General features: G+C 38.3%; 1 protein-coding gene and 1 pseudogene across 1 annotated transcript; both read left to right on the forward strand.

The window, feature by feature from the left end:
- LOC110260697 lies at positions 18080–20856 on the forward strand (annotated as a pseudogene).
- Positions 23354–213371, forward strand: ME1 (malic enzyme 1). Its single transcript, XM_001924333.5, has 14 exons — positions 23354–23758; positions 50645–50778; positions 56766–56915; positions 98593–98668; positions 101567–101728; positions 114952–115055; positions 167420–167529; positions 177235–177332; positions 179064–179177; positions 190181–190286; positions 193273–193415; positions 196742–196915; positions 206613–206711; positions 211755–213371. The coding sequence occupies exons 1-14, from the start codon at positions 23681–23683 to the stop codon at positions 211920–211922; spliced, it is 1716 nt and encodes a 571-aa protein (XP_001924368.2). The 5' UTR covers positions 23354–23680; the 3' UTR covers positions 211923–213371.

Below are 221009 nucleotides of genomic sequence, written 5' to 3' on the forward strand. Positions count from 1 at the left end.
AGAAGCATAATTTCCTTAATTTCATAAAATGCTTATAAAACTTTAGGTGCCTACTAATACTTATGAAACTGCACTAATGCTAAAACTGCAGCAGAAACTGGGTGTGGTAATACTGTGGCTGATCATAAAGCCAATGAAAAAGACACATTTCCAAATGAAGAGCTCCAATATTTGAACATTGGCTGAATTCTAGAGTCGTTTGACCTGCTCCAGGGTAATATTCGATCTCATAAAAAGGAGAGTTTATTAGAATATATGAGCAGTGGAGATGGGACATATGCAGACCATGGCTGAATTGCTTACTGGTTGCAACAGGCTCAGCCTGACACTCTTTGGGGATGTGCCAGGAGAGATTTGCTTCAATTATGTAGTAATCATAAATGGCCCAATGTGCCATAGCCTCAGATGAAAGATTGGATGTTGCTCCACCCTCCCGTTTCCAGAAATGGGTGACAGCTGCAAGTCACTGCATTTACTGTAGGTGCATTATAATGCAGGAATATACAGGAGATGGCTGATACTTCTGTGCTCCGCCTTGTACCAGTGGGTGTACTGCTTTTATCATTAGCATACAGAGAACTGTTGATTTGAAAAATTGATAAATGTTTTTGAAAATTACAACACATAAAACATAATGGCAAGGTATCGCTCACCCTCCCCATATTTATAAGTGTGCCTAAGAGCACATTTTAAAACATAGCATATAAAATGCACATATGCAATACATGTTAACAACTACCACTAAATGTAATAAATAACATAGAAAACTATATTCGCTTCATCTGCTCATTTGTCATGTAACTACATTTTAGTTTCCATTTTGTGCTTCATTTTGTGTTCCTTGACTCCTAAAGGGAACAGGTGTAAATATCGCAAGTAAATATCTATATGTTGTTGACTTGAAGTTGAACCCATTTGGACATCTTGAACTTGAACCCATTCCTGAATTCTAGATTCAAATATGCAGTGCCTTGTTGACACCCCCTTTTAAATTTAACTCTTATCCACTTTTCCAAACCCATTTTTCCCTAGAAATATCCCTCAAGCCATGAAGCAGGGTCTTCCTTTCCCTACATCTCATACATTCACAAATCAGTTCCCCTTTCAAATATATCCTGAATCCATTTATCTCTCTTCTCTCTGTTCATCTCATCAATCTTTTCCTCTCTACTGCTAGCATGCTAGCACAAGCTTCCATCACACTTGCTCCAGATTTTTCTAATAGCTTCAAAGCTGCTTTCCTGTTACCACAGACAACCAAAGTGATTAAAAATAGAGACAGAGAAATCTCTATTTATCTATCCATGATATTCTCACTCCTCTGCTTAAAATCCTTCCTGAGTTTCCACTGCCCTTGGAATAAAACTCTAACTCCTCCCCACTGCCTCTAAGGTCCCATATGGCCTGATTCTCCTTCTCCGCACACATCTCAGACCACTCCCTGATCATTCACTCCAATTCAGTGACTCTATTCTGTAAACTCACCAAAACTCTTTCCACATCAAGGCATTTGCACATGTGCCCTCTGTCCTGAATGCTGTTTCTCCAGATCTTTGTATGACCATGGGAGCATTCATGCTCCAACTCAAATGCCTGCTCAGAGAGGTTGCCTGAGCTCCACACCTGAAACCAGATCCCTCACAGCCCACCACACTCTATCACATCACCCTGTTTGGATTAAACTTTAGTAATTTTTTAAATATTCTAGCATCTAATTTTTTACCCACTATTGTCTCTCTCCCACCATTAGGATGTGAGCCCCCTAAAGGCAGAGATCTGTTTGTCCTGTTCACCTCTGTGTCCTCAGGGCCTGGCACAGTGCCTAGAATGTGGTGAACACACAATGAGAAATTAGTGAATGATTTGGCTTTTCCTAAGAGCACAAAGTATGTTTCAAGGTAAAATACCTATGTGGGATAGAGAGTCCATTTGCTTACTTATGATCAAAGATACAACCCAAAGACAGAGATAGCAAAGACTTCATCATTTGATCTTTTTTTTCTTTTCCTTCCTTCCTTTTTCTTTTCTTTTCCTTTTTTTTTTTTTTTTTTTTTTTTTTTTTTTTGTCGTTTTAAGGCCACACCTGTGGCATATTGAGGTTCCTAGGCTAGGTGTCCAATCAGAGCTGTAGCCACCGACCTACACCAGAGCCACAGCAATGCAGGATCCAAGCTGTGTCTGCAACCTACACCACAGCTCACGGCAATGCTGGATCCTTAACCCACTGAGCGAGACCAGGGATTGAACCCACATCCTTATGGATGCTAGTCAGGTTCATTAACCACTGAGCCAAGATGGGAATTCCTCATCCTTTTTTCTTTTATCTTTCTTTCTTTTTTTTTTTTTTGCCACATCCACAGCATGTGGAATTTCTTGGGCCAAAGGTGTATGGTGTCTCAGAAACCTAGGAGGGTGTGGCCCACAAAATCAAGTGCTGAGAACACTCTGGATAGATAAGGACGGCAAGATCTTCCCAGAGAGGTTGTGGGAGCCCTTAGGAGGGAGTAGTTTCCATCAGCAATAGGAGACCCAGCACCACCTGCCTTGGGTTACAGAGAATGGCAGTGAGAAGTGAGGACAGTAAAGGTAGACATCTCATCACCAAGCTTTGACAGCCTCTCATTGTCTCTGAGCTTCCTAGTTGATTTCTACATCATGAATCATCTCTTTGGAATATCTTTTGTCCACAAATCCAAATGTTATTCCTTTCTGATACTGGAGGTAAGCATTTTTGATTAATGAAACATCCAGCATACACTGACCTCTTAAAAAAGACTTCAGTACCTGTAGTTCCTTCTGTGGCTCTTTGCTGCAGCTGTGGTATAGGCCGAAGCTCAAGCTCAGATATGATCCCTGGCCCGGAAGTTCCATATGCCAAGGGTCAGCCAAAAAAGAAAAAGAAAAAAAAAAAGAACTTCAATACTTAACAAAACAAAATAAAACACATGATTCTGAATATTTTTGAGATGTTAATAGTATCAGCTAATCCTAGTAGTTCCCATTGTGGCTCAGCATGTTACAGGCCGACTAGTATTCATGAAAATGTGGGTTGGATCCCTGGCCTCGCTCAGTGGGTTAAGGATCTGGCCTTGCTGTGAGTTGCAGTGTAGGTTGCAAATGAGGCTCAGATCCCACATTGCTGTGGCTGTGGTGTAGACTGGCAGCTGCACCAGCAGATTTGACCCCTAGCCTGGGAACACCCATATGCCAAAAAACAAACAAACTAACTAACAAAAAGTATCAGCGAATCCTATAAACTCTCATACTGTAATAGGTAGACTAATTCTTTCTAAGAATGACTTCTGGGACATTGCCAATAATCTGTTTCCTTTTTCCGTTACTTGATTCCTTTTCAGAGTTCACTAAGTAACCTTCGCTTGAACACCCACTTTGAACAGTCATGAGATCACTATACAACTTTCCTCCTTATTGAAAACGTTCCATTTTATAATTTCAAAGTTTTCGGTTTTGTTTTTTACTCCTAAACTCTAGGACCTATCACATTTGAAACAAATATATTCCCATGTTCACTTCCACAGCATCTAGAGAGGATTAAAGGATCATGTCTCAGTAATTGTGTAAGTCACATTCTCGGGTTCCGAGCAACATTTTCAGAAAAGGTTTCCTTTCTTCTTTGTAATTTCCAAGATAAAGAACTCCTGTTATAGAATCAGTTCCCATCATGAAAGTGTTGCTTCATGAAAGGAATCACAGCATCTTATAGTTGGATTGAATCCAGTTTCCTATTCAATTAAAGATTCCATTATTTAGTATAACTTAGCACCCTGATAGATGGTCATCTAGCCTTGAATTATAGTCCATCGGTGATGAGAAATTCATCATAAAATCCTTGTTCTGTTTATGGTATTGTCTGACACCCACTAGGTTTTGGAGACCAACAGGCTGGATTACAACCCCAATTCTAGCAACATGAAGCAGGGCAAAGTTAGTTACCTTCTCTAAGACTTGTCTTCTTTGCTTATTTCTGGTGCATAAGTGCTCAAAAAATAGCCAGTGACTAACTCTGAAAATGAAACTGGTTTAAGTATGCTCAGTAATTGATAGCTTCTTCCCCCAACTCTTCTATCAGGACAGAAAAAAAAAATTTTTTTTCTTCTCTTAAGCCCAAATCTGCTTTTCTATAAATTCATTCATTCAATAAATATTTATAGGAACACCATTCAAGGTACTGGATATAACTGTGAACAAGGCTGAAGGAAACTTAGTCTCAAGGAAGTTACTTTCTAATGAGAAGAAACAGACCAATAGACAAAAATAAATGAACTAAGTTTATGGAGAAAAGAATTAAGTAACAAATAATGATGATACCTGCCATAAAAAAATTAAAATAAGAATACATAGTTGACACTGGGTGGCTACGTCTAGCTAAATGTTGCTGAGGAAATGTCACTTGAGCTGAAATCTGAATGACAGTTCTACCACTTGCCCTAGGTACGCTTTCTGGAGCAGTCCAGAAGAAAACCTTTTCAATTGTCGAAGACAGCTTACAAGAATTCCTTAGATTTTTCTTCTCTAAGCTGAATATTACCAGTTCCTCCACCTATTCCTTATATAACGTGATTATAACAAAAAAAATTCAACCAGGGACTTCCTGTCACGGCTCAGTGGTTAACGAATCTGACTAGGAACCATGAGGTTGAGGGTTCGATCCCTGGCCTTGCTCAGTGGGTTAAAGACCTGGCATTGCCATGAGCTGTGGTGTAGGTCGAAGATACAGCATGGATCTGGCATTGCTATGGCTGTGGCTTAGGCTGGCAGCTACAGCTCCAATTAGACCCCTAGCCTGGGAACCTCCATATGCCAAGGGAGCAGCCCTAGAAAAGACCAAAAAAAAAAAAAAAAAAAAAAAAAAATCAACTAGGCAGACTCCAATTTTAACAACATTGTCTTTCTAAAATTCTTTTTGACAGTAAAGAAAAGACTTCATTTAATTGGTAATTTGAGTTGTATACAGAAAACTTCTCAGATTGGAGTCAGAGAGGTCGTGCATACAAACATGATCAGCTTGAAGGACCGAATTACTATATAGTCCAACTCTCTTTAATTTGATTAAAATAGCCTCTCTCATTCCTTAGAAAAGAGCCAGTCTTTGAGAGACCAGATTTGTCTTAGGTGACATTTTTGTGCAGTGACTTTAATAAGCCAGTTCTTCCGTTAGAACCAGAAGCATGCTAGCTTGTGGGAAGTCACATTTTAAAAGTGCCTTTAGGAGCTCCCTCTGTAGAGCAACAGGATCAGCTGCATCTCTGTATCACCAGGTTCAATTCCCAGCCCGGCACAGTGGGTAAGGATCCAGGTTGCTGCATCTGTGACATAGGTTACAATTTTGGCTTGGATCTGATCTCTGGCCTGGGAAATCCATATGCCACAGGGTAGCCAAAAAAAGAAAAATAAATAAAGTGCCCTTACAATGAAAACAATACTCCAGATCTACCCTGAACCACATGGAATAGAGTGACAGCATCTCTTAGCTTCACCTGGATTCTGAATGTCATTACTGGGACATAAATTTGCATTATCTTTTTCTTTTCTTTTTTTTTTTTTTTTTTTTGTACTGACTGTAGCCTGATACTAACAAAGTTGTCATCAACGAGAAGGATCTGGTCTTTTCCAAAGGAATTCTCATTTGGACACCTTGCTTCCTTCCTATGTTACATAGTTGTTTCTCTACTGGAACTCTGCAGTTTATATTTGCTATCTTGTTAGTTTCAACCTAATTCTTACTATCCTCTGGAGAGGATTTTGTTTGTTTTCTGGTTGGTTGGCTTGTTTAATTTTATGGCTGCACCCACTGCATATGGAAGCTCCTGGGCCAGGGACTGAATCCCAGCCACAGCCGTGACCTTCACCAGGAAACTCAAGCCACTGCAGTCAGATTCTTAACCCACTGCGCCAGGACAGGAACACTGTGTTTTCTGGGTTTTTTAATTGAGCTATGGTTAATGTATAATACTGTGGAGAGCTTTTTAACCCTTATTCTCTCCTCTACTGTATTAACTATTCTTCCAATCTCCATGTCATTTAGTTACTATGTTGCTAGGCCTATAATATGGGCATCCAGCAAACACACAAGTATTTCAGAGCCATGCTAAATTGTTCAAGGAATACAATTTGCCTGTGAGAAAGAAAAGTTACACTACAATGGGTGATTTCCTCTTGTTTTCTAAATTATCTATGTTAAGCATGAACTATTTTTGTAATTTAAAAAATCGTAAGAAATACATAACACGGTTTAAACCTTTTAAAAAGGTATGCCTTCTACATTTTTATCTAAAAAGTGGAAGCATGTAAAGAATAAAGATGACAGAGCGTTGTATCATTCTATTAGAGATTGCCCTCCAGGCTGACACAGGGCTGTTAATTCATTATTAGGATTGTTAATTTAAATCCAACTCTCTCTGGACAAGAGTAACATATTAATAATTGTATTACTAAAGTTATGGGGGCAACATAAGAAGGATGCAGGCCTTTGATTCCATGTCCTCATATCTGTTATAGTCTCAAAACATGAGATTGTCTGGTGGAATTTCCCCTTCTCCATCTTAAATTAATTTTCTTAAGAGTTCCTGCTGTGCTGCAGTGGGTTTAGAATCCAATTGCAGTGGCTTGGGTTGCTGTAGAGACATGGTTTCAATCCCCAGCCTGGTGCAGTGGGTTAAAGTATCCAGCATTGCCCCAGCTGTTGCGTAGGTCACAGCTGTGTCTCGATTTGATCCCTACCCTGGGAATTTCCATATGCCATGGGTGCAGCCATTAAAAAAAAAAAAAAAAGTAATTTTCTCAAGAATTCATGGAATTAATGATTAACTATTTGAATGAGTCAAACAAACAAAAAACAATAATGCTCTTCTCTGCTACAGTGTATGCTTCAAAAAGTAAACAAGAGCTTAGAATTAAAACTTTGAAACTTGGCATAAAACAAATACTCTGAGGACCAAGAACACATTTCCAAGTGTGGGAAAGCATTTGCCTTTGAGAAAGATTTAGAATAAAAAATTTTTTGTTGGGTGTGAGCAGAGAATTAGTCCTTATTCAGAGAAAAGTGGTTACATGATATAACTGTTTTGATGTACTATATGTATAGAATACAGTGACCTTGAGAAGTTCAGTTCACTTTGAATTTTTATCTATCCTTTTATTTCCCCGAAGACCTGACACTTGAATCTGATTCTGGTTTTTTTTTGTTTGTTTGTTTGTAATATTTAGCTTAAAACTTAATCTGTGCCTTTTTTTTTTTTTCCTAAAACTTGCCAGCAAAGCAAGAAGGCAAAAGCAGGGGCCATTGCCTTAATAACATGGTCCTCTTTTCTCCATTTCCTGGGTCACTTGCTAATCTCAGGGCAAGAGATGAGGCAGAACATGATGAGTGGAGCTGTGGCACTTGATCAGTTCAGAAAAGAAGGAGAGGCATGAGATGAAGAATGATTTTTGGTTGATCAAACCCAGTAATGTGTTTCTAACCAGTTTCCCTCAAAATAATGCATTGGGTCTTGATAAAGACATTTCTTGTGTTATAACAGATCTTCTATCCATGACATTCATTGACTTTGACAGAAACCTAAGAGAGGAAAGATGTCATTCTTCATCTCACTACTTAAAATAGCAGTTAGAGAAAATCCAAGGGCATATGAACTCCCTCTGAGTTAGACTCTCTTCAAGTGCAGGTCAGCAAACATTTCTTGAACTACCATGCCCCAAGCACTAGGGATTCAAAGATTAATGAAGTGTATGTCTTGCTCTTAAAAGAGTTCACAGTCAAGCAGGAAAAAGATACACCTAACTAGATTTCTGGAGGAAAAGCACAATAAAGGTTATGCCCAGGTTACTGTATGATCACAGATACAAGGGCAGGGGGAACTTGTAATCCATCCTGGAGGGATTCCTAGAGGAAGTGAGCCCTCTAAGCCCAGAATAAAACCTGCTCAGAGCAACATGACCATCTCTCCCTCAGCTCTGTCCAGTGAGTATTTATGAAGTATTTGCTATGGGCTAGGTACTGGACTAGGTTCTGGAGAGGTAGAGTTTGATAAAGGCTTTCTAAAGCACCCAATTCTAGAAAATGTATAACACCCTATCTTCCTTGAGATGTGGGGGCTGGGAGTAGAGCCTATAAAAAAGTGGGATGTTTATGTACAAGAGAATTAAAATACGATGCCCCTCTCTCTCTGCTGCTCTTTAATTGTTCAGAAACTGCTATAGGGCTTCAAATTTATATGACTTTATTTTTATGCCCTTTTACTTTTCCCATGTTATATATTTTATGAAGAATATGTATAGTAAGAGGGAGGTATTATGATTTAAACAAATTTTTTTCATTACATAGACTTAGTGTCACTCCAACAGATATTACCAGGAAAATTGCAAGCAAAACTATATATAACAAAGTATTTTCTACTACTGTGTGTCGGTTTCCCTGTAGACAGGGCAAACAAGTCAAGCATGAGTCAGTCTCTGGGACGTGACCTGCACAACTTTCAAGCGTTTATTCTCTGACAAATGTAGAGCTATTTCTGAACTTGATTCTAAGAGCTTGAAGGCATTTTGGTATACTTCTGTTAACAGAGTGATTTTTATGGTTTTGTTCTAACTTGGCTTGTGTTCCAGAAGTTTCCCTTTCTCTGCTTGGCATAGACATTTCATTGCTTGCTCCTTTTTTTCCATCGCATCAGGAGTATTTCAGTAAAGTATGAAGAAAGGCAATGTAAGGGCTGAAGAGGGAGTGTAGAGGAATTATTCGCTGTTTGTGTGCAGGTCTGGCTTCCCTGACAGAACTTGATTCCCACCTGGAGCTTATTCTCCACTACAGGAGAATGGTGTGGCCCCACAGTGGTCTCAGATCTCTCCCCAGAGCCCAGCTTTATTGCACACACAGCAGCCTCCACAGCATAAAGAGAGGAAAGTGCTCTGAGAATCCATCTTTTAAGCTACATTCACCGCAGGTGATGAACAGGCTTGGGGGTGGATAACAGGCTGTGGAGGGGGGTGGATTGTGAAGAGTGTAAGTGGGGGTGGGGCCAGGTGGTGGGGCGGGGTGGTCCAGGTGGGTGCAGCATAGGGAAAGGGATTGGTTATTTCCTCCAACATTTTTTTGGCGTCTGGTTTCCACAAAGAATACCTGTCTCCAAGTCTGAATATGCACAGACCTGGAAATCCGCTGTTAGCTCTCTCTAAGATTCCTATGTCAATAGAAATCCTACTGGAATTTGGAATTCCTGCATGATTAAATGGATATGTATGAACAAGGACTCAAAGCTTGGTTATTTCGCTCCCTCTCTTCCTTCTTTCCCCTCCCTCCCTTCTTTCCTCTTTTCCTTTTTCTTCCCTCTTTTCCTTTTTCTTCCCTCTTTTCCTTCCTTCCTTCCTTTCTTTCTTTCTTTCTTTCTTTCTTTCTTTCTTTCTTTCTTTCTTTCTTTCTTTCCAAAGATCTTAAAGAATTTAATATATGCTAAATTAAACTTCAGCACATTGAATTAGAACAGTATTCATGATATGTGTTATTTTGGAGACTTAATTTAACCGAGGCGTGTATTTTCCCAATATGCTGAATTCAAGAAGAGGATTTTAACCAAACATAAAAAAAGCCTGGTTATTTTCAAAACTCAAAAGTGACTTAACTTTCCTACCAAATCTATACATTTTTTTCCTCCTGCCCAAAGATTCCCAATTTCCCTTCAGAAATTAGACTGTGTCTTTAGGAAAACAATGTAGTTCACTACAGAAAACTGTGTTTTAGTACTTCACGTTTCCACCCTGGCCTACGTGCTTTCTCCAGAGTCTCTTCATGTGTCATGAATGAATTTCTTGTTCGACTCTCTTGAGTACAACCTTTCATACACACACTCCCCCTCTCCCATAAACCAGGAGGTCTGGAGCTCTGCCACCGTAGGAGAGCTTCAGCTTAGAACTAGATTTGAGATGCCAGGTTTCTGCTGACCTTACAGATGGATAGTTGATGTCTGATGCTGGCTCCATTGTACTTCTGGCAGGCTACTGGATGCTATAACCACTAGGCACAGCCCATGGGCTCCAAGTTAACAAGGTCAATGTATTTTGAGTCGATTTTCAAAACTGAAGAATATGCCATCTCTTAAAATTCAAATGGAAGTAACCAAATTAGACTAACTCATTTATGTGTGTGAGTTTTTTCCCTTTTTAAAAAAATTTGTGTGTGATTTTTTGATTCATTATTTTTTAAAATGGCTGCTTGAGCTATAAAAGCAAAGAATTTAACACAGAGTCAGAAATAAATGGCAATTTTTTTGTTTGTTTGTTTGTTTTTTATTTTTAGGGCTGCACCTGCAGCATATGGAGGTTCCCAGGCTAAGGGTCACATCGGAGCTACAGCTGCCAGCCTACACCTCAGCTCACAGCAACACCGGATCCTTAACCCACTGAGCGAGGCCAGGGATCAAACCTGTATCCTCATGGATCCTAGTCAGGCTGAGCCATGAAGGGAACTCCATAAACAGCAATTTTAAGGCAGTTACTAGCTATTCATTAAAATAAACTTATGTAGTTTTTCTCGAACTACTTTTTGGTAAATGAAAAACTACTTGAAAGTAAATCTATTTAATGTGTATTTTCTCTAACTATAACATCAAACTTTTCAAATTATAAAGCAGATAATGAGAGGTAAAAAGCCACATCATAGTGTCATTTAAAGAACTGCTATTAATATCATGTTATATTTGAAAATCAATTATGTGTTAACTAAATTCAGTAATAATCTGTTATTTGGGTGAGTCAGGGCTCAATGGTAAATTCAATATATATATTGTTAGGGAAAATGGTCACATTTCTGTAGTTTTTAAATTTTTATCTTTGTTTGTTTGTTTTGAGTCCAGCTTTTTCAAAGTTAGAAGAGTGGGGTGGATCCACCCAGGTGTTTGGCAGAGGAGTGTATTATGAACTTTATCCTTCCTATCTCAGAGGCGTATCATGTGACTGTGGCTTCAGTGCCTACTGGCAAGCAGAGGTTTTAAGGCATCCATACTGTAGGAAGGTAATGCTGTGTGGTGCCCACGCCTTTCAAATGACCTTTGGGACAAAGCAAAAAAATTGAGATTCCTAAAATTTTACAGTCTATTGTTTTAGTTATATACACCCCTTAGGTATGTTCCAAATTTTAAAGATTTGGGTTTTTTCCGAATGTAAAAGTAATCTATGCACTTTATACAAACTTTGAGCATTACGGAACTTTATTTTTTTTATAGGCAGACCTAGATTTATTAAGATAGGACACTTGTGAGGGATATATGTGGGAGGTGAGGAGGTGCTGCCCCTATGAATAGCTGGGCTACATTTTTATAATTCAAGGAAAGTGGGAAGCAGGAAAAGACAGGCTTCTTCTTCTTATTCAAGTAGACATCAGGCTTACATCACTAGCTCCCCCTTTGTATCAGGTAAGAGAGTATTTGGCCCTCTGAAGTCAAACTAGGGCTGTCATGTTGCTTATTCTAGTTGGCAGAAGGGTGGTAACATAGGCCAAATTGTGTTGAATCATCTCAGGTTTCTGTATAATAAGTGTCTCCTACTTTAGAATATCATCTTTCCCTCAAATTCCTACCTTTGGTCAGGATCATTATCTTGTCAAGCTTGAATGCAGGCCCCATTTTATCTTTCACTTAATAACCTAAAGTATATCTTGTGATTTTACAGTTTTATAGTTAAGCAAGCTTGCTTTGTTCTACCATGTTCTGATGGCTTTTGTGAGTGATTATTTTTTTTAATTGAAAGTCTTTTAATAAACATTTATTCCAATTATTCATGCAGATGAAAATCTCCCTAACCTTTATATATATATTTTTTTGTCTTTTCCAGGGCCACATCTGAGGCATATGGAGGTTCCCAGGCTAGGGGTCTAATTGGAGCTGTAGCTGCCAGCCTACACTACAGCCACAGCAACGCCAGATCCAAGCCACATCTTCGACCTACACCACAGCTCACAGCAATGCTGGATCCTTAACCCACTGAGTGAGGCCAGGGATCAAACTCCCAACTTCATGGTTCCTAGTCAGATTCGTTAACCACTGAGCCATGGCGGGAACTCCTCGTGAGTGATTATTAACTGACAGTGGCCTCCCAATTTCCCTAGGTTTCCCTCTCTATCCATGGTCTCCTACTGAGACTTCTACAACTACCTGTGTAACTATCCTACTCCATCCCTATCATTTCTCCCTCTAGGTATTTTATCCCTTTATGCCTAAAGGGGGTATTGGGTGATGACCATTCAGTAGCTACTTCCTGCTGAGATAGGACAGAGAGATGGAGTAAGACACCTGGTTAACTGTCGTTTCTCTGATGGGAGGTTTGTAAGCCAACATCATTTTGGTTAACATTAGAGGTTAAACAGTGTAGGATGAGTGATTTTAGATGCTGTCCCTTCCAAGGGAGTCTCTCAACCAGGTGTTAGTGGCTAAAAAGTTGCCGCAAGAGACTGGGACAGAAGTGGTCCCTGGCAGTGTCCATGATGAGCGGGAGCTGGTCTGGCTGGTGTGTGGACTTACTGAGGCTCAGGTTCTTTGTGTCTCAGCACAGAAGGAATTTAGCGAGAGACAAAGTGACAGGTAAGAACTAGATTTATTAAGACAGGGCGCTTGTGAGGGATATAAGCAGGGAGGTGAAGAGGCTCTGCTGACATTATAGAACTTTAAAACAAGCCATCAACAATTTGGAAGTGTATTTTTTCAGATGAAAAAAAAAATCTCTATCCATTCAGTATTCAGTGTCCTGTATTATTTTTAATATAGTATTCTTACTATAGCTAAACCAATACATGGTTCCAATAGGCCCCAATGCCTCTGGTTTCTAGTGTATAATTCTTTCACTGCTCCTTGTTAACAGACTATGAAACTAGCCTCATTCAGTAATCTCCTAACTATTTAAGATAATTAATTATAGAATAGTGTAGTATGGCTACTTTAATATTCTAGCCCTAATATATATATTTTCTACAAATTGCCGTTTAGAAGAAAATATACTGCATTAAACCACATTGAAAAAGCACTTTGAAATCTCTCTGTATTCAGAATCATCATCAGTGATTCCAGAACCTGATACACTGAAGATGTCAATAAGGGTTGGGGTCTGCAGCTAAAACTAAATTATGATTTACCCTCTAGTTTGCTTTCCTGGAATAAGTTTTTCTCATTTCCTTATGCAGATTTTATATTGGTGTCAACCATTTGTGTCAAGAGTACCACTCATCGCATATTTTAGGTGAATTAGTGTGTTTAAAAAAAGGGATGGGAGCAAAGAGTTCAGCAAATCTCTTCGCACTCCTAGGTGGCAGGTTGTATTTTCTCAAGTGGCTGCAAAGTCCCTCCCACCCCACAAGCTCTTCTTACAGTATGGCTTTGGCTCACCTCACCTTTGGACAGGCTTTTGTGACTGGATCAAGAGAATATGGAGCAGTGACAATACGTGACTTCCAAGGAAAAGTAATCAAAAGGAAAAGCACTTATTCTCCCCTGTTCCCTGGAATATGTCTGCTGGAAGCTTCCAAGTAAGCAGTTTGACTGTTCTGAGGCTGCCATGCTGTGAGGAACTCAAAGTAGCCCACGACGAGGGAGCCCATGGGGAGAGCCTGAGAGTACTTAAACAGAGATTTGAGAGTGAGAGAGAGAGAGAGAAGTGCCTGGACAGCCGCGGGCTACTCTAAGCTACCCCCTTTCCAGTTCCAGCTACTGTTTGACTGTAACCACATGAGAAATCCTAAGTCAGCACTACCCAGCTAAGCCCTTCCCAGATTCCCACAGGCAGAAACCGTGAGAGAAAATGAAATGGTTATATAGTGTTTCAAGCCATTCAATTTGGGGGTAATATGTTACATACCAATAGGTAACTGGGATACCCTGCAGGCTTTCCCAAATTTCTCATACCATAGCCTCCCTGCCGCCCACAGAATCTGAATAGCTCTACCACTCCTCAGTCTAGGGAAGAGGTTTGGACTGGTACAGGTACAATGGACAATGAGAACAGTTAGCTGTAGCCCACCACTCAGAGATAGTGGACCAGCATAGATAAAGAATGTTCTTTGGAAGCTATCCTGTGGAGATAGTTTAGAAAAAGAAATAAGCCAGGAAAGCACCCATGGATTCAACTGTATTTTGAAGCACCTTCATCTCCAAATTTAAAAATGAAATTTAAAGAGACACATGATTTTAAATAATATTTGTTATGAGAGTAAAAAATATACACAGAAGAATCTAGTACATTGGATGATCCTGCAGAATTCATCCTCAACCCTTGTCAGGCCATGTAATGCCACTTTTAATGCCAAAACATCAAATTGCTGAAATTCTAACTAAAAATCATATTCTTAGGACACTTCAGTTTCTTCCAGTGATAGTGATGGATGGTGTTTTCTTTTTAAAAGTTCAAACTAAGTATAAAGAGCAGTGTTCCTGATTTACTCATGTTGTTTGTTTTCATTAGATAAATATTCATATAGAGCTGACTACTGGTGAGGCTAAAGCATCTGAGGAGACAAAGGGAGGTAAGTAACTTCAAAAGTGCGCACAAGTTGGAGGTGGCAAATCTGGCATAGAAGCCCAGGAATTGTAGTTCTAGACTCTACATTCTAAACTACTACTTTTGATGCCTCTTTGATGAATACATTAGCTAGTACTTACCTAGATAAATGCTTTACCCTTCAAAGTCAATGGAATATTTCTGGAAATAGCCTCAGCAGGGACAAATCTGCTACAAGCAGGTAAGTGAAGCCTTATGGAAGCTATCTGTAGTTACACCTGCAAAAATACTTCTATCATTTAGAGATATTTTCAAGTACTTAAACACAAAGTTTTCCAAGTATTGTGAAAATACGCAATTTAAAAACATTATAAAATGTAGAAACTAGCCTTCATGTTACTGATTGCTGAAGTACATTCTAATTCCTTCCACATTTTATTTTTTGGCTGCACACGTAGCACATGGGAGTTCCTGTGCCATGGATCAAATCTGAGCTGCAGCTGCAACTTGCATCACAGCTGCAGCAATGTTTGATCCTGGACCAAATTGCCATAGCAAGAACGCCCCTTCCACACTTTAGATTTTATTACCAACTTCATTACTTTTGTATTTGCTGTTGCTCCTCACAAGCCTATGTCTGTATACTAGTGTATAGCCTGAGGCTTAGCATAAAGGAAATGTCCACAAAACTTTTTTTGTTTTTTTTTTAACTACTGCTTCTGTGGCATATGGAACTTCCCAGACTGTGGGTTGAATTGGAGCTGTGGTTACAGCCTATTCTACAGCCAGGCAACACTGTATCCAAGCCACAGCTTGCAGCAATGCCAGATCCTTCACCTACTGAGTGAGGCCAGGGATCAAACCTGCATCCTCAGAGAGACAATGTTGGGTCTTTAATCTGCTGAGCCATGATGATGGGAACTCTATGTTTTGTTTTGTTTTATTGTTTGTTTGTTTGTTTGGCTGCGTCTGCAGCATTTGAGAGTTCCCATGCCAGTGACTGAACCCATGCCACAATAGCAACCCAAGCCACTGCAGTGACAATGCTGGATCTTTAACCCCCTGCATCATGAGAGAACTCCTTTTGTTTTAGTTTAAATAAATTGAATTTTAAAAATCATACCAATGAATGACAGAGTTGCTACACTAAAAAATACTTGGAAGCAATGATATAGATTTTTATCTAGGTTAGCTGATAAAAAGCAAATCTAAAGAAATAGCAAAATTTTAATTCAGTGAACTCAAATAGCAAAAATATGGATAATTTTCATGATAGATGTAACTTAAGGTTTTAAATAATACAATGTATGCTATTAATGAATGGATGCTTTATTGGCAGTAAATATAATTCTTTAGGGTGCTAAAACATACCATTATACAATCTGAATGAGTATTCATTAGAGAACAGCTTTGGTTAAATGGATCCCACTCTACAGGACTATAGAAAACAGGAATTTTTTTCAAGAATGATTTGAAGATCAAGGGTTATTTGGAAGGCTGTTGCACCAACTGTGAACAATGAATTTTCTATCTCCAATTTGGATGACCCATTAATTATTTCCAGATAAACCTTTGCCAAAGAGGAAAGGATCTATTCCCTTTCTGCAAAAGACTTAAAGGAGATAGTCAAATAAGAAACATACATGTGAAAGGAATGTGTGCATGAATAGATCCACAAACAAGTTAGAAAATTTGTTTAATACAGAGTCCTGGAACAGTGTTGGGGTCCAGAAAAAAAGGAAGGTCGGAGAAGGAAGAATAGTGATTTCTGTATTCTGTGGAATGGTTAGTGAAGGCCCCAGGTGCAAAAGGATATTTGGGCCAAGACTTGACGGGATCAAGGGAACCATGTGGCTATTTGGGGGATGCGTGCTCCAGAGAAGGAACAGCAAGAGCAAAGGCCATGCTCAGGAAGGAGCTGATTCTATCTAGGGGAAAGTAAGACAGAAAGTCAGTTAGAACAGAGAGAGGAGGGAGAGATAAAGGTAACAAAGCCCCAGAGATAGGGGGACTGGGGCAGGTCCTGTGGGGACCTAGAAGTCATTTAATGACTTTGGCATCTACTCTGAGTGAGGAGGGCGCCACTGGAGAATTCTAAGCAGAGGAGTTAAATTTAGAACTAGCCCTTATTTTTAATTGGAAATATTCTGTGATTTTTTTTTTTAAGGCACAGGTTGTATGAACATTCTTCATTTATGCACTGAAATGAAACAATTATTATTAAACCAAATAGGACTGTAATTGGCTCTACCTTTTAAAGCAAGTGACATAGTTCATATCTATGAGAAATAAATCTTTATATTGCTCTTCTATTTTTCCAGGGCTTATAGAAGGAGACCTTCGGAATTCCTGCCATGGCACAGTGGGTTAAGAATCCAACCACAGTGGCTTGGTTACTTTTAATCCTAGCCCAGCACAGTGGGTTAAGGTATCTGGCATTGCTGCAGCTGTAGCAGTAGGCTACAGCTGTGGCTAGAATACAATCCCTGGCCCGGGTACTTCCATATGCCTCAGGTATGGCAATTTAAAAAAAAGAGACAATAAATAAATAAATAAAATAAAAACTAAAAAAGAGAGACTTCTTCTCTTAGACTACTGAATTGGAACTTGCCATATATTTTATTCAGAAATATTTTCTTTTTAAAAAATACTTCAGAGAAGTACTCTTTTACTCCTCGCATGGTATTTCAGCCATTAATGGGCTTCAAAAAGCTACCCTGGAATCATTTGTTATATTATTTCTATGAAAAATTGCAATCTGATTTCTAACTCATTGACTTACATATGAACTTTAGGAACACAGTCCATTAACAACATGGAAATTTTGCCTTTCTTCCCCAGAGCCCAGAGCCCCTGTGTTTGGAGTTGGCTGGACTGTGGAGACTTTGGAAAGGTCCTGCTGCCAGGAGTTAAGCACGAAATCTTGGAACTGAATTTTACAGAATTACTTCTGAACCAGTATGGAACATTTTACGAACCTACACAAAGGTGAGCACTGAACAACATACTATCAATTTCTGCTATTTTCATTAAAATGAAATTTTAGTGCTAAAAAAATGTGGAAATTGCCTGTTCAAACAGATAGAAATAGGTAGGTATATTGGTGATCAATCTTTTCAACTGTAAATTTTATAAAATCTAACTGCAGAACAAGTGTTGTTTTTCCAGCCACACCCAAAGCATATGGAATTTGAGATGCAGCTGAGATTTATGCCACAGCTGCCACAATGCTGGATCCTTAACCTGCTGCCCTGGGCTGGGGATCAAACCCACATAGCCACAGAGACAATGCTGAATCCTTAACGTGATGTGCCACAGTTGGGAACTCTCCAGAACAAGTATTTTTGATAAAAATTTGGTGTCAGGAGTTCCCGTCATGGCTCAGTGGTTACGAATCCGTCTAGGAACCATGAGGTTGTGGATTCGATCCCTGGCCTCGCTCAGTGGGTTAAAGATCTGGCCTTGCTGTTAGCTGTGGTGTAGGTCACAGTTGGCTTGGATCTCACATTGCTGTGGCTCTGGCGTAAGCCGGTGGCTACAGCTCTGATTGGACCCCTAGCCTGGGAACCTCCAATATGTGCAGGCACGGCCCTAGGAAAGACAAAAAGACAAAACAAAACAAAACAAAAATTTGGTGTCAAAATTGAGATGTGCTACATGTGTAAAATACACTCGATTTCAGACTTATTACAAAAGAAAAAAGTACATCTTACTAATGGATTTTATATTGATAATATATTGACATACAAATATTTTGGATATAGTATTTGGTTAAATAAAATATGTTATTAAAATAAATTCCACCTGCTTCTTACCTTTTTTCAAAAACATGGCTACTTGGAAAACCAAACCATATGTGGCTCACATAACATTTCTGTTGGATAGTGTTTCTCTAGACCAGTGGGTCACAAAATATAGTCACATGACCATCATCAATAAGCATCACCTGGGAACTTGTTAGAAATGCAAAGTATGGAGCACCAAGGCAAACTTACTGAATCAGAGACTCTGGGGGTGGAACCCTCCTTTAACAAGCCCTGAAACTAATTCTTATGCAAGAAAAAGTGTGAGAACCATTATTCTAGATGAGTGGTCCAGAATTCTAATTTGGCAGCAAATTAGAATCAACTGGAGACCTTAGGAACAAAACCCCAATGCTGAAGCTACCACCCAGACCAATGGAATCAACAACTCTGGGTCTGGTCAAGTGTTTTTAAAGCTCTCCAAGGGATTCTATTACGGGAGAAAGACTGAAAACCACTGGCCTAGATCCATGATTTGTAAATTGTACTCTCCAGAGGGGCTTCAGCTGTCGGATGATGCTCTTCTTTCAGCTTCTGATTCCTGGAACGGCCTCGCTGTGGTGATTTTCCTGCATGGATCTGGAGATACAGAGCTTGGATGGGCAAGAAGCCTTTGCAGGTATCAGAAATTCATGTATCAAATATATCTACCTGCTTGCATCAATTATGCCTGTTGCATTAAATGTGAGTGTGGTTATGTCTCTCAGTTTGATTTTATGGGCTTTCACCATATTCAATGGAATTAAACAGGCAGCAGAAATTGTAAAAGCTTTGATAGAGCAGAGGTGAAGAACAGTGTTCCTTTCAACATTATTATTTTGGGAGGATTTTTCCAGGAGGGAGCTTTATCTTCATACGCTGATGTTACCGCACAGCAGAAACTGAAAGGCATTGCTGCATTCAGTGCTGGCTTGGATTCCATGGGGTCCTATCGGTGGCACTAAAAGAGATACTTCTATTCTCTGGGGCCATGGAGACTACTCCCCTTAAGTTGCCCTAAGGGTTGGTTCTCTTACTGTAGAAAAGCTAAAAACATTGGTAAATCCAGCCAGCGTGACCTTAAAAACCCATGAAAGCAAGATGCATGGTTCATGACACCAGGGCTGATGGATATAGAGCACTTCCACAAATAATTCCTAAATAATGTCTCCTTGTGGGAAATTTATGATGGTTTGTATACATGTATACTCTGATCCAGAGTATACTAGTACCGAAGTAGGTGAAAAAAGCCAGCTTCTTTTTCCCACATGTAATTCAGCCAAACAAAATAATGCAAGCAGATTTTTCATGACATCGTTTACAAATTATTAGCATGCTTAATGAAAACATTGTTCAGATATAAATGAACAGTTAAGATATAAACAACTTCTGCATGTTCTGGCTTAGTCTATGGCTTTATTCCAAGATTACCAAGTCACCATGCAGTATCTGTATTTTTATATATATTCATATATTTTTAATAATTGTCATACATAGTAAGAATAAGGTGGGATTACATTATTGCTAATAGTAGAGATAATGCTTTTAAGGGTTAATAAAGAGGAATATTGCTTTCTTCAAAAAAAAATGTGATGTATAGAGAGCTCTAGGCATTCTGTAGGGTCCCCTAGAGGATGAGACTTTGGCATAAACTTTTGCTTAAAGAATAAATAAAGATACATCTCTTTAAAACATTCTAATGAAATGATTCATTTACCCATTTCACCTATTACTATAATATTAAAAACCAATAACTTATAGCTTGGTTCATCAAAGATTCCTTCAAGCCAGGTAAAGCCAAGATATGTCACCCCAAAATATGTATTTTTGAAGACCAGAGGAATCTGCAAACAAACCTCATTCCATTAGTTTCTTCCCATGTATTTATCTTCCTACAGTTTGCTGTCCTTGGAAGCCAAAAACTGCTCTCCTTTGTCCTGTCATTTCTTTACAAACTTTTGTCCTTTATTGAAGATACTGTATAAGACCTCAGTTCTAAGCTGAGGCTTTGAGCCACTCTTCGTTTTGGGTTTCTCCTGCTTGATGTGCACTGCAGGGGTTCATAAACACTTTTTCTCTTAATATGTCTTTTTTTTTTTGGCCACCCCGTGGCAGATGGAATTCCCCAGGGCGGGGATCAGATCCAAGCTGCAGTTGCAACCTACGCTGCAGCTGTGGCAATGCCATATGCTTTAACCCACTGTGCAGGGCCTGGGATTGAATCTGTGTCCTGGTGCTTAAAGACACGGCCAATCATGTTGTGCCATAGTGGGACTCTAATATGTCATCATCTTAGAGCCTCAGCTGACAACTGAAGATGGGTAGAAAGTTTTGCCTCCCTCATTCAAGTTGTATATCCTCCCTGCAGTATGCAGGAAAAAGTTAACTCTCTCCGTGGCTGGCAATTACCCTGGGACTGGCCACCCCCAAGGATTCAGCTACCTATTGTTGATTCTGAACTTTTAGGGTCAGCCTCCCTGGTAGAATGTCTCCCCTCTAATATGTTGAACACTGGAATTTTTAAATAGAACCCCAAGATCTAGGCATTTTAAAAACTCTCAACTAAAAAAAAAAAAAAAAATTAGAACTTATTTTACATAGCAGTAATTTTTTTTTTTTATCTTTTTAGGACAATACCTGTGGCATATGGAAGTTCCCAGGCTAGGGGTCGACTTGGAGCTGTAGCTGCTGGCCTGCATCACAGCCACAGCAACACCAGATCCGAACCGCGTCTATGAACTATACCACAGCTCATGGCAACGCCGGATCCTTTAACTCATTGAGTGAGGCCAGGGATCAAACCTTCGTCCTCATGGATTCTAGCCAGATTTGTTTCCACTGAGCCACGACTAGAACTCCCACAGTAATGTGTTTTTGTGTGAAGAAACACAAAAGCATTTGCTTCATGTCACAACCCACCCTATAGCTATATCTTCTTTTCTACTGGATGATCTTTTTCCCATGAAAGTTACATTTGAAATGTTACATGTGTTATTAGATAGCTTCTAAATTTTCTCTACTTGAAAACTCAGTGACATTACATAGGAAGGCTACAATCATATTTAAATATGATTAGAGTTCATTGTACATTAAACCTGGGCAAGAAAAATCTGATTTTGACTTAATATTCTTACTGTGTAACAGAAAGTACAGATTCTAGTCCCTTAGTGAATCACCCCCATTCTTTATCAATTGTGTTGTAGACCTAATGAATGACTGTAGTTTCTCTTGAGGAAAATTATAGCAAAAGTGTTTTTTGAGTTTTTTTACATGTTTTCTGTTTTTGTTTTTTGGGTTTTTTTTTTTGCAATAAAACCTAAACTTACACACTTTTGAAAAGGATTGAAAAATTTAGTGTTCTAGCTAACATTTACAGGGAAAGATAAGTTTATTCCAGTCCCCTTGGAACTGAATATGAATATATAGTACCGCACCCCCAGCTAGGCCAGATCCTATCTTTCAAGAGGATTGGAGATCTTTTCATGAGAAAAAGAAACACATGGAAGAGAGATGTGAATTTTACCTGCACTGGCAAAATCTTATAATCCTTCTGGAATGATGCTGAGGGGGAAAGGCCACACACTCTTTTGGGACTACTCCCTATATTTACATCAGCTTTTCTTTCTCCTAGTATTATAAGACAGCAATAGGAATAGATCAATAATATGTCTAAATCGATGTAATAAGAGCTGTATTAAATAAAGTTCTGTTGTACTAACATTTTTGTTTCTTCTTCAGCATCGTGCATTTTATCTCCAGGCCTGTTGTTAAACTGGTTTTGTCTTGGATAAAACACTCTAATTGTAATGTGCCTCAGTTAATTCAAGAGAGTGAGTTTTGTAAAGTATCCCTTCCTCTCAGATATCCTTGGGTTAATTATTTATGGCTTATAGAATTCACAGTGAAAAGTGGTACTTAAATGCAAGAAATCTTTAAAGAACTCTGTGATGCAAATACAATAAACCTTTGTATTAATAGCTTAATACAATATATAAAAACAACAGATTCTAGATAATTTAAAGTCCAGGACTGAAAAGCTCCTGGATATAAGTATTGCCAAAAAGCAATACTGTAACAAATCTTTCTGATAAGGAAAAAAGACATAATTAGAAATAAAACCCTGTGGATAAAAGTAAATAAATAAAATACTGTGGCTGAATGTGTCAACACACTCAAAACATTCTATGCTTATGCACAGATAAAATCAAATAACCCCAAATGCTATCTTTTGTAATATTATTGGGTAGGAACAGGGCAGAAACTCTCGATCCTATGGACTGAAAAAGAAATTGGAGCACAGAAAGCTTTTAGTGTTTGTTGTGCCAGACACTGCTTTTGGCTGTGATCTGACTACTCCAACATGCCTTGATAATTCAAGTATAAAGAATAACAATAGAATTCCAGCGCTGGGAGATTATTTATTCTGACCTTCTGTTTTATCTAAGAAGAAACCAAAGCCCTTAAAGATTGAGTTACCCCTCATGAATCAGAGAGGTTCTTAAACATCCTGGCTTCTGGAACTCTCCGGAACAATATATACAAGATAAATGGGACAGTTCATTGGCTCCTAACACTTGCACCTTGTCTTTTCTTCTAATGGCATTAAAATAAAAGCCCAGGGATGTTCCACAGAGACTCTGGTGGTTTCGGGGCCCGCACTCTCCACCCTTCCCTTTCTCCCAGTTCTACCAGAGCCTGGGCTTTCTGGGTCAAGGTTGGTTTCCAACAGCCCCCGGGCCTGGCTGGCATCCAGAATTGTGGATGGAGTGTTTCGGAGAGCCTATAGGAAGAGAGAAGTGAAGTCTGGTTTTCATCAAACAGCTGAGGCCTCCCGCAGACTGCCCCAAGTGCCCCTTGGTGCCTGAGCAGCTGTCCTCTCCGCCCGAAGCACTCGCTTCCCACGCTCTCTCCACCTCCCCGCGGGTGCGGCTGCGGGGCCATCCTGGCCAAGGGTGATGGTGCCCGCGGGTCGGGCGGGGGGACATGACCTTGCTCCCTACTTGGTTCTCTGAACCAAGGAGAGCACTGTGTGCACAACGCCGTGCCACGTTCCACGCAGGGATGGGCTGGGACAGTTGTGGCTGGAAAGCGATGGCGAGCAGGGACCCTAGGCATGAAAGGGAGCGGCGCCGCCAGGGCCTCGCGCTTCCTCCTCCTCCTCCTCGCTCGCCGCTCGCCTGATCTCCTGCCATGACTCAGCGCTTCTCGCAGGCTGCCCGGCTGGGACACCGGCTTCTGGCCGGCTCCTCCCGCCGCGTCCACCCCCTCTCGCCACCCACGCCCGCCCCCAGCCGCCGGCCCTTTCCCCGCGCCGCCGCCGCCGCCGCCGCCGCCGCAGTCAGCTCGGGCGCCCCGGCAGCATCCGACCGCTCAGCCCAGTGCCACCGCCCCAGCGCCAGCCCGCCATGGAGCCCCGAGCCCCCCGCCGCCGCCACACGCTCCAGCGCGGCTATGCCGTGACGCGGATCCCCCATCTCAACAAGGTATGCCCGCCAGCCCTCCTCGGTCACGGTCACTGGCCGGCCAGTCCGCGGTTGCCGGGCCGCCTCGCCCCTCCGACCCCACTCCTGGGACGCCGCCCGGCCAGCAACCCTGCTGAGCGGCTGGGGCCTCCGGGGCGCCCCCAGCCTCGGCTCGGGTCGGTACCTGGCAGTGTGATGGGAGGCGGTACTGTGGGTCCGCGCCTCGGCATCCTGCTTGGGGAAAGGAGGAGATGTAACTTGTTTAGGTACTTGGCTTCTCTTCTCCCAGACCGAGAGCCAAGCCAAGGTAAAGCAGTGGTCGCGGAGTGAGTTGAGTCCGTCTGTGAAGGTAGCAGGTGGGCTGCCAGCTCAGCCTCGATGTGCCACCCACGGACGGGGTCCGCTCAGAGTGGCGACGATTGGAGGCTGCTGTGGAGAGAAGTGGCTCCACTAGTCCAGACTGGACGAAAACGTGTTCTTAAGAGTCTGCAATTACTTGAACAACCTGGAAGTCAAGGCCTTCTTGTTTCTGCAGGGGCTTGAGACTAGGTGGTGGGTGGCTTCTGCCTCCGGCACCGCGTGGCCTGATGCAGAATCCCTGTCCCACCCAGCAGGACTGTGGGTAAAACCCTTCCAGGTGTTTTGAATCTGGTTTTCTAAACATTACTTTTTTTTTTTCAGACCTCTCCTCTTTTTGTTAAAAGGGGAATTAGGTGCAGGAGACCCTTTTTCAGATCCTCGTGCCATTCATTTTTCTTCCCTGGTAATGTAGTATAAACACCTGAGAGTGCTCGCAAATGAGTACACCTGGGAATTTATAAATTTGCTTATCTAGCTACTTAGCAGTCACACTTATTTTAGAGCCAGGCTTGTCTCTGGATCTCTGGATAGTTCTTTTTGTGTAAGGGTGTGCTTTTGATATTTCTTTTTTATTTAGTGCAAAGAAAATGCCATCAGTCGGTACAGAGGCTTGTTGAGTCATTTTGGGACTGTCTTTACTAGACATCTTTTTGCATCAAGAACTGAACCTCAGCCCCCCTCCGCATATTGGCAGTGATTTGTTGATCATTATTAATGGCTTGAAGCCTTGTGATTCCTTTGATTTAATAAATTATAGCTATTGGGCATTCTTTTTGATTTTTGTGGTGACAAGCAACTTCTATTGATCTATGATTGTTTAGTATTATTTGTGGTCATAAAGCATCATGAAGTTTTATATATTTCCCGTTATTCCTTCGAATTGATTTTAATTGCTAGTTTGATTTTTCTTTTATTATTTTGCAGGCTGGGGCCTACTTTCAGTAGAAAGGGAGAATTTAATGTGACAAAACAATTTATGGCTTTCATGTGTAGCTGTAATTTATGACCAAATAATGGATTGCCACTTAAGAAGAATTGTGTGAGTGGTATATAACCTGTTTGAATTTCCTCAATTTGGGGGAAAGCGTGTCTGTCTCAAGTGGGTAGATGGAATAGGCAATTCTTGAGCAAGAATAATTACACTTTTACTGTTTACATCAAGAGTTTATGGGGAGTTTCCGTTGTGGCGCAGCAGAAACGAATACAGCTAGTATCCATGAAGATGCAGGTTCGATCCCTGGCCTCCCTTAGTGGGTCGGGGATCAGGTCAGGTGTTGCTGTGAGCGGTGTGTAGGTTGCTGTGGCATAGATTGGCAGGTGCAGCTCCGATTCTGCCTCTAGCCTGAGATTTTGCATATGCCTCCAGTACAGCCCTAAAAGGCAAAAAAAAAAAAAAAAAAAAAGGAACATATGATTTTGAAGTTCTTTCAACTCCTATTTACAAATAAGGATTAATATCTACTTAAGATTATTATTGTCACAGAGATCTTTCACCAAAGGTATTAAGATGCATCAGTGTTAAGAACACATTTTTTGAATGTGTAATTGAACTGTATTGTCTGCATAGTATCAAATTGGATTTAAAATCTAGGTCACCAGCTTTGGGTTGATTAATGAAATAAGTTTTACTCTTGTTCATTTCTAACACAGTTGGGTGGTACCTCACGGAACTAACAGAATATCATCACATGTATCATTGAAACTGTGGCTGTGGGATCTTCTTGATGGGCTTTGCTCTGAAGGCCTCTGGGCCTTTAAGTTTCCCAGGAATTTTTATTGATTCTTTGTGGTAACCTTGGCTGCAAAGAAATACTTGTAAATCTTACCCCCCAGCAAGTCACCTGGCCACACTAAGCCTTCTTCAGCTATAGTCACACAGATCTTCATCACCTCACCTTTAGGTAATTGCAGCAGTTTTTCTGGTTTTATTTTTAGTATTAGGGTCTGTCCTACATGTAGGTATTGAGAAATATCTTCATCAATTAGCACTTTCTTTTGTTACTCTTCTAAGTATTTTAAGTATGTTATTATTTGCTCTTCTGTTGAATGTAAAAGCAATCTGTCAGTTAGGTTTACATATCTTCTCCAGATTTATCTTGTTAGTTCCCCAACTGACCTTCCGTTTCAAATATATTTGCTGAATCTCAGAATACTGTCCTTTTTGTCTGTGTGTACTTCCTACAATTAAAATGCCATGAGTTGATTTCACCTTGCTCTTTGGATAAGACTTTCTTAATAACCTTAATCTTTTTATTATTACTTAATACCTCTGTTTTTTAAGCCTTCAGTTGTACCATGTCATTTGCTATTCAGTGCATTATATCTATTATTTTCTTATTTGATTTTGATTGTCATAGGGCAGGAATCATAATCCTCAGACAGAATTTTGCTCAGTAGACATTAAATAAATGTTTTTTGAATGAATTAAGGAGCCATGTTTAAAAACTTTTTTTTTTTTTGTCTTCCAAACAAAACTCAGCTTTTAAAGCAGTAACTTTGTAGTTCCCATTGTGGCTCAGTGGTAATGGACCTGACTAGTATCCATGAGGACATGGGTTCAACCCCTGGCCTTGTAGTAGGTTAAGGGTCCAGCGTTGTGGTGAGCTGCAGTAAAAGTTACAGATGTGGCTTGGACCCTGAGTTGCTGTGGCTGTGGCCTAGGCCGGCAGCTGCAGCTCGAATTTGACCCCTATCCTTGGAACTTCCTATGCTATGGGTGTGACCCTAAAAAAAAAAAAAGACTAAATAAAGAAAGAAAGGGAGCTTTTAACTGATAGTGTAGGCATTATCCTAAGACATTTATCCTCTTTAATGTAATTTCTTGAAAGTAAATTCACATCCAAGTCTAAGGCTCAGTTGACTTCATATACCATTACATTGTGTAATGGAATGTAGTAAGAAAAGTTGAAATTTAGTTTAAGCCTGACCATCCCATGAAATTTTAATTATTTTCTGGGCAGCCTCTGGGAGGTGCTTAATCTTGGTGTCAACGTTAACAGAAGATGTGATCTGAATTTAAAAATAAGACATTTAAAAAAAGAGAAATAGAATCTTTCTTCATTGGTAAAAATTCATGTCTGGGGAGTTCCTGCTGTGGTGCAGCAGCTTAAGGACCCAGTGTTGCTGCAGCTGTGGCATAGGTCAAAGCTGTGCTTAGATTTGATCCCTGGCCTGGAAACTTCCATATCCCAAGGGGGTGGTGGAAAAAAAACTCATGTCTGGCTCTTACTCTTTGTATACTCAAGTATTCATCATTCCAGGTAAGATTTCATCATAGCATTTAGAGAAGTATTTCTGCCTCACACTTAGAAGATTCGGTTTCTTTCTGTTCACAGCCCAAACTATTTTTGAGGTGCTTATTTTTGCCTGCATTATGTGTGCTTATCTAATTCAGTATCAAGGATACTTTCTGATTTAGTTGAGTTGTGTTTCCTTTTTTTCCCCTCAAGACTGGTCAATAATAAACAGGAAAATAATGTTTCATAAATCACTCTTCAAAATTAAAATTCTACACACAGTAAAAATGATTACACTTTTTTTTTAATTTTTCAATTTATTGGTTAGCTTTATTCGTCTGTGCAATGGTAGAAAACACTAACTTCTATCATAGTGAACTTGTTTTTACATGGTTTCTCTATCTTTATGATTAAATGATAATGTGACCTACAAGTAAATGTCACAAAGATGTTTTAGGCATTTACGTGCAGTTCAAGATAGTGGTGGGTGTTTTATCTAAGTCAGTTTTGGTGAACTTGTTAACTTTTAAATCTGAAAAATGAGCTTCTGGGGCAAGTGCTTTTGTCGCTGTTTGTCTTGATATGTCAAGAACTTAATTAAATGTGTTGTAGGGGAAAAAAGCGAAATAAGGCTGATGACTATGAAGGAAAGTTACCTTAAACGTCCTCTCTTTCTTCACTGTAAACTGTACTAGAATGAATCATTCAGAAATTTTCACCTAGTACAGTTCTCTGAGGTTGCCTCGGCAATTTGAGAAGTGGTTTTTTTTTTTTTTTTTTTTCTTTTTAGGGCCGCACCCACGGCATAAGGAGGTTCCCAGGCTAGGGGTCCGATTGGAGCTACAGCTGTCGGCCTACACCACAGCCACAGCGACCCAGGATTCCAGCCCCATCGGCGACCTACACCACAGCTCAGCTCATGGCAACACTAGATCCTTAACCTGCTGAGCGAGGCTAGGGATCAAACCTGCAACCTCATAGTTCCTAGTTGGATTTGTTTGTGCTGCACCATGACAGGAACTCCAGATATATTTTTATTTAAGGTGAAATCCTGATGATGTGAAGGCCATTTGTAATGAAGACGTATAGCTGTACACCTCCGTATTTGTCTACTTCTTTTGTAATGTACGATAGCACAGAACCAAAAAATGTTTTGCTCTAATGAGTAGAAGGGTGAATTTGATTTGAGCACTGGTGATAGGAAGTACAGAGAATATTGCTGAGAGGAATAGGCCTGAGATTTTTCACTTCACGTTCTGATGTCCTAGCTTTTGAGTAAGTGTAGAAAATGCGAAATAATGGAATGAACTTTTAAGATTTTGTGTGCAGAGGAAATGAACCCAAGCCCCAATTCTTTGAATTGGCATTTGTGAGATTTCAAGGGGGATTTTCCTCAACTAGCTTCAGTTACTGTCCTTGTAAACTAGAATCACAAATTTATTTCTCTCTTTTAAAACTTAGCAAATATTCAGATATTTATTCTGAACCCACTGTATGCTCGGTGATATTCTGGGTGCAGGGGATATAGCAATGAATAAGATTCATACTTGAATGTACATTTCCATTGTAATATGATTTGCTTTACCTTTCCACTCAGATATTAAAGAGTACATACTAATTTTTTTTTTTTTTTTGTCGTTTTGCCATTTCTTGGGTTGCTCCCGTGGCATATGAAGGTTCCCAGGCTAGGGGTCGAATTGGAGCTGTAGCTGCCAGCCTACACCACAGCCACAGCAACACGGGATCCGAGCCGCGTCTGCAACCTACACCACAGCTCATGGCAATGCCAGATCATTAACCCACTGAGCAAGGGCAGGCATCGAACCCACAGCCTCATGGTTCCTAGTCGGATTCGTTAACCACTGTGCCATGACAGGAACTCCTCTGAGTTATACATTATAAAAAGTTTTTTAAATTACTGCAACTAATTATTGATATATAATAGTACTTTTATATAGTCACAACTCTGTGCCAGAACAATTATAGAGTACTTCTTTTCTTCAGGGGATACTCTTTACTCCCTTCACCCTTGACTTTGATTTAATAAAACAAACATGGTTGTGTTAATTTATGAATTTCTTAGTAAAAAACGAAAATATATTCTTCTCTCTGGGAGAGACAGATTTACATTTTACTCTGAGCTTGATTGATATCATATGACCTTTGCAATCTTTCATATAGCTCTTTCACAAAATGCCAGATGTAGGTTAAAGAATGTCTTTGTGAAGAAAAAGAACAAGGAAGGCTTTTTGCCTCTCAGTATGCAACGTGTGTAAAGGTTTGGAAGTATGAAAGAACATGGCTTATTGAGAAAGGTAGAGGTGTGCCCTGGGTAGTTAAAATTGTTGGGATAAGAGCAGTGAAATGCAAAGATATTAAATTTAAGAGTTCCAGTGGTGTGAAACCAGACTTTAATGTGTTTGACTTTGAAAGTAATCATTTACTCAGACAAAACAAGTATTTGGACTCTTTTCCAATGGTTTTCAAAAGTGACATGACCAAATACTGTTCCAGACTTCAGGTGGCCTGATTTGGCCTATTCATTACATCATCATTTATTTTATGGTCCTGAGCCAACTCAGTGAACTTGTTGGCAGTGTATGAATCCAGAACTGATCATCAGACATGTTACAATTCAGTGGAAAATAATTTGGGAATGTTTCTAATCTAAATTATTAAGAAAATTTCTTAGACATGGGGCCTAAATGTAAAGAGTGGTTGTTTGTATTCTTGAAGTGCTATTTAAAACACTTTATGACTTATGTATTAATTTTTGCCTGTCTTCAGCTTAATATGTGTAGTATAGTGCACTTTAAAATGAGTGATGAATGAATTTAGAGAATTTGAAACATCAGTATTTTTCATCAGGCCCTCAGTATCTGAGTTAGCCATCAACCAAACCACTTTCAGATACTTGAGGGCTTTGTGATTAGAGAGAGAAAAGAGACACTGTACCTTTAAATTTATGTAGTTTAATTGGTACTTTGGGAAGTCAATATAGTAATTGATAGCATTCTCCAAAAACATGAAAACATAACCCTTAGAGCTTTTATACTCCTAAACGCACCTCAGACCTACAACACTAACATTCTTTTTTCATTCAGATAATGCTTGGGGTTCCCGCTGTGGTGCAGTGGGTTAAGGATCCAATGTTGCCATAGCTGTGATGTTGGTTGCAGCTGCAGCTCAGATTCCATCCCTGGCCTGGAAACTTCCATGTGCCAAGGGTGTGACCTAAAAACAGGAAAAAAAAAAAAAAAAAAGTCAGGTCATTGTTGAGTGACAACTTCAGCAAAAGTACTGAATGTTCATAGGAATGTCCATGATTCCAGTGTGAGTTTCCCTAGGGTAACTCAGGGAAATGAATTAAATTCTAAACTGTCTTGCTAAGGCCTGGAGATACGGAGATGAAAGAGTCCTAAAACTCCATTATCTTATTAGGGCTAGACCCCTTAAGTTCTCAGTATACTAAAGTACATTTAAAATATTTATTCAGAGTCCTCTAAGATATTTTCAACCTTTTAAATTATGACAGAGTATACGTATACATATGCGTGTATAAACATATTGTTATGGGCTGAATTATGTCCTCTGCAAAATCATGTGTTGAAGTTCTAACCCCCAGTCTCTCTGAATTACCCATGTTTGGAAATAAGGTTTTTAAAGAGGTAAGTTAAAATCAGATCTTGACTAGTGTTCTTGTAAGAAGAGATCAGGACACATACATGTGGGAAAGTCAGTGTGAAAATGATGGGAGAAGATAGCCACCTATAAGTCAATGAGAGAAGCCTCAGAATGTAAGCAGCCCTTTTGGACAGACATATTGATCTTGAACCTCTAGCCTCTAGAATTGTGAGAAAATAAATTTCTGTTGTTTTAGCCACCCAGTCTGGTACTTCACTATGGCAGCTTTAGCAAACTAACACATTTATGTAATTGAAACAAAAATTTCATAATACAGTACTTTCCCTTGCTATAGTAGCATCCCATTTCAGTTAAAAAATGTTTTTTTATGATTCACTAACAAATCACAATCTATTTAATCCATTTTAAAATCTAAGTTTTAAAATAATTCTGCTCTATGACTTAAGTAGTGCATTCATGTACCTAGAAGTATTATTCAAGAGTAACTTTCTTTTCTGTGTCTTAGCGTTGCATATTGGTTTGAGTTTGCCTTGGCAGTACTGGAACAACCTCCTTTTGTTTATCCATCTACATGTCTGAATTGAGGTATTTTTTATCTTGAAACTATGAGAATGTTATTGTTGTTATTAATAGTGGCAGATTTGGCAAGTCAGCAAAACCATAGGTCCTTACTTATGTACCCAGAGTCAAAAATCAATTGAAATGTGGTTAATGAGCATTTTTGCGGGGTTTTTTATTTTTTTACCTATTTAAAATCTTGCATATGTTTAATTTTTATATGTGTAAACTATAACCTAATGACAGAATTGAGAACAAATTGGTCATTATCAATAATATGAATGAAAATTAACTCATCTATTAATAAAATCATTTCCAGATTGTTTAACAAAGAACAAGCAAACTATGCTGCCTGTGAGAGACATTGAAAATAAAATGTTGCAAGAAGCTAAAAATAAAAATATGAGAAAATGCAAACAACAAGAAATCAGGGATATCCTGACATCAGACAATGTCGAAAAGCATTAAGTGAGACAAAATACACTTTATAATACTGAAAGGTACAAGTCTTAATGAAGTTATGAATATAATGAAAATTTGCACTCCAAATAATAAAGCAACTACCTTTATAAAAAGAAACGCTATAGGACATGCAGAGAAATAAAAAACACACACTAATACTAGAAAATTTTAATCTCTCTTAGGATAGGACACATCATAGAGAAAAAACTTTCTATGAAGTAATTTCTTTCATAAATATCTCAGGAAATTTATGTTTTTCCAAATTGTGAGAAAATTTGGTAGAGAAATTGGAAAAATGAGAAGGCTTAATAAATAACAGAGAAATTACTGATTTTAACGATTTAATGACATAAGTGAAAAGGAAGAACTGGAAATGGTGACTTGTAGAGTCAGAGGTTAAGGTTGACATTTCCATGATCCTCACAGGAACATGTAGGTAAGAAACAGTAATGATCTAATCAGTCAGTTTTGCTTCTGGCCATTGCCAGTTTCTGACAATATCTGTCTTTTAATTTCTGTGTTTAGACCATTTACACTTAACGTAATTATTAATGTTTGGATTTCTGACTACCATTTTATTATGAGGTATCTATTTGTTCCCTCTGTTTTTTTTTATTCTTCTGTTTCTCTTTGCCTGCCTTGTGTATTGTTTGAATATTTTTATTATTCCTTTTTAATTTCTCTTTTGAGATTTTGACAATATCTTTTTGTATCATCTTTTTTATTAGTTGCTCCAGGAGTTATGATGTACATAACTTTTCACAATCTATTTAAAATGAACATTTTGCCTCTTCAATTGGAATGTAGAAATCTAACCATCTTAGAGTTCCCACTACTTTCCTCTGTTATGTCACAGTTGTTTTATATATATTATATCCACTGACATGTATTACGTAATATTTTAAAAATTAAGATCTAATCGACATATGGCATTATATTCATTTCAGGTATGCAACCTAAGGATTTGTTTTGTTTTTTTTTTTTTTTTTTTTTTTGGTCTTTTTAGGGCCACACCCATGGCGTATGGAGGTTCCCAGGCTAGGGGTCTAATCAGAGCTGTAGCCGCTGGCCTACACCACAGACACAGGCGGGATCTGAGCTGTGTCTGTGATCTATACCACAGCTCATGGCAATGCCAGATCCTTAACCCACTGAGCAAGGCCAGGGATTGAACCCACAACCTCATGGTTCCTAGTAGGATTCGTTAAGCACTGAGCCATGATGGGAGCTCCAAGGATTTGATATTTATATGTATCGTGCAATGATCACCAAAATATAGGTCTAGTTAACATTAATCATCATACATAGTTGCACATTTTTTTTTCTTGTGACGAGAACCTTCAAGATTTACTCTTAGCAACCTAATATGTAGTACATTGACTATAGTCACCATGCTGTACATTACATCCCCATGAGTTATTTTATCACTTGAAATTTGTGCCTTTTTAATCACCATCTCTCATTTTACCCACTCCTCACTCCTTACCTCTGGCATCCACCAATGCTAATCTCTGTATCTATGAGTATCTATGAGCTCGTTTTTTTTGTTTTTGTTTTTTGTTTTTTCTGATTCCCCATGTGAGATCATATAGTACTTATTTATCTTTTTCTGTCTGACTTATTTCACTTAATACAATGCCCTCAAGGTCCAGCCAGTTTATTGTAAATGGCAAGTCTTTCCATGGCCGAATGATATTCCTTTGTATTTATTTACACCACATTTCCTTTACCATTCATCCATTGATGGACACTTAGGTTGTTTCCATATCTTGGCTATTGTAAGTAATGCTACAGTGAACATGGGTGCATATATCCTTTTTTAAAAAGAAAGTTTTAATTTTAGTTGATTCACAATGTTCTGTCAATTTCTGCTGCATAGCAAAGTGACCCAGTTATACATGTATATACATTCTTTTTCTCGTATTATCTTCCATCACAAATGATTGGCTCTAGTTCTCAGTGCCATACAGCAGGACCTTATTGTTTATTCACTCCAGATGCAATAGTTTGCATCTGTTAATCCCAGTCTCCCAGTGCATCCCACTCCCTCCTCCTCCACCTTGGCAACCACAAATCTGTTCTCCATGTCCATGAGTTTCTTTTCTGTAGACAGGTTCATTTGTGCCATATATTAGATTCCCATAGATAGTAAATGCTCAATGGAGAAAAGCTGAAATCCTTCCTGCTAAAATCTGGAGCAAAACAAGGATGCCCACTCTCACCACTTTTATTCAACATAGTATTAGCAGTCCTAGCCATAGCAATTAGTGTTTTGTGTTCTTCAGATAAATACTAAGAAGTGGAATTGCTGACTCATATGGTAGTTCTACTTTTAATTTTTTGAGGAACTGCCATATTATTTTCCATATTGCTATACTAATTTCACTCCTACTAATACAGCAGGAGGGTTCCCTTTTCTCCACATCCTTAACAACACTTGTTATTTCTTTCCTTTTTGATGGCAACCATTCTGACAAGGTATGATTTGATATCTCGTTAGGGTTTTGATTTGCATTTCCCTAATGATTGGTTATTTTGAACATCTTTTCACATGTATGTTGCCATATGTATGTCTTCTTTGGATAAACGTCTATTCAGATCTTCTGCCTGTTGTAAAAAATTGAACTGTTTGGTATTTTGCTAGTGAGGTGTATAAAATTTTTTTTGATGTGATATTTTAATGTAATGTTTATAACTTTTTTTTTAAGGCTGCACCTGTAGCATATGGAAGTTCCCAGGCCAGGGGTCAAAATGGAGTTGCAGCTACCAATCTATTCCATGGCAACACAAGATCCAAGCCTCATCTTCGACCTACACTGCAGCTCATGACAATGCTGGATCCTCAACCCACTAAACAAGGCCAGGGATCGAACCTGCATCCACATGGATATTAGGATATTACAACTGAGTCACAACAGGAATTCCTATAAATTTTCATTTTAACCGTTATATACATTTTAAAGAATTTAAGAGGGAATGTATAATCTATTATAGTTACCCAGATATTTACCATTTCTGTTACTTTTCTTTCATTCCTGATGCTTCAGGTTTTCCTCTGGTATCATTTCCCTTCCACCTGAAGGATGTTCTTTAGTGTTTCTTTTAGAGCATTTTGCTTGAGACCAGTTATTTTCCTTTTCCTTCATCTGAGAATGTCTTTCTTTTTCATTTCTGAAGGATATTTTCACCAGATAGAATTCTAGGTAGACATTTCTTTTCCCTTAACATTTTAAAAATGTCATCTTGGCTTCCCTTGTTTCTGATGAGAAATCTGCAGTCATTTGAATTATTATATGTATGTAATATGTCATTTTTCTCTGGCTCTTTTACAGACGTTTTCTTTATTTTTAATTTTCAGCAGAACATAGTTTTTCTGGGTGTGGATTTCTTTGAGGTTATCTTCTTGGGACTTGCTGAGCTTCTTTAATTTGTCAGTTTATGTCATTTTTAGCCATTTATTTCTCTAAATATTTTTTCTTTTTCCTCCTCTTTTGAGATTCTGTTGGTAAAATAATTAGGCCTTTCAGTATTGTCCCACAGGTCCCTGAGGCTCTGACTTTATTTTTTTGGTCTTTTTCTTTTTTCTCTTTGCTTTTCAGTTGGTTAAGTTCTAATTATCTATTTTTAACTATTTGCTCTTGTATCTCTATTCTGTCCTTGAGCCCATTTAATGAACACTTTAGGAATTCCCATTGTGGCTCAGTGGTTAACTAATCCAACCAGGAACCATGAGGTTGCGAGTTCGATCCCTGACCTTGCTCAGTGGGTTAAGGATCCGGCGTTGCTGTGAGCTGTGATGTAGGTTGCAGACGCGGCTCGGATCCTGAGTTGCTGTGGCTCTGGTGTAGGTCGGCGGCTACAGCTCTGATTAGACCCCTAGCCTGGGAACCTCCATATGCTTCAGGAGCAGCCCTAGAAAAGACAAAACAACAACAAAAAAAACACACTTTACTTCAGTCACTGTATTTTTCAGTTCTAAAATTTACTTTTGGTTCTTTATAGCTTTTATTTCTTGGTCAAGACTTTCTACTTTTCACTTCATTTCTCGACCTTACGGTTTGCAGCATAGTTACAATAACTGATTGTAAATCTTTATCTGATAACTTCATTTTATACGTCATCTCAAGATTGGTGTTTGTTGATTTTTTTTCCCCTTTTAGTGATAACATTTTCCCGTTTCTTTGTATGCTGAGTAATTTTTTCATGTGTTCTGGATATGTGCATATTAAGAGATTAGGTTTTGGTTACATCCTCAGGGAAATACTGTTCTTTTTCATTTTTGCAGCCACTCGACCTGGTTAGGTCAGTTTGAAAGTTGGACTCCCCTTCGATGGGTGGTGGTTCCAGTATCAGTTATGTTTTCAGAGCCTGTTTTGTAGTGCTGTTTGGACCTGTTCATCATGTGTACCACCCAGTGGCCAGTGTGGGATCTATGCAGTGGTTAACTCCACAGTTTAAGATATGATCTATACATACACAGCCCAGAAGTGTATGTGTGTTAGGCTGTTTAAGATCAGATCTATAAATACACAGCTCAGAAGTGAACCCAGCAATTTATATGCAACTTTATGAGATTCCTTCCTTTCTCCCTCCCTCCCTTCCTTCTTTCCTGCTGCACCTGAGGCATATGGAAGTTCCTGGGCCAGGGATGGAATCTGAGCCACAGCTGCAACCTACAACACAACTGTGTCAATGCCAGATCCTTTAACTGACTGAACCCACACCTCTGCAACAACCCAAGCCTTTGAGATGAGTGAGATTCTTAACCCACTGCACCACAGCAAACTCCGGAGATTGCTTTCTTGAGTTCCCTTTTTCCTGTGATTTTTCTGATACTTTTTATTTTCTTGAGGTCCCCTCTTTCCAGCCCATTAGGCAGAAAAGTGGGCCTTTAGTTTCCCCGTTCTATGTACTTCTTCCAGCTGTATCGGCATCTGGGGCCAAGTTGGTGGAAGACAGAGAAAAATGACACCTGCAGTGGCCATGCTCCTGCCACCCACTGCGTGATTGCCTGGGTATTGGGACTGGAGAGAATGGAAAATAATAGTGAATTTCCCTCCTCTGTGACCTTTCAAAGAGTACCCTTTTCTGATTCTTAGATCAGAAAGAGAAGTCTACCCTTGCCGCTCTGTATGAACTCAGTTGCACTTTTGGCTTTTGTGCTCCTTTTCGAGTCAAGGCTAGTTGGTTACAGAGGGGGGGTTAAAAACAAATAAAAAAGCCAGGTCATATTGAAGGGCAAAACTCCAGGTTAATTAATTAACTCCATTAATGGTTTGATGTTACCTTGGATTCTGGTCTTCTTCCCCCCATTCTTCTGCTGTCATTTACGTTTCAGAAACTTCAGATGGCTGCTCAGTGCCTTCTGTGCAAGGTCTCTTGTTGGATTTAGTGGGAGAGACCAGAAAAAGTATGCTTACACCATCTTGCACAGAATCGGAACCCTCAGATTGTTATTTTAAAGGGGTGAATGTGTGAAACTAAGTCTAACTTTTTCAAGTTTCAGATGAAAAAAAAAATCAGGGGATAAGCTTTCAAACGTATATTCACATTTTTGCCCATTTTACTGGGGACGTATTTGCTATAGCTGAATAACTTTTAGTAGTAAAAGTTAGTCCATGTGAAATTGTTTATAGAAGAACTCTGCATAACTGTTTTGTGGCATATGGAAGTTCCCAGGCTAGGAGTTGAATTAGAGCTACATCTGCCAGCCTATACCATAGCCACAGCAATGAAGCATCCAAGCTGTGTCTGTGACCTACCCCACAGACACTCCAAATCCTTTACCCACTGAGTGAGGCCAGGGATCAAACCCGTGTCCTCGTGGATCCTAGTTGGGTTTATTACCACTGAGCCATGAGGGGAATGACTCTACATAACTTCTATATAAAGTTTGATAGGAAAATTTCTATATTCTAAACATTTAGAAAGGCGATTTTTTTTTTGACATCCATATATAGTACTTCACTCCTGTTCCTCTTCATTTTATAGTGGAGAAAATACTACAGAAATTACAAGGCTCAAAGTTCTTGGTGGAGGTATGTTATGAGTCTTATGCTGGTTTGTATTATAGCTTCATCTTTCAACATAGTTGCTCATAGGACCTGGAGTATAGTTAAGTATTTCATTTTAAAAAGTATGAAGGAATAAGTAAGGGATAATTCTTGAAGTGATTCTTATAGCTCTGTTCTACCTTTCTGACGTGACCATAACCTCTCTGTCAGTCATATGACACTTTGGGGGATGAATATGCTGTTGGGTGTATGGGTTGTAGAATCTCTTTCCTTTAGTGGGTGTAAGGATGACCAGTGTATCATTTAGAATTAGACTTTGTATGTAAAATAAACAAAACACAACAGAACTGCAGCAACTCAAGATCTAGCTTATTTCTTTTTTATGCCTGAAGGAAATTAGAGGTAGACAGTCTAGGGCTCTTGGGTGTGTCCATAGGGTCATCAGGAACATTGCCACTTCACTGCCTTTTAGTACACTTCATGGGAGTTCCCATTGTGGCTTGGTGGGTTAAGAACCCATTGTAATCTCTGTGAAGATGTGGGTTCGATCCCTGGCCTTGCTCAGTGGGTTAAGGATCTGGTGTTGCTGTGAACTGTGGTGTAGGTCACAGATGTGGCTTGGATCTGGCTTTGCTGTGGCTGTCGTGTAGGCCAGCAGCTGCAGCTCTGATTCAAGCCCTAGCCCAGAAATTCTATGTGCTGCAAGTGCAGCCATTAAAAAACAACAATAAAACAACAACAACAAAAAAACACTTCATGGTCCTGCTGACTATAGGCTTATGGACATCATATACTCTCTCCAAGCTGGCCACCGGAAGAAATAAGAGAATCCCAAGAAGACCTGCTTTCCAGTGGAGTCAGCTCTCTTTCAGGAGCCTTCTCCACATCCCCACACAACACTTCTGCTTCCATGTCATTGTTTGGAACTTAGCCACTTGACCACATCCAAGTCCAGGGGAATCTGGGATTGTCGTCTTTTATCTGATGCATTACCGCCCATTGTAGCATTAGGATTTTCTTGCTGGGCAGGAAAAGGAGAGTAAATGTTGCAGTAGGTAGTTAGCAGTCTGCCATAGCCAGAGCTGCCAGAAACATAAAGATCTCACCCCCAGCTTTTCATCTGGTCAACCCCTCCTCTTCTGTTCACCCTTCACATCTCATTTGAACCTCACTGCTCAGTGAGCTCTTCCTTTTTAAGCCTCTAAATTAAGTTAGATCTTAAGTTTTCCAACTTTTTTTTTATCTGTACTTATCACACTGTTATTTTATAGTTATTTGTATAGCTATTTGTATAATATTCTGTTAAACTCTCTAGACTGTAAACTTCCTGAAGTTTTGGACCATGTTCGACATGTCATTGCTCCATTGGTTTAATGACTGTAATCATTGTAAGCATTCACTCAAGAAATATTTGTTGAAAAGTCTTTGGTGAGTTTGATGATTAATTTTGTGTTAACTTGACTGGGCCACTGCTCAAATGTTATGTGGTCTGTCTGGGAGGGTGCCTCTGGATGAGATCCATATAAGAATTGGGAGACAGAGTAAAGCAGACTTCCCTCCCTAGTGTGGATGGGACTTGTCCAATCAGTAGAAGGCCTGGATAGAACAAAAAGGCTGACCCTCCCATGAGTAAGAGGCAACCCCTCTTACAGGCTTGGACATCAAGTTTTATTTTTTTTTCCCTGCCCTTGGACTTGAACTAAATCTTTGGTTCTTCCTGGGTCTTGAACCCACTGACCTTCATAGTAGAACTGTAGTCTCAACACTTGTGGTCTCTCAGGCTTTTGGACTTGGGCTAAAATCACATTATGGGCTCTCTGAGTCTCCAGCCTACTGACTTCAGATCTAGGGACTTGTCGGCTTCCATTATTGCATGATCCAATTCCTCAGTCAGTTTCTTTGTATGTATGATGTACATGCATACCCCCACTGGTTCCGTTTTTGTGGAGAACTCTGGTCAATACAGTGCGCTTCGCAGTCTTCCATAAGGTAACTGTAAGAAGAGACAAAATACTTCTGAAAATCTTAGCTGTGGATCTGAAGTAAGAAAGCCCTCTGGTGGTGTTTCTGGGAATATCATGTTGATAATATGAAGTCAGTGTCCCTTAGGAAACTGAAGCATGGTTCTCTGCAACTGTTCCTAACATATTTTTTGCCAAAGTCCCGTTTGGAAATTTGATGAAGTCTGTGACTCCTCAAAACAATGGTTTAAGGAGATAGAATACATACAGAGTTACAAAAGGAACCAATTATAATGAAATAGAAATATCAAAATATTAAAAAGATAAGTGTGTGATGTTGCAAGATATATTCCTCTTTATTAAAGACTTAAATGGCAAGATATTATATTTAAATATGGGCAATTTAACCTTAAATTTTATTTTTTAAAGAGATCTGTATGAAGGTCATCAACATGACTAGTCTGTATGCCTGTTTGGGGTGGGGGGGTTGTTGTTATTGTTTTTGTTTGTTGTTGTTTCTGAGGGCCACAACCGTGGCAGATAGAAGTTTCGAGGCTAGGAGTCAAATCAGAGCTGCAGGTGCTGGCGTACACCACAGCCACAGCAACGCCAGATCTGAGCCGTGTCTGTGACCTACACCACAGCTCATGGCAATGCCGGATCCTTAACTCACTGAGTGAGGCCACTGATTGAACCTGCATCCTCGTGGATGCTAATCAGATTCGTTTCCACTGAGCCATAATGGGAACTCCCTTTTGATGTTGTTCAACAACTGTATTTTGCATCTAAAACTACCAGAATTTCAAAGTAATTGTAAACAGAAATGACACTTCAAGATATATGCTACAGATGTAATGCCATATACAGGTACTTGTTATTTCTATATATGGCAGAGTCACAGGAACTACTACTAATATTTTTCTTCTTTATTACCTTCTTTTATAACGGATGGAAAAATGAAGTTTCATAGTTAGTGAGAAAAGATGTCCACATTGAAAGACTCCTGAATTATACCCACTGATTCCTGAGAGTTTTTGATTAGATCCATAGACCTTAGGCTCAGAACCTTTGGCAGGGAGCTAAATTGGACCATCACGAAAAGTACTGACAGCGTCTCTAAAAAACTGATTCTTCAATTCAGGATTTTTCTGACAATACTAAGAATGTGAAGAATAAAGGTCAGTATTTGCTTAGCTCTTGCATATTTGTGATTTTGTTTTAAAAGTCATTATTGGTAACACAAGCATTTTTTATGATACTGTATAATTTACAGAGGATACAAAAATATCTGGTCTCATTTTATCCCCTTAACAACCAAATGAGTCACACCTAACATACACATATGCTATGCTTGTTTGATTACTCTAAATCAGTATATGCAAAAGTTGAGGAGTGTTTCCTAAACACTTTAAGTACCTTTTCAAAATCATAGTGTTAATATCGGCTTGTGAATCAGACTTGGGTCTAAATCCAAATAGTATGTCTTTAGACTTATGTTGCCATGAATTCATGTTTGCTGGTAGATTATGTGTGTAAATTTAAAGTATATGGACTTATGCAAACTATGATAGACCAAATGTACCTTCTAAAGTAGGACAACTGCTGCAACACAGAATCTTCTAGCCCCAAATGTCACTAATGCTGATGTTGAGAAACCCTCGCTTAGATGAAGGTACTTTAAAAAAATCACCACCAGCTCTGACCCTTAGGCTGATATGTAGACATGTCTTTTTGTGAAACCAAGTTGACCTTGAATGCCTGGCTCAAAGTCAGTTTGAAAAGCTCTTACTAGTGGATTCATTTAATTAAATAATCTAATGTGTGTATGGAAAGCTCAATTATTGTTTGGGAGATTTCAAATCATGAGCAATCTTTGTATTACTGCATATATTAAAAAAATCTTAGTTTGAATTTGAATTAAGTGGGATAGTTATTCAAAACAGAACCACAGTAGAACTGAACAACATGAAACTGAAACATTATTTTGGATCCATATATTTATTTATCCATTTGTTTATTTAAAATTGATGGAGGAGCTCCCATTGTGGCTCAGAGGTTTAAGGACCCAACCTAATGTCTGTGAGGATGTGGGCTCAATCCCTGACCTCACTCAGTGGGTTAAGGATCTGGTATTGCTACAAGCTATGGCATATGTTGAAGATGCAGCTTGGATCTGGTATTGCTGTGGCTATGGGATGGGCCCACAGCTGCAGCTTTGATTTGACCCCTAGCTTGCGAACTTGCATATGCCACAGGTGTAGCCCTAGAAAATACATACATACATAGAATTGATGGAGTTGCTACTCCATCCTGACATTGGATTTGGTGCTGTCATACAAATATGAATAGCATAGTGTCTGTCCTTCAAAAGCATCTAGACCTGTGGATAAAATAGCTGTTAAACAGAAATAGTGAAATATTGGAAGTTCCACAATAAAAGTATGATATTGTGGGAAAACATTGGAGGACATCTCACTAATCCAGAAAAAAGGAGGACATGCCTTTTTGATGGAGGTTACCACTCAGATATAGGCAAGGGATATTTACAAATGCATGTGTAAAATTTTTTTTTTTTGGCCACAGAACAGGACATGGAAGTTCCTGGGCCAGGAACTGAACTTGTGCCAGAGTAGTGATCTGAGCCATAGGAATGACAACACGGGATCCTTAATCAGCTAGGCCACCAGGGAACTCCAAGTTCATGTGTAATTTAATTGGTAACTCAATGTGTTGAATTGCTGTTGAATTTTCATACTCTGTTGGTTCTGCTTGTACCTCAAAAAGTTCCCAAATCAAACAAAGGTACAATAGACAATTATCTTGTAACCCTGATCATTCTGCTTCACCATCTGAGTAATGACTATATGTACTGTCATAAGCATATTTAGAGGGTTTTTTCTCAGTCACACATATAGTATTTATTTATTTTTTTTAAATAGTGTCAATATGCATGTGATTATTAGAGACTCTCTGGCAACTGGTGTTACCTATTTGGCTTGGATTATTTATATGCATTTCAATTGGAAACCTTCAATTTAGTTTTATCATTTGATACATTGGTAGTTTCAATACTTTACTAAGAATTACCAGTCTAATCAAGTATTAACAGGTACTTTTCTCTACTGGTTTGGTGACTTTGTGAAACTGGCTTTAAAACCTTTGGGAGAATAGCATTGCATCTTGCTGAAAGGAGTTTGAAACTTTAATTAATGATTTTGAGTTATGTTTGGAAAATGTAGTGTTGGTGTTGATAACATTTTCAGTATTATAGGGAATTTATAAAGATCTGACTTTTAAGTAAGAAATAATTAAATCTCTCATCTGATATTTTAAAAAGTACATTTGCTCTTTCTTTAAAAAAATTAAGCAAACATCAGTTAAACTACAGTATAGTTATGCTTGCTTATATCCTATAATACCTAGAGGAAATAAACTTTAGGTGTTATAAAGTTATGATACTTGGCTATAAGTTTTAGTGTTTCTAGGGCCAAGTGTATTCTAGATATAGTTTTAGAATCATTAAGTATACCAATTTAAATTCTTTATATCAGAAATGAGTAAAAATTAATTGCTGTGTAATAAAACCAAATATTTTTTCTTAAAGAAGCTGTTAATATATTATTGGGTTTTTTTTAAAAAAAATTTAAGGCCATACCCATGGCCTATGGAAGTTCCCAGGCTAAGGACCAAATCCAAGCCACAGCTACGGCAATGCCAGATCCTTAACCCACTGCATCAGGCTGGAAATTGAACCCATGCTGCCACAGAAACCATGCCGGATCCTTACGTTGCTGTGCCACAGAGAGGACTCCATATTGTTAGCTTTTAAATAATTAATTTTTCTACTTCTTAAAGGAGAATATCACTAGAGAATTTGGTTGCACAGCTGAATGCATTCAAAATAATCATTTTATATGATTATTTTTCTGATATAAACTTTACCGTGGAAATCTATATCCCATCTGGCTGATGGGTTTTGGAAATGATGAGATTGCATGCCACCAGGAGAATTCTAAAAGTTATTATCTATGTTGTCAATTAGAAAGAAAAAAAATAAAAGACCAATTTTTAGCACTCTGGAAGATTTGGAGAAAAAAATGTGTCCAGGGCAAATTAGTACCACTTTTCATTCTATAGGTATGAAATATGCACAGACATTATGTTAATACCTTTGAACATATGTATTTGTTTGTTTATTTATTTTTGCTTTTAAGGGCCTCACCTGTGGCATATGGAGGTTCCCAGGCTAGGGGTCAAATTGGAGCTACAGCTGCCAGCCTATACCACAGCCATAGCAACACCAGATCCAAGCCATGTCTGCGACCTACATAACAGCTCACGGCAATGCCGGATCCTTAACCCACTGAGTGAGGCTAGGGATTGAACCCGCATCCTCATGGATCCTAGTCGAGTTCATTAAATGCTGAGCCACCAAAGGAACTCTCATGAACTTATTATATTTAAAACTAAAACTCAATTTGGTCTCTTTATTTCAGAATAATAAATCATCAAAATACAAATGAACCTCCTTTTGTATTCTTTCCATATAAATAGTTTCTCCCCCAAATTACTATTGAAATTAATCCTAAAACCTTTTTGATAGGAAAGAATACCTTTTAGGATAGATATGCCATATTATCCATAATGTCACATTTGTCGAATCTGTATGTAGTTCGTTTGCGATCATAAATTGTGAAAACAATTTGGTAAGGAACTCAAAGGCAAATTGGATTTAGAAAGAGGTATTTTAGAATTTGGAGTGTGAAATATGTGGATAATTTGCTAAGCAAACTTATAGTCATCTCAGTTATAATCTTTTCAAGTAAGGTGCAGATTAGCTACTGAATTGACTTTTTAGAGACTGATAAAATTTAGCATCGTGAAATTCACTCTTTTTGGTGTACACTTCTGTTAGTTTTGACAAGTGTGCACTGCTCCATCACCACAATCAAGAAAAGTTCCATCACCTCGAAAAAAGTTCCTTTGTGCTGCCCCTTTGTATTCATCTCTTCTCTCCACTCCCCAGGCCCTAAGAACTACTGATTTTTTCAATCCTTGTAATTTTGCCTTTTCCAAAAAGTCAAATAAATGAAATCATTTCAGTGCGAAGACTTTTGAGGCTGGCCTCTTTCGTTACATACTGCATTTGAGGTTCATCTCTGTTTCTTGTTTCAGTAGTTTATTTCTTTTTACTATTGAGTAAATTTCTTCTTTTTTTTGGCTATACCCATGGCATGCAAAAGTTTCCAGGCCAGGGATTGAACCCTGCACCACAGCAGTGACAATACCAGATCCTTAACCCACTGCATCACTAGGGAACTCCCTTTGAGTAATATTCTTACAAACCAATGTGGCTTAGTTGTTTCAAGTTTTTTGCGATTATTACTTTCTCCTTTCTTTTGCCTTTTTAAACCTTCCTTCTTCACTTTTCTGCTTTGTCTACTCCAAAACACATAACAGTAATCGTATAGTTATAGCAAAGCATTAATTAATGATTTATTAATGATTAATGTGTTCATCCAACACTTTTTTGTCAATTGCCTACAAAGTGGTAGGTATTATTCTGGACATACAAACACCTTTTAGTGTGAATTATGGCTTCAAACATTAAAATCAATGAATTCGGAGTTCCTGTCATGGCTTAGCAGAAATGAATCTGATGAGAATCCATAAGAACGCAGGTTTGATCACTGGCCTCGCTCAGTGGGTTAAGGATCCGGAGTTGCTGTGAACTGTGGTATAGATGGAAGATGTGGCTCAGATCCTACGTTGCTGTGAACTGTGGTATAGATGGAAGATGTGGCTCAGATCCTACGTTGCTGTGGCTGTGGTGTAGGCCCGCAGCTATAGCTCCAATTTGAGCCCTACCTTGAGAACCTCTATATACCACGGGTGCAGCCCTAAAAAAGACACACACACACACAAAAAAAATCGATGAATTCTGTTATCATAATGAATTTACCATACATGTATAGATTGTCTTAGAGATTTTTGTGATATAGATAATGTTTACCTTTTTGCCATCCAGCTGGATTCTTTTTAGTCATTATTTAGGGAAAAAAGAAGGCAGACTAAGGGTCATTGGAAATATTCAAGATGGTTAGTGTGGAATATAGATCCTATTTGTTCTGTTCTTACGGCGATCATTTCTAAGAAACTACTCAGGATGAAGTTTCTTTCTCAGTTATGTTTGCTCTGTGCAGGCCTAGTTTCTAATATAGGTCCCTTGTTTTGCCAGAAATTTTTTCTTTGCTGCTTGAGAGTCTCAGTTTTCTCAAGAAGACATACATAGATTAATTAGTAGAGTCCAAAAGAATAGTTGCCCTGTTTGCTGCCCTCAGCAGTGAAATAGCATACCCTTCTGCTGTCTAGGGATCTAGTCCAAAAGGTTTTTTAAGGAGTAAGGAAAGCAAAAGAAAGTCAGAAGAGGAGAAAACCAGGGCTGAACCTAGGGTGGATGAGAACGCTTTCAGAGAATTAGAGTAATAGGTGGTCGGAAACCTAATATTACATGAAGGACTCAGGAGAAATCATTTGAAAGTTAGAACCTCCATTTATACTTTGGTTACACTGTCCTTTGTTGGACAGACCCTGTGGGAGAATCTGAAGGTAAAAATTCTTTGAAACAGTTATATGTTATCTCAACCTTTAATAAAGAGAAAGTATTAAGCTAGTGCTTCACTGTCAAGTTTCACATGGAACTGACTTGTTTATAAATTTCTACAGAGTATCTCTCTATTAATATGTCTCTGTTAGTATGAAAAAAAATGAAATAGAGAGCCGAGATGTATTATGTTGTTCAAAATTCCCCTTCTCGTTTCTTGTGAATGCTTTTGGGAAAGCTGCTGGTTGGTAGGAATCACATTCATGTATCATTCTTAAAAACTGGCTTAAATAAAATGATGCCACATATATTTAAAATTTTTTCAGGGATTTTAAGATTTCAGTTTACTTATTCATTGATTTCTTAAAAGATTTGTAAATGGTAGTGATAGAATATGAACCCAACCATAGGACTTTAACTCTTTAACTCCTCCCAGTTGCCTGGATTTCTAAGCCTCAGTGTTTTTCTGCTTTTTTTTTTTTTTTTTTTTTTTTTAGAGTTGAATTGGCATTTTAGGGTGTCTTTGAAAATTTTGCTAACAGTGTATGGGAATCCAGAATATCAAGAATATCAAGAGGTATCCAACTGGCATTGTCATTCATGTGCCATAAGATATGGAGGACCTGTTAAACTGATAAATTAGTTTCAGACCAGACTAATTCACGTGAAAAGACTGGCTAATGACATCAGCAAATGAGTTAGTACCATTATTAAGTGAAAGAACGAGCATATGTTCATACTTCCAAGAACAAGCCTTATTCTCAAAATATCAATATTTTGATTATTATTTATGCAGGCAGATTTTCAAGGACATAACATTTAGAAGTTTGTCACTTCATACCTATTCATATGTTTCTGAGACTTTAACTACAGCCTAGCTTTTTTCATATTTTTAAAATTTAAAAAATGTACTTGATTAAAGTATAGTTGATTTACAGTGTTGGGTTAATTTCTACTGTATAGCAAAAATTATTCAGTTATTCCTATATATTGCATTCTTTTTCATGCTCTTTTCCATTAGGGTTTATCACAGATTATTGAATATAGTTCTCTGTGCTATATGGTATGATCTTGCTGTTTATCTATCATATGTATAATAGCTTACATCTCCTAATCTCAACCTCCCAGTCCATCCCTTTCCCAAACCCTTCCCTCTTGGCAACCACAATTCTGTTTTCTATGTCTGTGAGTCTGTTTCTGTATTGTAGATAAATTGATTTGTATTGTATTTTATTCCATATATAAGTGATACCATATGGTGTTCGTCTTTCTCTTTCTGACTTGCTTCAGTTAGTATGATGATCTCTAGGTCCATCTATATTGCTGTAAGGGACATTCCATTCTTTTTTATTCCATTGTGTGTGTGTGTGTGTGTGTGTGTGTGTGTGTGTGTGTGTGTGTATGATGTCTTCTTTATCCATTCATTTTTTTCCCCATTTTTAATTTTTCATTTCAAGTTAGAGAAAAGTCTATTGAGTTTTTTCAAATATCTGTACATAATTCTGTTTAATCTCTAGGTGTTATTTCATGACATTTTATTTTATATCTTTTTATAAAAAGTTGTATGTGAAGTATGCTTTCTAGTTTGTAGATTACTTTTTCACAAAAATATCCCTTTCTCGTTACTTTAAGTTATCAGTGAAATTTTACCAGGATTAATATGCTACTCAGTTTCTCAAGCAGAAATTTCAGTGTGTTTTAATGAAAGTCTCTAAAACAGTTAAAGCTTTCTCTTTTGTTTACATAGCAAATTACTAAGTTCTGAGTTCTATTGGTTACCGTTCTGTTCCAAGCATAAGGGATAGGGCAGTGAAAAAAAACCAGAAAAATTCCCTGGCCTCATGGAGTTTGCGTTCTGGTGGGGGAGCACAAACCACAAATAAAAAAAAAAAAAAGATGGCATACAGCAGTGTCTCCTGGTACAGGCTAGAACCCCAAGCAGAGGACAGAAAGCCTGCACTGGTCTGCTCTTCTCCAGGCCTACAGGAGGGGTAATGGCACCAGGCACAGCTGGACACACTGGATTATCCACTGAGAAAGGGACCATCCAGCTGCTGCCCACGAGTCTTAGATCTCCAGGGGAGCACATCACAGTGGGGGCTTTGGCAGTGATGGGAATGGCTGCTAGTGGAAATGGGCACCAGCTGTACTGATAGCGCAGGGCGCCAACCTGCCCATCATCATGTTGGTACCAGATCCAAAGCAGTCAGTGTAGTCAAAGATGCCTTTTAGCAGTCAGTGTAGTCAAAGTCTTCCAGATTAATGGCTACTGGAGTTTCATTCCTATTACTTCCCCTTCCCCACATAGTACATCCCAGTATGGGAGTTCCCATCTTGGCTCAGTGGAAACAAATCTGACTAGCATCAGTGAGGATGCAGGTTCCATGCCTGGTGTCGCTCAGTGGGTTAAGGATCCGGCATTGCTGTAAGCTGTGGTGTAGGTCACAGACGGGGCTTGGATCTGGTGTTGTTGTGTCTGTGGTATAGGCCAGTGGCTATAGCTCTGATTTAACCCCTAGCCTGGGAACCTCCATAAAGGAGGTTCCACCCTAAAAAGACTATATATATATATATCAGTTCTTTTTTTTTTTTTTTTGCTTGTTTTGAGTCTCATAGTTTGTAATATATATGAGACTATATATATATATCAGTTCTTTTTTTTTTGCTTGTTTTGAGTCTCATAGTTTGTAATATAAATTGTTTCATATAATCAGTATTCCTGTAAACAGGTAATGTAGGTATAATAATAAGGCTCTTGGAGTTCCCTGGTGGCTCAGTGGGTTAAGGATCCAGTATTGTCACTACTGTGGCTTGGGTCACTGCTGTGTTGCGCTTTGATTCCTGGCCCTGGAACTTCCACATGCTGTGGGTGCAATCAACACATAATAACAGGAGTTCCTATCATGGCTCAGCAGTAACAAACCTGACTAGTATCTGTGAGGACTTGAGTTCAATCCCTGGTCTTGCTCAGTGGGTTAAGGATCCGGCATTAAGCTGTGGTGTAGGTCATAGATGTGGCTTAGATCCCACATTGCTATGGCCATGGTGTAGGCCGGCAGCTATAGCTCTGATTCGACCCCTGGCCCAGGAACTTCCATATGCCACTGGTGCAGCCCTAAAAAGATAAAATAATAATAATAATAAGGCTCTCATGGGCTTAATGGGCGTGTCTGGAAAGGCTTTAAGGAGGGAGCATTAGAGGTAAGAAGTGAAAGGAGAGAAGCAGGGAAGAAAGGCATCCTTGGCCATGGCATTGTGGAAGAATAAAGGGGTGTAGTGTGCCAGGCAGTGGAGAAGTTTTGTGTAACCAGGAGTATATAAGAGTAGCAGGAGATAGGCTTGGCAGAGAAGTGTTGGAAAAGGAAACCTCAGAATCATAGAATAAGGCATTTTCTGACTTATTTTATACCTAGAAACACAGGAGGTCATAGGTGACCTACTCACATTCGTAATTTTAAACTCTCTTATACTAACTGATTAATTTTCTATGTAAGGATACTAATGATGATAATTCTATTTTCTTTCATTTTCATGTCTTCAGATAATTTCCTCCTAGATAGATAAATCTGAGTTTATCCTAACAATATCTGAGTGACACAGATCTGAAATTATTGTAGCATCCCAACATTTAAAGATGAGGAAATGGAGGCATTCCCACCGTGGAGCAGTGGGCTAAGGATCCAGCTGTGGGGGCTTGTGTCTTTGTGGCAGAGCAGGTTCCATCCCCGGCCCAGTGCAGTGGGTTAAAGATCTGGCATTGCTGCAGTTGTGGTGCAGGTTACAGCTGCAGCTCAGATTCAGTCCCCCCCGCCCCCACCAGCCCAGGAACTGCAAGTGTGGCCAAAAAATAGAATAGAGTAGAGTAGAGTAGAGTAGAATAGAATAGAATAGAAAAGATAATGAGGAAACTGAGGTCTGGAGAGGTTACAAGATTTACTCAATCATATACCATGATGTCAGATCTTCTGATCTTTAGTTACATGAACTTGTTGGATTTTACCAGTGTGTACATATGCATTTTTTTCTTTTCTCCCCCTTGAATTATTGCATTTTCCTTTTCTCTGCAGGACTTGGCTTTCACCCTGGAAGAGAGGCAGCAGTTGAACATTCATGGATTGTTACCACCTTGCTTCATCAGTCAGGACATCCAGGTCCTTAGAGTAATTAAAAATTTTGAGCGTCTGAACTCTGATTTTGACAGGTAACACATCCCTGAAGGTGTTTTTTATATATTTCTCTTAAGCAGTTATCTAGTTGACATTTTTTTTTATTAGATGACAAAGCTTAAACATTAAGTGCCTTTAAAAAGAGTAATCAACTTTGAAGAGGATTTGCCTATAAATATAAGGATTTTTTTTTTAAGTTACCCTCTATAGGAACATCTGAATAAAATAAAATTTTCTAAACTCTGGCCTCAGAGAGACTCCTTTTCTCTTGTGATATAGTTGTTGCTGTAAAGGTGAACTACCAGGAGTACCAGGAAACACCGTCCTAAACTAGGTTAAAGAGGCTTTGAGTCAGACGTTCAGTGACTTGTAGGTGAAAGTGTGCTTTTTCAGCTTTCAAGCATGGTTCCAATACTGTGGTGAATTTAGGGCACTTACTTTGTTTAGAATCCAGTTTCCCCGTTTGTGCAGAGATAAAGGTAGCATTGTTTCCTATCTTTGGAATTAGCTAGCCCCAAGTTGAAATTCTGGCTGCGTCTCACTAGCAGTGGGATCTTCAGCAAAACGCTGCAAGCACTGGCATGACCACTGTCTGTGCCTTGCGCTCTGCTTTTCACTCTGCCTTTTTGTGTTATGGAATTAAACCTCCCTAAGCCTCAGTTTTTTCACTTGTAGCTTGAAGAGACTAATAGTTATTTGAAAATACTGTTACCAGGGTTAGAAGAGATAACTAACCCAGTACCTAGCAAGTCTGTATATTAGGGTTTGCCAGAGAAATCGAGCCAACAAGGTGTGTGTGTATGTGTGTACATAACACTTAATGACAGGGAGAGGGTGGCGAGAGGAGAGCAGGAAGGGGAGAGAGGGAGTTTATTTTTTGATTGATTTTAAAGAATTGGCTCACATGATTATGGAGGCTTGGTAAGTCCTAGATCTGCAGGTGGACTGACAAGCTGGGGACCCAGGGAAGAGCTGCAGTTCGAGTCCTGAGGCTGTATGCTGGCAGAATTCTATTTTTGCTGAGTGGTTGGTGGGAAGGCCGGTCTTTGATCTTTGAAGGTTTTCAGTTGATTAGATAAGGCTCACCCACATTGTGGATGGTAATCTTCTTTGTTCAAAGTATATCAATTTAAAGGTTAACCTCATCCAAAAACCACCTTCACAGAAACATCCAAAAGAGTGGACCAGATATCTGGGTGCTGTGTCCCAGCCAAGTTGTCACACAACATTAAACACTCCTTTCCATCTTGACCCCCCAGGCACATCTCCATAAATCAAACTTAATCTCTGAATAACGACAGTAAAAAGGTTCTACTTCTGCTTAACATGATAGAACTATCCCAGGTACAACTGAAAACACACTAACCCTTTCCCCAGGAGGGAATGTAAAGCCCTTGAATGGCATTCACCTTTCTCTTTGATATTCTTCACTTTAATGCTATGATGTAAAATTAACCAACAGTTAACCCTTAAACAACATGGGTTTGAACTGTGTGTGTTGACTTTTAAGTGGATTTTTTTTTGCAATAAATACATTCCACAGTACTACTGAATCCACAGTTGGTTGAATCCTTGAGTGCAGAACTGCAGAAATAGAGGGCCAGCTGTAAGGTTATATGAGGATTTTTTTTTTTTTTGATCTTTTCAGAACTGTACCTTCAGCATATGAAAGTTCCTGGGCTAGAGGTTGAATCGGAGCTGCAGCTGCTGGCCTATGCCACAGCCATAGCAATGCCAGATCTGAGCTGCATCCTCGACCTAAACTGCAGCTTGTGGAAATGCCAGATATTTAACCCACTGAGCAAAGCCTGGGATTGAACCTAGATCCTCATGGACACTAGTCAGGTTCTTAACCTGCTGAGCCATAATGGGAACTCTCTATAATGCAGATTTAAAAAAAATTATTCTCACTATTACTTTTTTAATTATTAAAATTAATTATTTAATTAATTAATTTGGGGTAGTGGCACGGCATGTGGAAGTTCCTAGGCTAGGGATTGAGTCCGTGCTGCACTTGTGGCAACGCTGGATCCTTAACCTGCTATACTACACAGGAACTTCCATATGCGTATATTTAACTGCATGGTGGTTGGCATGCCTAACCCCCACGTTGTTCAGGGGTCAGTTACATTTAAACACTGTGATATAAAGTCAGTATGTCTTATGTTACATGGTAAAGGGATAAGAGAGGGAAAAATTATATTTGTTTATATATATATATATATTTGCATTTATATTACAAATGTGTTTATATATACACAAGCGTATTAGTAAGAAAATAAGGAAGAAATACTCATGATAATTATAGTCCTCACCCATTTCATATTTCCTTTGCCTTCGGCAAGGACCTCAGCCAGTCATGCTTCTTTACCTGGTAGAGTGATCCAAATATTTAATTCTGAAGGTCCCTTCCTAGTCCTGTCTGAATTGTTGTAGTTTCCCATTGACTTTAATCACAGAGTCCCCCTAAGGGATCTCCTTTGTTCCAGGCATTGTCTTCCTTAACTCCGTTCTGGAGTAGAAATCCATTTTCCCCATGGGGTCAGGATTGTTCACCCAGGCCAGCACAGTCACTGCCTTCCTTGTCTGTTAATTCAGAGGCACATGGTGTCCAAAGTGATAAGGGGTAGTACCAACTTCCAGTTCAATGGAACCAGTGTCTCCTGATGGAAACATTCCTCCCTTTGCAATGAACATTTCTAGGATAGCAGAGCATAAGGTCACAGGGACAGGAAGCAGGAATTTTGTTAGTGCTAATTTTATCCACCCCCCTTTGATTCTTGGACCTCTGAATCCTAAGAGGGAGATAGAACCACATATTAGACACTGATTTGAGCATATGTAATGTCCAGGAGAACCTTGCCCCAGCTTTGCAAAATATTGCCACCTAGCTGGTGCCATAACCGAGTCTTCAGAAGACCATGTACCATTATGTTAGGCCAGCTGCTTCAGGCTTGGGGGGAATGTGGTAAGACCAGGAATTCCATGAGCATGGGCTCTTTGCCTCACTTCATCTGCTCTGAAGTGAGTTCCTTCCCCAGAAGCACTGCTGGGTTGGCTACTAGTGGATAAGGCATTTTGTAAGTCCATGGAGGTAGTTTTGGCAGAAGCATTGTGTTCAGGGAAGGCAAATCTTCATACAGAGTGTCTTTTCCAGTAAGAACAAATGCTGTTTCTTTCACAACAGAGCAGTCTGGCGTAATCAACCTGCTTGCTGACCACTCTGGGGAATGGTAGCATATCAGGGGCTCAGTATTGGTCTTGCTGTCCGCAGCTGGGACTCTCAGCCATGTAGCAATGCCTATGGCCAGGTCAGCCTTGGTGAGTGAGTGAACTCCATGCTGCCAAGTCCACAGGTGACCTCCATGCCTGCCATGGCCACTTCCTGTATGAGCCCACAGATGATGGCAGGGAAGCTGGGGAAAGAGCTGACGCGGTTTGTTCAACATATATATTGATTTTTTTCTTAAAACCTTTCTTTCCACCATCCCTTTCACTTGTTTCTTAGGTCCTTCTTTCAGCCTCTTCCATTTTTACTTTATATCCTTTTGTTGGGCCATTTTATCAGCTGCCTCCTCAGAGCTTGTGACTTTCATATTTTGATCACAGACTGTCCCTTGGATATTTACCGAGCATCAACTCAGTGTTAGAGGCTCTTTTAGATATTGGGATTGCAGACTATGATCTCTGTCCCCACAGAACTTATGTAAATTATTTTTTAAACTTACTTAAATTTTTTTTATTAAAGTATAGTTAATTTACAATGTTGTGTCAATTTCTGCTGTGCAGTGAAGTGACCCAGTCATATACATTCCCTTTCTTATCTTCCATCATGGTCTATCCCAAGAGATTGAATAGAGTTCCCTGTGCTGTACAGTAGGACCTCATTGCTTATACATTCTAAATGTAATAGTTTGCATCTACCAACCCCAAATTCCTAGTCCTAAACTTATTTCTTAAAGTAGTAAATAGGAAAATAATAAGTAAGTTATTTAATATGTTAGAAAGTGAGAAGTGCTAATTTAATAAAGAAAAGGTAGAGTAGGGTAAGAGGGACTGAAAACGCTGGAGTGTCAGTAGGGTCACTGGCTCTTTTTTGTTTTTGTTTTTTTTTTTGCTTTTTAGGGCCATCCCCGCGGCATATGGTGGTTTCCAGGCTAGGGATCGAATCAGAGCTGTAGCCGCCGGCCTACACCACTGCCATAGCAACGCAGGTTCCACACAGCTCACAGCAACACCAGATCCTTAATCCACTGAGTGAGGCCAGGGATCAAACCTGCGTCCTCATGAATACTAGTCGAGTTTGTTAACCACTGGGCCATGATGGAAACTCCACTTGGTTTTATTTAATGCCATGGTCAGGCTGGACTTCATTCAGAAGGCGGATTGTGAATGAGTAATGCAAGGTAGTGAGGTGGTTATGCATGAGGAAATCTGAGGAAGTGGTTTGTTCAGGACCAGCCAGGAGATGTGTGTCTGGAAGAGAATGAGCTGGGGGAAGAGCAGTGGGTAGGTCACGGGAGGAAGTTAGTGAGGTCATGGAGGATAGATTGTGAAGGTCCCTGAAAGATTTTTGTTGTTGCTCCTAATGAAAGAGGGAGCTGTTCAGGGTTTTGAACGAAAGGTCAACATTATCTGAGCTGTATTTCCAGAAGGTTTGCTGCTGTGTTGAGAACAGAACGTAAACTGGAAGAGGGTTTCATAAGAGATGCTTACAGGGAAGAGATGATGATGATTTAGATCCAGGATGGCAGCAGTGAAGGTGTTTAGATTTGGATATATCTTGAAGCAATGCCAACATGATCTCCTGATGTACTGAAGATGTGTGTTAGCTTCCAGTGAAAACGAAAAAAAAAAAAAACAAAAAAAACCAGCAAAGAAGCAGAGCAGAAATGATCAGAAAAATAGGAAAACCAAGAGAATGTGATGGCCTGGAAGGCAGGTAAATTGAATCTATGGAGCTCCAGTAAACTAAGATAAGGTCTGAAAATTGATCATTGATTTGGCGATGATGACTTCCAAAGGCTAAATCAATGGTAGCATGCCTAAAAGTCATCATCTTCTTCCTAATTGTTAAATCTTGGATTGGAATAAGTCATCTATTTGCCATGCATTAGAATCCTTGTATCTCTGACTCCACATTTTGTGCATTTTCACTTGTTCAAGGGAATGAGATTCAACCCAAAAAGGCTGGTAAGACTATTATGGATAGTTTTTCAAGAATCTTTTAAGTTGTACCAAACGGTTTGAGTTTTACTCTGTAGACCATTGAAGGTTACAAGTAACATGATAAGGTTGATATTTAGGAAGGTAGTTCTGGGGCAGGAATGCCTCTAGAAAGAAAAAGGCCATTTGATGTAAATAATAAGGAAAGTCCCTTGAGCTTGCTCACCTTAGTGATTTTTAGGGTCAGTGCTACATTACTCATTTTCTGCTTGTCATTTTCCATGTCTATTCAGTATTGCAAGTGAAAGGACGAAGTCTATTTACTTAGTTTTTAAATTGAACTATTTCTACAGTGGTATCTCCATTTGTCTTTCACTTTAAAATAGGGCCAACAGAGTTCCCGTTGTGGCTCAGCAGGTTAGGAGCCTGACGTTGTATCTGTGAAGATGAGGACACAGTTCAATCCCTGGCCTCACTCAGTGGGTTAAGAATCCAGCGTTACCACAAGCTGCGGCCCACGTCGCAGATGTGGCTCCAATTTGACCTCTAGCCTGGGAACTTCCATATGTCGCAGGTGCGACAATAAAAAAGAAAATAAAATAGGGCTAAGGTCCTTTCAAATATTATATAAAAGTGTGCTATTTCATCACTGATTTTATGTTTGAATGACCCTAGCTCAGGTTTATGAATCTTCATCCTCTGAAATGTTAGGAATATTTCTAAAGTCTTTTTTGATCAGAAGTTTTCTCTGTGACCTCAAAATTACTGTATACTTGAAAAATGTTTAGCTAGCTTTCTAAACAGCTATTTTATGAAGTTGTTGGAATTTAGATCTAATTATGTCCAATTTCCACAGGTATCTTCTCTTAATGGACCTTCAAGATAGAAATGAAAAGCTCTTTTATAAAGTGCTAATGTCTGACATTGAGAAATTCATGCCTATCGTTTATACTCCCACTGTGGGTCTGGCTTGCCAGCAATACAGTTTAGCATTTCGGAAGCCAAGGTATGTAAACTTTTATTTTAACTATAACTTATGTCCTTTTTTTTTTTGGTAAAGTTTTTGCAAATTCAAAAAAATTATTGAATGGAATTGAAGTTTAGAAGAATATAAAGCAAACTTCATTTGAAAGAACATGTAATCTAAATAATATATAGCATTTTAAAATGTAGCATTTTCTTTAGAGATTTAAGATCATGGGAATGTGTTTTTTTTTTTTTATAAACCAATTTATGTTTCTTCTTACAGTCAATAAGTAAACTTTTTTTTTGGTAAAGAAGGTAATTGGTCATAATTAAGCTTTCTTTGAGATGGTAATTACCACTCTTTTGTGTACATTTTACAAGTTAAAATGAAGAATTCAGATTTTCCTGAAAATAAGGAATATATTATTTCCTAAATTCAGAGTTGGCATTAAACTGGCTTTTTTGTTGAATTCCTTCAAATGAAATTGTAATCACCTTTAAAGATGTATAAAATATAAAATACAGTTTTTCTAAAACTTTAGCTTTTAACTACTTTTGCTGCAAGAAATAATTGAAATAAATAAGCATTAATGCTTTAACAGCAGTTGTGACAAGAGCTTGAGCTGAATATATTTGCGTCACTTATAGTTGTGAATTTAAAGATGAAAGAAATGTTTATATCACAAATATAAATGCCTATTGAAAGTACTGTCATTGAAAGGAGTATTTTAGAAGTAACTGCTGAAAGTTAGATTAAATATGTAGATTTCACAAAATATATTGATGTAGAGATAATATTTAGCACATTTGTGCCACATTGCATTTTGTATAAAGAACAGAATTAGACACATGACCTGTGTAGAAAGAGAAGAATTAGATAAATATCTGTAGATGGTCTGATAAATTACACTAGTAGCACATATCTATGTTGTGTTAACAGTGTTAGCAGTGAATACTTTTTTTTAAAATAGAAAAACAAGAGTTAGAAGTTAGCTGATAATTGTATTATGCTGAATCATTCTTTTGGGGGGTATATAAGTATATTCTTTTTAAAATCATACAAATGATACATATTCATTATTGGAAAAATGAGGAAAAGCAAATATATAGAAGGAAGAAATATTTTTAAAATGCCAAGTGTCATCATACCCCAAACTCTGATACATTCAAATACATGCTCTTTTCCTTATTGAAGGGATCATCCTATGTAAACTATTCCTTACCATGCTATTTCTCTGAGTGACTTTGTAAACAACTTTCTGTGTCTATAAAATATATTCCTATGTAAAGAATCTTAATAAAAGCATTAGTATGTAAAATGTGTCTGTTTTAAAATGTAGTTTAAGCATATTTATTGAAATTCAAATTCTAAGAGATACCGAGAAGTGCTAACCACTATAAGAAATGTAGAAGAACTTAGCTCACAGTATTTGGGTTGAAGTAGACATACAAGTCTCAATAGCGTCAATTATTTTTTGAGCACTTATCATGTACTAAATGGTTGTCTAAGGGCTTGGAATACATCTGTGTATATGTAAATCTAAAAGCAGAAGAGACAGGAAAATAAAAAAATAACTGTCTAGAATGTTGGGAGGCAGTAAGTGTTAGAAAGAAAGAGTTGAGCGGAAAAGGGGGAGAGGAAGTGTCAGTTGCTCTTGGGGAGGGGCAGTGGCAATTTCACATAGAGTAGACATTGTAGGTTTCATTGGAAGATGCTGTTGGGGAGGGAGAGGTGAGGTGGAGCTGTGTAGATACAAAGGGAAACATGTACCAGGCAGGAGGGACAGTCAGTGCCAAGGCCTTAAGTGAACACACCCGGAGACCAGGAGTAAGTAGCAGGAGAAGGGTGGAGTGAGAGTGGGGAGAGTAGTAGATGAGGGCACAGGTGTAAGAGAAACAAAGGTCCAGGACCTATGGCTTCTTGTAGGTTATTTTAAAGAGCCTTGGCTTCTATTATTTTTTAAAATGGGTAGGAGAACCAGAGAACCAGGTAGCCTGCGTAGCAAGCTATTGCAGTCAAACCAGGGAGATACAAGTGGCTCAGATTAGGAGGGTAGCAATGGAATTAGGGGTGAGAGTCCAGTTTCTGGATAAAAATAAAGAATGTCCCCAGGAGTTCTTGTTGGATGGAGGCTTTCTGGAGCAGTGGTTAGAAGTATGGGCTCGAGGAGTTCCCTGGTGACTCAGGAGGTTAAGGATCTGACATTGTCATTGCTATGGCTCTGATTACAGCTGTGGGGTGGGTTTGATCCCTGGCATAGGAACTTCCACATTGCTGAGGCTGCACCTCCCTCCAAAAAAAGTATGGCCTCTGGAGTAGATTGACTATTTTCACTTACTGGTTTTGCCACTCATTTTAGCCTCGAATAAAGTGCTTCCGTTTCCTCCTCTGAGATGTGGGGATAATACTACAGCCCAACAGCCTTTACCTACATTTTTTAAATTCCAAACTTTGAAAACCAAAGCATTAAAAAAAAAAAAAATCTCGTTTGAGACCAAACCTGAACCTGATTGGTGGCAAAACTTGAACTGTCTTTATATAAGAATTATTTATGGTATTTATGTGACTTAATGTCCTCTGTCTTTCTTTAGAAGTATTAGTGTATTTGATTCTGGGTGGATTTGTCAGAAGTAAATTATCTGATGGGTAGTTAGGCTGGTAGGAGTGGAGAGAGGCAGAAGTGAGGCAGGAGATGGCAGAGCATTTGCAGCAAAATGCTCACAAATGTTGATTCTAGATGAGGTATTCGTGGTGTTATTCTATCAACTTTTCTGCAATATTTGAAGTTTAAGTAAAGGAATAACTTGCTAACAGGGAAAGTAAAGTTTCAACAACCATTTTGAAAGGATATCTTTATGACAGTTTTCTGTCATTTTGATTGTTAATGTGTATGTTTTGTTAAAGTTTCGTTGATTTTTGAGTTCCTTTTTATTGAAATATGTTCGACATATAATGTATTAGTTTCAGGTAAACAACACAATGATTTGACATTTAAATGCTTTACCAGATGATCACCACAGCAAGTCTAGTAACCATCTGTCCCCACACAAATGTATTACAGTGTTATTCACCATATTCCCAATGCTGTAGATCGCAGCCCTGTGATTTATTTCTTTTATAACTGGGAGTTTATACCTCTTAATCCCCTTTACCTATTTTGCCCAACTTCCCACCCTTCTCACCTATGATAACCCCTTGTTTGTTCTCTATATCTGAGTCAGTTTCATTTTGTTTGTTTTGTTTTTTAGATTCCACATGTAAATGAGATCATATGGTATTTGTCTTTCTCTCTCTGACTTAATTCACTTAGCATGATACTCTAGATCCATCTGTGTTCCAAATGGCAAGATTTAATCCTTTTTTATGAATAATACTCCATCCTGTACATGTATAATCATTTAAATTACATATATACATATATAATCATATATATTATATATATACACACATGTATACCTTATCTTCTTTGTCCATTAATCTATCAGTGGGCACTTGGGTTGCTTCTCTATCTTGGCTGTTGTAAATAATGTTGTACTGAACAGAGGAGTGCATATATCATTTCGAATTAGTGTTTTTGTCTTCTTCAGGTATGTACCCAGAAGTGAAATTGCTGAATCATGTGGTAGTTCTATTTTTAATTTTTTGAGGACCCTCCATGCTATTTTCCATAGTGACTGTACCAATTTACAATCTTACTACCAGTGCAGGAGGGTTCCATTTTTCCACATTCTTCCCAACACTTGTTAATTTGTTGTATTTTTGATGATAGCCATTCTGAAAGATGTGAGGTGGTATCTCACTTTGGTTTTGATTTGCATTTCCCTGATAATGAATGATGTTGGGTATCTTTTCATGTGCCTGTGCCATTTGTATGTGTTTTCTGGGAAAAAAAGCCTCTTCAGGTCCTCTGAATCCATTTTTAAAATTTGCTTGTTTTTTGATATTGAGTTGCATGAGTTCTTTTTTTTTTTTTTTTTTTTTTTTGTCTTTTTGCAGTTTCCTGGGCTGCTCCCGCAGCATTTATGGAGGTTCCCAGGCTAGGGGTCTAATCGGAGCCGTAACCACCAGCCTACTCCAGAGCCACAGCAACACAGGATCCAAGCCGCATCTGCAACCTACACCACAGCTCATGGCAACATCGGATCCTTAACCCACTGAGCAAGGCCAGGGACCGAACCTGCAACCTCATGGTTTCTAGTTAGATTCGTTAACCACTGCGCCACGACGGGAACTCCTGCATGAGTTCTTAATATATGTTAGATATTAATCTCTTACTGGATGTAGCATTTGTGTATATCTTGGGTGATTTTTACTGTCTGTCTTCTAGATTACTGATCCATTCTTCCATATCTTCTAATCTACTGTAATCTTCTGTACCATCTAATCTACTCCTTCTAGTGTTTTTTTCTTTTAGTTATTGCATTCTTTGGCTCTGACTGGTTCATTTTTACTGTTTTTTTTTGTTTTGTTTTGTTTTTTAACTCTGTTGAAATCCTTCCTGTGTTCATCCATTCTTCTGAGTTTCGCAAGCATGTTCACGATCACTACCTTGAATTCTTTACTCGGTGCATGACTTCTCTTTTTTACTTAGTTCTTTTTCTGAGGTTTTGTCTTGTTCTTTCAGTTGGAATGTATTCCCGTCTCCTCATTTTGCCTAATTCCCTGTTTATTTCTGTGTATTTGGTAGGTCTGTCATGGCTTCTAGTCTTGGATAAGTGGTCTGATGTGGGAGACATTCTGTGGGGTCCAGCATTGTACTCCTCTGGAGCTATATGCTCCTCTGGAGCTATATGCTCTAGGGCTGCTCCCATGTGGGCTGCTCTTTTGCTGTGGGGTGGGGGGCAGCTACTGTGGGCCCCCAGGCCAGCCCCATGTGGTTGCTGTGGTGGTAGGGCAGGTCCCCAGAGTTAGTAGGTATGAGGGAGAATTCCAAAATGGTGCTCGTTGGAGTTCCTATTGTGGCTCAGTGAGTTAAGAACCTGACTAGTATCCGTGAGGATGTGGGTTTAATTCTTGGCCTTGCTCAGTGGGTTAAGGATCTGGTATTGGTGTGATCTGTGCTGTATGTCACAGATGAGCTCAGATCCTGTGATGCTGTGGCTGTGATGTAGGCCAGCAGCTCTGATTTGAACCCTAGCCCGGGAACTTCCATAAGCCACAGATGTGGCTCTAAAGAAAAAAAAAAAAAAAAGCTTGACAGCATTCATGTCAGCATGGTGCAACGAGATCCCCAACCCCAAGAGGAGTCCCAACTGCCCCCTGCCTCTCTGGATTGTTCTCCAAGATCTGCAAGTGGGTCTCACTCAGGGGCCTTTGAAATTACTGATCTGCACTGGGGCTTTGTGATTGCCCCTCCAGGGGCGGGAGGGCTCTGTTTCCTGGATTCTTCCTTCTCTCCAAATGTAAACCTTGCTGGCCTTCAAAGCCAGGTGTTCTCGGGGGCCCATCTTCCTGGGGCAGGTCTCCCAAGCCGGGAAACCCTACATGGGGCTTGGAGCCGCTGCTCCTTGAGAAAGACCCCTACAGTTGTAAATGTCCCCCCCCCCCCCTGTTTGTGGGTTGCTAGCTTGAACATGTGGGTCTTGAGTAGACCATATCTCTACCTCTTCTACCTGGCTCATTGTGGCTCCTTTATATGTCTTTAGTTGTGGAAAATCTCTTCTGCTAATCTTTAGGTGGTTCTCATAGATAGCTGCTCTGTAAGGAGTTGTCTTTTTGGTGTGCCCAGGGGAGGGGGTGAGTTCAGGGTCTTCCTACTCTGCCATCTTGATCCTGCCCCCCCTAAATTCTTTAGTAGAATAATTTTCATGGGTTCTCCCATAAATAAAAAAAAAGAAGCCTCTTTGTGTTATGTGGCACATATTTAGATATTGTATTTAGTTAGAAAATTGTATTTGTGTTTGAATAATGATGGATCTTTCAGGCATCAGTTTAACATATGAACTTTTTTTAATTAAAACTTTATTTTCTTCTTTTTTTTTTTTTTTTGCTTTTTTAGGGCTGCACCTGAAGAATATGGAAGTTTCCAGGCTTGGGGTTGAATTGAAGCTACAGCTGCCAATCTATGCCACAGCCACAGCCACAGCAATGCTGGATCCCTGACCCATTGAATGAGGCCAGGGATCAAACCCACATCTTTATGGGTACTGGATGGTTTGTTTCCACTGCGCCACAATGGGAACTCCTAATTAAAACTTTAGAGCAGTAGGCGTTCCGTCTTTGCTCAGCGGAAACAAATTTAACTCGGAACCATGAGGTTGTGGGTTCCATCCCTGGCATTGCTCAGTGAGTTAAGGATCCACTGTTGCCCTGAGCTGTGGTGTAGGTCACAGACGCAGCTTGGATCTGGTGTTGCTGTGGCTCTGGAGTAGGCCAGCAGCTGTAGCTCTGATTCAACCCCTAGCCTGGGAACTTCCATATGCTGCAGGTGTGGCCCTAAAAAGCAAAAAACAAACAAACAAACAAACAAAAAAAAAACCAAAAAACTTTAGAGCAATAATAGCAATAATATTCTCTACACCTCAGGTCTTAAAACAAATAATGGATAGTAGACTATTTTTTAAGGCAAAATTGACAAATGCGTATTCAGCCTTTCCTACTATAGTGGTAAGTATTTTAAGACATTTAGAAACTAAAGGGGGAGAATACTTCTTATTACATTTGCCTTGTGGATTTGATGGTAGCAATTAGGAACATAGTGAAAGTGTTAGTATTACAAGTACTGAGCTTAATATAGTTGCAAACAGGTAACCTTTTGATCTTATACTTTTTAATATATCTTAATGATGTGATACTTTCCTATGGCTAGATATTTATTTTTCATTTTCAGTATGGCATTATAATCTGGCCAAGTATCCAAAAGTAAATTCTCGTATGAATAACTACTTCTAACATTTTTTTCTTGAGGCATGTTGCTGGAATATTCATTTTTTGGTCTTGTGTGGAATTTCTTTTCTCCTTGGCATAGATACTTTGTGTGCGTTTTTCAAGATGTTGTGGATAATGATTTTTAAGAATGTTGTTGAGTTCGCTTAGATTAACCTGTTTTATAACATTCAGTTCTTGCAGAATTTTCAACATTGGTAGCGCAGTATGCTATGTCACCCCTCCTAATAATGGCTAATTTGTAGATAGAGGTGTGATTTTTGGAAGCTAAAGACAAGTCTTCTTATATTTTTTAAGAATGCTGATCCTGCTGTGTTACTTAAATTACTTGTATTCTGTGACATTGTTTTTAAAGAAAAGTTTTGTGCAAATTGATAATGCAGGTATATATAAAGGACAGCTAAAGCAAATTTACGTAATTTCTTTGGAAATATTTCTACCTGCTATATTTTACACTGCATTTTCCAAAAGTCATCTCCCTCTCATATGAGTTCTTATTAGTTGCATGTCATTTTTCCATGCCTTTGGCAATAAATCATATTCCTTTTTTTGATATTTTGAATGTTCTATCTAGATACTCTTGGTCTCTTTTCTCTCTTAATTAATTTTATTTATTTTAATTTTTAAATTAAAGTATAATTGACATATATTAGTTCCAGGTATATAACTTAATGATTTTTGATATTTGTGTATATTGTGAAATGGTCACCACAGTAAGTCTAGCTAATATTCACCACCACACCTTTACAAAAAAATTTTTTTGTAATGAGAACTTTTACAATCTGCTCTCTGTAGCAACTTTCAAATATGTAATACAGTATTATTAACTATAGCTACCATGCTGTATATTACATCCCCATGACTTATTTATTTTATAATGGAAGTTTGTTACTTTTGACCTTCTTCACCCACTCCTCCCATCTCCTTCCCCCAACTTGTGACAACTAATAATCTGTTCTACATACAAGCTCAGTTTTTTTCCCCCTCTTGGTTTCTTTTGTTGTCATTAATTAGGATTCATTTAATCCTAACTATGTTGTAAGCATCTGGAGAGAAGGGATCATATTTTATAAATTATTTTTGAATTTCTCATGCTGTTTAAGTTTAATGTCTATTGGTGCTGAACTAATATATCTTGTTTGCTACCTCATAGCAACTTAATATACTTACCTCATAGTAATCTAATATACCTCATAGTAACTTAATATTACTATTTGTCCACTCACAAAGAAAAACATGAAGTATTGATATGTTATTTATTTCTCCTACTTTTATAAGTATACTATTCTAAAGGTAAATTCTTATTTACCTTTACAAAGAAATTAGCTTCATTCCAAGGAGTCAGGCTGTGAGGAAGTAAATTTTGATTAAACATATGCCACACAACTTTAAATACATATGACACTTCTTTCAACTACTAATCTTGATGTGATACGTCATTGATACAATTTTGGCAAAAAGGATGAGCTAATACAAAACAAACTGACAGTTGGTGATAAGTTTTTAAAAAGGCATTTCCAAAGTTTGATATGACTAGTTCCATTAATTGGTTTGCCAAAAATTAAGTGAAAAAAGCATTTAGTGCTCAAATTAATTGGCAAAAACTTGAATTAACTAAAATTAAAATAGGATTCTTTATTGTAAGATTTCTCAGAAATCTATTTTGCAGGTTTTTTGGATAAGGAAAATTAGATTTAATACAGGTAATATACTTAATATAATCTTGATACAAAGTAGTTTTTCCCAAGTAGTGATTATTATAATTGATATTATTATAACTCCTGGATTTCTTTTTTAAAATGATTTTTATTTTTCCATTGTAGTTGATTTACAGTGTTCTGTCAGTTTTCTACTATACAAAGTGACCCAGTCACACATGCATATATACATTCTTTTTCTCACATTATCCTCCATCATGCTCCATCACAAGTGACTAGATATAGTTCCCAGTGTTGTACAGCAGGATCTCATTGCTTATCCATTCCAAATGCAACAGTTTGCATCTGCTAACCCCAGACCCCCAGTCCATCCCACTCCTTTCCCCTTGTCAACTACAAGTCTGTTCTCCCAAGTCCATGAGTTTCTTTTCTGTGGAAAGGTTTATTTGTGCCATATATTAGATTCCAGGTATAAGTGATATCATATGGTATTTGTCTTTCTCTTTTTACTTCACTTAGTATGAGAGTCTCTACTTCCAACCATGTTGCTGAAGATGGCATTATTTTGTTCTTTTTCATGGCTGAGTAGTATTCCATTGCGTGTGTGTGTGCGCGCGTGCACACACACACACACACACACACCCATGTCTTTTTAATCCATTCATCTGTCAATGGATATTTAAGTTGTCTCCATGTCTTGACTATTGTGAATAGTGCTGCAGTGAACATACAGGTGTTTTGTCCAGATATATGCCCAAGAATGGGATTGCTGGGTATGGTAGTTCTATATTTAGTAGTAGTTCTATATTTAGTTTTCAAGCAAAATTTTGACCAGATATATGCCCAGGAGTGGGATTGCTGGATCATATGGTAGTTCTATATTTAGTTTTCTAAGGTACCTCCATAATGTTTTCCATAGTGGTTGTACCAATTTACATTTCCACCAACAGTGTAGGAGGGTTCCCTTGTCTCCACACCCTCTCCAACATTTGTTATTTGTGGACTTGTTAATGATGGCCATTCTGACTGGTGTGAGGTGGTACCTCATAGTAATTTTGATTTTCACTTCTCTAATAATCAGTGATGTTGAGCATTTTTTCATGTGCTTCTTGGCCATCTGTATATCTTCTTTGGAGAAATGGTCTGTTCAGGCCTATTGCCCATTTTTCAATTGGGCTATTGGCTTTTTTGCTGTTGAGTTGTGTAAGTTGTTTGTATATTTTAGAGATTAAGCCCTTGTCAGTTGCATCATTTGAAACTGGTTTCTCCCATTCCCTAGGTTTTTTTGTTTGTTTGTTTGTTTGTTTTATGGGTTCCTTTGCTATGCAAAAGCTCATCAGTTTGATTAGGTCTCATTGGTTTATTTTTGTTTTTATTTCTATTGCCTTGGGAGACTGATCTAAGAAAACATTTGTAAGGTTGATGTCAGAGAATGTTTTGCTTATGTTTTCTTCTGGGAGTTTGATGGTGTCTTGTCTTAGGTTTAAGTCTTTAAGCCATTTTGAGTTTATTTTTGTGCCTGGTGTGAGGGTGTGTTCCAGTTTCATTAATTTACATGTGGTTGTCCAGTTTTCCCACCACCACTTGCTGAAAAGACTGTCTTTTTCACATGTTATATTCTTGCCTCCTTTGTCAAAGATTAATTGACCATAGGTGTCTGGGTATCTTCTGAATTTCTTGATAACTAAATGGATGATGGTGTCATTCACTGAGTATCAAAATAATCAAATATGTTTCTAAAGGAGTTCTTTTCAGGGTATATTGAGTGAGTCTAATAGGCAATTAAATGTATGTACCTGGAACTTAATAGATAATGTATTCAACAGTCCTAGTATTTTCACTCCCACATTATACATGCTACATAAATGTTACCTGTTTTGATTTTAACAGGTAACATGAAATTTCTTAAAAAGACTAATTGTCAAAGAGTATCAATCAATAAGATGTGGAGGGGGGGTTGCTTTATTTTTTCCCACAAAATCCTTAGAGAAATGCATAGAAGGAAACACTAAGATGAACCAAAACAAATACTAAAATAGTTTTTCTACATTTCTTGTTTATTTGTATGCATATTTCCTTTAGAATTCCAAAAAGTGCTTGAAGTTATTGTATTCGTTATTTAAACTGTGAGGAGAGGACTAAGTCAATTTCATATGAGGATATATATGTCAGACAATAGAAATGGCCATAACCATGACCATGATTAAACCATGATTATCATATTGGAAACGTGTAGTTTCAGACATGCCAAAAGGTCAGCACATTTTGTAGTCTTCTAATGTGGGAGTATTGATTTTAACTGAGAATTGGTTTGTGAAATAACAGTAAGAGAAAAAGCTTAAAAAGAATAAATGTAAAAAGAAACTTTCTCAAAGCAAATATTCCCTTAACCCAAGAATGTTCTCATTACATGCTGCATATTGTAATTATAATACCTATCAAATGAATAGTTAATAGAAGGGACACTTTCATAGTGTATCCTATTTTATAAATTTTCTCATTTTCAGTCTACCTAGTTTTCTTAAACATAACCTGTTTTTATGATAGTGTACAGATATATGATGGCAATTTTACTTTATGAAGTTGTAAGTACTCCAATAACTCAGTAATGTATTGTAAATAAAGAGAGTTTAAGTTGCTTATGGAAAAGAAACATGGTTGCACACTCACTTTATTTTTTTTATTTTCTTTAATTTTTAGGGACACACTCGCTGCATATGTAGGTTCCCAGGCTAGGGGTCAATTCGGAGCCACAGCTACCTGCCTACACCACAGCCACAGCAATGCAGGATCCAAGCCACATCTGCGACCTACACCACAGCTCATGCAACGCCAGATCCTTAATCCACTGAGCAAGGCCAGGGATGGAACCCACGTCCTCATGGATACTAGTTGGGTTCATTACCGCTAAGCCATAACGGGAACTCACTGCACAACCAATTTTAATAGTCCTTAATGTAAATGTTTAATCCCTCAGACTGTGGTACTTTCTGTAGTTTTATCTACTTATCCTTTGCGAGCCATTGTCATGTAACCTGCCAAGTGACCCAGTGCCCAGGGGTTCATAGACATCAGCTCTCTGGTCATCTCACTCTCAAGAGCTCTGGGAGTTTCTGAGGAGTAATAGGAGGTCTTTAACCTCTAGTCCAGGATACAGAGCTGCCCAGGTGGACCAAGACTATCCTTGACTGGATTTGGCTTTCTTTGATCAAGTCACTTCAGCATCTTTAGAATTATTTCGGAGACTTTTGAGAACCAGTGAATATTGGGGGCTTAGAGCTATGGTTCAGTTTGTAATTTTTATTTTTCATTACATTAGAATTTTCTTTCAACAATTGTATTAGAATCTCTAGAAGTTCAAATAGTTGATGTTGAAGAGAACTGTTTTTTTAATGCTTCTAGAAAAGTGATCATTTAAATGTTAGATATTAATAAGCTTTTTACCCTTTACCTAGAATAAGAAACCTTTGATTTAGATTTATTACTATTACAAAATATTCCTTTGTTCATTTATTTCTTTTCCCATCACATTGGCCTAATATTTGCATATACTCATTTTTTTGTTTGTTTGTTTTTTGTTTGTTTGTTTTTTTAAAGCACTAGGTGGTGGGATTTTTTTTTCAAAAGTATGGAACAAGTTAAGCAGGATATCTAGATTCTTATCTGTTACCTCAGTTGAGTTTTTAGAGTAATTGCTTGCAAAAAGTTGATCTTTTATTATGGAGATCTAGATGATGATTTCTCAAACTAATTAATTCAAATAAACCTTTTTTTTTCTGAGTAGACTGTCAAATTTATGAAAATGTCTGCAATTTGTGCTAAGTAGTGGTGAGGTAGAGTAGCCTATATCATAAGCACTAGAAATTCAGTGTGTGCCAGAAGTACTATCCTCTTTTCCTAAGTATTGCTTTAATTAGGAAAAATTTGGAGAATGGAAAAAAAAAATGTAGGCATGATTCAAACATTAATTTTTTTGCAACCAGAACAAAGGCTTGTCTAAATGTATGCATAGACACATAAATCTCTTTTGCAAGGCAGTGAAACTTATCTTTTACTATAAAAGATCCTTAAAAAGTGTAAAGTAACAGTTGATGAGTCTCCATATTCAGCTAGAGACTTCAAGTGTGGAAAACTTGAATGGAAACTTAAGTTTAGGATCCAAAAATAACTCTGCTATAGTTTGTGTGGTGCATCCAGGTGTTTTGACTTAAGTTTACTTATATGGAAAATTATGAAAAATTACCAAGTTTTATCTCAGCTAGTATTTTAGGCATTGTTGTATTAATTTGGGCATATATTTTTAAGAAGGTTTATGAATGCCAGTCTTCATTGCTTCAATATAAAAATGTTTTTAAAGGAGGCAATAAATAGTTCTTTACATCGCATACTCAGATCACATCTGGAATCTTATGTTTCGTTTTGGATGCCATATTTTTGAAAGGTCATTGGCAAACTGAGATATATCCAGAGAAGCAGTGACCAAAGCAGTGACAGTTATTGAAAACTCGTTATATGAGAAAGAGTTGGGGGAAATGTGTGGTCTGAAAGAAGAGACTTGAAAGGGGCAGAGTTAGGTTTTCAATTATTTGGAAGATTTTCATGTGAAAAAAAAGAGTATATGTGCATGGAATAGCTTCAAAATTAGAACCAACATCAGTACATAGGAATATAATGTCAATGTAAAGGAAAGTTCTCTGATCATTTTTCTGACTTTGGAACAGACTTCTATATTCTCCATCACTGAAAATACTCTTATGGTTTGGATAATCATTGGTCAGATGTATTATATAGAGATCCTTGCATTGGGTGTAAGTGTAAAACAGGGGAATTCTGACGTCATTTTTAATTAGAAAATTCTGTGAATTTTTAAAAGAGCAGACTACAGAAGAATAACTCCAGGTATATGAAACCTCTCACAGCTAACTCACACATCATTTCCAATAATCCTGCTTTCTCGTTCAGGAAGTTTTTAGTAACAACTTTAAATCACAGTTTTAGGATCTGTTAAAAATAATAGATTTTCATGTAAAAAGGGGTTTAAACAGATTTAAAGAGTTTTGTTGATCAAAATTCATCAAAATTCCTACTCCCCTCCTGCAAACACAGACACAAGCTCATGTCAGTTTACACAGCTGTATCCTGGTTACAGTGTTTTGGTTCCAACATTTCTCCAATTTGAATGGCTAAAAAGTTTAATGTTGACATTTTCTCAGGTAATGTAATAGTGTTCTTCTGATCGAATTTTTAATTTTTTGTAGTTTTTTCCCAGACTATTCCTTTTTCTGTATATGCTTTTAAACTATTGTTTATTTTTATGTTTTCCTTAACTGAGTTTAGTTTTAGCTAGTAGAGAAATTACTAAAAATTGTTCCTGAGGCACTACTCCCCACTCCCCTAGTAGGCCCCTCCCCCACCCAAATCAGTAGTTGAGGAGAAATAGCCAGGCTAGAGTTTGCTTTTATTATTCTTTCCAAAATTTCTTATGTGTTTCTTAGGTATGCTTCTGAAAATTTCAAGGTCTATTTTCATCAGTTTTCTTGACAAAATAATCTGTTTAATATCATCTAAGAATTATTTTATAATTCTTTAAAAATGTTGGATATTTTATACCTAGACAATTTTATAGTATAAATAACATAAATTTTAACTCTTTAAAATAAAGTAATAATTGAAGTTGTCAATTTTAGCTCCACACTGTATATTTTATAATAACATTTTTTATTCATTGTAGTAAAATTTATAAAATATTTGATGGAATTCCAAGGTAATTATCTACTTAAAATAAATCATGAAAGTTGTTGAATTTCTTTTCTTTCTAAGCAAAGAAAATTTTCATTCATCAATATAAATTCTCATCTTACTGTGATTGGTAGCTGAATGAATGACATTTATAATAATTTGGAGGGCATCAAATTTTATACATTTTACAAAAATTGTGCTGCTTTGTAAAATAAAACATTTTTTACTATAAAATGAGGTAATTTATTTTAAAAGCTGAAAATATGTAAGTATATGATTTCCCTAATGGACAGAGTTGATTTTTATTGACAAGGTGCCAAATAAATGCCACCTGTTTGATGAATTCAGTATTACCTTAGGTTTCTTTCCAGTGTTTGCTACCATAGAAAGTACTTTGGATTTTAACTATCAGAACAATGTCTATTAACTCATGCCTAATTAATTAATATGGTTATACTAGTTTTAATTTTTCTTTTTATGGCTGCAGATGCGATATATGTAAGTTCCCAGTCTAGGGGTCAATTCGGAGCTGCAGCCTACACCATAGCCACAACAACACTGGATCTAAGACCCATTTGTGAAATACACTGCAGCTTGCAGCAACACCGGATCCTTAACCCATTGAGCGAGGCCAGGGCTTGAACCCACATCCTCACCATCACACTATGTTGAGTCCTTAACCCACTGAACCACAGCGGGAACTCTTCATGCTAATTTTAAAATGAATAAACGAAGAAAAGCTTATCTAAAATTGTTTTCATATACATTTTCAATTCACATTTATTTGGAAATAGTAATTGAGTCCATGTGGAGATGGAGTCATTAAAGTTTACTAGTTGTTGGTTTTTAAAATCTATTTATTTTGTAATTTAAAACAGTCATTCCAAGAAAACTCAGTATCACCCAGATTGTAAGTACCAGAGTTGGGACTTGAACTCATTTTTCTTCCTCGTGGTCCTCTGGTATTAGTTAGAGTTCTCCAGAGAAAGGGCACCAATAGTGTGTGGGTATTGGGGTTGGGTGGCGGGGGGGCGGTCATTCTGAGGGATTAGCTTGCACAGTTGTGGAGGCTGACAAGTCCAAAATCTTCAGGGTAGGCCACCAGACTGGAGACCTGGGGAAGAGTTGATGCTTCTGTTAACTTCAGAATTAGTCTGCTGGCAGAGTTCCCTCTCCCTTGGGGGAGATCATTTAAGTCTTTTCTCCTAAGGTCTTCAACTGATTGGATAAGGCCCATTCCCATTATGGAAGGTAATCTGCTTTATTCAAAGTCCACTGATTTAAATGTTATTCTCATCTAAAAATTACTTTTATAGAGACATCTTGAGTAATGTTTGACCAACCCTCTGGATACCATACCTAGCCAAATTGGCACATAAAATTAAGCATCACATCCTCTCAAGACTCCTTCTTACTTTGATTATGTTTTCTATCTTGGATCTTAGTTGTTTGGAGAAACTGCTCTCTTGCGCTTTTCCTCATTGGCTAATATGTGTTAATTAAGATTTTTCTCCCAAATACCAGAGTGTTTACACATAAAGAACTTCATATATTGTGTTCTAGAACACTTAATCCTAATAGATATTCCATGCATATATTGTTCAAATATAGTTCTACTTTTAAGTTTCTAACACTAATTGATTTAATGACAGTAATATGACATTTAAGCCCAGTTTTAGAAATTGTCAAGTGATGTTTCGTTGTTTATTATTTGGCTCTTCTGGAAGGTCTTTGCTTAGTTCCCTTCCCAACTCTGCCACCTCTTTAAAATCTTTTTGCTAATTCTGTGTTCATGATTACTTTGCTCCTTCCATTTTTTAATCAAAATATATTGAGTGCCCACTGCATGCTAGGCACTTTACTAATCTGAGGATAGGAAAATAAAAGACATATTTCCTGCCTTTTTGGAATTTATAAGGACAGGCATACCTTGCAGATACTGCAGGTTCAGTTCCCAACAAGCACATTAAAGTAAGTATCGCAATGAAGTGAGTCACACAAATTTTTTTGGTTTCCCAGAGCATCTAAAAGTTATGTTTACACTGTTCTGTAGTCTGTTAAATTGTGCAATAGCACTATGTCCAAACCCCAGTGTACATTCCTTCATTTAAAAATACTTTATTGCTAAAAGATTCTAACCATCATCTGACCCTTCTGTGAGTTACAGTCTTTTGGCAACAGTAACATTGCAGCTCATTGATCACAGATCACTGTAACACAGAGAATAATAATGAAATCGTTTAAAATATTTGGAGAATGGCCAAAATGTGACACAGAGACACACAGTGAGCGAATGCTATTGGAAAAATGCTGTCTTTAGACTTGCTTGATGAAGAGTTGCCACAAACCTTCCATTTGTAAAAAAACAGTACCTGCAAAGCATGGTAAAATGAGCATGCCTGTAATATCCAGGTGAGAAGAGAAAGACATGAGTATAGCTTATGTTAGGAAGGAAATGAAGAGAGAACAATGATAAAGAATAGCATGAGGGTTTCCCTTCAGATTGTAGCCAGTGTAGTGTCTGAGGCCAGCAGTAATACTTGAGCTGACACCTGAAAGCTGAGGAGTTAGCTTGTGCACATCAGAAAGCATTTGAGGTGAAGGAAATAGCATGATCAAAAGTTCTGGAAGTGGGGAGGGTAGCAGGTGATGAGGTCTGAGGTAGGCAGGGGTCACATGCAGGTGTTGTGGTCATGGTAGAGCTTCATGGTTATTCTTAACCCATTTGGAGAGTCATTGCAGTATTTAAAGTAGAGAAATGATGGCATCTAGTTAAACTTCTAAAAGATTATTCTGGCTGCTGGGTAGTTAAAAGATTGAAAAGGAGGGGCTAGGATGGAAATGAGAGGACCAGGAAGAAGACCATTGTGATATTGGCTCCCCTGCCATGGATCCTGATCTCTTTGGATGGATCTGATCCCCTAGGATATGGGGCAAGAAAATCAAGCAAGGCTGTTATAAGCCAACACCATTCCTGGTGGTGGTAACCAATTCACGTGGGAATAACTCCAGTCTGAATCCTGCAGTGATGGCTGTACAGACGTGAGGTGACTCGGAGGTCCTATACCTCATGTGTTTACACTGACCCTTAAAACATTAGCAGGAGACAAGACCTGCTGTTGATAAGATGTTCTCAAGCTTTCAGGCTTAGTACAGTTCATTTTATTTACAACCCAAGTCAGTTCTCCTTTGATCTTGTTCACTGCTCAGATCTGCCCTGAACCAACCCTCTTTCCTCCCCATCAAGGCAGAGCTAACCAGACCTTGTTTTCCACTGCCATGACATACTATTCATTGCCTTTGGGTGCACCTATTTTTTTCATTAAAATGTTATTAACGTGGGGTTGGAGTTTTAAAACTCTGCCTGTGGGGCACAGTCCCAGCAGAATCTTCCGCTCCGCAGAGTTGAACTCCATCTGTGTTCTTGGCTCATCTCACCCTTGGGGTGGCAAGAATGTAAACACTCTGCCTGATCCTCCTTATCTCATATATTCCTCTCCACTTCCCTGAGGAATTCATTGGCTTATCATTTCATTTCCAGGAACTAAACTTGATCCATTTCTTCTGGTCAGTATATTTCCTCCTTAATCTATACAACCACGTGCAGTGATCCACCCACCCACTAAGATGTCAGGGCTCTCCCCAGGTTTTCTTCAGAGTCCCATTTTCTTTTCTTTTCTTTTTTCTTTTTCTTTTTTTTTTTTTTTTGGTCTTTTTACCACTTCTTGGGCCGCTCCCGTGGCATATGGAGGTTCCCAGGCTAGGGGTCTAATCAGAGCTGTAGCTGCCAGGCTACGCCAGAGCCACAGCAGCTCGGGATCTGAGCCGTGCCTGCAACCTATACCACAGCTCACGGCAACGCCAGATCCTTAACCCACTGAGCAATGGCAGGGATCGAACCCGAAACCTCATGGTTCCTAGTTAGATTCATTAACCACTGCACCATGACGGAACTCCCCATTTTCTTTTGATTCTGTTACTCTGCAGCCTTACCTTCCAGTCCTCCAGGTTTCTTAACCCTGGGATATGCAGTCAATACCATCCTCTCAGTCACCTAAACCGGATACATTGGAGATGCTCAGGATTTTCACTTTTCACCTCCCTTTCTCTTTTGGAGCACTGTCAATTTCACCTCTTAATTATCTGTTGAATCCGTCATCCATTCAATCCCATTGCCACTCTTTTAGATTAGGCCCTTCTCATTTCAAAAGAGACTGAGTTTTTGCAATGGGGTACCTAACTATGTCCTATGTTCCTGATTCAGATCATCGACTGGCACCCTACATCCCCCATCATAAAATCCAAACTTCTTAGCAGGGAGATGGGGACCAGATGGCAGAGCAGAAGAACTTAAGCTCACCCTCTCTCATGAAAACACCAAAATTACAACTAACGTGAAACAACCGTCAATAAAACAAAGCAAAACTTCTTAGCGTGGCATTCAAGGAGTTTTGTGCTATGGCTATGTTGCCTGCTTCTCTGTCCTCCTGGTTACCCCTTTCCTTCTCTTCACACCTGATTTCCACCCCAGCTTTAGCACCCCCTCCCCAAGCTCCTACGTGCTTTCAGAATCGCTATCACACTGACATATAGTAACTGACTTTCTTCTCTCACTGGGTTTTTCTTTAGGATAGCAACTCCGTAACTGTCACTTCTGCCCCAGAACCTAGTAGAATTCCTGTAGTCTTTGTTGGTGGATAAATGGGCAGTAGAGCATGAGTAAACATTGCCAACCTAGTGTGTGCCTTGGACCTGAAGAGGCTTGGTATAAACCTCTTATTGCTTCTTACTCACTGTGTGGTCTCTTGGGTCTATAGCATACATTTGCTGATCTTTAGTTTCCTCATCTGTAAGATGAGTATTGTTACTATATTTAAATAAGATGATCTTTTTTAAACCTATCCTTTGACATGAGATGTACAGCAGAAATTAAAAACTAATTGATCTGAAGTTCAAATGTAGTGACGGTTCTCAAATATCAGATTCTTCTGAAGCAGAAATTATTTTCTACATATTCAAATTTAGTTTAACACTGACAACAGTAGTTATAATAGATATATAATTAGTTAAGATGTTATAACATGTACTTAGTAAAATAAAAGAATGAGAAAGGATGGGATTCATTTGAATCATCAACCTAGACTATATTTTTAGGATTAGAGGAGTTGAAAAAGACTATATATAAATATAAATTGTGTATTATAATTATAACCAGTGACTATATTTCTAAGGCATTAGCAAATCAAGACTCATAAAAAATTACCAAAAACATGTGTTTATAAGTATTCCAAACTGAAAGGAAGTTTATGTGCTATTTTGCCTCCTGAGCAGTATCTTATATTTGGTACAATTTTTTCTGAAAACAGATGGAAAGTGTTAAGTGCAAGCAATAATTTAAACCCTGTTAAGTTTCTCAAGGAAGCCCTAACCCAGGGAAAAAAAAATCTATTGGTATTGGGGAGTTCTTTTTCTTTCACATGAGAAGATGAACTCATTAATTTTTCCAGTAAGACAAATGAGATACTGATGTTGAATGCTTCTTTTTGCAGAGATTATTTTTATACCAAATTTAGCTTCTAATTTATTATCTTGTAGTTATAAGACATTCCTAACATGTGACCTAAAGTCTTGGACATGGAAATGTGGTTTCTTTTTCCTTTATTCCCCTTCATTATTTTTCATGTAACAGAGTACAGAGTTCACTAAATAATGTGAAAAATTGTACTAATGAAGTATACTTTATTAGCAATATAAATAAGGAAATAATATGAGCACAGTGTTAATAAAGTATGTAATACTAACATAATCAATCCCAAAGAGTATTCATATAGGACAACTTTCTTCTTTTATTTAGAAAGAACTACATGCCCCCCAAAATAAAAAATAGAAAACAATCTTAGAGGATAATCGTCATTACTCACCCAAAGAAAACCACCAGTGACTATAGTGGGAAGAATTCCTTGTGGTCAGAAAACAGATGACTGAGTTGCAGAAAGTCCCATTTATGTATTAAACTGGTTGAGTCAGTTTAAGAAAACTCGCATATTAAGGATTTCTGTTGTGCAAGTGTCTGATAACTGCCACCTTGAGTTTGTGTAAAAACCTTCCCTCCACTCATACGTCCTCAGTTAATAGACAAATAATTACTGAGTAGAGAATGTACTTCCCTGTCTAGTACTTTTAACAGTGCTGCAAACGATTATCGGTCAAGTTTTATTTTATTTTATTTTATTTTATTTTATTTTATTTTATTTTATTTTTATTTCTCTTTTCTCTTTTTAGGGTTGCACCTGCAGCATATGGAAGTTTCCAGGCTAGGGGTCAAATCAGAGCTGCAGCTGCCAGCCTACACCACAGCTACAGCAACAGTAGATCTGAGCTGCATCTGCAGCCTATGCCACAGCTTGGAGAAACGCCTGATCCTTAACCCACTGAGCACAGCCAGGGATAGAACTCACATCCTCATGGTTACTTACTGGGTTCTTCACTCACTGAGCCACAAATGGTCATTCCAGTCAATGTCATTTTTGATTTATTCTGTCTGGCTTGGAGGCATTCATAATGTAACATAATATTCTGTTTTTATCAGGGTCCTTCTGAGAAAGGAATGCCAAATGGAGAAGAATCTTCTATAACTTATTAAAACTTCTATTGGAAACAATGTCTAATATACTTTTCAATGTTCTTTATATAAAAACCCATTTGAGGGGGTTCCCATCCCAACTCAGTGGTAACAAACCCAACTAGTATCCATGAGATGTGGGTTTGATCCCTGGCCTCGATCCGTGGGTTAAGGATCCAGCATTGCTGTGAGCTGTGGCGTAGGTTGAAGACTTAGCTCAGATCTGGTGTTGCTGTGGCTGTGATGTACGCTGGCAGCTGTAGCTCCAATTCAACCCCTAACCTGGGAACTTCCATATGCTGCAAGTGTGGCCCTAAAAAGACAAAAATAAATAAATAAAATAAAACCCCATTTTATAAGTTCCACTCAAAATTGAAGAGCTGCCTTTTATTTTTTCTTTTTCTTTTCCTTTCCCAGATGCAATGGTATGCTTACTTGTATTATATTTGAGAACTAACTCTGTTTTCACCTTTGGGCTTTGGCTATATTTTATGTTCAGTTGTGGTAGTTTTCTTTAGATTATCTTCTTTTCCTAGCTCTCCCCCCCCCCAAATTGTATTAATTCTCTTTAATGAGTATGTTTTGCAAATCCAGGTCTTAGATAGTCATTAGCCCTCGAGTTCTTCCCAGGCTAAGTGGAAAGCCCATGTCCTCTAAAAAAAGAGCTTATTATTAGGATTTCACTCCTCCAGGGTGGGGTGACTTTCTGCACTGGAGAGAAAACAGAGTAAAATTTGTCAGTCTTCTGGATCTCTGTGTTTACTGTCCTTTTTCTGTGATTTAAATGATTTCATGGTTTTCCTGAATCTAAAAGTTGTATTGGTTGCTGCCTCACACCTTTAGTAATGAAAATTTATTGATTCTATTTTATTTTACTTTTAAAGGGCGGGGGGGGGGGGAGGAACAAGAACAGAAACTTAAACCATCTTTTCAGTCTTCATTTTGTTCTGATGCATTCTAAGCACCAACCCCTTTGTTTTCCCAGCTGTGAACATTCAGGGAGCCCGAGGGCTGAGATCTGTATGTTAAGGCTCCATCCGTTTTCTTTCAAGTGATTCTTCATCAGCCTGCTGCTTCTCCCTTTTAAACTACTTTGTTTTTTTTGGTTTTTTTGTTTTGTTTTGTTTTGTTTTTGTCTTTTTGCTATTTCTTTGGGCTGCTGCCGTGGCAAATGGAGGTTCCCAGGCTAGGGGTCTAATTGGAGCTGCAGCCACCGGCCTACACCAGAGCCACAGCAACGCTGGATCCGAACCGCGTCTGCAACCTACACCACAGCTCACGGCAACGCTGGATCGTTAACCCACTGAGCAAGGGCAGGGACCGAACCCGCAATCTCATGGTTCCTAGTTGGATTCGTTAACTACTGAGCCACGATGGGAACTCCTAAACTACTTTGTTAGTTAATTAAATCTTTGGGAGCTCAAAGGATTAAATTCTTTTGATTGCCAATACACTGCCAAATATTAGGGTAAACTTAAGTATTTCCAATAACTACAATTGAATGCTTGAGAGTAACTATGATAATTTCATCAATGCCAAATGATTTCCTCTTTCTGAAGAGACATTCTTGATAGAAACAATTTTTTTCTGTTACTTTGTGTCATATTATAAATGTGGAAAGGTATAACTACACTGTTGAGAGAATTCCGTAGGAAACAGATCCTTAATTTAATAAGAATAGTCTAGAAATAGTAAAAAAAACTTTCAAAATTCATGTTGCATTTTGAATACAGTGAAAGCTGTATATTGTGGCTTCTAAAAATTATTGTCAACCCCTTACTGAAGTACCTGTATTCTTAATACACCCCCCAACAAATTTGTTTAAGGATTTTGCTTAGGAGTTCCAGTTGTGGTTCATCGGTAACGAGATAATGACTAGTACCTATGAGGACATGGGTTCAATCCCTGGCCTCGCTCAGTGGGTTAAGGATCCAGCATTGCCATGAGTTATGGTATAGTTTGCAGAGGTGGCCAGGAACTTTAATATGCCACAAGTGTGGCCCCACCCCCAAAAAGAAGAAGAAGAAGAAGAATTTTGCTCTATTCTGTGGCCAGTCACATTTAGGACTTTGGCATCAGGTGGGAAACTAAGATGGCCCATCTGTCAACATCAGTGAAAACTCAAGAGTATGTGTATTACTGTAGAGCAGTGATCATTTTGCTTGTAAACTCTTTAAAAGAATTTTGAAAAGCTGTCTTAACTTGACTTTTAAAAACTTGTATTACAGGTTTGAACTGTTGCAAGGAAAGGACTGTAGTGCCTATGTTAAATTCTGGTGTCAGACTTTTAGAAACTAATAAGAAAAAAATATGTGATTTTTCAGTGTATAGCTCTTTTGCCTTACTTTTGTGGGTGTCTCCCTGAAGACTGAAGCCACCTCTCAAGGATCCACACTGAATGGTATCCGAATTCAGAACCAAAATACCCTTATTCTCTTGCCACCATTCACTTGTAGCAGGAACACGTGAAAAACACGGCCAGGCGAGCCTCATCCAATCCAATAAAATCCCAAAGGTTTTGAACCTTAGGACAGTGCACTTTAGTTAAATTCAGGATGGGTAATTTCATGTCTTTCTTTTCTAAAGTAGAAGGTCTGGTGTGAACAGAGACGGAAAGTCTGCCTGAGTGGATTCATCTTTGGCGAGCCACACTAGATGAATTTTAGGGAAAAGAGATATGGAAAGTAAATATTGGGAAATTGATTCCCTTAAAAAAATTCATGCATTTGCCCTCCTTGAAAAGTCTTCTAAACCATACCTCTCCATCTTAGGGCTCTAAGAGCAGGTGTTGTAAGAAATAGGAAATGGAGCTTCTGGTTTCTTAGGAATTGGTTGGAAATTAGCGGTGTTAAGTCTGCCATATTATACTGGTCAAAACAGTTACACAGGCCATCCAAAATCAAGAAGGGGACCCAACTTTTTATGGGAAGAGTGTCAGAGAACTTATGGCCGTATTTAATCTGCTTTAGCTGCTGTGCCAGACATTGTGTTAAATCACTGTAATAAAAGAATGAACAAAAAGACATTATAGTTTGCATCTTGAAACATATGGTGTAATGAAGGAGAAAACAATAAACAAAACAATTATTATTCTGTGTGATAAGCACTATGCTAGAGGTGTAGAAGTTGCTTTGGAATCATAGGAGGGGCTCCTAACATATATTGGACAGTGATTCAGGCACAACTTCCCAAAGGAAGCAGCCTGAGAATCCTATCATAAGTAAGGTAATACTATTTAATTTTTAAAATTCATTCTTAAAAGTTTTATTGAAGTATAATAGATTTACAATGTTGTGATAATTTACTGTATGCAGTGATTCAGTTATACCTACTCACACATCCTTTCTTTTTCCAATTCTTTTCCCGTATAGATTATCACAGAATATTGGGTAGAGTCCCCTGTGCTGTACCGTGCTGTTTAATTTTATCCTGTAATTTCGCCAGAGTCTTATTGATGTGATAATAATACAACATATGCTTTTGAAAGCATATTTCTCACTTATGCTTGACTTAAGGAAATATGACAGATTTCTAGTGATAGTAGGTATTTGAATTTGTGGAGGGATGGTCTAAATTTGTTGGAAAATTGGCATTATTTTGTTTGTGGAGTAGGGTTGGGGGATCAGTTTCTTAGGCCCCAGCAGCAGCAACTTCCCCTGGAAAATTCTTTGGAAAAGTGGTCTCACATCAAAAGAATTTGCTTGAACTGTATCTGGCAACACACCACAACTGCCCATGTGGCTTATATTTTACTATTCATGAGGTTTCTTTCTCTGAAAAAAAAAAAAAAAAAAAAAAAAAAAAGGCTACCTAGGGAAAATACCTGCTCACAGCAATTTTCTTTTAGATTAAAACAAGATCTATTAGAATTCTCAGCCTATGCAAATGAATCTGTCAGTTTTCTCCTGGATGAGAAAAGGAAATGGGAGTCACTGGTTGAATAGTTTGATCACTAGTTTAGGGTTTACATGAACCCATCTGCAAGAATACAGACTTCCAAAGTAAAGACTAGCTGAAGGAAAGACTTCTGGATAAAGGCCCAGAGTTAAGGCTGTGGAATTTATTTTATTAGCAATTTGAAAGGAACCTGAAAGCAAAGCTGCATCTAAGAAGCTCTTGCTCTCCAAGAAGACTGTTGATCAGAGCAGTGAGAAGGAAGGAATTAGGATAAACTTAAGTCCGTTTATAGCAACAACAGCATGATTAATGAAAGTTCTTACATTCCTGTGGTGATTCCCTGAAGATTTTGGATCATAAGCCTGAGTGGGTAAATTTCACGTAAATATTGCGACAAATGTAAATATTGCGACAAATGAGTTAAGTATTATATGTGTGTATATATACACGTAATTGAATTCTTCTGTATCCTTGTTTTCACTGCTGTTTCTTGCCCTTAGTGCTTTGACTTCTTGCATAAAAGGCAGTGGGTGGCATTACTTACTCTAGGGCACTTCCATCATTGAGTGTCTCTGTTATTTCCATTCTCGGAGGCTCTTATGTAGTCAGTTTATACTGGCCGTAGATATGACTCTCATTCCATACACATCAAGTAACTGAGGGATTGTTGTCCTTCCAGTGCCAACAGTGTTTGACAGGATGTATGTATTTTCCCAAAACAGTGAGAAGAAAAGTACTCCTCCCCACCCTTTACTTCATTATTATTTGTAATTTTGGAAGGAAACGTGAGATAGTAGCTTAGATGTGAGACTAAGTAATTATTCTATTCTGATGGAATTTGCTAATTCAAACAAAACGACTCAGTTGGGTGCTTGGCAAGTAATTGGTACTAATGCAGTTGTGTGTGGCCGTTTCTCCATGTTTGTCTAGTCTCGTTTTACCTTCTGCTTCATCGTCTGCTTATTATTATTATTATTATTATCATTATTAGCCTTTTCTAGGGCCGCACCTGTGGCATATGGAGGTTCCCAGGCAAGGGGTCTAATCGGCGCTGTAGCCGCTGGCCTACACCACAGCCACAGCAACTTGGGATCCGAGCCGCATCTGTGACCTACACTACAGCTCACAGCAATGCCAGATCCTTAATCCACTGAGTGAGGCCAGGGATTGAACCCGCAACCTCGTGGCTCTTAGTCAGATTCATTAACCACTGAGCCAGGACAGGAACCCCTGTTCTGATTATATTTAATGTTCCTCCCTATCATGTCATAATTAAAGAATTTTAGATTGTCCTATCAGATATTTCTGTTGTCTTTGCTACTGCTTTCTTTACTGAAAGGGAGTTTAGAAGAAGCAAGGGGTTGAACACAACATAGGGAAGGTTGCCTTTTTTTTCCTTGCAAAATTAAATGGTAGAATTTGTTGGGCCTTTTCCTCTCACTGTATATTATCTTGGAATAACAGTGGTATAGACTGAGAAAGACCTGGCTGTGTTAGCCACTTTTCCCCTTAATTTCTGTTATCTCAGAAAACCTTAAACACATCTTCTGTGATCATCCTAAACTTAATCATTTTATATTTAGTAGCCTTTCTAAATGTATAACCGAATCACTTGTATTTTATCTAAGATTTTATTCTTCACTGAAGTTATTATTTTACTTATTTATTTACTTACTTATTTTTTGCTTTTTAGGGCCACACCCACAGCAAAAGGAAGTTCCCAAGCTAGGGGTCCAATCAGAGCTGCAGCTGCCAGCTTACACCACAGCCACAGCAACTCAGGATCCGAGTCGCATCTGTGGTCTGTGACCTACACCACAGCTCATGGCAACTCTGGATCCTTAGTTCACTGAACAAGGCCAGGGAACATACCTGCATCCTCGTGGATACTAGTCAGGTTTGTTACCACTGAGCCATGATGGGAACTCCCTGAAGCTTTAAAAATAAGTATTCTTGAAGTTCCCGTCGTGGCGCAGTGGTTAACGAATCCGACTAGGAACCATGAGGTTGCGGGTTCGGTCCCTGCCCTTGCTCAGTAGGTTAAAGGATCCGGCGTTGCCGTGAGCTATGGTGTAGGTTGCAGACGCGGCTCGGATCCCACGTTGCTGTGGCTCTGGCGTAGGCCGGTGGCTACAGCTCCGACTAGACCCCTATCCTGGGAACCTCCATATGCCGCGGGAGCGGCCCAAGAAATAGCAACAACAACAACAACAAAAGACAAAAGACAAAAAAAAAAAAAAAAAAAAAAGTATTCTTGTACTCTTTGTAAGAGTCATATAAATATTTTAAAACTGTTACCTTTTTTCTTTGTCTTCTACACTACATCCTCTTAAAACTTTTTCTTTAGCTGTTTCCTTTTAAAACATTGAATCATCTTTGCTGCCCTTTTAAGATCCTTTAAAAATTTCTCTGTAATCACTTTAAGTTATTAATTTGATTGAATATATATAACAATTTGGTATAATGACTGCCAGGTTTTGATCAGAGAAATAAATATATTCCTTCCTCTCAAATCATTCTTAAAAAACATTTTATTTTCTTTTTTAAAAAATTGAGGTATCTCCACAAATAACAAGTGCTGGAGTGGATGTGGAGAAAAGGGAACCCTCCCGCACTGTTGGTGGGAATGTAAGCTGGTACAGCCACTATGGAAAACAGTATGGAGGTACCTTAGAAATCTATACGTAGACCCACCATATGATCCAGCAATCCCACTCTTGGGCATATATCCGGACAAAAATTTCCTTAAAAAAGACACATGCACCCCCATGTTCATTGCAGCTCTATTCACAATAGCCAAGACATGGATACAACCCAAATGTCCATCGACAGATTATTGGATTAAGAAGATGTGGTATATATATACAATGGACTACTACTCGGCCATAAAAAAGAAGGAAATAATGCCATTTGCAGCAACATGGATGGAACTAGAGACCTAGAGACTCTCATACTGAGTGAAGTAAGTCAGAAAGAAAAGACAAATACCATATGATATCACTCATATCTGGTATCTAATATACAGCTCAAATGAACCTTTCCACAGAAAAGGAAATCATGGATTTGGGGAATAGACTTGTGGTTGCCAGGGGTTAGGGAGAGGGAGTGGGATGGATTACGAGCTTGAGGTTAATGGATGAAAACTATTGCTTTTGGAATGGATTAACAATGAGATCCTGCTGTGTAGCACTGAGAACTATGTCTAGATACTTACAATGGAGCATGACAATGGGTTGTGTAACTGGGTCCCCATGCTGTACAGTGGGAAAAAAAAATTGTGTTGGGGGAAATAACAATAAAAAAATTGAGGTATAGTTAATTAACAATGTTTAAGTTTCTGGTGTACAGCAGAGTGGTCAGTTTTATATATATATATATATATATATATATATTTTATATATATATATACACACATATTTTTTTTTTTTTTTTTTTTTTTTTTTTTTTTTATATATTTTTATATATATATATCACACACATATTCCTTTTCCTATCTTTTCCATTATAGGTTAGTCTGAGATATTTTGACCATAAATTTGTTTCCCATGTCTGTGAGTGTGTTTCTATGTTGTAAATAAGTTCATTTGTACTATTTTTACGATTTTACATATAAGCGATTCCATATGATACATCTTTCTTTGCCTGACTTCACTTAATATGATAATCTCTAGGTCCTTTCATCTTTCTGCAAATGGCGTTGTTTCACTGCTATCTTCATCCATTCATCTGTCAATGAACATGTAGGTTGCTTCCATGTCTTGGTTATTGTAAATAGTGCTTTTCTGAGCTTTGGGGTACATACCTTTTCAAATTAGAGTTTTGTTTAAATATATGCCCAGGAGTAGGATTGCTGGATCATATGGTAATTCTGTTTTTAGTTTTTTAAGGAACCTCTATACTCTTCTCTATAGTGGTTGCACCAATTGGCAGTCCCACCAACAGGAGGGTTCTCTTTTCTGCACAACGTTTTTAGCATTTATTATTGGTAGACCTTTTAATGATGGCCATTCTGACCTATGTGAAGTGGTACCTCATTGTAGTTTTGATTTGGCCTTCTCTAATAGTTAGTGATGTTGAATGTTTTTTCATGTGCCTTTTGGCCATCTGTATGTCTTCTTTGGAGAAATGTCTATTTAGATCATTTTTTGATTGAGTTGGTTTTTTTTATTATTGAGTTTTATGAGCTGTGATATGGAGATTAAGTCCTTGTCAGTTGCATCATTTGCAAATATTTTTCCCAGGCCTTAGGTTATCTTTTCATTTGTTTATGGTTTCCTTTGCTATGAAAAAGCTTAATTAAGTCCCATTTGTTTATTTTTGCTTTTATTTCTATTCCTTGGAAGACTGATCTAAGAAAAAATTGCTGATTTGTGTCACAGAATGAAAAACATTGTTTTCTATGGCTTTCATTTCTAATCATAGTAGATATTCTCTCTCTTTCCTGATATGACATTTTGTGATAAATGAGAGCATCCTTTCTCAGGATATTAAGAATTCAACCTTTTTTTTTTTTTTTTCATTGAGTGAGCACTCAGAATAGGAAGTGTTTGTCTTGTTCCTAGAAGCAATTGATAGTGAAGGTCAAAATGCATATATGTCCTAAATAATAGAGAATAGGAATTTATATTTTATGCAGTGATTAAGACCATGCCATCCATGGAAAGTGTACCAGCCATCTATATAAAGGAAGCAGCCAGTTTAGATCAATTGGCATGGCTTGGATAGAAGAACCTATCATGTTCCTAACAATTTTGTTCACACTGAATGTGTAGTGATCTACATATTGTCTGTTTGTACTGATGGACGAAACAGAAGGAAAAATAGTCCTTTTGTTATGCTTGATGAAACATTCTTAAAAATTATCACCAGTTGTGGTAAAATGCATCCCTGTAACATTAATAATGATCAGCATTTTTCCTTAGAAAATAGAAGTGTCATTTGTATGCTACTCGTTCAAAAATGGAAGATGTTATCTCCAGCTTAGGAACAAAAATATTTTCATTATATGATGGTGAATTTTGCATTTACATAAGGAGAAAATGAGGTCATCAACTTGGAAAGCTAAGGAGTTGCTTTTAAGATAATCTAGTCAGTCAAATTCTCCAAATAAAGAGATAGGTTTTTTGAAAGATGAGGCAAACATATCTCAGTTCACTTCAGTAGATGCTTAGAGTGTCTACATGTTTGCCTGTGTTTGACATAGTTTGGTGTTGGGTATGGAAAAGGAAGGTTCAATGACATGTTCTCTTGGGGCCACCAGCAGTCTGATAGGTCTGTGATTTCCCTCTCATCATTCTTTGTTTTTCTTTGTGTAATGATCCACATGACCTGATTCTTAACTATATGCCTGAAACTACCAGGGAAAGTGGGGAAAAGTTCACAGGAGAAAATTCTTATAAAGCTTATATCTATTTTTATTTTTTAAAAAGTCTGTTTTCTTTGGACGAGAATTTCTCTGTTCAAATTTCCTCTAACTCTGCTGGGAGCTGTGTATATTACAGAGGAAGAGGAAAATAAAGTTGGAAAAAATTTTTTTATTGCAGTCCTAGGATTGTAAATGACAGTATCACAGTGGCAGAGGATGTTCCATCATAAGTGCCTAGATACAGTTTCCTGTACTATACAGCAGGATCTCATTGCTTATCCACTCCAAATGCAGTATTTTACATTTATTAACCCCAAATCCTAGTCCATCCCACTCCCTCATCCTACTCCTTGGCAACCGTAAGTCTGTTCTCCAAGTCCATAAGTTTCTTTTCTGTGGAAAGGTTCATTTGTGCCTTATATTATGACTTTTAATGATTTGTTCCCTGGAAGGAAAGCATGTTGAGCCAAGAAGAATGTCATAGAAAAGGACCATTAGTTCCCCCAAAGGTCATCAAATAATCCATTTCTCTACACCATTCTGTCCACTCTGTTTCTATGTCCCATAAGGCTCAGACCTTCTTGTTAGACAGTTAGTTGACTGACTTCCCCCATCCTACGCTCCTGCTTTGATCACTAGTCCATAGCTTTTTTCTTTCATCCTGATGTATGTTGAGCTATTTGGATTCACATTGACACCCAGACCTCTTACCTGTGGATAGAAAACCCTGACTGCCCATGGCCTGGTCACCTGTGTTCTGCCTCATCTGCTCTCACTGGTCAGCTGACCGTGGACTCAAATAGTTGGTGATGCCCCTTATTCTAGTGGTTAGAAGGCATTTACCTCTTATTGTCAGATGGAATGAACACTTCTCTAGGTGTCACAGAGCAGAGTTCTTGTTCTACCTCTGCCACTAAGTAGCTGTCCAAGGTTGAAAAAAATCACTTATCTTCCTTCTGCTCAAAGAGACATGTATTTGCTTTTACCTCACTTTTCTCTTAAAGATGTGAAAGAAAATCATGTTTTGAAAAAAAGTCAAAATTACAAAGACTCAGTACAAATACCCATGTATATCCATCATCCAGAATTGACATTTGTTAACATTGTATCACATTTGATTTTTTTTTAATTAGCAATAACCTGAGTCCACTTTTGCTTCCATTCTTATTCCCATTTCCCTCACCCCCTCCTCAAGGCAGTTATTTATTCATTCCCCACTGATGGCCTTAAATATTTCTTCAGATATCCATAATATAGAGTTAGATTAGATGAACAGTAAGTTATAATAATGCAGTTGTTATTACTAAACTAAGCAGAAAAAAAAGGAATTCTTTTTTTCAAGCATATGGTTCTTTGTTCTGTCCAAATGTTCATGTTTTCTCACTTAGTATCTTGGGACATTACATATTATGTCTGTATTCTTTTAAGAGAATATGCCTTTGCTTCCTTGTGGAATTCTAAAAATGGAATTGTAATAGCTTGCATGTTATGACCATTTGGAAGAATATTGCCAGTCTTAGGAATCACTTTTGATTTCTGGAAACTACAGCCATCTCTGTTAAATAATGCTATGCATTGGTAATTGGGTCACAGAAGTGACAACAGAGCTATTCAGGGATACATGAATGATCTTCTTGTATTTTCCCTGGAGTCCAGCACTGTGTCATATCTTTTATAAGATAAATATGAATATGTGATAAATGATGGAGTGAGCATCTGAACTTTACTTTTTAATATACAGAGTATTTGTATCAGTGCTGTATGGCTGTGTAACAAATTAATACAAACCTGGCTGCTTAAGACTACATCTGTTCATTAGCTCACAGTTCTGAAGGTCAGAAATCTGCCATGATGTGGTTGGGTCTATGTTTAGGGTATCACAAGGCTAATATCACAGGGTCGACCAGACTGAGTACTCATCTGGAGGCTTAGAGAAAAATCAGTTCTCAAGCTTCCTCTTGTTAGCAGAATTCAGTTCCTTGAGGTTGTAGGACTGACGTCCTTATTTCCTTGCTGGCTGTCACCTGGGGACTGCTCTCAGCTGCTAGAAGCAGCCCTTATTCTTTGCCACCTAGCATCCCCTATGTTGACAGCAGTGCTTGGAGCCTCTCACTCTGAACCTCTGACTTTTCCTTCTGTGACCAGCTGGAGAAATTCTCCGCCTTTAACGGGTACAGGCCTACCCCAAGCTTCCTATCTGCAGGCCAGTCTGCTCTCTAACATCACCTAATCGGAGTAAAATCCATCATGCTCAGTCCTAGGGATGATTCAGGCTGTAAGCACCAGGAAGATGGGAAAGTTAGCATGATGGGCAGATTCCTAAGATGGTCCCAAGATGGTTTCCCAATTTTCACTCCTCGGGAGAATTGAAACTGTAAGTAAAGCTTTAAACATGATCTGCAATAAACAAAATGAATTCACAAGATCACCATTGCAGAGCAAAATCAAGTAGTTGCACAAAGAAAAATGTCACGCATGTTGTCGATAGCAGGATGTTATGTGAAACAAAACAAAATAACCACCCACTTTTGAAAGGTAACCAGAGGAAACTGGAAATCTACCTTTCTCTTCTGGCCTCAATTAAAAAGTTTGTTACGTCTGTAATAGAATTGGTTTTCAGTCACAGGAATGTCACCTTCCAGGGGCCCTTGCATCTTCTGCTGGTTCCCCCCACCACCTACAGGCCTTGACTCATCCTAGTTGTATATCTAAGCTAAATCAGAATGAGGCCTGAAACATTTAAAGCACCTTTTGAAACTGATGTGATCTTTTTTTTTTTCTTTCCCCAGTACATTATTTTTTTTTCTGCTGTACAGCATGGTGACCCAGTTACACATACAAGTGATCTTTTCTTTTCTTTTTTTTTTATTTCCCCAATACATTACTTTTTTTTCTACTGTACAACATGGTGACACAGTTATACATACATGTGATCTTTTTTAATTCGTGATTCTTCCTCAGACCTAGTGGTTCTGAAGTTGTCAGTTGGTTCTCTCATTATTTCTTTTTTTTTTAATTTTTATTTTATTTAGTTGATTTACAAGGTTGTGTTCATTTCTTCCGTACAGCAAAGTGAGTAAGTTATACTTGTATATGTTCTTTTTCATATTCTTTTGTGTTATGGTTTATCAGAGGATACTGAATATAGTTCCCTGTGATGTATAGTAGGTTTTTTGTTGTTTATCTATCCTATACATACCAGTTTGCATCTGCTAATCCTCAACTCCCAATTCTTCCCTCTCCCATCCTTCTCCCCCTTCTCAACCATAAGTCTGTTCTCAATGTCTGTGAGTGTTTCTGTTTCATAGATATGTTCATTTGTGTCATATTTTAGATTCCACATATAAGTGATATCATATGATGTTTGTCTTTCTCTTTCTGACTTATTTTGCTTACTGTGATAATCTCTAGGTCCAACTGTGTTGCTGCAAATGGTACCATTTCATTCTTTTTTTGGCTGCGTAGTATATATCTGTGTGTGTGTATGTGTCTGTGTGTGTGTGTATATATATATATATATCCCATCTACTTTACCCATTCCTCTGTTGATGGCACTTAGGTTGCCTCCATGTCTTAGCTATTACCAGTAGTGCTGCTATGAACATAGGGGCACATGTATCTTTTCAAATGAGAGTTTTGTGTGGGTATATGCCCAGAATGGGTTTGCTGGATCCTATGGCAAATCTATTTTTACTTATGTATTTTTGGCTTCTCTTATGGCATGTAGATGTTCTCAGGCCAGGGATGGAACCTGTGCCATGTCAGCAACCTAGGCTGCTGTAGTGACAATGCTAGATCTTTAGTCACTAGGCCACAAGGGAACTCTGCAACTCTATTTGTAGTTTTTTAGGAACCTCCATACTGTTTTCCTTAGTGGCTGCTCATTATTTCTTAGGTCCTTTGCTGTCCCTAAAATATGTTGCCCCTATGTTAACACTAAGATTGAAATTGCCGCTCTCTTAGCCCCAAGTGCTGCAAGTCTTGGAACTGGGTGTTGGCTCTGGTTCTGCTATACTTTTCCTGGGGCTTTTGCCATAAATTTTTATTCCTTCTGTGTGTTCTTGGCCTTGTCATCTTCAGAAGACCCCCCATTTGGCCTTGTCATCTTCAGAAGACCCCCCAGTATTATAGACATTGACCACATAGCACCTGAGTGTTCTTCAGCCCAATTTTTCCTATACTGTTTCAGCCACCATCGAGTTAGCTAGTGCCATAATTATATCTGAACTATCTTCCTTTTGCCTTATTTCCTTACTCCCTTTCCTCTTCTCTTTTTTCTGTAAGAAATGAAGAATTACTGACTTCAAGGGTTCATAATCTAAAAACATAGACATGTAAGAAAGTGAAAAATTATATGACAACATGATAAGTGTTTTGTTACAGAAAAGCAGCGAGGGCCAATGGGATTACAGAGACATTCCAGCCCCGCTTGAATGTTGGTCAGGAAATATTTCCAGGGGGAGGTAACACTTGCACTGTCTCTGATAAGCAATTAGGAACTAGCCTAGTAGTGACGAGGAGCAGAATGTATTGGAGAGATGCCTAAATGAATCCTTTAAAGACCATCCAGAACTGGAAACCGGATAGTTCTCAGCCCGAAGTAGTTAAGCAAATGCCAAGAGCAAGGAAGGGACCAAAAATGGGAGATAAAGCCAAAGGATCAGATATTTAGCAGAGGCTAAGGCAAAGTGAACCTCGAAAATGAGTCAAAGTGTGGGAGCCAAGCAGGGTCCCTAGGCCTTCACTGTGCTTGAGAGTAAAAAAGAGAACCATTTCTGAGCATGGGGATGCCAGCATTTAAGGGTTAAGCAGAAAGAGGAGCCTGTGAAGTGGGCCAGGAAGTGGGCAGAGAGTGACAGACGGGGCTCGACGACAGTGATCCTGATGCTTTAGTTGCCAATGAATAGTGAGTAATGGAAGGAAGTTGGTAGGTGGATAGCTGGAAGCTTAAAAAAATCTTTGTTTTGTCTTCTGATTAAAAAAATCTTATTTGAGGAGTTCCTGCTGTGGCAGCAGGTTAAGGACCCAGCATTGCCTTAGCAGTGGCTTGGGTCGCTGCAGAGGTATGGATTCTATCCCTGGCCTGGCACAGTGGGTTAACTATCCAATAGTGCTGAGGCTTTGGCATAGGTCACAGATGCAGCTCAAATTCAATCCCTGGCCTAGGAATTTTCATATGTTGCGAGTGCAGCCAAATATATATATATATATAGTGTATGAAACTGACAAGTGTGTAGAGGAGTGGGAATGGGTCTGGGGGAAAAGGAAATAGTTCTTGTGGACACTCATAGTAACCAGTGGAAGGTCCTTGAGGGGGTCCTGTTGCATTGTGAGAACCTAGCTGACCCTGGAGAGGCCATGAGGTTTTAATGGATCTGACATTCCCAATTGAGTGCCTGTTTCAAGCATCATTCTGCTCTAGGGCTTGAAGAAAAGAGAAGGCAGATGGATTGATTTAGATTTGCAGGTTTTCTACATGGGTATGGTGGAAAGCAAAAGTCAAGGGAGTTAAGAATGCTTGGCTGAACAGAGAAAATCTAGCCAAATAAAATAGGAAGTTCAATCAGGATAGACTGATCATTTGAAGGGAAAAAATAAAAGGTACCAAAAGACAGAAGACATTAATGAGGTCAAAGTGTAGTTATACCAGAAATGTGGTATGATATGGGTATGTCATTTGGAAAAGTATGACTGTGTCCTTACATCACAGATGACACTGGAATTTCTTGTTTTTTCTTTTTCTTTTTCTTTTTTGGCCACCCTTGAGGCATGCAGAAGTTCCCCAGCCAGGGATCAAACCCAAAGCACAGCAGTGACCTGAGCCACAGCAGTGAAAATGCCAGATCTTTAACCTCTAGGCCACCAGGAAATGCTAACACCGAAATTTTAGATAGAATTAAAGAACTGGGTCAAACCTAGAAAAAAAATTAAAATATAAAAACATGATCGATGAGGAAGGACTCTGTAGTCTTAAAGGAAATGTAAAAAATCTGAAAGGAGAAAAATCAACTTCATTGACTGTATATAAATGGAAAAAGCACAAAAGAAAAGTGAAAGATAAGAAGTTAGGACACTAATTTCTACAAGTGTGATAAACAAAAGGATAAAAATCCTCCATCTGTAAAGATGAGATCTAGGTTGGTATTTCTCCAGTAGCCATGGATAATTATAGGTTCTTCTTACATGTCCAATTTTTTTCATATTCCTCAGAGAGAACAGCAACAGCCAGGCTGCACCCTCTTTCTGCTTCATGCTCCTTCTATCTATAATTGAAAGGGTTGGGGACCCAGCATGGGTTGTTGGAACCCGGGCAGGGTCAAGAACACCTGCACAGGAGGGCAGCCACACTGAGGTGTGAGAGCCAAGCCAGGTGAAGGGAGGACCCGAATAAGAGGGTGGTCCAAGCGCCAGGCAAAGAGGTCACCTGTCCCAGAGATGGGAACCTCAGAGAAATAAATGGGAGCGGCCAGGATTGGTTTCATACAAGAAGACCGATCAAGTGAATACATTTATTAACTGTTATAGGAGCTCGGTTTCTCACTGTAGGAGAAAGTTGTTACAGATATGAAAACTGAGAGGAGAACCCTAGAATATACCCTGTGATGATGTTGGAATCAGTAATAGCGTGAATATAGGGTTTTCAAAACAGTTGTAGAAATGAATAAATATATCAAATACATATGAGTGTCTGTATGTGTATATATACACACACCCTACATGTAAAAAGTATATGTATATGTACACACAAATTCTTAGGTTTTTTTTTTTTTTTTCCCCCTCAAGGATGCTTCTCAGTCATCCTGTTCTTCTGCTGTGGATACTAATTTGTAATATTTTCCCCTTGACGTTCTCTTCTTTGTCCTTAGTAATCTCTTCTACTTCTTTCAACTCTAGCCACGTGACTTTTAACCTACATCTTTGTCTGAGGTCTCTCGTGATGGTTAGCCATACATTTTACCTGAAGGTAGCTTTCTATAGTACGTCTTTACTCATCAGTTCAGACCTGCTGGCATAGCTCAACTGTAGGTTAGCTTCTGGTGTTCCCTTTAGTGAAAAACACAAAGTCTCCTTTTCTTCAGCTTCTGCAAGAGAGGATTATTATTGAAAGCTGTAGAATGATTGCACCCCACTGGGTCAGGAGCAGAGCTATGAACCCATTTCCGTAAGAAAATACAAGTATGCTTACAATAGAAAGTTGCATGTTAGGAAATGAAATCTATTTTGATATGAGCTAAATTTCATTAGGGATGTTATATGAGACAACATGGAATATGAATATTATCTAACAAATCTCTTTTGAGAGTGGTGTATATACAATGTTAGAGGTTATGGGAAAAGTTTGAACTGTGTTTAAGAAAATGATCCACATTTTAAAATTTTTTCAGTTCTAACATGAAATAGACACAGAAGTATGAGTATTTTAATTGGCGTGTTTGGCGTACTTTGAATAAAAATTAAATATTTTAAAGAGATTGATCAATAAGAACATCGGCCAAGAAAAGGGGTTGATTGTAATTCCATTCATTTAAAAATGACATTGATAAATGATTTTCTTGTCTAAACTTTTCATTTAAATGTATATGTATGTATATGTATATATATACACATATATATATATATATATATGTTTAGGATTACTATTTCATATCTAATTCTATACCAGAAAGTATGAGTCATTTCTATGATGAAATACTTTGGGATATTTCATTAGACTTCTGATTAAAGGGACGTTCCAGGAAGTTTTACAAATTATTCTATCAAAATTCTTGGGTTTAGTGGAACATTATAGGTTCTTCATTTATTGAGCTCTCTCCAAGAGTAAGCATTTTTGCTGCAATGAATCATTGCTCAATGCAAGAGATTATAGATGGCCAAATGGTTCTCCCACTGAAGTTGTACTCATGTATTTGTATAATAATCTTTGGCATTAATTGATGCAAATTTTAGTATATTCATTATCCCTCTTATTGAAAAAAAATGATTCTATTTCCTGAGACCAATGTTACTTGGAAAGCCTTGGCTAACTAACAAGTTCCCAAGGAACATTATTTAATGGTATATTGCCAAGAACATCTTAGATAATTCAACAAAATTGCCTTCTTTAAAAAGTCCAGATATATTTCACTTACATTTGACAGTTATTTATTGAGATCTCGTTGATTACATAGTTGGTTATGACAGGGATCCAAAAGAAATACATAACTTACAAAGAGCTCCTAATCATTTTGGAGAAACAAAATTAATTCATATGCAACAGCAAAAAAAAAAAAAAAAAAGGGACACAGGAAAGGATACAATTTAGTACCAACTTGGTAAATTAATGTTTTTGTTGAGTCAGACAGTCATTATGACTTACTGTCATAATATAATTTTTGGTTACTTAATAAGTCAATTTAAGTCTGGGTTTATTTCATGTTTTCTGTACCTAAATTTTTTTTTAATTTTTCGAATAAAGAAGCCTTATTTTTTTCAGCACTGAAGTCAGTACATGCCTTTGGACATCTGCTATGTGTCAGCACACTTACATGCATCAGGCTTACAAATGTGAGCAAAGTAGCGTCTCTCTCCTAAGGGAACTTGCTGCTTCGTGCGTGTATGTGTCTTGAGGGGTGGGGGCAGGGACGAGACAGACCACAGACATATGAGAAAATAATTAAGATGATTTGAGGTACTTGCAAGTGTTATGAGGATGATAGAAATGTTAGGGTGGAGGTACTCAGATTACTGTCGTGGGAGAAGGCCTGTCTGAGGAATTTAGGCCTGAATGATGAGAGGACTAAGGTATGTAGTTAGATTTGCAGTTTGTAGCTCCAGGGAGTGGTTTCAGTTGAAGACAGAAGTTTGAGAGACTTCATTGGGAATGTCACGTCGAAGTCAAGTAGGATAAGAGTTAGAGTTGACCTCTGACTTTAGTCAGATGTCTGTCACCAGTGACTTTTGGGAAGAGTTGTCTTTATGGAAAAGTGAAGGGGAAAAACCTAATTAAGAGCTTGAAGAGAGAATGGGAGGTAAAGATATGCAGGCAATAAGAATACACAAGTCTGTGTAGGGTTACGCTTGAAAAAGAGAAGGGTGGTTGCCGTCAAAAAATGTTTAAGCTGTACTTCTCTTGCATGTGGTTCTCTGCATTTAAGTCATAATTTACAACAATGAAGCAAAACTTTTAAGTGAGGTTAAGACATTGACACTTTTAAAATTTTTCGTTTTAAAACTTGTTAAGCTTTCATGGGAAATGAGGGGCAATAGGAAAGCAGGGTTAAAAACTTCAGCTGAGAGTCTAGATAACAGAGTTGCAAAAAAATAAGCACAAATCAAAGAATCAAGAGAAACTAAGCAAAAGGCTTGTGTGCTGGGGTGCAGAAAGCTGAACTCTGCCAGAGGGAGTTTGTAGCAAAGTAAGGGTTTATTGCAGGGTGCTAAGCAGGGGAATGGAAAACAAGCTTGGTCTTTGAGTTGGGGTGTTTTTAAAGGGGAAGAACAAAGAGGCTGTGGTCAATCATGTTTTGTGACATTTCTTTATTTTTTTGAGTACAGTCGATTTACAGTGTTGGGCTAATTTCTGCTGTACAGCAAAGTGACTCAGTTATACACACACACACACACATATACATTCTTTTTAAAATATTCCTTTCCATGATAGTTTTTCCCAGGAAGATGCTCAATATCACTAATTATTAGAGAAATACAAAACTCTAATGAGGTACTACCTCATCCCAGTCAGATTGGCCATCATTAAAAAATCTATAAATAAATGCTGGAGAGGGTGTGGAGAAAAGGGAATGTAAGTTAGTGTAGCCATTATGGAAAACAGTATGGAGGTTCCTCAGAAAACTAAGGATAGAGTTACCATATGATCCTGCAGTCCCCACTCCAGGGCATATAACTAACTGGACATTTCTTTTTTTTTTTTTTTCGTTTTTTGCTTTTTAGGGCCACACTTGGGGCATATGGAAGTTCCCAGGCTAGGGGTCGAACCTCCATACTGTTGTTATAGGTCTGCAACCTATACCATAGCTCATAGCAACACCAGATCCTTACCTGGTGATCGAGGCCAGGGATTGAACCTGTGACCTCATGAATAGTAGTCAGATTCGTTTCCATTGAGCCACGACAGGAGCTCCATACCTGGACGTTTCGTTCTTTTTTTTTTTTTTTAATGATTTTTATTTTTTGCATCATATCTGGTTTACAGTGTTCTGTCAGTTTTGTTCTGTACAGCAAGGTGACCCAGTCACACATACATATATACATTCTTTTTTCTCACATTATCCTCCATCATGTTCCATCATAAGTGACTAGATATAGTTCCCAGTGCTATACAGTAGGATCTCATTGCTTATCCATTCCAAATGTAATAGTTTGCATCTATTAATCCCAGATTCACAGTTCATCCCACTCCCTTCCCCTCCCTCTTGGCAACTACAAGTCTGTTCTCCATGTCCATGATTTTCTTTTTTTTTTGTGGAAAAGTTTATTTGTGCCATATTTTAGATTCCAGATATAAGTAATATTATATGGTATTTGTCTTTCTCTTTCTGATTTACCTCACTTAGTGTGAGAGTCTCTAGTTCCATCCATATTTCTGCAAATGGTATTATTTTGTTCTTTTTTGTGGCTGAGTATTCCATAGTGTGTATATACCACATCTTCTTAATCCATTCATCTGTTGATGGACATTTAGGTTGTTTCCATGTCTCAGCTATTGTGAATAGTGCTGCAATGAATATAATGGTGCATATGCATACCTGGACATTTCTTAATCATAGTTTTGGGAGTCAGGATGTCTTTCTGGCCAGGTGGTCCATGCCTTGGGGGTCTGTTAGCTCATCTTGCCTTGGAGACACAACCTGCGTTTGTGTGTTATTAACGATATCTGTAACAGCAAATTTAGTACATCAATGATTAATGATGTTATAGGAACATAATTTTAGTCATCCGACTGGTTGATTGGTGTTTAGTTAGCACAGGATTGAGGTCAGAGGGGATAAGAAAAAGAATAAAATTTCAGATAGAGAGATTAGGCATAAATTTGTTAAGGGAACTAGGTCTGGGGGGAAATTCAATTTTAGGGTTTTGCAAGTAAGGTCCACACTGAAAGGACTGCTCACCATGTGTTAGTCACTTCAGCCATCAGGATGTGGATTCATCTTCACACTGTGAATATGTAATAATGCAACATAACACTGAAAATGCCTGGGTACAAATGCTTCATGCTGTTTTTCAAAGTGCTTTTACATGTGTCATTTAATGAAGACTTTAGATGAATCTATGAGTAGAAACGATAATGCTGTTTAAATTCTCTACATATAAAATAGTGATTTTTTAATTAAAAACTGTTTGAGAATATGTAATACTCATGAACAGTGGTCAATATATTGCTTAAAATAATTTTTCCCTTATAACATTCTCATCCCTTATTTGTCTAAGGATGTAATTGTCATTAGTTTGATAAAAATGGAGACATATTAAATGGATTTGAAATTTTTAAAGATGTTCATGATAGTTTGACAAGTCTGAAGTAAATTAAAATTATGACTTTTTTCCTGTCAGAGGTCTCTTTATTAGTATCCATGATCGAGGGCATGTTGCTTCAGTTCTTAATGCATGGCCAGAAGATGTCATCAAGGTAAGTTATTACATTTTTCCACTGTGACTCGTTGGTTCTTTTCCCTCTTCTGTAACACACTGATGCTTTTCATGATACTAGGTAGCATTCCCTAACTTTTCTAGTGATTGTCACCTCATGTTTGTCTCTTTGATTTTTGCATAGTGGATTAATTTTATTCTGATACCGTTTAGATACTGTTTCCACATTATTTCTGTCAAGTTTCTTACTATTTGTTTATTCATTGTGAGAGATGCTAAGTGTTAAAAAGATGTCAAAGTGGTATTTTAATTTCTTTAAACAAACTCCTTTTTCTTATCTTCTGTGGTTGGTCATCCACTAAGAGGAATGGGAGGTAGGCAGAAAAATCTCTTAACCTATTTCTTTTATCATGGTGACCTGAAGTACCTACCTGACTTCTGTCTGAGAGTGAACTAATAAAAATAGAATAACAATAGCATCTGATGTTTGGTAGCTCTCTGGGTGAGATGCTCTACCTGGATTAATTCATGTAGTAATTCCATGAGAAAAGGCAGGCACAGGTGGATTACATAGTAGTGTGTGCTGGTGGTGGGAACTGATTGCAAATTTATCAAGTTGTCTTCTCCCGAGCATCTAACATATTGACCCTTCCCAATTAAATGGGAAATTTGACAGAGATCAGCTTTATGGAATATGCAAAAACAATTTTCACCCACCTCTCAAATGTATTCACTATTTTTTTTTTTTTTTTTTTTTTTTTTTTTTTTTTGCTTTTTAGGGCCACACCCGCTACATATGGAAGTTCCCAGCCTGAGAGTCAAATTAGAGCTTCAGCTGCCAGCTTACATCACAGCCAACCAGATCCGTCATGTCTGCAACCTACATCACAGCTCATGGCAACGCCAGATCCCCAACCCACTGAGAGAGGCCGGGGATCAAACCTCCATCCTCATGGATACTAGTCAGATTCGTTTCTGCTGCACCACAACAGAAACTCCTCAAGTGTATTTACTTTTAAGGCATTTTTCGTTTGTTTGTTTGTTTGTTTGTCTTTTGGCTGCAGCATGCAGCTGCTTGAAGCAGGATCTCAGTTCTCTGACTTGGGATTGAACCTGGGGCACAGTGGTCAAAGTGCCAACTCCTAACCACTAGAACACCAGGGAACTCCTAAGGCAGTTCTTTAAGAGATGAATAATATACGTGAACAGAAAATGAAATGAAAAGGCCTCCAAAATATTTTATAGATATTTTGCAAGATAGTATGGTGGAATAACTGCAGGGGAGTTGACACACCTAAGTTCTGGTTCTTTAACATTAGCAAAGTAAATCACCTTAGGCAAATTATTTAGGCTCTCTGAACTTCAGTTTCCTTTTAAACTCTAAAATAAGAGGGATAGACTGAATATACTCTAAATTCCCCTTTATTTCTAAAATGCTATGACTCTGTACATTAGTCCTTATAATAATAATAGTATTAATACCTATAATTTTTTGGAGAATTTGTAATGTACCAGGTACTGTGGTAAGTTCTTTGTATATCATGATTTCATTTTTTTGAATTATAGATTTATTCCATTAACTAATATGTATTGATTGTTTACTCTGTGCTAAATAATATGCTGGGTATTGGTGTATCGTAGTGAGGAGACAGAGTTGGTTCCTAATTTTATGTAGCTACTCTGAAAGGTGCCTTTATAATTCCCATTTTTATGCATAAGAAACAGAAGCTTTAATTCATCAATTTATCCAGGGTCAAATAACTGATATTTTTTTTAAGGCTCCATGGGGTATAAGTGTAGCAGTTTGCAGAAAATTTAATAAATCACGAGATTGATTTTGCTTAAATTCATATAATGCCCACAAATCACAAAGATGATAGATGCATTAATTTCAATAAAAATAACAAATTACTTGGAATTAAAATCTCCACATGATTAAAACAAAGGCTTCATATATATTCAGGATGATTAGAAATAAACTAAACAGGAGTTTCCCACTGTGGCCCATGGGGTAATGATCCAGCTGGCCTCTGTTGCGGGTTCAGTCCTGGCCCAGGGCAGTGGGTTAAGGATCAGCATTTCTGCCGCTGTGGTATAGGTTGCAGCTCCGGCTTGGATTTGATCACTGGCCCAGGAGCTTACATATGATGTGAGTATGGCCAAAAAAAGAAAAGATATAAAATGAACAAAATTCATTGGCTGGTGGAACGTTATCTGGTGAGAGTAGTAACAAGCTGTGCTCAGCATACTTCAAAGGGTGAAACCGTATCCAGTGGTTAAAGGAATTAAAGAGGATGGATCAACATTGTAGTGAAATTAGGAGGATACATAAATTAAAGATGAGAGCATTGGAGACTACTCACCAGTTATGCTGAATTCAATGAGGGGCACTCCTCTAATGGTACCCAAAGTGGATGTGACTACTTTCAGAGCTGTTTTAAATTTCACTTGTTCCCACTTTGAGCTCTTGTTTACCAGTACTTTTCCATTTGCTCCTCTTGATTGAAGCCTGAGTTATTTTAGTTGTTTGAATCTTTGTGGGTATACCCTCTCTTCTTTATTCCATAATCAAACTCATCTACATATGTACTTAAAATACATTTAAAATACACACATCAAATTTATTTCTTCTCCCCACTCTTCCATACCTGTGACCATATAAAATCTTTCCCATGTATCATCTTTAGAAATTGTGAATCTCTCTGTTGTATACCTGAAACTTATATAATATTGTAAATCAACATACCTCAATAAAAAAAGCATACATTAAAAAAAAGAAATTCAACTCCACCCCCCCAAATGCTTTCCATGCATTTTCAGTTTATGTTTTTGACAGCTTATTATTGCATTGCATAAGGATTAACCTCAGAAATAGAGACTGGGAACTGTGTGCCAGGATTTGCAAACATCTATTATTAGATATGCCTTTTTCTTCCAGGCTGTCGTGGTGACTGATGGAGAACGTATTCTTGGCCTGGGAGACCTTGGCTGTAACGGGATGGGCATCCCTGTGGGTAAACTGGCACTCTATACAGCATGTGGAGGGGTAAATCCCCAAGAATGTCTGCCTGTCATCCTGGATGTGGGAACAGAAAATGAGGTAAGCAATTTAAGCCTGCAACACAGCAATATACCTTAAAGAGTAATACCGATTCTTATGTTTTGAGATTATTTTAGGAACTTCATGAAATTCTTTTTTTTTTTTTTGTCTTTTTAGGGGTGCACCTATGGCATATGGAGGTTCCCAGGCTAGGGGCTGAATCAGAGCTGCAGCTGCCAGCCTACACCACAGCCACAGCAACACAGGATCCAAGCCACGTACGTGGCCTACACCACAGTTCACAGCAATGCCAGATCCTTAACCCACTGAGTGAGGCCAGGGATCAGACCTGTGTCATCATGGATGCTAGTCAAATTTGTTTCTGCTGAGCCACGACGGGAACACCCATCTTTTTTTTTTCTCTTTGGTTTTTTTCTCTCCTCAAATCCACCTCCAGCTCTTACTAAAAAAAAAAATTATTTCTCTTTTCCTTTCCCCTCCCCCTTTTCTATAATGGGATTAATCTTTTACCAGCTTCTTCAGTGTGTTTTATTATCCTTTGATGACCACTTATATCATTATTTTATATATATATATGTGTATGTATATATACATATATATATACATATATATGTATCTGTTTTACTTTAGGATGGCATAGTTACTTTTGAAAAATTATAATTTTTATGTTAGGCAGGAACTAATCCTAGAGAATTTATGAAGTTTAATTGGTCTGAAATCTTGTTCTAAATGTCCATATGGAATTGGAGATAGGTGATTTGGAATTTAGCATTTCTCTTTCCTGTATGAATATTTTAGTATCTTAAAGTTATATGTCAGGTAGTACTTACTTTTGTTCATCCTCAATTGCGAATATTTGGATTAGTTATGGATGATAGATACTAGAAATTAAAAGTACAATTGTTTGAAATGGAGACAAAAAATAATCATCAGTTAAGACAGACTTTTTAAAAGTTTAACCCAGATATCAAACCTTGGTCAAGAATGTCATCATCAAATATGATCTTTATCATGTTGAGGTATGTTCTCTCTGTACCCACTTTGTTGACAGTTTTTATCATAAATGGATGTTGCATTCTGTCAAAAGCCTTTTCAGCATCTGTTGAGTTGATCATAGGATTTTTTTTTGTTTGATTTGTTAATGTCCTGTATCACATTAATGTAAGATAATTAATGTAAATCAAATCACATTGATTTGCACTTGTTGAATCACACTTGCATTCCTGGGATAAATCCCACTTGACATGGTGTTTTGATCCTTTTAATGTTGAATTTGTTCTGCTTATATTTAGTTTAGGATTTTTGCTTCTATGTTCATCTATGATAGTCTCTTTTTTTGTATGACGTTTTTGTCTAGGTTTTCTATCTGGGTAATAGTGGCCTAATAGAATGAGTTTGGAAGGCTTCTTTTCTCTTCAAGTTTTTGGAATAGTTTGAGAAGGATAAGTGTTAACTCTTCCTTAAATGATTTATAAATTTTCCTGTGAAGCTTTGTGGTCTTGGATTTCCTTTTTTGAGAGTTTGATTTACTATTGATTCCTTTTCATTACTTGTAATAAGTCTGTTCATGTTTTGTATTCCTTCCTGAATTAGCCTTCAGAGATATAAATTTCTAGGAATTTATCCATTTCTAATAGGTAGTTCATCTAATTGGTATATGATTGTTCACAATAATCTCTTATGATATCTTGTATTTCTGTGGTATCAGTTATAGCTTTGCTTTCTTTTCCAATTTCATTGATTTGGGCCTGCTCTCTTTTTTTCTTGGCAAGTCTGGCTAAAGGCTGTTACAAATTTTGTTTATCTTTTCAAAGAACCCGTTTTGTTGATCTTTTCCATTTTTTTTTTTTTTAGTCTCTATTTCATTTATTTCTGCTCTGATTTTTATGATTTCTATCCTTCTACTAACTTTGGGTTTTGCTTTTTTCTTTGTGTAGCTCCTTTAGGTATAAGGTTATATAGTTTATCTGTGGGTCTTTTTTGTTTCTAGAGGTAGGCATGTATTGCTATAAACTTCCCTCTTTGCTGAGTACCATAGGTTTTTTTTTCTTTTTTTAAAATTTGAGATATAGCTGATGCACCATTTTATATGTTTTAGGTGTACAATGTTTTAGGGTGTAAAATAATAAGCCATTTCACAATTTTTAAAGGTTATATTCCATTTATATTTATAAAATATTGACCATATTCCCTGTGTTGTTCAATATATCCTTGTGATTTATGTATTTCATACATAGAAGTTTATACCATTTAATCTCCTACCCCTCTCTTGTCCCTCACCTTTTTCCTCTCCGCACAGGTAACCACTAGTCTATTCTCTCTATCTGTGAATCTGTTTCTTTTATGTTACATTCATCAGTTTATTTTTGAGATTCCATATATAAGTGATATCATACAGTATTCGTCTTTCTCTCTCAGACTTATTTCATTTAACATAGTACCCTCCAAGTCCATCTGTCTTGCTACAAAAGGTAAAATTCCATTATTTTTTCATGGCTAGGAAGTATTCCATTGTGTGTGCGTGTGTGTGTGTGTGTGTATCTATATTCATCTGTTTTAGTTCCATATCTTGGCAGTTGTAAATAATGCTGCTGTGAACATTGGGGTGCAGGTATCTTTTCAAATTAGCATTTTTGAGTTTTTTCACATATATACCAAGGAGTGAAATTTGTAGGTCATATAGTAATTCTGTTTTTAGTTTTTTGAGACACCGCCATACTGTTTACCACAGTGGCTACAGCAATTACACTACACCAGTGTAAAAGGTAACCCTTGTACACTACCCCATGACAGTGTACAAGGGTTACCTTTTCTCCTTATCCTCACCAATATTTGTTATTGTGGTGGTTTTTGATAGCCATTCTGACAAAATGAAGTGATATCTTGTTTTTTTATTTTTTATTAAAGCATAGTTGATTTGTAATGTTGTGCCAATTTCTATTGCACAGCAGTGACCCAGTCAGATTTATATATACATTTTTTCTCATATTCCATTGTGTTCTATCCCAAGAGACTGAATAATATTTCCTTGTGCTATACAGTAGGATCTCATTGCTTATCCATTCTTTATTTTATTTTATTTTATTTTATTTTTTGCTTTTCAGGGCCACACCTGCAGCATATGGAAGTTCCTAGACTAGGGTTGAATCAGAGCTATAGTTGCTGGCCTACACCGAAGCCACAGCAATGCCAGATCCGAGCCACGTCTGTGACCTACACCACCGCTCATGGCAATGCCGGATCCTTAACCCACTGATGGAGGCCAGGGATTGAACCTATATCCTCATGGATACTAGTCAGTTCGTTACCACTGAGCCATAATGGGAACTCCTGTTTATCCATTTTAAATGTCATAGTTTGCATTTACTAATGCATTGTGGTTTTGATTTGCATTTCCCTAGTGATCGGTGATGCTGAACATGTTGTCATGAACCTGTTGACCATCTATCTGCATTTCCTCTTGAGAGGAATGTCTACTCATTTTTTTAACTGGGTTTTTTTTTTCTTTTATGTTGAGTTGTATTGGCAGTTTATATATTTTGGATAATAACACCTTATCACTCATATCATTTGCAAATATTTTCTCCTGTTCAGTGGGTTGGCTTTTTGTTTTGTTGATTTTCTTTATTGTACAAAAGAATTTAAGATTAGTTAGATCCCATTTGTTTATTTTTGCTTTTGTTTTCTTTGCTGTAGGAGACAGACTCAAAGTAATGTTGCTATGATTTATGTCAGTGTTCCTTCCCTATTTTCTTCTAGGTGTTTTATGGTTTCCAATCTTACATTTAAAAAAAATTTTTTTTTAACTATTTCTTTTTGTCTTTTTAGGGCTACAGCCATGGCATATGGAAGTCCAGACTGGGGGTTGAATTATAGCTGTAGCCACTGGCCTACACCGCAGCCACTGGCCTACACCACAGCCACAGCAACGCCAGATCCTTAACCCACTGAGTGAGACCAGGGATTGAACCTGCATCCTCATTGATACTAGTCTGATTCATTTCCACTGAGCCACGACAGGAACTCCAAATATTGGGGTCTTCTGTGTTTATGTACAAAATTTTAAAAAATTGTTTTTCGTTTTGTGAAAAAATGCCTTGGTATTTTGATAGGAATTGATTACGTTGAACGTGTACACTGCCTTGAGTAAATGGCCATTTTAACAATATTAGGCCTTCTAATCCATGAACACAGCTTATCTTTGTATCTCTTTGTGCTATCTTTAGTTTCTTTCATCAGTGTCTTACAGTTTTATGAGTACAGGTCTTTTTTTCTCCTTAGGTTTGTTTATTTGTAGATATTTTATTCTTTTTGGTGCTATGGTAAATGGGATTGTTTCCTTCATTTCTCTTTGAGCTTTTGTTGTTGGTGTATGGAAACGCACTAGATTTCTGTATATTAATTTTATATCCTACAACTTTACCTAATTCATTGATGAGCTCTAGTAGTTTTCTGGTGGTGTCTTTCGGATTTTCTATGTATATTGTCATGTTATCTACAAATAGTGATAGTTTTATTTCTTCCTTTCCAATTTGGAGTCATTTTATTCCTTTTTCCTCTTTGGTTGCTGTGACTAGAACTATATTGAGCAAAAGTAGTGAAAGTGGACATATTTTCATTGTTCCTGATCTTACAGGAACTTTAAGTTTTTCACCTTTGTGTATGATGTTAGCTGTGGGTTGTCATAGATGGCCTTAATATGTTCCCCTGTGCCACTTTCTGGAGAGTTTTTATCATAAAAGAATGTTGAATTTTGTCGGAACTTTTTCTGCATCTTGTGAGATGATCATATGGTTTTTATTCTTCAATGTGTTAATGTAGTGTATCACATTAATTAATTTGCAATTTAATTATTTTAAAATCCTTGAATCCCTGGATAAATTCCAGTCGACCATGGTGTATGATCCTTTTAATGATTGTGGGATTTGATTTGCTAATATTTTGTTGAGACTTTTGCATCTATGTTTATCAGTGATATTGCCCTGTAATTTTCTTTTTTTTGTGAAATCTCGGTTTTGCTATCAAGGTGATGTTGGTCTTGTGGAAGGAGTTTTCCAAAAGCATTCTTTTCTCTGCAGTTTATGAGAATAGTTTGAGGAGAATTGGTGTTAAGTCGTCTCTAAATGCTTGATAGAATTCACCTGCGGAGCCATTTAGCCCTGGAGTTTTTTTCTGTTGGGAGTTTTTAAATTACTGTTTCAATTTCATTGCTGGTGATTGGGCTGTTCATATTTTCTATTTCTCCCTGGTTCAGTCTTGGAAGATTGTGCCTTTCTAAGAATCTGTTTCTTCTAGGTTGTTTATTTTATTGGCTTATAGTTGTTCACAGTAATCTTTTATAGTCCTGTGTATTTCTAGAGTGTTGGGCATTAACTTCTGTTTCATTTCTGATTTTGTTGATTTGGGCCCTCTCCCTTTTTTTCTTAATGAGTCTAGCTAAAAGTTTATCAGTTTTGGTTATCTTTTCATAGGACTGTCTCTTAGTTCTAATGATCTTTTCTTTTCTTTTTTCTTTTTTCTTTTTTTTTTTTTTTTTTTGGTCTCTATTTCATTTATTTCCATGCTGATCTTTATGATTACTTTCCTTTTTTTTTTTTTTTTTTTTTTTTTTTTTTTCATTTTCTCTTTAGGGCTGCACCTGCACCATATGGAAGTTCCAGACTAAGGGTCAGATCGGAGCTGCGCTGCCAGCCTATGCCACAGCCACAGCAACATGGGACCTATGCTGTGTCTGCGACCTACACCGCAGCTCACAGTAATGCTGGATTCTTAACCCACTGAGCAAGGCCAGAGATCTAACCCACATCCTCATGGATGCTAGTCAGATTCATTACTGCTGAGCCACAATGGGAACTCCCTGTGATTTCTTTTCTTCTACTAACTTTGGGTTTTGTTTGTCTTTCTTTTTCTAGCTCTTTTATGTATCAGATTAGATTGTTTGAGATTTTTCTTGTTTCCTGAATGAAGCTTGTATTGAGATAAACTTTCCTCTTAGAACTGCTTTTGCTACATCCCATAGGTTTTGGATCATCATGTTTTTGTTTTCTGTTGTCTCCTGATGTTTTTTGATTTTCTCTTTGATTTCTTCAGTGATCCATTGTTTCTTTAATACCATACTGTTAGCCACTTTGCATTTGCGTTTTTTGCAAGTACTTTTCTTTTAATTGATTTCTAGTCTCATAGCATTGTGGTCAGAAAAGATGCTTGGTATGATTTCAATTTTCTTAAATTTACCAAGGCATGTTTTGTGGCCTGTCATGTGATCTAGCTTGGAGAATGTGCATTTGAAAAGAATGTGTATTCTGCTGGTTTGGGATGGAACGTTTTATGTATCCACTAAGTCTGTCTGGTCTGATGCGTCATTTAAGGCCAATGTTTCCTTTTTGCTTTTCTGTGTAGATCTCTCCTTTGATGTAAGTGGACTGTTAAAGTGTCCTACTATAATTGTATTACTGTCAATCTCTCCTTTTATTTTGTTAATACTTGTTTTATATATTTAGGAGCCCCTATATTGGGTCATATATTTTTAATTGTTTCATCTTCATTTTGGATTGTTCTTTTTATCATTATATAGTGTCCTTCTTTATCTTTTGTAACAGTCTTTGTTTTAAAGTCTTTTTTTTCCTTTTTCTTTTTATATTACTCAAATGAATTTATCACATCTGTGATAAATGTGAATTTATCACATCTGTATAATGATCATAACAATCTGATTTCATAGGATTTCCATCCCACAACCCAAGCACATTCCCCCCACCCCCCAAACTGTCTCCTCCAGAGACCATAAGTTTTTCAATGTCTGTGAGTCAGCATCTGTTCTGCAAAGAAGTTCCGTCTGTCCTTTTTTCAGATTTCACATGTCAGTGAAAGCATTTGATGTTGGTGTCTCATTGTATGGCTGACTTCACTTAGCATGATAGTTTCCTGGTTCATCCATGTTGCTAAAAATGCTGGTATTTCGTTCATTTTAATGGCTGAGTAATATTCCATTGTGTATATCCACCACATCTTCTTGATCCACTCCTCTGTTGATGGACATTTAGGTTGTTTCCATGTCTTGGCTATTGTAAATAGTGCTGTAGTTAACATCGGAGTACATGTGTCTTTGTGAGTCATGGTTTTCTCTGGATAGATGCCCAGGAGTGTGATTGCTGGATCAAATGATAGTTTTATGTTTAGTTTTCTGAGGCATCTCCATACTGCTTTCCACAGTGGTTGCACCAATTTACAATCCCACCAACAGTGTACTAGGGTTCCTTTTTCTCCATGCCGTCTCCAGCACTTATTGTTTGTAGACTTTTGGATGATGGCCATTCTGGCTGGTGTAAGGTGGTACTTCATCGTGGTTTTGATTTGCATTTCTCTAATAATGAGTGATGTTGAACATCTTTTCATGTGTTTTTTGGCCATCTATATGTCTTCTTTGGAGAACTGTCTCTTTAGATCTTCTGCCCATTTTTGGATGGGGTTGTTTGTTTTTTTGGTATGGAGCTGCAGAAGGTGTTTATAAATTGTGGAGATGAATCACTTGTCAGTCGATTCACTTGCAAAGATTTTCTTCCATTCTGTGGGTTGTCTTTTTGTGTTGTTTAGGGTTTCCTTTACTGTGCAGAAACTTTAAAGTTTGATTAGGTCCCATTTGTTTATTTTTGTTTTTATTGTCAATACTCTAAGAGGTGGATCTGAGAAGATGTTGCTGTCATTTCTGTCAGAGAATGTTTGGCCTATGTTTTCCTCTAAGAGTTTTATAGTGTCTGGTCTTCTATCTAGGTCTTTAATCCATTTTGAGTTTATTTTTGTGTATGGTGTTAGGGAGTGTTCTCATTTCATTTTTTTCCATGTGGCTGTCCAGTTTTTCCAGCACCACTCATTGAACAAGCTGTCCTTTCTCCATTGTATATCCTTGCCTCCTTTGTCATAGATGAGTTGGCTGTAGGTGCGTGGGTTTAATGGTGGGCTTTCTATCCTGTTCCACTGATCTATATTTCTGTCTTTGTGCAGTTTTGATGATTGTTGCTTTGTAGTGTAGTCTGAAGTCCGGGAGCCTGATCCCTCCAGCTCTGTTTTTCTTTTTCAGGATGTCTTTGGCTATTCTGGGTCTTTTGTGCTTCCAAACAAACTTTAAAATATTTTGTTCGAGTTCTGTGAAAAATGTCCTTGGTAATGTGATAGGGATTGCACTGAATCTGTAGATTGCCTTAGGTAGTATAGTCATTTTGATAATATTAACTCTTCCAATCCATGAGCATGGTATATCTTTCCATCTGTTTGTGTCATCTTTGATTTCTTTCATCAGTGTCCTATAGTTTTCAGAGTAGAGGTCTTTTGTCTCTTTAGGTAGGTTTACTCCTAGGTATTTTATTCTTTTGGATGTGATGGTAAATGGGATTGCTTGCCTAATTTCTTTTTCTGCTCTTTCATTGTTAGCGTATAGAAATGCCATCGATTTCTGTGTATTAATTTTGTGTCCTGTGACTTGGCCGAATTCATGGATGAGCTCTAACAGTTTTCTGGTAGAGTCTTAAGGATTCTCTAGGTATAGTATCATGTCATCTGCAAATAGTGATAGTTTTACTTCTTCCTTTCCAATTTGGATTCCTTTTATTTCTTTTTCTTTTTCTTTTTTTTTTTTTTTTTTTTTTTTTTTGCCTTTTCTAGCGCTGCTTCTGTGGCAGATGGAGATTCCCAGGCTAGGGGTCTAATTGGAGCCACAGCAATGTGGGATCCGAGCCTCATATGCAACCTACTCCACAGCTCATGGCAACCCCGGATAGTTAACCCACTGAGAAAGGGCAGGGATCAAACCCACAACCTCATGGTTCCTAGTCGGATTCATTAACCACTGTGCCACAACGGGAACTCCTGGATTCCTTTTATTTCTTTTACTTCTCTGATTGCTGTGGCTAGGACTCCCAGAACTATGTTGAAGAGTAGTGGCGAAAGCAGACATCCTTGTCTTGTTCCTGATCTCAGCGGGAATTCGTTCAGCTTTTCACCATTGAGAATGATGTTCGCTGTGTGTTTGTCATATATGGCCTTTATCATGTTGAGGTAGGTTCCCGTTATGTCCACTTTCTGAAGGGTTTTTATCAGAAATTTGTGTTGGATTTTGTCAAAGGCTTTTTCTGCATCTATTGAGAGGATCACATGGTTTTTATTCTTCAGGTTGTTAATGTGGTGTATCACACTGATGGATTTGCAGATATTGAAGAACCTTGCATCCCTGGGTGTTTTAAAGTCTTATTTTACCTTATATAATTGTTGCCACCTCAGCTTTTTCATGAAGTTGCTTTCCTTTCCCATTCCCTATAGTCCGTGTCTATCCCTAGTTTTGTAGTGAGTCAGTTCTAGATGGCATTTAGATGAGTTTTAGATGGCATATAGGTGAGTCTTGTTTCCTTTCTTTTTTAAATCTATTCAGCTACTGTATATCTTTAATTGGAGCATTTAATCCATTTATATTGACAGGAATTGTTCATATGTATGTACTTATTGGCATTCTAACTAATACAACACTGTAAGTCAACTATACACCAATAAAATTTTTTAAAAAGGTCTTCTAGTAGGTGACATGAAACATTTTCACAATATATTCTTATGTGAAAAAGAGTTATAAAGCAGTCTATGATATTGTCCTAGATTTGGACACATAATATCACATACATGTATAGATGTAAAGAAAAGAACCTAGAAGATTATGCATTAAGGTATCTGTAATTATTATATAAAAAATAATTATATTTTTTTTTTTTTTGCCAAATCTCTAAGGATGCACTTACTGTTAAGGCCCAATTATGAATTTTTTAAAAAAGGGTAAATTTTTGACAGAGATATTGTCAAAAGAATTTATAATTATATTATAAAAAGAATTTTATAACTTCCTGATATAATTCAAATGCTTTATCTTGTTCACAAATCTTCATAATTGACTCTTCATCGTAGCCAGACTTCTTTATGTCACGTACTTTAATTATTAGCATGGGAAAGAATGAGAGGAAAGGAAGGGGGAACATGTAACATCTATTCTCAATTGCGTTCTTCTTCTAATTCACATTTTAGAAGTCCAAATATATCCCAGACATGGAGAAAGTATTTTAATTTTGGCACCCATTAGGAACTCACTGGCACTTCAACATCAGCTGTTCAGAAGACTGCCAGTAGACTGTTTAAAGTTTTTAGGCCTCAAGGAACAGCTGGGCTTTACAATAGCATTCAGTTTCAAATTTTATATTTCATGTGAAGTACATTTATCTGATTTTATATGTTAACTTCCAAACAACTGGAAAGCTTAACTCGTTGTGCAGTACATTGTAAGTGGGACAACCACAGAATGTGTTGGCCAAACCAAGGTACTGTCACAATGATAGAGGATGCTGTCCATCATCCCATAGTACAACAGGTATAAACTGGGGTATAATTTCCCTTGACTTTAAGCAAATTCCAACGCAGGTAATTCAAATGATTTAAACCTTTTGAACAACATAACCACACCTGCAAAACAATATCATTGATCCATAAACCACCTCCAAACTTAGTGACCTAAAATAATTACTCTTTTATTGATGTTCATGTGGCCAGGATGGCTACAAAGGCTCGGATGTTTGGCACAGCTTGGCCTTTCTCTATATAGATTCTCTTCCTTCACACAGTATTCACATTCCACATGTATGATATGCTTGTCTCCATCCTAGGTTTCCAGAAATATCATCCCAGTAACAACAGCAGGCCTGAAGAGTAGGATCCCCTCATTATCTAAGTCAGGTTTAGATGCAAATGAAGCTTCTTGTGTTTTTCGCCTTGGTGTGGCTCCCCTTATCTGTGCCCATGTGCCGAACACACAGTGGTGAGACAGAGTTAACCACAATCAACGCCACCATTAAGAATGACAGCAATAGGAATCATTTGGCTCTAAGCAGTTTGTAGCAATTCTGAATTCCCACAGGACATGTGTTGCCAGGCCACATACTTGGGGGCAGGATGTTCTTTGAGTGAGGCCCAGTTGATGTTCTTTGAATAGGACCCAGTTCTGTTTCCTCAGAGTGGTTCTGTAGTTCATTGCTCTCCTAGGCTTTTGGCTCTGCTGTCTGGGCTCTTGGCTCTGTCCTTTGAGATATTCTTCCTTTTCCATAAGAAATGGCCCCTGGCATCAGAATAACTTTCTCAGTCTACTTCCTGACCGTGGAAAATTGAGGACCCAATAAGGTCTTTTCATTCTGAAGTATCTTTGTGTCAATTAACCCAAGAAGTTCAGTACCCTTAATTTTTTTTTTTAAGTCTTTTTAGGGCCACACCCATGGCATATGGAGGTTCCCAGGCTAGGCATCAAATTGGAGCTGCAGCCCCCAGCCTATGCCAGAGCCCCAGCAATGCAGGATCCTAGCCGCATCTGTGACCTATACCACAGCTCACAGCAACGCCAGATCCTTAACCCACTGAGCAAGGCCAGGGATCGAACCCACGTCCTCATAGATGCTAGTTGGATTGGTTAACTGCTGAGCCGCAATGGGAACTCCTAAATTATTTTTTAGGCTTTCTGCATATCATATTATAGTCTATTCCATTAGATACGCAGATATGTGATAGTCTATTCACAATTCTTTTCAAAACAGACTTTCTCTCTTGGTTGACCTATCAGAGGTCTGTGGGACAAGTTCTGTTTAACTAGGCAAGATAGTCCCCTAGGCTCCACTTTAAATCATTCAGAGGTTTTCAGAAGAGTTATTACAGCCACACACTTAATTTGATCTTTGACTGCAGGTTTTATTTTACTTTGGAAATCTTTTACAAGCAGGTCTTGTGTCCTCATAGTCTGTTTAAATTTTGCTCACAAGCTGAACATTTCCTTCTTTAGTTCATGTCCATTAAAATGGACCTTAGCATACAGATGTGAGAAACCAGTTTACACATTCAACTTCTGCCTGGAAATCTCTTTAGTCAGATTCACAAGTTTATTAGATACATTAACTCTGTTCTATGTAACTAAAAGTGATAGTTCTATCAGTTGTTTCACTGTTATATGACATAGATTGCCGTTTTTCTCCTAGCCTATAAAAAATTTGTAATTTCTTCCTGCAATATTCTGTGGTTTCCAGTATATAGGCCTTATACATATTTTGTTAAATATGTCACTATGAATGTCATGTTTTGGAATGCTATTGTAAGTGGAGTTGTATATTTTATTTCATTTTCAAATATTTACTTCTTGGATATAGGTATACATTTGATTTGTGTAAATTGACCTTACATCCTACAATCATGTTAAATTCACATATTTTTTCTAGTGGATTTTTTGGTAGATTCCTTAGTATTTTCCATATATATTTGATCATGTGTGTAAAATGAAAACTGTTACTTCTTCCTTTCCAATGTGTGTTCCTACTTTTTATTTTCTTGCCTTATTGTAATAGCTGAGATCTCTAACTATTATAGTGTATAGTGTTGCATAGAAGTGATGAGAGTAAATATCCTTATCGTGTTTCCAATTTTAGAGGAATAGCATTCAGTCTTTCACTGTTAAATGTTGTTAGTTGTGGGTTTTTCATAGGTTCCCTTTATTAGGTTGAAGAAGTTCCTTTCTGTTCGTAGTGTACTGGGAGTTTCCGTTATAAATGGATGCATATTACTGTAGATAAATTATACCTCAAAAAACTGATTTAATAAAGAAATTTACCTATACTAAAGCTTAACTAGAGCAAAGATATATATATCAGTTTAAAAAAAAACTTAAACTGTGTAAAGTTTTAAAAGTTTAAGAAAAACTATTCAAGGCTAAAAAATTATTTTTTATTATCAATCTGCTATCATATTAAAGGTATAAGCAAGATGTTGTTTGAGGATTTTTTCTTTCAGAAACAGAAAATAAATCTAAGAATGTAATTGCTATATTTCCATTTCTTAAGCCAATGTGATACTTCAAAGGTCAATATTATTATTCTGTGATAAACTTTATAAAATCTGAGTTTAGTATAACTCAGATATTTTAATACCTTTTCTTTCTAGTAGAAGACATAAGAATAATAATAAAAACATAAGAATGTTTTTAAATGTTTAATGATTATATTTCTTATTCTTATTTATAAACACTGTAGATATATGTAATAGTAAATAATAAATTTTTAGGTTAATTCTGAATCAGTATAGCTAGATTTTTTTCCTATTTCTATCCTTATTATACAGATGAGGAAACTGAGGCTCATTCAGAAAGAGTAAATGACTTGCATTTAGTTATTTCTATATTGATGGTAACTTTTTTTGAAAAATAGGAGTTACTTAAAGATCCACTGTACATTGGACTGCGGCAGAGAAGAGTGAGAGGTCCTGAATATGATGATTTTTTGGATGAATTCATGGAGGCAGTTTCTTCCAAGTATGTATATAATTTTTACTTTATCTGTGCTTGAGTTGAATTTCAAAACTTAAAGATAACCTCATAAAATAAACTATAAAGATGTCCAAGTTTGGTAGAGGATGTTTAATACTTAAAAGTAATTCGAACGAAATACACACATATATGTATATATATATATATATATAGCCTTATAACTTGTTGGCCAAATGATAACGTCACGTGTCTTTCCTCAAAGAAGATACTGCTATCCATGAAGACACTTTTTTCTTACAAGAATCTTCAGAATCTGTGGTTTAGACTGCATGGTTGTGGTGAATGAGGCAATGGCCAGTGACTAAATTACCTGAGCAAGGCTTTTTATGGTTATTGGCGGTCTGTGCTTTGTTTCTGGCTGCTGATAAAATCTGGTCTTTGATCATCTTTATGGTTGTATCAGACCCTTTTGTGGTAGGAGAAGCAGAGGGGGAAGTGAACATGAGTTAATAGAATCCACAAGGGTTCAGAATGGAGCAAGAACCAGAACATCCTGTCGCAATCCATATATTCTGAGAGAGTTTTGTCACACTAACAGCCATCCCATCTGTTTCTGTATTGCCGCAGAAACCGTGTACTGTTTAAAAATATATATGTTGCTTTGGTTTTTCACAGAAATGAGCTCATGACTAGAATCAACTGTAACTAGAGATACACTTCTGGTTTCTTTTTATTATAAGGTTTAATTTTAAGAAGTTGTGTTCAACAGCAGAAAGTACTTTCATCAGCTTATATAGTATTTAGCATGTATTGAATCTCTTATTAGCCAAGGTTTTAGTTCATAGTATATTTGCCAATTAGTATGTACTACTTTTTAAAAACCCACACCTGATTGATTTATTGTTATAATTTATTATCTTGTTTCATTTGACTCTAACTTTCTGATAGAAATAGTTGAGGAACTGCACTTTAAGTTTAAGATGGCATGGTACAATTAATTGCTAGTAGTTTTTCATATTTAATTTTAAATTCCTTACTCTGTGAAACTTACATAAGATTTTGAAATTATCTGTAACTTTCTAGGTAGAAACATTAATTGGAGTTGTCTAGAGATTACTATGAGGTTTTATAAAGAAAAGGAAAATGAAATTCTCAGCATATTTGTTTTTGTTTTCCACTTGTGTAAATAAAATCTATCTTATATAGTTGAGGTCAACATAGTTGCAAAAAACATGTTAAACAAGTTTTGACCTTAGCATGTATGGCCTATATAACTTCAATATTTTTGAAAGAAAAAGAGAAATAATTTCATAATCAGTGGAAAGCTTTCTGTATCAAAAGCTAATTTTGAATAAGCTGTGTCAATCTTTTATCAGAAAATGGGGGGGGTTGTTGTTTAATGTTGAATTTATCTACAATCTGTGGTTATCCACAATCTATGATAAAGAAATGGGAACTGACAAGTCAACAATAATTTTAAATGCAGAGGCCACCAGTAAATCAGGAAGTATATACTTCTGGCCTCTTCCCAGAGAAGAACCCCAAAGGCTTTTCAAACCTCCTAGTATGATGCTGCTTTGGAAAAATATTTCTAGAAATGAAACCTGACACTACCAGATTAAACTGGGATGAAGCCCAAGATTGTTTAAAAAGGATATTGGAGTTCCCATCATGGCACAGTGGAAATGACTCCGACTAGGAACCATGAGGTTGCGGGTGCGATCCCTGGCCTTGCTCAGTGGGTTAAGGATCCAGTGTTGCCGTGAGCTGTGGTGTAGGTTGCAGACGCAGCTTGAATCTGGTGTTGCTGTGGCAGCTACAGCTCCAATTAGAGCCCTAGCCTGGGAACCTCCATATGCTGTGGGTGTGGCCCTAAAAAGACAAAAAAAAAAAAAATGAATGAATAAATAAATAAAATAGAAAGGAAATATAGGAGTTCCTGTTGTGGCATAGCAGTAACAACTCCACTAGTATCCATGAAGACGTGGGTTTGATCCCTGAGCTCACTCAGTAGGTTAAGTATCTGGCATTGCTGTGAGCTATGGTGTAGGTCACAGATGCAGCTCAGATCCCGAGTTGCTCTGGCTGTGGCATAGGGCAGCAGCTGTAGCTTCGATTCCCTAGCCTCGGAACTTCCATGTGCTGCTGGTGCAGCCCTAAAAAACAAACAAACAAACAAACAAAGGAAATATAGCTTACATTCAAGGTAGAAAATGACCATTACAAGTTGGCTTACCCAGGAATCGGATTCTGAGATGAGTGATTAAGATGTGCTCTTGGAACCTTTTGGAAGGGAGGGGACAGGAAAAGAAGTGGATAGAGGGGGAAGTTGAATTGAAACTTGGACCCACCAAAAGCCTTGGATAACTTCACTGGGACTACCCTTGAATGCTGTTTAGCCCCTTGAGAGAACACTAGGAGTTCCCATTGTGGTTCAATGGGTTAAGAACCCAACATAGTGTCTGTGAGTTCTGGGTCCAAAAATTAGCTAAAGTTTGGAAGCTGAGCAAGTAGTTGGGACTTCCTCGGGGTAGCTACCCTCAGGTTTGTGGTCATCTATCTTTGATTTCTTTTGAATGTCCACATGGAGCAGTTGCCATGTTACCTTTTTATTTTGCCTCTATGATGCCACATCCTGCTAACTGTGCCCGTAACTCTCTGGGGATCAGGATGACCCTAGCTGTATAGGCCCAGTGTCTGGAGAAGAGGTGAGAATAGACAGATGGTAGTTAGGGTGGCACAGGTTCTCTTGTGGGGGAGAAGCCTCTGTTTACATTGTCCCCAGGACAAGGGGCAGGTCCCTTTTGTGGCTCAGCAAGCTCCAGGCAATCTGGGAAGTCAGAATTTTGGGAGGCATCAAACCAAACTTCTCATCCCCGGTGGCAACATCCTGTTCATTTCCAGTCAGAATGCCGACTCAGCAGGTCTTCCTTGTTTGGGAGTTTGGAGTCTTTGACGCTGATAAGTAATTCCTGTTCTTGATCATCAATTTTCTCTGCCCCGAAGCTACAAGATCTGAGAGCATTTTTTTAAATTAAAGGATAGTTGTATTAGTTTCAGGTATGCAGCAAAGTGGTTCAGTTTTATATATACATATGCATGTATGTATATATATATATATATATATATTCTTTTTCAGATTCTTTTCTGTTATAATTTATTACAAAATATGAGCAGAGTTCCCTGTGCTATATGGTAGGACCTCGTTGTTTATCCACTGACAGCATTTCATCAGAGTTCCTCTGGCTTTCACGTTGATGCTTACTTGCCCTCAGCTTTCTGGATTCTTCTTCCACTGTCCTTAGAGTTATTATTTCTCCTGTATTTCCTAAACCTCGTCCCAGCTAAACTGCTCCCTTCTTCTGGAATGCCATCCTAACCCACCTCTGGTGACAGTTCCAGCACTTGAATGGACCTTGTGCCAGGTTCTCTCCATTCCACAGGTGATGGGTCTTCATGACCGGCCAGGTAGCTTGTGATCCATCTCCAAAGTCTCTCTTCTCACTGCCTTCTCAGACCAATCCTGGTACCACCTGTCACAGAGGAGGTTACCTGGGAAACATATTCTGAAATGAGCATTAGTATCCCACAGGTTTACAGATGTGTGCTAGAGATCAACCTCTGTGGAAGGGCGCAGCGGAAGCAGGAGTGGGCACAGAGGACAACTGAGCTGGGATGTGGACACCTTCCTCTGACCCCAGGAGGAACTCTGGAATTACAGTGGCTTTTCAGAATCATCCCCAGTGGTACTAAGATGGACAAGCCTTTCTATTCCTGCATCTTAGATGTTGGATGTGTATCACCCTGAAAAAGAGCATGACCCTCCGAGTAGTGCTTTCTTGTAGCTCAGGCAACCTCTGGGACAACAATGGGGATTTGACAGCCTTATCACAGTGCTTAGCACCGTGATATTTAGATAAAGATAGAAACTGAGCAGAAAAAAGAGTTTTAAGATTTGTTTGTAAGAAAGGCATGTTCTAGAAACTGTAGGAAGGACTCTATTTCTGTTATTCTGTTATCAGGTTACATGATAGACAAATGCTAGCCTCTGCATAATATTTTTGCCTTGGAAAAATGGGCCATCGGAACAAACCATTGAGGCGCCCCAGTCAACTGTGCCCTAACAGAAGCTTGATTTTTCCAGTAAAAATGTCATGTCAGATTATTTTTTCTTAGTGTCCCCATGTGGTTCAGTGGGTTAAGGGTCCCACATTCTCACTGCAGTGGCTCAGGCCGCTGCTGTGGCACAGATTCCATGCCTAGCCTGGAACTTCCACACACCTTGGGCTTAGCCAAAAAAAAAAAAAAAAAAAAAAAAAAAAAAAAAAACTCAGCAACTGTTTTTTCTTTCCAGTTGTTTTGATGTATTCACTCATTTGTTGAAAGCCAGGCATGGTGTTCGGTGCTAAGGGTATAGGATTGAATAAGACAAAAATAATCCTTGCCTTTCATATAGCTTCTCTACTAGAGGAGGCAGATAATAAACAAGTAAAAAAGCAAATAATCGAATGAAATTTATAATAAATGGAATGAAAGAAACAGGAAATTGGATTGAGAATAATAGGGAGCAACTTAATTTACATAAATCAGATGAATGTTATACCATTACTTCTTCTGTGAAGTCAGTTGTCAACATCATGATGCTTTTTTAGTCATGATGCTTTGGTTGAAAATTAATGTGAGCTCTTCAATTATAGTTAGGTAAATTCATAAACAGTGAAAAACTGAATCCAGAAAGTACTGATTAGAGTTCCTGTTTGGGCTCATCAGGTTAAGGACCTAATGTCTTGATGGGGACGTGGGTTCGATCCCTGCCTTCACTCAGTGGGTGAAGGATCCAAAGTTGCTGCAAGCAACTGTGGTGTAGGCCAGTAGCTGCAGTTCCTAGCCTCTGAACTTCCATATCCCCCAGGTGTCGTCCTAAAAAGAAAAAAAAAAAGAAAGAAGTGGGAGGGGAGAAGAAGAAAGGAAGTATCAACTGGTTAGCCTGGATATTAAGTAGCATCTCCAATGAGGTACCACAGATCTGTTTCTCTAGTACTTGCCTTTTCATTGATTTTATCGGTTGGTCCTAGTAATTCTACATCTGAGAGTATGGGTTAAGAAAATAATCCTGAATAAGAATGTAAGCGAGGTCATCTCTCTGCTCAAAACCCTACAAAGTCTTATCAATGCATGCAGAATGAAAGTAAGTCCTTGCAAAAAAAGACCCTGGTCCATCCGATAACGTGCATGCTCTTTTTTCTCTCTAAAGCCAGGCAGGCGAATGCTCCATGGCTTGTCTTTTCTTCTCCTTGGAATCCTCCCCACCCTCACCTTGCCCAGCTTTCCACATGGTGAGCTGTCACGCCTCCTTTAAAGAATATTTAAAATTTCCTCAAATAGCTCTTTCTCAAGGAGGCCTACCTTGACCAACCTATTTATGGTTTTACCCACAACTCATTTTTTTTCTTCTCTGCATTTATCAATATATGGCATGTTTATTTTTAATTTTTTATATTCTACCTATATCTCCATCCTATAAGTTTCACGAGAATGGGGAGTTTTCTCTTTCATTTACTGCCGTACCCCTGGTTTCTAAAACATTATCTAGCGTGTGATGAGGATTCAGTAAATGTTTATCACATGAATGAATGAATTTGATTCGTTTTGTTTACATAGCTTAAAATGATAGGTATGAATGGATAACTCTGGTATTTTAAAGAATCCCTTCATTTCATGTGGTTTAATTTCAGGAAATATTAAAGCTCATGTAACCCTTGCATACTGCCAAGTACATATTAAAATCACTACTTGGATGCACTTCCTAAATATTTGTGTTTGTTTTTGTGGCTGGACTTCTTGTAGTAACCTTTGTTTTCCAGAATCAATTGCCCCAGAAAGTTAGTAAAAAAAGTAATAGGAGTTCCTGCTGTGGCACAGTGGGATCAGCAGCATCTTGGGAGTGCTGGGATGTAGGTTCAATCCCTGGCTTGGCATAGTGGGTTAAGGATGCGGTGTTGCTGCAGCTGCAGCTCAGGTAGAGACTTCAGCCTGAATCTGATCCCTGGCCCAGGAGCTCTATGTGCTGCTGGGTGGCCAAAAAAAAAAAAAAAAAAAAAAAAAAAAAAAAAGTAGTGATAGTTTCATCTTTGCTACCTAAAATCTCTACATCAGAATTCCATTAATAATTATTGACTAAATGAGAAAAAAAATTATCTCAAGTGAGCTTTAAAAAGCTAGTCCTAAATTTGGGGGGAGTTCCCTGGCAGTCTAGTGGTTAGGATTTGATGTTTTCACTGCTGTGGGCCAGGTTCAACCCCTGCTCTAGGAACTGAGATCCTACATCAAACCACTGCATGCCACAGCCAAAAAAAAAGAATAAAAAGCTAGTATTAAATTTTTTAACAAAAGTAATAAAAGCTATTCAGTAATGACTGTACCTGATCTTTTCTTCCTTTTTACTTTAAATGTTTAACAGAAAAAAAATTACTTGGAAGCATTAGGAATGGAAATAAAGATGATAATTATATTCAGATACCCTCCCTCAACCTGGGCTGACATCACAAATTTTACTTTGATCAGTCACATAACATTTAAGAGAAGTAATCTTAGTCTGAAACTGTACCATCTGCCATTTGCTGCAAAGTGTGTTGATGGCGTTTTCATAAAATGATGTTTTCTTCATTGATTGAGCATTGAACTGAAGCCTTCACTTTGTTGAGGCTGAGATAGACCAGGATATTCAGAGAAGCTATTGATTTGGTCAAGTTCTTGAAGGTCACATATCAGACTTCAAAGGAATAAGATATATACACCCTAATTACCATGGCCGTATTTACTAAATTTATTATTATTATCATTATTATGAATATCCTCTTTTTCTAAAGATGTCATCATATATGTAAGTTTATGTGCTCTCCATCCTCACAGAGTTGCAGTTTAATAATTTCTCCACCATTCTACACTAAATCTTTGGCTACCCTGCCTTTTATTATTATTTTTTTTGTGGGTTTTTTCTTTTTTCTTTTATCTTTATTATTTGATAGGTTTTCATTTTATTTTTTTATTTTTAATGATTTTTGTTTCTTTCCATTATAGCTGCTTTACAATGTTCTGTCATTTTTCTACTGTACAGCAAGATAACCCAGTCACACATACATATATACATTCTTTTTTCTCACATTATCCTCCATCATGTTCCATCATAAGTGACTAGATATAGTTCCCAGTGCTATACAGCAGGATCTCATCACTTATCCATTCCAAATGCAATAGTTAACCCTAAATTCCCAGTTCACCCCATTCCCTTCCCCTCCGCCTTGGCAACCACAAGTCTGTTCTCCATGTCCATGAGTTTCTTTTCCGTGGAAAGGTTCATTTGTGCCATATATTAGATTCCAGATATAAGTGAAATCACATGGTCTTTGTCTTTCTCTTTCTGACTTACTTCACTTAGTGTGAGAGTCTCTAGTTCCATCCATGTTGCTGCAAATAGCATTATTTTGTTCTTTTTATGGCTGAGTAGTATTCCATAGTGTATATATACCACATCTTCTTAATCCAATCATCTGTCAATGGACATTTAGCTATAAATCAGCTATAATGGAAAAATAAAAATCATTATTAAAGAAAGCCACCATCTAGATGGTATTATTAAAATTTTCTCTGCACCTAGAAAATACTATGCTTATGAAATAATTCAGAGAAAGACAAATTCTGTCTGATATCACTTATATGTAGAATCTGAAAAAAATAATTCATACTCATGTTTGTGGCAAAACAAAAATAGACTCATTGATACAGGAAACGAACTGGTGGTTACTAAAGGGGGGGAGGGGGAAATGAGGGATATAGAATTAAGAGATACAAACTGCTATGTATGAAATAGATAAGCAACAAGGATATATTGTATAGCATAGGGAATTATAGCCATTATCCTGTAATAACATTTAATGGCATATAATCTATAAAAATACTGTCATAATGCAGTACTAATATTGAAACAATTGTAATATTGTAAATCAACTATACTTCAATTAAAAATTATAATAAAAAATAGTCTTCTCTACCAGCCCCCCCAAAATAAATATAAAAATTTAATACTAGCCTTTTTAATGCCCTTTTATCCTTCTTTCTGCCATTTATGCTGCAGTTGATTTCATGGCTGACTTCCTGGGCTGCCTTCTTCCACTTGTTCCAATCATTCCCTTTTTTACCTAATCCTTTTTTTTTAGATAAACGGATGTATTTATAACTTAGATGATTTTTATCTATAAATCTGTGGGGCCCTTTGGATTCCACCTGTCACTTTGATCAGCATAATTTACTTCAGTTTTCATAAAAAAATCTAATGAAAACATATGACTCTGTAGGACACCACCTGCTATTCTTCCTTGTGGTCCAAAGGTGATGTCAGCCCTTTGAAAATAAAAAAATCAAATGGAAAGAATGTCAATACGAGAAAATTCAGCAACCACATTACTAACGAACATGACTCAAATCAGATTTATGACTCAGACTTTTTTTTTCCATTTTCCTATCCAAGGAAAGATCAGATTCACACTTTAACTCTAGCTGTATTTTTTCTGAAATGCCAGTTATTGCTATTTATAGCTTTCTCTCTCCCCCCTTTTTTTTTCAAGTGAATGAAAAAGACAGGTCATGTTAAAATTAGAAATCTATAGGTATGCATTGTGTGTGTGTGTGTGTGTGTGTGTGTGTGTGTGTGCGTGTGAATATGCATACATTTATATTCCCTGAAAGACTTAAGGTGGATGTATATTCAGTACTTTAATATGAGTTTTGCCACTTTGCCCCTATCCCAGTCCAGTCTTGGAGGAGCCAGTTTGAATTGGAGGATCAAGTCAAATTTATCATCTCTCTCAACATGGTTTTCAACTCCTTTTTCTCCCAGATCCTTTCCTTGCCTCATCCTCTTTCTTCTAATCATTAATTCTAATTGCATGAATTTCAGCCCTCCTTTTATACAGGTGTAAATTTTTTACACTAGTTTTATTCTATTTGTATGAGTCCTATGTATATATTATTTTATTGTACCCTATTTTCATTACTAGAATGTGAATTTTGTCAGAAAAAGAACTTTATTATGAAGGGAATATTTTTTTCATGACTCTTCCATATTACACTATGCCACATTGTGGGTAGAAAAGGACTCCCATTGAAAGCATTACTTAAATATGGATGCTAACTGTCGCGAAACTAGTGTGACACATAACTGAAGGAAAGGTGATTTCCTGACATAAAGTACAGAGTCAGTTTTCCATATACAGTGGTTCTGCCTAGAATAAAGTAGAGGTATGAGTTTTGATTACATGGAAGCATTTATGTTTTAAATTTTAAATTTTCTATAAGGAAGAAAAATATTTTTAATAAATTCCTGCTGTGTCCATTGTTACCTGTCTTTTCCTCTTTGAATCAACAAACATTGGCTTCTATAGAGAGGCAACCCTTAATATTTTATCTGAGTTTATTGAAGCTGAATTATTTATTTATTTATTTATTTTTGCTTTTTAGGGATGTACCTGCAGCATATGGAGGTTCCCAGGCTAGGGGTTAAATCAGAGCTGTGGCTGCTGGCCTGCACCACAGCCACAGCAACACTGGATCTGAGCCACGTGTGTGACCTACATCACAGCTCAAGGCAATGCTGGATCCTTAATCCCCTGAGCAAGGCCAGGGATCGAACCTGCAACCTCTTGGTTACTGGTCAGATTCATTTCCACTGTGCCACAGTGGGAACTCCATAAAACTGAATCATTTATTAAAGATGTTCATTCTCATTTGACAATTTGTATGCCACACGCTCTTTCTGGGTCTCTCTTCTTTGCCTCTTCTCCTGACTTTCATTTAGTTAAGTGATGTGCAATTTCTTAAGAGCTTGTTTCCTATTGTTTCCCCTCCATATTACCATATGTAATAAAGTAGAAAGAAACGAAGGAGTATATCTGCTCACTGGCAAGATTAAAAAAGAAACCTCGCTGTAGATTTCCTTAGTTATACACGTAGATTAATCTAAAAACACAAGCAGAGAACAATGTCAGTAGCAATGCTTTGTGGGTCAAAATAAAGTCCTTTGTCATAATCTTTTCCTGCCCTCCTTAATTTATATGTTGTTATAAAAAAGGTAAAGCAGGTATGCATATATGAACAATTTTGTTTTCTGTTTTGTTTGGTTTGGTTTTTTTTTTAAATCTTTTTAGGGCCACACCATAGCATGTGGAAGTTCCCGGGCTAGGGGTCCCAGGCAGGCCTGTGCCATAGCCACAGCCACAGCGACAGCAGGCTCTGAGCCACATCTATACTGCAGCTTGTGGCATCACTGGATCCTTAACCCACTGCGTGAAGCCGCGGATCAAACATGCATCCTCATGGATACTAACTGGATTTTTAACCTGCTGAGTCACAATGGGAACTCTAAACACAGTTTAGTTTTAATTTGCAAAGACTATATGTATGGCTACATGTGATAGGGAAATAGTGTAACAACATTTGAATGATACACATATATATTTTTTAATTGGATATTTAAAATGCTGGAAGGAAAAAGGGAATTAAGGAGGCAAATTCAGAAAGTTGGTTGGGGATAAGGTTAGAAATTAAGGGGACTTTTTTGTTTCCTAGGAAATGTAGAAGCTGATTTGCAGTTAATATTGTATCTTGACCTGACTTTATCGCTGGTGATCAGTACATTTCGTTTAATGGAGACCGGAGTCATGCCAGGACCCATCCTGAACCCCTCCCACCCTCTGCAGCCACCACACCCTCCGCACTGCCTTCCTGACTTTGGGCTCTTAGGACATGTTCCAGCTCAGAACATTTGCTCATGCTTTTCCTTCTCCCTGAAATATTCTATCCCACTGCCACTCCTCACCCTGAAATCTATTTGGTTAACTTGATTTTTCAGTATTTGTTGAAATCTGACTTGCTCTGAGGTATCCTGATTGTCCCCAGATAATACTGAAATCAGCCCTAACTTCTCACCACCCCTGGCTCTCCCAGCACTTCTGCTTTGCTGTGCTTTTTCTTATCATGTAGCTTTATATTTACATACATTATATCTTTGTGCAGAATGTATTCATTTATTACATTTACTGATAATTGGGTATTGCACCCACTGGAATGTTTGTTCCCCGAGGACAGGGGTCTAGTTTGTTTATTTTATGAGCAAGTGCCTATATCAGTGCCGGGCCCAGAAGAGAAATGCAGTAAATATTTGTTGAACTGAACTGAACTACGCTCAAAGGGAGGCCATGCAAGAGAAGATGAGTAAATTGGCACAGATCTTTCCCCATTACTAGAAAATTAAATTTTAAACAGGCCTCACTTTTGATGAGTTACTGGCATCATTTTCATGAGGAAGGGAAGCCATAAGGATACTCTGAGTGAGGAGTACCTGATTTTCTCAGGCCTTATGGGTAGATTATTTCTCCAGGAGCTAAAAATAAGTACTGAAGTGGGTATGTTACATAACAGAATCTACATTTAATGGCAGTTGGTGGTAGATTTTTTTTTTTTTGAGCTGATAGATTTCAACAAGTTCTATTATTTCAAACTGTAACAAAACGTGTGTAAATTTTGCCCTAATCAAGACATGAGAACAAAATAATCATCCGTATTGCTAAGATGATCATATTCTGGCTAACTCAGTGTTCCATCGTTTGACTGTTATTTTTGTTTCACACATTATGAAGCAAGCCAGAATTAACACAGCATGCCACAAATTTGATTTAACCATGATGCAGTGATTAATTCTTTAGACTGTTTTCCTTTGCGGTATCCACAGATGGTGACCTATTTCTTTTTTTTTCACATCTTTAGTGAAAATAATACCACGTCCTACAGTATACGTGTAAAGACCGCCACATTTGCGAATAGGAAACAAAATAAGCAGCTGTGAAATTTATTGTTAACCAGTATGGTGAGATTGGAATTGTAGGAATTCAAACAGAAGAAAGGCTCAGTCATTCTGAGCATATGTTGGAATGGGTTCCCTTGGAATAAGTTCTCAGTCCATTTCTTAAAAGTCCTCATAGTCATTTCTTATTTCAGGGAGTTCATCATAGTTTGGGATCTGACTCTCAGCTCAGGAAGTTTAGAAACCTGATTTTGCCAGTGTACAAAGTCCACCTCTCAGGAACATGGCATAAATAAAACCTGGGCTTTGAAAAGTGCATGAGCAGATGCACTTAAGTAGATAGATTTTTATCTTAAATGAGAGGATGGATTATAGTTAAACATTCTCTAAAGTGTTCCAACTGCAGATGCTATAATTCATTTCAACATTCAGGGCTGTTCTGTAGCATAAGATTTAGTGATTCAAGGACAACTGTGATCATTATGAGTCAGCTGAAAATGTTAATCACATCATATAATTATACTTGACCCAGAGGAATAAACCCATTCAGTGTTTTAAACTACTTTGCTTGCATAAACTTTACCTTTTCCTTGCTGCCCAAAGTTTATTTTATCAGGAGCTCAAGAGACAGTTGGAAAAGTGATTAATTCAAGAGAAAAAATTTTCATGAAAGGTATTTTATTTGCCTTGTGTTATATTCTCTCTGCTCTGTATTACTTTGTACAGTCAGCCTCAGAAGCCAAGTTCATGACAAAAATTACTTCCACGGTAAAAAAAAAAAAAAAAAGAAAAAAAAAGATACAAAGATATTAAAAGCTGTTGAGTTAACTGTGTAAAGATTAAAAATGAGACTTGGGCTTACATAAGCCATTTATCTATTCAACTGGACCAGTTCTTGACTTTCTTTCTCTAGTTTTAAAACATCTCTATCAGCACCATCTGATTATATCCCAAAGCAGAGATAAATAATTTCTTCTTCTTGAGCATCTTCTCCCCCCCACCATAATTTTCCTATTCATTTATATCATGAACAGGTTCATTACTAAATCCATCCAAGGGTTCCCATGTTGTGTCCTTGATCCATATGCCCTGATTCCATTTCCATCACCATAACCCACCTTCCCTAGACCTTGAATACTTCCAGTCTTTCTCCCTGTACAGAACCCTTTAGAAACTTTTGTGTCCTAGTAATAAGTCTTCGTACACTTATCTTCATCCCCTTATTAGCTCTTTCACTTTCCACATATAAATTACTTTCTGATCTGGCCATGTACTTAGTTTTCCTGTCTTGCCATACTCCACCTTCCATATATCCTTTGTACAAGTCACAAAGAACTAGTTTGAGTTGCCTGTATGTCACAATTCTGAGTTTCAGTTTTGCAGGACTGAAAAGTATCTAGAGATCTGTCACACAGCCGTGTAAATACACATAAGTTATTGACCTGTGTACACTTCAAAATGGATAAGGGAGTTCCCTGGTGGCTCAGCAGGTTAAGGCCCTGGCATTGTCACTGCTGTGGCTTGGATCATGGCTATGGCGCAGATTTGATCCCTGGCCCTGCAACTTCTGCATGCTGTGGGAAAAAAATAATAGTTAAGATAGTAAATTTAATGTTAAGGTTTTTTTTTTACCACAAAAAAAGAGAAATTGTTAGTCAAGTTTTTACAGATGAAAAACTTTTTAAAAATTAGTAAAATATCATGTAGTGTTAGACTAAAATACTTTATTGTTTTTATGGTAAATGAAATATGCAGCCCATGTAAAGTGCTTGGAATAGTGAGAGCCTAATAATGTTGTAATTGAACCCAGTAACTTTCACTTTTCAATTCTCTTTGATGCACTTTGATGTTAATTCATTTTAAACTGCTTTTACAGACAGGGTACTGGCACTGTATCTCAGAATGATCTGATATATTTCACAAGGTCTATTTATATGGACACAGAGAGAACAATCTTGAGGCTGAAAGGAAACCTTTAATATAAATGTACATTTTCTGGGATATTTTATGCTTTGCAAATTACCATGAAATAGCTACCCTGCTCCTCTATTTATCATTTGTTTGTATTTTTGTCCTAAATGCTATAACATACAAAAAATATGCCTCTGAGTATACCATTTATGTATTTTGGAGCACTAACAAATATTGGGTATTAAAAAGCATATTTGAAATGATGGGAAAGGGACTTGATTTGAATGAATTGTTTATTTTCTTGATGTTTAAAAATAGTTATTTAAATCCAAGAATGACTAGTTGATAGGCATTCAGATACCATCATGGATTTGAATCTCCAAAAATTAGAGAATGATTTTTACTGTTGCCATCAAAAGAGAACAAAGATTAACAATGAAAGAATCATGATTCCTTCTTATTTTGGTTATGAGACATCAAAACAGCCACCAGATGTCTTCCATCACTATTAATAACAATAACAATAGCTAGTATATTTGGGGATATGTACCTGCCTCTGGTCTAAGTGCTTTTACATTCTTTTAATTCTCAAAACAGCCCTATACCATTTGGATGATTATTTATCCCCATTTTTCAGATAAGAAAACAGAGGCACAGGGAGATTAAGTAACTGTCTAGCTACCCAACTTGAAAGTGACAGGGCAGAGATTCAAATGCAGACAGTCTGGCTCCAGAGCCCATGCTCTTAAATTATTGTGCTACATTCCTCTCTGATTTTAAGGAACGTTATCCATATGCATCATGTTCAAGTAACACGGCATCTGTTGTCCATTCTGCGTTCAGACATCTTATACATGTAGCTTTTGGTTATAATGGTGAAAATGGAGATCACCATAGCTATAAGCTCTCAGCTGGAATTTAAACATGCTGACATGAGGATGAGCAGGACCCTTACAATGGTGAAAAGGCAGTTATGGAAAACCATGTGATTTTGTTTAAAAACTGTGCATTTTCCTCTTTCCCTCAACATTATGACTTCCTTAAACAAGCAAAATGGCTTGATGATATTTTGTGGTATTTGAATTGTAAACAAGTAGGAAATTTGCATGAATTCAGTAGGCTTTTCATTCCATGGGAATTCCAGTTCTCACTATTTCTTGTGCATTGCAGATCCATTCCTACCTTGGGTTCTGGGCTCTTAGTGTTCTCTGGACCCTGCAGGCCTTTCCCATCCCTCCTTTAAGTCTTTACTCAGTTGTTACTTTCTCACTGACATTTTTCCTCCATCGTTCTGTTATCAGCTGCACCTCCTCACGCTGGCTGGCTTTCTCTGTCTCCTTTCTCTGCTTTTTCCCTATGATGCTTGTCACCTGATAACATGTTATATAATCTGCTTATTTTTAATTTATGAGCTGTCTCCCTGAAATACAATTTAAACTCTATGGGGGCAAGGCTTTTTTTGCCTGTGTGGTTTGCTGCTGTTATCTCAGAGCCTGATTTCCAGGAAACACTCAGTAAATGGTTGTTGAATACAATCAGTTTATCTCTGGTTTCTAAATAGTTCACATTAAGATTTAGCTGGTAGCTGACTAGAATGAAAGCTTTTGTGCTTTCTGTTGTAGGTGAAAGAACAGAAAAAACCCATCCACTGGGTTTTGAACAGTCCCTAATACATAAGTCTTTGGTAACTGTTAATTACATAATATCTCCTTGTGGTTTAGGTTGTTGCATTAGTTTGTAATGTGTTGTGCTCTCATTCCTATTTTTAATCCAATCTTAACATCCCAATGTTAAGAAAAGGCAATATACACAAATTTATCCCACAATTATGTATATTAAATTGTAAACACTTAATAGACATCTTCTGAAATTACATTCTGCTTTATAAGATTTCATCCAGCTAAAGCACTGGAAGTCATCACATTTCTTTGGCTTTTTGTCATATACTTAATCTTAATTTAAGTTGATACATGTATGTCACCTTGACAGGAATTTGAACTGAAAAAAAATGGAAGACACAACATTGTAAATCAGCTATACTCCAATATAATATAAAAAATTAAATTGAAGAAAAAGAATAGAAGTCATATTTTATTTTTCTTTGTAATCACCTCATACCCCTGCTACGTATCAGTTGCCTTTAAATGTTGATTTACAGCTATGTATAATTATTCGACAAGCATTGAGAACATCATTGATTGTCTGGAATTTTAAATGTTGGAATGCCAGCCTAGAGAGGTAAAGAATTTTCCCAGACAGCTTTTGAATAGAAAACTAGCCCCTTAAATTTGATTGGTTTAAGCATGATTATGCTGTTATATGGGAAAAGAACCAGCCATAGTCAAATAGGACTTAATGTGTGAGTTCACAGTCAAACCAATATTTTTGTTGTTCTCTATGTTAAACTTTTTCTGTAGGTAAGCTGTGTTGATATATTGGCAAGCAAATAAACGATAGTGAGGGTAAAGGGGAAAAAAAACCAAACTGAATATCGTTGACTGGTGTTCAGTAAGAGACGTTAGCCAATCTTTTGTAGCTCCTCCCGCCCCATCCTACCAATGATCTCTGTAAACTTAGTTGGGAAAAAATATTTAGGGTACCTTGAATTATCTGCTTATTCAGTAAACACATCAAGCACCTATGTGTGTCAAAGACATTCATTTTGTTAAATGCTCTTAAGGAACTCAGCATAGTTGGGGAGGGAGGTAAATAGACATTTTCAATAAACCCTGGAGTAGAAATGCATTGAGTCTTACAGGAGAATATAGGAAATAATGTACCTAATAAATGATGTGGGAGAGATGAGCTGTCAGAGAAGCCCTACCTTGTTTGTCTCTTCTGGCTTTTATAGAAAGAATAGTTTAGTAATCACAGTTCTTTTTCTTAAGTGTGGAACCATATGAAATTAAAATTAGGTCCAGATTTGCTTATTTTGTTCCTTTTGATTCACCATCACCCCTTGATATTTTGAGACGTTGTATTAAATTTCCATGAAATTGGCTTTAATCATGGGGTAAGGCTGCCTAAATCTGCATATGTATCTGGAAACCTTCAAAGTATTTTTTCACAAGTTAGTGTTTTATGTTTAAAGACTTAGACACCTGGCCTCAACACCTTTTAAGTGCCAGATGTAAGATCTTTCCCAGGCACACTCTTAAATACTTCTACAAAGTTAGATTTCAGAAATGCAAACCAACACAGGAGACTTCATTTTATTTGTGAGATGGTGGTTAAAGCAAGTTGACAAATAAGATTTAAATTTTTTTCATTACTCCTCAGCGGGGGATCAAACATTTTTCCTTTTACAATCAGTTTGTTTATTCATTCAATAGATAATGTGTATTTGCTATATGCCAGGTGCTGGAGTTACATTTTTATGACTAGTATTATTAGATTCACCTGCACAGAGATGTTATATCAACTAATACCCAATTATATATTTGTAGTGAGGCAAGAGTTATAAAAATCCTGTTACACTTCTGGGTATTTAGCCAATGTGGTTGTTGGATCAGTTCTTTCACTACTGTGGGCAGCTTTTTCTGTATGTTTGTTTCACTTCTCTACCATCTTGTAAAACATGGTCATCAAAAAGGTAGAGTGATTTGGAGGAACCAAAGTTTGAAATACTTAGAACTCCGAAAGACATGGCTAACGGACACTGCAAGTAAAGGAAGGCCCACCAGTTACTTAGTGTTAGAAGAAACAAGTCCTATCGTATATTCAGTTTTCTCTCATGTATTCGTGTATCAATGATACTTCTTTTTAAAAAGGTTAGTGGTTGGAATTCCCGTCATAGCTCAGAGGTTAACGAACCCAACTAGCATCCATGAGGACACAGGTTCAATCCCTGGCCTCACTCAGGGGATTAAGGATCCAGCATTGCCATGAGCTGTGATGTAGGTCACAGATGCAGCTCGGATCCCGCGTTGCTGTGGCTGTGGTGTAGGCCAGTGGCTACAGCTCTGATTGGACCCCTAGCCTGGGAACCTCCTTATGCCGCAGGTGTGGCTCTAAAAATACCAAAAAAAAAAAAAAAAGATAAAAATGTTAGGGGTTGTCCCAGAATTTGTAATACACATTTACAACTAAGACAAGTCCACTTTCAAATAACTATTTCACTTCATGTCTACTGTAGGTACGTTATAAAAGAGTATTCCCACTTCATCTCCATCCTTTATAACAGTGCTATCATTCATTTCACTTGTCCCCGGGGTATAATCACCAAATACGTTATCATTATTATTTTGAACAAACTGTTATCCATTACATCAGCTAAGGTAAATAAAATCAATTTTATTTTACCATACTTATTTCTTCTCCGAAAAACTTCTAACTTTTCTTGGAAGGCTTTTCTTGGTGATAAATTCCTTCAGTTTTTGCCTGAGAAAGTCTTTATTTCTCCTTATCTTCTGAAGGATAATTTTTCTGGATACAGATTTTTAGGTTATGGTGGGATTTTTCTTTCAACACTTTAAATATTTCACTCCCCTTTATTCTTGCTTGCGTTGTTTCTGAAGAGAAATCTAATAATCTTTAACTTTCTTGGCCTGTGGGTAAGATGTTTTTTCCCCCTCCAGCTTCTTTCAGAGTTTTTTCTTTGTCTTTGATTTCCTGCAGTTTGAATATACCTAAGTAAAGATTTTGGGGGTGTTCATCCTGTTTTGTGTTCTCTCAGTATCCTGGATCTGGGGTTTGGTATCTGTCATTCATTTTGTAAAATTCTTTTTTTTTTTTTTTTTTTTTTTTTTTTTGTCTTTTTGCTATTTCTTGGGCTGCTCCTGCGGTATATGGAGGTTCCCAGGCTAGGGGTCCAATCGGAGCTGTAGCTACCAGCTTACGCCAGAGCCACAGCAACGCGGGATCCGAGCCGGTCTGCAACCTACACCACAGCTCACGGCAACGCCGGATCGGTAACCCACTGAGCAAGGGCAGGGACCGAACCCGCAACCTCATGGTTCCTAGTCGGATTCGTTAACCACTGCACCGGGATGGGAAATCCCATTTTGTAAAATTCTTAGCTATTGTTATATCAAATGTTTCTTCTGTTCTGTTCTTTCTTCCCCTTCTGGTATGTTCATTATGTATATGTAACACCTTTTGTAATTGTCCCATACTTCTTGATTGTTCTGTCCTTTTTCCCTCTTGGCTTTTCAGTTTTGTAAGTTCCTGTTGACACTTCTTCAAGCTTGTGAATTCTTTCCTCCTTCATGTCTAATTTACTGATGAGCCCATTAAATGCAGTCCTCATTTATGTTACTATGGTTTTGAACTCTAGCATTTGTTTTTGACTATCTCTCTGCTTACATTACCCATATGTTCTTGCATGTTGCCTATTTCTATTAGACCTTGTAGTGTAGTAACTATAGTTATTTCAAATTCCTGGTCTGATTTTTCCAAAATCTCTACCATATCTGAATTTTATGCTGATGCTCGCTTTGCTTTTTTTTTTTTTTTTTTTTTTTTCCTCTTAGCATGCTTTGTAATTTTTTGTTAAAAGCTGTGCATGATGTATGGAGTAAAAGGTACTAAGGTAAATAAGTCTTTAGCATGAGGGTTTTTGTTCATCTGGCTAGGAGTTAGGCTGTGTTTACTGTTGTTGTAACTGTGATGTTGGAGGCTAGTTTTCTCAGTGTTCTTGTTTTTGTCTCCCCTGTTGTCTTTGGATTTTCCCACAGACTCATTAAGCGAAGTCCATGTTGAAGGCTAGAGGGGCTTATTTTTTTTATTTTATTTTATTTTTTTTTTTTTGCCACCCTGTGGCAAATAGAGTTCCCGAGCTAGGGATCAGATCCAAGCTACAGTTGTAAGTTGTATCGTGGCTGCAGCAATGCAGGATCCTTTAACCCACTGGGCCAGGGTAGGGATCGAACCTGTGTTCTGGTGCTTCAGAGAAACCACCTATCCCATTGCACTGCAGCGGGAACTCCTAGAGGGGCCTTTTTAAGAACAAAAGACTCTGGATATTGAAAAATATTTACTTTTCCCTTCCCTCTGCCAGAAGCATAAGGGCATTTTTCAGTCTTTGCAGCAAGAAGCTGTGAGGTTCCTGGAGGCTACACTCTGGGAGGAAGGGTCCCCCTAAGATCAAGCCCCCAGGAGTTTTTAACTCTCAAGTTAGTCTACCCTGAGCTGCCAACAGTTCAGCAGTTACACTGTGAAGCACAGATATGGGCTCCAGTTGGAGGGTTCTGCCGGCCTTCTGCTCCTGGTAAGCCAAGACTCTCTGAATTTGCCTGCTCATTTCTCCAGTTTTCAGGGCAGTAGGCTTGGTCTGTGAAGAGTTACTACTTTTGAGTTTGCTCAGCCTTTTTCTTCTGGGAAATCCAGTGCGAACATTCAAGCCATTTGCAGATCAGACTGGAAACCTTGACCCTAGATTCAGAACTCTGATCTGCAGATGGCAGGAGTAACTTTCTGGCACCCTAAAATGACATTCTAAGGCTTACTTTTGTCCTCAGTTTCAGTTTGACAGTCCAAACTATGACCTTGCCTTATCACATCCTGGACAAATCCTTTTCACTAATCATGTTACCTTAAACTCTACAGTCTCCTATCTGTTCTGCCACAAGCCTATCTGAGCTTGGATCTTCCTTGATCTGTGGTCACCCATGACCCAGGGCCACTGCAATGACCACATGAGCAGTGGTTTTTCAGATGTGCCTTCTGCCAATGTGGAATTATTGGTTGATTCCAATTAAAGTGTGGGAGCTTAGCCTATTGGAGGATTTATACTCAGATTCCAAAAGCGATTGAATTTTCACACATTGCTTTAGAAGTTGCACTAGTTAAGGGGTAGATGTTACGCATCTTGGCTCTTACAGTGAATGAAGAGAATATAAATATTGTTTATAAAAGACAATATAAATAGCTGAACAATATAATAGTTCACAAAATATATTAAAAGTTATATTTGAGAGAATGCTTGCTGTGTTTTCTTCTAAAGGAATGTTATCATTCATTGCTTAAGTATGTCTTTGAGGTGGGATTCAGTTTATTTAAAAACAGATGATTCTTTTTCTTAAGATTTAATGCACAGTGGAATTCATTCTAAAAAGCTTTACTTTCTTAACTCTTGTAGAGCTAAAGAATCATAGCATGTGAGTTAGACATTTTTAGAATTGGTTTCCTTCCCGTGGCAGTTTGTTAATAGATAGATACCTGTTAACAGATAGAACTTTTTTGCAGTTAATACATTAATAAAAATCTACTTTCTTTTTCTTTCTTTCTTCCTTTTTTTTTTAATGGTCACACCCATGGCATACGGAAGTTCCCAGGCCAGGGATCAAATCCAAGCCACAGCTGTTACTTATACCATGGCTGCAACAAAACTGCATCCTTTGACCTGCTATACTGGGCCAGGGATCAAACCTGAGCTTCCACAGTGACCTGGGTCACTGCAGTTGAATTCTTTTTTTTTTTTTTTTTTTTTGTCTTTTGTCTTTTTTTGTTGTTGTTGTTGTTGTTGTTGCTATTTCTTGGGCCCCTCCCACGGCATATGGAGGTTCCCAGGCCAGGGGTCGAATCGGAGCTATAGCCACCGGCCTACGCCAGAGCCACAGCAACGTGGAATCCGAGCCGCGTCTGCAACCTACACCACAGCTCACGGCAACGCCGGATCGGTAACCCACTGAGCAAGGGCAGGGACCGAACCCGCAACCTCATGGTTCCTAGTCGGATTCGTTAACCACTGCGCCACGACGGGAACTCCTGCAGTTGAATTCTTAACCTACACTGCACCACAGTGGGAACTCCAAAAATGTTCTTTCCATCCTCTTTTCTTTTTAATTAAACCGTGGACATGAACACTTATCCACAGCATAAGAGATCTCAGAATGGAAATTTAAAAAATCAGGTAGTAAGCATACCATAATTTTATATTCTCTTCCTCCATGCTTCATTGTTAACTGAGAATTGGGAAACACCAAGATTTGAGTGTAATTAGCTCAGCAGGGGAAAAGAGCCAGATGTTGGAAATGTAGCAGTGAAGCCAAGGATAGGAGTTTTAAGAAAGAGGGATTAATCAGACCAAACACAGCAGTGAATCCATCAAGGTAAGGATTAAAATTTTTCCACTGAAAATTCTTTTTTTTTTTTTTTTTTTTTTTTTTTTGGAGTTTCTATCATGGCTTAGTGGTTAAGAAATCCAGCCAGCATCCATGAGGATGTGGGTTCAATCCCTGGCCTTGCTTAGTGGATTAAGGATCCAGTGTTGCCATGAGCTATGGTGTGGGTCACAGACACAGCTCAGATCCTGCATTGCTCTGGCTGTGGCATAGACCAGCAGCTACAACTCTGATTTGACCCCTAGCCTGGGAACCTCCAAATGCCGTGGGAGCAGCCCTAGAAAAGGCAAAAAAACAAAAAAAAGAAAGAAAGAAAATTCTTTTTTTTAATCATAAAAATGGGATAAGTGGAAATTCCCTCACGGCTCAGTAGGTTAAAGATCTAGCCATCTGCCAGAGCTGTGGCCAAAAAAAATAAAATAAAAGGATACTTGACATGCAAAGGTTAACAGGCACTTAACCAAATAAGGTCAGTAGGGCACACATGTCAGTACAGTTAGAAAGCCTTGGCAGCGTAAGACTTAACTGAAGCAGCAGAGACGGTGTCATATAACTTTTGTTTCATAACACAGAACATGAAGTAGATTCTTGACAGCAGACATAGAATCTTCTTCCAAAAATCGTAGTGAGTCTACCTGATTTGGTGCTCTAAAATTAATCACATAGTAGCATATATATATACATTATAATTATATATAATTAGCATAATTGAGGCTAAAGAAAAATCAAGCCCTGTCTTTTTTTAACTCTTTGTTTAGATAAAAAATGTTTCATCATAGAAGAAAAACTTTTTTTGCAATCATAGAATGTTGTGTTTGATCATAGAATAAGACAGCTTTGAGTATTTTTCTTGAAAATAGAAGTTTTGACTTGAGATGGTTGATTGCTTTATCTCTTCAAAAATATTTTGTTAAAATCTAGTACCAGTGGAAAATTTGAGGAGCAGTCATTAAACTAAGGTTGTTGTACGTCCAGCATAGGAACAAATAGCATTCCTATATCATATATGTAGTCCTTGTTTATATTTAACTATGGTTTTGGAAAAGACTAGCTCATGGGAACATTCAAATATTCTTATTTTGTGTCTTCTTAAAAGAGATCATTTCAAACTTATTTCAGAAACTAATACTGTAGCTTTATATCTTCTCTTTTGCCATTATTCTCAGGAGCTATTGGTTGCTTTTTAGAAGTAGTCTATATGTAAAGATTAATTCTATAAATTGATATTTAAATATCAATATAAATTATATAGATAGATAAATTATTTGCATGTAGATTTAAATATGCTAAATAATACACACGCTAAACCTGTCAGTAGAGACTGATTCTGTAAATGCCAGATATTTTTGTCCTCAGCTATAAAGGAAAGCTTCTTGACTTGGATTTAGGAATCTGTTTAGAGTATGTAGCTGACAGCTTTGCTTTTCTCGTTACACCCAAAAGGAGCAAAGTACATAGGACCATAGGAATATTCGAAATCATCATATGCAAATCTCTCAGACTTTAATCCGTGTGTGCTTTGTTCATTTTCTCCTATTTCAGGTAGTTTTAAAAAATTGTCATGTCCTGGAGTTCCCTGGTGACCTCACTGTTAAAAGGTCCAGTGTTGTCACTGCTGTGACTTACGTTGCTGCTGTGGTATGGGTTCAGTCCCTGGCCTGGGAACTTCCACATGCTGGGGGTGCCCCTCCCCCCATTATATATTTCTGCTTTAGGGTCTAGAGTATTGTTTAGATACAATTAAAGTGTGTTATACACAATGTATCTTGTATAACATTTGAAATTGGTGCCTTTTACAATTTAACACATAGTGATGTGAGGTTTAAGGAAGCATCAGGAAAAACATCCTTCTCTTTGTTAGGATTCCATGGCCATGTTAAGACTATTCTGTGCTATTGTTTCAAGGAGTGTCAAGGACACTTGGTATTCACATCTCAAGGGTCCTTTAGTCTGTCTAAGGAGCTGTTTTAGTGATATCCATGGTTTTAAAACTATCCTGACTTCCTCTCTTCTGGTTATGGTGTTGAAGTTTTTTACTTGACGTCATAACTTCCAGTGTTCCATATCGTCTCTACATTTGCTTGGTATGTAGAGACTTTGGAGCGCCCCGTAGTTGACATTTTGCTTACAACCAGCACCACTCTGAATCTGTATTCTCCTTTATTGAAACATTTCTTCTTTACTTGGGATTTGAAAATATAAACCTTACCCTCTTTCCCGGATACCACAGGATCCACAAAATGTTATTGTTATCAGCTTATGGGAAAACAAAGTGACTAATTCAGCTCATATGAGAAAGAAGAGTGGCGACTTCTTTGCTCCACATATGCTTATGATTTAGGCATTGCCAACTTCCAGAAAACCAGTTACAGCCTCCATGTGACTCAGTGCTAGCCACATTCTCTTTTTTTTCCTCCATTTAAATACCTCTTTTCTCTTATGATTTGGTAGGGCCACCCCAGGAAAAGAAAACTTGATACATTTATGAAACTGTGTCTGTAACTTTTCGGTTGACTTACTTCCTTTAAAAATTTTGCTTGCTTTTGAATTTTGTGGAACTTTGTGAAGTTTCTTACTATTGAATAAGTGTGACTTTGAAAAGAGAGCTATACCAATGAATAATCTTGACATAGTAATGTCTTCAAATCACATGCCCATTCCTTCTTGAGATCTTTTTTATTTTACATTACCTGAAAGTAAAATGTTCTTTCCTGAAATTTTGTGTAGGGGTTCCTTATTAGATTTTTAAAAAATTTCTTAGCCTAGCAACAAACTTTTCTTGTTTTGAAATTGACTCTGTGTTTTGGCATTAATAATACATATAACTCGTTCTGATTTTTAAAGTCTTCCCTTCAAAAAATGACATTCTATTTACTAGTTTAGAACAATAAGTAACTCTTAGAGGTTTTGATCTTTATAATAAACTATTGAACAACTTGGAAACTTTCTTAACCTATTTTTTAAATTTACTTATTTATTTAGTAAAAGTGTAGTTGATTTACAATGTTGTGCTTATTTCTGCTGTACAGCAAAGTGACTTCGTCATACATATACATGTATGTGTGTGTGTGTGTATACTTTTTTTTAATAATTTTTTTTATTTTCCCACTGTACAGCAAGGGGATCAGGTTATCCTTACATGTATACATTACAATTACATTTTTCCCAAACCCTTTCTTCTGTTGCAACATGAGTATCTAGACAAAGTTCTCAATGCTATTCAGCAGGATCTCCTTGTAAATCTATTCTAAGTTGTGTCTGATAAGCCCAAGCTTCCGATCCCTCCCACTCCCTCCCCCTCCCCTACTTTTTTAATATTCCTTTTCATTATGGATTATCCCAGGAGATTGAATTTAATACCCTATGCTATCCAGTAGGACCTCATTGTCTGTCTATTCTAAATTTAATAGTTTGTGCCTCCTATCCCAGACTCCAAGTCCATCCCTCTCCCTCCTTTTGTCCCCCTTGGCAACCACAAGTCTCTTCTCTATGTTTGTGATTCTGTTTTGCTTTTGTAGATAGGTTCATTTGTGTCATATTTTAGATTCTACATGTAAGTGATATCTTACGATATTTGTCTTTTTCTGACTTACTTCACCTACTATGAGAATCTCTAGTTCCATCCATGTTGCTGCAAGTGGCATTATTTTGTTCTTTTTTATGGCTGAGTAGTATTCCATTATGTACATGTACCACATCTTAATCCATTCATCTGTTGATGGATATCTATGCTATTTATAAGTCTTTGCTATTGTAAATAGTGCTGCAATGAACATTAAGGGTGCATGAATCTTTTTTAATTATAGTTTTCCCCAAATATATGCCTAGGAGTGGGATTGCTGGATCATATGGTAGTTTTTGTTTTAATTTTCTGAGGACTGTCCTTACTGTTTTCCATAGTGGTTACACTAACTTACATTCCCACCAACAGTGTAGGAGGGTTTCCTTTTCTCCACACCCTCTCCAGCACTTTTTATTTGTAGACTTTTTAATAACGGCCAGTCTCACTTGTGTAAGGTGATACCTCATTATGGTTGTGATTTGCATTTCTCTAATAATTTGTGATGTTGCACATCATTTCATGTGCCTACCTGCCATCCATACGTCTTCTTTGGAGAAATGTCTATTTAGGTCTTCTGCCCATTTTTTGATTGAGTTGTTTGGGCTGTTTAGATATTTTGGAAATTAAACCCTGGTTGGTCACATTGGTTGCAAATATTTTCTCCCATTCCATATTTGTCTTTTCTCCCTTCCTTTCCTCCTTTACTCCCTCCCTCTTCCCAGGCTAGGGGTCTAATCGGAGCTGTAGCCACCGGCCTACTCCAGAGCCACAGCAACGCGGGATCTGAGCCGCGTCTGCAACCTACACCATAGCTCACGGCAACGCCAGATCATTAACTCACTGAGCAAGGGCAGGGACCGAACCCGCAACCTCATGGTTCCCAGTCGGATTCGTTAACCACTGTGCCACGACGGGAACTCGTAGAGTTTATTTTTGTACATGGTGTGAAGGTATGTTTTATTTTCATTGATTTACATGCAGCTGTCCAGTTTTCCCCACACGTCTTGCTAAAGAGACTGCTTTTATCTCCATTTTATATTCTTGCCTCCTTTGTTGAAGATTAATTGACCTTAGGTTTCTGGGTTTATTTCTAGGCTCTGCATTCTGTTCCATTGGTCTGTGTGTCTGTTTTTATGCCAGTACCACACTGTCTTGATTACTGTAGCTTTGAAGTATTGTCTAAAGTCAGACTCTTGCCTTTTTTATTCCCCCTCTTTAGGATTGCTTTGATCTTTTGACAAATTCTGCTTTGACAATTTTTTTTTATGGTTCCATATAAATTTTTGAATTATTTGTTCTAGTTCTATGAAAAATGTAATTTGATAGGGATTGCATTTAATCTGCAGATTGCTTTGGGTAATATGACCATTTTAGCAATATTACCACTCCAAGGGCATGAGATACATTTCCATTTCTTTGCATCCTCCTAATTTCTTTGATTAATGTTTTATAGTTCTCAGTATATAAGTCTTTCACCTCCTTGGTCAGATTGTTAGGTAATTTTTTTGGTGCAGTTTTAAAATGTATTTTTTTATATTCCCTTTCTGATATTTCATTATTAGTGTAAAGAAATGCAAGCAATTTCTGAATGTTAATTTTGTATCCTACTACTTTGCTGAATTCATTTGTGAGATCTTGTAGATTATATGTGGAATCCTTAGAGTTTTCTATATATAGGATCCTGGCATCTGCATATAATGACAGTGTTACCTCTTCTCTTCCAATTTGTCTACATTTTATTTCTTTTTCTTGTCTGATTGCTGTGGCTAGCACTTCCAACACTATGCTGAATAGAAGTGGTGAGAGTAGGCATCCTTGTCTTATCCCAGATTTTAACGGGAAGGCTTTTGCTTTTCTCTGTTGAGTGTTATATCAGCTGTGAGTTTGTCATTCTTACCCTATTTTAAGAGTGCGTGTATAGGTCTTCCAACTCTTTGGGGGCCATTAAAGATATTTTTTAGTTGAATAAGATTGATAAATTCACTTATTATGATCATCTTCTTAGAGATTATTACTTTATAATAGTATGTTAAAGTTCTGAGAACTGAAGAGCTAAGTGAAGAGTCTTGTTTTATTTTATTTTGCCTAGTGTTTCTCAAAACCATTTGGGTAAGAATTGCCATTTTTGCAAACTTCCAGTTAACATACTGCTGCACACGGTTCTAAGACACCCAGTTTCTCAGATGTTCCTGGTCACTAAAGTAGTGATCACTTTGGCAGAGGAATGTAATAATTAAATTTGTCCTGTGTAAATATCTTATTTGTTTGTTTGTTTGTTTTAATTTTGAGGGGATTTTTAGGGAGAAGAGGGATTTAGATCATTCACCTGATCTGTTCTGGAGTTTAACTAAAGAACTACAAAAATAAATGAAGAATAGTGATTTAGAAGATAAGTTATAGTATGTACAAGCTGATGTAGCCTGATTAAAAATATATTTTAATGGTATATATGTCTTATAAAACTAAATAGAAACTTATTATACAAATCAATCAAAGTATGGTAATATCACTCATTTTACTGACAAGATAGTACAAATAGTTTCATCTTCCTACCACCTACTCCAGCACCATTTTTTAATAAATAACTGTCTTGGTTTTTCATTCCATTTGGTGGATAAATTATGGGCTATATGTTCTCTTTGCACAAATACATTTTAGAGATCTATAGGCCTAGACTTCTGGGTATGTATATCATATGGGATTTTGGAACAATACAGTGGTTATTTTGCTTGCTGTGGAGAAATACAGAATTTTGGAATGAGACAGAAAATATATTTCGAAAAGTTGCTGGAGGTTTTATTTTTACAAGCATCTACTAATTCCAGCAGTTTACATTTGGCCAAACTCCTAGTTTTAAAACTAAAGATAAGGAGTAGAATCTCATTATAATAAATGTTTGACTGAGTCATTCTTACAGACTTCATGTTCTTTCAAATTCTCATTCACCTGGTCTCTGAGGACAAGTGTGCAGGAAGAATGCATTAGTTAGCCTCTACACTTTGTTCATGATGTTTCTTCATAGGTAAATTTATTTTGACCTTTAATTATTACAAATTTTAGAAAATTATTGATGAAAAAGGGAGAACTGGTGTGTATTTCTGGGAAAATCATTTCAAGGGAAAATATCCATTTAAAAATAATACTAGCATTTTCTTGGAAACAACTTAGGATATTGCTTGACTGATTCTTAATATCTTCCCTCCAGTAAACTATTACAGTAGTCTCAGGATTTGTGGACTATGAAATCCAAATATATGATCACTTTATGGTAGAGAAGACATTTAATCAAAGCCTCCCGAGAATGTTTCTCAAGTTTTCCAGTTTGTATTCTTTTTTTTTTTTTTTGTCTTTTTGTATTTCTAGGGCCGCACCTGCAGCATATGGAGGTTCCCAGGCTAGGGGACTAATCGGAGCTGTAGCCACCGGCCTACACCAGAGCCACAGCAATGTGAGATCTGAGGAGCTGCATCTATGATCTATACCACAGCTCACCGCAACGCCAGATCCCCAACCCACTGAGCAAGGCCAGGGATCAAACCGGCAACCCCATAGCTCCTAGTCGGATTCGTTAACCACTGAGCCATGACAGGAACTCCCTGCAGTTTGTATTCTTTAATGTTAGTTGTATATGTATTTTATTATAGGCAAAGAACAAAATGCAAATGGTAGAAGAACAAGTTTTAGGATATAGATTAATCATGGAGAAATAGAATCAGACTGGAACTATTTATTATCACTGAGTATTTTATTTGAGATGACCTTACTTTCCCCACATGCTATAAGAAAAGCTATGTAAATCTACACACATATCTAAGGAAAGGACCAGTAAATATCCCCAGGCCATTGTTTACTAAACCATGGTTTCATGTATCCCCAAGCCTAATCACAGCCTTGGGATAAATAAGGAAATCACACTAGGAGGAAAAAAAATATTTTTTTAATGCATGCTTATTATATGTCAGAGATTGCTCCAGGGGCTTATATTAATGTAATCTCTCAAATCTATGGGTACTATTATTAGTTCCACTTTAGAGATGAAGAAGCTGAGGCATAGGGAAGTTAACTAGCCTCCCTAATGTCCAAAGGTCATAAGAAGTAGAGCTGGGCTGTACATTCCAGCAGTGTGATTCAGTTGAGGCTTGAGCTCTGAGCAACTCAGTCAAGATATATAAATTTGAGTTTTCTGTGCCACAGTTCCCTGAGATGGAGTTGATGTGTGAGGAGAATATTGAGGAAAATGCCTGTTAAACAGGGAGGGAGAAGGACCTGGAAGGGAGAGCCCTCAGACCAGTGTGCATCTGAGAAGTATAATGGGGCAGAGAGAGGCTCAGACTATAATCTATACCCTATCTATCTATCGTCTCGGCCAAGCTTGCAGGAACTGCAGAGCAGAGGTTGATTGTTAGATGAGTTCTGTACTGAGTAGAAATTACCGGGGGTCGGGGGAGTTCCCATTGAGGCTAGAAGTTCCTGTCCTGGCTCACTGGTAACGAACCTGACTGGTATCCCCGAGGATGCGGGTTTAATCCTTGGCCTTACTCAGTGGGTTAAGGATTCGGCATTGCCATGAGTGAGCTGTGGCTGTGGTGTAGGCTAGCAGCTGCAGCTCCGATTCAACCCCTAGCCTGGGAACCTCCATATGTCATGGGTATGGCCCTAAAAAGAAAAATAAAATTAAATAAATAAATAAATAAATATTTTTAAAAAGAAATGACCAGGTCCTCATCCTACTGTCCTGCTCAGTAATTGGCTAGGGACTCCTGGGAAGAGCACACTACAGCTGCCCTTAAGCCTTATGGCTGGAGGCAGTAATCTAACTGAAGTCCGGGGCACAGTCATTCTTGAGGGGCCATCTAGGCAGCCCATGTCCTTGGCAGCCCCTTGTCATACCACCATTTCACAGAAAACCAATCTCATGACACATCCAGCAGATTGGTAAAAATGTTTCAGTCTGACAGTGCCAAGTGCTTGGGAGGCTGTAGGTAGATGTCTGCACTGCTTGCAGGAGTGTAAATTCATAAAACACTTTGGCAGTACAGTGCTGCACAGCACTTGCACCCTAGGGAAACTCCTTCCTAAGGAGATACAGACAGGAGTGCACACAGCAGTGTTGTTTGTGGTAGTGAAAAATTGGAAGCAATCTAAATGTCCATCAACAAGAAAACTGATCATGCTGCCATATATATTTATATTTGTATCGAATATATATATATATATATATATATATATACATATGTAGTTTACATAAAAATTAAATCAACGGGAGCTTCATATGTCCACATGAATATATCAAAGAATCATAGAATTGAGGCAATAATTTCAAAAGGAGACATTTTAACTCCCTCAGCCTGAGCTCTTAATAATGGCACCATACCATTCAACATCCGTCAGGTTCCCATAAAGTTATCCAGGTATGTGATATTCAAAAGCAGTGTCTTGTTGGATTGTGGGTAGTAGACATGTGTAGTAGTGGGACAGCACACATGGGAATGGTCAGCATCAGATTTAGGTGAGTGGGAACCTGGGGCAAGTAGGATCAAGGAGGGACAGAGGCAGTTTCAAGTGATATGTGACCTTTTTTTGTAGCCTGAAATAAATATGACATAAAGTGAATATTTTTATGTAGGAGAGCATGTTGGTGTTAGTTAATCTCCTCCAATGTTTTTCTCTATACTTAAAATATTTTTTAAATATATGTGGGTATTTAGCAGTTAAGCAATCAGTGTACATCTAAAACTTACTTTGAGGGAGATCCCTGATGGTCTAGTGGTTAAGGGTATGACATTGTCAGTGCTATGGCGAGTCACTTTTGCAGCGAGGGTTCGATCCCTGGCCTGGGAACTTTTTGTATGCCATGGGTGTTGCCAAAAAAAAAAGTTGGAGAACTTATGCTCCTTAATTCTAAAACTTACTGTGAAGCAATGGTAAACCAAGATAGTATGATATTGGTATAGGCAACAAAACAATAAACCAGAATAGATTGATGGAAAAGAATAAAAAAAAAATTCAGAGATAGACACATGTGCCGATGGTTAATTGATTCTAGGTAAATACCAATATAATTTGGTGGGGTAGGAGAGTCCTTTCAAGAAATAGTCTTGGGAATTCCTGTCGTGGCTCGTCAGAAACAAATCTGACTAGTATCCATGAAGATGCAGGTTTGATCCTTGGCCTCGCTCAGTGGGTTAAGGATCCAGCGTTGCTGTGAGCTGTGGTGTAGGCAAGCGGCCACAGCTCTGATTTGACCCCTAACCTGGAAACCTCCATATGTCACAGGTGAGGCCCTAATTAGACAAAAATAAAGGAAGGAAGGAGAGAAGGAAGGAAGGAGGGAAAGAAAGTCTTGGAACAATTAAATTTCCATAAGGAAAAAAATGAATCTCAACCTTATCTCATACTTATCCCCCCAAAATGAACTCAGAGTGGGTCATATACCTAAATGTAAAGCTAACACAATAAAAATACAGGAGAAAATCATGCCTTTGGGATTGGCAAATATTTCTTACAGGAAGCACAAGTCATAAAAGAAAAAGGTTTTAAATTGAACTTAAAATTAAAAACGATGCTCTTCAAAAGATGCTGTTCAGAAAATGACAGGGCAAGCCACAGCTTGGGGAAAATAGTTATAATATGTACATCTGATGAATGACTTCTATCCAGAATATATTTTAAAAAAACTCTTACAACTCCAGATAAAGAACTATTTTTCAAAATGGGCTAATGATCTGAAAGAAAACTTCACAATGATCTTTAGGCACATTGTAAGCTCATTAGTCATCAGGGAAATGCAAATTAAAATCACAATGAGGGAATTCCCATCATGGCGCAGTGGAAACAAATCCAACTAGAAACCATGAGGTTGCAGGTTTGATCCCTGGCCTCACTCAGTGGGTTAAGGATCCGGCATTGCTGTGAGCTGTGGTGTAGGTTGCAGACGTGGCTCGGATCTGGCGTTACTGTGGCTGCAGTATAGGCCGGCAGCTGTGGCTCTGATTAGACCCCCAGCCTGGGAACCTCCATATGCCACAGGTGTGGCCCCAAAAAACAAACAAAAAAATCGTGATGAGATACCATTACATACTCATTAGATGGCTAAAATTTGAAAAGCTGATGATAGCAAGCATTGGTGAGCATTTGGAACAACTGAAACTCGTATCCATTGCTGATAGGAATGTAAATAGCAGAACCAATCTGAAAACTGTTTAGCAGTTACATTTCTATGTATTTACCATACTTCCAAACAGTTCCATTCCTTGATATTTTCAGAAGAGAAATGAAAACTTTAAAATATCCATAGTAGCTTTATTTGCAAGATTCCCAAACTGCAATCAACCCAGATGTCCAAATGTCATAATACACTCAAATTGTGTATTATGGAATAGCTGTGTAATGGAATAGTATTAAGTGCTAAAAAGGAACTATCAATTTATATAATTACATGGATGAATCTCCAAAAATCAAGTTTAGCAACAGAAGCCAAATACAAAAGATTTCATGTATATTATACCAGTTATATGAAAATCTGGAAAAGACAAAAGTAGAAAGTAGACCAATGATTGTCTGGGGGCAGAGTTGCTCGGCATTGACTGCCATAGGCCATAGGAGAGCTTTTTGGAGTGTTGTGAATATTCTATGTCGTACTTGTAGAGGTGGTTAGGTGGGTATACATTAATCAAAACTTATCAAATATATGTCTAAAATGGGTGCTTTTTATTATGCATAATTCGTATGTCCTTAAAGGTGATTTTTTTTTTCTTTTTATGGCTGTGCCTGCTGCATATGAAAGTTCCTGGGCTAGGGGGTGAATTGGAGCTGCAGCTGCCGGCCTACACTATGGCTGGATCTGAGCAATGCTGCATCCCAGTCGCATCTGCAACCTACACCATAGCTTGCAGCTATGCCAGATCCTTAACCTACTAAGCAAGGCCAGGGATCAAGCCCCCATCCTCACAGACACTATGTTGGGTTCTTAACCAACTGAGCCACAACGGGAGCTCCTCCTTAAAGGTGAATTTGTTGTTGTTGTTGCTGCTTTATAGGGCTGTACCCGAGGCATGTGGATGTTCCCAGACTAGGGATCAAATGAGAGCTGCAGCCGCCGGCCTACGTCACAGCCACAGCAACGCAAGATCCAAGCTGCATCTGTGACCTACACCACAACTCACAGCAACTCCTGATCCTTAACCCAATGAGTGAGGCCAGGGATCAGACCTGCAACCTCATGGTTCTGAGTCAGATTCGTTTCTGCTGCACCATGACAGGAACTCCTTAAAGCTGATTTTAAAGAAAGCAAGGCACAGAAAAAGTCTTAGTCTGACATAAACCTGTTATAGTACCTTATCATTTTAACAGATAAATAATATTCATAATTTATTATCCAATATTTAAAATTTTTTGAGTCACTTTGTTTTTCTCCTTTCTAAAGAATATTCTACCTTTTTGCAGTTTCATTGCCTAGTAGAAAAACTCTAATAGTGTGAAAAACAAAAAAGAATACAACATTTGAATTGGTCCATTAAGGCTATTTGAGTGGGGAGGATGTTGAAACTATTGACTTATTATAAAAGCTTTTCAAATATCATGTATCTGGGTCTCTGTTCTCCAAATATTCTCTAGTAGATTGTCAGTGTTAAAGTGGATCGCACATATATTCAACATTTTTTTGTATATATAAAAAGAACAAAGATATGGGAAGTTGATTCAATATTCTTTTGACTTTATCAGTCTACTATTGCTCAGAAGTAAGAATAGAATTCTAATACTTTTACAAATGTGAAGTGTAATGATCTTTTTTCCAGAGGTTATTTATGTTTCCTGCATATCTGTGGAAAACAGCTGTATCAAAATATTCCTATCTGTACAGTGCAAAATTTATACATCTTGCCATGTATGCCTGCCTCGTAGTCAGTCATAGGTCATAGTTTTGTTTAGAAATCTCTTATCAAAAAGACTACAGCTGTTCTCCATCTGGACAGCACTGAGGGCAAAATTATCAGATTTTTACTTCGTCACTTACACTAATCAGACTGCTAATAGAGTCAGACTTTTTCAAAACCTCAATTCTTTGCATAATAATAGGTTCTTTGTGTTGTTAATCTGACTGCTGTTGAGTGTATTTTTTGAATTCTTTTTATTGATTTTAGAATTGTAAAAGGAGTTCTCGGAAAGGTAGTGGAGAAACTGAGAAGTTGACCCACAAGTCTCAATTTATAAATGAAGAGACAGAACTCAAATGTAGGTAGTTAGATTCTAAGCCCATTGACTTATTAACTTCATCCTAAGTGGTCTTTTTCAGGAAGTACTATTTTAGGCACAGAACTGTTTGGTTTGTGTTTCTCAGTGGTATCAGAATAAAATTATTAGTTTACAAATGATATGTTGTCGTACTTCCACACACCCCTGTCCAAAATTTGATTTTGGAAATATGTCGGGGACTACGTCTGTCTTTGGTGGAGAAAGAGTCGTTTTTGAAAAATTAGACTGAAACATAAGTGTACCTGTCAAATCAAAAAAGTATCAGAGTCACTTTAAAATGGTTTAGTGCAAAAGGAAGGTAAAACAGTGCTTAGAACGATGTCAGGTTTTATTCCTAAGAATTGTTCAGATTTAAGTAGGGACTCTGCAGTAGAATTCTAAATTTGGTATGTTAGCTAAAATCACTTCAACTTATTAGTAAGCTATTTTGAGAGGGAATAAGGCACTGACAGGCAGGTAATGTAATCATACAGGTGCCAGCAGAAACAATCTTAAAGCAGTTTGAGCTTAAAAGACCTTCATTACTACTAGAGCATATGATAACTTAATTCATGAGCTCCTCAGTGTGTAGGAAGAAAAGAGCTTATTAATAAAGCAGGGAACATGATATTTTGGCATTTTTATTAGTATTAGGCAATAATACTCCCCTACGAAATACTATTAATATGGAAATATAAATAGGCATAACTTCAGGACACACTATTGGTAGGTGGGTTCTAGCTATGGAAGATGGTTAGTGTCCAGACTGTGACATTAATCCAGACACTTGTGCCACAGAGGCCAAATTTGTCATTTACACTGGATTTGTGCCTTTATTTCCAAACGAACCGTTCTCAGATTTTTCTTGAATATTATGCTAAAGTTTCTCTTATTCAGTAGCATAAGAATGGATATGATCTCTCAGAGTTTTTAAGTAGTTTTACATGCAAAGTCCTTTTTCATTGTTCCATTGATTTTTGAGGTTTCAAAATAGAATGATTAATTCCTTAAAGAAACACACACACACACACACAGTTCAATCCAAATGAGTCTTATCTCTTTCCAGGTAATACCCTGGAACTCTGTATGATTAATGCTCAGGTTTGCATTACTTTTGGAATGCCTCTTTGAATATTTTCTTTAGAACCCCTAGAGATTCTTTTAAATATCATAATGTTGGCATTTAATGAAAAATCTTTTGAGACTGGTCAGAATGAGAATATTGATCCAAGTCAGTATTTAAAGAAGAAAAAGAAGGAGTTCCTGTCATTGCTCAGTGTAAACAAATCTGTCTAATATCCATGAGGATGCAGGTTTGATCCCTGGCCTCGCTCAGTGGCTTAAGGATCCAGTGTTGCTATGGCTGTGGTGTAAAGTGGGGCTACAGCTCTGATTTGACCCCTAGCCTAGGAACTTCCATATGCTGCAGGTGTGGCCCTGAAAAGACAAAAAAAAAAAAAAAAAAAAAAGAAAGAAAGAAAAAAAAGAAAAAAAAAAAGAGAGAGAGAGAGAACTATCAAGTAATGAAACTGATTTAAAGTCACTTTGAAAGTAGTTGAGTAGTTTAAAGCACCGTTGGATAAATAGTCTGAAAGCGGTCACTCTGAAGGATAATTTTCATATTCATTTGAACATACAAATTCTGACAAATGTCTCTGAAAATATTCCATACTTTTAGAGTCTGAAATAAGATGGAAAAATTGTCCTACATCCAAAAAAAGTCTACTGTGAGTTCCCGCTGTGGGACAGTGGATTAAGGACTTGGCATTACTACAGCTATGGTAAAGGTAACAGCTGAGGCTAGAATTTGATCCCTAACCCGGGAACTTCCATATGCCACAGATGTGGCCAAAAAAAGTCTACTGGCATCTTAGGTGGCCATTGTAGTTGGGCTTTCTGGCCTTCGTCTTTGGCATCACTCATTAGTATTTCTGCTCCTGTAATGTTGGGTGTGAAACAGCAGCCTTCCTGGCCATTACTTGTTGCTAAATGGTCACCAAGGACCTTTCCAGCTTGAAAATTTTATGGCTCTGATAAGCTGCAGCAAAATCACATACTCTCTCCACTACTCCAAACTTGATCCTTAGTGTTTTGTGGAAGTTGTTGGCTTTTAGGAATAATCAGTTCAACCTAGACTAAATTGGGAAGGAGACGTAGACAATTAGTGGTTCAAACGACAGAAGTAAATGACACAATTGAGGTGGGGGCGGAGAGTATTTCCTGGAAGGTGCATTTGAGGAGCCTTTTCATTCTCTATGGTAAGTTTGCAGACAGAGTTTCTAAAAGCACTTTCTGAATTTCTGCATCCTTTACATGAAAGCATTCTGGGCCTGGGAAGTGGTACAGACTAGAAACAGAAGGTCAGCACAGGTGGCACACTGAAGCAGAGATCCCTCTGCCTGAGCCAAAGCTGCCCTGAGGATTTGAGCCTCTACAAGTGCTGCCTCAGCCTGTGGACACCAGATGCAACTTTCCCCTCTCATATACCCACCTTTGTGGTCTCTCATGTGGCCTCTGGACACTGCTTAGAAAACTTGGCATCACTTTATTGTCATTCCTGGCCTCCTGTTTTGTAAAAGCAACACATCATTTGTCTAATTCCACATATTCTTTCACTTCATCCTTTTTCATGCTTTGTATTTTGTGTTTCCGCTCCCCTAAACCAAGCTCCCAGCATTCCCTTCCCTCTCACAACTTTCCATTCTGCCTTTGGAATCTTGTTCCTTAACAAAGCCTTCTGACATCCCCACTGGATGTTCCCTTTACCTTCTTGCTTTACCAAGACATGGCTCTTACTTAAGACCTCTGCTTTCCCCTCAGTGCTCTCAATGACCGTTGGCCTGCCCAGCGTTTTAGGGTTGGGAGAAGAGATAAGAGTCTTCCCCCCTCTGCCCTTTTCAGACTATTTGTCCTTCAGCCTTATCTCAGTCCCTCCCCCAGCTTCTTCAATGTTTATGTCAATTTATTTTATCTCTATCTTCTCCCACTTTCTTAACAACCCTCCCCTAATTTTTACCCATCCTCAAAGCCTCCCTCTCAACTCACTTTCATTTGCAGGTGGCTGGTGCATTTTGATGGCCTCTCTTGTTCTTAAGATCTTCATTTCTAGGAGCCTTTAGTAACACTCCACTTAAGACACCCACTCATGGTTCCATCGTGGGCACCCTCTTCAGAGTAAATACCAAAGCCACCCATCTTAACTTCTTACCACTGCTTCCTCTCCATGCGTCTCTCTAAGGTTGCTCCAAGAAGCATATCCAAACCAGGACTCAGGATCTTCCTTACCAAGCCTACTTCTTCTCTGGAGGTTTCCTTTTTTTTTTTTTTTTTTTTTTTTTTTTGCCTTTTCTAGGGCTGCTCCCGTGGCATATGGAGGTTCGCAGGCTAAGGGTTTAATCAGAGCTGTAGCCACCAGCCTACGCTGGAGCCACAGCAACGCGGGATCCGAGCCAAGTCTGCGACCTACACCACAGCTCATGGCAAGGCCGGATCCTTAACCCACTGAGCAAGGCCAGGGATCGAACCCGCAACCTCATGGTTCCTAGTCGGATTCGTTAACCACTGAGCCACGACGGGAACTCCCCTCCTATGTTTTAATGTACTCCATCCTCCACCAGGTTGTCCAAGCTAGAAACTCAAAATTCATCCTTCTTCTACCTCACCAACCACTCTTCACTGAATACAGTCCATGCTGTCTCCTGAATATTGCTTGAGTCAGCCCACCTCTCCCGTCCCCATTCTCCTTCCAAATGCAGGCCTGGGCTTTCACAGCAGCCTCCTAGTAAACTCTTTGCATCTAGTCCTGCCCCTCTCTAATCCATTCTTTACCCTGACCACACACATGTTGCAGCTTACATATCCCAGTCGAACATGCAAACTGATCATATCACATTCCTGTTTAATGTCCTGTTTTTTAGGATCCAGTCCAAACCCTTGAACCCAGATGAGAGGGCCTGCACAATCTGGCCCTACTTACTGCTCCAGCCTTTGTCAGCAAAATATGACAGAAGGCATGATAAGAGAAATGAAAGATGTATCTAAATGTTGCAAAATAGTGCAGAAGTGAGGTAGTTGAAACTGGAGTCATATTACAATGAGTTAACAAAGGCGTAAACACACTTCTCTTAATTCTTACCTGCAAGGAAGAATTAAATGTGAGTGGTTCTTGGCCAAAGAGAACTTCAGTCAACTTCAAATTACTTACCCTAGTGTTCAACACTATTCATAATCTGAAACTCTGTGGCCAGAATTGATCTAAAGTTCCTCAAACTATTGTCCTCGCCGTCTCTAGCACAGACTCTGAGACCTCTGTGGTTTTATTCCCGACCTCTTTTCCTCATTTGAATCCTCCCCAAGGGCCCCTTTTAAGCCTCAGCCTATTTCATGTTTTCCTTAAATCCTACAGTGACCTCTTTGTGTCCTGCTGATTTTATTTTAATTTGAACTTTCTTTAAATTGTCTGCTTGTATCTTTTGCCTTCCTAGTGAGACTGTAAGCATTTTAAAGGCAAGATCTGTGTTTCTTTTTTGTTACTCAGTTCGCTTGGTTACGTTATTAAAAAAGAGGACGTTGGCATACATTGCATCATTGCATCATCTCTAAGGTATTCATCAGAGTTAAAATGCTCTGGATCTTGAAAGCCACATAGTGCCATATATGTAATGAACCTTAAAAAAAAATTATTAAATCAGAGTGTGCTTGGTCAATCTGGTTACAGTAAATTCTTGATAGTTTATAAAAAAAAGAAAGATGATTTCACCAACGTCTATCCACATAATCTTCATTATAAAAATACCTAGTATAGGGAGTTCTCTGGTGGCCTAGTGGTTGAGGATCCGGCATTGTCACTGCTGTGGCTTAGATCACTGCTATGGTCCAGGTTCCATCCTTACTCTGGGAACTTTGACATGCCATAGGCATGGAAAAAACAAACCGAAAAAACCTCTTAGTGTATTAAATGCATACATGGGCTATCTTGGATTTTTATGATAAAATGATAACTCCCTTATTTTATCAATATAGTTATCAATATAGTTCTTTTCTTTCTAAACATAATGTTTTCCTCACTGATGACCACATTGGTGCTCTGTGGGAGCCAGTATATAAAGTAGTTAAAACCTCAGGCCCCTTGGTTCAGCCCAGGCCCTACCATTAACAGTATGAACTCAGGCATGGGCTTACTCTCTCTGGGCTCCATTTCTTCATCCATCAAGTGGATAATAACTGTATCTTCTTCATTGGGTTGCTGAGAGAATTAAATGAGATAATCTCTGTAAAGTATAGAGCACAGCGGTCTGCCACATAGTGCTAGGTATAGTGAGCATTCACTGTAAGATGGTTTTTGTCTAATTTAACAATGCCACAAGAGAAAGTTTTCTGCAGCTTTAACATGTTAATTTTATGGGTGGTAGGTCTGTTAACTTTTAAAACCATTTACACCCGGTATTTTATGTGATATTTTGATCACAAAATAGTAGGTTCTTTTCATAGTTATGTTGAATCCAGTTGGCTAACTTCTTTGTGTTCCACTACTTATAATTTCATAGTAACAAGGCTGGTCCAATCTGGAACAAAATATCCCTTACATGGCTTCCTTTCATTATGTGATGCAAGATGCTAGCATCACGAAATGAATTCAGGATGCCTCTCTCTAAATCTTTAGGGCTCAGATCAGCGTTAACTACCAAGTAGAGAAAAATTATGAAATGAGAACTGATAGGCGGTATTCTTCAGGGGATAATTCTAAAATAGACTTCCGTAAATGATAAGGTATCTTATGCACCATTTGACTACCTATGCCTATTCCCATATTTCACTTACAAAACATTATCAATTTATAACCTGACCATATTGTTTCCTAAGCCCTAGAGGCAAACTGTATGGTGGCGATTTCATCTTGACCACAGAGAAATTGTAACAAGCCCCAAACCACGGGACCGAGTAAGTAGTGGGTCTGGGAATAGAACTGAGAAGGCTCTGATTCCTCTTCACGTCCTGTAACCACGGGTTCTGCTGCTTTGGAACATAATAACATGTCCTCTGGAGCAGCTGGACCACAGTACATGACACATCAGGAGCAAACCCTGCAGGGGCACTGGCTGAAAACACAGAGCCTTCACTTTCTAAAGGGCTGCTTAGAAACCAGAGAAATGGGGAAGAAGCCATAACCTGCACCAGATGATTATCAGCTGATATTTGTGTTTGGGGCCATCAGTTGCTACCACAAAGTTTGCTTTTCTGCAGAGGTTGATTTTTATTTAAAAAAACAATAATAAGTCAATGCTTTATAAGCATGGAGAGGCTTTCACCCATTCTTAACATTTTAGCCATTTTTAATCAAGATAGCTCAAGAGTTTCCTAGAATGACATCGTATATATGAGGAGCATAAAAATTTTATGTTATTTCAAGAATTGACTGCACTCCCCATTTTACTTTAAAACTTTTGCTTCTTTAAAAAAAAAAAATTTTTTTTTTTTTTTTTGCTTCTTTACCTTTGATTTCCAGAGCACTGAGATGTTGTACTGAAGGGTTTGTCTTGCTATATTGTCACTATTCAGGGAACAGATCTGCTAGCCACCTCATTCTGTCTTAGCTATCGTTGCTATTTTATATGGATAAAAGTTACTTGTATTTACTTATATTTTGTTTTATTATATCACAGACCCTTTTTCTGGGATTATTTTCTTTCTCTCTGAAGGACACCCTTTAGGAATTCATTTAGTAAAAATCTTGGTTTTTATTTATCTAAAGGGGTCTTTGTTTCAACTTTACTCTTGAAGAATAGCTTTGCTATATATACTCTTCTAGAATGACAGTTATTTTCTCTTAAGCTTTTGAAGGTATTATTTCATTGCCTTTGGCTTCTATTGTTGCTATTAAGTAATTTTTTAAAGTCTAATGATTATAGAGTACTCAGATGCCAGTCTTTAAACACTGAACACTTACACTTATCACTTCATTTAATCTTGATAATAACTTATGATAATGTGCCATTATTACTCTCAATTATTCTGAAGGAGAAACAGAGGGCCAAAAAAATTAAGGATATAGATTAAGTGAAGACAGAATTTCATTCCAGTATCTCTGATTCTAGAGGCTATTTTTTTTAATTGAAGTATAATTGACATACCACATTATTTTAGCTTCAGGTGTAAGACATAATGATTCAATATTTGCATACACTGAAATAATCACTACAGAAAGTCTGGTTAACATCCATCACCGTGCATAGTTATATTAAAACTCTTTTCCTTGAAGATCTATTCTCTTTGCGACTTTAAAATGTGCAAGTCTATATTATTAACTATAGTCACCATGCAGGACATTACATCCCCATGACTTGTTTATTTTACAACTGGAGATTTGCAGCTTTTGACCACAATCACTCATTTTACCTGTTCCCTACTCCCTACCTCTGCCAACCACTAGTCTGTTCTCTGTATCTGTTAGTTTTGTTTTTTTTGTTAGTTTGTTTTTAGGCCACGTGTCAGTGCAATCATACAGTATTTGTCTTTCTCTGATTTGCTTCACTTAGCATGATGTCATAGTGGCAAGATTTCACTTCTTTTTAAAAATAATATTCCAGTGTGTGTATATGACACAGTTTCTTTATCCTTCATCCACCATTTGGTTGTTTCCATATCTTGGCTGTCATAAATAATGCTGCAGTGAACAGGGGGGTACAAATATCTTTTTGAGTTTAGTGTTTTCATTTTCTTCAAATGAAAACCCAGAAGTGGAATTGCTGGCTCATACAGTTGTTCTATTTTTCATATTTTGAAGAACTTACGGTTCTATAGTAGCTGCACCAATTTACATTCCCACCAGGACATGCGGGTTCACTTTTCTCCACATCCTTGCCAACACTTGTTTTTATCTTTTTGATAAGAGCCATTCTAACAGATGTAAGGTGATATCTCATGGCAGTTTTGATTAGCATTTCCCTGATGATTAGTTATGTGGGGTATCTTTTCATCTACCTGTTGGCCATCTGTATGTTTTCTTTGGAAAAATGTCTATTCAGATTTTCTTTCCTTTTTTTTTTTTTTTTTTTTTTCTTTCATTTTTGGCCACCCTGCAGCATACGGAGTTTCCAGGCCAAGGATCAGATCCACATGCCGCAGCCACTGTGCTGGGCCAGAGATCAAACCCACGTCCTGGTGCTCCAGAGACACTGGCAATCCTGCTGCGCCATGGCGGGAACTCCTGCCCATTTTTTAATTGGGGAATTTTGGTGTTTTGCTATTGAGTAGAGTCTTTGTTTCATACTGCTGACACAGCTAAGCAAATACCTAAAAAGAAGAATGAGAGATAAATAATATTGCTGAATATTAAAGTTACTTAAAAACCGTAGTAATTAAAATAGAAGCTTTTTTATGGATTGAGAGTTTAGTAGAATGATCATTATTGTTAGGCAGTCGTAACTGAGCAGTATCAATATGCTCTTCCTGTTTTCTCATCTATAAGATGAGAATAATAATGGGGTTCCTTGCTGGTACAGTGGGTTAAGGATTCAGTATTGTCACTGCTGTGGCAAGGGTTTGATCCCTGGCCTGAGAACTTCCTCATGCCATGGGTGAAGCCAAAAAAAAAAAAAAAAAAATGAAAATGATGTTAGTGCCTGCTTTGCAGAGTGATATTGGAGAACAAGTGAGTGTACACACAGACACACATACACACACACACATTATTAAAAGTTGAAAAATATTTGTTGTCATTAGCTGTAGCAGAGTAAAAGCATATAAAATGAGAATATGGGATCTGATTAATAGGTGATGAAAGGGAAAGATGGGTTAATAAATAGATGGTTCTGGCATAGCTGAGTGAATTATATAGAAAACAGGAATTTTTATCAATAATTAAGAAAAAAACCTACGTCTAAACAGTGAAAAATATCTACATCTAAACAGTAAAAAAATAATACCAGATATAGAGGTTATTTTCTAAATCCATTCTATCACTAGAAGACAATTTTGATTAATTGTTAAATAAATGTATATGGAAAGATTTAATAAGCATACCACCAAGGGCAGAAACTATAAATAAAAAGATGGGCGCTCTTGCTATGGCACAGTGAGTTAGAGATCCAGAGCTGTCTCTGCAGCGGCTTGGGTTGCTGCTGAGGCTCAGGTTTGATCACAGCCTAGTGAAGTGGGTTAAGGATCCAGCATTGCTGCAGCTGTGGTATAGGTCACAGATGAACCTCAGGTTCCATCCCTGGCCCAGAAACTTACATATGCTGCAAGTGTGACCAAAAAAAAAAAGAGAAAAAAAAAGATGGAATATCTGACTACATAAAAATTTAAAACTCTGTTTGTAAAAACAAATAGGAACATTATATAGATAATTAATAGCACGGTATATTAGATTGCAAAAACCACATGCAATATATATAACAGAAAGTTAATATTCTTAGTATGTAAAGACCTTTTATGAAATAATAGAGTACCATAAGAGGAGAGAAATGAGCCAAAGGCCATATAATCTTCCAGAAAGAATTACAGATGACCAGTAGATGTAAAAAAAGGTGCTAAGCTTCATGAGAAATCAAAAAATTACAAATAAAAATTCAGGTACCAGTTTTCACCTTGAATTTTATGGTGACTTAAAAAGATAGATGTTCAAGGACCAATATAATAATAACAGTAATACATAAATAACCACAATGGAAGAGAGATAGCTGACTTACAAAGTAGTGGGTTGAATCAGAGGAAGGAGACCTCATCTGCATTGTGGTATCATGGTGTGGTAGTTTTGAGGACATCTTTGAATTTATAGGCCAAATATTGACAAGAAATAAAAAACGAGGGAAAATTTGTCACTCTCCCTTCTGAGAGGTTTGGCAGTGGGTGGAAAAAAAGAGATAAGAAACCATGGCTTTTGCTTTGTCATGGCCAAGGGATGTGATTTTATTTTATTTTATAATTTTTTTATTAAAGTATAGTTGATTTACAGTATTATGTCAATTTCTGCTGCAGAGCAAAATGACCCCATCATTCATATATATATGTACACACATTCTTTTTCTCATATTATCTTCCATCCTGCTGTATAGCACAGGGGACTATATCCAATCTCTTGTGATAAAACATATTGGTTTTATTTTTTCATTTTTATTTTTTCTTTTTACAGCCTCATCTGCGGCATATGAAAGTTCCCAGGCTAGGGGTTGTATCGGAGCTGCAGCCACAGCCACTCCAGATCCAAGCCACATCTGCAATCTACACCGCAGCTCATGGCAATGTCAGATCCTTTAACCCACTGAGAAAGGTCAGGGATTGAATCATGACAGTTTGTTGGACACTATATCCAGGTCTTAACCTGCTAAGCCACAATGGGAACTCCAAGGGATATGGGTTTTAAAATCAGGGAGTCTTGAGAATCCTTGGAGACAGGAAGGGCCCAGTGGAGAAAGAGAAATAGAAGCTATTGGTGGACAGAGGTGGAGCTGAGGCAGTAAGGTTTGTAGAGACTAGAAACATGGAAGCAAGATTACATCTCCAAAGTAGAGGAAGAAAAGAAGTGAAAGTCCACATGTTTTTAAATGTGGAGAGCTGAGAAAACTAAGATTGTTCTCTGGGTGGCATTAAGCTCAGTGAAGTAGTGACTAGTAAGAGATGGAGTGTTCATGGGCCTAGGGAAATAAAAAAAGTTTGCAGAAGCCACTTAAGAATCATGTTGTGGAACAGTAAGAAATGAAAACAGGGAGTTCCCATCATGGTGCTGTGGAAACAAATCTGACTAGGAACCATGAGGTGGCAGGTTCAATCCCTGGCCTTGCTCAGTGGGTTAAGGATCCCGCGTTGGTGGAAGAAGGGAAGAGAGGACTAAGGGCAGAGCAGAAAGCACTTACCATTTAAGATAGGTAGCACTTTTAGACCATTAACTTCTTATTAATATGTTATTAGATTTTTATTTAGTCATATGGGAATTTTCTAATTCTGTTTTGAGACTAATATCTTATTTCTTTTAAAGACCTAAAGGACTATTGTAGAAAGTCTTCTGAGCAAATAATTAACATTTCCAAAAGGACTTCGAGATGAGAGAGAGAGAGGAAGGAAGGAAGGAAGAGAGAGGAGTTGCCATCATGGCTCAGTGGTTAACGAACCTGACTAGTATCCACAAGGATCTGGGTTCAATCCCTGGCCTCACTCAGTGGGTTAAGGATCTGGCGTTGCTGTGAGCTGTAGTGTAGGTCGCAGAAACGGCTCGGATCTCAGATCTGGCATTGCTGTGGCTGTGGCGTAGGCCAGCGGCTGCAGGTCTAATTCGACCCCTAGCCTGGGAACCTCCATATGCCACGGGTGCTGCCCTAAAAAGCCAAAAAAAAAAAAAAAAAAACCAAAACCAAGAGAACAGAAAGGAAGGAAGGAAGGAAGGAGGGAGGGAGGAAGGGAGGGAGGGAGGGAGGAAAGAAAGAAAGAAAGAAAAGAAAGAAAGAAAAGAAAAGAAAGAGAAAACTAGAACATATAAAGGAAGGAATTTTAAATGCTGATAGAAGAAATAGCAGTTTTGTAGGAATTGATTTTCTCAGGTAACTGTAGAAGGGGCAGGTAAATGTGAAGAAAAATTGTAAAAATTACCATGATTTACATGATTTAACATGATTTAAATTCCTATTTGTATTTGGCAATTCAACCAAAAAAGAAAAATGTGTTAAAAGTCTTATCACACTAAATAAAGAATTTTTTTTGAAAAGTCTTGGTTTGACTAAGCTAACTTCTTACTCCTATTAATAGAACTGTTGCTATTGAAAACTTGTGCAACCCACTTAGTACGTACTCTTTAAAAACTAACGTAAAGGGTACTTAGTTTTGTTCCTTGCTAAACTGTAGAGAAATCTAGAATCAAAGCTATGTCTCTCTAAATGATATAAGGATTATACTTATTTGAACTAGTATGAAAAATGCAAAACACTGGAACTTCTGGAATTTGGGTGCATAAAGAAAAAGAAAACCTACACTGATGCAACTGAGTCGAAGCAACTGAAGGTCATGGTATTCAGCAGTTCAGATTATTAAGCAACCAATTATTTTTATTGAACGAAATACATTTTTGCTGTTCTCTCTCCTGAAGTAATACTGTTTGAAAGAGTTTTAAGTCTTTCAAGAACCTTTTAGTCTAGTTGGTGAGATGTCCGCATACTATCAGTTTCATCCCAACATAAGTCCTGTAGAAAATATTTGTCAAGAGACTTTTTTTTTAATTAAAAAAAAAAAAAAAGAAAGAAAAAGAAAAATCACTTGGGCTGAAAAAGATGGAGGAAGTTTCCAAAAGAAAGTAGTGTTTGAGCAGGTCCTTCAAAACATAGGCCAAACACTCTCTGACATAAATGACAGCAATATCTTCTCAGATCCACCTCTTAGAGTATTGACAAGAAAAACAAAAATAAACAAATGGGACCTAATCAAACTTCAAAGTTTCTGCACAGCAAAGGAAACCCTAAACAAAACAAAAGACAACCCACAGAACGGGAGAAAATCTTTGCAAGTGAATCAACTGACAAGGGATTAATCTCCAAAATTTATAAACACCTTCTGCAGCTCCATACCAAAAAAACAAACAACCCCATCAAAAAATGAATGGGCAGAAGAGCTAAACAGACACTTCTCCAAAGAAGACATACAGATGGCCGAGAAACACATGAAAAGAAGGTCAACATCACTCATTATTAGAGAGATGCAAATCAAAACCACTATGAGGTACCACCTTTCACCAGCCAGAATGGCCATCATCAAAAAGTCTACAAACAGTAAGTGCTGGAGAGGGCGTGGAGAAAAAGGAACCCTACACTGTTGGTGGGATTGTAAATTGGTGCAACCACTGTGGAAAGCAGTATGGAGATTCCTCAGAAAACTAAACATAGAACTATCATTTGATCCAGCAATCCCACTCCTGGGCATCTATCCAGAGAAAACCATGACTCCCAAAGACACATGTACTCTGATGTTCATTGCAGCACTATTCGCAATAGCCAAGACGTGGAAACAACCTAAATGTCCATCGACAGAGGAGTGGATCAAGAAGATGTGGTACATATACACAATGGAATATTACTCAGCCATTAAAATGGACAAAAGACCAGCATTTTTAGCAACATAAATGGACCTAGAAATTACTATGCTAAGTGAAGTCAGCCAATGAGATACCAACATCAAATGCTTTCACTGACATGTGGAATCTGAAAAAAGGACAGACTGAACATCTTTGCAGAACAGATGCTGACTCACAGACATTGAAAAACTTATGGTCTCTGGAGGAGAGAGTTTGGGGGGTGGGGGGATGTGCTTGGGTTGTGGGATGGAAATCTTTTGAAATCAGATTGTTATGATCATTATGCAACTACAGATGTGATAAATTCCTTTGAGTAATAAAAAAAATAAAAAAATAAAACCATGGCCAAATTAAAAAAAAAAAAAAAAAGAGTGACTGTGATTTGCAGTGGCAGTGCCTTAATGAAGACATGGAAGGAAGTGGATGGACATGGTGTATTCGAGAGATGAACAAAGGGGTTCAGTGGGGAAGGAACTTAGCCTGGAATACAGGGAGAGATAAAGCAATTAAGGATTTGGGGTGTCATCATCTGAGGAATCCAATCTGTGAATTTTGAGCAAGGGAGCAGCTGGAGGAAGAAGTTTTACCGAGATTTGGCAGCTGTGTGTCAGATACATTTGAGGAACTCAAAGAGAAGCAGAGATACCAATAGGAGATGTTTTGCAGTCCTAGCAGGAGCAAGACTAACTTCTTTGGCTACAATAATATTTAAATAGTAGAAATGATAGAAAATGGCAATTAACTGGATATTATGGGTTACAAAAGGAAACATAGAAGCCTATGCTTCTATGAGACATAGAAGCCTATGCTTTCATCATAGAAAAGAATCGTTGAGGTTGAGAGTCAGGTGTCTTCTTGGCTTTGGAAATGGTCTGTCAAGATTGATTATTCATTGAGTTTCAATAAGTGAGATTGGGAGTACAGAATAGATAATCTTTAAGATGGTGTTGGTTTAAGTCTTGTGGAGACAGACTTCACTGTGAACAGGTAGGACCTTTCATGAACATTAAAAAACTAAACTTTTGCTTAGCAGCTTTCTATTAACTGTTGGTTTGTGATGAAAGATAGACCCAAAAGACTATTCAGTCTTTTCACTAGTTTATTATTCTGATTAAATTTTATGGAACTTTTCTCTTATGTGGCTCCTTATTTTTAGTCTTAGAACTCGGTGTTGTTCAAAGATATATATGTAAGGGTATATATGGTAACCTATAGTATAATAGAAAATAATCAATTATAAGTGTAAAACTTACTTAAAACCTCAGGCTTTATACACCATCAGGCATGCCTTAGTTCAAATCTCCCCTTCCCAGATTACCAGATGCCTAAGGCTTTCCTCATCTATAAAATTGTAATTGAAGATTAAATGGGAAAATATCCATTAATTACACTCATCCAACAAATATTCTCAGAGCCCTTATAGTTATTATGGTGCTACAATAGGTTTAATTTTGAATTTTTTTTTTCTTTTTTCTTTTCAGGGCCACACCTGCAGCATATGGAAGTTTCTAGGCTAGGGGTCAAATTGGAGCTGCTGTTGCCGGCCTACGCCACAGCCACAGCAATGCAGGATCCGAACCATGTCTACAACCTACCTCACAGCTCACAGCAACACAGAATCCTTAACCCACTAAGCAAGGCCAGGGATTGAACATGCATCTTCATGGATACTAGTCAGTTTCGGTAACCTGCCGAGCCACAGCAGGAACTCCTAATTTTGAACTTTTCAATTTGAGGTACATTCAAGTAAAATTACCCAGCTGGCTATGAGATTTATAAGTCTAGAATTCACAGGAGTAGAGTAGAAATGAACATTTGGGAGTCACTGTATATAATTGATGAATATGATATATAGTGTATATAGTTGGGTATGATGAGATTCTGTCAGGATGCACGCACACACACACTCTCTCTCTCTCTTTCTCTCTCCCTCTCTCTCTCTCTCTCTCTCTCTCTCACACACACACACACACACACACCATGCAGTAGACCAGGGACAGAATCATGGGAAACACCAAAGTTTAAGTCCATAAAGGAGAAAAAAGAAATAATCAGAGGTTTAGGATAAGGCACAGAAAAGTCTGCTGTCACAGAAACCTAGAAAAAAGATAAACCGAATGAGTGGCAATGCAGCTAAGATCTCTAATAAATTAAGGATTGAAAATAATGTTCCTTGGGTTTTTAGTCAGGAAATACTCTTGACTTTAGAGCAGTGATTTTAGTAGAGATACAAGGGCAGAAGGTAACAACGGGGTGGAGAAATAAATAAGAGATAAAGTCTAAACTACTATTTTGAGCCTATTCGATGGAAAGGGTAGGACAAACATGGGGTCAAGAGAGAGCTTTTTCCCTCCAATGAAAAACTTATATCCAAAAAGAGGAAAGGACTTGTCCAGAAGAAGGAGTTGTAAATACGAGAGAGGGAGCTAATCAAGAAAGAAGGGGGAATTCCTGTTGTGAACTAGCATCCATGAGGACATGGGTTCCATCCCTGGTCTTGCTCAGTGGCTCAGATCCTGCATTGCTATGGCTCTGGCGTAGGCCAGTGGCTACAGCTCCAATTGGACCCCTAGCCTGGGCACTTCTATATGACACAGGTGCGGCCCTAAAAAGACAATAAATAAATAAATAAATATTTAAAAAAAAAAGAAGGGATGGGAATGTGGGCAGCAGCAGTGAAATACCTTGATCAGAAAGAGGAACACCTTTTGACCAAAGCTGCAGGTAGAGCTAAAGGTAGAGAAGGGAGGTGAGGTGGGGGGCAACAGTTAAGGGAGGTCCTACATTATGCCCTCTCTATGCCAAAAAGTAGGAGACAAGGGAAGAAGTCAAGATTTAAAGGGTTTGGGGAAGATTAAGAATAGTCTTTGGGTGCAGAAGTGGAAGCTGAGTCAAGGACAAATAAAAGGAATCACACATAAAGTGGCAGTGCGAGTCTAGTCAAGTTTGGAGATCATAAAATCTCTAAATCACCCAGCAAGGATGTCCATGGTTGCAAGGCTTGCTTCAGCAACTCTCAGATACTTGGGTTTTCAATGATGTTAATTTTCCTTGCCTAAGTGGTGGATGGTCATAATAATAAAGGGTCAAATAGGCAAGTTATTTTCACAAATAAAACTGCATCCCATATCCTTCAAAGCACAAAGCCTTTCAGTGTCTGGCCATGGCTGTAGAATAAAAAACCAGAATCTTAGGCTAGGATGTCTAAGCTTCCAATATAAAATTCTGGCCTTCTCTTTCATGACACCCTGACATGCACCAGCCACAATATTTCGGCCAAATAGGACTTCTTGCTGGCTTTTGAATGGTTTTTTTGTCTCATAACTTTCACTTCAATTACTTTGCTTCTGTGATTTACTCAGTTTGTAGAATGCTACATCTCTGCTTTTGACATTATGATTTGATTACAAATCAGTTCATGTGTTACCCGGTCTGTGACCTCAGTCAAAAGTGATGTTTGTCCCACTTCTGGGCATCTACCCAGAGAAAACCATGACTCGCAAAGACACATGTACTCTGATGCTCACTGCAGCACTGTTTGCAATAGCCAAGACATGGGAACAACCTAAATGTGCATCAACAGAGGAGTGGATCAAGAAGATGTGGTACATTTACACAATGGAATATTACTCAGCCATTAAAATGAACGAAAGACCACATTTTTAGCAACATGGATGGACCTAGAAATTATCACACTAAATGAAGTCAGCCATACAAAGAGACACCAACATCAAATGCTTTCACTGACATGTGGAATCTGCAAAAAGGACAGACTGAACTTCTTTGCAGAACAGATGCTGACTCACAGACATTGAAAAACTTATGGTCTCTGGAGGAGAGAGTTTTGGGGGTGGGGGGAATGTGCTTGGGTTATGGGATGGAATCCTGTGAAATCAGATTGTTATGATCATTATACAACTACAGATGTGATAAATTCATTTGAGTAATAAAAAAAAGTGATGTCTGTCCTTTCTACATGTTATTCCTTGTTTGTACCAATTTTATTTTACTTTTTTTAAAATTTTCCTTTTTCCAAGTTTTGTTTTTTTCTATTTAAAAAAAATTTTTTTTGGAGTTCCTGTTGTGGCACAGCAGTAATGAACCCATGAGGATGCGGGGTCGATCCCTGGCCTTGCTCAGTGGGTTAAATCTCACATTGCTGTGAGCTGAGGTGTAAGTCGCAGACATGGCTCAGATCTGGCATTGCTGTGGCTGTGGTATAGACCAGCAGCTACAGCTTGGATTCAGCCACTAGCCTGGGAACTTCCATACAAGAAGGGTGCGGCCCTAAAAGAAATAAAAATTTTTTTGGCTGTACTTGCAGCATGTTCCCCGGCCAGGGATCAAACCCAGGCTACAGCAGCAACTCATGCCGCTGCAGTTGCAATGCCAGATCCTTAACCCACAAGAGAATTCCTATATTACTTTTCATGCACTGTTCATTTACTTCAAAATATTTCAGTTTTTACTAACTTGTAAATTCCTTGATGATAGGTAGCATATTTTTGTCATCTTTGTAGTATTTCATGGTGCCAACACAATGCTTTCTCTGTAGTAAGCATTTAATAAATATTTGCTGAACAGACATTGTATCACCTGTTTGTACTAAGTAGCAAGATAGGACCTTTAAAAGAAAATGTTTTGCCTTTTCTACAGGCTAATTTTAAAGGTTTGTTTTTAAATGTTTTTTCATTAACCTCTTCTAATGTGAATGTTTTTGTCCCATAGGTATGGCATGAATTGCCTTATTCAGTTTGAAGATTTTGCCAATATAAATGCATTTCGTCTCCTGAAAAAGTATCAGAATCAGTATTGCACATTCAACGATGATATTCAAGGTAATCAAGTTTTCACTGTATGTGGGTCAAGAACAACATGCTCTGACATTAGCTCCTAGTTTTATAATGATTTAAATTCAGTAAGTATGCACTAGATAACTATTAAACACCAGGAGTTGTGCCTGATGATTTTTTTACACATTATTTTGCGTTTAATTTTATGAATTTAAGAAAAGTACTCTGTGGCTCTAGAATGTACCATGTTATCCAGGAACTGGAGAAAGAGCTCCTTACAATCTGATAAAATCCCCAGTGATTATGGCTGAACAGAGCCTGAAATGTATGACAGTATATTCTCCATTGTTTAAAACTAAAACCGTATATACTACTGTCTTCAGCCTTCATCTCAGTCAGCCACAGATTCTAAGCTTCGGCCCAAAAGAAGCAGCCTTTGTATATGTAGTGTATACCGTGCTTTGCGGTTCATCTTTGATTGTAGAGGCTTGTTTACCTGCTTTTTAGCTAAGTTACTTGTTTTGTTTCTAAGGCTTTTTTTTTTTTTTGCTTTTTAGGGCCGTACTCACGGCATATGGTGTTTCCCAGGCTAGGGGGCAAATCCGAGCTACAGCTGCCAGCCTACACCACAGCCACAGCACCTCAGGATCCAAGCCGTGTCTGTGACCTGCGTATGTCACAGCTCACAGCAACACCAGACCATAACCCACTGAGCAAGGCAGGGGATCTAACCTCATGGTTCCTAGTCAGATTTGTCTCCACCGCGCCACGACAGGAACTCCCTAAGCCTTTTTTTATTTTTCACCTTTGTCTAGATCCACCCCAACCCACCTCCCCAAATCAAACTGTCTTACTCTTCCTGTTTTGTTAAGGATAAAAGCACAGGCAGAGATCCAAAGGAAAGAAGACTGCAATGAGTTCTGGCAGCTCCAAAGATCACAGACAGCTTCCATGTCACTCATCACAGTGAGAGGTTTTCAGTACTGACCATACTTGGATTCTCAGCAGCACTGAACGCTGGTTTTTGTTTGTCGGTTTTTTTACGGCCGCACCTACAGCATATGGAACTTCCCTGGCCAGGATTTGAGTCTGAGCCATAGCTGCAGCAATGCCAGATCCTTTAACCCACTGTGCCAGTCCTGGGATCAAATCCATCCCTCCACAGAAACCCGAGGCATTACAGTCAGATTCTTAACCCACTGTGCCACAGCGGAAACTCCAGCATTTAACATTGTTGACCTTGCCCTCTTCCTTGAAATATTCTCTTCTGTTGATGTCCTGTCACAGAACCCTGCTGACTTTCTTCCTACCTCTTTGGGTTTTCACCCAGGTTCATCCTTTTCTGACCAGCTGTTTCTAACAGCATTCCAACACTCAGTCCCAGGCCCCTTGATCGTGTTATTCTGTCTTAGGTACATACTCTGAGGCCACACACATTCGTATAGCAGGTTTCTATCTTAGCTCAGACTTCTTTGAATTCTGGGTCCATATTCTGACCCGGTTATTTAAAATTTCCTCTGGGACATCTCAAAGTGATCTTCTCAACCTCCCCACCGTGAAACTCTTATTTCCCCAGCAAACTCAGTCCTTTCCCCATGTTCATTTTTGTGCATTCCTAATGTCTCTCTTTTTCATCTCTCTCTGCCAAATACAGTCTGTCACGACCTCCTCCTAATTTTCTGTTGTGAAAATCTGCCTCTTCTATAGATTCCTCTCCACTACCCTCGTGTAAGCCACGATCATCTCTCCTAAATCACGGATATTTTCTAAGAAATCTATCCACACGTACTCTTGCTTCCCTTTCTTACATGTTCTCTGAAGAGTAATACTACAGCTTGCCAAATGTAAACCCAGGTGGTGTGAATTTAGTGACAAGCCAAGGTTTTCTTTTTGCTATAGGTATCTAGTCACCTCATCTGCTTGTTAAAATATTTTAATGAGGAGTTCCCACTGTGGTGCAGCAGAAACGAATCCAGCTAGTGTCCATGAGGATGCGGTTCGATCCCTGGCCTCGCTCAGTGGGTCAGGGATCTGGCATTGCCGTGAGCTGTGGTGTAGGTTGCAGACGTGGCTCAGATCCCACATCACTGTGGCTGTGCTGTAGGCTGGTGGCTATAGCTCCCATTCAACCCCTAGCCTGGGAGCGTCCATATGCCATGGGAGTGGCCCTAAAAAAGCAAAATAAATAAACAAATAAGCTAATAAATAAATAATAAAACAAAACACTTTAATGGTCTTCCAGTTGCACTTAGGATAAAGATGAGCATCATAAATGTGATCCAGAATGTGTGGTCTGATCGTCACCTCTCTCTCCAGTGTCATTATTTTTGCCCTTCTAGCTGTAACAGTATTTTTCCAGGCCCAGACATGAGTGAGGTTTCTTCCTATGACAGAGTCTATCCAAGTGTTAGCCCTCCTCTAGAATATTCCTCCCTCCCTCATCAAATCTCATTTCAATCATCGACATTCCTTGGAAAAAATCTTCCAGACCCTTGTGCTAGGTCAAATCTGCCTGTCATAGGCTCACTTAGTACTATTTCTTTTTACCCGGTGGCAGTTATCACCAGTTTTATATATTTACGTAATTTTAAGAATTGATGTCTCTCTCTCTCTGCCACACTTTAAGCTCTGTGAAGGACAAAAATATGCCTGTTTGTTAATCCCTCTGTCCCTTGTCATTAAAACAGGGCCCAGCCCATAGAAAGTATTCAATGAAGTGAATGGCTGTAGTATGTTCAAGGGAGTTGGCAAACCACAGCCTGTGAGCCAGAGCCAGCCCACTGCCTGTATTTGTAAAGTTTTCTGGCAACACAGTTATACCCATTTGTTTATGTATTATTTATGATTTCTTTTGTGCTATAAAAGCAAGGTTCAGACTGGGGAAGACACCATATGACCACAAACCCTAAATTATTTAGTATCTGGCCATGTGCACAAAGAGTTGGCCAACCTCTGCCCTAAAGGATTGGGTTGACAAGGGTTTGTGAGAGCTGAACTAAAGAATTAGGTTGGCTACGATGGGTTTGCATTTTAGAGAGATCCCTCGCATTGTCTTTGATGTTGAGAATAGATTGGATGGCAGCAAACTTTAAAGGCTGTTGCTGTAGCCTGATTACATGATGGTGGTACCTGGTTCTAGGCAAGTGCCAGTCAAGACCGAGAAACAGACAGAGGATTAGTTTTTGATAATGAAGGTGAGGAAAAGAGCGAAGGATGGAGCCTTGGAGTTGGCCTTGAAGAACTGGCAGAATGGCAGGGTGGTAACTGAGAAAGAGAAAATGAGAGGCATTGTAACATGTAGATGTTAAGAGCTGGGGGGGGGGGGTGTCTAACCGACTTGCTCTGTTCCTCATTGGCTGTGGACTGTGATCAAGGTACTTAACCTCTCTGAGTTTTCATTTTCTCATCTATGGCAGGAAGTTAGATAATGGCTTCTATTTTTTTCTTTGAAGGAAGAGGTAGGATTAGAAATGTGATCCTAATTCAAGATTCAAGGGAATCCAGAAGAACTGCTATGGAGGACTAGAGAGCCACCTGACCATGAAAGAGAAAAGGACTCAGTAGAGGGGGTTGAGGATCCATCGAAGGTGAACACCACAAATATATCATGACATCAGGAGGAGCAGCTTGAGTTCAAGAGCTGAGGGGTAGGCAAGGCCAAGAGGGTCAGTTGGGTTTGTCTCCACTGAGTATTTTACTGTATTTGTGCAGAGAAAGACAGTGGGATAAGAGTTAAGTTTGAAGTGACCATAGCACTAAGTTGAACAGAAAAGGAAGTGAAGATACAAGGACAGGTAGGTAGAGCAAAAGGGCCTAGATTCCTATGAAGTTAAAGAATAGATAGGAGTTCCCTGGTGGCTCAGCAGGTTAAGGATCTGGCATTGTCACTGCTGTGGCTTGGGTTCTATCCCTGGCCTGGAAACTTTCACATGCTGCAGGCACAGCCAAGAAAACAAAAAAAAGAATAGGTGTCATGGGAATAATTGAATAAAGAACTGGAAAGGTAGGAGATTACAGAGCATGATGAGTGAGGTTCTCTAAAAGTAGTTCTCCCAAGAAGGAGTTGTTCTGAGTGATGGAAAGCACCAAGACAAAACTTTAGGAGGAAAGTTACCCAAGTGAAGTAAGATGAATGCCATTGAAAACAAGGTCATCATGGAGTTCCTGTTGTGGCACAGTAGGATCAGTGGCGTCTCTGGAGCACGCTGGGTTGCAGGTTCGATCCCCATCCCAGCAGTGGGTTAAGGGTCCTGAGTTGCCACAGCTGCAGTGCAGAATTGTGCCCCGGGTCCGATCCCTGACCTGGGAACTCCATATGCCACCAGGCGGCCAAAGGGAAAAAAAGGAAAGAAAATGAGGTGGTCACAGAAAGATGTAAATATAAAATGAGAGTGATAATAGTTCTCTCACAGAGTTTATATTGTGGACAAATAATTATTTGTGAAAATGTTCCATCACCCCAAATGTACTTTCTGAATATAATTTTAAAAATTTACTGTGCTTAGGTCCTTTAGTGTCACATAGCTATAAAAATATAACGTGTTTAAAAGTAATGAGTCTCAGGAGTTCCCGTCGTGGTTCAGTGGTTAGCGAATCCAACTAGGAACCATGAGGTTGCAGGTTTGGCCCCTGGCCTTGCTCAGTGGGTTAAAGGATCTGGTGTTGCCGTGAGCTATGGTGTAGGCCGCCGGCTACAGCTCCGATTAGCCCCCTAGCCTGGGAACCTCCATGTGCCACGGGAGCAGACCTAGAAAAGACAAAAAAAAAAAAAAAAAAAAAAAGTAATGAGTCTTGGAGTTCCCATTGTGGCTCAGTGGTTAAAGAATCTGACTAGCATCCATGAGGACTCAGGTTTGATCCCTGGCCTCACTCAGTGGGTTAAGAATCTGGCATTGCTGTGAGCTGTGGTGTAGGTTGCAGATGCAGCTTGGATCTTGCATTACTGTGGCTGTGGCTGTGGTATATGCGGATCAGACCCCTAGCCTGGAAACTTCCATATATTGCCAGCGGGGCCCTAAAAAGCAAAAAAAAACAAAAAAAACAAAAAACAAAACAAAACAAAACAAAAAAACGGTAATGAGTCTCTTTATACACTTTGAGGCAGCTAAAGTCCCATCTTTCTTTTCCTGAAATCCTTTGTGGTTTTTGTTACATTATTACTTTATTGCCGTTTTCATGGCAGAGATGTTGATGTTATTTCAACTTTGTTTTCTTCTTTTTGTATTAAATGTTTTTGAGTACTTGTTCATGAGAAAGTGAGTCTTTAGAAGATTTCGGAAAAGAAATGAAGACAGTCTAATTTTAACGTGCAGTAACTCTAACCTGAAGATATGGTGTGTAGTGAGAGAGTGTCTTTGATACCACAGGTGTAGGCTTTGGAGACCAGAGTCTCTAAGTTCCTTTGTGGCCTCTAAAATAGCTCCCAGTTAACTGTTGAACCTATACTGTCCTTTCTTTAACATTCTCTGGTTTTTTTTTTTTTGTCTTTTTAGGGCCGCACCTGTGGCATATGGAGGTTCCCAGGCTAGGGGTCCAATCAGAGTTGTAGCCACTGGCCTATGCCAGAGCCACAGCAACGCAGGGCCTGAGCTACTTCTGCAACCTACACCACAGCTCCCAGCAACACCATATCCTCAACCCACTAAGCAAGGCCAGGTATGGAACCCACATCCTCATGGATGCCAGTGGTGTTCGCTAACCCCTGAGCCATGATGGGAACTTCTAACATTCTCTCTCTTTTGATTTTGTGGGTCTCACAGAAATGTATGTATAGAAGTTAAAGACTGGTATTGCATGGTTGTCGAATCATTATGCAGAGTTAATAGGTATCAGAGTTTAGTTGAAGAAAAAGAATGCTGCATCCCCATCATCCAGCAAAATGAGCCATTAGGAATTAGGGTCAGGATTTCTATCAATTGAGGCCAAGAATTTAGACGTCAAGGCCTGGGCTGCATCCGAGTTAGAGTCAGGAGCCCAAGAAATCTGAGGCAGATGCCCAGTGGAGGCCAGAGTACTGCATGTGGAATTGTCCCAAGAATCTACCACAGAAGAGGCCCTGGCAATGTGACAGTTATTTAATGCCAGTGTGGAGGGATTAAATAATAGCTTTTCATCCCAACTAATCTGTCCTAAATATAATCTGCACACATGTAGTCTACATATTTCCACATGGAAATTTTAGCCAACAGAAAGTTAGGTTTGAGAAAAATGGGTCTAATCTCTGATTAGAGGAAACTTTAGGTGGAGTTCCCTGGTGGCTCAGTAGGTTAAAGACCCGGCATTATCACTGCTGTGGCTCAGGTTACAGTGAGGTTTGATCCCTGTCCCTGGAACTTCTGCTTGCCAATGGTGCAGCCAAAAAAGGGAAACTTTTGGCAAGTTACTCAGTTTCTGACTAGAAATGACCAAACCAGTTAGTGATTTTTCCATACCAAAATAGTGTCCTTAGTGACGCATCTTCCCCATATGTTTCTGTTTTACCTTTTTAACCTTATGTTTTTACCATTTTGCCCACAAATGTAATACTTTCCTCACTGTGGGCATAGGAATTGCAGTCTAGTGCCAATAAAAATAATTAGGTAATTATTACTGCCTTGCCATGTAAATAGATGTTTTTACACTGGACCCTTGGGGGAAGTTTTTAAATTTTTTTAAATAGATGTGTTATTTAAATTTGTTACCAATTTCATGAAAAGTATTTGATTTTTTAAAATACTCAAATTCTACTATACTAGTGATCTAAAATAATCTTAAATGATAAAGATTGTGACTCAAAATTTATTTAGATTTTAGTAATTCTCATTATAAATTATTGCTAACTAGAAAAAAATATGCAAATTTTTAAATCTGCTAAAAAATTTGAGACTTAGTATAATCTGAAGACCAGAATTCAGCAAATTCAGATAAAAAAAAATATAAGGTCACATCCCCTGATTGTTTAAAATAAACTACAAAAAGAGATTTTTCTTCACATAATTCCCTTCCTGGAATGGCTGTTCTCTAATATGACATTGAATATCTTACATAGAAATTTCTGACATAATAAACTAGTTTGATTGTTAGGATTTTTAAAAATAAGGTAAATGTAGCCTAATCTTATTGCTAAATGCTCTGCTAATTGAAAAGATGAAAATCAGACATGATAGAACAGACATTTCACAAAAGAAGGAATACCATTGACCTGAACATATTTATGTTTTAAAGTTTAACCACACCAAGTTTTTAAAAGTGTATTAAACTGCAGTTGAGTAACTCATTTTCTCTATCATGCTGGCGAAGTTTTTTTTAAAAACTCCAATTGTTAATTATGCTTTAAGCAAATGAATACTCTTGTACATTGATGGTGAGAATATAAATTGTAGGGAGGCAGTATATTCAAAAACATGGCCTCAACTCGGTGGGTTAAGGAACCGGCTGTGGGCTATGGTATAGATTGCAGACTCGGCTCAGATCCTGCATTGCTGTTGCTGTGGCTGTGGTGTAGGCTGGCAGCTGCAACTCTGATTCAGCCCCTAGCCTGGGAACTTTCATATGCTGTGGGTGCAGCCTAAAAAAAGACAAAATAAAATAAAATAAAATAAAATAAAACAATAACATAAATGCAGTGATTGCTGATAATACTTTAACTGGTTAAATATTGCAGTGCTGGTAAAATACATAGAGACCCTTAAAATTATAGAATCTTGGAGCTGGAAGAGAGCTTAGAGTTTCTCAGATCCAAACTTCTGGCCAACATAGAGGCAGCTTGAGATGCTTTTTGTGAATAAGCATTTGTCTAGTGACTGGATAGCTATACCTCTCTAGTTAAAAATCCCTTTTTGCCTATTTAACAACTCTAGTGCATCTATCTTATTGGACGAGATCATCCTATTCTATTCCTGCCGTGGTATCTTTTCTACATAGACCAGCCATATTTTTACTAATAAACTTTCATTTTCATTTACTAATAATATGTAATATGGAATTCACTTCAATTCATAGTTATTTGCATGGTGTGGTGGCTCAAAATTGCAAGCATTTTATTTTTGTGATCCATATGTGTTCCTAAATAAAAAACACATGACACACACTAATCTTCAATAATTATCATTTATAGTGATCTTATTTATGACTACCATAATTTATGACTATCTCTAAGAAAGAAGGAGACAACCAAAAGATTGAAAAGAACTAATCTAGAGTTCCCCTTGTGGCTCAGCAGAATCGAATCTGACTAGCATCCATGAGGACGCAGGTTCAATCCCTGGCCTTGCTCAGTGGGTTAAAGATCCGACATTGCTGTGAGCTGTGCTGTAGGTTGCAGATGTGGCCTGGATCCCACATTGCTGTGGCTGTGGTATAGGCCAGTGGCTACAGCTCTGATTGGACCCCTAGCCTGGGAACTTCCATATGCCTCTGGTGCAGCCCTAAAAAGACAAAAAGAAAACAAACAAAACAAATCTGCCGATGGTGAAATGTTTAATGCATCTTTGGTTCTTGGCATACATAACAATTCATCATTGTGTCATTCATCAAACCTATTGTGATCTATGTTTTGGGGTTTTTTCTAAATCAAATGAGGATGTTTAAAGTTTCACTAGAATTTCCTGCCCAGCTGAGTGATCTAGGAATCATAGGTAGAAGAGTAAATTGCAGATACAGCTGAGAAGTGTTGCAGGAAGCTGCAGGGTTTTATTTCAGACATAAACTATAAAAAAGTTGAGCTATGTAATTATGTTCAAAGCATAAGAACCACTCTGTGATCTGTGAAAGCTTATATGGCAAAGTAATAAAATTAGAACAGTGAAGTTTCTATTACCATGAGGCATAATCAGGAAAACTCAGGTTTTATCCTAAATAACTGTTAACATTAACTTTTTCCAGAACCTTTGGGATTCACTAGTGATTTGTCATAGGTAGGAAACTGATTAAAGACTGTATTGACACCAGATTTCAATTGCTATTAACTATTAGTTTCGCTTTTCTTTTTTTTTTTTTCTTTTTTAGGGCCACACCCACAGCATATGGAAGTTCCCAGGCTAGGGGTCAAATTGCTGGCCTATGCCACAGCCATAGCAACATAGGATCCGAGCCCTTCTGTGACCTGCAGCACAGCTCACGGCAATGCCGGATCCTTAACACACTGAGTGAGGCCAGGGATCAAACCCACATCCTCACGGATACTAGTTGGGTTCATAACCCTCAGAGCCACAACGGGCTGTTAGTTTTTACAATTGAAAATTAAAACATTTTGGAGTTCCCTGTTGGCTCAGTGGGTTAAGGATCCAGCATCGTCACTGCTGTGGCTCTGGTTACTGCTGAGGCTTGCGTTTGATCCCCGGCTCAGAACTTCTCTATGCCATGGGCCAGGCCAAAAAAGCAAGAAAGTCCAGATAGTCCAGCTATTTCACAGCTGAGGAAACTGGTAGACACAATAATTTCTCTGAATTCATTCACCTCGTAAACAGGTTGAGCTGGACATCCATATGAAAATCCAAACCCCAAGTTCTTCTTCACTGCATCATCAAATGCACTGAACCTAACTTTTGGAGAAGTTTTCAATAATAGTACATTGCTATCCTAAAAGACTGTGTTGATAGACTGAGAATTTCCTGCCCAATGCAAGCGTTGAATCAGACATTCACAGTCTCCCTTTTGGCACCAGTTAACCTACTGTATGATGATTTCAGGATGTGAGTAAGGATTTGAGGCTGGGGGCTTAGGATTCTGCAGAACTTGTTTGAGGATGGCTTGCCATGTCTCCTGCTGCAGGAACGGCATCTGTTGCGGTTGCTGGCATCCTTGCAGCCCTTCGAATCACCAAGAACAAGCTTTCTGATCAAACGATACTGTTCCAAGGAGCTGGAGAGGTACCTGCTTCATGTGATGCTTACGTTCTCCTAATCAGTGAACATCACATTCATTCTGATGATCTACTAATTTGCAGTTGGAGGTTGTCTTCCAAAGTTTTAATTCATTGAAACTATACGTTTTATCAAAAGATATCCCACCTTAAGTATCGAGTCATATTAATTTCTCATAGAAGACTTCCGTATAATAGCATAGATATTTTTCACAGTTTTCAGTTTGTAAGATTACCAAAGGTTGCCATAAGTTTTTGTTACACATATTTAAAATGCCATGTTGGTACAAAAAAATTTCCCAATGTAGGATGAATTATACATAGATAGCTTTCAGTACTGAAGCTGTTATATCTGATGCTAACTTTTAGTATCCTCCAGTGTCACATACATAATTTCACTCACTATTCAATGAACATATATGTAACTATATACAAGTTTTTAAGACAAAATATTTTGAGTTAGAGATTCATCATGCATAACCGTTTACATGCAAAAGAACTAAAACATTTAAACTGTTGGAAGGAGATGGCAGGAATACAAATTAATACTTAGTTTTCTGTTATCTTTTTCTATAAGTTAATAATTTGAAAAAAAATTAGACTCCAGTGATAATAATTCACCCCCAAAATAGAAGTTAAAATGACAACTTAGTTTGAGCTTCTTGTGTGAAAGCTACCAAAATCTTTTTAGAATTGTAGAATGTAATAAATGGGGAAATACTTTGTGACTATACATATTTTAAGAAGTTTTAAATTTTCAAATTTAATATGATCGTGGACAAATGCATTACACTCGTAAATACTATGTCTGTTGTTTGGTTTTAATGTTAATTTTAAAGTAAAACAAAGTACACGAAGCTAAACTTACATGCCAAGATATAAACATGTGAAAGTATTCTGAATGTAAGTTACAAATTAACTTTCACTTCATAATAAAAATCAAGGTGAAATTAAAGCTCATTAAAATTGGCACATTTTTTATTTCTGTGAATGGTCATATGCCGTACTTAATTTTAGTAAACTTCTTTAAATTTTCAAAGGGTTTTGTTGAATGCCACAGGCCAGTTCTTGGTACTCAGCAGGACAGAGATATTCATGGTTGAATGATTCAAAACTGGCCCTTGTTTGTCCCCGAAAAGGTTTTGGAAATTTCACAGGTCATCACAAAATAATCATATACCAAAGGAGTTGATTCTTTTAATCTTGCAAGAAATTTCACAGTACTTTCTCTGTCCAGATTAAGAGAGTAAATAAATGCTTGGAAGCACAAATTTTATGTGTTTCATTTTATTGCCTGTTTGGTCAAGTTCCCATCCAAATGACCAGGCTTTATTCTTCAAATCCAATTAGCAGAGATTGAACCAAAAAATAAGCAGTACAGTCCAATAAGCAAGGCTAAGCAGTTCATTATTTTAAATTCAGTTTTTTCTTGTTCAAGGAAATCTTACTTGTATGAACAGGATTAAAGATACGAACATTCAAGGATATCACTGGTTTATCTGTGGCTAAATAGCAAGGTATACAATAGTGATTCTGCTGTAATAACAAGAGTAAGGAGTTGTCATTTAGCTTAATCCAAATGTGGCAAAAATACTTTCCTCCCAGTATGAATGCATAATTATAGCTCTTTAGGTCAATAGACAGTGCCATTTTGCAGTTTCTTAAACCAAGACAAAATGAGGTGAAAGTAACTCTTGGTGAGGGATTATGTGGAATAACTTAAAATTTTTGTTTCTAGGCTGCCTTAGGGATTGCACACCTGATTGTTATGGCCATGGAAAAAGAAGGTGTCCCAAAAGAGAAAGCCATAAAGAAGATATGGTTGGTTGACTCAAAAGGATTAATAGTTAAGGTAAGAATTTGTCATTTTTAACAGGATATAAGATTTTTTTTTTTTTTTTTTTTTTTTGTATTTTGACTTCTTAGGGCCACACCGCTGCATGTTGTAGGTTCCCAGGCTAGGGGGTCCAGTCAGAGCTGCAGCTGCTGGCCTACACCACAGCCACAGAAACATGGGATCCAAGCCAAGTCTGCGATCTACTCCACAGCTCACAGCAATACAGGAAGGATCCTTAACCCACTGAGCAAGGCCAGGGATTGAACCTGTGTCCTCATGGATGCTAGTCAGATTCGTTTCCACTGAGCCACAATGGGAGCTCCCAGGTAAGAGTTTTAATCAGAAGGACGGTTATGGATGCTCATCTCTAAGATGGTCTTTCCACCCACCCTACCCCCAAAGCTGCTTAAAGAGTAGCCATTATATAGGAATCGCCGTGTCCCTCAATGATACTGATACTCTTCTGAATAAAGAAGAAAACTATGGCTCAGCTCTCCTTTCTGTCTGGGATGTGAGTAGGCTCCTTACAGCTCTGTGGGTTGTCAGCCCACATAAATTAGTTCCCAAGGGAGGCAGTTTGATACTTAATACGGCTAAGTATACAGATGAAACGCTTAGTACAGCTCCTTTCACTAAGGGCTAGCTGTCAAATTGCACACTAGCTGGAGAGAAAGGATTGAAAAATATGAAATAGCTACTCTTTTCTCTGCTCCTGTTTCGGTGTTAACTTACTTGAGGTTGTCTCCCAGCTTTAATAGAGACCGTAGTACTTACTTCATAGGGTCATTGTGAAAACCTGAATAAGATTAGAAAGGTAAGGAGTTCTTTTGTGGTACAGCAGGTTATAAGGATCCAGTGTTGTCACTGCAGCAGCTCGAGTTGCTGCTGTAGCATGGGTTTGATCCCTGGCCTGGGAACTTCACATGCTGTGGGTACAGTCAAAAAAAAAGAAAGAAAAAAAAAAATGAGTAGGTAAGTGACCAGATTTCTCCACAGTTAGAAGGCATTATTATTACTCCTACCAGCTGTGCACATCACTCACTCTTCCTTAATCTGCTAGAGAAAATACATGTAAATCCTCGTTCCATGTAGAGGTGAGTTTTCAAAATAACCAGTGTCTTCAGGAATTTAATACAGAAACAAATGTGAATATATACAAGTATTCTGGAATGCTGTTTTATGTGTATCCAGAGTCTTTAAGAATATATGCTTCTGGGAGTTACTGTTGTGGCTCAGTGGAAAGGAACCCAACTACTATCCATGAGGACTCGGGTTCCATCCCTGTTTAATACAGAAACAAATGTGAATATATACAAGTATTCTGGAATGCTGTTTTATGTGTATCCAGAGTCTTTAAGAATTTATGCTTCTGGGAGTTACTGTTGTGGCTCAGTGGAAAGGAACCCAACTAGTATCCATGAGGACTCGGGTTCCATCCCTGGCCTCGCTCAGTGGCTTAAGCATCCAGCATTACCATGAGCTGTGGTTTAGGTCACAGACTCGGCTTAGATCCAGCATTGCTGTGGCTGTGCTATAGGCCGGCAGCTGTAGCTCTGATTCAACCCCTAGCCTGGGAACGTCCATATGCCACAAGTGCAGCCCTAAAAAAAAAAAAAAAAAAAAAAAAAATTGTTTGTACTTCTGATCCAACAGTTTCCATTCTAAGAATCCATACCAAAGAGACAGAAATGTGTACAGTGTCTTGTGTATGAGGCTATTACCACAGCATTATTTCCAATAGTGAAATATTTCATCATACGTTAGTTATCATAGTGATTTGTGATATTTACCTAAAGAAAGGATAATTGTGAAATGAATTGAGAAATAGCCAAATCGGTATAATATACAAGTTAAAGTTATTTTCTAAGAACTATAAATAATATTAAAGGATTCATAATATAATGTTAGATGAAAAAAGGAAAAAATATTTTATATAACTATTTTGTTTTAAAAGTTGAGTTGCATATAAAAGTCATAGAAAGCATCAAGTACATATTACTTTAAAACATACTAATTTTGGAGTTCCCACTGTGGGCACAGTGGGTTAAGAATCTGACTGCCAGCATCTCCGGTTGCTGTGGAGGCTTAGGTACGATCCTTGGTTCAGCACAGTGGATTAAAGGATCCAGCGTAGGTCACGGCTGCAGCTTGAATTGAATCCCTGGCCTGGGAATTTCCATATGCTGCAGGTGCAGCCATAATATATATATATATATATATTTTATAATGCCTTTCTGTGTATTCCAAATTCTTAGTAACTGTATTCTTTTAAAGCCAGAAAAAATGTTTTTTTAAAAGATGTAGACTAATTTTGTTTTAAATGAAAAAAGCACATGCACAAATTTTTTTTTTTGTCTTTTTTCTTTTTAGGGCTGCACCCGCAGCATATGGAGGTTCCCAGGCTGGGGTCTAATCAGAGCTACAGCTGCCAGCCTACACCAGAGCCACAGCCACGCCTGATCCAAGCCGCTTCTGTGACCTACACCACAGCTCACGGCAATTCCAGATCCTTAACCCGCTGAGCAAGCCCAGGGGTCAAACCTGAAACCTTAAGGTTCCTGGTAGGATTCGTTTCCGCTGCACCACAATGGGAACCCCTGCATAAACTTTTTGTAGAGAATGCATATCTATGCAGCAGTGAAACAAGACAGAAAGTACTTTCACAATATCTCCTGAGGACCAACTAAAAGTTATTTTATTAACAATGAATAATAACAAGGTAATTGTTTATAGTATATAAAAAACCAGAGTTTGCAGTTTCTCAGCTCAGAAATTGGTGTTGCTTTAAATAATCAGCATAACGGTAAAAAGTTGTACACATGTATTGTCATGAAATAACATCTCCTGGCTGAAGTCACCTGTGGATCAGGCCTTATACTTACTGCGGGAAAACAGTAAGACCCTTGGTCTCGGGGGGGATCCCAGCCTAGTGGGAGAAACTCAAGCCAAGAATTACAACTCCCCATGAAAATGTTATATGGATGGACCTAGAAGTTGTCACACTGAGTGAAGTAAGTCAGACAAAGACAAATACCATATGATATCACTTATATGTGGACTCTAGTAAAAAATGAGAAAAAAGAACTTATAAAACAGAAACAAACTCACAGATTTCAAAACCAAGCTTAAGTAAAACAGTTGGGGGAGGGAAGAATTGAAAGGGTAGGATTAACATATACACACTACTGTAGAAAATGGATGATTAATGAAAATCTACCATATGCACAGGAAAATCTACTCAATAGTTTGTACTAACCTATATGGGAAAAAAGAATGGATATATTTGTATACCTGAAACTAATACAACACTGTAAGTAAACTATACTCTAATAAATTTTTTTTTAAATGTTATAGACATATGTCCTTGCAGTTCCCATCGTGTCTCAGCGGAAATGAATCCAACTAAGAACCATGAGGTTGAGGGTTCAATCCCTGGCCTTGCTCGGTGGGTTAAGGATCCGGTGTTGCCATGAGCTGTGGTGTAGGTGGCAAATGCACCTCAGATTCCGTGTTGCTGTGGCTGTGCCCTGGGCTGGCAGCTGTAACTCCGATTAGGCCCCCTAGCCTGGGAACCTCCATGAGCCGCAGATGTGGCCCTAAAAAGACAAAAGACCAAAAAAAAAAAAAAAACCTTTCGTACCAGGGGCAGGCAAAAGATGGTGCTTCCACCACACTAAAGAGAATAACAGGAATGTTGAGGTTGGTTCTGTGACAGGGTGTCTCTTCAGCTAAGTTTGAAAGAAAAGTTTTTGTCTTTTTAGGTCTTCACCCACGGCATATGGAGATTCTCAGGCTAGGGGTCGATTAGCACTATAGCTTCAGCCTGCACCACAGCCACAGAAATGCAGGATCTGAGCTGTGTCTGTGACCTACAGCTTAGCTCACAGCAATGCCAGATCCTTAACCCACTGAGCAAGGCCAGGGATCAAACCCATAACTTCATGGTTACTAGTCGGATTCGTTTCCACTGAGCTGCAATGGGAACTCCTGAAAGGAAAGTTAGGAGTTGATCTGGAGGCTGCATAGACATCATAAACTTCTCCTATGCAAAACTGAAACAAGGGAAGTTGAATGGCAAGTTCACGACGAAATCTTGAATGACGCTAAAGGATCCTATCCTCCACCTCTCTTCTGTCTTCAAAGCCCTACTAGTGTCTAGTACATAATCGACAGTATTATTTTGAGATAAGAGACACTTAGGGATTAGGGTTGAAAGGAATTGAGTGACAGGTGATGAAGGCTCCTCTGAATCCTGAACATGAGCTGCTTCCAGCCTCCTGTACTCTGATGGCTTATGGAAAATGGATCAAAATGAGGTGAAGCTGAAAAAAGGAAAAGCTATAAAGCTGGTGCAGTAATACAGATCACAGTTAACTGGGGCAATGAAGTGAAGCAGGGACTGAGTGGGTGAGTGAAAGATGTTCTATTCAGTAGATATTTAGGATAGGATTGGCATACTCGATTAAATATGGAGGGAGATGGAGAGTAGAAGCAATCTAGCAAGACTCCATGGGTGTCTAGATAAGTGATGTGGCCATTCATGTGGGGGGGGAAATGGAATAAAGAATAGGCCAGTTAGGAGTTCCCTCTATGGTGCAATGGGTTAAGAATCTGACTACAGCAGCTAAGGTCTTTGTGGAGGTGTGGATTCAGCCCTGGCCAGCACAGTGGGTTAAAGGATTTGATTTTGCTGCAGCTGTGGTGTAGGTCACAGCTGTGACTTGGATTCAGTCCTTGGCTCAGGAACTTGCATTAAAAAAAATAAGTGTGGGGCAGTTAGGAGTTCCCTGGTGGCTCATCAGGGTAAGGATCAGCATTATCACCACAGTGGCTCGGGTGGCTGCTGTGGCATGGGTTCAATTCCTGGCCCGGGACGTCCATATAATGTGGGCATGGCTAAAAAAAAATTTTTTAATAAAAAGAATAGGCCAATTGAAGAGAAAGATAGTGCAATCAGCTTCAGACATAACAAATTTAAGGCACCTGTGAAGACCTCAGTTTAAAGATGTCCACTTGGCACCTAGAGCTACAAAGACTGCCGCTTAGAACAAGGGTCTGGGCTTTCCAAGATAGAGACTTGAGGATCATCAGCATGTGTGTAGCGGGACCCATGGAAAAAGCTATACAAACTGCTGTACTTAGAGATGTAATACAGTCAAGAATCAAAAAGGTGAACCCCCATGATTGTGGGTTTCTTATGTGATTTCTAATGATATTTTCATGCGAAATTTTCATTAAAATACATAAAATACTGTTGTGGCTCAGCAATAAGGAACCTGACTAGTATCCATGAGGACATGGGTTCAATCTCTGGCCTCGCTCAGTGAGTTAAGGATCCATTGTTGGCATGTGCTATGGTGTAGGTCTCAGATGCAGCTTGAATCCCATTTTGCTGGGGCTGTGGAGTAGGCCAGCAGCTACAGCTTCGGTTCGACCCCTAGCCTGGGAACCTCCATGTGCCGTGGGTGTGGCACTAAAAAGACAAAAAAAAAAAAAAAAAAATAGATTTTAGAATCTCAAATAATTTTAACATAGACTTACTGAACTGAGACTCCAAGTTTCATGGATTACAGTACTTAGAATAACATGGATTATAGCATGACTTACGTTTGGAATAACTGTGAAATTGTTGCCTAGGCCTAATCAGTCAGTCTTACTTCATGTCTTATGCTTGCCAAAATAAAGAACCACATAGATATGGCTTACCAAGATAAATAAAGTTATGTTTTAAAAGACTGTTATGTATTTAATAGTTTATACACTATTTAATATAAGACACAGATGAAGCTTCAATTAATCTCTTTTTCTCTGATGTTTTTAAAAAGTCAAAATTATTGTGTTAATTTTTATGACAGAACAAATCTTAGAGTAGCTACTAAATTACTGTAATCTTTAAATTTTATGTGAATTTTGTGCTTGTTATCCTTTTATCCTTAATATTTTTACAATCTTTAAGAGCCAAAAATAATCATTTTATTAATTTTATTAACTTACAATGCAGTCTTTATAATATGTAAAAAAAAAAATCTTAAAGGGATTTTTCTTTTGGGGGGGCACACCCACAGCATGGGGAAGTTCCTGGGCCAGGTATCAAATCTGGGCCACTGCTGTGACCCAGGCTGCTGCAGTGACAATGCTCCTTAACCCACTGTCCATAAGAGAACTCCAATATCTTAAAATTTTAAATACAATTTTTTTTTTTTTTTTTTTGTCTTTTGAGGGCCACACCCGTGGCATATGGAGGTTCCCAGGCTAAGGGTCAAATCAGAGCTGTAGCCACCAGCCTATGCCACAGCCACAGCAATGGAGGATCCCAGCTACGTCTGCCACCTATACTGCAGTTCATGGCAATGCCAGATCCTTGACCCACGGAGTAAGAACAGGGATTGAACCCGTGTCTTCATGGATACTAGTTGGGTTCATTACTGCTGAGCCATGATGGTAACTCCAATAAAATTTTTTATTAATAAAAATCCTTTGATTTTTTTTAAAGATGTAAATTCAAAAACTAAGAAGTCACACAGTGAGGGAGTTGCTGTGAGCTATGGTGTAGGTCGAAGACATGGCTCAGATCCCATGTTTCTGTGGCTGTAGTGAGTTCGGCAGCTGCAGCTGTGATTTGATCCCTAGCCTGAGAACCTCCATATGCCTCGGGTGTAGCCCTAAAAAAGAAAGTCACACTGTGAGGTTGGTTAGCTCATTTATGGAGTTATATATATCATCATCAGACTAGATAATTATTATCCTAATGTGTTTTCAGTTTTCCTTTTCAACATCACAGCTATAATATTTCCCATCATTTACCTCTTATCCATATATGCTAAACATCAGTATTTTAAATAATCCATCAGTATCAGTGAGGTTGACTGAAATGGATTATTTGGTCACTAATGATACTCAAATACTTTAGTATAGCTGGAAACAATTGACATATCTATTTACCCAACTAATGTTAGTACATTTTAATATAAACAAACCAATACTTGGTTTAAAAAAAAATCCTCCTGAAATAAAAATGAGAAGAAAAATAAATACAGTAAAGAAAAGATAAAAAAGGAACCCTGCCAGCTTGACTAGTGTTTGCATTTCACATGGATAACTGTGAGCATTTTTAGGGAGGATAAGAAGACACAAAACAAACCAATCCAGACTTAATCTCTTCCTTAAATATATGCATTTTGGCTTTCACTAATAAAACAAATTAATGCTAAGGCAGAAAACTCAAAAATAAATAGAGTATTAATAGATATCATGAAGGATAGACCTAATCCAATGTGGAATAAATCTGTAGTATTTTGATTTTAATTTTATTTTGTTTTACATAATTATGTTTCATTATTTTAAAAAAAATTGGAGGAGTTCCTGCTGTATGTGATGCGATCATCAGTGTCTCTGGAACACTGGAACACAAGTTAAATCCCTGGCCCAGCACAGTGGGTTAAAGATCCGGTGTTGCTGCAGCTGTGGTGTAGATCTATCCGATTCCTGGACCATGAACTCCATATGCCATGGGGCCACCAAAAAAGAAAAAAAAAATTTTTTTGTTTGTTTGTTTTTTACTTTACAGTTACAGTTAAATATTTGGTTCCTGTAAGAAAGAGATAGTGTATAAAATTATTTTATATATTGTAAGGGTAGTTTTGGCAATACAGGTATTTCCTTCCTGAGAGTGTAAACTTTAGATCTAGGGCTTGCAAATCCATGCTGTATAGAAAAGGTTTTCCTTTCCCCTGTGATTTTATCCGAATTTTAGCCAGTGATTCTATCACCACCTTGAATGATGGTTAATACATTTCATACTCATGGTTTTAAAAAAAATCCTAACTAAGAGATTTTGAAGCTTGGTGAAAAGTGTCTGGCTTGCTCTTTTTCCCCCCTCTTTTCCATGTCTTAAAGAGTGTGATTGATGTTTATATAAATATTCAAAAGAGCACAGACAGAAGATTATATAGTCACATCTTGTAGATAGTCAAAAAACCATGGATGCTGATTTTTAATACTACAGAATTAAATATCGATGGAGGTAACCCATCTGTCATCTTAAATCATGACTCCACACCCTTGGTTATGGCCTAACACAGAAAATACTTGGTCATGTCGTTCATCTTTTCATCTCTCCTGAGATGATGAAACCCAGCCCTGAGCTCTCTAGCAAGCACCCATCCTTGCACTGCAAGTGAAATGTTACTGATGGACACTGTGCTCAGGTAGTTCCATCTCCAGATTAAGAGGAGCCAGATTCACTTCTGATAAACTAATGACATGACAATGAAACACAGGCCAGTAAAATGGGACAGCTGACCCAAGCAGACGTGGAGTTCAGAGTTCATCGAGTGCCTATGCACACGAAGGAATGCATAATTATCAGTGGCACTCTGCAGTTAATTTGTTAAACCTCTGCTGGATCCTGGAACGCTAACTGAAACTCTGGACAGTCTTTGTCCCCTTCTTCCCCACTCCCACCAGAACACAAGTGCTTTTGAAGAAGGTACTTCAGTAGGATGGTATCCTCTGTATTAAGAATCGGCAGAAAACAAAGGGGAGAGGGGACTAAAGAAATAATCACGTTCAAATGAAATCCCCAGCTATCTGTAGTACATGTGGTATAATTAGAGACTCTTAAACAAAAGAAATGCCATAGAATTGGGGATTTTTGAGATAACAAGTGCCCACATGAATTTTGACAAAAGAAGGCAAAAAGCAAGGGATCCTGAAAAGGGAGACTGAACAGAACTCTTCCAAATCCACATCCAGCTGAAGTGGTTGACATAAAGAAGGCAGATTTCAAATTGGATTTTGAAAAGAGGAGCCATTGGTACAGAAAATAGAAGTCCAGTGGTAGAGGCACTTGCGTGAATGTTACCAGATCCAGAGATCACATTCCAATCGTTCTTTAATTGAAACCAGATCCTCACATCAGCTTTGAAAATGGTGTAGAAAATAGTTGGAAGACCTTGATTTTTGTCTTTCGATTCTTCTTTTGGGGCAAGCAGAGCCTTTTAGTAAAGCTAGCATGCTGATTCCTGGCCCCCTTTCAATATTCTCTCTGCGTTCCTGAGTCACCACCAAGAGTCAAGCCTTTGGGGGTGAGACTGCGGGTAGTTTCTGTCTCTTGCTAGATGGATGTCTTCTGGCAAGTTCTGGCTTTAGGGGCCAGGAGCTGCCAGTACTGTTCCTATGATTAATAAAGTAAGATCTTCATGATAAAAGCATACATCTTTTCATGCAATGTTTATCTACTTTATGATTTGCCTCTCATTCCAGGAAACTTAGGGGGTTTAAGCCACATTAAATACTTTTCATTATATCTCAGGTGGCCAGCCAAGAGAGCAATACTAGGAATCTGTGCTTTTTATATTCTTCTCTAGCTTTCCTTCTTTAGAACTCATCATCTTACACTCTTTTGAAAATATATCACATACCTTTTAAAAATACATCTGGTAGACCGTGATGGAAAATAATATTAAAAAAGAATGTATGTCTATATTTGACTGGGTCCCTTTGCTGTGCAGCAGAAATTGGCACAACATTGTAAATCAACTATACTTTAATAATAATTTTTAAAAAACATCTGTTAGAGATCTGATAAATCCATAGGGCAGTGATTCTGAAAACTGGCTTATCATTCAAATCACCTGAGGAGTTTTCAAAAAAATACACACAAACATACACCTGACAAAGTTTAAGTACTTATGCAAATACCTTCCATCAAAGGAATAACAAATGCTGAATATGGTGAGGAATTACCATACTTCCTAGATCTTGCTTTTGATGCTATATTAATGTATTCTAGTTGCATGTTTTCTTCTTTAATAATAGTGAAAACATTACAATTAATCTTTACCTGTGGTTTTTCAGGGTTATTAAGAACATAGCAAGTACAAGTTTTAAGAGGAAAACATGTCACTGATTTGTTTATTTCAAAAAATGCTTGGGCTCGTAGAACAATAAGATTCCATGCAAACCATAGTAAAACAGCAGGGCCCACAGTTTGAACATGAAGCATTCATAGCTCACAGTGAGGGCTCCCTGAAAGCACCTGAGTGTTCCCCTTCTGAGAAAACAACCAGTTCTTGACCATTGGGCTAATGATAAACAATTAAAAAAAAAAGGAAGGACAAAATTTTCAGATAACGTTCCTCAACCCCATTCCAAGTTCTTTTTTGTAGCTAGAATATTATAATTAGATATTTCCTAGATAAGAAATGGTACCATTATAATCAAAGCATTAAAAAATGAAAATACATAGGGAGTTCTCACCATGGCTCAGCCATAATGAACCTGACTAGCATCCATGAGGACATGGGTTCGATCCCTGGCCTCACTCAGTGGGTTAAGGATCTGGCATTGCCATGAGCTGTGGTGTAGATCACAGACACAGCATGGATCTGGTGTTACTGTGGCTGTGGCTGTGGCAGGCTGCTGTAACTCTGATTTGCCCCGTAGACCGGGAACTTCCGTATGCCATGGGTGTGGCCCTAAAAAAAGCAAAAATAAAAATAAATAAATAAAAACACATAAAGCTAGTATTTATTCAGAAAATCAAAGTATGATATAAATTGGCATCGAGTTCATTCTTAGTGAGTGGTCCATGAATTAATCATGCTGCCACTAAAGTCAACTCTACATTTTAAGACAGACACTGAGCTATCAACACGAATCACGTCTAGCAAACAATGTCCTTACTTAAATAACATTTTTGCATTATCATTTGTTAATGCCAGTTTCTCACAAATGTCTGTTGGAGTTAGGATTTTTAATATTAAAGTTAACAAGGGAAAGACTTTATTTTATTCACTGTGATATCCCCACTGCTGGGAACATCGAGATGTAAATCTTTATTGAAAGAGTGAATGAAATAATACTTCGGTAATTGGAGGGGAGACTTTAAACACAGCTGGAAAACAGAATACATAAAAATGTTAAGCATAAGTACTGGTAACGTGTTCTCCTCTGACATTTCTTGGGCTGGTATACGTGCATCAGATTTATCATTCCTTCTTATTTGCTTTATATAGGGACGGGCTGCCTTAACACACGAGAAAGAGGAATTTGCCCATGAACATGAAGAAATGAAGAACCTAGAAGCCATTGTTCAAGATATAAAACCAACAGCCCTCATAGGTGAGCTGCTGCTTCCTCCTCTCTGCCATAAATCCCGCCCCACCCTGTTGTCTGGTTGGTGTTCTTACTGCTGATTTTTGAGATATGATTTAGCTTTTTGGAATTCACAAAAATCATACATTCTGTGAAGCATCAGTACCCCGTAGACATCTCGATTTGTAAGTTCAGTGCTGTTTTCTTAAACTTTCTGACCCCTGCTGAAGTGTGTGCTTCCCTCTACTAACACTGTCAGCCTGCTAACACCTGGTGTACTTGGCGCTCTGCCAGGCTTGATTACTCCATTCAGACAGGGGTTCTCAAATGGGGGTGATTGTGTCCCAAAGGGGAACATTTGGCTGTGTCTGGAGATATTTTCCATTGTCACAACTGGAGGGAGAAGAGAGGTCAGGACTATTGACATCTATTGTCTAGAAACCAGGCCTGGTGCTCCACGCCCTCCAGGGTCTAGGAAAGACCCCCATGACAAGGAACTGTCCGACCCAAAGTGTTAATGGTGCCAAGGCTGAGAAATACCAAGCTAGACCCTCCTTGAAAACAGAGACTGTACTTCACAGATCCTTCTACTCCTCATAGCAGTTAACACAGTAGCTTACACACTGCAGGTGCACAGTAAGATGTCTAATATGAACAAATTTGTGTGGTTGAAAAAAACTCAAGGGGGAATGCCTGCTGTGACACCATGGGGTAAAGATCCAGTGTTGCCCCAGCTGTGGCATAGGTCGCAGATGGGAACTTCCTTATGCTGCAGGTGCAACCAAAAAGACAAAAAGAAAAAAACTCAAAGGAAGTTTAGAAACTTTATATCCTTTGTTTAGTGTGTATATAATGTCGGTGCTTTGTAGTACGCTCCATTTCTAGGTATTTCTAGAAGCTCTTGTGAAACAGGTAATATTGCGAATCATTATGATAACTGTAATAAAAACAAATATTGCACAACTGGAACTGGAATAAGCCTTCACTGTTTTTTGTTTGTTTGTTTTTCATTCTTTTTTTTTTTTTTGGCTTTTGTTGTTGTTGTTGTTGCTATTTCTTGGGCCGCTCCTGCGGCATATGGAGGTTCCCAGGCTAGGGGTTGAATCGGAGCTGTAGCCACCTGCCTACGCCAGAGCCACAGCAACGCGGGATCCGAGCCACGTCTGCAACCTACACCACAGCTCACGGCAACGCCGGATCGTTAACCCACTGAGCAAGGGCAGGGATCGAACCCGCAACCTCATGGTTCCTAGTCGGATTCGTTAACCACTGCGCCACGACGGGAACTCCTGTTTTTCATTCTTTATTTGGCCACATCCACAGCATATGAAAGTTTCCAAGCCAGGGATCGAATCTGAGCCACACCTGCGACCTACGCCACAGCTGCAGCAAAACCAGATCCTTAACCCACTAGACTGCCACAGAGACAGCCAGATCATTGATTGCACCACAACAGGAACTCCATTGTTGTTTTTATAAAATACGTTCTACCAGGAATCTTACTTTTAAAATGTTCATTATGCTAATGGTTTTGCTCTACTGTTAAAATTCTTTTGGCAAGTCATGCTTCAGTTTTATCATTGAATCAAATGAGGACTTCAAGTGTTGGCACTGGCCTATAAGACATAATTACTTTATGGCCTGAGAGACTGAAATATACGTTTAGAAATGCTTACAGAGAGATAATATATATTAGACACAGATTATTTCCTGATAAAAATACCTACAATCAGGAGTTCCCATCGTGGCACTGTGGAATCCGACTAGGAACCATGAAGTTGCGGGTTCAATCCCTGCCCTTGCTCAGTGGGTTGACAATCTGGTGTTGCCGTGAGATGTGGTGTAGGTCGCAGATGCGGATTGGATCCTACGTTGCTGTGGCTCTGGCATAGGCTGGTGGCTACAGCTCCGATTCCACACCTAGCCTGGGAACCTCCATATGCTAAGGGAGCAGCCCAAGAAATGGCAAAAAAAAAAAAAAAAAAGAAAGAAAGAAAAAAAAAGAAAATACCTATAATCAAAATTCCTACTGATTGGCCACTAAATCTGTGTATATGAGTCAAATGTTATATCTGTAGGTTTTGTTTTTTTTTTTTTTTTGTCTTTTTTGTTGTTGTTATTGTTGCTATTTCTTGGGCCGCTCCCGCAGCATATGGAGGTTCCCAGGCTAGGGGTTGAATCGGAGCTGTAGCCACCGGCCTACGCCAGAGCCACAGCAATGCGGGATCCGAGCCGCGTCTACAACCTACACCACAGCTCACGGCAACGCCGGATCGTTAACCCACTGAGCAAGGGCAGGGATCGAACCCGAAACCTCATGGTTCCTAGTTGGATTCGTTAACCACTGCGCCACGACGGGAACTCCATATCTGTAGTTTTTAAATAGATACTTGTAGATTTGTAACCCTAAAGGTTGTTGACATTCACAGACACTCTTGGATAAACAACAAGGTCCTACTGTAAATCTCTTCCCTATCCTGTGATAAACTGTAATGGAAAAGAATATGAAGGAGTTCCCATTGTGGCTCAATGGTAATGAACCTGACTAGTGTCCACAAGGATGCAGGTTCAATCCCTGGCCTTTCTCAGTGTGTTAGGGATCCGTGTTGCCCTGAGCTGTGGTGTGGGGCACAGACATGACTCAGATCCCATGTTGCTGTGGCTGTGTGTAGGTCAGTGGCTACAGCTCTAATTCTACTCCTAGCCTGGGAACCTCCATATGCCACACATGCAGCCCTACAAAAGCAAAAAGCAAAAAATGAAAAAGAATATATGTTTAACCCAATCATTTTGCTGCACAGCAGAAATGAACACAGCATTGTAAAGCAACTATACTTCAATGAAATTAAAAAAAAATCAAAACCAAACATTTCTTTTTGTCACTTGAATCCAAATATTCATTATTTTGTTTAGAGTGTGTTAGACATTGACCTGACATGTCTTATTGTTTTTAGGGCATTGGCTTAATTAATAAGTGAGAGTCCTATTCACTGGTTTCTTGTTTCTACATTAGGAGTTGCTGCGATTGGTGGTGCATTTTCAGAACAAATTCTCAAAGACATGGCTGCCTTCAATGAACGGCCTATTATTTTTGCTTTGAGTAATCCAACCAGCAAAGCAGAATGTACTGCAGAGCAGTGCTACACACTGACACAGGTAAATCAGAAATGCAACCGATATTTTAGTAGTTAGATTTTTGCTTCTTTATAGGGAAGCTCAGGATAGCTAAGGTGCTTACCAGTTAATCTTTAAAAACTATACAACCAATGAGTTCCTGAAGTGGCTCAGCAGTTAATGAACCTGACTAGTATCCATGAGGATGCGGGTTTGAGCCCTTGTCTCCCTCAGTGGGTTAAGGATCCAGCATTGCTATGAGCTATGGTGTAGCTCTCAGATGCAGCTAGGTTCTGGCATTGCTGTGGCTGTGGCGTAGGCTGGCAGCTACAGCTCTGATTTGACCCTAGCCTGGGAACCTCTGTGTGCCACGAGTGCAGCCCTAACAAGACAGAAAAACTATACAGCCAAGTCTGAAAGGAAAGCAGATGATTGAGAAAGGATAAGAACTATTGCTTTTTGTAAGAATGTCATATCTGTTCTTCAATAAAACAAAATAAACTTTGTAATGCTTTATTGATAATTTTCCTCAAGTGACTTGGAAGTATCTTAAGATTTAAACCTAGGAGTTAAAAAGGAAAAAGCTTGATTCTAGATGCTTATTAAAATAGCTTTTAACTAGCTATTCCCAAACATTAAAGCACACAGTATAAAGCCACAGTCTTATTTTTGCTTTGCTGACTCCTGGGTTTGGCTTTTGATGCCATGGGTGGAGCAGTTGGGCAGTTACTTTGACATCCAGCCAGGCTGGGACAGGAGTCCTCAAAGCTTCAAATCTTTACTGTTTCCAAAAAAGTGACTTATTTGATACTGTGTTCATATTAATATATATTTGACTAAAAGTTGACAAGAGCCTTTTTTTCCTTCAAAGACTTGAAAATGTCATTATGACAAAACAGAGATCGTCACATATATCTAAAATAAAAAATGAATGAGTAAATAAATAAATAAATGAGTTCCCCTTGTGGCATAGCGGGTTAAGAACCCAACTAGTATCTCTGAGGATGTGGGTTCGATCCATGCCTCTCTCAGTAGGTTACCGATATTGCATTGCCATAAGCTGGGATGTAGGTCACAGATGTGGCTCAGATCCTGTGTGGCGCTGGCTGTGGTGAAGGCCTGCAGCTGCAGCTCCAATTTGACCCCCTAGCCCAGGAACTTCCATATGCTGCAGGTGTGTCCCTAAAAAGAAAAAGAAAAACAAAAATATATGTAGATATATATCTAAGACTTGTGTTTTGGAAAGAAATCCAAAATGCACTTCAAATATAAATAAGACAGAGTTAAGTCACTCTGTATAAATCAGAATTCAGTGATTATAATTCAGTGTTAATTCAGATTAACATTATATCCTTAAACGCTTATTATTAGAATTAATGACATTTTGTAAAGGAGCTATTACATTGTTTATCTCTCTTTTGGGGGATGACATCAGTGTCCTCAATTTAAATTTTTATCCATCTCTAGATTGGAGAATTTGCCTCCCATTCCTCAGTCCTTAAATCCTTTGGGGAGGAAAAAAAAAAACTCTCTTAGCAATAACAAAATACTAGTGTGACACATTGCACAGAGTGGGCACCACCTAATAAATAAGTGTTTAAGTGATTATTTTGTTTTGGTATATTTCAGTAAGCCTCAAACATTTATAGATTCACCTATAATAAATGTAAGCAAAATTAGCCAAGTTTATATAGTTGTGTTTTTAAGTTTGAATGTGTCTGATATAAATGGTCTCAAGTCTTATGACTTTGCCTAATGTTCTGTTGTTTTACAAAAAAATTAAAAGTTATTTTGAGGGGTTCCCACTGTGGCACAGTAGATTAAGTATCTGGCGTTGCTACAGCTGTGGTGTAGGTTGCAGCTGTAGTTCGGATTCTATCCCTGGCCTGGGAATTCCCATATGCAGAAGATACAGCCAGAAAAAAAAAAAGTCATTTTGAGGCTGAAAACTTAAATCCTGGTTCAGCCAAAGAATTACAAAGAAAGGGAGACCTGAGTCTCAACTGCTGCTGGCACAAATGAAAAGTCATTAGGAAAGGTTAAAAATACAAAATACAAAAAGATTATTAAGCCCTGAAAAACTATAATTATGCCAAAAATGGTATAGCGTGGTTTCCTTTGACAGTCCACATATATGAGAATATTTAGTTGTCTGTCGTTTATTTAATACCATCCCTGTAAAAAATACTATGATTCTAGAACAACAGGTAGGAGAAGGAGAGGAGAATGATAAACAAGTGTGTATGTGATGTTGCCTCTTTCTCAAATATAATGTTTAAAGATATAGATCTATGTCAAATTAGATATATGTATGAAATATGTGTATCAGATAATAATTTAGTTACATTAGCAAGTTGCTTGTAATAAGACATTTTATCTGCTAAATAGAGCTGGAGGTTATCAGACTTTGAAAACAAAAACCTCATTCTATGCAAAACCTAAATAGCAGTGTTTGGTAATCAACAAGATAAGAATTTCTATTTTCTTTCTCATCTATTTTCATCTTTTTGTGCCCTAAATAGTTGAGTCTGCAACCTACACCACAGCTCACAGCAATGCCGGATCCCTAACCCACTGAGCAAGGCCAGGGATTGAACCCAAGACCTCATAGTTCCTAGTCAGATTCGTTAACCACTGAGCCACGACTGGAACTCCTCCAGGTAATTCTTTACAGTACAGAAATAGGTAAAATTGGTCCCAGGAGTTCCCTTTATGGCTCAGTGGGTTAAGAACACAACATAGTGTTCATGAGGATGTGGGTTCCATCTCTGGCCTCAGTGGGTTAAGGATCCGGCCTTGTCTCAAGCTTTGGCATAGGTCACAGATGTGGCTCGAATCTGGCGTTGCTGTGGCTGGGGCATAGGCTGGCAGCTGCTACTCTGATTTGACCCCTAGTCCAGGAACTTACATATGCTGCACGTGCAGCCCTAAAAACACAAAAAACAAAAACAAAACAAAACAAAACAAAAAACTTTGTCCCACATACATTGAAATGTGTTAACCTCTAAACTCTAACCTAAAATGTCACCATAAGACTCAAACATTAACTTATGTTTTTGTCTGCAGAAGCCTCTAAGTAGAAGCATGTAGTATAAAATGGTCGATGGGCCTGTGGATTAGATCACTGCCCACAATAGGGTGGTGGGTTAGGGGTTCTCCTGTGCTTTGCACCCTTCTCCTAGAAGTCAAGACGAAGAAAAGAACCCACTCCAGAACTTACTGCCAGTATCAGAAAAGCTTGGTCGCACTTATTACAGAGTTAATGAATAATTAGTCTTCTTTCTAAATATTCAATACTTGAATTGTCTTATGATCCATTTGTTTGAAGGTGCCCGGCTTATTTTTACAGTTGTGTGTCTGTTTTGTAGGGTCGTGCAATTTTTGCCAGTGGCAGTCCTTTTGATCCGGTCACTCTTCCAAGTGGGCAGACCCTGTATCCTGGCCAAGGCAACAATTCCTATGTGTTTCCTGGAGTTGCCCTTGGTGTTGTGGCCTGTGGACTGAGGCATATCACGGATAAGATCTTTCTCACTACTGCTGAGGTATTATAAAATACTCTGCATTAAAATATCCTGTGGTTTGCCAAGCCTGTAAAATCCCAAATCAGCTGGTGTAGATTTTCTAATGTTTTGTTTGTTTAGCATCTCAGCTCACTCCCTGGAAGGTATACAGTCTGAAAAAAGTTCAAATCTTTCCTATTGGGGAATAGGGGGTGAGTAGTAAGTTCACATAGTAAAAGATTGTTCTTCAGTAATCATAATAAAAAACTTTGTTGTGATTTCTGAAAAGAGACCTTTTCTTATTGAAGTACAGTTAATGTACAATATTGATAAGTTACAGTTGTGTAACATAGTAGTCCACCATTTTCAAAGGTTATAATTCATCTATGGCTATTATAGAATATTGGCTATATTTTCCATGCTGTACAATATGTCCTTATAGGTGATTTTATACCTAATAGTTTGTTCTTCTTAATCCTCTATCCCTCTATTGCCCCTCCCCCTTTCCCTATCCCCACTGGTAACCCCAAGTTTGTCCTCTATATCCAGGAGTCTGATTCTTTTTTGTTATATTCACTACTTTGTTGTGTTTTTTAGATTCTACCTATGAGTGATATCATACAGTATTCGTATTTCTCTGTCTGACTTATTTCACTTAGCATAATACCCTCCAAATCCATCCATGTTGCTGCAAATGGAAAAATTTCATTTTTTTTTACATCGCATCTTCTTTATCTGTCCATCTGTCAGTGGGCACTTAGATTACTTCCATACCTTCACAATTATAAATAGCACTGTGAACATTGAGGTGCAGGTACCTTTTTCAATTAGTGTTTTTTTTTTTTTTTCAGATATATGTACCCAGGAGTGGAATTATGATCATTCTCTTTTTAATTTTTTTTTAATTTATGCTTTCTTAGGACCGCATATGTGGCATATGGAAGTTCCCAGGCTAGAGGTCAAATCAGAGCTACAGCGGCTGGCCTATATCACAGCCACAGCAACGCAGAATCCGAGCTGCATCTGCAGCCTACACCACAGCTCATAGCAATGCCAGATGCCCGACCCACTGAACAAGGCCAGGGATCAAACCCACATCCCCATGGATACTAGTTGGACTTGTTTCCGCTGAGCCACGACAGGAACTCCCTGTTTTTTAGTTTCTTTAAGAAACCTCCACACTGTTTTCCACAGTGAGTGCACCAATTTCCATTTCCACCAATAGGATATGAGAAAAGCAACTTTTTTTTTTATTTTAATCTTCACATTTCCAATCAAATTCTGTGATAGTAATGAGATAATTAAAATTTTTGTTTCCAGATCATGGCGTAAGTGGTAAATATTTCTCCATGGAGCACCTTGCTATATAAGGGCATTTTGAAGATTTAAGTGACAGTCTGATTTGGTACAGTGAACCAGAGATTATCATTCAGGGTTCAGTGCAGAATACAAAAAACACTCTAGTATTTCCACTGGAGAAGAAGTTAAAACAGAGAATGGATTGTTTATAAAGTCATTAAAGAGGACTAAAGTGGGGGAGTTCTCTTGTGGCAAAGAGGGTTAAGGATCTGTCACTGCTGTGGCTCAGGTCACGACTGTGGTGTGGATTGGATCCCTGGCCTGGGAACTTATGCATGCCATGGGCATGACCAAAAAAAAGTGGGGGAGGGGAGACCAAAGTGGGCTCTACTGTGGGCCTTCAGGGAAGAGTCACAGAACACCACAGAGCAGACTCAGTATGGAGGGCATGTTAAGAACTGTGAGGGATCTAAAATTTGACTTATTTGCAGCTAAGAAGTCACCCCACCACAGATTCATAGATGCCAGCAAAAGACACAAAGTCTTAGGTAAGAGACAGAGGACTTTATTACTCACAGGAGGAACTATGACCATCAGGCTCCCATCAGTTCCCCTTGCCCCTCAAACCTCAGAGGTTTGATATAATGACTGGACATATATTTATAAAATCCTGAGTGTTGATAATTGGGACATTCATCTGGTTGATATGTTTGAGGAGAATGCAAGTCATGAATGAGAAATTGGAGTGAATTTCTTCTCCTCAGATTAAACCACTGTACAACATGCTAACTGAACTAAACCAAATAAAATTTGATTGATGTTCACACATTTTCATCATGCAAACTTGCTGTTCTTCCCATTGTGAAAGATTTTTATATTATTGGTACGATCTCAAGGAGCACAATCCTGGGGTTTAGCACTTGGCATCATTCTGCGAGAACAGCTGTCTGCCAGCTTTCTTTTCGCTCACTGCATTAAATGCATGATGACTAGTATCTTCTGAGCTTCTTTGATTCAAAAAAATCTTGTTAAACATAAGTAGATGCCTAATGGATGCAACTAAAGATTATCATACTAAGTGAAGTGAAGTCAGAAAGAGAAAGACAAGTACCATCTGATATCACTTATATGTGGAATCTAAAATATGGTACAGATGAACCCATCTTTGAAAGAGAAGCAGACTCAAGGACAAGGAGAACAGACTTGTGGTTGCCAAGGCAGAGGAGGATGGGGGAGGGCTGGAGTAGGAGGCTGGGGTTAGCAGACATAAGCTATTATGCATGGAGGGGGTATAGCACAGAGAACCATATTCAAGGTCCTACGGTAAACTGTCATGGAAAAGAATATATTAAAAAAAGAGTGTGTGTAACTGGATCACTTTGCTGTACAGCAGGAATTAACACAACATTGTAAATCAACAGTACTTAAATTAAAAATGTAAGTAGGTATCTCATTACTATGAGCTTTTCAAAGTTGTTCTTACATTAAGAGAAATGCAGTCATTGTCTTTTTTTTTTCCAGAACCAAAGATGATTTTAATAAAATTTTCAAAAAATATTTTATGTGACAAATATTTTATAGTTTTTCAAAGATCAAGTGTTTACAAATGTATATACTTAAGAGGACCTTAAGAAGCCATACTCAGTCATGCTTTGTACAGCTTTATTTTCTCTCGCTGGTATTGTCACTGAAGTTACTATCTTTGGCTTTATAGATCCCAGGGTTTGTCTATGTAACAACTTTATGATGTTTTATTTTAATAGTCTGTTATGGAGTAACCGTCCACGGATTTAACTGAATGATGTTGAATACATTTTGTTGTCTTGCCCCTTAGAAGAATGTTTCCTAAATTTACAAAGTAATGCTTGTCTTTTCATTTTGAAAAGACATGGATTAGTCTTTAAGATGTTTCTTTTAAAAAAAAATTATTACAGTTGATTTACAATGTTCTGTCATTGTCTTTTGTAGAGGACACATCAGAAAGAAAATTTTTTGCTCACAGTAGCCAGTGTTTTCTTTCCTAAATGACTCCAGCGCCCCCTAGTGACACGTTTCTTGAAAAAGTCTTTCCTGTATCCGGGAAAAATCATCACTCTAACACCTTTGAAGGAAAACAATAAGATGTGGGGCTGTACATGTACATTTAGTGTTATTCTTGCAGCCAACACTCTCTTGGGCCGAATCTTTTGGGCTTTGCATGGCTCACCTCTTAGAAGTCAACACAACACTCCTGTTTTTCACACAGCCTCCTTGTTTTCATTGTCTGTTTCATGTCCCTTTTGTCTAAGCTTCTTTCTAGCATTCATTTTTTTGTCTTTACTTTTTTCTTTCCTTTGACTTATGCTCTCAGAGATTGCATCCATTTTCTTCTTTCCATTATCTTCATTCTAAAAGGGCCAAATCTCTGCATCTGTCTTCTTATTTTTTACCACTTCTCCAGTTACCTGATGGGTGTTTCCACAGAATTGCCCTGCTGTTTTCTGAAACACAGTTGTAAGAAATCATTTCTCACCTCTCCTTGCCCTCAATATCTGCATTGCTATATGTGGTACCTCCTTTCTAAGCAGGCACTGAAGCTTTTTATCCTCCTTCATCAGAAAGCCTTTAAATACATCACACAGGAGTTCTCATGACTCAGCAGTAACGAACCTAACTAGTATCCATGAGGACTCAGGTTCAATCCCTGGCCTCTCTCAGTGGGTTAAGGATCCGGCATTGCCATGAGCTGTGGTGTAGGTCACAGACACGGCTGGGATCCTGATTTGCAGTGGCTATGGCGGAGGCCAGCAGCCGTAGCTCTGAGTCAACCCCTAGCCTGGGAACTTCCATATGCCCTAAAAAGCAAACAAACAAAATACCAAAATAAACACATACACACATGAGTGCCCATGGAACTGCCCTATGTATTATCCTGCCCAAAGACTCTGCAAATCACTCCTTACTTGTCTAAGCCTGTCTTCAAGTCACAACTTAAGTGCCACCTCTTCCTTTTGTGACCTTTCTGACTCATCTTTTTCCTTAGCCATGGCTGTCTTTGCAAACACTTCCACATTTTATTTTATTCCTTGTTGTAGTATGCTCTTGGAAGCTTCACGTGTTAAACTATTAAGTCTTGCCATACAATTAAGTTGTAAATCATCTTCTCTAAAGAGAGAGGGTCTCTCATATGCATTTTTCAAAACACCAGTCGAACCTCACACAATGCTAAAGCACATAGTGGAAATGCAGTACTTATTGAATTGCGTTAAATAGAACTAGTCAATGGTATTTACCAGCAAGAAGAATAAACAAAATACCACAGTCACCTTTAGAGGGCGCAAAAAAAGGAAAGACTTTATTGACTGTATTTTGTAGTTAACAAAAGTAGCATGTGGTATGAGAGTCTGTAGTTCCATCCATGTTGCTGCAAATGGCATTGTTTTGTTCTTTATGGCTGAGTAGTATTCCATTGTGTATATATACCATATCTTCCTAATCCAATTATCTGTCGATGGAGGTGTAACTGGGTCACCATGCTGTACAGTAGAAAAAAAAAAAACTGTATTGGGGAAGTAACAATTGATTACAATTTAAAACTAAAAATATATTTTTTTAATTTTTTAAAAAGTAACACACAGGTTTGTTCTGCCACCCCAAATTTAATCACTGTTAGGATTTTTGTCAAAATACGTATTGGATCTCTACTAATCAGATGGATCTCCAGAAATCACATGGATTGGCACCAATCCTAAAGACTATTCCTGGACATTTTTTTTTTTTTTAATCACAAGGAGATTTTTGGCTTTCTCATGCCTCTGGACAGTCTTCTGTCTGATGCTCCCAGGATCAGCCCTGTTGGCCCCAAGTGGTCTATAGGGCAATCTGGAACAGACTCCTCTCTCCTTTCCTCACCTGGGAGGCAAAGCTGGGCCTCTTGTTCTCACACCCATCCTCATAAGTCACCTGCTCTGCCCTGCCCCATCCTTCCCCATATCCACTCCTTGGACTGTAGAAGGAACGGCCACTGACAACAGCATTGGGAGGAAACTTTGATTGTATAAGTCACTGGATAACTGAAAATGTAGCTGTGGTCAGAATGAAACGAGAGGTTGTTTTTGTTTACATTTTCTTTTCTTTTTTTATTAGGGTTGATTTACAATGTTCTGCCAGAATGAAATGAGAAATTGTTTTTGTTTACATTTTCTTTTCTTTTTTTATTAGGGTTGATTTACAGTGTTCTGCCAATTTCTTCTATACAGCAAAGTGACCCAGTTATACGCACGTGCGCATACACATGCACATATATACACACATTGTTTTTCTTACATTATCCTCCATCCTGTGGTGATCCATCACAAGTGATTGAATATAGTTCCCTGTGCTATTTGGCAGGAGGCAGGATTTCATTGCTTATCCATTCTAAATACAACGATTTTTATCTACTAACCCCAGACTCCCAAACCATCCCACTCCTTCCCCCTCCCCCCTGGCAAACACAAGTCTATCCTCCAAGTCCATGATCTGTTTCTGTTTTGTAGATAGGTCATTTGTCCATATTTTAGACTCTACATGTAAGTAATATCATATGGCGTCTGTCTTTCTCTTTCTGACTTGACTCAGTATGAGAGTCTGTAGTTCCATCCATGTTGCTGCAAATGGCATTGATTTGTTCTTTTTTATGGCTGAGTAGTATTCCATTGTGTAAATGCACCACATCTTCTTAATCCATTCATCTGTCATTGGGCATTTAGGTTGTTTTCATGTCTTGGCTACTGCGAATAGTGCTGCGACAAACATAGGGGTGCATGTAGCTTTTTCAGTGAAAGTTCTCTCCGGATATATGCCCAGGAGTGGGATTGCTGGGTCATATGGTAGTTCTGTTTGAAGCAGCCACAGTGTAGTTAGAGCAACACCAGAGCAGAATCAAAAGCAGCACGTGGTTTTTGAATGAAGGGGCCAGTGGATGAGTGAGACTGAGCCACTTACATACACTCTTCTTTTTGCCCCAGGATGAACCACTTGCTTTTTAGTTTCTTGGTTCTTAATGGTAGGCTCCCCGGGTCCCCTGTTTGCTGCTTGACTGTCCCACAATCCCCTGCTCCTCCCCTTATGACAGGAATACACAGAGGGCAAAGATTCCCACTCTTTCCCCAGCCATCTTCTCACCAAACCCAATCTTTTTAAAATGACATTGCGGAACTTTCTAGAGAAAAAACACTGATGTTGACTACCAACAATGTGCCAATGGTCAGAGGAGCGATAGTCATCCCTATTATCTCATGTAAACAACTGAAAAAATGTGAGGTTGATTGTTTTCACAACTCCCCTCCCTGAAGGGCTCTGATGGAGCTGGCAGACCCATTTGTTTGGTAGCTTCATTACAGTGGGGAACATGCGTCTCTTTGTCCTAAGTTTTGGGACCCTGGTCACTGAATCTGGGACAGAGGGAATTTTTACTTTGCAAGGGCAAGGGGTAATATAAGAATGTAAATAATGTAAATAAATAACAGGTTCATTATAAAATTCCTATGATCAACACTGTCATTGTAATGATATGTTGTAATTCATTGTGTAATGTAATATTGATCAAATAGCAGCTTTTTGTCAGTAACTTTTCCCACCCACTCCCCACCACCCCTGCCTAAATATCCTTGTTTAGAAGTCCTCGGTTACCGGTAGGACTTGACCCAAACTCCTTAATTTGGCGTTGACAGTGTTTCAGTTCTCATTTCTGTGTATGGACCCTCTGCTCCCCCAGATCCGAATACTTGGGCTCCCCAAGTTCATTTCATATGTCTCTGCATCAGAAGCTGGCTTTTTCTGGGGTGCTGACCCCCCTTTCCTGTTAATCTGACTCCAGGCTTTCTTGTAACTCCACACTCAAGCTCCCTGCCCCATTCCTCTGGGTTTCTTCACTCCCCCATCCCACACAGACCAGGCTATCTTCTTTCTAGCATCCTCTTTTGCCTCCCATACCCTGTTGCCTCCCTAAATTATGCATCTCTCAAGGCATAGACTGCTTTGCTAACCTCTCTGTAATGCTGTGTCTGTCATCCTCGCCGAATGTTCCAAAACCAGATCTCAGAAATAATTTCATGATTTTAAAAATCTGAAAGATATTAAGAGATACTGAAACATAAATGATTAGTCAGAATATCTCAAGGAGGGGTTTCTCTTTCTTCTCTGTATCCACAGTTGTATTAGATCAAGACTCAGCTATATACACTGATTTATATACACTGAAAGACTTAAGTCTTAGAGCTGGAGTGGGCTTCAAGGTGGCTGAGTACACCTCTGTGCCCTAGTAGGTTCAATAAATAATTTCATACTGGAGTTCCCATTGTGACTCAGCAGTTAATGAATCTGACTAGCATGCATAAGGATGCAGGTTCAATCCCTGCCTCACTCAGTGGGTAAAGGATTCGGTGTTGCCATGGGCTGTGGTGTAGGTTGCAGATGCCTCTCGGATCCTGCATTGCTGTGGCTTTGGTGTAGGCCAGCAGCTACAGCTCAATTCAGCCCCTAGCCTGGGAACCTCCATGTGCCGTGGGTGTGGACCTAAAAAGCAAAAACAAAACGAAACAAAACAAAAACAATACTGGTATGTGTGTGTGTGTGTGTGTGTGTGAGTGCACATGTGTGTATAGATGTGTATGTGTGTATATATATCTATACACAGAGAGATCTATATTCATTCACATCTATACACAGAGAGAGGGGGAGAGAGAGAGAGAGGGTGAGGAAGAGTTTTATTGTTGAACTATTTGTGAGCAGCTTACAGACATTATTCCTCTTTACCCCTAATTATTTCAGGACATCTTCCTACATGGTCACTGTATGATTATCAATTCAGGAACTTTAATGTTGATATAATACTGTTATCTAACACAAAATCCAAGCTCAAGTTTTGCCCATTATCCATCAAAAAAGACCTTTATAACCTCTAGATTCATCTTCACATCTGCAAGAATGGTTCAGTCTTTCTGTTTCTTTTATGGCAATGACATTTTGAAGTGTACAGTTCATTTGGTTTTTCTATAGTGTTTCTCGTGATTTAATTCAAGTTATATGGTTATAGGGTTCGGTTGAGATTGACCTAACAGTTGTGGCCTCCTCAGTGCATCACATCAGGCAGCATGAAATGTCAGTTTATCTTGTTTTTAGAGCTACTTTATTGAGGTGTGATTGGCGCACAGCCGTATATGTTTAATTTTACAACTTGATGAGTTTGGAGATAAATGCACACCTTTGAAACCATCACTCTAATCTTGCCACAGACAAATCTCTCACTTCCAAAAATTTTTCCCACCCTCTTTATTATCATTATTATTATTTGTGTGTGTGATAAGAGCCACCCTTGTAAGCACATTTCTGCGCCTACATTGTTTCCTTTAGAAACAGGCTGGTTAGGTGAGTCAGATGATCCAGACTCTGTGTAAGATTAAAATCCTACTTGCCGTGTGACTCAGAAAGAACCTCCTCCACCTCCTGCTCTCCCTCCCTCGAGAGAGTGTGTGCGCCTGGGTTGAGGCCTTATAGGCCTTCCCTCTTCCCCTTTCAGGATCCTTTCCCATTGCTTTTCTTCTCCTCCTCTGCCTTCTGTATCTTCTTCCCCCTGTTGCTCTAGTGCATCAAATTAGCAAGCTACCAGCATTTCAAGGTATAGTAGAAAAGGAGCTGGAGGGAGTACCTGTTGTGCCTCAGTGGTAATGAACCCAACTAGTGTCCATGAGGACTTGATCCATGAGGGTTTGACCCCTGGCCCCACTCAGTGGATTAGGGATCCGGCATTGCCTTGAGCTGTGGTGTAGGTCGCAGATGTGGCCCGGATCCTGTGTTGCTGTGGCTATGGCGTAGGTCGGCAGCTGTAGCTCTGATTCAACCCCTAGCCTGGGAACTTCCATATGCCTCAGGTGTGGCCCTAGAAAGACAATAAAGAAAAGAAAAAAAGCTGCTGTACAGCCTAGGGAACTATATCTAATCACTTATGATGGAACATTATGGAGGATAATTTGAGAAAAAAAAGTGTGTGTGTGTGTGTGAGAGAGAGAGAGAGAGAGAGACAGAGAGAGAGAGACTGGGTTACTTTGCTGTAGAGTAGAAATTGACAGAACACTGTAAACCAACCATAATGGAAAAATAAAAACCATTAAAATTTTTAACATAAAGTAAAACATGCAAAAGGTTAAAAAAAAAAAAAAGAAAGAAAGAAAGAAAGAAAGAAAAGGAACTAGGTAAGAGGAAACCAGTTGCTAGTCCCATCTTTTTCACGCACTGTGTGACCCATCCGGTCACCAGGCCTATCTATGTTCAGTTTTCCAAGGATAAAGGGAGAGATGAAATTAAATGCTGGCATTAGTGTGATCTGCTTCTGTCTGCGACCATCTCTTTGTACACTCACCTGTACACCCACAGCCACCACAGTGTATGGTATGAAGTGTTTTGTCTTTCCTTTTTTAAGGTTATAGCTCAGCAAGTATCAGATAAACACTTGGAAGAAGGCCGGCTTTATCCTCCTCTGAACACCATTAGAGATGTTTCTCTGAAAATCGCAGAAAAGGTAAAACTGCTCTTGTTCAAGCCTCATTATTTTTTCCTTCCTTCTCTGGCTAAGTGTGCATGTTTAGGCATGAAAAAATCCACTTCCTTGAAATACCTATATCATGTGTTATGTCAGAAATCCGAGAAATGAGGCATGGTGCCTCGGCAGAGCTTGGGAACTGTGTTTGAACCTCAGGAATGAGTTGAGTCATTAATCTCTATATTATTCTTTTTCTCTCCCATAATTTAAATAATTCATCAGGGTTTCATTTCAGCTAAACGTCCTTCACTTTACCTTTTTTTAGTTGGTGTTTTCCACATCACACTTTATTTTGGCCACATCCATGGCATGTTATAGTTCCTGGGCCAGGGATCAAACCCGAGCCACAGAATGACAGTGCTGGATCCTTAACCATTAGGCCAACCTTAACCATTAGGGGACTGCTCCATATCTCACTTGCAATAGTCACCACAGCACTGCAGATGTGGTGGAGTGACTGTTAGACCTTGAACCACCTGCCTTACCTGTGTCTCCAGGGTGTACGGCATCTTAAAGATCACAACGGATTATACAGGGCAGAAAGCAAAGCAATGAAAACAGCTCAAAACTGTGGGGGAGGCTGATGAGCTCTGGAAGGAAGTCGCCAAGAGGAGCCTAAATTTTCCATAACTAAGATGAGAGAGAAATCGGCTTTTTTGCAGTGTAGTTGTATTCGTTTACTGGAGCTGCTATAACAAAACTGCCTTAACAGACTGGGTGGCTTACATAATAGAAATTTTGTCGATTTGAGGGTAGATGCTCCAAAAACCAAGTATTCCTTCAAAAAAAAACTGCAGCTCATCTGCCTGGTTATCTATTTATTCAAGAGTATGCTCAAAAAAAATTTAAAAATTAAGAAAGAATGCGTAAACAGAAATTGAGGGATCAGGATGAAGAATCAGCTTCAGGGAGGAAGATGATGTCATTGGAATGCAGGTTTGCAGTACCCATGGCATGTTCAGATGTACAGTGCGAACAATAGATGGCAATGACTGAGACTTCAAGAAGGACTGGCTATACTGGAGTTTCCGTTGTGGCTCATTGTTAACAAACCCAAATAGTGTCCATGGGGATGTGGGTTTGATCCCCGGCTCTGCTCAGTGAGTTAAGGATCCAGCATTGCTGTGAGCTGTGGTGTAGGTCGCAGACTCAGCTTGGATCCCGTGTTGCTGTGGCTGTGGTGTAGGCCAGCAGCTGCAGCTCTGTTTTGACCCCTAGCCTGGGAACCTCCATATGCCTCGGGTGCAGCCCTATAAAGCCGAAAAAAAGAAAAAAAGGGAACGGCTTTAATGGTATAAATAGTGGGGGAATTATCTATCTGTGGTAACAGGTGAAATTCTAGGCATGGTTGGGTTATTGCCAGGAGAGCAAGTAGAAAAGGCAGAAAACTGAGGCTAGAACACAGTTTATTATTCTGTCCAGAAGACAGAAGAAAGAAGCCATTTTAAAATGGAAGTGGCCAGGATTTTAAGAAGAGGCTCAGGGAGTTCCCGCTGTAGCTCAGTGGTTTAAGAATCCTACATAGTATCTGTGAGGATGCAGACTGGATCCTTGGCCTCATTCACTGGGTTAAGGATCCATAGTGCTGTGTATCCCATAAGATGCAGCCATAACAACATTCCAAGTCCACAGATTTGGCTTGGATCTGTGGACTCGGACTGTTTTTTTGCTGTGGCTGTGACGCAGGCTGGCAGCCGCAGCTCTGATTTGACCCCTAGCCCGGGAGCCTCCATGTGCTGCAGGTGTGGTAAAAAGAAAAAAAAAAAGCTTCGGAACTGAGGATACAGCTATTGCAAAAGCCATTGCAAGTTGTTTTTTTGTTTGTTTTTGTTTTCGCTTTTGTTTTTTATGGCTGCACTCCTGGAACGTGGAGGATCCCAGGCTAGGGGTTGAATGGAGCGACAGCTGCCGGCCACAGCCACAGCCACAGTAACTCGGGATCCAAGCTGTGTCAGAGACCACACCACAGCTCATGGCAATGCCAGATCCTTAGCCCACTGAACGAGGCCAGGGATTGAACCTGCATCCTCATGGATCCGAGTCAGGCTCGTTAATGGCTGAGCCACAAAGGGAACTCTGATTGCAAGTTTTATAAGCTTTGCCCTGCTTTCAGTTTTTTTTTGGTGGGGGGTGGGCAAAACAGGCACAGGGGAACTTTTTGGGGTGATGGAAATATTCTGAAACTGGATGTGGTAATAGTTGCACATCTCTGTAAATTTACAGAAGAAATTGGATTATGTGCTTAAAATGGTTAAATGCTGTATTCCATGAACTGTAACCGAAGAATATCTGTTAAAAATGTGGTAATAGGAGTTCCCACTGTGGCTCAGTGAGTTAAGGATCCAGTATTGCTGCAGCTGTGGTGTAGGTCACGACAGCAGCTGGGATTCAATCCCTGACCCAGGATCTTCCATCTGCCAAGGGTGCAGACAAAAGAAGAAAAAAAAAAAAACCATAATAATATCACATTTTAGGCACTCTGGAAAAATAGAGGAAAATACCTGATATTCTACTTTTCTAACACAAACATTAACATCATTTTGGTATGTGAATTTGCTTGTAATCTTTTTCCATTTGTTTGCTTTGTTTTCTAACATCATTGTAACAATACATAAGGGTGTAGTCACATACTTTTAATCCCTCCTTTTTTTCATGAACAATTCTCCATAATGTGGCACGGTCTTCATAATTTTTCATAAATGCATACTTTTACATTGAGAGGACATACTTAATCATTATAATATTTTTTAAAATCATCCTTATTCAAGTAAGTCTGTCATACAAATAGCTCTTTAGTGATTGCTCTTTTTAAAAACTGGATGTGGTCCAGGTTCGTTCCCTGGCCTGGGAACTTTTGCATGCCTTGGGCACAACCAAAAAAAAAAAGAATGCATTTGTCTACATCCACTTTTATAGTTGTTTAATCATATTTATGTGAGTTAAATGTTGGAGAATTAAGGAAATCCTTTGTGGTGAAGGATCCTGGGAAATTCTCAGATAAAGAAAGCTTGCAGCAGATGGATAATATATGTCTTCAGAGCTATTTATAAGAAATTTAAGGAGTGTTTTGTTTTATTAAAGATTTAATTTTTTTTACTTTGCAAAAAAACTGCACAAGTTTTATAGTCACAACTTTGTTAATTTTTTTAAACCTTTCTGAAATATTTAGATGTAGCCAAATTACGTGGTTATGCTTTGCTGTGTTAGAATTTGAAAATGTAGCATGTGTGGTAAATCTACTGTTTGAAATTTATAATGGTCTCATATAAGGTTGGATTTTTGATAACTTTTAAAATAGTTACTTTTTTCTTTCAGTCACAAAGGCAAAATATGGATTTATATTTGGTTTTTTTTTCCTTGAATGCTAATTTTTCTGCAGCATCTGAAGTTGACCAGTCTTTTCCTATGTAGAAAACTTAAAACTTGTTAACTTTGTACTTGAATAAACTTGAAAATTGGAAAAAAAATTTAAAAAAATAAAAACTGGAGTGAGTTAAAGAGCGCACATGAAGTGATTAATTTTGACAACAGGGAGAATCCATTTTTCTCAAAGAAAGCAGGGGAAGAGAGAATGTTTGAAAATATAGAGGAGGTAGTTTGAGTTGATATGAAGAGAAATTGGGGTTCTTTGATTAGTTGGAGTTTTCTCAGCATAGTGGTGAGAGTCATATGGAGACTTGACAGGGGAAGGTTTGTAATTGACTTTAGAAGAAGTTTTTAGAGTTTGTTTTTGCTTTTGAAAGGAGAAAATTGTGTCATGTGCAACCATGAAAGCCCAGGTAAGATTGGGGAAAGTATGACCTTGCAGGAGACAGCTATGAAAGGAGAAAGCCAGCATTGAGGGTCCCCAGCCCAGGGACCAGAATGTGGAGTGTGACACAGAGTCATGGAGACACGAAAGTTTGTGGTTCCAGAAGAGCAAGGAGCACAGAAACTGCCACGGAGTAGGAGCCCCGCTGATTAGGGTCAGGAGACCCTGAATAAAGAGTTTTGTAGGAGACTCTGGGTTGTTGAAACTGTAGCGTGTCTGAGTTTAAACTTAGCAGGAATTTTAAGGTTATTTAGTTTGAGTTAATTATTGGTCAGGTCATTTCAAGGCTCTTAAGACTGACTTCTTTGAGGAGTTCCCTGGTGGCTCAGTGAGTTAAGAAGCTGGCCTTGTCACTGCTGCTACTCAGGTCACTGCTGTGGCATGGGTTTGATCCCTGGCCCAGGAACTTCCACATGCTGAGAGTGCAGCAAAAAATTACAAAAAGGGAGTTCCCATTGTGGCTCAGCAGTTAGCGAACTCGAACGGCATCTATGGGGACACAGGTTCAATCCCTAGCCTTGCTCAGTGGGTTGAGGATCCAGCATTGCCGTGAGCTGTGGTATAGATCTCAGAAGCAGCTCAGATCTGGCATTGATGGTATAGGTGTAGGCTGGCAGCTGTGGCTCCAGTTTGACCCCTAGCCTGGGAAGCTCCATGTGCTGTGGGTGTGGCCCTAAAAAGACAAAAGACAAAAAAGAAAAGAAAAAAAAGGAGTTCCCATTGTGGGTTAAGAACCCAGCTAGCACCCATGAAGATGTGTATTCAATCCCTGGCCTCGCTTGGTGGGTTAAGGATCCTGCACTGCGGCAGCTGTGGCTGTGGCTGTGGTGAAGGCCAGCAGCTGAAGCTCTGATTCAACCCCTCGCCTGGGAACTTCCGTATGCTGCAGGTGCGGCCCTAAAAAGAAAAGGAAAAAAAAAATAAAAAAATAAAAAAGACTGACTTATCTGAGAAATCACACATAAATAAATCTCTACTCTTCACACTTTCCTTGTGGCTCTCATCAGTCATCTCTTGTTACATGATTTCTAATTGTCTTTTCTCTTTATATCTTCTTTGTAATTTCATGTTTTTATTATAGTACACTTTTTTTGGAAACAGACAAGACATAAATTAGAACTTAATTTTTTGAAACAGATGAAGAATGTCTGACATGTGCTCACCCTCACCTCTCTTCATTACAATAATTAATATTCTCTTCTTATTTCTAGATTGTGAGAGATGCATACCAAGAAAAGACAGCCACCATTTATCCTGAACCCTCAAACAAGGAAGCATTTGTCCGCTCTCAGATGTATAGCACTGATTATGACCAGATTCTACCTGATGGCTATTCTTGGCCTGAAGAGGCCCAGAAAATACAGACCAAACTTGACTAATAGCGTAATAGCCTACATTTCTAACTCCACTCATGAGATCTGGAAGTCTTTCATAATTTTTAAATATTGGGATCTTTTATAATGAGTCATAATGTGCTAGATTAAGATAATTTCCCCTTAACACTCTAAAAATTTATGGACGATTATTGTTATACTTTAGGGTAAACATCACAGTAGACACTTTTGCTTCATTTACTTTCTTGTTATTTATGGTTTCTGTCTTAATTATTTTGCCCAAGTTCTCTTTAAAAGCTATTGTAACTGCTACTGAGAAACCCTTTTCATAGAGGAAACTAAGGGGAAGACCAAAATTAGTAATAAAATGGTATGATCAGTATTAAAACCTATCATTCATTTGTTGATTTTATTAAAAATTACTTTAAAAAATAAAGATAGTAATGAATTTAGGCATAGACTAACTTTTGCTAAAAGCAGAAACAACACTGACTTTGTTGCCTAGAGAAAAATAACTTCTCAGGTATTTTTATTCCAATCCTACATTATATCCGTTCTTTTTGCACAACTAAACTCTAAGAAAGACCATTGCCGTTTACAATGCCTTGTGCAGCCTTAGATTCTAATGTTCTTTCAACATTGTTACATCTCCTTATGACCTTGGTCCTCAGTCAGAAATCCCTTATTAAAAGTACCTTTCCTTCTCCCTGACCAAAGGCACATTCCCTCAGTTCCGCAGCGTTGCTGCTGGTCCCTTCCAGACTGGCCTTGTCCTGAGGTTGGTGCCCTCAGCTGAGTACAGCCTGAGCTGTGGGAAGAGCTGAGACAGTGGATAAGCTTCTGGAGAAAGGGCCACCTGTGGAGTCGACCTGACCTCTTAAGACAGAACTCTCCAGAGTCTAGGCAAGCTGCATTCCCAACTGAGTGACCTACTCGAATGTCCCCTTGATTAGCTCAGGTAATTAAGATCTCATCAAACTCACTCTTCTCTGAGTTTGAAGAGAGCTTTGGAACCACTTCCCCAATCTCAGAAATTATCTTTACAACAGATCTTAAAATATTCTAATTATTGTCAGTAGTTATAGCCTAGAAATGAATGTAAATTTTAGGTTTTAATTTAGAAGTTAATAATTGAACCAATGGAAACAATTTTAAATTCTTAAGCTCAGGTGCAATAATGTTTGCTATTTATTTATAGAATTATATGGGTACATTTTTCTTTTGGAAAGTGATGCTAAAAGAGTATAAGAAGATGTGCAAGATAAACTATAAAATGATTTCACTAAAAGTTGAAAGTTATAGAAGTTGTTGTAGGTGTGAGTATAAGGGGTAGGGGTATTTCTGAAGATAACATTTAGCCAAGAATTTCCTCAATATAGTTGTTTTGAAGAGATCCAGAATGCTTATTTCTTGTTTAGTTTCCGTGTTGTCTTATAGATCTAACTAAATGTATTTACCTATGCAAAAGATTTATTAAAGCATAGAAAAAGTGAATGAATGAAATTATAAAATAATTGTCTTTTTCCTTAAAATATTGCTATATTTAAAAACAGGGAGTTCCTTTCGTGGCTCACTGGAAATGAATCTGGCTAGCATCCATGAGGACGCAGGTTCGATCCCTGGCCTAACTCAGTGAGTTAAGGATCCGGCATTGCCATGAGCAGTGGTATACGTCACAGGTGTGGCTTGGATCTCACGTTGCTGTGGCTGTGGTGTAGACTAGCAACTACAGCTCAGATTCGACCCCTAGCCTGGGAACCTCCATATGCCACAGGTGCTGCCCTAAAAAGACAAAAACAAAAACAAACAAACAAAAAAAAACCGAAAAAACAATGGTAATGCTGGGTCTTTTTGGTCGTATGACAGGGGATTTTTAAATTTTAAAATATTCTAATAGCAAATTTCAGTATGAAATTAATTCATTTAGTGTATGTGTAGTCAGGGAGTTCCCACCATGGAGCAGTGGGTTACGGATCTGGTGTTGCCACACCTATGGTGTAAGCTGCAGCTGTGGCTTGGATTCAGTCCCTGGCCCAGGAACTTCCATATGCCATGGGTATGGTCAAAAAAGGAAAAAAACCATGGAACATGTATAGTCATATTTGATATATACTGTGATGAATGAGCTACCTCCTGTCCTCAGAGAAAGATCATGAAATAAGCATTGGATGACTACTTATCAGGTACTGTGTTTACATACATTATCTTATTTAGTGTAGTTCCCACGACTCCCTTATGAAGTAGATACTTTAAGTAACACGCCAAGTCCACAGAGCTCATAAGTGAAGAAGGGGACTCTAAATCCATGTTTAACTTTCTCCACAGTCTCTTCTGTATTCACTAGAGCACGGTTAGAACAGCGCTGTTGAGGCGCAATATAATTGAGGCACCTGTATAATTTCTGTGGCTTTATTTAAAAAAAGGTATAATTCATTTTAATAATATATTTTGTTAAGGAGTTCCCATTGTGGCACAGCGGAAACAAATCCAGCTAGTATCCATGAGGATTTGGGTTTGATCCCTGGCCCCTCTCAGTGGGTTAAGGATCCAGTGTTGTGGTGAACTGTGGTGTAGGTTGCAGACTTGGCTCAGATCTGGCATTGCTGTGGCTGTGGCATAGGCCAGAAGCTGTAGCTCCAGTTCGACCCCTAGCCTGGGAACTTCCACATGCTGCAGGTACAGCCCTAAAAAGAAAAAAAAAAATTAAAAAGATATGTATATGTATTTAAACCAAAATATCCAGAATATTATAAAAAGTATGGAGATATTGTACATTATTTTGATCATACTAAGCCTTCAATATCCAGATACTTACATGTACATTGAAGTCATGAGAACATATAGAACAATGGAGTAGAATAGCTTATGGACAGACCCCCTGGATCTATTGGTTATGAAGCTAGCACTAAAATCATCACCTAAGGAGTAAGAGCATTCAGTAACATGGTGGGAAAGCTGACCTACCACACACAGAAAAAACTGGAATCCTACCTCATACTGTATAAAAAGGAAGACTTCAAATGTATAAAAGACCTAAATACAAATGGTAAAAATATTAAGTTAATCAAAATTGATGTAGCAATTATCTTTTGGACCCCCAAAAATATAAACAAGAAGTAAAAAATGGATGGAGTTCATTACCTAAAGATAGAAGGGTTTGGGCTAAGTGGGTGCTGCCTTAAAACCGTATAAAGAAATCCAGAACTGTGGAATAGGTTGGTTGCTTCTACAGAGATTTCATAAAGAGATAAATTTAGGCTCAAAGACTTAAATTCTCAGCTCAAGTCACAGCATAAACACCGGAAAAATGCCTCTGTTTTTGCTAAAAGAATCTCTTCTCTCTTACTCACTGTAAAGCTGCAATAATGGAAACCCAAGTCATACCTCACCCTGCCAGTTGCCACATTTTTTCAGGAGTTGCATTCACAGCCTCACCAGGACTCTTGTGTGACTATGGAGAGGACTGAATGTGGAACAGCAGGATGCTGATTTGGAAGGGACATCTGCAATTAGAGGGATGTGGAGGACTTGTGACACCCAGAAAGCCCCTCAACCCCAGGGAAACCAGAAGAGTTGACAAATCCTCCCTTGCTAATCAAGGCAGGAGCTCTTCCTGCTTCAAGGGGCTGTCACTGCCTTGTGTGAAGATCCTGTCATAACCTCAGTCTCCAGCCCCTCCCAGATGTCTTCTCACTACCTCTCTAGGCAAAGCTGATTCCCACGTGGAGAGGAGCAGTGGTGGATACAATGAAGTAGTCAAACCCAGAAGGGGAAGCCTCCCACCAGAAGCACTCTAGACTTTGCACCTTTATATTGGCAAAATTGGAGAAAAATGTCTGGAATTCCAAAAGTTCTAAAGGAGAAGCATAATTTGGGATTGAAGAGACTTGATCAATGGGAGTGCGCTTGCCACAGATCCTGTATTTAACGTGCAGTCTTGAGCAGCTGAAAGGGATTCTGCTTGTTGGTTCAGTTAGTTGACCAAAATGTGGACTGGATAATGGCCCACGTTAAGTGAAATTGAGAACATAAACATTCCTTGAGATAATATAAAGGGATTTGAAGATTTACAAAGATAGGAATATGAGAGTGGATTTGTCATGTGTAGTCTGACCATCCTAAACTTAAGTGATCCCCTAACTAAGCCTCCCAGGAGGACCTCTTGGTGACCCTCCTTTCACTAAGGCCTTGAGAAGTACAAGGTGTAGAAGTACATTGGTGTAGGGAATAGTATCAGTGAAAAGCATTGTTTTTTAAATTGAGGTATAATTAACATATGACATATTAGTTTCAGTTGTACAATGTAATGGTGTGATATTTGTACGTATTGCAAAATTATCACCACAAGAAATCACCATACCTAGTCACAAAACTCTTTTTCTTGTTATGGGAACTTTTAAGACGTACTCTCAGCATCTTTCAAATATGCAATACAGTATTAGTATATATATAGTTGATGTTCTGTACATTACATCCCCATGAACCGAAAATTCATACCTTTTGACCTCCACACATTTTGCCCACCCCTCCATCCCCTGCCTCTGGCAACCACCAATCTGTTTTCTGTATCAATAAGCTTGTTTTTTTTAAAATTTGTTTGTTTTATTTTGGTTTGGTTTTGTCTGGTTTTGGGTTTTTTTTTTCAACTTTTATTTTATTTTATTTTATTTTTTGACTTTTTGCTATTTCTTGGGCTGCTCCCGTGGCATATGGAGGTTCCCAGGCTAGGGGTCTAATCAGAGCTGTAGCCACCGGCCTACACCAGAGCCACAGCAACGCGGGATCCGAGCCGCGTCTGCAACCTACACCACAGCTTACGGCAACGCCGGATCGTTAACCCACTGAGCAAGGGCAGGGACCGAACCCGCAACCTCATGGTTCCTAGTCGGATTCGTTAACCACTGCGCCACGATGGGAACTCCTCTTTTTCAACTTTTAGATTCCACATATAAATGAGATTATGTGGTATTTGTCTTTTTCTGTCTGATTCATTTCACTTAACATAATGCCTCCAAGGTCCATTCTTGTGGTTGCAAATGGTAAGATTTTATTATTTTTAATGGCTTGTGTGTGTATGTGTGCGTGTGTATCATGCATATACATTTTCTTTATCCGTTCTTTGCCAGCGGACACTTAGGTTGTACACGTCTTGGGTATAGTAAATATTGCCGGAGTAGGGCTATATATGTATTTTCATATTAGTTTTTATTTTCTCTACAAATAACCAGAAGTGAAATTGCCAGATCATTTTGTGGTTCTATTTTTAACTTTTGGGAGGAATCTCTGTACTGTTTTCCATAGTGGTTGCACAAATTTCCATTTCTACCAACAGTATACCAGGATTCTCTCTTTTCCACATCCTCACCAACATTTATTATTTTTTGTCTTTTTGATGATAGCCATCCTAACATGTTAGCTCATTGTGGTTTTGGTTTGCATTTCCCTGGTGATGAATGATGTGAAGCATATTTTCATGTACATGTTGTCCATCTGTATATCTTCTTTGGAAAAAATGTCCGTTCGAATCCTCTGCCCATTTTATTTTATTTAGGGCCTTACCCATGGCACGTGGAGGTTCTCAGGCTAGGAGTCAAATCGGAGCTGTAGCTGCTGGCCTACACCACAGCCACAGCAACTCCAGATCCGAGCTGTGTTTGAGACCTACATCACAGCTCATGGCAATGCCAGTTCCTTAACCTACTGAGCAAGGCCAGGGATCAAACTTGTGTCCTCACAGATGCTAGTCAGATTCCTTTCTGCTGAGCCACAGTTGGAACTCCCTCCTCTACCCATTTTAAAATCAGATTGTTTTTTGCTATTGAGTTAATGGGTTCTTCATATATTTTAGATATTAGCCCCTAATCAGATATATGATTTCTAAATATTTTCTCCCATTCAGTAGGTTGTCTTTTCATTTTGTTGATGGTTTTCTCTGCGGACAGGGACTTTTTAGTTTGATATAGACCTACTTTTTAATTTTTACTTTTGCTGCCTTTGCTTTTGCTGCCAAATCCAAAAACTGATCACCAGGATTGATGTTAAAGAGCCTACTACCTGTTTTCTTCTATTTTCGTGGTTTCAGTTCTCCTAGTCAAGTCTTTAATCCACTTTGAGTTAATTTTTGTGTATGATGTAAGATAGTGGTCTAGGTTATTCTTTTGTATGTGGCTGTCCAATTTTCCTAACAGCGGTAGTTGAGACTCTTCACTTGCCATTGTATATTCTTGGCTCCTTTGTCATAAATTAAATGATTATATATGTGGGGGTTTATTTCTAGGCTCTCTTATTGTGTTCCATTGATCTATGTGTCTGTTTTTATACCAATACAATACTGTTTTGATTATTGTAGTATATTTTGAAATCAGGGAGCATGATGCCTCCAACTTCCTTCTTTCTCGAAATTGCTTTGGTTATTCAGGGTCTTTTGTGGCATGGACATTTTAACTATTAATTTTTCTAACGCATAAGCATGAAATCTATTTCCATTTATTTGTGTCTTTCATAGTTTTCAGTGTACAGGTCTTTTGCCTCTTTGGTTTAATGTATTTCTAGGTATTCTTTTTTGATACAGAATTGGTTTCTTGATTTCTGATAGTTTGCTATTAATAGAAATACAGCAGATTTTATATATTGATTTTGTGTGCTGACACTTTACTGAATTTATTAGTTCTAACAGATTTTTGGTAGAGTCCTTGGGGTTTTCTGTATATACTGTGTCATCTGTAAATAGAGACAGTTTTACTTCTTACTTTCCAATTTGGGGGCCTTTTATTTCTTTTTTTAGCCTACGTGTTCTGGCTAGGACTTCCAATATTATGTTGAACAAAAATGACAAGAGTGGGCATCCTTATCTTACTGATTTAGAGAAAAAGCTTTCAGCTTTTCACCACTAAGTATATTAGCTATGGGCTTCTCATTTATGCCTTTATTATATTGTGGTATGTTTCCTCTATACCTACTTTGTCGAAAGTTTTTATCATAAGTGGATATTGAGTTTTGTCAAATGCTTTTTCTGCACTATTGAAATGATCATTTTTAACATTTGTTTGGTAATATGGTGTACCGCATTGATTGACCTTTCTGATGTTGAACCATCCTTGCATCCCTGGAATAAATCCCATTTGATCATGGTGTATGATCTTTTTAAAGTATTCTTGAATTTGGTTTGCTAATATTTTGTTGAGGACATGGAAATTATTTTAATGACTCTTTTCTGTAAGATGGGGAGACTTGTGGGAAATTCTGTAGTTAAAACAGCTCTTTATTTCAATAGAAATCAGAGTCTTAGGGCTACTAGAGGCTTAAAAGCAGCTCTGTGAAGCAATTAATAACTACACAGAAGGGTGGAAACAGTTATCATCAGTGTAAATAGAATAGTTTGGATTACAGAAATCTTTGGTTGTAGTCAGTAAATCACAGTGTCTCAGAGCCTGAAATATGATGTTGAAAAATTTAACAACTAGGATAGCGCAGGTCTTGACTAAGAAAAAATGGATGCCAGCGTATGCAATTGATACACCCACAGCAAATATATATTAGCTGAATATTTGTTTGGCTCAGGACCAAAAACATGGACAACCCATGTAAGTCCTATTTGATGTATATAACAACAACAGCAGAAAAACCTGGCCAAAGACAAGATAGAGTGTCAAAGCCCTCGCCAAACTGCCAGGCACAGATATGAATGAAAGACCTCTAAGATGGAGAATTCTGTAATATCATAAATATGTTTCCAATATCTTCCTTTTGGGCTCCATTTACTAGTATAACAATGCATTGCAGAAAGGAAACCACTAGGTATTTTGGAAAATCGTCTGTCAACAGGTCTGAACAAATAGAAATTTCTGAAACCATGGTGGTCTATGGGGCAAACTGTATGCTATAGCATACAGTTTGCCACATGAATCCGTTGTCTTCTTATCTTCCCAGTGAAAAGTTAGAACTGATTTCTTCATCGTCTATAGCAATATCCCCACATAGGACCCATGATGCATAGAAAAAGAGTTGTTCTGGCAGGTGTACCAAATGATTTGCAGAGAGTAGTCCCACCATCAAAAGTTTTAAAAGAAGCAGGGGTGTGAATCTTATCACATCCGGATTTGAATGTGTAAGAGACAAGGCTTTCAGAGGGACAGCATTATGTTCCTTAACTTAATTGGATGGTGATTTTTTTTTTTTTTTAACTGTAGCTGTTGCAATCAAGCTCTCTTTCTTGGAGCAAATCAGTAGGTGGCTATTAATTTGGCAGAGATTCTTTGTTTTTTGGGCCTAACCTGTGGCATATGGAAGCTTCCAGGCCCAGGGTTGAACAAACACCAGCCATAGCAGTAACCCAAGCCACAGCAGTGACAACATCAGACCCTTAACTACTAGGCCATCAGGAACTCCCTGTTTTTTTATTCTAGTAAGGAAAGGGCACTGATACCAGCAGTTTATCAGTAAGCAATATTAAAGATTGTCCTCTCTTAATGTTCCATTAACTCTCTATGTGCCAAAATATAACTCTTACTACTTGACCTTGATCAAGTTACCATTGTAGATGGTATCATGTGGGTCTAACAAACTGATTATGATAATATGTTAACACCTGGAGCACAGGTGTCATGAGGTTCTGTGGATAGCTGCTAAGCTGCATCATAATGGAGAGTGGAAAATAAATCCCCTGAAAGCACAAGGGCCTGCCACCAGGGCCACCTTGTAGCGGTCCAGTCTCTGGTGTGTGTTGGAATATCCCATCCAGAGGGAAGAACAGATTGTGTACTTCATTCCACCTACAGCTAAGGGGGAGCCTCACTGTTTAGCAGGCTTCTTTGAATTTTATGTGCAATGCTCAAACCCATTTTGGGTTTATCCAAAGGCTTCTAGATTTAACTGGATTCTGGGGGCGGGGGAGAGAAAAGGCCTTTCCAGCTGATCTAGTCTGTCGTTAAAGCAGTTCTACCAGTGGGCTCAGTTTTGAGGAAAAACAAGTTCTGTACAAAACCAAGTTTTTGTTTTGTTTTGTTTACAGCTGCACTTACGGCATATGGGCTGGGGGTTAAAGAGGAGTTGTGGCTGCCAGCCTACCACAGTCATAGCAACGTGGGATCCTTAACCCACTGAGTAAGGCCAAGGATTGAGCCCCCAACCTCA

Source organism: Sus scrofa, chromosome 1 (assembly GCF_000003025.6).
Source record: "Sus scrofa isolate TJ Tabasco breed Duroc chromosome 1, Sscrofa11.1, whole genome shotgun sequence".
Lineage (NCBI taxonomy): Eukaryota > Metazoa > Chordata > Mammalia > Artiodactyla > Suidae > Sus > Sus scrofa.

Excerpts from the sequence above, each read along its gene's own strand:
- ME1 (XM_001924333.5), top strand. The coding sequence starts at position 23,681 with ATGGAGCCCCGAGCCCCCCGCCGCCGCCACACGCTCCAGCGCGGCTAT. Across the intron at positions 101,729-114,951 it reads ATGTGGGAACAGAAAATGAG|GAGTTACTTAAAGATCCACT; the intron begins GTAAGCAATTTA and ends TTTGAAAAATAG. Across the intron at positions 193,416-196,741 it reads AGTGCTACACACTGACACAG|GGTCGTGCAATTTTTGCCAG; the intron begins GTAAATCAGAAA and ends TCTGTTTTGTAG.